Source organism: Ptychodera flava, chromosome 13, assembly GCF_041260155.1.
Source record: "Ptychodera flava strain L36383 chromosome 13, AS_Pfla_20210202, whole genome shotgun sequence".
NCBI lineage: Eukaryota > Metazoa > Hemichordata > Enteropneusta > Ptychoderidae > Ptychodera > Ptychodera flava.
In genome coordinates this window covers 31,190,237-31,411,874 of record NC_091940.1, presented here as the reverse complement: position 1 = coordinate 31,411,874, position 221,638 = coordinate 31,190,237, and the positions used below count along the sequence as shown (strand labels likewise).

The window sequence follows — 221,638 nt, the reverse complement described above, 5'->3', positions numbered from 1 at the left end:
TTATAAATGGCGAAAATGGATTTTCTGGAATAAGTGACCCATAAGTTGGCACATATGTAAAAATCAGCTTTGGTGGACATACCCCTTAAGTGTGTCACTGTCAAAGAACATATTACCTTAGTAAGATTTCCTGTTGAAGTTCTTTTGGTACTAAATTATTACATGATTTAAAACTCTATTGCCTTTTTGTGATCAAAGGGATACTTGGAAAGCTGTACAAGTTAGTGAATATCAGACACTAGGCCCAATTATAAAAGATGACAATTTAAGTTTTCATGCACATCTGCATGTAGTCACAGATTGTGCACTGCAAATGAATTGTTTTTTCGTCCAACTTCAGATATAGAAATACTACCGGTAATAAATGCACACAGAAAAATTTGGAAGTAATTTGTAAATGCAGAGAGATCTATATCAAACAGAACGGGTTAACTCTGAAATTTAGCAAAATAGCAGCTTCAAGAGAATGTCTTCACACTGAAGACCAAATCACTAATTGTAATTGAAAAATTACTCTATATTCTGAAGTCAGCATGACTTTGGAATGATTTTTCGAAGCCTTTTAACATCATCGGTGGGCAGGTATTTTCAATCTTTGAAACGATACATGCATAAAGCTGACAATACAAGTCTCACAGGATATGAATAGGACAGAATATTGTACCATAGGAAATCAAATTAGTATTGCATAGGACTAGATGTGTCTTACAGGCACAGTATTATTACCTCTTGTAGACTAAAAAGGAGAGAACAATTCATATAGGACTATAAGAATCCTATCAAGTACTGAAAAACTCTTCTGGCTTGGGACAAGTGTATCTAGAATTCTAATATAGTAATTTTTTATAGAAAACGCAGCTTACATTCTCTACCTGGATATGATTCCATTACAATACAACTGTGTGCATATAAGACGCAGACGAGTGTACACTTAGACAGATTATGTAAATATTCTTGTTTCACTTTTCTCCCTTCCAAGGATTTCAGACTCAGAAACACCACGTTAATTTGCTACTAGGGGCTGAACAAATCTAGAGGTCAAAGGTCAGGGATCACCGAGTCTGTCTGGATCAATGAACATGCCATTCTGATGGTTTAGTAGACTTGTAAATTCACAACCATATGATGGACAATAAAACGTACTACACTGGAAGACAATCAAATACATTACACCTTAAAGGCCAGGGACTTGATCACCGGGATCAAGTTTCTGTTAGTCTATAAGAGGATTATGGAGTGTCATAGCCCATTGTTTTCCATTGAAATTGTAATCTAAAAAGGAGATTTCCCTGCGAGATAATCTGATGCCAGCACAGGCCTTTTAATGGATTTACTCAACCCAGATCATCAATGTCTATATTCACATGCCTAACTTAACCTTTTCACCACGATGATTTGACCCAAAGCCATAATTTTCTATGTCATAGTTGGACCTCTATACAAGGAAAAGGGGGTGAGAGGGTCTAGACTGAAAAACTTTGTAGCTTTACAAAAAGATAAAAGTGACGGATCTGGGCCAAAATCATTGTTTCAGGAGGATAAGAATCCTATCAAGTACTAAAAAACTCTTCTGGCCTGGGACAAGTGTATCTAGAATTCTAATATAATAATTTTTTATAGAAAACGCAGCTTACATTCTCTACCTGGATATGATTCCACGTAGCTTTACAAAAAGATAAAAGTGACGGATCCATGTATCTGGGTCAAAAACTTTGTAGCTTTACAAAAAGATAAAAGTGACGGATCTGGGCCAAAATCATTGTTTCAGGAGGACAGTGAACCTTAACTAGTTTATAAGTGACAAAGGCAAGGCAAATATGAGGAAATGCTTCCAGTGTTCACGAACAATGTTCCGCTAGTGAGGCCAGGTGCACTTATGTGGCTTGGACGGTGGTACCTTCAGACATCTACCAAGCTTCTCACAACCAACAGGGGCCCAGTTCTGGAATGATATCCATAAGTAATCACCTGACAACATGATTTAAATTCTAATAATTGAGAGACAACATATCATTCTAATGATAGAACTTGTCAAGGTATAGTTCACAGTAGAACTGTTGCTGGATATATTCTGATGGACAATGAGTAAACCTACACGGAAACATTTGGTTCTTGGTTTACAACGCAAGCTTAAATACACTTCAACCATGTATTTATATACAAACTATAACCACTCTGGTGAAAACAAGTGGTTAAATGGCCAATAGATGTTCTAAGATTCTTGGATGATTCAATAAAACTGAATAAATGCCTGGTACTCTTGTGATGAATCAAAGTCTGAAGGACAATAACTACTGTCATGTGACTAGTAGACAAACCTCAATTGTGTCAAAACAACCTTTTAATTGTGTCCCACTATTTTAACTTACCTGAACTGCCCTATCACACATGTTCAGTTGGGGTTGACCTGGTACAAGGTTTTTCCTATGCTCAGCCACGGCGTCAAGTATAGGCTGTAAACCCTGCTTGTATTCACCACTGCTAGGACTAAGAAGAAGACAAATAACATTTGAACAAGAAGTCATTAAAAGTCCACAAATGGACAGCCATGCAGTTGAATTACACTTGTTGTTGTGGTTCTTTCAGATTGATTTACTGCCATTTTATGGTAATATTGTATTGAATCACAATTATAAAATTCACGACAAATTGGGGTGATCAAATCGACCTAGTAGTTGGTGGTTCAATGAGCAAGTATGAAGATGTATCTACTTGTCTTGCAACCTGATCTAGCAGTCACATCTTTCTCATCACACAGTTGCAGTAATATTTGTCTGATTGTTGGACTACCATAATTAGAAATCAACAGGCTTGAGCAAAACATTGGTGTTCCATTGCTTAGGACTGATTTGCACATCCTTGCAATACAATATACTCAGTGTAACCAACACACTGAACTTTCAGATCAAAACTCCAAGAAATATCTATCAGTGTCCTGAGATAGGCTACAAATAATGACTACAATTAAAAGGAACATAGAAAAGAACATAAAAAAAAACCAATGCAGTCAGTAAAATTAGCAACACTACTAACAGATATAAAAGGTTGGACCAGTTTGTTTGTTGTTGCTTCGTTTCAATTCTATTTGACCATTTACTGTACAGTACTGAAACTTAATGACTCACTGTATCTGGTATTTTTCGCCTGGATCTCTTCCAAGATGAAAGAGGATCGGCTGTGCTGTGTTGTTGGTTTGGTTGTGAGTTGTCACACCTTCTACTGCCTGTCCTGGACAAAAGTCCGTTCCCTGGTGGAATAATAGCAATCAAATAACCCACTGACCACATGTTGGTGAATGCCTATTCTGCGTGAACCCTGGGGCTGTATTTCTTAACAAAGATAAAATTCTGAACAGTTTTGGTAAACTCCGCAGCAATCAAAATAGTCATAAAAGTATTTGCTTTCCACAGACATTTCTTTGATAACGTCATGGTGTATTTTTTTTCTAACAATCTTGAATTTTCATTTCTGTAAAAACAAAAAACACTAGATAATGAACAATTTTTGGCCATTGGTGATGATCTATTGTAAGTTGATTTGTATGCTCAAACACTGTGCATAAATGAAGGCATTTATTTAGGAAATCTGACATAAATTGTGACAGGAAGTTATCCACATTTTTCCACAGTATGAATCTTTTAAATTACGGTTACAACTTCCAGGATTTCATATTTTTCTCATAGAGTTGTCCTAACAGACCTAAAGGTAGAATGTGCCTTTGGGACAGATATTTGAAATCTCAGATTTCTACAATTCTTTTCTGATCTACCACTTGTGGGGGCTCATTTTAAAGTTTTTGGAGAAAGAAAAACTTTCTCCGTCTTAGTTTTTCCAAAATCCAAAATTTAATTTTCACGCCACAGAGTTAAAACAGGGATGGCGGCCATTTTGAATTTCAAATAACTCAAAATGTTGGGGAATTTGTTTGGCTAGTTCCAAACTTTGCATGGTAACCCCGATTTTTATCGCTGATTTGGTAAGAGAATCGTTGAAAGTTTCATTTTAGAAAGTTTGAGCAAAAGTTTAATTTAAGTCTTCCAATTTTGAGGCGTATACTACCTTATGAAACTCTTCTTCTGAGTTAGTCCATGTCCACAAATGGGCTTTGTATATTCCGTGTCTCGCAGCCATCAGCTCATCTCCACGGTAAAAGAAGACTGTTTTATTGGGATTAGTTTTGCCGTCTAACAGAACAGGCAGCAGACTGGTACCATCAATAATTCTGTCCTTGGGTTCTGCTACGCCGGCTAGGTCTAAGGCTGTGCTGTACAGGTCCATTATTGTAGCAATCTGATGGCTTACCTACAAGATACAACAGACCACTCTGTCTTCTCATACGCAAAACGTTTTGAATCAATGTGGGAATTTCTCTAAATTTCTTTGCATCAGCTCAACACTATTAATAGTACAATTTTCTTTTATCAAAGAGAACTTACAGCATCAATGGTGGGTTCTTCAGCATAGAGGGCGTTCTGCGATGGACCATTTCTATTATTGATAACTAACGGTTGATAAAACTACCGGTCTTAAAACTTTAGATGATGGTGGTAACATTGATGTGAAGTGAAGAGACCTACGGTAATTTTTGAGTTGAACTGTTGGCAATATCAGAACTAGACATATACTGTTTAAGTTTAGGAGTTGCCAACACGGATGTAACTATCGTCTACTTGTAATATTAGATGATCAAAAAGAAATCGGCTCTGTGAAAGTTAAAACATTGTCTGGAAGAAGGCTAGCCCTAGTAAAAACAACATCACAAGATTCAAACAAGGGTTTGCAAATGATGCGTTGTAGAGAGATAAGGGGAATATAAACGGATGTGCGATGTTGTTTTGACTACATGCAACCTACTTCCAGGCAGAGTTTATTCTTTGTGATTGACTAATATTACAGCTGAACTATACTCTTAACATCTGATAGTGTTGGCTACTTCACAAAACACAAAAGTTGATGGCTGACAATCATTAATGTCAATGATCATCTTAACATCCATACAGATTGTGATAAATGATCGCATATCACCTGAGTGAGATAAGCCTGTGAAACGTCACACAGGCAACTCTACACAGGAATACATCTTCACAGAAAGTTTGCACCTATTCCGACAAGTACCGGTACAGTGTCTTACCTCTCCAGCTTTGATTTTACCCGGCCACCATGCAATGCCAGGTTCTCTCATTCCACCTTCAAAGGTAGTCTCTTTACCACACAGGAACGGACCATTGCTACCACCTTGACAGAAGAAAAGAGGCTGTCAGGCAACCAGTCCAAAGGTCATCAAATGTTCAAAAGTATATGGGTATTTAAAATTTATGTGTTTGAAATTGTCAGCTCTAAACATGGTTCACCTTTCAAATCTTTCATAAGCATACACAGTTAAGAGTCATATTAATCAGTGCTTCCTAAAATCCAACATGTCTCTGATTCTAGAAAGTTGACTGAGCTTAACAAAATATTACAGGGCATTGTATATACGTAGGTATACAGCCAACTCTCCGGCAAGAATTTCAAGAAATGTCACAATTGTTAATCGACTCGAAGAGTTCAGAGGTCTAGAAAAACAGAGGGTATATTCTATCTTTCCAAACTGAAACACAAGTAAATGAGATTACTTTACAAAGCTCCATACTAAAGCTGCGATAAGCCTTATACACAACAACATATCTCGCTCTTCAACGTAAATGTATATATATTCTGCCAGTTCCATGTAACTGGCAGCTCAACTTTGCATTCCCACAATTTTACCTTTAGTCTTTGCATAGGTCGCTGCACCATTGTCAGATGTGAAAAACACAAACGTGTTGTGTTCAATTTTCAATTCTTTGAGTTTGTTCAGTATCTGACCGACACCATAATCCAGTTCCCTGACAGCGTCACCATAGGTACCACGTACGCTGGTACCTAGAAACATCTTTGATGCATAGACTGGTCCATGGGTGGCATCAGGGGTCCAATAGAGAAAGAATGGCTCCTTAGCTTTGGCTTTAGATTCAATGAAACTGAGCCCCTCCTATGAAACAAGAAAAATACCTCAGAGCATTTTGCATGCGGCATACCTCAACAAAAAAGCAACATCAATACCAAAACTTGATAGAAAGTAGTGTACAATGTATATGTGTAAAGCAGTTTGCTCCTCAAAAACAAAGCCTTAGACTTTTGCTCAAACTTTCCTCAAACAAAATTTCAACCATTCTCCTTTAGCATAAAGAATAAAAGTTGGTGCCACCGAGCAAAATTTAGTACCAGAAAAACAAATTACCCAACATTTAGCGACATTTGAAATTCAAAATGGCCACCATCCCTGTGTTATCTCTATGGGGAAAAATAAAATTCCCAATTTTCTCAGAACTAAGCTGGTGAAAACTTATTTACTATATAAGCTTCAAAATGAGTCCCCACATATGGTAGGTCAAAATAATATTGATAAAGTTAGAATGTCTGAATATCTGTCCCTGAGGCACATCTACCTTAATTCTCCTTTTATCTTTCCTTGAAATAGAAGGAGCAAACAGTGTTGACTGACAGTGAAATTAGTTTTTTTTTTAGAACTGAATGAAAATTAACAGAGCAATAAAAACAATGCAGATTTTTGGTCTGTACAGGCACATGTTGATCCTCAATGCACAGATACATGTGTTGCCTCTGAAGCTGCACAGACAGCACTGGCAAAGCAATACATTGATATATTATTCCTTTACTTACAATTTACTGCTCTAAGAAATCCTAACCTAGTGAAACACAAACCGTTCACCATGTAACTTCTAGTCTACAAAAATTTACTGCCATACACACTACTTTCCTTGTGCTGAAACTATAATATCCTTCAAATAGTTTCTCATTTCCTAGCTTTATAAAGTATTAATATTCCTTTGCTCATAAATATCTTTCAGTAATTTTGATGCCTGATGAACTTGCTATACAGATTTACAAGTCCCTCAAAATATCAAATGCCTATACGTACTATCGTTCCACTTGCCAGTCAGAGGAGCTTATCTTTAGGTGAATGTCCAACATAGGCATGACAATGAAATTAAAATCATGTAATGATTTCTCTAGGATATTGGTGTTGCAAAATAATTTATATAAAATAATTTGAAAACCACTGCAAAATCATTGAACATGGTTTTGAATACCTGTATAAAATGTTGTGTCATGTTAGACTCGCCACTTTGATGATCGATGGGGAAATCTTCATAATATCTGCCTGCCATGGCGTTATTTTTGTACACCGGGATATTGGGTGTTTGTTTGTTGTCGTAGGGACCAAAGTGACAGTTTGGAGAGCTGAACACTTCATCAAATCCACGGTTGAAGGGAAGATGCTCTGGCTGCTGACCAAGATGCCTGGAGGAGGAAAAATGATATCACAAAAGTTACATAGAGTGAAGAGAAATTCAATATACGGAATTGTCATTCACATTCACACAGGCTTTGTGTATTTTACTATTGTTTATGTTATGCAAATATGGAAGGCCTGGGGTGAATGTGAGTGGACAATGCTACACCCGTCAGAAGATGGTCCCTGCCATACCATGTGATGAAAGGGTCAAGCTTAGAGCTTTCTTTCCATGATTCAAAAGACATTAAGTTGATGAAGCCCTAAATTGCAACTTCCACCACTATTTGTGTCTGTTTTAATGAAAAATCTCATGATTTACAAATGGTGAAAATCACTTGTCCAGAATAAGCAGCCCCAAAGCTAGCACATATGTAAACATCAGCCTTCGTGAACTTCCCCTTTATTTGACTTTCAAAAAACCCACAGGAACACTGTCATATCCCATCATCAGAGAGTGATATTGGCTTGGTCTGGTTTTCCTCAAAAACAATACATCATGTAGAAGAGTGGCCGATGGCATGGTAATTTTATTGGTAAATTGCTCTTAGAAAGCAATTCAGATGAGTTTAACCCTTTCACCGCTATGGTTTACCAAATCTTAATATTTTTTTGTTCCAAGGTTAGACCTCTGAAGAGGGAAATGGGGATGAAGATCTTTTGAAAATGATCAGATATATCAACGGTCGGATATTTATAATCAGGTGTAATATTTTTACTCTTTTTTAACTTTGAATGGTTAAGGAACTGCGACGAAAATTTTACTACTACCCTCTCTAATATAAAAAGTGTTGATGTAAAGGTATCAAGGGAGACCTAAAAGTCATGATAGCATTGTACTAGCTCGCTTGTTAACCAGAAAAAAACTACTGATGGTCGTTGAAATCTAAAAATATATGGCCTGATTTTCAGCATTCTTCTAGTACGCTGTGCAAAAGGTATCTTTACAGCACCCTAGGTATACATGTGACTTTATTTCTTGTTTGAGAATTAATGACCGTTTTTATGAAGCTAGAATTCTGTTGTGTTGAGTACAATTATAAACCATTTCTGTATATGTTTATTAACTCTGAAAGACATGTAGGGAAAGGGGAGTTGGCTTGAAGTCTACTTTCTGAACATCCAGAAACCAGTACATTGGGAATATTGCCAAAAATAAAAATACATTGTAATTTTGAGGGCAAACAACCACTGACCCTCGACAAAATGTTTTCTAAAGGGTCTGTGTGGCAACAGAATGTCTCTCATTTAATACGTACCATTTTCCTATAACTTTGCTTTTGTATCCCGCTGTTTTTAAAAGTTCCGGTAACAGTATCTCTGCAGATGATATTCCACCCACTATGTCCTGTGGTGTATATGCATTTCTAGCATGATCGTTGGTTGTGTAGAAACCATTCCTGATAGGCAGACGACCCGTCATCAACGCTGCCCTGGCTAAATTTAGAAATGATAGCCCATGTGATGTTAGGACAATGTAACCTGACAATATTGTACTCTGCATGCTACAAATTGATCAAATCAAAGTCACGCGCATAGATGTTTATATACTGTAAGCATGAAATTAAAAATGCTATCACAATGCTGATAAAAATACCGATATGGCTTTGGCTCAATACCACTTTTTACTGACTTGGCAGATGGGAAGTGATAGCTATGTCAGGATAAGGCTTAATAAACATGGTGCAACACTATACGCCCATCATTGATAACTATGATGTTAATACAGAATAATTATTGTCCTAAACTCAGGTACTATCTACACTAAACAGGCCTCCAAATCATGACCACACCATCATTGAAATTCAGATTCCATCTCACTAGTGTGTGTGTGTCTGAATAGATGTGTCACATTTGTCTCACATGTCTTTCCTGGGACACAATGTCTGAATAGAAGACAATGTGCACGCATGCGACCACGTGTTGATCATCAGGCTGAAGGAAGGACAGCTGAAACTCTCAGGGACCGTCTCGGATTGTCGCAGAAGTTCAAGAAACGAAATTTCTTTGTTTAGATCAAAACCCCCTCCCCCTCCCCCTAAACGAAACTTCAAAAGTGCGAAATGTTCATGTCTGCCTGAGACTACAATGTTGCATTTTGCTATAGCTACTAAAGACGTATGCCCCTTGCCACATTACAATTAAAGTAATTGATCAGATTTGAGTACTAACAGGGCATTTTACCGTATAAAAGTTTCATGTTATTTTATTTTCCCTTTTTGAATCTCTTGTGCTGTTCTTTGTCTTTGTGAACACGCAATTTGTACTTGGTAGGGGCGGTAAATAAGCGAGAAACTTTGACAAGGGAGCCCAGGCATGTTCAATCATATTAAAACGACTATGATCAGGTGCATAACAAGTGAGAATAAAGAAAGCTAGTGGTTAGAGCAGATGCTTATAAATGGCACATTTAAAAAAATGATACTTTTGTCTTTGTATAATTTGATGAATGAAAGGTTTAGGATACAATGTTACTATCGGTAAATTGTGTTTGGGGCACAAACGAGATGGAAACAGTTACAAAGTTGTTGGCACGAGTGTGCAGTTTTTCTTTAATTTAAAATAAACACACGAAAGCTTGTGATCACAAAACAAAAGTGCGAAAGTGAAGTTCACTAATTGAATGGAGGTCAAACCCCTCCCCCCCCCTAAACGAATGAATTTCGCTTTTTGAACTTCTGCGACAATCTGAGACATCCCTAAATTGGGTGGGACGATATTGCACAAAAGTAAACAGGAAAGAATATTCAAAACATGATATAGAAATTGAAAGGCTATAATATAACAGGAAGTCATATGATTATTCCATATCAAGGTAATGGTATACCTCTTGAAAACATCCTGTGAGCAATTCAATAGTTCCATCTTTGTTTACGTACAGTATACAAAGCCCTGCTATACACAGCAACCCCAGCTGCCACATTTTTCAAGACAATCTCTTCCATTTTTGATAGCTAAATACATGACCATGGTGATGCTGAAACTTTCAAAACTTTGTATATTCTAAATTTGCCAAAAGGATTATTGAAAATTTCAGGACAGACAGCTGTAGTATCTGGCTGTCACATTTTGATACTTGGATAAACATTTTCTTTATTTCAAAGTACATAAAGCAGGCACCATTACAGTAGAACCTGTTCATTAATAACCCATTCAATATTCTAAGTTAACTCTTTCCATGTATTATTTATTCAAAATGAAATGACTGATAAATCTAAAAAACAAAAATAATATATACAGCAAAACTTGTATTGAGCTTTTCATATATACAACCTGAAATATTTAAATGTGCTTTGCTATTTAGAGATGTGTAATATTTTAAGTTTACTTTGCTCTTTAGAGATGTGTCATTTTCATTTTGAGACCACATGTTACGGAAAAATATAGGTTTGGTCTGCAAAATAAACAGCAGTTGACAGATCGACCATTAAAATTGTAAATATGCAGGCACTTAGTTAATATGAAAACAAACAATGCCATATGGTAATATCCATTGCTGAAATTTCATAATATCCAAACCATCAACATTTTGATGGAGTTTTTATTTTCTCCCTTTTTTTCAAATTTTAATTTTGTTGAAGGGGACAGATACTGGAAATGTTCATACTTTAAATTCCTTTTTTATTTTAAGCAACAAGTAAATTTTCATTTGGCATTGCAAGCATCATGCACTGCGGAAAATATACAATGTTATCATTGACAAATGAATTCCAGTCCAAACTCAAAACTTCAGTTGTTGACAATACTATCAGAAATTTACACACGTACAGGCTGTACTAGACAAGTTGAACATTTGGTTTTTTGGCATGGAGTACCAGTAGAACAAGAGCTACAGTTTCACAAACATATAAAATGCTGAAAAATCAGTTACAACAAAAAGATTAGCTTGAATTACTACTTACATGGAGAACACAGTGGATTTGCTGTGTAAAATGATGGCATAAGCGTGCCCTCTGCAGCCATTTTGTCCAAATTTGGTGTTTCTTTTGCTGGCTCACCAAATACACCAAGATCTCCCCATCCCATCTGAAATCAGACATTGTCATCATGATAAAATTTAGTGTTCAAAGAGGATTATCACATAATAGGATTTTCCTTTTTAACAATTGTATATGATGACTGCTCATTGCTTTTCACACTTAAATAAATTTAGTAGCATTACGTGCAACATCTGGTTGCCCTTTCAATCATAGTATCCAAAATAGTAAATCGAGACACTTTCATCTCTTTGCAGAATGCATTGAGCAGAATAAATCATGCCCATACAAATAGTTTTTAACAACTGTGAAAGATTTGTTGCAATATAACTAAAACGATTAAATCTCACTTTTTTGTCACAGAGAAGCTTTTAGGTAACTGATATAAATATTGCTTTAAATGCCAGCACACTACTGACAATATGGATTTTATGTCAAACATAAGGCTCTGGTATCAACACAATCTGATTTTCTAAAGGAAATCAAGGGGATAAATTTCTTGATAGAGAGACAGTAGGAGTAGGGCAGCAGGAAGACAGATTTATTTTAGGGCATTTCAACCTTAACCTTCTATTCTGCTTAAAATTGGCTCGAAACATGAGAAAGACAGAAAACTATTCTTGCCTGTACGTTTGATGGAACCTATTACCAAAATTGTAAAACATGTCCTGCTCTTTACAAGTTTTTAAAAATGAAACTGAAATGGCAGTCAGACCATAAAATTACATTTTTGGCGTAATGGCTGATGAGTATTACAACTTAATCTAGCGACATATTTATATAACGATTGCAATTTCAAAGGTATTAAAACAAAAGACAAACACCTAATAATGTTTTAACCCCTAGTTAAATCCCGATCCCCGGTCTTTTTGAGCTGGGGTTAAGACTTAGATTTACATTCCGGGAAATGCCCCTGTCATACAGAGGCTGACAGGGAAGGCTGTTTTCATCACTTATTATGTTGTTTTCATGATTAGCTACTTTGTTGATTTCACTTTTGTCAAATATACGTGCTGATACTTCTGAAGCCCTGAAGATGTTAACCATGATATCAATTTTGTTCCTGTCATTTCGAGTACCATTCGATAAACAATACAAAAGATCGGCAGACCAATGTAACACGCAGTAAGGTAAAATGTCAGTTGTGATAAGATTTCAAAACTAGTACAAACTCACAGATTGGTCTTCGGAAGAAGGACTGTCAAGAAATTACATTTTAAAACAGTGCTCTATTATTTTCACTTGATTTGTCTCTCGTAATATACACAAGTTGACAAGATTATAACTTTCATTTTTTTCGCATAACAAAGTGGTAGGGCACATAATCCTAAGAGAACAGCACAATACGGTATCATAAAAAACATGGGTTTTATTAAATATTACATTTCAATGTATGCATGCAGTTTTCAAGATGAGCCAGAATTCGAATTCCCTCTAAATTACTGTTGGGAAAAAAACCTTAGCTAAGCACATCTTCACACTCATTAGTTTAGTAGTGAACGCGCCACGACCATCTTTCCGTACTGTGAAACCTTAAAATGCGCTGTATGCCTGCCTGGTCACGACCTGTAAGTCTCACGAGCAGATCATATGATGCGGTGTGTATAGAAGTGTGTACACAAACAAAGGAGCCGTGCAGCTGACCGACAGAGCGGAAGACGTGCCCGGATAAACATACACATGCTTTCATCTTAAAAAGGTTATGCTGTCAAGTTTTCAACTCAAAATTGTACACGACCATACTTACGTCATCCATGAGCATGATGATAACGTTGGGTTTCTCACCAGCTGCAAGAACGCAGCTGAATACAAGGTAAATTGTAGCAGCCGATACTTTCAGACACACCGCCATGTTTGTATCGAAGCAGTGTGTTGTGGGTAGTTGAAGCTTGAGCGCAAGATTTCTGAAGGCAGATGCACGGAGCTATTTATAGTCCATGGGTCAGCAAGATGCATTACGAGAGTAGGGGTGTGCAGCCTTCTCGCTCCTTACCTTTTTCGTCAAATACATTCTTGCAACCGAAGGCAGAGCTGCAGGGCGAACCGGATCCAACCCCACGTTTATACTTGCTTGACATGCGATATAAGCTTAAATATCTGCATTTATTTTATACTTCTGGTAAAATACAAGTAAACTCCATGCACCTATGGTCATCCATTCAATCATGCATTCACCTCATCCTCAGGCCGCGTTCACAAAAAGTGGTGGGGGGGGGAGGGGGGGGGAACTCGAAAATTCTCGGAGTAGTATAGTCGGGGGGGGGGGGGGGCTTGACTTGAAAGTTTTTCTCTGCCTATACGGAGACCTGAAAATATTTTGGCTCCCAACATTTTGATGTCGTCCAATGGTTCATTAAATGTTAGTAATAATTACACAAACCATTTTGTTGCAAATCTAAAAATGTGTGAATGCCAGTAAATCTTCGTAAAAACAACAAGTTAGCCTTGTAATGGGGTAGGAGCTGCAACTGTTGATGATTTTTTTTAACATTTCGTTGCAATGTATAAAATACAGTTTCTTGGTGTCTCTCTATAGCATGCTGAAAATTAAACACAATACTCAGTTTTTCAACAAAGCCTGTTTGTCTAAATATTGGTGATAATTGATTTAAGAGTTCAGACTGAAAGTTATTTGCCAATGATACAAATGCACTGCTAACGTTGGCTGTCTTGGCAAGCTGAATACTGGACGATTCAACATTCTCTAGGGAACAAGAACGTAGTTGTATAAACCATAGACCCTCGAGGGTCTATGTATAAACTGAACAGAAATATTGTAAAAATACAAAGTTAATACAGCTGCGACCCTGCTACTGCCTACGGGCAGTGTCACTGTCACTGCATGCCCGCAGTGACAACGATAGTTCTGATGTTTGATGTAGTTTCTATTTAACAAGAGTTTGGGTCAAAGAACTCTCAATTGACAGTGAAACATACATGTAACAAGATCAGGCCACCGAGCAACACATTACAAGGAGACTTAAAAATTACCATAGATTTTTTAATTCTGGCATATTTATTTATTTATTTATTTAGCCGTGTACACATATGTGACATTGGCATAAAATGAAATACAAAACAAAAAGAATTACATAATCGAAAATAATCAAATAATAGAGAAAAACGATGGGCTCACCATGCTTGATTTTGTACAAATCTATGATGAGAAGTCAGTTTTTCTCAAATCACTTAAAATCAATGTATAAAAACCATTCATTTCAAGTTCATGCAGTCTAGCTCCAGCGTCTATGATGCAGTGAATAAAATTTTCACATCTGATCGTACAATAATACAAAAGTACACCTTTGAACAGTAAAAGCTCTAATTTAAATGAAAAAATGTGTGACTAAATGGAATCGTTAATTTTTTTTTACCAATTTGCCATTATCACACCGAAAATTTCTGAGATTAAAGCATTTATTTGATAGAATATTTTAACCTTCCAGTATTGTCAATTTTTGAAAACATTTAAAGTACTATCTTACTTGTATATTTCTTGCACTTTTGAAAAGAGTATTTTTTTTGGTAGGTCACTGTGCTCAGTTTTTCACAATTTGGCAAAATGTAGCCAGGAATTCACAATTTGTACTCTCTCTCATGATTGTGGTTTTGTGTGCTTTTCAGCTCGCGCCATTGATCTGGCCAGAGTTGGATTAACCCAAGTTGGCTTGGACTGATAAATCCAAATAGTCCATGCATTTAAAAATGAATAAAATTAAGAACTTTCCCTATAGTTATATGGCTCTACAACCTGCTGATAAGAGGCCTGGGATAAGAGGTAGTGTCAAACATCTGCGTCAGAACTTACGCAATAATTTTAAGTGCATTCCTGATAAATATGTGGCTATATGATAATTGGAGGGGGGACTTGAAAATTGTTGATCAAATAGATGAGGGAGACTTGAAATTTTTTGAGGGTATTGAGGGGGAATCTAAAAAAAGATTTCAATCGCGATTCCTCCAGGCCCCCACCATTTTTATTGAATGCAGCCCTATAGCCACGACCGTCTTGCCGAGTGCAATGATACAAGTTGCAGAGAGATACTGGGTCACAAACCGTTAAATCTGGGCTGGATAATTGTTTACCACTAAAAGTAAGTAAATTATGGGTTAAGCAGCTCATAAAATTGTTGTCGAGTCCTGGAAAAGGTATTTTGAGCGAGACTGCATGCACTTGCCTAGCAATTAACTGATTTAAGGTTAAAAAAATACTACTGTACTGCTCAGATTAAAAAAAAATAGTCACATCCATTTCTGTCAGTCTCACTGTTGGAAAAGAAAAGGTTCTTCCCTGTAAAAATCGACATTTTCTCCTGTTATGAACTGTAGGCACTATATTTTTATGGGCTGGCAGTCTGCTCAAAGATTCCGTACTCTGCAGAAAAAGTATGAGCTCAATCGATTGAGCAGGCTACTTAATCCACGAACACCTGTGTTTGAACACATTTAAAATATCTATATTTGGTTGGACAGAATTGCTTGATGTTTTTCATTCTTCAATATACTGCCTTTCCCCTCATGCTTTAAGAACCATTAAACCATAACACTACAGTTTTTTTTAATTGTAAAAATTAATTCAAAGGACTGTGAACAGCTGCTAATGGTTCCATGTGGACACTGTAGATACCAAATGTCTATGTGATGCTGTATCACATATTCGTTAGCCAAAATCATAATAGTTTCCGAATCCATACAAATTTTCTTTTGAGAAAATGTGACACATTTGCAGCTTACAAAGGTCAACAAAAACATACTAAATGTTTTGGACAGTTTTTTATGGTTAATTTAAAGCAGGACACACTCCCAAAAAATAAAAATGTTAAATTTTCGGGGATATAAAGTACTGTCATGCAAATCAAGAGATACCTTATTCTCTTTTTTCAGACACTGGTGATCAGTGGTGATTTTGCAATAGATTTGCATGGAACTACTTACACGGTATACAGTATATCAGGAATGGTACTGTGTTGGATACTTTCATTTTGGAATAATCTGCAGAGTATACACTGACACAACATTGCATCTTCTGTAATCACCATAGCAACAACATGTAAAGAATGGCTGACAATCAAAGAACTTCTGAATGTGCAAAGAATTTAAATATGGACAGTTTGCAGACAAATTAGCAATATTGTCAATTGTGGAAATGCAAGCAAGGACACGCAATAGATCAGTACGAGGGTTTGTTTATTTCCCAACAAAACATTTATTGACAATCCATCAATACCATATCTTTACAGACTATATCTCTGACTCAATTCATACAGACTTCACTTCTTCCAACTCTGTTGGTAATATTTTAAAATGAAAATCAGTGCCCTGAGTAACATGATGACAAAGACACTATAGCTAGCGGCATAAAATTGTAAATTTACAAACGGTTCTTGCTCAAAGTTTCCTCCCAAAAGTCACACAATTATGGTGACACATGAGTATTGCGAAATAAATTACTGTTACTGTAATACCACAATCTTACATTTTCAAAATATATCCATCATGAGTTTTGATATGGCTAGTTTTCCACCTGCATTGTCAATTCTGTTGAATGTATTAAAATCAAATGCTTTGTCAAATAATCTTTCATGTATACAAAGAATAGACAGTAATCTGCTAAAATTGATGAGTTTTGTGAAAAGTGCTACAAATCTAGTGTAAATGTCCTATCTCCATCAAAATGATATTTATGTTTTGATGATGCATCCAAAAGGCAAGCGAAAAAAATATATTTTTCCTCCGTTTTTGATTTGGCCAGACAACGGAAAGAGCAAGATACAATAACAATAGTTTTGTTTTTTCATTGACAAACCTGATAATTTTGTGGCATTGAATGCCTGGATAGTGCAAGTACACTGGTTTATAGTGTGATGCAAACAAAGATAAAATGTTTACGACAAATGTACTCACTTTGTAATAACACTAGAAAGACAAGATTGCTGCTTAAACATGGCAAAAATTGCACCGTAAAAGTATCTGTAGCTGATATTAAAGGAAAAATAGATTCAGAATAAGCATTCCTATAATGACAGAAATTTCAAGGAAACTTTCCATTCTTCCTAGAATTATGTGATTTTTTATTCCATATTGGAGCCTCAACTCACAAGATGATAAGAAACTTAGTTTGCAACGAAAGGCACTCATATACTAGTATTCATTTGACACCGTAATTGCTCAAAAAATCTAAAACATTCTGTATTGGTGGCCATATAACATTATTTCCAGTATAATCCTGCCACAAATTTATTTATGAAAGCAAAGTACAAGAAGTTCAGACCAGCTGAAATGCTGTGAACATGAAGTACATGTTTGAGTTTGTTATTATTCTCATAACCATGGAAAAATGGGCTATTCATCTAGACAGGCCATGTACACTTGACAGGATTGGATGGCAATGCTTTCAAACACTTTCCAAGTTTTTCACATCCAGGAGGTGCCCAGTTCTGTGAAGAGAGAGAGAGAGAGAAAGAGAGATTCTTTGTGAATTCAAAATTCATTTCAATACAGTTTACCTGATCGATATATGAAAGTTTACGGGATACATCATAGGCAGATTACGACAAAGTGAGAGATATTAAATTTCTTTCGCAATTTGAATGAGCATTATCAGACAGCAGATTACTCAATACAAACACATTCAATAGACTTACTACATTTAATGCTAAGTGCCCGACGCACTGTAAATGGATGTCATTTATAACAATGTACCGGTAACTGCTTCAAAATTTATGTAACGCCTGGCAACAACTGAAACAAGCTTGCAGAAAGAATAATGCCACGTCTTTCCAATGTCGTATGGTCAGGTCTGTATTTTTAATACAGGAAAACTGGGGGCGAAAGCTTTGATAGATGAATATGAAAAACTGATATTGGTCAGGCTAACTACAAGTATGCCATATTATGGGATGAGAATCATTCTGTTGTCTTTGAGGGAAATTCTGACCTCTGTGGACCCGCATTTATTACCACTTTGGAACAATGATATATCGGATATACAGAAACTGCTTTAGTTGTGCCATAAATATCCAACCAAGTAAAACAATTCAAGCAAAAGACTCATAAATCAGATTTGATAGCATTTCTGACATGTTAGGATGAGATGTATTGTGTTATTTGAGATATTATCTCACCATCACACCCTGGTCACACATATTCAGCTGTGGCTGCCCTGGTACCATGGTTCTTTTGTGTTCACTGACAGCCTCCATAATAAATTTCAATCCATTTTTGTACTCTTCATCTTTTGGGCTGAAAAAAAGAGCATATAAATCAAACCTCCAGTCCAGTCCAGTCACACACGTTTCCTACATAAATTGTTTGGCTCACAGCATTAAAGTGGTGAATTTTCCTGACAACACTTAGGAACAAAGTAACGGTAAGTTTTTTAATCTTGCAAGATTTTTTGTGCCTTTTTTGTACCTGTAGACTTAAAGTATTGCCTCTGTGCATCAGTGTATAATTGTCCGCTAGTTAACAATGATTTTCTTATCATGGCTTTGTCTCCTTGTATGCTCTTAAAGATCTTGTTGTGTATGTTTTCTTTATTGACCTCTATGAAAAGAAGTTGTTACACCTAAAGAGATATGAAGTTTAGTTATTAAAGATTAATAGTATAACTTTAATAATTCCAGTATTGTGTGATTTTTCTCATTGTTGCAAACAATGAATGATCATTTATAGCCTCTACACAATGTTCACATTAAAATGATTTTTAGATCCCAAACTGTCATCACATGCACACTGTCTGTCATTCACTAGATCATAGACATGAACTTTTACCCAAACATTTGATCAAGTGGGGACTATGTCATCTACAATGACTTGTATTTTGTACAGTTGAGGAAAAGAATACACAAAATGTTGATGTGGTAAACACTGACCAATCAATCCAAATAACAGAAGTCATGGCATGAGCTGTTGATGATAAATACAAACTTTGTTTAATACTATTTCATGCTGGGTCTACACATTTTGTGGGTAAAACAAAACAGAGAAAGTGAAATAATCCCAGTTTTCATGGAGCACAAAGTGGGAGTAACAGTTACATCAGCTGACTTACTTTAACTTAAATTTTTCTCCAGGATCCCGTCCTAAGTGGAAAAGCAGAGGGCTGGCCGTGTGATTGGTCAAGTCTCGAGTTGTCACGTCTTTTACCTGTGAACCAGGGCAGTATTCCCTATGCTAACAAATAAAAACATGGAAAAAGTCATACATGGTATCTGACAAGTTGATGGCAATGATGTTATTGATGTGCAAGGTATTATAAAACCGTACCAAAACATAGTAATATGAAGTTCCAAGAGTTCAAGGAACATTTCCCAACTGACACAGAGACAAAAGTAAATAGGATTAGAAGTGGGCTATGGGTGAAAAATCCTAAAACTCAGTGATGATTCAGTTTAAAAACCACCCGAGGGTCAAAGGTCAAGAGAATCTTTAACAAAACCACCTCAGTATGAATTTAATAGACTCCTCACAGCTCCTCACTGGCTGCACACTCTACATATGGCTGGTGTAACCTGCCTCAGAGAGCTGGCGTGGCTTTGCTGGCCATGCCAGCTTGCAGACTATGCCAGCTTGCCGAGCCAGATTGGGCAGCTTGCCAGGCTGCATCACTATGCAGTGCGTCACCAACGAGGGACTGATAGAGAGTCAAAGTAAAATTACAAGGCAATCAAATCATTCCTACCAATGAACGAATACCTTCTGACCAAGTCCAAAAATGAGCTTTGTATATTCCACGTCTGACGGCCATTATTTCATTGCCACGATAATAGAAAATTGTTTTGTTCGGGTCAAGCTTATCGTTCACTAATGCCGGCAGTAAACTTGTGCCATCCAGAATTCTGTCTGATGGTGGAGGAATTCCTGCTATGTCCAGGGCAGTCGTGAAAAGGTCCATCAAAGACCCTAGCTGATGGCTAATCTATGATGGAAAGACAGTATATACTTTATTGTAGAGATACAGAACACAATTTTGTATGTATGCTATTGTTTTCTGACTAACTCACACAATACAAGAAGGTAAGAAGATGCAATATTGTCCTTAGATATCATTTCTATATCATCTTGTGTTCATGCCATTTCCCAATATTAAGGTACAACTTTGCCTGAAAAGGACCAAAAACGGACCAAAAGTTTGGTAAAAGGCTTAATCTCCTCATAGTGAAAGAGCTGTCACTTGAGGGCGCTCTTTACACTCCCCCTTGAGCGATGCATCTTTCAGTCTACTCATAGCTTACTATGTAAACTTTGTCAACATAAAATTGCTGCTTAAACTTCTTCATATGAAAGCAAAACTTCAAATTCAGCAGGTAACTGATAAGTACCAAGTAAAATTCAAAGAAGTACCGTAACATATAACCCACCCACCTTTCCTTGCTTGATTTTCCCTGGCCACCAGGCTATGGCTGGCTCTCTCATGCCACCTTCAAATGTTGTGTGCTTGCCACACAGAAATGGACCATTTGAACCAGCTGATGAAGATGAGACAAAATTTTGGTTTCTTAAAAAACTTACACAACTAATATTGAATATTGCCCAGTCATTTCAATGTGTGTAAAATATCTGTAGGCAATTTATGGGTTTTTTATTATAATTTATCATGTTGTATCATTATGAGATCAATTTTATGGCAATCTACTATGAAAAAATTCAGGAAATCTTCCCTGACAATCATACACTATTCTAAGGTTGGCGAACATGTGATTCTATGGTAGAAGACAGAATTTTTGTATATGTATTGTAACACTAACCTGTAGCACCCCCAGATAGAGCGGCACCATTGTCAGATGAGAAGAACACAAAAGTGTTGTTGTCTATGTTGAGACTTCTCAATTTATCAAGTATTTGTCCAACTCCAAAGTCAAGTTCCCTGACAGCATCTCCATAGAGTTCTCTCTGACTTGTTCCCAGGAATGTTTTAGATGCATAATGTGGACTGTGGGTTGAATCCGGGGCCCAGTACAGGAAGAAAGGAACTCCTGCATTGTTCTCCTTCTCAATGAATGAAATGGCCTCCTGTAGATAAACACTTATATGTAAATGTAAGTCAAAACGAAAGTAAACCTACAGCAGAGTTAAACTGTAGATTTAATCATAAATAGTAGTTAAGAGCTTTTTCTGCCATTACCTTCATTGATGAAAAAAAACAGACAGGAAAATTCAAGTCTTTTTATAGTCTTCACAATTCACAACATGTCCTTTATTCACATGAAGAGTCAAAATCAAAACCTGCATGTTCCCTTACAAACAGGTTTTCTGGGCTAGATGCAATTGTTACTTCAATACTGAGGCAAAGTTAAAATGTAGATTAGAGAAACTTTTCTCCTAATTCACACACAACAATGCAGGTTGGCCAGCACTGCTTTCGTGTCTTGAACATCTCAGAAGGCCCATGGAAGTAAAATAAATTACCTCCATATGGAAGGACCATATAAGTATGCAAATTTGATTTATAATTACATTAAGAGCTTACTGACAAGTTCCTACAAATTACGGTCCCTCTATCAGAGGGACTGTGTATGTACGTAGATAGAGGGACCGTGTACAAATAAAGCAAACCAGCAGATTTACTGTGGTCAGCCAATGGCAGTCACTATAATTGCCCCTTTCACGTCTGGTATGTTGTGACTTTTCCTTGTTGCTAGTTTCATTGTAAAATTGATTGGTTTTCAAGCATTGTTCCTTGTCATCCACAGAGTTACAGATTGTAGTCGTCTCATTTATTTTATTGTGTGGTTGCATCAGTGTCTGCCCTAAGCCAAGCTGTTCATTTACATACTCATTGCTGTATCACAGAGAACATTTGTGATCAGTAGTAATTTGCTTGAAGACTGTTAAGAGCTAACACGGGCGAGATTACCTCCTTAAAGGGACATTATTTGTATCTTTTGACTTATTTTTTCATTTTTTCGATGACTGAAATCCCTGGTCAAATAGTGAAACTAAGCAGGACATTTGCTTGTAAGTTTGATTTTAGTATCGATGACACGGACTGTGAAACAAATCAAACCATAGACGCAATTGGGTCAATGGTAAAACTAAAACGATGTCAGATTGCTGTGGTGATAGTGAAACAGGTACAGAGTAATGCATTTTCTGTGCATTTGATCGTTGGCAAATCTTCGTCAGCTTTCAAGATTTTTAGGGCATTTTCTTGCCATTACGTTGGTTCGTTTTACAAACATGACATGATCACTTGTTGAACTTGGAAACATCGCACTCGGACTGAACAGTGCACGGTGTAGCGTCGGTGACGTCGTGACACTGTGACGAGTGCTGTCATTGATGTACTGCTCGCGATTGGAGTCACCTCTCGACACACAAGATCTGTTTGAATGTTGTTATTCTCTGTGCATTGTGTAATTATTTGTATCAGTTGAATCGCATTTCGAACCAAAAGTGAGTACATCTCAATGATAGTTGCCGAGACCCTATACGTCGCTTGTGGCCTCCGTGTCTCTGACCCAATCCTAAAAGTGGGCTTTGCGTAAGTATTGAAGCGCAGCTGAGCACATCGTGTACCTAAGCCGTGCGTACAGGTCTGTGTGTTCCCGGCGTTATACAGCCTCCACGCCGTATAACGCCGGGAACACACAGACCTGTACGCAGGGCTAATCGTGTACCCAGCCGAGGTGGGTGTGCTCAAAAACGAAACTCAATGCAAGCTTGGGATTAAAAATGGGTTGTTTTTGGTGGAGAAACTGCACGCCGCAACCGAGGTGCTGCCAGCGATTTTGCACAGCCCTGCCACGCAGACGGTGACATGATGTACGTGTCAGTTGTCAAAGTACATTGCTTCAATTTCGCGATCACCTCGACAATAACACGACTGTCTACTGAAGTTTATCCCTTCATTTTACTCTGTTTTCACATTTCTATGCCCACAGGCTTTGGGCAAGTCTACATATGCATACGGAGGAACAAACGGGACGAAAAAAATCCGCCACTATAGGCCTTGTCATCGACTTCTTGCAGCTTGTAGGCATTTGAAATGCCCATTATAAAATGTGCTCTCTAGCAGCAAAGAATAGTGTATCTAAGAGCAGGATTGGCCGTCAAGATCTCCATGAAAAAGTGACCGTCAAAATGTAACTGAGCAAACGGCATCAGTAATAGGGAATCCCGAAACTGCAATACTGCGCTTTCGACTTTCACTTCGCGTGGTTTGTTTTTTTTACACGCGGATGCTTACAGCGGCCCAGATAGCAGGTAGCAGTGTGGTCTGATCGCAGGTACTAGGTCACCTTGCCAACTCTGAGGTTAAAAGTAGCCCACCATTAACCCCTGACCCAAGGTTTTTCTATACAGTGTACACAAACGGGATGGAAGTTGTCTACGGTCGACCGTTTTTTAAGACATCTTTCAGTAAGTCGAACAACATTATCAACTGCTCGTTTGCAACAATATAAGGTCAAAAGATACAAATAATGTCCTTTTAAGAAATCAGGGAGTTTTTTACTGCTAAAAGGTTCTATCACTTATTCCAATTTTATCGTTCTTACCTGTATGTACAGCTGAGTAAGATTGGACTCTCCTGTCTTTTTGTTGATGGGAAACTCTTCATAGTACCTCCCAATCATTTCAGAATCTCGGTACACTGGAATATTTGGTGCTTTCACATCATCTTCTGGACCAACGTGACAGTTAGGTGCACCCAAATATTCATCAAACCCATGCTTCAGTGGTAGATACTGTGGTCGATGTCCTAAATGCCTGTGAACATGATAAACTTAACTGCAGTTGCTTGAAATAACTTTCCTTAGCTTCAGCTGTCATTTTGAAATTTGCATATTTCAAAGGAAGCAGACGCTTTTCAGTAATCTCGCCATACAGTGCAGCTTTTGGTAAATGTCAGCATTTTCTGAACTTACTGACAAGGTATCAATTAAGTTGTGACAAATATTATTTTGGAGGCATTTGAACAACATGATTGAAAGATTCAGACTGGTGTTGGCACTCTACAATTAATGCACAATCTGGGACAGGCGAAAACCATTAGCATAAAATTTCAATACCGAAACAATGCTCATTAATATAATTTACATAAATTAATACTAATCTGCCCCATATCTTGCACTAATAGCAGCAATCTGGCACTCCATGACCCCCATTTGCATGAGGGTCAGAGGTTGTGGAGTGCTTGCACAGAGCTGAATCATTTAGTCTACTGAACAATCAACGAATACTTTTGTTATGGTTTGGTTTGGTTTCTGTTAAATTTGAAATAATAAACTGCTCCACTAATTGTTAAAGGCATCCTCACCAGTGTCAAATATTATATTAGCTCATCTTTGTGCGTAAGAATCATAGATACAGTTTCTAAAATTGGCAAACGTAGAGAGAATCTGTATACCATTTTCCAACAATTTTACTTCTGTAGCCAGCCTTGCTCAGCTCCTCAGGTATCAGTATTTCAGAATCTGGTATACCACCAACGATTTCCTGGGGTGTGTATGAACAACGTGCATGGTAATTGGTGGTGTAGAAACCATTGCGGATTGGCAGACGACCTGACAGCAATGCAGCTCTGGCTGTGCAAGATCAACAAAAATAAATAAATTTGCATTCTGCTATTGCTTTGAACAAAAGTCTCATCATGTGTTTGAGAATTTAAACACTGTGAAAAATGACCAATATACACCAATCATGATCAGTGTCAAAAGTCAAACAAACAATCACTAAGAGATGGGATACATGATACAAGACTCCAAGCCTAACTACCAGTGTGATGTCAGTTCTGTCAACTTAAGACAACCACCAAATATCAATCAGCTGTCAGTCAGAATTGGAAGTATCAATATTTTAAAGACATATTGAGTTTATCAAATATGATTTATCATTTGTCTATCAGATAATGTACAAATGATACTTCATTGAGTCTTTGAAACCTGCCTAAAAATAGTTTTCAAATGTAGTAACAGGCTGATCTTTAAATTTGGTTTACTATTTTGTAACAGAGATCTACAGTACAAGTATAGACATGAGTTCCCCTACCATATATGGTATAAAGAGTGTTAGTTGTCAGATATATACAGATTATGAAATGGTAACTTCATTGCATCATAACTGCAAAGCCTTCACAGAGTTAGATGGGCTAGATATTAATAAAATCACTTTTCTCCGTGAGTAAAGAAACTTTGATATAATGTATGTGTAGAATAAAAGAGGGTCAGTGATATGTGAACATCACACATGTTGGAACACACCATTATACGCAATTTGGTTGTGATACATGTTTTACCACAACTCCAGCAATGATGTTGTGACAAAGTACAGAGTGGCTTTCAACTGTATAGACCTTACTTACTTACTGTTGCATAAAACTTACACTTTAACAATAACTGAACCTGAAAACCACACAGAAAATTGTCCAAAGTCAGAAGAGTTTCTCTCAACTACAATGTTATAGTATGCTTCAACATTGCTTGGTACATTTAAAATGTCAAGCGCAGAAAATTAGAGTTCAGGAAAGAGAATCAATTTGGTTCTCCTCTGTCCTCCTGCGTATTTTAAATTCTTATGATTACTAATTCTCAAAGACTTATAAATTTTGATGTAACTATAACTCTCATTTTCAGTACAAAAAATATTGAAAGACTTACATGGTGAGCAAAGAGGATTTGGTGCATAAAAATCCATCATTTGTGCTCCTTCTCTTGCCATCCTATCAAGGTTTGGAGTTTCTTTGGCTGGATTGCCAAACACTCCTAAGTCACCCCATCCCATCTAAAACAAACATCCACAGGGAAAAGAAATGACTTAATAGCTGTAATACTGCTTTTTATATAAAAGTGGAATTAAAAACTGTAACATGTGAATTGTTGCTGTAACTATCTTTCCTCAGACAAAGGTTATTTATCTCTGGTCCTAATAAAAACAAACTTTATAATCGGAAAGTAAAAACGCCATTCGATTTTTTTCCCAAACGATTTGCACAGATGTGGTGTGACCTCTTGCTAACAATCCTTTCCTAGACCCTAAAAACGGAGGTCTATGTAACAACCAAGTATAAGGAATTTCTAAATCAGAAAGTTATGACCCTATGAACTTGGCTGATAATTGAACAAACCAAAAAGAACAAAATGGCGAGTAAAATTATATTTATAGACATGAATAAATCTACACAGGTTTTTCTAGTAGATATACGGAGTAACCAATGCAATATTCTCAGCCAGTATCGAAACACCGAGCGCCAGCGACACGCCCCTTCATGCACTTACAGTTACACTGTACTCGTTCACCGAACAGGAACCCGGAAGTACAGAGTTACTGATGCAAAATGTACCCTCAAAAGTTAGAAATACTGAGTACTTACATCATCCATAAGCATGATTATGATATTGGGCTTCCTTGCTGCATCGTTAAGGCCGTGGTGTGCGTGTAATAGCAAAACCACGACTAGTAATTTTCGCGCGGTAGTACTTGAACCACTGCTGGAGACCATTTTCTTGTTTTCCGCACAGACTGCTGGGTAACTTAGGCTCGATCGCTAACATGTAGCGCAGCACTCATTTTGTATGTTATTATACTATCTATTGTGTAATTTTATCATAGATTATGAGTAACATTTATGTTTTTGATATTTTCAATGTCTCTTTAATAAAAATATTGATGATTTAAAATACAATTTGTCATTTGCATTTACTGAGTATGTACTCGAGGATGGGAAATCCCTTCTCGATCGTCGGCAGACAGAGGCAAAGACAGCCTCTCAGGGCCAGGCGAGCTATTAAGAACGAAACATTTTCTGCATCGGTACATGCATGAATCCTTAAAAACATGGCCGTTTGTGTTGCAGTCATAGCGAAGGAGGTGAGTTTCCTAATACGATATAAAATTTCATAAACCGCCGGAGCCAGGGAAACAGCGAGCTTTATATAATAATTGCCATAGGACTCGGTCCCCGGCCGGGGTCCCCGGGCTCGGCCCACAACTTGCCTCGGCCTTTCCCCACCACACAAAATCGCAAGGGTTGGTTCACGGTTGTGGAGGGACCCTGGTTGGTTTTTGGCTACGGAACTGCAGCCAACTACAACGTAAGTGGGCGAAGGCCCTCTACCCCGAATATGTGTGCTACCTCCTTGTCTCGAGTGATAATCGGGGTCCTTCTCGGACAGTATACGAGGTCAATGCAGGCAAAATTAGCAAGTAGAACCATTTGTAACATAAAATGCACATAATTTATAAAGCATGGCATTAAAGAGGTGCATTCAGCTAGTAACATACCAATGTAAAGACCATTGTAACAGATACCAACATTACCTAGTAGGTTCTTAAGTAAGTTATAGTAGTCCTGATAGTGATATTGACACAGCACTCAAGTTACTGGTTCTTAGACCAATGCAGCAGGTTTTTTCAGTGCCTGCATAACTTTTTAAGATTTGAGTTGAAAGATGTACTAAGAATAACCAAGAAATAACTCCAGCATCAGAGAAATGATTAATAGGACTTGGATTTGTCTATGTCCCTGTTTGTCATATTTGCCATACAATGACACCGATTCCTTACTAGAAAATGTGATCACATTGGGGGAATGTTTACGTTGTAATTTTTGTCAGGGCAGCCCTAGAATAAACTGTTGATATTAACCTTTGTTTCTTGGCAGAATTATCCACTGTATATCAAGACTATACCGACAGAGAATGAACTCAAGTTTCACTACACAGTCCATACCTGCTTGGATGTAGTGGAGGAGAAAGTTTCTTCAGTCAGTAAGAGTGTCAACGACCTCAGAGAGTTGTATCTTGGACTGCTGTACCCAACAGAGGACTACAAAGTGTATCCTTGCAAGATGAACGGATTTCTACATTTTAAAAAGTCAGAAAACTTCGAATTTCATAAAAGCAGTGTGGCCCCTCTTCACAGCTTTATACCTAATTCTGTTAGTCATTGTCAATGGAAGCGAAGACACTGTGATAAATAATTTCCTTGGGTCACCCCTGTACCAACATGTAATATATGGAACTTTCATTGGTCTCGGAGATCTCAAGTCAGCATTGCAGAGCGTCAGATTTGTCCAGAAGGCAATTTGCTTGATAGAGTGACCAATGACCATTCACACAACATCCTTATCTACTTTTCAATATTACTTCAAACATTCCTTTATATGAAAATTATGTTTGCTGCTCTTCTTTATGTCCCCAGTAAGTTAGTCAATTGTTTACACAAGCCCTGCTTACAGGCATATCATATTATATAAATGATTGAAGATGTAACTTCTCATATTTACTGGAAACATCTTCAATTACCGGTAATAATGAAAGAAGCAGTCTGAATGCTGAGAATTCAACATTTATGTTCTATTTCTGAAGACTGGAACAGTTCAATAGTCACAATTCCATGTCATACACAGAGGAAAATTTCTGATTTTAGTAATCCGGTCAGCTCACTTATGTGGTCATGCAAAATAACAATCTCATTAACCCTTTAAGTGCTATAATTGTTCCCACCAAAATTTTAATGCAACATTTTTACCAATTCTTATGAATTTTTATGTAATTTTTTGATAATTTTGGACCAAATGGACATCACATTTCATTGGCTACAGTTTGTTATCAAAATTTTGACTAAAATCTGAAAATATTGACTGGAGTATATTTTCTAAAGGAGAAAAAAATTGACTTTTGCGCTCAAAGGGTTAAAATCAGATGGGTAGAGATATGCTTGATCTTTGTTTATATATTGCACGGCTTTCACTTTTGCCATCCCCTCCTTTCTACATCCTAACGCCATATATAATCCCATTTGAACAGTGTGATTGAGTAAACCAATTCAAAAGTTTCTTTCTCAGCATGACAGGATAGCGTACTAGCAACAACAATCCAGATGGCATCTGAAGGGTCCACTCTATTGAAAAGTGTGGCAATGAATAACTCCCTTTATGGATAGAATGAAAAGTGCAGTAATCGCACAATATAATCTGTGACTTCCACATTGCTGTCAAAATCATGAAAGGTAGCAATCCCTTAACTGATTTACCCTGACAGATATGGTTATGTCACAAACACCAGAGTCAAGTTTGTGATAGTTGTGGAAACATCAAACAATACACTTAGAGATAATGAAATCAGGAGTGTAAGTACATTTATTTTGTTATGATTCTAGTCAAATTGTGGGAAAAAAAGAAGCAGGGTGATGATAGCTGTTTAAAAATTTCACAAGATGCACTGTCTCTGGACTTGGAGATCTGTCGCTCAAATTGAGGGCTGTACCCTTCCCCTCTGAGCCCTCTGAGCGACAGGTCTTCCAATAGACACTGTCTCATGTTGTGGCTGTATTTTCTTTGTTGCTCTTGTATGACCACATGGCATCATTTTTTCAATTTGTTCATGTAAACAATGCATGGCTCTACACAGTAATAGGTAAGACAAGCATACATAATACCATCATTGGTAAATAAAAATGTCGGGAACAATTAATTCTTCAAATCTTAGTGTCATACACACGCCAGATCCAAGTCATTTTATTGCACTCAAGGGCATTGAGTATCCAATGCAAAACTGGACATGCATCACCAATTTTCCCTCAAGGCAGCTTTTCATTAAAATGTTAGAGTTATCAATGTTGTGCATGGTTGTCACCTCCTTTCATTACCCTAAGCTTTCTCTTTTCGCAGATGTTCCGTAAACTTCATAATGCTTACACAGACATGCTGTGCAATCCATTTTATACACCGGGGGAAACAGTGAAATCAAGGTAAACTGCTTATTGTGAACAAATATAAGGCATTTCTGAGCCATTAGCTGGTCACTGAAACATACAAGCTAGAACTTTTGTCTGTTGACAGTTGTTGACAGTACTTTTTCTCATTGGTTGGCTTCCACACTCCTGTCTAAAAAATGAGATCACGTGGACAACACTACCAGTGGTTGGTAAAGTGTTGTGTGCATTACAATCAGGATATTGTAACTGTATATCATCGAAAACAGACGAAGCGAGTGTTGGTAAATATTGATAGATGCCAACATTTTGAATTTCAACAGGTTTTCTTAGGTGCCTCTAGTGGTTTACTTTATTCCTATACTCAGCCCTACCCTCACAACGCCCTAGGATACATGGTTTTAGTCATGAATGAGTAGGCACTGTCTGTGTCAAACTATGTTCACTGTTGCCATAAAACATTTCTTTCATGTTTTGGAGCTCAATGCAATTCAAACTTCTGTATTTCTTGCAGGGCATTTGATAAAGTAGTGTCCAACATGATGGCATCTGAGGTCCAGCTTTGAAGCTCACCCCAAGGAACTCTGTGAAACCACCTCCAACTCCTATTACATCCTGAGAATTTGCAGACAATTAAACGATTCTAATGGGACACAGCAGGCAGTTGTCATTTCATCTGGAACAACTAACTCTCCACATCTTTTTGAACTGCATTGGTTCTGTATGAATACATGAGGAACAAGTTCATGCATTGCCATTGTTTTATCCTATGGATAGTTGTTGAGAGAGAGTTCATCTCAAAATGACATTATTTATTACTCAAGCAAGTGAAAATTGTGATGTCAGCATTTTATGTTGTAACACACCTCATCCGCAGTCTGTGTTCTAATTCGCCAATTGATAGTCACGTGGGATGCGTTCTTTTTGTGCTGATCCACGTAAACGACGTCATCAGGCATCATTTGTCGGAACTGTTGCCTGCCAGGCATCAGTTCCGAAAAATGATGCCCGCTGACGTCAAAAAACATTGGCGCATGCGCGAACTGGAATGTAAACAAAGATGTCGTCTGCGGCCGAGCGAAACGATAGTCGAGAAATTTCTCCGTTTATCCTACCTTCTGAAGAAGAACTGAATGCTCTGGTTTCAAACAAGGACTCTAAACGAACGAAGACGATAATCAAAGGTGCATTGAACGTTTTGCAGAAGTATTGCGACCCTGTCGGGAAAAACTTTTTCTTGCTGAACCACTCCAACATATTACATCATAAGCTTACATGCGACAACTTTTGTGTATGGTACGTTCTTATGTATGACTACGGATGAGGTGTGTTACAAAACACATATTGACTGGCCATTAGGGCAACAGCATACGTCTTTAACCCCTCGGGCCTGTGAGTCACCCCCAAAAACAGACTGTTTCCCGAGGCCGTAGGCCGAGGGAAACAGTCTGTTTTTGGGGGTGACTCACAGTCCCTCGGGGTACAGACGTATGCTGTTGCCCTCATGGCCAGTCAATATGTGTATACTGTTTTCCTCTTCCCCAAACCTTTCCTCTGTCAGTTGTTCATATTGAGGTTGTAAAGTATACTAGTCTCAATTGCACTGAACAAAAAAGCTTCTTTTTGGCGATATTGCCAATATATTGTGGTGATTGGCCACACAGCAGAGATTCTGATTGCAAAGATGCCAAACCAAAGGTCAGAATGTTATTTCAACGTACCCTTTCATGGAGGGCTTGTGATTTTAGAATTTTGATGACCTGACCAGTGTCATTGTGGTCATCCAAATAGTTGGCTGGCTATGCACTTTTTCTGATGTAACCTCATGGTCTATGTTGGTTTATGCTGAGCCAAGGCTATAGATAGTGCATAGCCAGTGAGGGGCTATGAGAGAGTCCACCAAATCAGTGTAGTAGATATATGACATTGCTAACCAACACAACTGGACTCATAGTCACCCAATCTGATTAAAATCAGATGCAGAGTGCGGCAACGTCTACTTACGCGTACTCTTGCGACAGCAAGAGAATACCGCGTACGCGCAAGTAGACGTCGCCGTACTCTACATCTGATTTTAATCAGATTGATAGTCACCATACATGCAAACAGAAATCCTGCACCATGAGAAACCACTAAATGCCCCACTTCTAATTATTATTGCAGTTCTGCCTTGTAAAAACTGTCAAATCTTTGTTTTACAATAAATATTGAAAAATAGGTACAAAGGGGTTCAATGTGCTCAGTTTTACAAAAGTATACATACGAGTGTTTGGGTGTGGCCGATCTCATTAAATCATGTGTACAGACGGCCACATTTCCTCCCTTACTTCTTAGCTGTTAATTACATAGCTGATAGTCCCCTCACTACATCTGAACAACTATCACAGAATATAGCGTTCAAATCCTCACACTTTGTAGGAGCCAATAGGGTTGTGTCTTTTAAATGCAATGCTGCAATCCTTGACAAGTGGTGGTAGTAAACCAATTTTGGATTGGTCAGCTGTTCTGGTAGATATGCAAGATTTGAACGTTATCTCCTGTGGTGGATGGAACATTGGCATCTCTGTTTATCTGACTTTAATAAGATTTGGGTGTGGCATGACATACAAATCTGCAAAAAAACATGTCCATCCTTGACCATGTAAGATTAGGGGGGGGGGGGGGCACCTTTAAGATGATGCTCACATATCACTGATATCCCACATCATGTATCACCACAAGCATTTTGTTTTGGGGAGAACTTGGTGTGTTAGGAGAAATGCCAAATCTTAATGTTCATGGTTACACACTGGGATCTTGGTGCTATACTTAGGAATCCAGGGAAACCAAACACTGACGTTATCACAGTCCTGCAGGTGTATGGGGATACAATGAGGTTACATGTCCTGTGGAATTGGTATCCCACACAATGTCATGCATTCAATGCATCAAGTAAAAAGAAATGTTTCTCACAACAGGCATACCTACACACAAGTACACAATGGACCGACCAAGAAATAACGTTTAAAGAACTTTAATTTCTAATAAAAAAAAAAAATACATAGGCACATTTTTTTTTAATCCCAACCCATTGTCCTCTTTTAATTTTTTTTAAATATTTTTTTTAAGTTTCGTTTTTTTTTTAATTTTATTATGCTTTCTTTTGGGCCTTCCCTTCCCATTTTTTTTAATTGGGCCAATTTTTTCTCTCTCTCACTTTTTTTAGAAGCTCCCCCCAACAAAAAAATTTTTGTTGAAATGTCCATGCATTTTTTTCTCTGATCTTCGGGATGGTTTTGCATCTTGAAGACAGTAGAAATGGTAGGGTCCATGCCGTGTCAGGGCCTGAAAGAGAGAAGAGAGACAAAAACCACAAAACCACCACAAAAAATAAAGAAAATGAAAAAAAATTAAAAAAACGAAGCCCCCACTTTGCCAAACAAAAAAGAAATTACGTGGTTACAGTGAACTCTTTTCACTGGATTATGTACGATCTGTATCTGAATGGTCAGTAAATATGATCGCCAAATGAACATAAAATCTAAGACACTTTTTCTGAATGTTAAGGGTATATTTTTAGTATTGCCAAACTGAAATGGTAAAAATTATGCCAAATACGTGGTGGGGAAAACTCTGACCCCCTATTGATTTGACTCAAAGTGAGTTGCAGGTGAGGATAACATTATCCTGACCTGTGAGGACACTAGAAGATATGCATTTTTTTATGACTTAGCCGAGGACTGTTCAAGCATTCGGCAAAATTACCTGCATATTTTATTTAAAAAAATGGCCAAGCTAGGCGTCCAAAACAAATACTTGGGATATGCCATTGCTAAACTGGAAAGGCCAGAAACAATATTTGGCATACTTGACAGGCCCACACGCACTGACTGCACAGCAGTTGTGTGTGGCTGGCCAGGAGAACTAGCCAATACAAGAGTTGAATGTTTGATGTCTATTTGAAAGGCAAACACATCATGTGAGTACTGCACAAAACAACATTACACTATTTCCTCTTCTTGGACAACTCAGAACATACATTTCACAGTCTGCCTTTTTTTCGTGTGTACTAGTGTTCTTTATCAAGTCTTTTTTTTCATGTTCTTTTTTTCCTCTTTTTTTTCCTATCCTCATCCCAAAAAGCTTTTTTAGGAATCCCTTTATCAAGCTTACTGGCATTTCTTTTAATATGGCGAGTAATATACAGCTCTACGGCTCCTGTGAATAAAGCAAACACACACGTTATTGCAGAGAGCTGGCTTCGGCAGCCAGATTCTAGCTATCGACATCATCAAATCAAGGCAATCAGGCGTATAAGAACTCTTCAGAATTTCTTTCACAAGTTAACTGTAAACTGTGGAACACAATTTAGCAACTCCTCAGGATGGACCAGCCTGATCGTCACTGACATCAGGTAACATCCTGTATCAGTTCTAAATGATGGCGACAATGTTCACTTCCAAGGGCAAGCTTTCACAGGCCCCCTGCTGTTACTACTTGGATTTTGTGAACAATATTGAACAATATGTATGACTTTGATGACCCTGCAGCTCCTATAAACCGTTTACATTATCACATACAATGCTGCAGATTGAACTAATATTGTCAAATTCCAATATTACATGACAGACAATATCATTGATAACATGGTGAACCAACAGAAGAGATCAAATTCCCACTTGAGGCGTTAACTGCAGCACTTCTCTTCAAGTTCAAGTCACTGTATGGTACAAGATTTTGCCATTGTCACACTAACTACAAAGAAGTTGCATTTGACCACAGTGGACACAGAGATGTGCAGAAGTTTGCTAAATAAGTTCCTAGCCCCTTAACTGGATATTTCACTGTACTCCAATACAGAGATTGTAACTTATTTGTCCCCAGGTGTCAACAATTACTACGATACTGGTCACGTACGTGTCACAGTCAAGCAGTGCATACCTGAATCTTGGCGTTCTCGGCCTTGGCACATAGCCACTGTAGTATTGCATATTGAATGGTGCTCTGTATCCACGCCTAAAGCTGCCTCCTCCGCCACCACGTTGTCCCCTCGGCGGTCTGTTTGTTGTACTGATACCAGGTCTATTCGTACGTTTCGGTAAACACTGAAAGAAGTGTGAGCTACAATTTAATTGTCATAAACAAGATAGAGCAAACTTTCCATTTTATACAAAGTCTCATGCATTCCAGAGTTTGAATCTGGATACATATATACTGGGGCCCATTTCCTACTCGCAGAGAACATAGCACTTCAATAGGTACGTCTCACTATGGAGGAATGTCTTCCACTGCCTGAAAATTTTGGAGCAGATACGTTCTGACCGAGGGGTGCTATAAAGGTATATCCAAATTTGCGTCATGCAAATAAAGTTTTTCAAAGTATTCTGGCAAATTATAGTTATACTGCGGATCAAATCAAATATTTCTCAAGTTTGTGGCTCTTTTCCATGTAGTAAATGTTTAATATATCAGAGGCTTACATAATTCATTCACTCAGGTCTTACAGCTTTGCAATCTGGAGGCAAATTCTAGTTGATTATCTTACAGCTTTGGCATATCTTTCTGTTGATTAAAAGCTAGTTTTCTCTTGGTAGATAATTCATTAAATAAGCAAAATGATGTTATTTCATAGCCAGTAATCTGTCACTATCAATCAATATACTCTGTGTATATCAATATGCCATTGTAGTGGGGGACACAGATGGCCCTTTCGAGGGATTTTGTTTAAAAAGAGGGGAATTGCACAATCATGCACTCTGTATAAAACACTGACATAGTATGATACAAGAGGGCACAAACCTTAATTTGTCTTCCTTTAAAAAGTGAGTCATCCAATGCCATTGCTGTCTGGACAGAATCTTTATCAGTAAACTCAATGTATGCAAACCTGTAAAAAGGTTATTTATACACACATAGAATGTTACACCAGTACCTAGCTATGCACTACTCTCAATAACCTGAACACTACAACTAAAAATATAGTTTCCTTGCTCTGGAATGTATCCTTTTTTTTCGTAATTCCTGTAACTTAGAGCGAATGCTTATGGTACAATATTTCGACTGAATCACTCTGCCTTTATCAACCGTTGTCATTGTGAATGCTACACAATACCGGTCTATGTCATCGTACCATTCACGATGACACAATAGCTGAGGAAGGCTGAGGGATTCAGTTGAAATATTCTACGTTAAGCATTACACTCCAAGTTACAGGAATTACGATAAAAAAGAACCTAAACTGTTTGTGGTACAAATGCAGATAGCTTTTTTTCCTTTTTAGTAAAATCTGCTTTTGATAGTTTTGAACGGGACACCAATGGGATCCTAAGAATACAATTACACTCATTTCCTTTACGTTGAATGGCTTGAACATTAATTTATTTTGGCTCACCTAAACCTTTTCAGGGCTACAGATACTTTGCTCACAATTCCTACTGTTTTCATTCTGATCGTTTGAAACACAGGAATGGGTGTGAAATTAAGATGCTTGACCGGACAAACAAAGCTTTGATGTTGTTGCAATGCTAGAACATGCAACGTGTTGACCGAGTTTAGTAAAATTTGTAAAACAACACAATACTTATCACGTTAGAGTTGAGAGATGTAAAGCGAAAATTTCAAAGCAAATATCATGATCTCAAGAGAATTTTACAGAGCTGTCGGCTGTCATGATGGCAGCTCTTCAACAGCTGAATTCACAACAAACCCTTTAGGATGTCCGGTAAATTTATCACAGAGAATGGTCACTCTGTTCACTGAACCGCAACCGTGAAAGTGAGCCTCTAGTTCCTCAGCAGTAGCAGTGTAATCAACCTGTAACATGAAAATACGGGCAATATGAATGAAAAATTCAATATGCTTCCAAACTAGTATGCTTGATAAAATAAGCTTAAGTATTGCTGACTATATTACAACACTGCACTGTGATGCCAAATTCTTCAAAACAGATACGGTGGGTTCACCATGCAGGTTCTCTTAACAACTGTTACTCAAAGTGCCACTTACGTTTCCGACATAAATAGACCGAGCATCTACTTCCACTTTGTCTTCTAGTGAGGTTGGCGATGTCAGCGCACCCGGCGGACTACTCATATTCATTTGCTTTTCAACTTCATTCTGCATTTCTTTCAGTTTTATTGCTTCCTCCTCCATCTCACGTACTCGAGCTTTGATTGCTTCCAATTCCTGTAGGTAGAAAAATCAACCATCAGCGTTGATCAAATAGCAACTTCCTCTTTTCCATTTTCAAATACGAGCGAGCTCTAGCCCTGTGTACACTACAATGGCATATTGATATACACAGAGTATATTGATTGATAGTGACAGATTACTGGCTATGAAATAACATCATTTTGTTATTTAATGAATTGTGGTGGAGGCCGTATAACGCCGGGAACACACAGACCTACAGTACGCAGGGCTAGAGCGAGCTCGAGAGGGCAACGATGACATGTTTATATGCGAATTGATCACTCAAACACACAATTATAAGAGATACATACTGGGTCTTCAACGCCATTATCTGTTCCGGCGGCACCTTCTTCTTGTGACATTTCATGTACCCCAAGATCAACACCTACGGAGTCATCAGTAACAGGATCTTGATCAGCTTGGTGCACCAAGTAGCTGTCTTCGCCATTGGCTGCCATCTTGTTTTTATGGGATATCCTTTTGCCAGCAGAGTCCTTCACCGCTAATAATACGAACTAAAATTCTTTCACACAAACTGTAGCGTCTATACAGTATCCTGCAGAGAACAAAAACGGGGCAAAATGCAAACAACTTCAGCAGATGGCAGTTGATTGCAGATTGGAGGTGTTGGTTCGAAAACCAGGGAGAATCAAGATGGCGTCTCACGCGGTGAGCCCTTCAGTAACAAGCCGTTGGGGGCGATGTAGATAACAACGCTTGTATGTAACGCAAAATGAATATTACATGTAGAGACGGACAAAAGTTTACTCGGACGGTAAATTTGCCGTGTTCTTTCATGTCTTCTTAGCGCTCGGTTTGAGTATCAATCTTTTGATGGAATTTTATAACGCTGGGTAAAACTTTATGAAACCTTATTAAAATATATGTTCCCTGTGGTTCCAATTTTCAAAACAAAATACAAGATACCACATGCAGAAGAACAAACGGAAAGACAGACAAGCGCCGCAAGAGTGGCAATAAAAATACAAGTATAAGCGCTTAAATTTGAGAAACATAAAATTACATATCTTTCAGAAATGGCCATTTTACGTTATATAAATTTCTATCTGGACACTTATCATACGCATGAGGTAGAAGACCATGTTGGATACAGCCAGACTCTTGTCCACCTTGATTTACCCGATGATAAGGTCACGGTACTAGGTCACGTTGCCACCATTTGTAAGTGTCCGAAGGTTAGCATAATTGAACTTAGTAGCCATTCTTTATCGTGAGAAATAAAAAACTACAATTTAAACGGAAAAATTATTAAACTTTTTCTTAGTGCAAAATGATCCTGTAGTTTTGTTAATGACGAAGAAAAAACGTTTGAAGTATACGAAACATGCATACAAAAGCTTTGGCAGACTTGCTTGTACATCAATATATGGATGGAACTATCACTGCCGAAGGACAGGAGCACAGAAATCACGATTTAACTCTGCAGATATTGTGTATGTTCTTCATAGTATTTCCAGAAAGATTTAAAGGCTAGAACCGACGTCACCCATTTTGTGTTCTGTCAGAACTTCCTTTGGAACAGTCTGGTTCATTATTTAATACCCTTTATTTTAATTTCTTTTCGTTTGTCTATTTTCTCTCTTGAGGTATGCCGTTTGTATCATTGTGTTGTACGATCAAGACCATTATAGATTCTGCATATATTTTTGAATAAAAAAATCACAATGGACACATCTAGCTTCTGCAAGCTTTAATACCGAAACGTTGTGAAGAGAAAATGAAGGTTTTCTTTGCATCATTTTGTGGGTGTTTGTTTGAATATCTTCGCGCAAACATTAATTGACACGAAAATATCTGTGTTTGAATCTCAACCGTTGATTGCCACTGAAGAACTGTCCGGCTGATTTCACTAAAAAGATGTCAAATTTCATTTTTGAAAATACGTAAATTTGCCATGCATTCCATTATCTGTGGGTAGATCCGTACCGGCAGTTAGTTATTTGAGTAATGAAATAGAAGTTCATCCTCGTTGAGTTTCGAAGCTCTACTTTGGCTATCTTTAATACACGCCTTGAGTCTCAACATCTGCACGCCCGAACACCAAAACACAAAGGTAAAAGACAATCTTTCTTTCGGGTCGTCTAAGTATATCGCGAGACGTTGATCTACTAAAATTTAATCCCTTGGTAAGTTAAACATGGTGGATCACTGGGCAGTGTTAATCGACTATGCCTAAATATGCAGTAATTTGTTTCAAATTCAACGGACCCGCAATTGCAAGTTTTGCTCTTTTTTCCTGGTGAACTAAAATAATGTCTAGCAGAGTGTGTGGTAAAGTGATCACAGGAAGAGGAGATACCGTGGACAGAAAATTCGTTAAAATTGAAAATATCACAAATGTCCTAAAAAGATATCTTAATGAGGTAATTTTCTCCTCTGGCATCAAATTTTGCACGGTGACCCTGATTTCGAAAGGGAATGCTTTAAAATTCCCTTCAGTTAAGTTTGAGCAAAGTTTAAGTCATCTTTCGATTTCGAGGTGCATACAACCTTAAATGAGGTATTAATCTATAAAGATTTATGGTGAAAAACAAGTCTCTGTCGGACAAAGCGATGCATTGGCAGAGTCAGGAGCAGTGCTCGCTCGCGCTTTCATAGAACAAAAGTCTAGCCAAAGATGAGTCAGTTTTCTGAGAAACAGAGGTCAGAGAGTATTGACCACAGCTGGGTTCATTTACTATCCGTGGTCTGCACAGTTGGAATAACAATTTTTAAAAAAAAAAATACAACTTATTTATATATACAGCCACGTTTTAAAGTCTTCGAGTATATACTGGTTTCTATACACCTGTAAGGAAGTTTGGATGCAATGTTTCAAGGCCGCCAAGGTCACCCAAGTACTAGTATTCATTGTAATGCCAATGAGCCATAATGCGGTCAGCATAAAAATTCACTGAAATTACGATTTGGACCACCGTGTCAAATAGCAGGTTCTCAGATCTTCTCATGGAACTGCATACACGCAACCGAACAGAAAGTTTTAAACGTTTGCTCAAACTTTCCTCTGGGAAGTTCAAACTATTTTCTGTCATCTTCACGAAAACGGGGGTCACCCAGCAAAGTTTCGGATTAGTGAAAACGAATTACTTAAAATTTACCGATATTTACCGTGTTGACTTTGTGAGGAATTCACAATTTTCGAATTTTTACAAATTTTTTACAGGTTTTAAAATGAGACCATATAAACAGCAAACTCAAGAAGCTTTACGAACATTGAGAATCCGAAAACTGCATGTCCCCATGTTCCACTATAGATTCTATAGTGACCGACGACTTGAAAAATATGTGCGTACGAGTGTCCTGATTAAAAATCACCATAAAGACCTCAAACTGTTTCATACGTCAGTACAGAGTATATTGCAAACGAATAAGAAGTACAAATGGCGTAAGATGAGAAGAACCCTGCACCCGTCAGCTTCCGACATTTCCAGTTTCTGTTGAAATACTAGAGAGACCTGTGATTTCAGTGGAGTCCGATCTTAAAGTTTGATTAAAAAGAGAATATAGGCCTAGGTCTACAGAATGCATCCTGGTGACAGAGTCATACGCCAAAACTCGCTTGATCTTGTAGTCTTTCTGAAAGTCACGATTGGCAGCCATGTGCTCGCCAGCAGGGAAGGCTAGTGTTTTTATTCCTTTTCGGTCCGCGTAAGTAGTTATCAGGTAAAAGACATGGGCTTTATTTCACTTTGTGAGCGGTTGTGTCACAAAATCAGGCCATACCTTTTACTTTGCGGTGCTTCACAGAGTTCAAAAGAGTATCTTGCTTTGCGAGCTGCTAAGAATGATGCGTTCCATTTCTCAGCAACAATATTTATTTTACCTTAAAGCGCCACTATCTGTATCTTTCTGCACTTTGTTAACCAAAATAATACCATCAAATCATAGGAAAGATGTTTTTGATTCCCGTTATTAAGCCGTGTTCTTTGAAAATTTCACCATTTCAAATCGTGGTGATTAGTTTAAGGTCTAAGTTGTACGTGCACTGCCTAAAAAGCTGTGGTCATATTCCATTTACAAATTTTTACACATAACAAGTTGCAGTTGATTTTAAACCATATTTATTGTGGGGGAGGGGGGGTGCCAAAAAACACAGCTAGTGGGGGCACTAATAAATGCCCATACTTCGGTAGACGTTTACACAGAACAAAATTAATCTATTGGTGATATTGTGGATTGCAATTTTCTTTGTAGATTCTTATGCATGGCAGTTTGAGACCACTTTAAATCATTTTGTTTCACTCAATCAAAACCTGGAACACACACAAGAAACAGAAAAGAACCGCCATTTCAGTAACCTGGCCAAAGTGGACTTTGTCAAAGATGGGTAGTTGTTGTACAGAGGTGACAAATTGCCATTTCTCTACAATTTCCCTCAGGACAATTCAGTAATTTCTTGACTGGACTCCAACTCAACCTATGCTATCTACTCCCTTAACAGCATCAGCAATCAATGTACAGTCTATTCCTTTCATGTACACCTATTCAACTTTGTGAGATGCCAAGTCTCCTAACCACACTATAGGTAGCAGAATGTAACCAATATCTGTTTATTTCTTATCACTCACTTGCTGAACACAGAGTCTGGTATGAAAAAAGGCACTCTTATAACATCAGTGTAGCAATGAAAGGAAGCTCTGGCTTTGATCGCTATAAGACCATCCTTGATGGATCACAAACAGTACAAACAATACTAAGAACTGGGTAAAAATGACACTTTATTCAAAAATAAAAACATGGCAGCCTAGTACCCCAAGTGGAAAGTACAAAAGTCAAGGATTCTCTTAGGAGCCTAATTGACTAACATCATGTGTATGAATTGTATACTTTTGTTCTTCAACTGGAATGGAAAACCACATGGCTGACAATCTTGTGCAGTACCTTTTATCCTGTCAGCTTTTGATAGCGTTGTCCATGATTTGATAAAGGGAACTTGGTGTGACGTGAACACTTATTAAAAGGTTACATTCCACTGTTTTGATGTAAAGAACGACACTGGGAACACACTGATGGGACAGATGTGTCAATTAATTCCCATATGTGAGTGAGTGTGAATGTCATATATGCATGAGGGAGGTTTTATTGACATACAAAAAATACAGGTTTTCCTGGCAGAGATGAAGGATGGCTTGAAATGTTGTGATGCATGTACTCACCATCCCTTACTGTATAGCTCCATACACATGTGTAGAAACCGATACACTCAAAAAAGTTTGACAAACAGCTGGAATGGAATACAGTCAGTGAACACGGGATTGTCCACGCTTCCAAAAGGAAGGAAACAGTCTCTAGTTACTTTGAAAACTGGTAAAAATAAGTAGGTGGCTAAATGTGATAAAGAAAGAAACAAAATGGAACAGAACTGAATGCCCTGATGAAAATGCTGTCCCATCATTCTCTCTGCCAGGAAAAGTGGGAAAGTGTTGATTTTGAAACTAAGAAGTATGTACACAAACACCTTGGCATGGTTTACGATCTGGGCCCGGGCGGTCTCATTCCAGGCGGTGGACCTAGAGAATAGAGAAAATGACATGTGAAAAACATTTCAATACAATCACATGATTAAGCAGCTATTTGCTCAAACTTGAAAACTGACTAAATACGAGAAAGTCTGGCCAGTAAGACACTTGACCCTTCAATTTGAAATATTACTTGTCATATGTGGATGTATTGCATGAAAAACAATTCATCTGATGTCGGATATTTTGGTTCCTATTGTCCCACTTTCTGTACTGTACATTTTTAGCAGTATATGTAATAAGGGATTATTTGCGGGGTAAATGTTCTTACGACAAGACTACGAAAAAGAATTACAGTGTATGTTACCTTCAGAAATATATTCTCAAGATTTCAAACGTTTCTTACCCCTCATCATCTGTGGTGGCATTCTGGCACCCATTGGCGGGCCTCTCATTGGTGGACCCATGCCAGGTCTCATACCGGGTGGTGGTCCCATCATCTGTGGCGGCATTCCCCTCCCCATCATTCCCATTGGCGCTGTGGGCAAAAAGTAGAGTGAAGTTAGATAGGAATATTTACACTCTCCTGCAGCAGTAACTGTTTAATAACAGTGCTTGTGAAGAGCTATTTCTTGTTCTTTGCAAAAAATCATGTCAAGTGACTTGTATTTAACTTAGCCATAGCCTGTGCATAATGTCTACATGTCATTGATCACAACTGAATTTTAATCCAGACTTGAATTCATTTCTGAGTAATAACATGGCATATTGTTTACCACGCATTGTGTTGGCACTGCTCATACTTTGTGTTTTCACATATTTTGGGGAGAAGGTGAAGAACAATATGTACTTGCATGACAGCACTAAGAGAATGAAAAACATTCATTGCTACGGTCTCCATAATTGATTCACACACATATAGCTTCTATGATCCTCTGCATAATGAACAGGAAGGATGAATGCCGTCTTTCTCCTTTACTAAGTCATGTGATAAAAAGTTCAAATTCATTGACGAACCTTGTCTAGGTGGCGGTCCTCCTGGCCTTGGTGGAGGGTACTGTTGTGGTGGTGCAGCTGTAAAAATAAAAACAATAATCAAATTTCACAGGATAAACTTTTCAATTTCAAACCCAAAAACTTTACCATTGACACTTTTGAGGTTAAAGTTTTTACCTAAGGTTAGGGAATATACTAGTAGTTTACAAGGCCTGGTTACTAAAAACACAGCTCTTAACCCTTTGAACCCGGCTCGGACATAAATGTCCGATGATATCATAGAGTACCTGGGGGTCAGGGTGCAAAGGGTTAATGTGACAGAGTTTGTATACTGTTAAAATGATACTCGGCTAATATGACAAGGAAACCAAAAGATTGCTTGGTACATGGTGCTCAACTGCTCATGAAAAAATTGAAGGTGTAGTGTGATTGATACATAGACAAAATTACTTGGGTTTGGGGGGTGACACTGCAGCTTCAAGAAACAAAGTGTTCAAGCAGTTCATGTTAGCATAGATAATGCTGAACTACAAACTGACTTGGCATGTGCATCAATCTGTACAAAACTGGTGTGCCTGAACAAGACAGTTTGAAAATCTTATCCCTCTATAAAGCCAGAATTTTTATCACATTTTTTGTGAACACCAACAGGACTGGAATGCAGGAGTGTCAAATGGCCTGAAGCGCAATGACTGCATTCAGTAGATTATGAATGAAGAAGAACAAGCACGTCATCATGAGCATAGATCATACACATTTCACACTTTTAAGAACTGTAGAAACAGTAGTATCTAAAGTAGTACATACAGACTGCAGCTCCTCTGCTCTGTGGTGTCATAACTTGCTGTGATGGACCACCTACTCCTCTGACAGGTCCTGTCAAACCTGCAGGAGCCTGTCCAGTCGGAGCTGAAGGCACTCCTCTGCCCGCTGCTCGTCCTATACCTGGCCCACCGGCTGCTCCTGGAATTGGTACTCTAGGTAAACCTTCCTGAAACCACAGATGAAGGAAATGTTTATCAATTAATTATAAAATTTTTATTATAATGATGGCAATACTAATTCTGCCCAAAATATGGATAATTTATACACAGCTACAATTTTTTTTATAGCTATCATGCAGAACATGCTTTCTTGCTGGAGTAAAAATTTTTAATGCAGAACAACGCAAAGATTGATGTAGTTATTTTCAGTACAGTTATGGTTCTACAGGTTTTGATATCTTCAAAGTGTTTTATACATTTCCCAGCTTCAATACAGTACTCAGAGTCCTGAAACAGCTTGAAAACACTGTATGTAGATTTGAGTACATCTAATATTATCTTAAAATCACCAATAACAAGTAGTCTGCAAGCAATGCACAAGTATGTTTGAGTAGCTGTATGATTTGTAATATTTCTGCGACTAATAATCTAACACTGTTTAGGTGAAATACTTGATTCAAAAGTGTAACCCTAGGGCACTTGCTAAGTTCATTTACTGGAGTAACACCGACAAATGACGAAGGTTTACAAACTACTTACACTTGCTGGAGGTGGTCCTTCAACTGTCATTGACACTAAATGTTCTCCCGGAGTAAAACAAGCCCAAGTACTCTCTTTTCCTCCCTTTCTGGCTGTCTGGCATTCTTGGGCCGTATCTTCCTGAACTCCTCGCAGTCCCCAAGTATGAGGTTCATGTGTTTGTCGAATGCTAAGAAAGTCCCTATGAAGACACGGCCATCTTGGATGGTTATCCGCATCCTATAGTTGATGTGTTGGAGCATCTTTGAGCTCTTTCCGACCGTCTGAAAAAAAGAGAAATGCCAACTGAGAAGACATCTCGTATTTCATTTGGAATACAATATAATTGATTTTATGTTGCTTCGGGTATTTGAATGAATCTTGATGCTGCTCTCAGTCTCTGGTTATGATATTGCAAACATTTCGAGCAACATTACCTTCATTTGGAGGACATGACCAGGATCTTGGGTTTACAAATATTATTTTACAAGAGTACCCACTTCTGTTTGCAACGCCGGTGACTGTAATTTAGTTAAGCTTGTATAAGTATTCCATGAATCGTATTGTTCCACAACATGCATCAGGAGTAACAAAGGCAATTTACAGTAAAATGCAAGTACAGTAAAATGTCGGACTATATATATTTTTGTAGTGATGCACACATGGGGACCATTTACGCCATAGAGAACAACAAAGCCTTAACATGCACGGAAATGCTCAACGGTTTGTTTATCGTGAAATCCTATGCCCAACAATGTTAGCTTCATGAATACACTAAGGTTCCACTGACAACTGCCTTCATGATTTACCCACATAGGTCTAGTTTTAATGCATTGGAGGGAAGCTGATCGATGTTTTGTGCGATATTCATTCGGCCAAAATTTGGTAGCTCCATTTTCATAGAGATCACTCGTAAGTTTGGGGCAATGGGTTGACTTAATGTATTATTATAACACAAAGACCATAAATAACATGTACCACGGGGGAAAACGTTCAAATGTCGTTCGAGAAACCATTGTACACGCCGAGTGAGTAAGATTGTTTTGACAAAGCACTCTGAAGTCACGATATCTTACGAATAAATATCCCCAACAGTTATAACGCCATGATATAAATCAGCGAGAAAACATAAAATAAAAGTATGTAAGATTACTTTGCTTCAGACTTACCATGATTGCAGCTTCGGTGACGGCGGATTACTTGGATAGAATTTATTTGGTTGCTGGCGGTTCGTAGCTGAGTCAGATGTTAGTCCAGACGCCAAGCGTACGTTTCACTACAAGCGCAACGCAAATTTCATCCAATCAGAATAGATGTTGTTAAACTGCATTTTCGGGGAGTTTTGTAAGCAAAGTTGTGATTGGTTAAGTGTAGCCCTCTAACCCGGAAGTGAAACTACATTCCAGTCATGAAGAAGTGGCGCTAGCTTTGTTTTGGCTGATGTTTTCTCCTTTTCACGACAAATTTGCAACAGTATGGACGACTACGACAATGAATTTGGGGGTTGGGATGATGAACTTTCGGTAAGTAGGTACTATACATTGAAAGGACAAGGTTTTGAACTTTAATGGGAAAAGGTATCGTTCCGAAAGACCAGTTTTGGGATTCAGTTTTGTTTACCGCAACTGCAGGAAGGATGGAGACACGTGAACTTGGCCAGGTTAACCTTTCGTATCGGACACCCTTGGCACTTTCACGTAAACCTGCACTCAGTCGATCGAAAGAACACCAGTGTATTGAAAGAGCACTGGTGATTCATTTAATGTTGAAATCTCTTGACACACGTGATTTAAACGTTTAATATTGAACACTGATGAATAGAGATGTATGAAAATGTCGTGCAGCAAGACGTTATCCTCGCCTGTTACCAGGCCTTGGCAACTATTTAGCCTTTAATGATTTACTTTTCATAATCTGTCAGTATCAGGGGAAATAGCAATAGTGACTTCTCTGCTTTATACATGATTTAGAGGGATTTGTCATTGTGAAATCGGAACAGTTAGAAGAATGTGGAGTTCTAATTTTCAGCAAGGCCATAGGGTCATAAGGCGCCATCAGTCATAGCAAGAGTGTAAAAAAAAATGAATGTATGATTACGAGTACTGTTGATAAAAATTATATATTTCTGTCATTATTGTGTACTTTCAAAAGTACCCTACTGCACTTGAATCCTGAATGACGGTTAGTTTCCATGCCAAATCCACGCAGTTGTAGTACTGACCCTGTAAATTATGATTACAAATATTCTTAATGAAATATTAATATTTCTGTCATTATTGTATAGTTACAAAAGTACCCTATTGCAGTCGAATCCTGAATGATGATCAGTATTTATGCCAAATTCATGCAGCACAGACTCTCATAAATATGGTCAATATAGTTGCAGCAGTAGCAGGGATTGCACAGCAGTACCTTGATGCATGCGGTGACTGTACTGCCTCAGCATACTCTCTGAACAGTAAATAATAGGAAAGGATGTGGCTCTGACGTCCAAGCAGTGCACAGGCCTTCAAATAACTCATGTTCTTCACTGCTGCTTCTTGATTTCCAAAATTTCTACCCTATTGGGACAGGTCGATAGGTCTGGCATCAAGCTGGCCTGGTTTTAGACCCTCAGTTGTGCATCATGTGAAGCCTTGGCCATCGAGAAATGATGTGTCATTGAGAATTCAGTGCATTCAGATCCTGAAGGCAATGCATCTGGTTTGCATAGATTCAAAACTAGTGTGTCACACTTGCATGACGTTGGTGATGGGTGGATTGACCATTAGCATTTAGGTATGCTGACATCATTGACAGAACGGCCAATAACTGCCAATTGGTGTAGCCTATTGACAACAATTGTCTTTTATGAAGAAATCTTATTCAGACTGAGAGACTTTGTCCTTCATATTCAAAAATGAAAGTGTTTGAATTCCTTGACATGAATTAACATAAAGAAATAAACAAAGAGATAATCCATTTCATGTGAACAATAAGTCACTGCATTTCTTAGCTAGTTCAAGATATCTCAATTATTGAATTAGTTTGGAAAATTCAAAGAAGGCAATGCTGAACTCTGGTAAACTTACCCTCTGATTTGTGGTTTGATAATCAACATGAGAGTGCATCTAGTGATGACAATGTTTGTATCAAGTCTACTGGAGATGTTGGAACGCTGTGCTCATGATGATTTCGATAACAAAGACTCATACCATAGACTGTTGAGAAAAATGTTTTTCTCCAGGTTTATGCTGATACCAAGTATTTGTTCAATTACAACAGCATACACCTTTCAAATCACCAAATTCTACATGTTATTGTGTGGACAGGAGAGAGACAGCTCTGGTCTGTGAACAGTGACAGTAGCCATTAGGAATATCTCATTCATATTCTAGCAATGGCGTGGGTTTGATATCCCTTTCAAAAGATCCTTGCTCAATCATGACAATGGGTTAAAAGTTTTTGCCACCCTTCTTCCAGTTTTATCTCATTTCATCCAAGTATGCTAGCACAAAACTATCACTGAAGTTCTTTTACATTTTTTCAATCACAGGACAAAAATTACAATGTGTGGTTTGCTCACAGATGAACAATACTTTCCTATGTAGCACAGTAGAATAAGCGAGGTTACCATAATACTGGTGATAAAGTTGTGAGACTTGTTTCTTTCAATTTATCTAAATGTACAGGGTTCAGGGCATTTCATGGAAGAGCAAGAACAGGATGATGCAGCAATTCAACAAGAATGTTTGGAGAATTTCTCCAGTAAAGACTACATCATGGAGCCAGGTGTCTTTAAAGATCTTCAAACGTATGTTACTACTCATCACCTCATCCAGTTTTCATACATACAATGATGTTGAAATGTTTTGAAACAGGAATCTCCATTTCTGAGTAGACTTTCAGGTAGAATGCACCTCCTGGACAGATGTTCAGACTCAGATTTTTATGATTCTTGTTTTGGTCTACCACTTGTTGGAGGCTTATTGTAAAGCTCTCAGAGCAAGAATGATTTTCACCATCTTGGTTTTGCAAAAATGGAAAATTTTATTTTTTCTCATAGAGTTATCACAGAGATGGCGGCCATTGTGAATTTCAATATCAGTAAATATTTCCAGTATTATTAGTATATGTTTATGTAGCTTTGAATCTGTATCAGTTGAGGTATATCTCTGATAAAACCCCTTGGCTGCCATGGTAGCTGGACTTGTTCAAAGCTGAAAGGTTGAAAGAAAGATGGGCTCTTTTGGTTGGTTTGTTGATCCTAGAGTTATGCCACTAGGTAGAAGTCACATGTGACTGGAATATTTTGTAAATGAATATATAAAATAAATAAAGGAGGGTAACATATGTAGCTGTGTGGGATGCCTACACATTTTGTACTCATTTCCATCTTTATTTCCTTTGGGTTACAAACACTACTTACAATCTCATGGTAAATTCAGCTGGGCATTTTCATCAGCAACTGACTAATTATATGTATATATTGGAAAAGAAACTCACACATAAAGTTCCAGTTGTTAAGAGGACAGAGTTTTATTGTCTCATCAGGTATTTCAGAGCAGGTGGCGCTCCAGAGCAGGTCGTTGAACTTCTCTCAGAAAACTACAGTGCTGTAGCGCAGACAGTTAATCTGTTTGCAGAGTGGCTTATATCAACAGGTAATTAGTTTAATTCTGAAATCCTGAAATTTTGCTTTCTCAGAAAATGATAAAAAAATCATGTGTAATTTGGTGATGTTAAATCAATGTACAGGCTTAGTGTGTGTTACAAGGTTATGAACTGCAAGAGTTAGTTAAATGGGCTTGAAAGTCTGAAACCAATTCTGATATCAAAATGTTGACTTGGACTGGTTATACTAAATCTCATTGCCTGAATACTTGGGTTTATGTGTCCGAGAGCAGGTGACAATTTGCCCGACGCCAGGAGGGCAACCCATATATTCAGGCAATAATATTTTTATTACATGCCTCTTCACACTTAATGCTATGTGACATTTAGTTACTGCAGGGCATTTTCAAACAATTTTACCATTATCGATAGGTATCAAACAGATTTTAACAAAAGTCAAAATAGCAGTGCACGTATGGATATTTTACATCTAGTGTTAAGCGTCTACTTTGACATCGAAAACATCGAAGGGCTTCACTGGAGCGGGTAACCATGGAAACCAGTCAGTATATCATTCACCAGCCCACTAACTTCCTGGCTGTTCCTATTCAAATCAATGCACTGATTTTCCCTCACATCGACAAGTAATAAATAATCATATGCTGTTGAGTTGGTTTCAAAACTGGTAGGGCCATCCCAAGGAGCGTATATGGATCAAAATAGTCAAAGGAAATTTCTATTTGATCAAAGACCTTGTGACTGGGTCTTTGTTATACGAAAAAATTCATCAAGAAACACAAAGAAACAAGAATAGGATTTGCTTTTTGGTTGCAAAGTGTAAACTTGTGTTTGAAATACTCCTTATGTATCACACTCAGGCGAAATGCTGTAAAATGCTATCTAACATGGCTTTCTTATTGTAACAAACAAATACAATAAAAACTCTGGCATGCCTTTTCTAACAAAGATTCAAATTGAATTGTCAGGATGTGGTATCAAATATAAGTAGAGTCTGTAAAGTTGCCAAAGTATCCTCTTACACGGTCATACCAATATGACATGCTCATTTAATCAGTGGAAAGCTGCTCTTCTGAAATTAGAAATAACCACGTATTGAAATTTTTTCCCTTGAAAATTAAAAGTTACGTAAAAGTGCATGATGCAATGTAATTACAGGTGTTAATGCAGCTGAAGTACAACAGATGGTGGAAAATCACATGAAAACATTGATCCTGAAACACTTTGACCCAAAGAAAGCTGATTCCATATTCAGTGATGAAGGAGAGGTATGGATGCAGTATTTATAGAAATCTTTACACTATGAAAAGGATTCATCAGATTACCTTTGTTTTTGATGGTGATAACTGATTTGGCTGATTGCCTCATGTTGCTTTAGTGTTCCAGCAACTGCTCAACATATTTTAGGGTGTACCAAGATAGTGTGGTCAACTAGTCAAATGTGTTTTGTGACTACATATCTAGTTGTAAACAAGAAATATATGATTGAACAGAATTAAAGTAATGTTTAGGGTAGAATGCGCTTCAGTGACAGCTATTCAAAACTCTTGAACTTTTACAATTCTTTTCTGATCGACCACTTTTGGGGCTCATTTAATTTTAAAAAAAAATTTCACCTGCTCAGTTTTTCGAAAATTGAAAATTTCGTTTTTCCCGTAGAGTTAACATAGAGGTTGCGGCCACTTTGAATTTCAAATATCAGTAAATGGAAAATGTTAATTTGTTTCTCTAGTACATGTACTTAACTTTGCACAGTGAGCCCTCATTTTTATTCTTGATTTGGTAAGAGAAAAGTTTAAAGTTTCACTGAGGAAAGTTTTGAGTCTCTCACTTTTGAGGCGCATCCTACCTTGAAGGAGATATTTAATTATTAAACTACTTGGTGAATACTGAAGAAATTGCTTTGGGTGTACTTGTGGCTGTGAAATCACAGTATACAAAGTTGAATTATTTTATTCACCTGATTAACTAATTTCACTCTCTAACATGTTGATATCACCTTTGAACAGACCCCGGCATGGCTAGAAAACATGATCCAACACTCAACATGGAGGGCGCTGTTCTATAAATTGGCTGAGGAGTACCCAGACTGTCTTATGTTGAATTTTACAATCAAGGTATGAGTGTGCTGATGCATTATTTTGTATGCAAATATGAAAAGTGAAGCAAACTTCTTCAAGACAACAGACTTTTGTGCAACAGTGACCCAGTTTGTCTCTTCGTGAACTTAATCTATCATATTTTTATCTTTCATTGTATAAAAGGATTATAAAATGCAGATATGAAAGCCACGAGTCACATACTAATGTAGCATTGATGTCTGACATAATCAGTGACAGAAAAATGATGTTTCTGTGCCGTAAACTGTGTTCAAGTTTAACCCTTTTCCTGCCAAGTCCAGTTTCACCATCAGGTCAAGATGGTTAAAATTAATGAAACACAACATATTCCATATGGTGTATTTTAACAAATAATGTACATTTGAAGGCTGTTGAAAACAAATACTGTAAACTTGATATTTTTGGAATAACAGACCAAACCAAGTGGGTGAAAATACGTCATGTTTTGGCTCAATACCGCTTTTTACTAACTTGGCTGATGGGGAAGTGATACTGTCTAGCAGGAAATGGTTAAGAAGGATATCGTCCGAACATAGTAACCACAGAAGCATGGATTACAATGTAATAATGTCTTCCTGTCTTCTTCAGCTAATATCTGATGCAGGTTTTCAAGGGGAAATCGCCAACATTTCCACGGCGTGTCACCAAGTTGAAATTTTCTCAAGGGTGCTGAGAACTTCAGTGTCCAAGCTGCTTGAGGGCAGTGAAGAATTTGAAAAACAACTTCCTGAATTTACAGTGAGTGGGATGCCTATGGCTTATAATGATTGGTGATCTTTACAAAAAATCAAACACTGTGTATACTATATTATGTCTTGTACCAGTTAAAACTGAAGGTACAGGTATCACTGTTGAGAGGCTTAGACACTTAAACGTTTACTCAAAACTTGTATAGTTATTCATGATTTAAATCTTAGATTAGACAAGCAGTCTGCCATAAAAGATTTAGATGTCAGGAAATTTACCATGCTTGTGTTATAATAGACTGAAAGATCCATCATTTTAGGGCACTCTCTCTGCTCCCCTCTGTAAAGAGGTGGCAGCATAGAGAGCGCCCTCAAGTGACGGCTCTTTCAGTATAGTGTTGTAGAGCATAAGGGGCGACGTCAAAAGATCGATGTTTGAAAAAAAACTTAATTGCTTAAGTTTGGGGTGGGGGGTTTTTTGGCCAAATTAATTTATGTGCAGTCAAAAACGATTTAACGTCTTTATGGCAAATTTTACGATTTCAAGGCTGATTTTTGTACGCTAAAACCGATCCAGTCACCTGTATTTTTGTTACTTTATAATGGTTTTCAATTTTATTTAATTCAATGGTACATTGGTATGTCGTTTGAAAGACTTAGTACAGGGTATGAGTCCGCAATGTTTTTCAATTTTAGGTCAGTTAAGTTAGAAGGGGGGGTGGGGGGGTCTGAGGCCAAACTTAAGCAATTAAGTTAGATTTATTATATTGAACTTTTGATGTTGTCCCTAAGATTGAGCACATTTTCAATGTGCACTGAGCTGAGGAAGATCGGATTCCATTATTTCAGTACACCAACAGCAAAACTGCATGTTTTCTCTGACAACATTGAGGCTATCTATATGAAAATGACCCATTATTATGTACATGGTTGAATGAAAGCCACTGTTGTTATCAGAAAGAAAATATGTGCAAATGAAACAGATGGGTGTCATTTTCTATACCTTAAATTATATGTAGTAAAGGATACTTTGCACAGATTACAGAAAAACTTTTCCTGCCAGGTCAGTTGAAACTGCATGGAATTAAGGGTATTCAGAGGCTTGCATTTATAGGACATTTTACTTCCAAGTCAGTGAAGTTCAATATTGTGTACAAATGACAGCCAACCAAGTCCAATGACACACGCCATGTTTCTGTGGGTTTTAGGGTGCACAAACTGCAAAGTTGAGTACAAGTATGTCACATTCTTCTATACAAGATATGTCAAGATTGTGAAAATAGGTTCTACTGACAGCTCCGTACCATTTGTTCTGACTGGACAGAATGGAGGATGAGGGGTCCAACAGAAAAAGAGTTAAATTGTGTCCTTCTAGAATGACACATTCATTTTGCAGATGTGTTTTATGAAATCACAGATGCAATCAGTAAATGTCACTGTCTATCTCTCTATAGAAAATGGTTTGTCATGGTGAACATACATACCTGTTCTGTCAAACATTGCTTCAAGTGTTGGGACTGGACCAACATGCTGGATCTGTCATCAGGAGGGTTACAGAAGAATTACAGAAATCAGCAATGGAGAGGTCTGTGAAAATCATTGCCATGTTCACATGTGATTTATCCCTGTTTATGACGCTCCTTGATTTTGTAGGTTTTCAAAAATTCAGAGCAAATTGATTTTATTTGAATATTCATCAGAAGTTAGTTAACTGGGTTCTATCAGTGTCTGTGAAAGAAGAGGGGGGCTTTTTATTACACCATAGGCTCTATGAATAAACTTTCAACTGTTGACAACACAGCCACTTCTACTTCCACAGACATTGTTAATGTCTTGTTAAATACTTAAGTGGCACCACAATCCAAAGTTTATATAATAGTCATGAATTGGACATTGAACGATGTTGTTCCTCTCTTCTGGAAATGTTACAGTGATCAAAATCTGTAGTATATCATGTTCATTTGGTAAGTTACTCCTTATCTGGTAATCAGGCTGAAACCCCGGTGTTGGATATAGAAGGCCCCCCAACTCATTGAAAATTCATAGTAACGCTTGAGTGACAGCTGGCAACAGTGAGGTCGACTGCTCCATGAAAATCAGCCTAAACAATTTTCAAAGAAAAATTATTGGCATACCATGAACATAGACTGTTTCATAAACACCTAGATCATACAGGTATCTGCAAAGTTTCACAAAGTATTTTGAATTATGATGATCCAGAGAAACAAGGGAAGGGCCTTGGGAAACTACGGTTCGTGACTCAAACACATTGTCAATTATTTAGCGATGCCCAGAGATGTAAACTTCTCAAAAATTTGCTGTGCAAACGAGAAAAATTAAGATTTCATCAAATTGTGTGTATGCTTAGAATTCTATTGGCATGCAAAGGGTGAAAACTTGAATTGTCATAGACTCTTTTTCTAGCTTCTATGGTGTAGTGACATCACAAAAATGAACCTTATTCGGAGATGAGTCAACAAGAAAGCTAGTGAATAGTAACGTATTCTTAAAAAAAGGTAGGTTCACTGTATTTCATAAAACTGTAGGCAGAGTCAATAGTTTGCATTGGCATTGAAAACAATTACCACATCAAAACATGGAGGTAGCTTCAATGATCTAAACAATCATAGTCAGTTGAAGAGAGTCACATATTTTTAAAATCCCCCGCCAAAGCTACAACCAAACTTTACAGTATGGTACATTTCCTTTGGATATGCTGGCCTAAAATTCCCTATGGTTTGTGTACGTGATTTTACACATGGAAATGACATGGTGGTAGAGTTTTGACATACTGGTAGTCCAATTCCAGTCACAGTAATAGTTGGACTTCTGGATTGACAACGAAAAGCTTGTAAGACATCTGAACAGTTGGAACATTGTATATGTCAGTTCAAGGTGGGTGGATACGTAGAGCATGAGCAAGTGCGCAAGTTAGCATCACCTGATCTTGTAGAGGCCCTCGATCTATGTGTGTCAGAGGACGTCTCATTGAGGCCCCGCTTCATCATAAGATTTTGACAAAGCATGGATTTTAATTCCTTCAATGATAAAGGTGAAGTTAGTTATTCTTTGATTCCAGTTGAACATTAACAAATTTTTGTGAGAAAAATTGCTCACAAAATAAAGTCATGATCAGTTTACGAGGTCACCTGACAACCAACCGAGTAGCTGACCAAGATCACTATTACAGATATCGTGATACACAAGATTCGTGGAGGAAGTATCGGCCACATGTGATGTGCTTTACTTCCTGTATTTTCTGACTTTGGTGATCATCACAATGTCAAGTTGTTCACTTACTTCCTACCACTTTACTAATCATGTTCCTCCATCCGTGTTCAGATGGATAGAGTTTAGTCAACTTTCATCAGTAGTTCATGATTTCACCACACAAAATTTCCAACATTCATGCTGTGTACATATGGCACCAGTGTAGCAGAATCATTCTGATAATGGTCGGTGACATGACCTCAGAACTTCGGTAAATCCACCCAGCAAGCTCCTGTTTGATGAATTTTATATTTCTTCTTTCTTTTCTGTTGAGTATTGCCTGAAACAGAATGGGATGTTAGGGCAAACAGATTACACAGATAATGCAAACGATTGCAACAGTTACCAACACACTCATTATGCGGAATCATGCCCAAAAACGCCCACCCAAACTTAGCACTAATTCTGATCCCAGGCCTTTTCGAGCCAGAGTTCGCCCTGTTATAATCATATAGAAAAGAGAAATGTGAACAGTTTGTTTACAGCCAAAATTCCCTACAAATTTAGCAGTTGTATTGACCACTTACAATTATTTTATATTTTATCGGTAGTTCAGATATACTGATAGTTTCTACTGGTGCATCTCACAAAACTTTAGAATTCTGTGATAGTAGAAGATTTCCATTCACGCAAGTGTTTCCTCTATGCCAATTTGACTGAAGGGGTGCTCCTTTACTCAAAAAAATTTGGTATCTTGCACACATTGGTGGAGAGCAGGCCCAAGGAAGTGTAAGGCGAAAAATTGACTCAAAAGTGTAGAAATCTGAAAAGTTGATGCTCTACTGCATCCATGACAACCAAAAGTTAGTTTGTACATTTTGAAATGATCTGAACTTCTAAAGCATAACCCACACAGTGATAGACTTTGTATATTTCCTGACACAACTGACAAGTTTTCTTGACATTCCAGGGGTTATGATGTCAGTGGCATTGGTCTGGCACTGACCACTGCAGCCCTCTATCCCAGGGCATGTCAAGCCATTGCAGCAATGTTGTCAAGGAATGCCCTTAACCCAGCTGATATCACAGTAGTAAGTATCTCTCTCTCAAGTCCTGTGAAATGTCTCTTTTCAAGAACATGATTTTAATCCCATGTGGATTAGGAATATGTAGCTTTCGCCATGTTAATATATCATCAGAAAGTATAAATCATGTCAAAGTATGTGAGGCCAGTATGTACATGTTCAATCCAACAGCTGAGCGCATTAACTGTGACTCACAGTTCTTTGACTCTGTCTCACTTTCAGTGCTAAACTATGGTATTGCCTCATTGTTTTCTATGATAAAGTTGACCTCTATGGGGATGAAAGGTTTAAAACTTCCAATGAAAAAAATGGAGGGGCATTTTACACTGCAAGGGTATTATGTGATATCAGTTTTTAACTCCAGACTTTCTTTCCTGACAAGGAAAACATCAGATGAGAAATTGGAGCAAAAGGTGTTCCAGCTCAAGGCTGTTAATACCAGTAAGAGTTGACATTGAATCAAAGATTTGTCCGCACTTCATAGAGATTTATTTCTGTTTGCTGCAGTTGTTTAAGATGTACAGTAGTCCAGACCCTCCCCCTGTGGAGCTGATCAGGATACCACAACTCTTGGAAATATTTATACACACTTTCTTCAAGCCTGGTGCAAAGATTCACCCAGAGCACAAACATAAATACATCTATGTCCTTGCGTATGCAGTGAGTGTGCATGAATCATGGCAGCAGGTAAGACGACAGTAGTTTATGTGTATCACAGGGAACTGGAGGAAGATAAGTAGTTGGTGCATATCACAGACAATTTTTTTCAATGTTTTATTCTACATATCATCCACAGTTTGTTGGTGTAATGCTCACAGTATGTGAAACTATCCAGTATTCAACTCTTTAAGCTTGGCTGATATTCAATATTTTGAATTTCAGTCTAGACTTGAATTCAGTTACTGTCAATAAAAATGCACCTTACATGTGTATATTCTCTATTTAGAAGCTTAGTACTGTTCATTTTAATCCTCTTTCTCCCAAGTTGTATTTATTTCTGTGGTTTGTCTATGGAGCCTGGTCAAAAAAGGATTAAAATGCTTCCAATAGGTCACCGTGCAAATGTAGTTGCTGCATGGAAAAAAGTACAGAAAATTGTCAAAAGTTACAGTAACTAGAGCTTTAAGGTAAAATGGACCTAGGGGACGGATATTCACACACCAGTGATCTCCCCAGGATTTTCTGATTGAGTGGCGGCTAATTTGCATAGCAATAAATGTAATTGTTATGGTAATGAGTTTCTATTGTTTACCAAAAATTATAGAGTGGCGGCCACCACTCTATAATAGCTCTGGGGAGAACACTGCACACTCAAATACTTATAATACTTCATTCATCTGCTGCTTATGGTGACTCAGTTTGAAGCTTGTGTAGTCAATAATATTATATGCCATCTTGCTTTGTGAAAATTTGATTGTATCATCATCATTTATTGTTACAACGCAGGAAAGCATAGAAATCAAACATCTCCATTTAGGTTGTATTCCTTTTTTCCATGGCAACAGGGTCGCAGGTTATCAATCAATAAAGACGAAGTGAAAGCAACGTCGCAGGCTCTGGAGAGAGCTCACAACATATGCTCCAATGAAAGGAAAGGAGCTACTGAGCTGACGGCTGAAATACAAGTACTTTATCAGTGCATTAGGTGGGTTGCATTGAAACTTTGAAATAGTGGTGTTCCACTGTAGATAACCAGATTACGAAGCAGAACATGCACATACAAATAGATTGTGTACATTTGGCCTTTATAGGAAAGAGAGAGAAAGAACAAAAACAGCTCAGATGATATCCATTGACACAGAAGTTATTGATTATTTACAGCAAGTTAGGGAGTCTGAAACAAAGGCTATTGTGTAGCTGATTGGCTATTTCAAAATGATTCAAGAAAGACAGAGTGATAATCAGTCAAGCAATAAGCTAAACAGAAACAGAGACAGAAAGACCAGTATGTATGGGCAGAAATTTTGAGTCATTTAATCCTGTCAAAAATTTTTGCCTTTAGCAGAATTGTCAATGTCACCTTGCTTCGCAGGTATCCTCTTGTCGCAGTTGGTGTTCTGTTTTGGGTTGAGGAGACTGTTGCAGACCCAAGTTACTTCCAGAGAATGACGGACCACACTCCGATACATCTAGCTCTGCTTGATGAGGTATGTCTTCCCAATCAGTTCACAATACTGCCAAAGAACCTACGATATACTCTTACCTGAGTTGCACAGTTTTACTGATCTCGTAAAGTTTATCTCATATTGTACTCTATTAGATTGCTTGTGTACACACAGGTTCCTGATGAGTTCATATGTAAAGGCAGAATGCACCTCAGGGACAGATATTCAGGCTTTCAAATTTTCCAAATTTTTATTGGTCTTCCGCTGAGGGGACTCATTTTAAAGCTCTTGGAGTAAAACAAACTATCACCATCATAGTTTTTTGAAAATCAAAAATTTTACTTACCCCTGAGTTAACACAGGGATGACAGCCATTTTGAATTTCAAATATCATTGAATGTTTAGTAATTTGTTTCTCTAGTTCCAAACTTTGTACAATGACGACTCCTTGTTTTTATTCTTGATTTGGTATGACAAAAACTTGGTAAGTTTCACTAATGAAAGTTTAGGCAAGAGTTTATGTCTTTCACTTTTAAGGTACATACTTCCTTAAGGAATACATCTGCTGCTACAGTATCTAACATTATTCATGTGCTAATACCAGTGTGCGAAATTAAGAGAAAATGGCTTCAGGTCATAAGGGCCTGCACCAAGCCAAAGCTTCAGGTCCTTACAGAAAACTGCCGGTCCTCAATAAATGCAGTTGTTAACGACCATTAAAGTCAACACTCTCTCCACCTAATACTATGCTTTTGAATGTTGTAATATTTAATTTTTCATGTCCTTTTATCAATAGAGTAAGTAAGTATTCACTCCAAAAGACTATTGTTCACGTAGATTGCAGAATAGTGTAAGTGAATGATCATGAATCATTCGTCTACATTATCTGGAATCTGAAAAAAGATCACAGCCCTCCTCTTCCTCACTGTAATGCGCACACATTTATCAATGTTTTCCACCATTTGGGGACTGTGAGACTAACAGGAGAATTTGACATTTTTTTCTAGCCATATCTAATCCCCCACTCCCGGACCATAAAATGATGTCAAACACCCAGGAGACCCGGAGAATACAGGCTCATGCACTGACTACATGTGGATGATGAAAGCGAGACAGTTTGTCTCTCATGACTTTCTACCGGGGATAATGTTATCTAAATTGCTGTGTACAATTGTACACTACACCAGGGCATGTGATATTGTGATTTGAAAATGGTTAGCGAGCTGAAAATCACTTCTGAAATTAGCCAACGAGAGTAGTAGAAGAGTTACCGTGAAAACAGTCATGAGTAAGGGGAGCGTATGGATAATTTTTTATGCAAACATTGATTACTGCCTCTTTTTATTGTAATGTAAAACAGAAGGGAGAAAATACTTGGCATGCATTTTGATATGACGTATGGATTACTTTAACAAAATAGATATGCTTAAAAGTGATTCTGTTGCATTCATGAAGAAACAGATGAAGTTATACTTTTAATTAAAAGGACAAGTATCGTAATTTTTTTCTCGATTATAGAAATTGCAGACAACACAAATGGCACACGTCGCCACTCGCAGAAATTAATGCATATTTTCTGATCGAAAAGTTTTGCCTGAGCCATTGCTGGGTCTCATCGCCCTTTTAAAGCTTAAAGTTATTAAAATGACTCTGAAAAGTTTGACAGACTCTCAATTCTGCTGAAAACGATCGCGACACGATTAGTTAATGATACCGTACAATCTTAAAAGACGTAATTTTTTGCGACATTTAGGCCTACAGCCCAGGATGACGGTGAGTTTTGCATGCCTGTCGTAAAACGGTATACATAGAAACAACATAGCCCTGCTCTCGGCCTCTGAGAGTATACGCGACGGATCTTGCAACTTGACAAAACTGTTACAAAACTGTTATGATAAGGCCGCTCTGTTTTATAAAATGCACACTTGTTATCACGTCGATATATCGTGGCAACAGTCGGCCTTGTGAACTTTGGTTGAAGACCAACGAGCAAGCAAGATGTTCTCGCGGTCCACAAACAAACACGGCGAAACGTGTAACATCGGGCGTAGTTCAAAACCATAGACGTAAAAAAATGACACAGATATGCTAACATTACCAGGGTTACACTCACTGGACGAGTATTATTATAATATTGTGTTGCATTGTTGCACCAAAATCAATCCATTCCGTTGCTAGAATCTGCATGCACGGACGTAATTCATACTGATCTGAATGTAATCAGCTGCACCGTGCTATGCGCGTCGATCGGAGGGATTAGACTCTTCGTAAATGTAAAACGTCGCAAAACAAAAAATTACTATGTTGCGACATTGTCACCCCCGCTGTCTGGCGTACCATAGATCGAATTCCTCACTACCAGGACACGAAGTGCGATCAATACCCCTGTTGCCCCCCACTCCCACGGTGGAAACATTGATAGGTGCATGACATTCAAGTCTGAATCACATGTCAGTCACCATCTGCTTCTGTTACAAGTCTTGACGGAGAAATTTTCATAATCAATATCAAATTCCAGTCGGTCATAAGGACCGACATGTTGCTAAAAACTTTCGGCCCGACGAGAAATCTGTCAGTCTCGGACCGTCGGACCGATGTTAATTTCGCACACTGGCTAATACGGTACCTAACAGTATTTTCCTATAACTGAAATCCAGATATTTCTTTTGATCAATAGATTTCATACTGCAATAACATCCTCAGAGAATTGTTTTACAAATTTTTATTGAATATTGTAGATAAAGAGCAGCTGTTTAACTGTTCAAAACAATTGTCTGCCAGACAGCTTGACCACAACAGTTGAGGATAACATTTTCCATATGCACATACAGACTTGGAGGACATACGGTTGAATTAACCCTATTGACGCCAGTTGGAAGTCAGTTTATGTAAAGAAAAAGTTGTCTTGCTGTTTCCCTTTCACAATTTTGAATGTGCAGTACAACATAATTGGTAATATGTGATTGCAAAACATAAGTAAATTGCCAGTTTTCAGATTTTGTCGGACATTAAAAAACTTTCCTATTACATGTATAGCCATCGGGTTCTGTTGATATAGCTCACCTGTGATCCAGTGATTCCAACAGCTGTTCACCTGTAGAAAATGCTTCTAAAAGTGGAAAAATTGTCATTGTCGTCTGTAGAGGGCAGTTCACTTCATAAGACATATAGATACATGTGAATATGAAAACAATATATGCTATGAGCAAATGAATCTTCCATCTCTCTATTTCTAGTAACACCACCAGAGCATGTAATCTAATTATGATACATGTCTAAAAATGGAATGTGACACTTTAATGATATTATTAAATGTTACATCACCGTAATGTTGGGATATAATACCTACTGTTAATTCACTATTATTGTTCTTAATCTGCATTGTAATAGGTATCAATACATTGCAATTTGCATTTTAAGATCTGGTTGACTATTGTTTTTGTTTTTGCTGTTCTATTGATGTTGTTCTGATATTTATTCCTTTATAGATCAGTAATTGTCATCCACTGTATCACGCCAGTGTTCTACAGTTACTCATAGGCCTCTTTGAGAAGGTCTATCCAGAATTAGATGTGTTGGTTCAAGTAAGTAAAACCTTCAAGTTCTCTAGGAAAAAAAAGGAAGGCTGAGGAGACATTTGACAGAAAGACAGACAGATTGGTGTACACAGACCAACAGATAGATTGGTGAACAGACTGCAAGAAGACACAGACAGACAGATAATGCTACAGACAGGCAAACAATTGTACAGACAGAATAGAAAGACAAAGAGAGAGAATTAGACAGGGTAGAATATCCAATAACAAGACGATAATTTGATAGACAAGCTGGTGGCAGACAGACAGAGACACAAATAATAGCATAGACAGACAGACATAGATAAGGAGATGAATGCCAGCAGATGGACAGATTACTGCTAACAGGTGGACAGAAGACAGGTAGAATTCTCATATAGGTAGATAATGGTAGAGATGGACAAGCCAGCAGACATACAGACAGAATATCATGAACAGACTGCCAAACCTAATTTTAGAGGATTTTCAAAAATGTTATACATCCATGTATAAGACCCCTCCCTAGTTTAGTTCAAAAAGCCAACAAATCACCACTCAAAAATTGACGATAGTATGACTTCAACTATCACAAATATGAAGTTGTTGCTGACTGGCCAACTAAAGATTTAGAAGAGCCTGAATGTGGACATTTCCAAACAACAGCTGATGTAGCTGACTGCCCATTGACACTTTGAAGGTCGTTTGGTCTTTGTTTGAGCCTATGAGGAGCTGTAATGGAGATATTGTTTGTTGGGCAGGGTGTGTAAGCATGAGCATAGTGTTGAAAATTATTTAGTGGTTAAAATTTCCTTTAAGACCTAGAAAAATCATTAAAGATGCTAAAATGATGTGACATTGACATTTATTTACTGGAACTGCAGGCAAAACCAAATTTTGTCTTTGTGCTTTTATTTCTGTAACATTCTGTTGTTAACCCTCTGTGGCCCCTGCTCCATATAATAGAATAGTCCACAACAACTGCAATATCAGCTTTGCTGCATGCTGCAAGCTGATCCGCGATCTGTGTGTTATCATTATTGTTTGTAGCTAACCGTTTTTCACCTTGGATCATGAATTCTTACCATTGACTACCATGAATTTCATTGCCATATCATTATTTTACTCAACCAGACCTTAGATTCAAAGAAAGGTTGGTTATTTTTATGTGCAGCAAATGCATGTATTGTATACGCCATGTTAACTGCATGATGCCAATGCGATGAATACATGATTGACTTTCGTTTTTGAATTTTCTCCGTCTTTCAAGAATTGTTTCAAAATTTTATTTCACCTCACCAGTCTTTGGATCAGACAGGGATTGTTTGAGCTGTTGAATTTTTAACAGTGATTAACATGTCAGTTGGGTTGAGAAGTCACTGTTATCTTTGAAGGAACTGTTGCCATTTACATGTATTTTCGAAATTTGTGAATTTGTGAGAATAATTAGTTAGATGTTTGCTCTTGTAAGTAAAGTTTTATATCAGTACATTCTGCCAAAAAATGTATGAAAGTCTAGAGTAATGCTGAATTGATGTGAATAAATTAGCATAAATTAGCAGTGTTTGGAAAACATTGGATGGCTCGATCATAAGACCCCCTGATAATTACAACCATTTCATGTTGCTGACTCCGGGTCTTATTATCAGAGGAATACTGTAATCTTTCTGTTTGGTACACAGTTGGAACTGAAGAAGACACTACTCGACAGAATGGTGCACTTGTTGAGTAGGAACTATGTCGTACCAATCATAACGTACATCAAGAAATGTATAGACCGACAAGACACTGACATATCACTTATAAGACACTTTGTTACAGAGGTAAGTCAGAAAATCTTCAGGCATCGACTTTGGTTAAATTCTCTAAGTTTATGAAAAAAGACACACAGAAGCATCAATATTGTGTGCAAAATTATTTTGATCTTGACATTGGAAGATGTGATACGAGTAGTTTATTTGATGTTCCAAATTTATCTGATGCCTGACACTCTTATCAGGCAGTGGATTTCCTTTTCATTTTAAGAGTGGGTTTTACATGTACTTGGAAAGATACCAAAATTTAGAGTTTGCCACAGATAAGTAAGACACGCAAATAATTAGTCCACACAGACACCGTCCGGGGGGACTTATAGGTTTGGTCATGTCCGCACCTGCGTGCGTGCGTCTGTCCGTCCGTTCACGCAGATATCTCAGAGATGCCTGGAGCGATTTCATTCAAACTTGATACAAGGATTACTTCATATGTCATACATATGCATGTTGATTTGTTTTCTGATACAATCCAATATGGCAGCCAGGCGGCCATTTTGTTACGATTTTTTCATGTACGGAGCCATAACTCAGGCACATCTCAACCAATTCTATTCAAAGTTGGTACAAGGACATTGACCTATATCATACATATGCTCTTCGATTTGTTTCACAATATAATCCAATATGGCCACATGGCGGCCCTTTTGTTACAATTTATTCATGTACGGAGCCATAACTCGGGCACGTCTCAACCGATTTTATTAAAAGTTTGCGCAAGGACATTGACCTATGTCATGCATATGCACATCAATTTGTTTCACGATATGATCCAATATGGCTGCATGGCGGCCATTTTGTTACAATTTTTTCATGTCCTTAGCCATAACTGACAGGCAGGTCTAAACAAATATCACTCAAAGTTGGTACAAGAACATTGACCTATATCATACAATTGCACGTCAATTTGTTTCATGATGTGATCAAATATGGCCACATGGCGGCGATTTTGTTACAATTTTTTCATGTCCTTAGCCATAACTCAGGCAGGTCTAAACAAATTGTACTGCATCAAACTTTACCGGTGATAATCTGTCAGTGTTAGGATAGGATGCAAAAATGTTTGGCAGCATCCTGTTTATTAAGTACTAATTGATTCATTTTAATGACTTTTTGTAATCAGTATGGCTGCTTACATTGATTTCATGTTTTCACCGCCATGGAACTCATTTTTGACCATTAAGCCCCATCTGTATCGCAGTATTTTTCATCACAGACCTAATTAATAAAGAGGACTTTTTCCTCTCAAAGGACTTGTAATTAAAGTACACGTGGGGACTGTGTCATTGTCAATGACTTGTTTTAGACAAGTTAAGCATCATCTTCTTTGTTGTGAAGGACTCGGTTACAAAGAACAGTGTGTATAGTAGGGACTATACAAGTGATCACCAAAGCGAGTGATCACTTTTTAATCTGGAATGCAGGGAAGAAATTCTCAACATTCAAGATGTTGAATGGTAACAAACTGCAGGAACTGCCACCATTAATATCTTTTCTCAGTGGCAGGTATGATGTCAACAGTTTATTGCGATTACAACTTGTTTATGTGAGAGGAATGGCCTAATAAGCAAAATACAGGTTCATTCTGTAAAACACAGGAGCCAAGATAGAAAAGTGTTGAGTTAAGGTAGTATGCACCCTGAAAGTGAAAAGCTTAAACTTTTGCTCAAATTTTCCAAAATGAAACTTTCAATCATTCTCTTACCAAATCAAAAATAAAAATCGGGGGTCACTGTGCAAAATTTGGAACTAGCAAAACAAATTACCTAACATTTCGCGATATTTTAAATTCAAAATGGCCGCCATTCCTGTGTTAACTCTATGGGAGAAAATTAAATTTGGGATTTGAAAAACTAAGACTATGAAAGTTTTTCTTTCCCCAAGAGCTTTAAAATGAACCCCCATAAGTGGTAGATCAGAAAGGAATTGTAGAAATTGTAGAGTATGACCATCTGTCCCTGAGGCATGTTCTACCTTAACATGACCTCTTTTATATATGCAAAAGTTTTATAAGTGGTGTGAGAACTTCTCTTATTTCAGCCATAACCCACTATTTCTAGGTTTTAGTTCAGCCCTTTTCAAGTTTGTGTCAGTGTTCTCAGGTGACGCTTACAATTTTTCTGGTTATACACACCCAGGTACTTGACATGATAGCGTCACCGTACACTTCAGAATTTGTACAGTTGTTCTTACCCATCATTGAAAATGAAGACATCACAGGTACACTGCGAAGTGAAGACGGAAAAGATCCAGTGTCAGACTTCATTGGTAAGTTCCATCGTAGTGATGAACAGTGTTCCTTCAAGATGACAATATTTCTGAATTTTATGAACAGTGTTCCTTCAAGCAGACAGTATTTCTGAACTTTTTTCGAGTCAATGTAGGAATATGTGAGTCAGCTGTATACCCATAAATGCACAAAGTCAATAGAATTACTCGAGTCAGAGATACATCAGACTTTGGGTTTGTTGCAATTTCAAGCAAACTTTCAGTAATTTAATTTTAAAACGTCCCATCCCTGTAAACAGCTACTTTCAAGTTTCAACCACTTGTTCAATGTTGATTCTCATTGAATTCTGATTTCAATCAATGTTTATGAAAAATTTCAGGTATATTGTTTCTCTCCTTTTTTCCCAACAGTGCATTGCAAGACCAATTTTATCATGATGAACTGAAGATGGAGAGTGCTGAACTTTTGAACGACAAAATCAGTCTGTTATTCAATAACAGAGCAAAGCCCATGTGCAATGGCATCATTGCAGCCAAAAGAAAGAGCAATATTATTTCCAACCCTTGAAATGTGTCGTATAAGATGAGTCTCCAGCTCTCTCTTTCCATTATAATTTCCCTTAAACTGAAGAGCCTTGATTCATCTCACAGAGTCCATAATAGCTTGTGTTGAAGTTTATCATCTTTTTGTCAAGCATTACATCGCTTTACGACTTTTATAAAACTCTTGAATTTCTGCCATCACATTATGAGATCGCTCAAAAATAAAAAGGGAAATTCCATCACAAAATTATGCTCCTGAAGTGTACTGGCTTATAATTTTCCAGTCACCCCTACTTTACTGTAAACAGTTCCACGATGACCATTGGCAGCTATGGGTTTGGGCCAAACCATCATGGTGCTAGGGTTAAATGATAAAAAAGTACTTAAGGGAAAGTTGAAAACATTGCTATGAACATTCACAAATAAAAACAACATATTACCACGATATTTGTTGAGGAGGTATTGTACCTACAATGTGTATGTAATTTGTAAAGATTAATTTGAGTTGAATTGCTTTGCCATTTTGTGTGGATCTTTTCTGAAAATTTCTTGTAATGCAAATTTGTCATTCCCAATTTCGCAATTTCTTACTTCATTGCTACAAACAAATAGATTATTTTGTGTTCTCGTGCACGGTCAATGGAAAATATTTGCATACTTAACAAAGTGAGTCATTCATGGTATGTTTTCCTAGAGTCACAGATATGTCAATATTGGCTTTGTGTTGAAGGGGATATTGTCTGTTCATTGGTGTGTGTTTCAAGAGGGTCATACAGCAAAGGTGAAACAGGGGACATTTAGAGAAGCAGATTGGTACAATCAATCAAACATGTCCAAGAGATCTGTTGATTCCTGTACAGGCGGAACTAAACAGGCCAGACTCAAGCACTTGATTTTCAACAGCACTCTGACTGTATATCTCAGAACTATAAAAATGATATGATGTTCCTGAGAATCAGTTATTATCTTGCTTGTTTTTCTGTTTTGTATTGAAGTCTTGAGTTGTCACACAACTCCTATAAAACCATGGATGTAATTGTAAGAATGCATGATTTATTTAAAGAAAACCTTATCGTGCGACATTATTTTAATGTAAGTTTTATGATTTGAACAATGCCATGGCTAAGGATTTGATCTATAACTTCTGTAATGTAAAAACATGCTAAGGTTATTTGCGGTTTCGAATCTTATCAAAGTACAGATGCTGTGAAGCTGAAGTATATCGCACTTCTTGCAGGTTTTGCATGTACTTTTATGGCAAGAATCATTGAAACGTGAATTTTATTTGTTTTCTTTCACAGTTCCTTCAGTCAGTGTTCTCACATAACCAACCATCCGTCACATGACACGTGAAAGCATAAATCAAAATAAAAGCAGATCCTGCTTTTGGGGAAGTTTATCGAGCTATCAAGTTATCATGAGTTGAATGTTTGACTTGTGATTGTTATGTTTGACTTACTTTCATTTTGTAGGCTGACACTGAGCAGTATGGAAGTGTACACGAGATATTTTCCAATTGCAACTTTGGTCAGTTTGAGTGGCTTCCATTGAACGACAGTGTACAGTGCACCGACCTACATGTTTGCACAATGAACCATACAGTTTTGAAAAGCTGCGTCTCAAAGTTAACGCTGAAGGCACAAAGCCAAGTGGACTGATAAACGTCTGACAAAACACATTTTGTGTCTGATCCTTAGATCTGATGAACGATACAGTCCATGAAAAAAATACTTGTTTTTCAGTCATTTTTAGAAGTCTCTCCCATCCAACTCTGTCTGGACCCAGGACACACGTTGTTAAGGTTTTGAAAGCCATGTATGACAATAACAAGATCTTGTTTACCATCAGAAAAAAATAAACGGTTGACATTGTTCTTCCCGCACTGGCGTAAATCAGTTTCGATCAAAACTGAAAAGAATAGTGCACTGCAGAGTCCGTATACTGAGGTTCTTTCATTGCCACTGGAGCATACCATTGCCGGTGGGGGTGTTTCCAGAAGTGTGATCGCAGGGACTTTGTTTGTTGTCATTGAACCAACAGGGTTTGACTGGCATTTGCGAACATACACACCTCGGTAAATATTTCTAGTTTCCGCTCATATGATCGCATTGTATGTGGTAATGTGGTTATTTAGACGGAATGATTCTATCAGCATTAATTAGTGAAACTGACAAATCTACATCGCTGAAAACTGCTGTGTAAAATTACAGTGCGTTTCAGCTAGGTACCGCAACTCAGCGTATGAGACGCACACATTTCACGTACAACACAAACGATAAGCTTGGGTATCACGACACATTTGAAAGTCATCGACTCATTGATCAATTATAGTAAACCAGCATGGGGCAGCCGCTCTGTATCTCGTGCCATATACCACCCCTCTGTATGTCAATCACTTACTAAACTCTGATAAAAAACCTGTTTTCACAAATATAGTAAAACCTGTTGCCCAGTAATCTTTGTCTTACTACACTCCGGCTCAGTAGCTTTTGCCTCACTACACTCCCCAGTGTCTTATCGTTCAATACCAGAGTATACAGTACCCTGATTGCTAACACACAGCGTCGCTGTGAAATTTTTGAGTGGTACGCATTAAAAGCCCATAAAGAGGCATAAGCTTAAAGGTAGTACACATCAAATGGTCAGGATGGTTTTAACTTATTAAGTTTGAAAAATCCGAGCCAATGGCTTGAAAATGTGACTAGAATTTCGTTGTGTGGGGAACTTTGTGTTAACTGAAACAAGAATGGTTACAGATTAACCATGGAGGTGTTAACCAAGCATAGCTGCAATATCGTAGCACCCGGGCTGGCCGCCCCCGGGAGGGGGGGGGCTTTTTCTGTCGTATTGCGGCTGTGTCGGCTACACAGCCAACACGACAGAAAAAGCCGCGCACGGCCCATGGGCGACAATTATTGCAGCTACATGTATTAAAACCAAACGACGATGCTGTGTAGAACAGTTCTGAGCATAATTTCCCTGGAGGGTAGGCCTACTCCTGACATGTGCCCATGGGGGGAGGGGTTGCCGCCCAAGTTGAAAGTATCAATCAATATATATTCCAAAAAATATGACCCATTTAGCTTAGCGATGCGTCGTGAAATTGATGCATCAGCCACAGTATAAAGATCAACTATCTCCCATCCCACAATGTAATGTGAACAGAAATACGCGTTTTAATTTTGTGTCAAAAAAGTGTAGATTGTAGGGTAGAGAAAGTGGAGATAGTAGACTAGATTCTGCACTTTCTCAGTATAATTAAATTTGTCCACAAATAACCTCACAAATATATACTGCCACAGGTGTTCAGACTCCAGTCAAGATGGACACGTACGTATACAGCCGTGAGACCGTCCTTCATGTATATGATGAATATGTAAACTTTCTTTATTATGCAATTAATGCAAATGAGGACGGTGAATGCAGTCTGGCCTGTTCCTCAAACCAGGCCCTGCAGTCCTATATTAGCCCGTTTGCTGTCGGTCTTCGCGCTACGTGAATAGTGGTGTGGCTGGCTCCCGGACTCGAATTAGTTAACCGGGGAGGCCGACTGCCCTGTGGCTCAGCTGCAGAGCTGGAGGTTGAAAGCGCAAGGTTTCTGATGAATGAAGGCTGTTGACAAGGTAAGAACAAGTAAACTTTCATACTCCGTGAGGCTTGCTCGCGCCATGTTTGTTCTCGGTGGTGAACATGCAAGCGCTCTTTGTTTTCAGCTATAGTAATAAATGCAAGCATAGGGGCAAATCCCTCACAGACTTGCATCTTAGTTCACTGGCACTTGGAGAGGTTCAACCAAAGGCGTGTTTTCGACGTTAGACCTACGAAGCTGTCATTCCCGACACGCGGAGTGTGTTCATAATGTTGTTTACGCCACCGTCCCTCCACGCTTTCCCCGGGCTTTCCCGTTCGCAACAAGTACATTGCGCGCGGTACATGTTTATTTATATCACCAAGTATTTTGTGCACAGAACATGGGAGAATGCCAGCCTCGCCACGCGTTTCAACTCTTTCAAATTTTATCGAGGGGGCTACTATCAGCAATTTGATATCAGCGGCATTGTCGTACATACACCGCGCCCACACCCAGCATGCAGAGCTCATCTCATAGCTCCGCCAATGCAAGCAAAGGGGCAAAGGGTGGGTGTGTCAACAGTAACAGACCATGCGACCACCACGATGTGGCCAGGGGCTTCAAATTCAATGTTTCCCATGCGCGGTCATTGCTCTCTTGACCTGAATACAATGGCTTCTCCTTCAACGTCGCCAGCATAGTGTCCATGTTAGTATTGCGGCCAACGCTGTGAGTTGACGGTAAGATACGTAAAATTTGATTTCAACGAAGGAAAGCAAGCTGGTTGTCATAAGCGTTTGTAACTTGTTTTCAATCGCACACCCTTATCCCTAGTCTGGCAGAGACCCTGTGATTCGCGTTCTCCCCTTGTTGGAACACGCGCGCCCTTCAGAGACGCGACGCGAATCCCAGGGTCTGGACGTTCTTGCAAGCGACCGGTCGGATTTCTGCCTGATCCGGGTACTTTATAGAACTCCACAAATCCGTTAATCAAACAAAAAATGACAAGTACCATAGCCAAATAAAATGAAAAATGAAAAATAAAAACATACCGTGTATATTGGTCTACCAGCTACTAGTATATATTCTCTCCGCCCAGTTAGATAGGTTTTTCTTTTGATTGCACTGCCTTATGAATATTCATATACTTGCAAGAACGGACAGTCGCTGTGTCTAGCAGCGCGTGCTCACAGCTGCACAGCGTAGCCTTCGAATGCAGGCCCAACTTTGGCGCGCACAAAACAAGGCACAGCGACTGTGGAGAGTCTACATTATCCCCAGAGCAGCGGTTGTCCAAGTTACGAGTAGAAGGCGTTCGCCAATCTCAAGGTCACCTGACTATCCAACGGAAATAGATACCGGTGAATGCCGTCCAGGGTGCTGTTGTCAGGGAATCCAACGCTAAATAATGAAACGGATCGTAAACTTGTCACATAGACCAACGAATTCAGGCTGTCCGCCATTTGCAGCCCATTCGAAACCTTGAAATTGTCTGAAGTTTGTAAATCATCGCGTGCTTTGCAGAAACAAGACCTTGTTTATCTTTGGGTCCGTAACTGTGGCGGTGGTTTTCTGACGGGTAATAATATGGTGGCGGTGTGAAAAGTCGAAATATAAATCAGTACATGAGAGACGCAAAATGCATCAGAAAACCATTGGCATATGTAAGCTTATGGACTCACAGCTAGATCCTTGAAAGTTCACAAAATAAAAATGTCTCTGAACTTGACTTTTCTAATACAAAGGCACATGGCACAGTCCCTGGAACGAAGAAACATTGCCACAACTTACACAGGTCTTCCCCGTTTGTCTAAACAACATGCGACTGTGGTATGGGCTAGAGGCATGGTCTGTAAGATCTTGACCCATTCTATGCTGCCCATACTCCTTTCCCAAGACCGCGAAAGCTGCAGGATTTTTTGTTGTGTCATGGAGGGTAGGACACAGACTACCTCCATACTTGTACCAAGGGTATTGTGAACAAAACACTAAAAAGAGGAAGTATAGCAAAGGAAGACTGGTTCTGATACTATTGTACACAAATAATTATCATAATAAAGTGAGCTTGTCGCTTTTCAAAGTTCTCCTTTCACGGGCCTGTTTTGAATTTCGTGGAAAGATTTTCTATAGACCCCCTACATGCCCTTTCAAAGATAGCACTACTCCAGCATTGCGAAAACTCGCCCGGGATTTGATGTTTCGTCCGAGGATATTCCCCAATTTAATTAATTTCAGGTACGAGAGGACCAAACAACCCATTAGCATAGCTGTTACACTGATTATTTTGTGAGATTATTTTATAAAGAGGCTTGCCTTGAACTAATCCCTCAATCAACTTGAAAATCTTATTCTCCCCAATTTCGGTAAAGAGGTCGTTGACGCCGTCGTCACAAAAGTCACTTTCAACTTCAAAGTCTTTAGAAGGTCTCGCTTCTATCTCTATGACTAGAGTAACTACCTGCAGTTTTCCTACTGGTAGAGAAAGGATAGTCCTCAACATCCATGCTAGAATAAACCGAAGCTTTCCTTGTTTTGTGTGGAGTTGACAACCGACCACTTCTAGCTTGTTCAAGCCCCGGAACACGCCCACCAGGTACAGCTTCGCAAAGGTGTTCGACTTGTACAAATTTACAGAAAGTCAAAATTAGAGTATCCTACCGCATTCAGTCATCGACATTCCGTGTCTATTTCGAGCATTAATGGACTGGTCAGTTTCTTCGGCCTGGGGGGGGGGGCCGGTGGATTATTTTTGCCGATGTCAAAAAGTGGCTGACCCCCCCTATGCCAAATTTTGAAAACAGGGTGACCCCCCCTATTCCAAATTTCGAAAACAAGGTGACCCCCCCCCCCGGCGCGCGACATAGGTAAAGCAAAAGGTGGACAAAAAATTATATATATATATATATATATATATATATATATATATATATAAATAAATAAATAAAACAGATTACTTCAAGTACAAAGTAATGAAATCTATTACTTAAGTTTCATGCATCTTGCAATCCATAACGCTCTGCTTTTTGCATTGAGCACTGTAATTTCCCTCGAGGACATCTGTATACTTCGATATATATATATATATATATATATATATATATATATATATATATTATATTATATTTTACATTTTACATTTTACATATATTTATATTTTAAATAGTCATTCTATGTTTTAATGAAATTGTTGACATGTCAGTTGTAAGATAGGAATTTCAAAGTGTCAATCTTAAGTTTGAATACAGTACATTTTGAATGAGCTTTATTTTGAATGAGCTTTGAATGTATTTCACACTTTCTATGCTTAACCAGATGTCCTGAACTGTTGTACAGAAATGGATGTCAATCATTAATATCAAAGAGGAAAAAGCTGTGAATCAAAAACTTGATGGGTGTAAAGACTTGCCAACCATCCAATTAAATCTCCTAAGGAGCCATAGAGAGCTTTTTTAGCCAAATCTGATGTGTACAGTGTCTGAGAGGACCTTTTCTTGTAACATTGAAACCATAAAAGCACAGCTAATAATGACAAAAACTGCCTTTTTAACTGTTATTTTGTTCATAAAAAAGCATCTTTCTACAGAAAACCTGTGACACAAAGGAAAATAATTGCATCAATGAGAAGGAAAGATATCTTGTCATTTTTCTATCTCTAAAATAAGTCACTGTATCAAATATATATTGTGAAATATTTGTGCATGTTGCTTTCTCATACTGAATTCTCATAGAGAGAACAGAAAAGTATCAGAAATTTGTCATCCTTTTCATATGAAATGCAGATTTCATAATGGTACACTTTCACTTAGCAAACATCAAGATATCTCTGATTTATTAAAGTGTGGCGCCCGAAGGGCGCGCCGAAAAATATGAAACATCCTGATATCTCTGATATATATGCCTTGCATATTAAAGTCATGCACCTGAACGGCATGCTGAAAAATGTCTGATATATATTAAAGTAATGAGCTTGAAGAGCACGCTGAAAAATATTGAACATACAGATATCTCTGATATATGTATGCTTGATATGTTAAAGTTGGGTGTGCTGAAAAATATGACTGATTATTAAAGTTACGCGCCCCAAGGGCGTGCCAAAAAATACAACTGAATGATGAAATTTGTGGCTGACACTACCATTTTAGGCAATGATGAGCCTGTGTCAAAATTCAAAAACACACTGACCCCCCCTATTGAGCATTTCAAAAACAAGGTGACCCCCCCCCCCCCATCACCAAAGTCAAAAACAGGGTGACCCCCCCCCCATGAATCCACCGGCCCCCCAGGCTGAAGAAACTGACCAGTCCCTAATGGCCCGTCATGCACTGTGACACATCTGATGTTTTTATGTGTATGTACATAGTGTATTGACATGAATGGCGCAAGTTCTGGAGAATTCACGTGGGTTAACCTATTTTTAAACCTTGGACGCTGCCATTCAAGTGGTGTACTCGATTTTACAAGTCATCCACGCATCACATATTATCAAAGCCCGCATGCTACAAGAAGACAAAAGGGTATTGTGGCATAGTTTTATGGCATACTGGTACTCGGAGATGAATGCCAGTCTTGCAGACAAGAATAGCAAGTTTTCTCTACGAAGCCGGTAAACAATATCACATTCCGACCGAAATTCATGAACTATTGTCAACCAGTTGCTATACAATTATACTGCACTAAAGGGAGAGTTTACGTCGACAAACATCAGCGATTCCTTCTATTTACCTCTAGGGATACAGATGATATATGGTTGCTTGTTTTCTGTCAGCCTGATTAGTGGTTTTAACAAAAACAGTTTGCGCATGTTGATTGTGATTTTCCCTTCTTCTTTAGAAGGCGGAAAGCGATTTCGCAGGATTCAAAACATTTGATATTCGAAGTCTACGACCTCAAGTTTGATATTATTGTGCCACCAAATGCGATTTTTAAAGTCAAACTTCGGGGATTTTGGTGACATCGTTGAATTTTCGAAATAATTGTTGAGGCCTTGCAACCACGGTCCCTTTGTGGAGGGACAGTGTTGAAACCATAGAAGGTAGAAACGGGTGTTGGAAACTCTCCAGTGTTCAAACGCAAACCAATTCGGGGGAAAAGATACATAATTTTGCACTACAGCAGTGAAATTGAGACAAATCGAAATGGCTCTTGGAGTGTAAACTGTACCAGTCGGAACTACGGCATGCCTTTACGTTTCAGAGTCGCGTTGAAAGTTTATTTTCATTCTGTTCATGAACAGTTCTTTGGCTGTCACAAACATTTCAACGAACGAATGGGTCTTTTTCTGTGAAAAACATAACTTTTTAGCAAAATCTGATAAACTGAAGACTAACTGCTAGATATGTATCATTGAAAGAATGTTGTGCTTTTTTGGATAAAGACGCCCCTATTTTAGGGTCATTTATTTATTTCAGTGTTAAACTTGTACTGTTCTTTGTTTTTCTAGTCTATACCATAGGCAGTAGAGAAACCTGTTTCTCTACTGTCTATGCCTATACCCGCTTTCGCCAAGCTAACGTCACCGCAAATTACATGTAAAAGATTTCCCACCGATTTCATCAAAAGATCGAGTCCCTCAACGCCTGTTCGAGGTCGTTCAGATTTTACGAGTTCGTTTCAAAGGACCCGAATAGTTTTCATGGCCCATCAATGTATCGTTGTCGTAAACGGATGACCTCTTTACGGCACCCACCAAAGACATGCTACCAAGACGTACTACACATCATCCTTGTCTATTATTTACTCAGAACAAAACAGCAATCAATTTATAGCCCCTTTAGTCTTCAAATTAGAACACGGCGTTGAGGTAACGTCCCGGGGTAACGTCATCTTCAGTTTACGCATGGGAACCCCACCCCACCAACAAGTGGTCGTTTTCCAGCAAACAAGAATGAAGACAAGGCCTTTTTCATTAGGTTTTGTTTTGCACAGAGGTTTACACTAAGCGAATCTCGGTCATAATAATGTATCGAAGGTAAAAAATTACTGTGTAATACTTTGATATATATCGGTTTGACATGATCTTATATATCGTATACTTGAGAGTATGACCTGAGGAACTTTGGTTTACGACATGAGTGTCACCTCATATGATCTTCATTTAAATTTATCAAGTCGTTCTGACAGTATATGACTGTGCAAATGTAACAATACCCTCACTTTCTTCACGTCTCAGTCGACTGCAGCCGACCGTGGGAAATCGGTGATGGACAACCCTTGCCGGATGAAATTGAAGCTCTTTCTTGCTATGGGATTTTATGAGCGAGTCAGGCCGGGTTCCAACGACCTGAAGTCATTTGAACGGGGATTCAAGAGAGCTACCAGGAAATTGAAAGCTCACAAACAGTTCATCTCTGGCATCCTATGCCGAAACATAGAAGATGATGGTGAGTTCTGCTACAACTTCTCCATTCTGCTTGACAAATTAATATTATTACATTTGTTGTTGTTGTTCTTTGTTGTTGTTGTTGTTATTTAGGATTCCATAATTCCAAACTGTAAATGTTGATTACCGTACTACGCTTTTTTATTTTGTGACGATATTATGTGGCCACAACAAACGCACAGACGTAAATTGGTTTCCATGATGTCGCTACACAAGGGCTCTCGTAAATCCAGATATTGCATTTCCCGGAACTAGTTGAGGGAGGGGGCTTTTCCACAGTTGGTTTAATGAGGACGATACGCATGTGTGTTATGACTAAATTATGTATCGGATAAAAGGTATGGGGAGTGATTTTTAAACAATATTCACCACCCTGCTTGCGGGAAGCAATCATTCACAGGGAGTGAAACAGATATGAACTGAAAATGCTCACGTGTTTCATTATATATTGCATTTATGTGCAAGTTTGAACCTTTGCTACATGCTTTGCTACATTTAAAGTGTTATGATCAACACAATGAATTTCACCACAGATCAATTCTAAAGGTCATTAAGTATTCAAATATGTAATTAGCTGAAATAAAAATAATTAATTTCTTTGAGTACTGTCATTGTATCACAATATAGCATGTGTAATTACCTTTGGTCAAGTCCTTCAAGCTCTATATGCCAAACCGTGAAAGCTTGTTAGCTATTTATGCAAATTATGAATTAGCTGACATGAAAATGCAAAATGACTTTCAATACTGTTATAACCTGGTATAATGATCAATGTACACAGCATGTTTCGCCAAATTTTATCAAGTAAATGCCAGTATATATCCCTAATTTGGAAGGTTCATTAAATATGCATATTGGGAATTGGCTGAAAAAAATGTCAAATGACTTTCAATAATCTTGTATCATAGTATCTTTAATGTACATAGCAAGTTTTGCCAACTTTGGTCAAGTCAAAACAGATAAATATCGCTAATAAATGCGGGATATCGGACCGCAGGCGGGCGAAGATTGCATTATAAGCGCGCCAACCCAACTCACTGCATGGACATCACATTTACGAAATCGAAGTCCAAAGTCAACTACGTCATTGTTAGAATAAGAGAGGTTTTCCATCACACGGGAGCATACCACCACAAATTTTGCACAGATGGCGTTGCACTGGCATTGAAAAAGGGTGCATAGGAGCATGGGAACGCGGGCAGTTTCCCTCGCTATGGGTAGGAAATGCATTGAGCAAGACACACTTCCGGGTTCGCAAAAAAACGAGGATCCCATTTACGGGGCGCTCAAATATAACTATTTGCTGTGATACATAGCAGAGGCGTATATGTTTGTGATGCTGAGAATAACATCAGTAAATAAATGACGGGTTTTAAAAGTTGACGTTTTTTGCGATGAAACAGACTTCTGAAGGTAGCTCGCTTGGGGAACATGTCATCCCGGCCGCTGTCCGCTTTGACCCCAGTAATTCACACTGGTTTTGGTCGGCCCCAGGTACCCAAGTCACTTCGACCCCGTCACACTTTTGCCTACATGTCCACGGAGACGATTCAACATGTTCCACAACAAAGCCAAGACAAAAATTGAAAATATCAATAAAATGGCTTCACAAAGGCTGAAATACACGATACTCGATGAAGTATGAAGTTTATGAAATGAAATCAAAATTGACAACACAAGTGTTTGTCTCGGGTAATACCACTTGAAGTTGAACTATTCTACAGACTGTTTTTCCATACAGTGCAGTATTTGTCAGTGACAAATTAATCTTTGCAATACATTTTTTGCGATGAGCTGGAAATTTGATTAATATCGAGTTAATGTACATAAATATTCCGTATTTACTGGGACACGTTTATTTTCTCGATCCGCTATCTGCGGACTACGTGCTGAAGTACATTGACTGTTCATGTCAACGATCGTTTCTCCCTCTGCAGAGTTTCTGTATCCCGTTCAACAACGCTGTACCTCGATCACACGATAGTGACGCTATGTAGCTGTGCAGTATTGAAACTTATCATAAAATGGCCACCTCGTCTAACAGTAACACGTATTGTCGGGATTATCGTACGGAAAAAAGACTGCAAAAGTAAGACTTATGAATCTTCATCAGAATTGAACACATCATGATTGTACACGAGTATCAACCGTGAATGCACGTTGAGCTCGGCAGTTACACAAGCATGGTACGCTACATGCATAGCCCTACGAGTATGGCGACAGTGTCCGAATTTGGCTACGCCGCCTACCGGAGGTGGGAGGCAGCGTAGCCAAAGCCGGACACTCTCGTCATACTCGTAGGGCTAGCTACATGCACTGCCGCGATGCCGATCGTATGCATTCCAAGGCCTATCCCGGAATTTGTTTCACAAACAACCTCAAAGGAGAGCAAACATACTTCTATGGACAATGACGAACACGTTTCTTGGCGAAGCAAAATCAAAACAGTGCAGAAGTACATGAAGTAGGTCATGGCCTTGGACTCTGTGCACGAACCTGATTGGACACTTCAATACCTTTGACCCAAAGTTATTATTCATCAGCACTTCCATGCCATGAGGCTAGGTAGAGAACGTATGTACTCATTTCTGGCGATCGAGCAGCGAGGGAAACAATCAATACCAAGGATAAAGCTAATTTGCTAAACGATATTTTATCTTGAATAGTGAGTTGAATGAGTAATAAAATATCATATTTTTAATGTTCAATACGAGGTTGAAACACGGAGGGACCGTGGTTGAAACCAGAGCTATCCAGCTGTAGCCAACCTGGACAAGCACATTTCACAGCGCCCTCAAACAGTCGATTGTTTTCACTTGTCATACGCGGCGTAACAGAAAAATTAAAACTTTCATAACTTCATTAATATCCAAGCCACGCCCACCAAAACCTTTTCAGTTCTAGCCATTTGAATTCTGAAGATGTCTACCAAATTTGACTGAAATACGTTCAGCCGTTTTGAGAAAAGGGACCAACAGACAGACAGACAGACAGACAGACAGACACACAGACAGACAGACAGACAGACATCGCTGCGACATATGCTCACGTGTTCACACGTGAGCAAAAAATGAGGAATAATGGAAAAACGTGCTTGGTTTATCGACTACCGTTTGAAAATGTGCCAAATGTTAGAAGATTGAAAGATGCACCTCCAATGCCGTCCCCCCACTCTCTAACCGCCTTCATGGCAATGTCCTAAAGTTTTGCAATAACATTTTTTGCTCACGTGTGAACACGTGAGCATATGTCGCAGCGATGTCTGTCTGTCTGTCTGTCTGTCTGTCTGTCTGTCTGTCTGTCTGTCTGTCTGTCTGTGGGTCCATTTTCTCAAAAACGGCTGAACGTATTTCAGTCAAATTTGGTAGACATCTTCAGAATTCAAATGGCTAGAACTGAAAAGGTTTTGGTGGGCGTGGCTTGGATATTAATGAAGTTATGAAAGTTTTAATTTTTCTGTTACGCCGCGTATGACAAGTGAAAACAACGCTGTGCATTCCCTGTGTGCGTTCCTAACACACAGCGTACACTGCGTACGTACGCAGGGCTAGCGAGAGAGTTGCCGACATCGACGGTTATTTACGAAAAAAGAATAAAAGACTGGCATTTTTGGAAGCGATCGAGTAGCTGAGGTAGGCAGGGATACGACTTGGGCCCAAGAACGCTGAATTTCGGCAGTAATTTGGCTTTTTACGTCAAGTCCAAAAATGGATTTGAAGTCACCAACTCTACGTACGGGTCTTTGCAGGGCTGTGGTGAGCGGGGCTATTAGCTGTAGCGGAACACACAGCATCGTACGCAGGGCTAATACGTTCTGTACCTAGCCTCATGGCATGGAAGTGCTGATGAATAATAACTTTGGGTCAAAGGTATTGAAGTGTCCAATCAGGTTCGTGCACAGAGTCCAAGGCCATGACCTACTTCATGTACTTCTGCACTGTTTTGATTTTGCTTCGCCAAGAAACGTATTCGTCATTGTCCATAGAAGTATGTTTGCTCTGCTTTGAGGTTGTTTGTGAAACAAATTCCGGGATAGGCCTTGGAATGCATACGATCGGCATCGCGGCAGTGCATGTAGCTAGCCCTACGAGTATGGCGAGAGTGTCCGGCTTTGGCTACGCCGCCTCCCACCTCCGGTAGGCGGCGTAGCCCCCGGCGTAGCCAAAGCCGGACACTGTCGCCATACTCGTAGGGCTATGCATGTAGCGTACCATGCTTGTGTAACTGCCGAGCTCAACGTGCATTCACGGTTGATACTCGTGTACAATCATGATGTGTTCAATTCTGATGAAGATTCATAAGTCTTACTTTTGCAGTCTTTTTTCCGTACGACAATACGTGTTACTGTTAGACGAGGTGGCCATTTTATGATAAGTTTCAATACTGCACAGCTACATAGCGTCACTATCGTGTGATCGAGGTACAGCGTTGTTGAACGGGATACAGAAACTCTGCAGAGGGAGAAACGATCGTTGACATGAACAGACAATGTACTTCAGCACGTAGTCCGCAGATAGCGGATCGAGAAAATAAACGTGTCCCAGTAAATAACGGAATATTTATGTACATTAACTCGATATTAATCAAATTTCCAGCTCATCGCAAAAAATGTATTGCAAAGATTAATTTGTCACTGACAAATACTGCACTGTATGGAAAAAACAGTCTGTAGACAAGTGGTATTACCCGAGACAAACACTTGTGTTGTCAATTTTGATTTCATTTCATAAACTTCATACTTCATCGAGTATCGTGTATTTCAGCCTTTGTGAAGCCATTTTATTGATATTTTCAATTTTTGTCTTGGCTTTGTTGTGGAACATGTTGAATCGTCTCCGTGGACATGTAGGCAAAAGTGTGACGGGGTCGAAGTGACTTGGGTACCTGGGGCCGACCAAAACTAGTGTGAATTACTGGGGTCAAAGCGGACAGCGGCCGGGATGACGTGTTCCCCAAGCGAGCTACCTTCAGAAGTCTGTTTCATCGCAAAAAACGTCAACTTTTAAAACCCGTCATTTATTTACTGATGTTATTCTCAGCATCACAAACATATACGCCTCTGCTATGTATCACAGCAAATAGTTATATTTGAGCGCCCCGTAAATGGGATCCTCGTTTTTTTGCGAACCCGGAAGTGTGTCTTGCTCAATGCATTTCCTACCCATAGCGAGGGAAACTGCCCGCGTTCCCATGCTCCCATGCACCCTTTCTCAATGCCAATGCAACGCCATCTGTGCAAAATTTGTGGTGGTATGCTCCCGTGTTATGGAAAACCTCTCTTATTCTAACAATGACGTAGTTGACTTTGGACTTCGATTTCGTAAATGTGATGTCCATGCAGTGAGTTTGGGTTGGCGCGCTTATAATGCAATCTTCGCCCGCCTGCGGTCCGATATCCCGCATTTATTAGCGATATTTATCTGTTTTGACTTGACCAAAGTTGGCAAAACTTGCTATGTACATTAAAGATACTATGATACAAGATTATTGAAAGTCATTTGACATTTTTTTCGGCCAATTCCCAATATGCATATTTAATGAACCTTCCAAATTAGGGATATATACTGGCATTTACTTGATAAAATTTGGCGAAACATGCTGTGTACATTGATCATTATACCAGGTTATAACAGTATTGAAAGTCATTTTGCATTTTCATGTCAGCTAATTCATAATTTGCATAAATAGCTAACAAGCTTTCACGGTTTGGCATATAGAGCTTGAAGGACTTGACCAAAGGTAATTACACATGCTATATTGTGATACAATGACAGTACTCAAAGAAATTAATTATTTTTATTTCAGCTAATTACATATTTGAATACTTAATGACCTTTAGAATTGATCTGTGGTGAAATTCATGTGTTGATCATAACACTTTAAATGTAGCAAAGCATGTAGCAAAGGTTCAAACTTGCACATAAATGCAATATATAATGAAACACGTGAGCATTTTCAGTTCATATCTGGTTTCGCTTAAAATTACAATAATATAGAATAACCGCAACAAGTCACAGTGTATCCCCAGTTTTAGAGTCTTTCGTAGATGCTTATCGACCTGGAAATGATCGTCTTGCTTTCACCCGTATCGTGAGATTTTCTTTAGAATATATGACGGACGTCACAAATTCAAAGTCAACAACGGCACTGTATCAAGTTTACAGAACCATAGCCGAGACCAGCAAGTCTGAAATGCACAGCAAAACCCAAATTGAAGATATTAACTTGTTAGAACAGTAATTTCTAATGTAGTGGATGGGGAGTTTCGAATATTCGTTGACTCCGATATGTGTTGTCGACTTACGTTTGCTAAATTCGTACGAAGATTGTATTGACTTTAAGTGTATAAAGAGCAAGCGTGATTTGAAAGTTTTTATGTTGTGGGTAAGACTTGCAGAATCAAATCACAAGCATCAACGTGATCTGCAAGCCACAATGCTACGATCACGTAACTTTTAATTAATGTACCGAAGTCCATTATGAGTTCGATTTAGAAAACCTCCAGAGTGTCAATCATTCCGCCTTTGTCTTGTATTAAGGTCAAGTCCAATGACTTTTTGTCCAACATGAAGTCCATTGTGAGTTCTACCGTTTAGAAAACCTATTGAGTGTCAACCATTCCGCCACATTCTTTTATTAAGGTCAGGTGCAAGGACGTTTGTCTAACTTGAACGAGATGCGCTTTTGTTGATCTTCATCCATTGTTTCTTCATGACACGAATGACACTTGACCAGAGTTTGCGCTGTATAGCATGTTTTATCAAGTTCTCGCTTTCCGGCGGTTGCCGAGCTAATGGCCGTATACAAAGATTGTCCGTAACTATTGACTATTTGAAAATTATTTGTCCAAACTTGTAATACCTAAGGGAAAGTGAGACAGGGGAGGTTGGCGCGACCCAGGTAAAGTTTTATGAAAATTCAAAGCTGTACACATCCAAACATCAGCTCCAAGTTAACATGTATGGCAAAAGGCGGCGGATGGCTTAAAATGTCACTCTAAGAGTGAAGCAGAATGAATGCTTGAAGATTATTAAAACATTTGTTAAAAGTTATAGCTACCGCTTCTCTGACGTGATGGCGGCAATTCCAGGCCCGTGTATAGCGCAAAAGTGGCGTAAACTTCGGATACAGATCGACTTGATCAGCATAGGAAAGACCACCAATCAAATCAAACATAATTTGCTCCCAAGTTCATCAAAAATTTAGAATTATTCGGACGAAATTATGTTCATCATTATGGTAAACGCTCGGTAGACCAGGAACCACAGGCCACAATTAAACGCTTTTAAATTATTCAGATCGTGTTAGTTATAATGTAGTTTTGTGACATTTTGTATCCAGGGAAATATGTATATTTCAACTACACGGTGTTTAACACATACGAACAGCAGGGACGATTCATGCACAACGACTCCTGGACCGATGTGGTACTGGCGAGTCAAGGTCAAGAGGTCATTAACCACCAAGGTGAGTTTGGAAGCTATCACAACAGACGAAGTCAAACGCTGTAGAAATTTTGTACGGGAGCGATTTCCGTACTACATCACTTGATTATGTTGCGACACCAGCTTTAGTTAGAAGTTTACAAGAAACGCAGAGCCAATACAGTGGTGACATATCGAAGCGGACTTGCCAAAAGTATGTAATAACATGCGTTACGTACATACGCGTAACGTAGTGTCGAAATCAAACTTATATTGCGAAAATTGGAAATCAAATTCACATTGACTGTGATTGTCAATTGACTTTTGACTTCGTTCGCTTGATATTCTAGCCACCTTTGGTCTTCTAAGAACGCTGATAATATCGATTGCCCTTTTTTATTCAGTGATCTTTTTTATAGCATTCCGTAGTATAGAAGAACAGTTAATAAAATTGCGACCAACTAACCCAAATTCGTCGAGACCATTTCAATTTTCTCACAAGATAGCACATTCGTCATCACTTGATTCAAATGTCACACTACATAAAGCAAATCCCTGGTTTGGGTATTCGGTTCAACCTGTGATAAACCCCAAATATGTACCAATCAATTGAACTAAGAAAATGTCTTTGTCATTTGTTAATTTCAGATCTTACGTTGGCGTTGCACTTGGCCAACACACTTTTCTTCAAATCAACATTTCTTATAAGAGGTGACATGAAAAGTTTTTTGAACTAGTGAAAACCGGAGAAAGAAAGCGAGAAAATTCCGTGATTTGCATAAATTTACACTTCTTTTCCGTCCAACTTGCGACTGCTTGTAATGCTAAAAAGTGAACCCTGCCAATGTTTTCAGCTTAGATTAACAAATTAATGAAAGTTTAATGAATCTTCGCAAAAGAAGTAATCTTTAGCAAAATACGCCGTGATATGTGTAACGCCAAAAGCCATTAAACAGGAATAAAAACGTTCCCAAAAATAACAAAATTTGTAAAATTTGTTCACCGTAAACTTTTTCATCTTGTTCAATTGTTTGGCCTTTATAATGACCTTATCGAATTCAATCATATCCATGACAACGCGAAATGCATAAACTATTTCTTGATCTGCATTTTCACTATAGCTGGTTATGTAGAAAGACGCGTGATTGCGAACACTCTCATTAAACCACTGCCGAAGACCCCATTAACAGAAACCACAGTCTACCTCATCGTATGGTCACAAGTTGAAGACGGACTGGAAGACAAAATCGATGTGGAGAACAGCTGGAGGATATGGTCGGGAATGGAGTGTGTCCGACGACAGAAGGTGGGTCAACTTTTAACCCATTCAACACTATGGTTTGGTCCAAACCCATTGTTATCAATAGTGATTGTGGACCTGTTTACAAGGAATTAGGGATGAACAGGTTAAATGGGGCCGACACATGGCTTGTGGACGTCTTTGTCAGAGTCATTTGAGAACTAAAAAAAGATGGCTAAATTATGATTCCAACTTGACGTCCATTAACCTTACACAAACCATTTAAACTCAAAAAGAGCATTCAATATTCAAAATTTCTTTTAGTGATGTGACGATGCACTTGGCGTGTTAAAGTCGTTAAAGCGATTTGAACATTCAAGTTGAAGATAAGGGGAGGGTTTTTTTTTTGAGGGGGGAGGGGTCGGAGAAATGGGTTCAGTGCCAAGGACGTCTAGAGTCGAGCTGATGAAAATGTTCTTCAAAAGCTTGGTAGATTCTATGCCATTTGTTCACAAGATTTATGTATATGAGATGTAAAAATCCTCAGATTGATCCAAAAAGTCTGTAAACTTTACTAACCATGAACAACTTTGCTACACCGCTATACAATCCGAAGCTGGTGTGAATAAATAGTTCACCCTCAACAAAACGATCCTATCTCAATCTTTTTTTTTTCACAGGTGTGTCAAGAATGTGGACTTCGTGCCGTTACTCTTCATAAACGAACCACAACCAACGGTAAATACAATTACGTCTCTCGGTTTGAATTTACCAAACTCGGAGGAAGGACAAAACTAGGATTGGAAGTTCTTCAAAAACTGCGAGAATCTGCGCCTACGCGGGGCATCAAGTCTCGAGCGGCTTTGTTTAGGCCCATTTACGTGTACACTTAGAACGCCTGATTCGAGGAAAACCCTGACACGCGGGTTTGAAAGTTGATAAAAAGTGAATCCCCGCCGTCCAAGACCCTGGGTGCTTTTTGTGTGACCGAGAAGCGTGGCCAGTTGTTATGAAAGCCAGCCTTGACTGAGCGATCGTCGACATTGTTTGCTTGCTGTCTTTCACGGGTAAATTGAATGAGGAAGGGGCAGACAAGTGTTTTGAGAAGAAGAAATGCTCTTTGCTGCAGAGACCATGGTTGAATATGGACGCAATCATGTAACAGCAATACTAAATCATGGAGTCTAGGAACCAAAGATGCGTCTTCAAGTAAATGTAACTCATTGCTTGCTGGTGACAGCTTTACAAGATGGCTTTGGATTTGTAATGAACGTAATGAACATTGAGATGAAATATCCCAGGGCGTGTTTGATTATTGTTGGAGCTCGCCATTGCCGCATTCTTTTGCTAATCTTGATTGGATAATACTATGGAGAAGATTTTTTTACACTGGTGAATAGAGTATTCAGAATGGGATAAATATGAAACGGACAGAAATGTTCCAATCAATTGAGACATGCTTGCGAGACTGCTGCAATTCAGCCGCATACTCTTGCCATACAGTTAATATTGAGGCCTAGCTACGTTCAAATGAGGAATATGGAATTTTTCAACAAGCAATCAGCTACAAGTCTTACCACTTGGTCAAACCACTTGGGTGACAGTGCTCTTCGACGCCAATAATGTTGTATTTTGTTGTTGTGTTTTTGTTCTTTGTAGTTTTGAGAGAGAGAGAGAGAGAGAGAGAGAGAGAGAGAGAGAGAGAGAGAGAGAGAGGGAGGGGGGGGATCGGTGCTTTATCATCGGAAAGGGTATATCTATATCATTCCGAGACACCATAGGTGGATTCTCAGAGCATCCAATGCAAACAACATAACTGGTTTTATTGTTTATGATAGCATCTGCTACGCTGTTATCGTATGAATTTGAAGCAGTGGGCATGTAGTGAACTCTGAAATATACAAGTCAAATGAATAAAAGCTTGCAAAGGACAGGCGCCATTTCTGCTTTAAAAAGACAATTTTATGATCTTATCCCACACTTGCCTACGCAGAACAGCCTTGAAACTCGAGAAAAAGTATCACCAATTGGAATGTAAATAATATGTACAAACTTTGGTGCGCCATTTTATGGATGAATGACGTCATCGTCTAGAGACTAGTGATGTGCGTTGGACAGTGGTCCAACAATTGCAAAGACGTTCAAAGTTTATCTGTTTATTTCTTACATTACGTTAAAAGCCTCGGACTTCTTCACTCAAGTGAGTTGTCCTAGATACAGATAAATTAATCACCGCTCTTCATTAAATAAAATTCTCTTACCATAAATTGTGCTAAGGAGGTCAAACTGCACAATGATGAAATTGATATGGAAATAACGGGCGACGCACTGACCATTAATGTTTATTTGTGGGCAAGGGCGAGAGGAAAGCTAAAAATTAATGGGCGAGGCTTGTCGAGCCCCGGAATTTTGTGTTTTCCTCTCGCCCGCGCCCATAAATAAACGTTAATGGTCAGCGAAGGATCTGTTATTTCCATTATATTATCAACGAATCCCCCAAAACCGTCAAAATTTACGAAAATTCCCTTGCAAACGACAACGGGGCCCCACAACTTGTGAGTAGTGAGCGCGCGTTGCAAAAATTTTGCAAATCCGGATATTTTTTGGAAAAAAGTGTCTAAACTTGGCCCACAATTGCTCCATTTTATTTTGTGATTGATTATGATCTTTGTGCAAATCACAAATTTTCGTTTTTGCTGTAAAGTTGCTGTGTTTACGATATTATTCATATTCACGGGCATATAAACAGACCATTACTGTGTATTTGTGGGCAGTCACGTGGTTCAGCTCGACCAATTAAAATGCGATGGACAGAATATGGTAATATAATTGTCGGTGAAATATCGACTCCTCACCACAGCAAGTTTCCGAAGTGATCTGATAAATATTGTAACGCAAATGCAATCATTCTCATGGCAAAAAGTTCTGTTTCTTTATGAAACTAGAAAACTCCTGTATCTTTTCATCTGTTCAGGCATTTCTAGCATTAAATTCCTGTCTAACGCAAAACTTTACTTTGACTTCTGTAGTCTTATGCGGTTTACATGTAGAAACCTGCCATGTTAAAAACAGATTAAGCTCCTGAGGATTTTGAGTCAAGGCGGCAAAATCGTATTTAAAGTACCGAGAAATTTACGCAATTAAACAGTGTTAAACGTACACAATATAAATGCGTGTACACTTACTCTTTTGACGTCAATGCTTGAGACACCGTCACGGTCCGGGACCTTTAAAAGTTAGTCTGAGGCGAATCTACCTTAAGGAGATAATATAGCTTATTTTGGTACTTTCCTGCAGCTATAAAAGTGCTTTCTCAAAGCCAATCATGAACTGCAATAACGTTGACGGTGAATGGCCATACGTGTTAGATACGAAGTTTTGGGCATGTGCAGTGGCTCTGGGAGGCAACAAGCTTGTCGTTAGATTGTAATTATTCACAGCAAGTTAAGGAGTCTGAAACTAAAGGCTGATGTACAGCTGGTTGGCTGTTTTGAAGTGATTAATGTCAATGATATTCAGTCAGCAAATAATCTACAGGCTTCCGAGACGCTGCACACTGTGCAATATAGTGATTAGACGCAGTTATTATCTCACGGAGGTAAATTTCCGGTATAAAGACTTGAAAATGTCATAACATACTTTCTCTTGTTTTTCTTTTATTATATTTTATATGCTTTGTCGATCGTTTTTTGAACATGTTTCGATTTTCTACCTAACATCTCTCTCCAAATACGGTGGCACGAATTGTCAGAAATTATTTCTAAAGACAGCGATATTATCTCTTTAAAAACTCCAACTGCGTTAAATGCATTTTTTTCAGGTAATTTTGTTCTATTTGTAAGGTAACTCTTACTTGCGATGCTCCCAAAATCGTGTTTGGTATTCAACTTGAAATCACAGGGACTGGGGTCTATGAGATATCGCTACATTTCACTCTGGAGTGGAATTTATTTTTCATCAATCAACTTTGCGTACAGCACACGATGCGATGTGATCACTATCGTATTTCAACTCGCCGCGCCAGGGACAACGAGAAGAATTCTCCGGTCGTTTTCCAGAACAAAAAAAAATCATGGAAATTTTTTCAAAAGTCACGTCGGGCCTTTAATAGAACATATACTTGAAAATACGCAAGGTTCATGCCTTTTATTCTTGCATCGGGGATTTACGACCGTTACTCTGATTTGTCGGAAAACAATTAGAGTTTTTCTCTGCTCTTTCGTCGGTGTGTTAGGGTTGAGTAATTATATCTCTCTCGTCGATCCCGAAAAATAGCCTTCCTTTCTTTGAATAACTGCTTGCCTTTTCATGAAAATCAAACTTGATTTGTAAATAAACTGTAATATATGGCAATAAATGATTATGATGATGATCATATGACAAAGACGTCAACGGTGTGTGATGAGTCTGATGATTATGATTATGATTATTATTAGTACTAGTTATAATATTATCATCATTATTGTCGTTTGTTTCGTTGTTGTTACTAGTGCGACTATTATGGTGATAATGATATTTATTTATACATTAGTGTACACAACGGTAAACTGGTGATATTTCAACAATGTACTACCCAAATTTTACAGTAATCTATGTCAAAGCTCATTGATTTGAGAGCGCAGATGAGAAGTTGAAGACTCCACGACGCTCTACTGAACATTCGATCCCATGCATTTGTCCGGTCAGAGGTCAGGAAAGATTACAGCTGTCAAATAATTAGTTTTATTCACCTAATGACGCAGAAAAATAGGAAACTTTTACTCCTGTGTCAAGTAAGAGAACAGCGAGTCTTGACAGGTCCCTAATGAATTGGAAGAACAGAAAAAATAACCTTCATGAGAAACGTTTAGTATCCCACGAATGACAAAGACACCAGGAGCTTGTAACGACAAGTCTAGATGGGTATAAATCACGCTATTGTCATTGATTTGAATCTGTAATCGTGTCCCGATGTTACTGAATGAGAATTACTCGGGATTAAACGACTGTCAACTGAACATCTACTTTAAATCTAGGCTTCCACTCCACTGAAATCAGCTTTAATTCAAATAATAGTGATGTCAATGAAGACTGTCCGTCCCTCTCACTTCTGCTGTCTTTGTGACATGACAGGTGTTTGTCTCAATACGAAGTCTGCAAATACATCTAGCTCCATTAATAGGCCGGCAAGGTTATCTAATATGTAGATAGCAAGGTTCAGCTTTGATGGTGGGAAAATGGACAGGGGATGTCATGCGATGAAGTCATTCTTTTCTAAATCCGAACAATGTTTGCAAGCTAGAGCGGACAACCAAAAGCTTGTGATCACACTTTAAAGCAATTTTGCTACTAGAAAAGGCTGCGAAGGCTTTGGTCCCCTCATTTACTCACAATTTGAAAGGGGTCACGCCATTGAGTTCCAGTGTATCTGTTTAAGATAGAATATGCTATTAAAGGGACAGATATTCGGACCCTCAAACATTTACAACTTTTTTCTGGTCTGTTGCTCGTTGGGGCCCATTTTAAGCTCATGGAGCTATGAAGTTCTCACTTACTCAGTTTCGTGAAAATAAGTTATTTTCCCTGTCAATTAATACAGGGTGGCGACTACTAGTATCTTGAATTTCAAATATCGGTAAATATTTAGGTATCTTGTTCTTAGCAGGAAAGTTTGCTCGGTGACCTCTGATTTTTATTCTTGATTTGGTAAGAGTGTGGTCAAAAGCTTCGAAATACTAGAAACAGTTTACTGGTCTCAGTTCGAGGTTCCCCGTATGAGCCTCGAAAAAGACAAAGACGGAAACTTTTGCTCAAACTTTCTTTTAGGAATCTTTCAACCATTCTCTTTCTGACTTTCAAAATCGAGAATAAAAATCAGGCCTCATCGTGCTTTTTAGTACTAGAGAAAGACGTTACCCAATTACCGATATTTAAAGTGGCCGCCACCCGTGTGTTAACTCTATGGAGAAAAAAAATAGAATTTTCGATTTTCGAAAAACTAAACTGGTGAAAGTTTTTCTTTCTCCAAGGGCTTAAAGGTATACAGTCACCTGCTATCTAAATATGCCCATATATGGTCAAAGGGGCGTTCCTTGGTATTCAAAATGCCCATGAGAGGGCGCTGTTTTTAAAAAGTGGCCACCCTTTTAAAATCTGTGATTGGTTAGATTTTCTCTTTCCATGGTAACTGTGGCAACATTGGAACAGGTGACAGTATACCTTTAAGCTTCAAAATGATCCTCCACAAGTGGTAGTTAAAAAAAGAACTGTAAAAGTTGAGAGTCCGAATATGTGTCCCCGAGGCGCGATCTACAAACCAACACAACTTTTGAATCGTTTCGACTTCATCTTTGAACACAACGGGATGTCACATGTATGTGTGCGTGTTAACAACAACGACATCTAGATACATGAAAATCAAGAAAATCGTACATATATTAATCAGTCGTCTCGAAAGCGTTCTCTCTCTCTCTCTCTCTCTCTCTCTCTCTCTCTCTCTCTCTCTCTCTCTCTCTCTCTCTCTCTCTCTCTCTCTCTCTCTCTCTCTCTCTCTCCGACTTTGCATTTGCTACGTTACTCATTGAACAATTGTCGCTGGAGGGAAACAATGGCTCCAGTTGAACAACGAATTTGCTATCGGGAATCTTCCAGGACGGAGGAAAACAACAGTCTATGTGTACGATTAATCTTTGTTGGTACACTCATGGTGATGGGGAGACCGGGCGCGTGGTACACTGAATTAAATCAATGTAATATTTGGCATTGCATCTATATATTTATATCATGTCATATTGCGTCGGAAAAGGTGACAGCAAGCGCACCGGCGCGGTGTTTTATTTGCTGCAACTTTACTATACTAGTAGGCCTACCCTGCATTTAAGGTAAAATGCGCCTCGGGGACAGATACCAGGACTCTCAAATTCCTACAATACTTTTCTGATCTACCACTTCTGGGAAAGCTCTTGGAGAATGAAAAACTTTCAACGTCTTAGTTTTTTTTCGAAAATTCAAAATTTAATTTTCCCCCATATAGAGTTTACACAAGCCTTTCATTTTTGAGGCGCATACTACCTTAATACCTTGCATGGCATTGTTATACTAAGGGAATGTGAATGTGGCTTTGTAAAACAGCGTATACTATGGCATTCGAAGTACAAGTGCAGACCGTCGACAACCGCCTTTCAGGTAAAACCGGTCGCCTTCGGCCCTCTAGTGCCAATACCTGGTCGTGGGTGCCCTATAGCTCCGTTAAGTTTATTGCCAAGATGGGCCATGCGTTACCAGAAACACATCACTATTCAGGCTATTCCCTGTGGCCGTAGGTTGAGGGATATGGCGATGAATTCCTGATAACGCAAGGCCACAAGGGGTAATAAACAGGCGTTACATACCACGAATTCTATAATTTTGCTTTGAATGTGTTCAGATATATAGGCACTAAAATAACATATTTTGAGAACCCTGTTTCAGAAGCTTTGTACTGGGCGAATCTCAATGGGGGTAACAGTAGGCTAGTGCCAAATTCTTAACAAAAAGTAGCAAAAACTGTCCTTTATAGCATACCGTATAACGTTCTTCGTTGCACTTGAACATTTGTTATCAATGAACTCTTCAAGTTCCTACGCTGTCGGAGCGGAGAGGTTCGTCGTTTATCCCCATTCTAATCACCAGGTATTGTTACAAAGTTGCAGACGACATTGCGTCTGGTCATGTGACCGAGCACTTGTTCAAAGAATATTTCTGGCATTGCAATTCGCCAGAACACGTCACGTGACAATAAAATAGATACGACCTGGTCCTAATGATTGAAAGAAGTGACGTCGGACAGTATTTTTCCGATGACCATTTCGCTAGGGAAATAGCTTTTGAAAAAAGTGACCGATCAGGTGACTATACGCTTAGTGTCGTCTGCAGATTTGAAACAATTGCGGGTGATTATAGAAATAACGGACGACGCGCTGACCATTAACGTTCAAGGGCGAGAGGAAAGCCAAAAATTAACGGGCGAGGCTTGCCGAGCCCGTTAATTTAACTTTCCTCTCGCCCGTGCCCATAAATAAACGTTAATGGTCAGCGCGGAGTCTGTTAGTTCAATTATATTATCAACGAACCCCGAAAAACCGTCAAAATTTACGAAAATTTCCCGTGCGAACGACAACGGGGCCCCAGAACTTGTCAGTGAGTAGTGCGCGCTGCAAAAAAATTCAAAATCCGGAGATTTTTTTGAAAAAAGGCGTCTAAACTTGGCCCACAAATGCTCCATTTTATTTTGTGGTTGATTATGATCTTTGTACAAATCACATTTTTCGTTTTAGCCGTAAAGTTACTATGTTTACGATATTATTCAAATTCACGGGCATGAAAACTAACCATCATTGTGTAGTTGTGGGCAGTCACGTGGTTCAGCTCGACCAATTAAAACGCAATGGACAGGGCATAGTAATTTAATGAGCGCCCCTGGGATGAGTGCCCGGGATGAACAACGAGTCTCTAAGTAAAACAGGAAGATGTTCTATTTCTACAGCCTAGGAACTTGAAAAGCTCATTGACAACTTAACAAAGAGTGAAAACAAATACGGGTATGGCGATGTATTTCTGGGAAAGTTCCGCATCATAAAGCATGAACGCTCCTTGACATCAGATGTTATGCAAATGATTGAAACGAAAGCAACAACAAATCAGTGTCTTTCAAATTAAATTTACTAACAAACAGCGATGTAAACAAGAACAAGAACCCCGTAATGGAACAATATCGTCAAGGTACCCACCCATGCGAAGATTATGCTTGCGTGTAGGCCTAAATCTCATCTGTAATGATGTTTGTGTGCATGTAGCTTCCCCGCAACCCCAACGATATTGAAATACTGAACAAACAAACAAACAAACAAAAACAAGTAAGATTTGGTATCTTTTAACAACAACAGCAACGCGTTAGAAGACGTATCTTGGTTCCCCGAGCATGGCCAGGTGTTATCGTTGCTAGGATGGAGGATGACTCCGAAGCCCGACTCGCCTACGCTTGACCTGCCGCATGGACATCCGACGTTACATACCAACTTCACCACGGTCTGCGTTGTATGTATCACGGGTGCCAGAGGAGTTACTGAACCAAAGATCACGTCGTTTTCTTTTTCTTTCATGACAACTGAGGCTTCTAGCGCTGTATCTCCAACATATAGGACATATGGGAGACCATAATTTCCATGTGCAGTATTTGAACGTACGGTTCGTGACGAACAGTACTACTATGTTGATCACGTGCACATAGCAGAAAAGTTCATTAAAGAAACTTTTCAAATAGAAATTACAATCGTTGGTGAAATCGAAAACAATATAACTTCAAAACAGGTGTGTACATCGATGCATTACCCTTCCTTGCCTTCCTAACAAGATAAATATGTCGTAAAAATGAACGAGCTGTTTGGTTTTCAAGTACTGTAAATACCAGAATCACCTCTCAGTTTTCACAGCTCTATTCCGTGGCCTTATTGCCACACAACCGAGGCAGTTATGGTGATTACATTTCATTTTGCAATGCCCTCCAAAACCTTTGTTTCAACTTTTATTAGCAGGAACACAGTCAAGGGATATTGTAAAACCAAATCATAAGCTCAACTACCACATTCCTACACCTGTTCCTCACAGTTACTCGACAAGAAATCGTAATCGTGTAGTGTTTCCATGTCGGACACGACGTAAAGAAGTCAGTCCCGTTGTTTATAGTTTTAACTTGTTGACAAAAGTGTAAAGTCTCACTGTCTAATTTATTGTTTTGTACAGTATGTAAGTTAGTCTGGTGTTTTTCTAGAGTGTATTGTTGACGTATAAATATGTAACGGATTGAACATTATTTTGGGTTTTTTTCTTACAACGCTGTGGACAGCAATGTAAATTTTTCGTACAAGTTTTTTTTTTCTTAAAGTCTTGTATATAAACGTAATTTGACCTTTTGGTCACAATGTTTTTTTGCAATAAACCTTTATTATTATTATATAGGTATTATTAAGGCAGAGCTCGCCCCTTTTAGGTTGCGTTGTTTCGGCTTCTGGGATTGCACATATTACACATTTCGAACTATGGCGAACTAACTCTTGTAAAAATTTGTTCGACTGAAATTGTACATAGAGGAAGCAGCTTTCGATTTTTTATGCCAAATTTTTACACACTTTGCCTTATACACTTTCTGGATTTTTTTGTGCTCATTTCAGGAGACAATTAAAGTTTTGTTGTGAAAGGAGTGAGGGTGAACTTCTGTAAAAACGTGGTTTACTTTCGCTGACACTTGAATTGAAGAGCTATTACAAATGTAATACTGTAAACTTTAAAGGCACATGAGCTAAAACTTTTGGCATAATTTTCATGATTTTATATTTCGATTAAATTTAGTTCATAGAAATGTTCTTACTCAGAGATGTTTACTCAAGGATAATTATCAACTGAGTGAGACTACATGGGGAGGTTTCTGTAAGACAAAATAATAAACAGGTGCCGCACCCAAATATGGCCGCCGATCCATATAAATACATGATAAAGAACGTAAATGGTGCACATACACATTTGAATCTTTACAACTACAACATGGTGCAACCCACTGAACAGTGCGGACGCAGATACCCGAGACGCGCAAAATCGATTTTCCTTCGTGGGTGGTATGGAACGCGAAAATTTCAAAAAAAAATCGCTAAATCTAGCGTTACACATTGCAAAGAAATTTCACCTATAGTTCATCGAGAATTCAACTTATGTTACTTATAACTAGGCGAATCGATAGATGGATAGTTAAATTTACCAAATCGTGCATTATTTAGTGTTTTATTAGTTTATATTGCAGAAAAATCGCGAAGTCAAAATGTTGTCTCGTGCGTTTTGACAGAAAATACAACTCATTTACTCCTGAATTTTCAGGTCATGCTCATTACAAGATTCTTCTCCAAGTTTGATTTTGTCACTGTCCTTTACACAGACATCAAACTGAAACGCTGTGCCCTCAGTTTTGGCGATAAGACCGTGAGACGGAAATGTTAACTTAAAATAGCACTGGCGGGTACAGGTAGTCCTTGCAAATCCCTAAAAAAACAGCTAAAGCGCATGCGTGAAGGTTGCCCTCTAGCGACGATACTCATTGTAGCGTTTCTCAAAGAATCTCATCCTGAACTTTTGCGCTGGAGAAAGTATCTCCCCTATACAAGTGCAGAAAATTAAGCATAAAAAATGAGGCGATTCACTGAAGCCTTGTATCTCTGAAGTGGTCAATATAAATTTATTATAAAAAAAACATAAATGAACTATTACTGATTGTCACTGATTTTTCTGAAATGCACACTCGCAGTGCATATTGAGCCAGAAGGGGAAAAAATTACAAGAATCACAGCTTCAAGGCTATACCTGAGTTCAGTTATTTTAACAATTATTGTTCTAAAAGTACAGGTTTAATTAATGATGAGGTTATGCGATTTACCTAACTAAAATACGTATTTTTTATAAATCTTTTACAATTTGATGCAATAAGTATCTTATTACAATACAAGAACATATAAACTTTATTTTAACTCAATAGCCATTTTACTCAATAGCCATGATAGGTATACGCCTCTTTTCCCAGGGGTCGAGCACAAGGAAAACTTATACACAGAAGACAAGTACAGGATAACAACAACATTACAACACAGACAGGTTCGTGTAAAAGTGTCGAAAAAGCTTTGTCGATAAAATTTGTAACAAGCCTGCTTAAAAACTCTAACACTTGTACAACTTCTTATTGCTGAAGGCAAATTGTTGTAGGTAATTACTCGAAAAGACTGCTTAAATAATTCGGTTCTAGCAAATGGAACTTGTTACAGATCTTAAATATCTTTATGGATCTCTGTACTTTGTTATCATATCCCGGATGTATGGAGGAGACTGGCCACAACATACCCTTGTAAACAGACACTACTAGGTTGTACTTATAGCGATGGGATAGCAGATACCATTATAGAAGTGTAAACATTTCAATGGATGAGGTACCAATGTCACAATTCAAAATCAGTCGCATTGCCCGCTTTAAAAGACAGTTCAAGTGATCCATATCCTTTTTGACTACAACAATCCCAAACACCAAGACCATAATCAAAATATGGTAAAATAAAACTGTTATAAAACTGACGCCTTGCTGAAACTTGTAAAAATGTTTAAATTCTGGCAAGAAGATACAGATTACTCTTTATTTTTTCACAATACTATCAACATGTAATGTTTATGATAAATGACTTTGAATCTTCTACTGCACCAAGCAGCTTTTCGCTTTCTACATTTCAATATCATTGTCACCATCTAATGATGGAACTTTGAGTTCATTTTCAATCAGAATTCATAAAATTGCAGCAAATTCAGATTGTAAAAATGATTAATGTCTTTAATGGCAATAAATCATTGTTGTAATGACATGTCAAAAAGAAATTTAAATGTTTCAGTCTTGTCATGCATCACGCTCACTGGCCGTCAGTTCATGTAGTGTTGATCTGAAAGAATAAGTTCACACCACTTATTAATATACATGCATATTAAAAACCAGCAAATTTATCATTTATTATACATATGTTTTAAGACTATTTGTCAATGATTATTCATCAAGTCCTCAGTCAATTGTTAGGACACTTTAGTGCGTGAATTTTATAAAGAATAACACTCTTTGAAAATTATCTCTTCAATGGATATATATGCATGATATATTAACAGATATCAGTAGCAGATATTGTTAATATATAAAACAAACGATTTTTCTCAATCTCAAAACATCCTTCCATATCAGCTGTTCTGTGGAATCGTCCGACTTAATGTCAGCATGCTCTCATTTGTTTCTGATAGGATTTCATCTCACAAACTTAATGCACATCTGAACTCCCAACAGACTCCCTATACTTGATATGAACTTCAGCCTACTTAGTATACAGCAACGCCCTCTAGACTATCATTTTCTCTAATGTGTACAGGTGAGGCTAAAGTGAATAGTCACTGCTATGGCTAAAGACGCGGGTCATAGGAAGGGGACTTTGTTTTTTTCATGTTACTACGTCACATTGTAGACACTCAGAGAAAAATCAAGAGAAGAATCGGAAATCGTACCCAAAAATGCAAGAAGATCGTTATTGACGATAGACTATAACAGGTATGGATTCAGAGACGTATTGGAAGCCATCGACGCTGGCTTATTAAGTAAACTATAGCTTTTTGTCAGGAAAATCCGTCGGCTGTACGTGCGTATAGCGGCTATTCCGTTTCCCGACTTCCTATATTTCTAATGCATACCAAAGCGGCCAACGCCGTATATCGAACCGCAAGTGACTGTGGCTCGAGGATAACTTGCATTAGACTACAGGGTATTGTTTTAGAAATATCGCGACGGTTATAACTATTCTGCATGATAATACACTAAGTAAGCGACAGAAGATTGTCAACTTAATGCTTCCCTAACAAATAACTGGATTAAACGACCGTGATACTAAATGAGAATATTGTGAACGAAGTTGTTATCAACGATATCGCCTGGAAAGTTAATGTACTTCCGGTTTTCAGGTGTCTGCATTTCAAACGCTATCGTACTGTCAAATTACCTCCTCCAGAAGCGATATTCACAAAATCTATTCCTATACATAAACTGTTACGGAAATTACTAAAATTGTTCAAGATAAGGCCGTGAGACGAAAATGTTAACATCAGAAAGCAGGACATAATATAGACAACTTTCTCCTAACGATGCAATCCACTATCGTCAGCAATGTCAATTTTCTTTGGGCATATTTACATTATTTAGAGGAGGATTACTGCATGAACGGTCAATTTTGATCGGAGACCATTATTCTTGAAATAAGATTACGTAAAACATTCGATCTCAAACTTACTGGGCGAAATTAAACGAAAATTTGGAGAGCTCCACCTACCTGAACCGTCGCCCAGTCAGTCTGATGTTGCTCTGAAGCGCACGCCAGGACCCCTTGGCAACGATGGAATTTGGCATAAGCATGCTTAGCAACAACGGAAAAATCGCATATCTGCGTCCGCACTGAAAAGATTGGAAAGAGTTTCACTCCACTTTGACAAAGACATGGCAAGATTTTGAAAATGGCGGGAAATTTAAAATGAACAAAAATCGTTTCAATTTCTTGCCTATTCTGCCATAAGCAAACGTTGTTGAGGCAAAGTTAAACACTATATCGTTCAATTTGCAGATTGCAATGAATATCTGAGGAAATTGGAAGTATCTTTAGGTTATACAAATTTTGCAAAGTTGCAGCTCATTGGCCTTCAGAAAGCAAATTGAAGCCAGTCTGATATAAACGCGTAACCATTTCTGTTTGTATTACCTGCAAGCTGACAGGATGTTACTGTCACTTCCTTCTTGCATAGTCATTAGGGATAAACCATTAAATCTGGGGAGGAGCTGTAGTACAACGTGCAATCTTTTTTTTTTGGCATTCCAAAAGTTTGCAGATCATGCATATTTCTCTGATTGGCACAGCATGGTTACTCCATTTTGCCTGGGATTTTCTAGTGATTTGTTGATGTAAAAAGCAGCATAGCTGCCATTTATTTTTTGAGAATTTTGCTCTGCATATTTTTTCCCATTCACGACCACCCTCCCAAGATGTAATGGTAAACCTCTCGTTTCAGAACAAATATATTCTCTACCACTTAAACTCTTTGTTCCTCAGCAACTCAATTTCCTGACTCTAAAATTTCTATCATATCACTCTCTTAACACTTTCACCTCTCAATACATCAAATTCATTCAGATTCATTCAACATAGCTTTCTTTCTTTGAATCACGCCTTATCTATTGCCACATCCACATTGACAAACCTAATTCTCTTGAAAGGCACACTGATAACTTTGTGCTTCCACACAAAAGTCTTTGCTTTCACAGGAAATCGTAGTTGCACACACAAATTCCTTGTATTATGGGTTTGTGTGTGTGCATTTCTCTTTTGGCAAACACTGTTTCTCTACATCCTCTATTTGTTCGCAAACTCCATATAGATTTATCCAAGAGCAATGGTTTTGAGTCCCAAACTGCATGGTTTTTATTTGAAAATGAGAATGACATTCTTGGCTATGTGGAGATATTTCCAATATGTGACAATCACAATATTTCAGTTCCAACTCTTCTGTCATATTACTGTCAAAGTGGCAGATGGACGGGCAAAGGTCATCTAGGGGTGCCACATCCAGCAGAACATAAACAGTATCAAGGTCTAACCTATGAACAATGGCAGAGGCTGGATAAGTAGAAGTCACCTGAGGGCGCTTTTTTCTCAGACACCCCAATACAGCTTCATTGCCTGCCACCAAATACCTGAAACAGAAACCCTTGGATGAGTTTGGTTCCCTCAGGGCACTATACTGAAAAACAAGTCATTGACAATGACATAGTCCCCACTTGCAATAGGAGTATTAGTCTTGATGGGGCAGGGAAATGTGGTCATTAAAGCCCCAATAGCTGCGAATGTGTAATAAACCGATCTCAAAATATCCTGAGTTTTCCAAGAGTTTTCTTTGAATAAGACCTATTAAACACTGAAAAGGTGTATAACACTGTCATAAGTGTCGAAAGTGGCATGTAAATTCAAACGTTTTACCATCGTTTTAGATTTCCCGCAACTTTCAAAAACCAATCATGTGCAGAGAAAATAAAGATTACGACAACATACTGTCGGCCATCGTGTGGGTGCATTCAAGTAAATGGCATCATGCTTGTTTTTTGGATGATTACAACGTGTATGTGCACGAAATACTGCATTTTTGTACTTTTCTATGGGGTGCCATTTTACGAGTGCGGCACCCGTTTATTATTTAACTTGTTAAAATATGTAGTCGTGGTCCAAATCAGGCAGCAGTGATATACATGTCCTTCAGTCAGCACATTTACATGAACCAACGTTGGTTTGAAAATAAAATCATGAAAAAATTTAATGTAATTTGCAGCTATTGGGGCTTTAAGAAGTATCACTGGAGTGTATATGTTGAGATCTATGGGCACATAGGTCCATGTCATTGTTCCCAATTTGAAACACGTGAGGCATGTCTAAGTTATGGTTCTAAATCGGGAATAAAGATCAGACCTCTAGCTGAATTGGCCAGCCAAGAAATACATATGCGCATAATAAATGAGGTACAAGATGTGACATCTTAAGGTCTAACATCCTATCAAAATTGAAGGGTATAGAACTTGTGGTTACTGAGTTATGCATATATATGTATAATCAAGGTCAAAGGTCATCGAGGTCACATGACATTTTGGAAAAAAAAAATTGTATTGCTAATTAATCCCTATATGCCAAAAATCAGACCTGTAGCTCTATTCGCTTGCCCAGATTTAGATATGTGCATAATTAATGAGGTAAAGCATGTGTTGTCATAAGGTCTCCCATCCTACTAAATACAAAGGACATAGCACTCGTGGTTACTTATTTATTGACATAAACGTATATTTTAGGTAAAAGGTCATCGAGGTCACATGACATTTTGTCAAAAAATTTCTATCCTATAGTTATCCCTACATACCAAAAATCAGACATCCACCTCTATTGGCTTGCTCAGAATTAGATATGCACATAATTAATGAGGCACAGTATGTGGCGTCATAGGGTCTCCCATCATACCAAATATGAAGGGTGTAGCACTTGTGGTTACTGAATTATGGACAAATATGTATATTTGAGGTCAAAGCCCATTGAGGTCACGTGACATTTTGTCAAAAAAATTGTATTGCTAAGTTATCCCTATATACCAAAAATCAGACCTCTAGCTCTATTGGCTCGCTCAAAATTAGATATGTGCATAATTAATGAGGTACAATATGTGGCGTCATAAGGTGTCTCATCATACCATATATGAAGGGTGTAGCACTTGTGGTTACTGAATTATAGACAAATATGTATATTTGAGGTTAAAGGTCACCGAGGCCACATGACATTTTGTCAAAATGTCTGAGATATCTGCGAGAACGGATGGACTCACGGATGGACGAACGGACGGACATGACCCAATCTATAAGCCCCCTGGACTTCATCCGTGGGGACTAAAAACTGTCACTGCATCCTTTTTGCAATATGAATACGATGAGAAACTAAATTTTTATTTTTCTTGGCCTTATACATGGGAGTCTATGGAGAACTGACTTATACATGGGAGTCTATGGAGAACTGCCTTATACATGGAAGTCTATGGAGAACTGCCTTATACATGGGAGTCTATAGAGGTGTAAACTAAAAAGTCCTCTAACACGGCCAAATTTGATCACATTGTGAAACAAATTGACGTGCATCTGTATGAGATAGGGTACTATCCTTGTGCAAAGTTTGAAAGAAATTGACCAGGGCATGTCTGAGATATCTGCGTGAATGGATGGACGGACGGACGGACGGACGGACATGACCCAATCTATAAGTCCCCCCGGACGAACTAAAAACACCACCATCATGGCATAAATTTTGAGGACAAGTTTATTGCTTGATCAAGACCAAACAAAATACAAAAGAACAGTGCAACAATACACACCGAAAGATTATACTGATTATGTAAATTTGTGACTTTTTCTGTCAGTCTTAAAAATCATCCAATAAACATCCAATTGATGAATAATATTTCACATGAAAAATACACAAAGTAATTAAACTAATACACAAATTCGGATTTCAGAGGTAAAAATCAACATCTACAGTGATAAAAGTATTAAAATTCATCATATCATACAGGGTAGTAAATTTTTACAAATTTTAAAAATGTACAACATTAGGTTTAAAATGGATGGAAACAAAAGTCGTAATGGTGATATGGTTTGGGATGTTGGTAAAAAATTTTATGTACAGGTTGAGAGTTTGCAAGGTTTTGCCATAAGTGTGGTTTTTGTAGGGGGGAATTGAACTAAAACTTATGGCAGAAGGCACACACACCATGCTAAAGTTTGGATTCAACTCGTACAGTGGTTCTGCATTACGCTGCGGCGCTTCAACTCCGATGTAACGGTCGTAATCATGCGCACTTCCCGATGCAACGTGAAGGGAAAGTAAAAACAATGGGGATGTCAGGAAGATGAAGAAGATTTTTTCCATGCATTTGATGGGATATGGCAGCCAATGGAAAATATCAGTAGAGTTAAAAACGGTACACCAGCGGGGATTAGCATTACACTGAACACAGCAAACTCTTAAATGGACGGCAGCATGGAGGGGAGGGAGCATTATAAGAGGGAGGGTGGGGTAACATTACAGTCCTGGTTTATCAATGATAGAAGCTGGAAAGGCAACACAAATGTAAAATCATGCATTTTTGACAAAAATTACAAAGCATGTACACTCCATGCATTACAAAACACTGAATCAAGCTCATGCATAATGCCAAATGAAGTCACAAGCAAATTACGACCAAACCCAAGTCTCATAAATAATTGTCGATCATCCTATATATCTGGTGCCAAACACAGAGGTCAGAGGTCACTGAAGTAAAACAACGCACACAAATAGGAAAAGCAAATGGGTTTGATAGTAATATGCCTATAACATGACACCTTGCGCTAGAAAATCAGCTTGCTGCACAAAATTCTTGCTTAAAACATCTTTGAGTGTTTAAAATATTATGTTATAACTTCAACTGCATGTATAAGTTATGTTCAATGGAATGTATGGACGGCAGAAAGACCATTATGATAATAGTCAGGAACTGGTCTAGGGAGGATGGATCTATTAGTGTTACAAAGCAGACGTTGTGTTATTAGGGTGACGAGTTATAATGATGCATTTTCTATGGGGTGATGCCTTTGAGATAGAAAGTCCATGCAACGTTGCTTGCACCACCAGCAGACCGCGCACATGTTACCACCAGCTTGCCCATCTTAGGAGCTTTAGAACCGTCCGAGTTGCCTTCAAACCCTACTATGATATTGTGCGTCTTCTTCCCGCGTATGTTTTCGCCGGGCTTGCATGTGAACGCCGGGTTGTCCACTTGGAAGGTGAACTGGGTGGTGTGCGAGAAGACATTTCTGAAGGGCACCGAGGTGGACGACCCTGCCTTGATGGTGTAAGGTCCCTGTGGTTTAGGAGCTATGCACGTGCCAAACAGTGGTACGATGTAGTCGCGCCTGGCCCGGAGCTGACAGTCAGGTTGGCCCGAGTTTCACCGAGTTTGGATGGCTCGAATGTCACGTCCACGTTGAATTCTGTTCCACCACTGGATGCTGGTACAACTGGTACAGTCTTGTCGCAGTGAAATTCACTGCTGTCGACCTATACATGCACACAGAAAAGAAAAATAAAGAAATTAAAATCGTGAATCTAACTGGTTGTTGCAAAATATTGGGCACAACAGGGTAAAAAGAATTTTAATTTCTCAATTTTATTGACATCTGTTCCAAAACTTGGAACACTTTACACTGTAAAAGTCGCACTGAACATCAACTGCGAGGGCATCAGTATAATTACTAGGTAAAAATTACTGTACCTTGCAGCTGTATTCCGTCTTGATTTTAGCAAAGTTGAGCAGCTTGGCACTCAACGTCTGAGTGGCACCAAGCGTACAGCGGAAGTACACGGCTTTCTCCGGACCTGCTGGAGTTGCCGTCAAGGTCAGGTCGTACTGGTACAGGCCAAGTTCATTGCTGGTCAGCTGCAGCTTGGCGGTGGTGACAGCCGTCTTCAGCGGTAAGAACTCAAAATTCAAGAAACCCTGAAAAGTGATGAATGAAACATTACTGAGTAGTAATCACAAATGAGATGTCAACTTTGCAAGTATCATAAGCTTGTAATGAAGACAATTCAAGGAAGACCCAAGCTTTATTTCATTAATAATACAGTGGCATGCTTTTCATTTCGTGTTGCTGGGAGCTACCCTATTAGTTTATATATTATAGTGATTGATAACCCCAAAAGACAGGGAGCTACCCTATTCATTTGTATCTTATAGCAATTGATACGCCTAACAGACATGAAATACCATATTTATTTGTAATACCACGTTAGTGCCTTATTCACTGAGTAACCACAGACTTGCGTGTTGTTGTGTTTCTTTTTATATTTCAATATGGCAAAAATGTGTGTAAATATCACATGTAACTTTCATAAACAAATATACTATTAGTTGTACTAATATTGGAAGTGTGCACGGTTTTCAATGAACTCTGTAAAATAATGGCTAGAGAGTATAGCATCAGTTCAAAAAAGTTTTATATGCTATGGCAAAATCAAACCCAAGAAATAAAGTTTAAAGGGATACAGTCGTCGAAACTGCGCTCAAAGGGCGTATGGGACCCATACGACCAATGTGAACACTGTATCCAAGGTACGATGGTGATTGATGAAAGTTAAAACATGTCTGCCATAATCTACATCGTATAATTTAAATGTTGCAGCTGTGATGATGAGGTGTATCAAGATATTGTGCACAAAATACATTGTTTGTATTAAAATAAGAATCTTGCACAGGCGCAATTCCGATTATTGTTTCCCTTTAACAAGGCATGCATGGCAATTTACATGATGCTAACCTCAGATTGGGCAGGTACCACAAACTGTCCTGGCAACATGACCTCAGCCACTGGACAGCTAGTCTGGAAGGTGACCTGGTAAGGCAGGGGGTTCTCCACTGACAGGCTGTAAGAGGTGCTCAGCCGTACTGGCGTCACCATCTCAATGGAGCCTATCACGCCTGGCGGTGTGGCTTTGAAAGTGATGAAATAGAACTGGAACTCCTCCGTGTCCTTGTTGATGAATGTCACCTAGAAGTTGATAATAATCATGGTCATTTTCACAATCTCAGTGTGCAGACCAAGAGTATGTATTAGAGTCAAAGGTAGGAGCCACAGCACATGTCAGGTGTCTGCTAGATCACTGCAATCAAATTCCTGTGTCTGAATTTATTGTCATTATCATACAGTAACTACATGTAGATTTGAATACACTGATGCCCATTTTTCCTTTTCGAAAGAGATTTTTCTGTTTTTTACCTTGGCAGAATAGGTTCCCTCTTTGTGAGCATGGAAGTGGAGTTTGTAATCCCTCTTAGCCATTCCAGGCACATCAATGTAATCCAGGCCTTTCATTGTAGTGGCTGGGTCTAATTTGTCTGGTTTGATGAACTCCACTTCAACTCGGAATCTCTGGGGCTTCCTCAGCCAGTTGGAGACTGACATCAGCTCTGTGTACTGGGTCTTGCATGGCACTTCACGGGTGATACTGCCGGCAGCCTTTGGGGCCTCTGCTACGCCGGTCAGGTTGTACAGCAGACCAGAGCCATCAGGCAGGGCAAAGAAAATTGTTCCCTGTAATTAAAATATAGTGTTCCATCAAGAATGCTGCCCTCTAAAAAGGTTAACCCTTTCAGTGCTGAAATCTTTCTCAACAAAATTTTAGCGCAACATTTTACCAATTTTTATGAATCTTTCTGCAAGATAATTTTGGGCCAAAAAGACATCACATATCATCCCTACAGTTCTTCATCAAAATTTTGGCAAAAATCCGAAAAAATTGACTGGATTATATTTTTTAAAAGCGACAAAATCGACTCTGGCGCTCAATTGGTTACTCACTATAGGTTTACAAATGACCATAATCAGATTTGCAATGACTTTGATGTTTACGTTTGCCTGTGATGTTTACAATTGACTCTATGGTTTACAATTTACTGAGCATCCCAATCTTCTTCCAAGTGCCCTACAGTAAAATTGTTAGGATAACATTGCATCACATATTGGTTAACCGAAACATTCTATATGAGACAGCACATCTGCTTCTGTATTCAGAGGCACACTACAAAATGGAAACAAGATTCTCTTCTGACAGTATGAGGGATGTATCAGAATATTGAGAAATACCATGACCTTCGAGTCAAAAGTTTCTGTGGAGTATTGTGAGCATTGTCGGTGGCATACCGTGTGTTTCTTTCCTTCCTTTGACATCATCAGTGGTCTGTAGGTAATCTCATAGCCTTTGCTCTGCTGTGGCTCTATGGTGATGGCATCGGGGCCGGTCCAGTACTCCCCATCGATCACCGGTCTCAGGTTCCACTGTTGGTTTGTACGATTGACCACGGTCAAGCTCTTGGTGTCTTTCATCCTGACGTGGGCGTTGAAGTGTAACACTTCCTTCTGCAGCTGACATGCTACACACATCCCGGTCAACACCAGCTTCAACGGCTTGCTGCCCTCTATTGCACAGCGCAGGTTCTGCAGAAATGAGACGATCATTATTTTTCAGATGTTTCAATACCTTCAACACAACCATCTGTTGAATCCCTCTAACCCCTGAACAGTCATGGACTGATGAAATTTATTTTCAGGTCAATGTGTGCAGTTATTCATTATTGCTGCATCGTATCATGACTTCTTGTGAATTTGAAGAGAATGGTTTGTTTACTACTGGGTGCATGCATTGCAAATAAGGAACCAGTATACACTAACAATGCTTACAACTTTACAAACTGAAAACTGGTAAAAATTCATGAAAGCCAGAATCAATTTAGAACACACAACAACCAAATACAGAATTTAAAAGGTAGATATGTCGAGTCTTCCATGTGCTGTCCAGGTTTATATTTTTGTTACTTCAACTTTGAATTTTTTTTCTCGCCTGCAGTTCTGTGATTGGCAAATATCTCCAAAGCAAGGTCACAGAATCATTTTCATCCCTGAAACAGGAACCAAGTACTCCCCGGCAGGCCATACCTGGTACATGCCACTGAAAATCACACACAACTTACATCATATCTGATGTCTTGACTGATCTCCGTCGGATGGAAGGCAACCTCAAATGAGACTGTCATTCCGGCCGAGATGTAACCTTTGGTTGGTGAGATGGAAAAGTCAGGACCAAACTTCTCTGCATTCCATTTGAAACTGGAACAAGATGATAAATGGTACCAGATATGTTATCATTGTTAAAATGAAAAGACATGGCAAGGCTCTCATTGTTGGACTCTAATGTATATTTTCCTATAGTTATGAGAGTTTTTCCTTTTCACTTCGGACTGCCTAACATGTGAACTTGCACTGGTAGAAGTATGGGCACTTTACATGCAAACGTTCACCTATTCCATTACAGTACAAAAGCATGCTTTTCAATCAGATTTTCAGTCAAAAAATATTTTTGCAACAAATTTTTGAACTCCATATTACATAATTTAACTGAAAAAATATTCACTTCAAATACCAGTCTTTGGAGGCGAAGACTACCATTTTTGCAAAACTGTACTGTAGAGCACATGATCATACATTGATTAATCTGATCAATGTTTAGTTACATGAAGAATACTCACCCTGCACCAATATCACCAGTGTTGTGCATCAAGAGACGTCTGGTGCTGGCACTCTTCAGTACCACTGCACCGAATGGAATAGAATCCTGGTCCAGGTTGATCTCTATTCCCTGACAAGACCCAGTCACAACAAACACTGGCTGTGAAAGCCCTTCACACTCCAAGATCACCTGTAATCCAAGGAAACATATATCATGAGTAACAGATAAGTCACTCTTTGAATATTCTTGCCTGTATTTGCAAAAGAAAGTCTAGCCCTTCTTACCAAGACAGGTTGGAACACAATCAACAAAATACATAACAGATGTAGCATTCTTACTGAATTTTTTCCCTCCTGTTTATAACAGCAGGTTTTGGACAAACCTTTTGAAATGATCTTTTTATTTCTGAGTGAATTACTTATCTAACCCTTTAACCACAATGGTTTGACCCAAATGGGAATGGTGGACCTGTTCACAGGGAACTGGGGGTGAGCAGGCTAAACTCTGCAAAATATCTCTTCAGCTGAACAGTTTTCCTTGAAATATGATTCACTTCTCAAAATTTCTTGTACATCCATAACGATTTTGTAAATGCATTTCAATACGCCCAAGCACACTCTCACTCTACTCTGCTAACAAACAACAGTAAGGTTGGATTTGAAATCATGACATAAATATCCAAATTTTTGTTTCCGTCTCAAACTAACTTACCTCCTCTGTGAATTTTGGTATGCGGCATTTTGGACTGAACATAATCTCCAGATTGTGTGTACCACCTCTCGGTTTGAGAGTGATGTTGTTGGTGTTGGAAAGCGTCAGCACACTGGGTAGCTGCTGTAACTCCTGACTGGACGGGGTGATCACGATGTTAAACGTTATCGGGCAGGGACTGTTGTTGATCAGCGGCACCACCCGCTTGGTGGTCTGACCAACGCGCATTGCACCAAAGTTGACAGTCCTGTCCCTCGGGTTTGCTACTTCCACTCTCATGTCGGTGCCTTCGCCGACGATCTCCACGTGAGTCTTGGAGAGTCCGTTGATCTCAAAGGTGAGGGTTTCGTGGTACTTCTTGGAATCGCGTGGGAAGAAGGTGATAGGGATGTCTGCACTCTTGCCAGCTTCTAAAACTGTTGCCTCAAAGTGGATTTCTAGATGGGATGTGCTCACATAGTTACAGTCCAAACTACATAAGATCAAGAAAACAAAAGAAATGTTAAAACCTGTAACTTTTAATCTTGTCATTATATGTAATGCCTCCTATCCAATCATGCACCTCAATGATAGCACTCTTTTGATTTACAGTTCAAAGGGCATTACAGACAAAATTGCATTTGTCTTTGGTATCTGTTATGAGACAATAACAAATATACACGTTTATCATTTAACCCTTTTACTGCCATGGTTTGGTCCAAACCCATTGTTATCAATAGTAACTTTCTACCTGTTTATAGGGAATTGGGATTGAACAGGTTAAAGACTGAATCCAAAAGTCAGCAAAGAATTCATGTGAGCATAAAGAAGCATGAAATCAATTAAGTTCATTGGATGTCCAGTCCAAAGAACAAAAGGATACATTTGTTCAGCAAAATTAAAGACTGGCTGAATGTTATTTTACTGCAGCAAACACCCAGGGAGGTAGCCAGTGGTTTGCTGGCTAGACTCAATGTTGAGAGACCAAAGTGTAACATACCTTATCTCCTTGGAATCTCTGTTGGTCACTTTGAGAACTGTGGAGCGGACAGGCATGCCGGCACGGTGGATGAAACAAGGACCAAAGTCGTGTTTGGTGAAGGAGAAATGGACACCGGGGGCCACACCGTTGCCAACCACACTGATGTTGTATGTTGGTCCATTGGTTATCTGGGGGAAAAATGACACAAAACCATATGTAAGACCAATGTACTTTTTCAACTTTGGGCTTAAGCGTGGCTTGTTTTTGGTCAACCAGATTGTAATATTTATCAAGCAATGGTAATTCATGTACCATCACTTAAGGACAAAGTAAACATTGCACACTGACCAATCATAGACAGTATTTGACTTTACCAGGTGCACACTGACCAATCATAGACAGTATTTGACTTTACCAGGTGCACACTGACCAATCATAGACAGTATTTGACTTTATCAGGTGGTGCTACTATTTCAACAAACACCTTAACATCTTACTGGACAGAAACAGTGGTTATACTGGGAGTCAAACCTGAGCCAACAGCGTCACAGCACAGTAAACAGAGACAAGACAGGTCCAGCTAGGAAGGACTACAAAGATTACGACAAAGAGCTTCGCTGGTATGAACCCCCTTCCATAACCGGAGTATGGTATAATCTTATCACCTTCAATAGAGTAGGTGAACTTATGTACACAGAAATTGAGTGAAAGGGGTTGCACACAGGTTTGGAGAGTGTGAAAACAGACATGCTAGCATACCTTCAGAGTAAGTTCACATCCTCTGAGAGTGGTTTTACCAGGAGGTCTAAAGGTGAGCGTACATCTCTTTCTGTCATTGAATGGGACACCTCCACATTCCGGTGTGATGTTCACCATTCTTTCTCTTCTACCAGATCTTTCATTCACACACCACTCGTAGTCAAAATTGAATTTACCAGAGTTGACTATCCACAGCTGGCGTGATGACTTCTCATTCATTTCAACCTGAGGCAAAGAAGAAAATCACACAACAAATGAATTTTGTAAGATTGCTAGAGACCTCCATCACTGAATTTATCTACATAGAACCATGCATAAAACTATTTTAATTTTTGAAAAAATTAGCCTTCAATTAAACTTGTGAAAACACTAAAATTTCCTCTCAAAATTACAATTTACTGTTTGTCTGGTGAAATGAACTGTTAAGGCAATTGCTCTGTGCAAAGAATGACCACTCTGCCTGATATCTAAGGTACATACACTGCACAGTTTGGGCAGCTTATGGAAAATCTACAACTGGCCAGCATAAACTCAGAAAAACAAATTCATATCAGTGGTAAGTAATACACAAACTAGATTTGTACCAGACAAAAAACCTGAAAATCAAACACCATTGACTACCACAAGACTTACCTCTCCAAAGTTGATCTCATTCAAGCCTTTCGATGTCAACTCTACTTTCCTGCCAGTTGAATCTTCACATAACAGTGTGGCATTCATGCTATAGCCCTCGGCTTTGACATTGACATGGATTGGCAGGGTCTTCTTCTGGACGTTGATCTGCAGGTTAAAGTTCACCTCTTTCTCTTCACTGGGTGAAAAGTACACGTCAACAGGTATTCTGCAGAGACAGAAGGCACACATATGTTGTAAATATTCTGAAGCAAAAATTACTATTTTTCACTCAGTCAAGGGGATTGCAGTGATTTCTGTACCTGTATGCACCTGTCCTAAACTCTTCACAATGATGAATTTGTTAATTGTAAGTTTAAAGGTATTCGGTCACCTGTTTTTAATAGCCAATCACAGATTTTACGCGGGTGGCCGCTTTTTAAAAAGGGCGCCCCCACACGACCAGCCATGGCATACTTAGCAGCGTCGTCTGCATGTCCTTTGACGTATCAAATATGGAGGACCGACAGCTACAGGTGTTACGGGGTAGTACGCTAAGCCCTGCCCCTTTACCATATATGGAATATGCAAATTTACGGTGACCATGTACCTTTAAATGCCTTATGGCATTTTCAGATAGCTCTTTCATGAAGCATTGAATGATATACAAATGATAAAATTTCACTCTTGCCAACATTTTTCTGTCACCCTGTTGCTGCCAAGTTCATCTGCCACTATCAGATTGAATTAGTTAAAACCATAACATAAGTTAGTTAAAATCATAACACATCCTACATAGCTTGTTTTAACAGACTTAACCATGAAAATCTCTCCACACATATGTAAGCACAATTTTTTTATGATTTGTCCTTGATACATTGTGATTTTTACTGAAGTGAACAGACAGCAATAATGTACATTACAGCAGTCAGTGCTACAGTGATCTTTGACGGATCTTGGTTTTTAACACAGATTATGAATGACTTCACACAAAACAAGAAAAACTTTACCTTGAATTTGGAGGGATGACTCCCCTGAGTGGTGTCACATCCAGATGTGCTGCAAACGCCTCCGAGTGACAGGAGGACTCCAAGACTTCAAACTCAAATGGAATGGACTCATTGTTGATGAGATTGACTACCTCCCTGGCTGTGTGGCCTGCCAAATCAAAACATGACAGTTAGACAATGGTTAAAGCTTGACAGAGTTGCACACTGGACCACTGACGTATGAGAAGGAGTTACTTCAGACAAATGAACTGTGTGGCTGACAAACTCTTTGTGTCTGTCTATCTAATCCAGGAATTTCTGGAAACACTTTTGTGTCAGCCCTGAGTAAGCTATATCAGTAATATTGAATTTAGCAAAATTTTCTGGCATTAGAGAAAACTTCCTTGAATCAGTGGACCAGGTGTGGCTATAGCTTAGAGGGCGCACTGCTTCTGACACAGCACACTCCTGTATTCACCAGTCCTTGAACCCTTTCGCCATCATAATTTTGGTTCAACCCTACAGTATGAAATACCAAACTGACCTCAACATAAAGAAAATGGGGATGTACAGGTTCAGCTAAAAGGGTTGGAAAGTCTCCCATGTCTTCTGTATACTCACCGAGAAGGAGGGATTTGTAATTGACGTGGGATCTGTCTGTGGAAATGGCAGGTTCTCTGGTGTTTCCGACAAGCAGGAAGGGTACAGAGATATTCTGTTCCGGAATGATAAACCTCCAGAAAGATTCCACGATGCCAAGTTCATTTGGAACAAAATCAAAGCCCACCTAGTAAACAACAAAAAAGAACAGAAGTTTTAGAATATTAATATGGGAATGGTTTTGTGTGGTCACTGAAATAGGAGAACTGTATTGCTGGAGTTTGCCAATGGCATATTTCACCTGGTTGTAAACTAACTGCTACAATTTCTCAAAATGGCTTGAATTCCTAGTAGTATATGGTCACAGGGATCAGAAAATGCAGACAGACTATAAAACTTTCCCATAGAATACAAAAAAGAATGAACTGGCAATAATATTATTCAAATTAATCAAACTGCTGTCAGAACAAGGCTTGCATATCCTCCTAAGCCAACAACTTTGAAATTATTTGGAAACAAACGAACACTATATGTGACTTGTAGATTTAGCAGAATATATATTGAAAGTAGCAATTTACCAGATTCTTCTTGCCAGCTGACACATGCCCTCTTTGGGCCAGGCAGTTGAATACTCTTGGTTTCTTGGCATCTTCCTCATCTTCACAGGCCCAGATGAATGAGTAGTCAGACTGGGTTGGATTCAGGATGAAGAATTGCCTGTAGAAACGGTAACAGAGATCTCAAGTGTCAATTGATGATGTATACATATAGTACATGCTATAACTCCTTTTTACTACAAAACCATAGTAAACCCCCAATTGTTATTGAAAGATTGATGGAACATGAGCAGAAGAAAATAGGGGTTACTGTGTTAAACAGTATGATACTGAATCACACACAGTCCAATTGAAGTGTATATCACTCGGATCAAATATATACCCAAATCTAGCTCTCTAGGTGTAAAGGCATGTAGAAAATGTCATACAAGTACATAATTGTTTGAAAGAAAATAAGTAAATGTTGGATGTTCATCAAGTAATAATCAGAGGTACATTGCCTCCATCATATTATCTACATAAATTTCAATGATATTATCTGGATATCAAAAAGCAGTGCTGGATCAAAAAGCTTTTCGGTGAAACGTTAAATTTTTTATTCAAAAAACTTTCCTGTGAGATTATCATTTGTAAAATTTTTACCTGGAATTTCTAACACGCACACCTACAGAACTGAACTCTATCACCCTGGTATTGGGGTCAAGAGTTGAACCAGGTGGTGCTCCTTTTGGACCTCTGAGTTCTGGATTGCGCCTGGCGCCAGTGATGTAATCAGAGTCTTCCAACTCAAAGTGGCAATATGGCATCAAACTGCGGCCACGGACCAAGACAGTAGGTCCTTGTTTGCCTTCCTCCAAGTTAGATATTCTGAAATAGTTGAAGGAAAATTTAAGCACACTGATAAAATCCAGCATCTAAAATGCAGACGAATTGATAAATTGCCTTCTGTGGGAAGTCAGAAAATAAACTACCCTTCAAAGTTCTTCATGATCAATTTACAAGGAAAGAATAGAACCCTCCAGTACTTCTTATATAACCATCAAAATAAAACAAGGTTGGCTGTAAATTTTACCAGCAATCAATATTATTATTACACATATAATTTGTAAAACTAGGATAGTATATTAGAAATGTTTAAATTAGTCTGCTATAAGTTGCCCTGTTCTTGGACTGACTTCCCACTCATATACCATGAATACTTAATTTGAATGTTGGTTGAAATGGACAGTGTGATACAACTGAATGCAAAAGTAAAGTTTAGAAAAAACAGTTGCAACAGATAAGGAATCCCAACATGGTTCCGTCACCAGGTGAATAATAGACATTTACTGGACTGGAAATGTTTGCAAGGAAATGTGTCACTGTAATGGTTTGATAAAAATTAACATGATTATAAGGGAAATGTAAAGTAGATATTTTGGCAATCCATACCTGCAGATCAGCCTGCCTTCACACTCACTGACGTCCAATGGTGAAAATTTGACAGTGAAGTTCTGTTTTTTGCCGACACCAACGGTGCCCACATCAGGCTCAATGCTGAAGGGCACAACGTCAGGCACCTCTGAGATAACGCTGACACTGCGTGGACTGGTCAGTCGCAAGTTGTCTTCATCGGCAAAACTGACAGATTTCCTGCTGTCCTCCAGGATCACCTGCCAGTTGTAATCTAGCTGGACAGTGCCTTTGTTTGTCAGCTGGAACCTGAATGTCAAGAGAGGTTAAAGGTCAGATTTTTGTCCCCCACTTTACTCAATGTCATTATGGAGTCACCGTTTCTGAAAATCCACAGTTTCATTAGCTGCTTGTCTGCAACTGTCTAACACTTGAAGCATGACATCGTAGAACTCATTTTTGCAAAATGTACAAATAAATATTGTTAACCTTTGTAAATGTGATGATAATGACTCATTATCAAGATTGCTCATTCACTGCTTTGTATATCATATATCTGTAACCTAGTATGTAATCTATGCCAAGCATTGATACAGAAAAACATAACCCACAGAGAATATTCAGGACAAATTGTTTCTAGTGGTATCAAACATTAAAAGATTTGTATTTGGAAAACAGACATAGCAGCAATACTTACTGATAGACTCTGGTTTGGAACATGAGTGTGTCCTTGAAATGGACGGTATCTGTCTTGCACTTGTACTTGGAGAAATCAGCATTAGCACTGACGATGAGTTCAATTTCTCGGCTAGAGTCCTCAATGGCAGTAAACACTGGCTCTGGTTCGGTCTCTACCACCTTCTTCTTGGCTGGTCTGGGAGTCTGTACAGGCTCTGCAGCTCTGCGTCTCATCTCCTCTTCAAGACGTTCCCGCTCTCTCTCCCTCTCTTTCTCCTTCTCCAGCTCTGCCTGCTTCTTATGCTCTCCCTTCCTGCTGGTTTCTTTCTCTTCTCTCTTGACGTCCATGTTGGACTTTGGTCTCGGGCCACCTTCAGCCGAAGTCAGAGGTCTGGGCGGCTGTATGGGTACGTCTATCCACTTGACCACTCTCATACGGTCATCCCAGTCAGAAACCTTAGGAAAACAACAGAAAATATTATGTAATTCCAATCATATTGTCATATCAAATGTTTTTTGTCATGATTTCCTGAAACTTTTACAACATTAATCTGATTTGCTACCGTATGGTATGTACAAATCTTCTTTGCTATCATACATACACCCAAACAACTTATATGTGGTACAATAATAGGTTGTACTTTTACATTTAAATCCATGAGGACAAAGCAAAATCAATGCCATCAGCAGACTGTTAAGATAACAGCCCATATGACAATAAATTACAATAGCTGGAAGTGAATTTGGTAGGAAGTTTGACATACTGCTTAGCAATACTATGGTGAGCATACTTTCTTTTTCTCAGAATCTATATTTGCCACATTTTAACACTATAAACACCAATTACCTGGCTTGAAGGCAGATCAAATGTAATCTTTGTAACTTTGCAATCAATCTTGGATTCCTCTAGCGCCTTCGGTTCGTCAGTTTTGAAAGTAATGGTCATGTCCTTGGAAGTGTTTGGATGGAGATGTCCAACGGCCGGAGAGAACTTCAGTTCGGTGTGTTCGGGCCACTGGAAGCGGATGATGTCATCCTTGCTGTGATTGGTCATGGTGAAGGACAGAGTACGAGGCTCTCCGATATGACAGTCGCCAAAGTTGATCAAGTTGGAGGGAGCGGCTACAGGGAACAAGTAACCACACAAAAATACTGTATAACCATTCATTCATTCACTGTTTAAGTTCTACCTTTGTCGATGGAGCAAATTTGCAAATGAATCTCACGTATGATTTTCACTTGCCAAGATACATGGTTTGATTTTGATCAAAAATTCTACAAAGCAAAACAATACTGTAAGGATGCTATACTTTAAGTATCAAAAAATGTTTGTTGGTATTGCCTTGGTATACACTTTTAGCTGGTTGATGTACCAGAATGGTATAATATCTAGACTCACTTGTTTTTGATAACTATGATGAGTATTTTTTAATCATTAGTTGATGTTGAAAACCCTTGCAATCTCCCAATCTACACTGCATTTTGTAACTAAATCAAAAGAACACACAAAATACTACAAAAGAAAACACATCAAAAGTTCTGAATGAACGCCTGATTGAATGGTAAAACATTGGCAGATGAACAACTTCATTGAAAGCTTGATGTACAACAACTTCAATGAAACTTGTTGTACAACAACTTCAATGAAACTTGTTGTGCAACAACTTCAATGATCACAAGATATAGTCTCAGGAACAATAACACAGTGACTTTGTGCTCAACTAAGCACTCTTGTTTGAAAAACCTTTCCAGGAATCATTGACTAACTTACCACTGACATCCTCTTGGTCCAACAGGGTCTCAACGTTGTTGTTCTCTTTCATGTAATCATGGATGTTATCCAGCGTGATGTCATCCTGGTAGCCCTCTCCCACTAACTGGATCAAGGAATCTTCGTACTGGTTGTCGTGCACGTGTATCCGGATGGTGCCCTGGCTGCGGATGGGCCCGGTGGCCTTGAAAATCACATTGAAGTGTGCCTCGCTGCCGACATCCACAATCAGGGAAGCTGTGTGGGGCTTCTTCAGAGCAGTGCTTTCCTCTGTAAAATTGAAACAGACAGCATCAGAGTTATGTGTATCTTGCTCTGATCTTACATGCATTGTCTTCTTCAACAATAAATTCATGAAGATAGTATAATTGGTAAATTTGAACACTGAAGTGATACGGCTACTGAGTTGAAGGATATACTCTATTGTACTCACCATCTAAACTTGCGAGGGAAGACTCTGATACTACTGGATAGATGAGTTTGGTGTCTTCTTCATTATTCAATGTAAAGGCGCCATCAGGACTCTCCAAATCGATATCAACCTGAGATGATAGAGAAACACATGAGATATAGCATACATATACAGAGACATAGCATACATATACAGATTCAGATAACTTTACTATCTCCTATAGAGAAATTTTGATGTAGTTCTTAACAACAGACACCCAGGCAGATGTGGTTATACTTCTGTAATGGCTTGTTAAATAGGACTGTCTTATGCTCCCTCGTTCCCCCCTGCTCTTGAAAACACTTTTTGCAAATAATTGCAACATACGTACATGAATGTATGACAGCATCAACTTTTCATCGATGTACGATGACAAACTTTTTGTATCCATTTATCTATGTATCCATTATCTACAAGTACCCGCTGCAAATTCCACATATGGACTGTGGTTGGACTGACCCCCTTGACATTCACCACTATAAACTTTTTGGTCATGACACATTCTTATATCTCTGGATTGCTACCACCGTTGGCTCAGAAAATCCAGTGAAAGTGTGTGATACATTCTGATTAATACTAAAATGGGTGAGTGGGGTTGGGGGGTAGGAGGGCATTGGCAATCAAAAAAGCATTGTCAACTGTTAGCGAGAATATACACTTCTCAGGACATCACAAAACTGCTGTAAAACCAAGGGAAATTGCACAATGTACTGATTTAAATAACATACCTTGCTTGGTAAGGTTCCCTCGTTCCGTAGACACAGAGGCAGGCTCTGGACACGGTCGACAAGTATTCTCTGGAAGAGCATGATTGGGTTGCCCTTTTTGTTACGGATGGACGGCTTCATGATGGATATCCTGGGTAGATTACCTTCACCCTGAACTTCAAATGCTAGATTGCGTTGCTTGGCCAGTGCTCCGGTCAGACCATCAATGGCAGCCTCAAAGTAGGCTGTGTACGTCTGCAAACACAGCAGAGAAGGATGGATTAATTTATCGATCCGATCAAAATAATCGTTAACGCCATAATATGCCTATCAGTCTTTCAGCATTGATTTCAGAACATAGCCATTTGCTGCCAATACCTCACTGACATTTCCTTAACTGTCTCCTGATATGAATGCATCGATTTACACATACTGGGGAGGACCATCTTTGTTCAACTGGTAAATCCTAGAAACACTTACAGCCCTAAATGGAAACAGTGATTAATGTACTCAACAACCTTGATTTTTGAAATTTATTTTAGGCAGGCGTCATTGCTTGTTACTTTATAATCACATACAAGTATGCTATTGCAACAGTGATTTTTCACCGATAGAAAAGTATTGCTATCCCATCTTAAGTCGGACTTACTATGATCACCTATCCTACAGCAATTTCCTTTATCAACAAAAATGTCTTGAGAAAACTGGCAGACAATGATGCTGTGCGGCAGTTGACCATAAAATTTAGATCCAGAATTTAACATGATGACTTTTACTTAACGGGTCAAAATTTCAGATATGATCAACTAAGTAAGAGAGTTAGTTGACACTGACCTGCATTGATGGTGGCGTGAATTTGACAGTCACGTAGGTGTGGCTGTGGGCTTGGATGGATGCACGGTTTGGCTCCAACTCAAAGATGTCTTGAAGCTTGGCTGATGGCTTGGATGACACTGGTTTGCAGGAAAACACCACATCACAGGGAACCTTTAAATGTAAAAAGAACACAGGGAATTATGCAGAACGTTTAAGCTAAAAAGACATGGTTTCCATACGGCAAATGAGTATTCTGAAGTACTTGGTAAAACAAGAGAACTCAAAACATGCCATTTGTGCCTGTGAGGGCCTCCTCAATGGACAGTTTACCAGATACTGATCCAATCTGTATTTAGTGGGTGTTACATAGATATGTAATTTTTTGGATAGTGTGTCATAAAGCAAACATTCTTCATCAAATTCTTGAGAGTGATAGTTGTCAAAATAAATTGTTTTTAAATGCAGTAGGTCAAGTTCCACATATGATAACCTCTACGGTAGGTTAAAACCTGCTTTTCCACATTTTTGATATATTGAATTTGAAATCTTTACTTTACATAATCATACATAGTGCGAAAATAATTGTTTTTCACTGAAGTGTAATTATATCTCACCTTGTTGCTATTGACAATCTTGAACCTGGCTTTGGCTTTCCTTCCAACTATGACATTGCCAAAGACAAACTTGTTCTCGTCCTCGCCGTAGACACCACCACTGTCGAGCTCAAGGGTGTGGTTGTTGAGGAACACACTCAGATTCTTGCAGATGCGGTGCTCCTCAAAGATCGATCCGATGTCATTGATGTCTATGCCGGGTACGCATGCCTCGGCGATGAGTTTGTACGGAATGCCCTGTGGATGGTCTGTTGGATCCCGGTCAGTAATATCAATACAAACATCCTGTGGGATAACAAAGACAACATCTGGTTCAGATACTGAAATTATGTGATTTCAAAGGAGGCAGGGTGTTCAATAATTTTACAAAAAGGAAGATAGGTGGACATTGAAAGGGGCCGTCACAGCAGACGCATCCCCTTGTACAGATGAGAATTTTTAAAAGGAAAACAGCCAGCCAAAATTAGTGAATGGTCAATTTGGCACTTGTCCAGGTAGAATTGAACACTGTTCAGAGTATATGTCCCTCGGTGTTGTAGAAAACTGTGACAGAGTCCTCTGTTGGAAAGGTTGAACTGTTTGGAGACAAAGACCACACAAAATTGGGAAACGTACCAACTGATATTCACTTTCATGTTTTCTTACATGCATTGATTCAGTGGAATAATTTGGCTGGGGAATTGTATATATTAATCATTCCTACCGAAAATTTATCTTTACTATTCAGTTATAGAATTCACATGATGACAAACACGCCATCAGATTTTAACGCTGAAGTGCAGTCGCGTATCACCGGCCTCTCCACAGACTGGAGTTTGATTTCAGTCTGCGAGGGCGCTATATCTGAGGATGATCCAGTTTTCAAACAAAATGCAGTAAATCTCAACCTGTGACAACTGTTCTGAAGGCACGGACTCACCTCTTCTGATTTGCCGACTGCTTCCGGTGCACAGTCCACCTGGACCTGCTGCTGGGCTCCGGGCATGACAAGCCCAAAGGCAGGATACACAGTGAATGGACCTAGCTGAAGACGCGTCTGGTTACCGCCGCCCATCTCTTGCCTGCAGGAGTGAAACACACGAGCAAAAACATAGTGTTTTTAACAAAGAGAAATCATGCAAATTTTGAATCTGATTGAGCAAAGTACTCGATGTCACATCGTGCAGTGTTGAACAGCACTCAACACATATCAAACACTTACGGTTAGTGTGAGAAAACTTTCCCATATCAAAATAGATAGAGAGTCCCAACGACAGGAGAGAGAAATAGAGAGTTTAGTACCAGCAGTTGTCGAAATAAAGAGAGAGAGAGAGTGAGAGAAGTAAAACCTTGAGGCTGAAATTCTGAGAAAAGACAAGTGCGTTATTGTTATGCACCACAGAGTCACCGAAAATATCCTTGACTTTAATAAGAAAAAGTGAAAAATTAGAGACGAGGGCAATTAGAGACTGAATTGACACTGCAAATCAACTTTCATTTGTTGTGAAGTCATCTTTACCTTTGTAACCTTGGAATGGGGAAATTACAATGATCAGGGTAGTATAACCAGCAGGAGTTGTCAAAGGGAAAAATTACATTTAGAAAAAAAATTGATTATTACGATGATAAAGGTAGTTCAAGGCCACCTTAGAGGAGCTTCATTAGCTGTGAATTTTGATTGATTTTCCATTACTTCTGTTCCATTTGTGAGTGGTTTCTTGATCGACTCCCCAAAAAAAATAATGTCCGAAAGCTCGAACATGTAAGTTTGGTTTGTCAACAAAGTGTTTATAACATCAAACGTTATTGCTCACGGCTGAATTTTAGTCCAGACTATCGTGTATTCATTGATAATGACACAGCGTATTGCACCCAATGCATTGCATTAAGAAGGCTAATATTGGGTATTTCAATGTACTTTAGGGAGTAAAACAAAGAACATATGCTTGTTTTCCGGAACAAAAGTAATAAAAATTCAATCAAAACTTACAGCTCATGTCCCTTAAAATGGATATTAAGTTTAAATGCAAATTTACGATGTCCATCTTTAACCGCTTAGACCATTACATGATTGTTACACAAACAGATGAGAGTTTAACATTCATATCTGTTATGCACCTTCCATAGCATATGTTGTCATTAAACTCACAAATGAAGATTTTTTTAGTTTTCTATTTGCGAATCTTACAGAACGGCAATACAGAGATAAGCAATGTTAAATTACGCATGGTATTACTTGATGTTGTGAACTTGAATTTGCAGTCATGCTAAACGTGCAAGTCAAAATGATCTCACTCGCTGTCAAGTCATACATCATTTCAAAGTACAGAACAGAACAAAAGAAGAAACAGAGAGAGATTACCGAAGAATTTTTCAAAACTTTCAAAGAGTGATTACTTTTACGAAAATCATAATGCTTGAATTGAAACCATTTCCATCCTGATCTCTGTAACTTAACATTTGATGTTTCAAATTTTCATGCACGACTTTAGGGATCTATTTATCACATACACGCCACACCTTTTCTGTGAGAGTCTGTTCTTTTAGAGTAATTACATACACATCGCAGAAATTGGCTGCGAGAGAAGAGGATAGTGGCATGCAACTTGCTATCATGCACTAAAATTCAGTGGTGTTGTTACAAAATGAGGGTGAAAACACAATGCTTTGGGTTATCAGTGATTAAACCTCAGTCCCATCACAAAGAGACTTCTACAGGGAAATTTGCACTTCCTGCTATGGAATAAAACAAGGTGAAATGATTTATTTTACTCAGATTGAAAATGTCACGGAACTGTATAGCTTCAGTGTACCAAATCAATCATGGAAACACAGCCAACACTGAGCAAAAATGACATTGTATTGAGTTTTTTGAAATGTTCAACATTTTTGTTGGTGATATTTACTCTAGCTATCGTTTTTCATCAAACGAACAAACTTGTCCAAAAGACTGTCTTTTTTTTCGCCCTAGACTGAGAAAAGGAATTCCTTTGTCAGGAATTTCTGCGTAGAACACATCTGATACTGTCTGCTTATTTGACCATTGACCTCTACCAAGACCAGCAAATGACATGAAATTCTACCCAAAAACTATCACAGAACCTGTGGTGTCTTTCATGCAGTGATTACACTTTTAAGTTTCTAACATCTCACCACCCTAACAAAACTCTTTTTTCCTCTTTTGCATAAAGGATGCTACACATTAACATGCAATATGTTTTACGGATAGATCTGCAGACACTTTTAGATATTGACAGTGACATAATGATATTTTATTGAATAAAAAAATACGCTGCAAGTAAAAATGTAATGGGCACATTAGATGATATTTGTATGCATGAAAAATGAAATATACAGGCTTTGATACAAGATGACAATGCTTTACACATCGCTGGCAGCATTGGAATGTATTAAAGGTTACAGATTGGAGATGTTGAACAGGTTTGTGATGGAGACTAGGGATGGTTGTGTGTTCCTACCTTATGGACTCGGCTCTCTTAGGTTTGGCGATGGAGCGTCCAGAACTGGACCCATCTCGTGATCGGGTTCGCTTACCGGGCATTTGCCTGGAACAATACACAGGTGGAAAAAGACAAACGTATATCCATCACTGCAAGCGGCATGCATGATTGACAGGTGGTTGCCATTGGGAGGGATGAATGGAGGTGGGGGTGGGTGCAAGGGGCTGTGTCATGATGACATGAAAATGACTTGAAATACATTGGCATTATTTAGTCTACAGGTTTTTGATATGGTTTTGACTCTGGCTGTGAAGTCCAGGAGCTATACTACTGTACATAATATAAGACCTGCAACAGAAGACATGTTATGTATTTATGGTAACTGTGCATTAGCAATTAATGTACAACCAATGTACATGTGTTAATAGGTGAAGAGTTTATACAGTACAATTGATGTACAGGAACTCAAAATAAACCAAAACATTGACGCTGTGAAATTACTTTACGCAGCTACAGTGTTAGACAGTGTAAAGTGTCAGTATTAACATTGTGCTGGTTATGTTAATAACAGCCCTACAAATGTACAGTGTACATATATTAGAGTACGTGTCACAAATGTTAGTTGATTTTAGTAGCCATAGTATTAAACATGGCTATTGGCTGCCAGTGCAACATATACACATAGAGATACATATATTTCTCACATGCTACTATACCTCAAATTAGGCACTTGCAGAGAAGCTCTAGTGGAAGCCTTGGAACCCCTATAAAGCATTGCGTAGTAAAGCATGCCAAACCAACAAGCAAGCAATAACCAGGGTTAATAATGCATACTCAACAACATTGCATGCAAGTCAACAAAAAGCTAGCTTTTAAAATGCTATTAGTAGTAGCAGTACCGCTAATTCTGTAAAATTACTTTACCCAAGCAGACGACAAGCTTAACAGTTTGTAGATTACAACGAACAAGAGTTAAATATTATGCACTATCGGTAACAGAAATATTCTCTGTATGAATGAGCAGCCACTGTGACTTTGCAAAATGTGCCGATGTACCAAGTAATCTAAATATTGTACTGTCTATTACTTCTATTTTTCTACTTATTCATGTAGTTTTATATACAGCTATTTTTTGTAATTTGAAGAATGTTTTTTTCTCAGCACATGGAAATAAAATATGACAATACCGGTCACGAGTTTGCTGTGGGACGTGACTGTATAATGTTGTGCTTTTTTCAACATTGCTGGATAAATAAATAATTGTTGTACTATTGCATTTCATTGGTGAGGAGTCTACACTTTGACGTTGAGATTTTCATACTTCTTGTGCAGTTATGATCTCAAACTCTTCACGGAAAATATACTTTTGTTAAAGTTGTTTACAAGCTGACAAAGTTGAGTACAAGTTGACCAATGTTGTGCCTACAGCGTGTTGCAGTGAAATTTTAATAATGAAGCACAGCATTTGCATACATTTTCTGCAGTGTGAATTACTTCACTTCAGGCTCATTTGCAATCCGCAAAACCTTTGGGTGATGTGGTGAACTGTTTTGAGCACAAAACACTCCACATTCATGGAAAATATCACAGGAGGCAGAGTGCAAATCAAACTACACAGTACGAAATCTTCCTATTTAAACAAAAAGTAACTTCTCAATATGTCACAAAACATTGTCTGTCTCTATGCCATCTCAAACACAATGCTTTTTATGAGCAACTTTTTTTGCAAATATCCATCAATATCATCTGCCACCTAAGATTTAACTTCTTTACAACTATCAAAGAGTGGTGTACCACAGATCATTATTCAGCCTAAATTCTCTTCTGTGTTGTTAAATGTCCTTTGGTCATCAGAAAAGTACAATACTGAACTATGCAACTTGAAGTTACAGCAGAGATTGCAAAAGTGGCCAAAGTTGCAAGACTTAAAAATATGTCAAGTACTTATTTGTGTTATCAGACTTTCACAAAATTTTAATATTGAAATTTTCTGATAAGTCTGTTGAACAGTTTGGGAAAACTGAATGGATTGTTCAGGTCAGAAAATTTACTTTATGATTCAAAAGGTAGACAGCAAAATTTCTTCAATTTACTTATTGAGATTGTACAGTGCATGGTACACCACTTTTTACAAATGTATACGGCAAGGGTGAAACAGGAGGGAAGAGAATACTCACGCTCTGCCCCTCTGAGGCTGTGCCTGTATAGGGATGTCCTTGATCATCTTTGTGATGGAATACTTGAAGTCAAACTCTCCTTTGTTCTCGATGATAAAATTCCTGGATTTGCGTTGGTTGAGGAACATGGAGCCAAAGTTGATGTCGCTGATCGGCGAGATGGCGTACTTACTGAAGACGGAGCGTACACTCAGCTTGACCGGGATACTGGCGATGGTCTCACCGCCGTCAGCTATGTTGGGTTCAATGACCTTGCAAAGGGAAAAGGACGATGTGGTAAATATCGTGATACTCACCAGAAATTACAGGAAATATCACTCTTTGACATTATGTTCAGAAGAGGTGTCGATTGTGTCCAGCAAAGTGGATTCTCATACAGAATTCCATGTCACTTCTGGGCTAAAATCCTTCTATTGCCACATATGGCTGTGTTATGCTGAGTCTAGCGACAACAAAAGCTGGACAAACCAGCAGGCATCACTTTATTGACAGTGTGGGGTTGATTTTCTTACCTGACATTTGAGAACTGGCTGATCTTTGATGGTGACCTCTTCACGGGATCTGAAGATGACCTGTACCTGGGTTGGCCTGTCGCTATTGATCAGTGTACCTTTCTGTGGTATCACTGAAAACAATGACGACACATCCTTCAAGAAATCACTCTGCTCAAACTGGAAACTGTATCGTAAAGAGAAAGAGAGTCGGATCAGTCATTACAGATACACAGTTCCAGCATCTTCTCTGGAATGAACAGAGAAGTCATATCAATGAACATTACGTGTTATATCTTTGCAGTGTATTCAGTGTTGTAACATTCATAGCATGTCTGAATAGAATGTAACGTTTCTTTCTCATAATAACTGATGCTATAATATTAATTGCCATTCTTGTAATAAGAAGTGTAAATTACCATATCTTCAAAAATTGAGATGAATATTTACTTCAGAGTCACTTGATGATGATATCTTTCTGATTGCAAGTAGATAATATTGAGCAAGGAGCTTGCAATTTTTCAATATTTCAGCTTTATTCTATTTTGTTTTTGGCAATAGAGTTTTAGTAGTCTAAATATGGTGACAATGGATGGAAAAAGACACTGGAATATGATGTGATGCCGTCTCACCTATATTGGATTTCATATTTGCCTTTGTTCTTGAGTGAGCAGGTTTGCTTGGTTTCGTCCATGACGCGGATGACGCCAAAGTCCAGGCCTCCGTCTGCCCCCTTGGGGAAGCTCATGTCCAAGGCCACATCATAGGCTTCAGCTTGTACCAGGATGTTCTCGGTTTGTAGAAGACCAATAATGTTGTCTACATCGGACACCTGTACACAATGATGGACAACAGTGCAGTACCTCAGTCACTGTCTTTTTATTCAATTGTTCAAAAAATGTGATGGTTTGTGTGGTGCATTAGTTTAGGCCATGAAGAGTCACCATTGATCAATTTTGCATACCCAAATAGTGCTCATTAATATAATTTGCATAAATGAATACATTTATGGGAACAAATTCAGCGTATTGATGTTCACTGAGGTTTAAACTTACATGTAGTGAAACGCAATGTTATGACTGCATGCAAGCGTTACTGCTTCCTTAATATATGATACACTGTTTATAACAATCAGCGTTCCAACGCTGCATAACAATCACATTGACCACAGCCATTCAAAATGATAATGGAATGTAATAATACTAGCCCTTAGCATACCATACTACTATATTATTACCCCTGTGAAGTGCAACACAATGTAATTTACCTCAAGTCTTATTGTCTTCCTGAGGTTGATAGCTTTCATGGCTCTGAAGTGAGCACTGAGGGCGTACTCTGACTTGGGTTCGATGACTCCTTGTTCATGCGGCATGGAGAAGTCATCTCCCAGGTTTTCTAATCCGTTGATCTTCCAGGCAACAGGCAGCAATGTGCTGTTCCGAAGGTACACTGTCTTTGTATCTTTCCTGTAAAAAGCATGCATGCATTAGAAAGTCATAACAGGCACTGGCTAACGTTAACTTTGGAGATTTACAAGAGAGCTTGCAGGCATGATGAACATTCACAGAACCTTTTCATACCTCCAAATATCCATAACACTTCTCCTATACAAAAATCCAGCCTCACCATAAAAAAATAGCCCTTCCAAAAATATAATAGGCCGCTGAAATGGGTTGTTGGAAGTCTAACCTGCTCACAGATTTTTCAACAAATATTTTCACAACAAATTCTGATTGGTGATTGAGTGTGATTCATACATACAGTTTCTATTGCATCACAGTGGCATATGGTCGGTAAGAAGCTTTTGCATGATGAAAATGTATTACCTGAAAAACACCTCTCCCTTACATGCAATTGGTAAAATGTCATTTTTATGCTTTACTGATCCACAGCCCCTAATGATACATTCATAACAGACAATATATACATACATACATCCAAGGTAGCTCAAAGATGCCTGATCAAAAGAAAATCCCACAAAGTGACCATCCAAATTGCACAGCATGGTTGCAGACTCACCTGTGCAGAAGAACTTTCTCAAAGTGTATTTGTTTCTTGTCTAGTTCAAGTTCAGGTCTGACTCCATAGCAGGACACTTTGAAGAGGATAGGCTCTGGGTTTTCTCTGATGCAGCACACGATACAATCTTCAAAGAAGCCCTTGTTCTTAGGGTATGCCCATATAGTTAACTCCTGCAGGGTAAGGAAAGTGAATGCAACTAATGTGGTGAAATTCCTTATTGAAGAAACTTGCTGAGATCAAAACCATCCTTCAAACCAAATTTAATGGGAATCCTATAGGATTACCAGGAGACTGAAAAACTTCCTTAAGGATTGTATTGGAATTTCTACATGACAATAGTCTTAAAATGTATATTACTGCTAAAATCCTATGGTGTTATCATGGAACTAAAACCTTCCAATAACATTGCACTACGGTTTCTATAGGACAACAAACACTTATTGGGTTCCTTCAGGACTTCGCCCTATAGGGTTCCTATAGGATATTTTTGTAAAGGCAGAGATTGTACACTGTGTAATTTTTTAAAAATTTAAGTTCAGTTTGATATGTAATAACATGACAGGAATAGATATGTCAATGCTTACTTTTAAAACTTTATTAAATTTTAAAGTATTGAGACAAACCTGTGATTCTCCTGGTTTGAGCATCATGGTAGGTGGATCTAACAACCAAGTCTCTGCCTGGCTGTCACTCTGGAAGCAGAAACTGATGTCTGCGTCCAACGGAGAAGTGTTCAATATCATCATCTTCTCCAGGTTTTCAGGATATTTGCCTTCCTTGTACCTGTCCCTGGACTTGCCAGCCAGCAACGGTCCAAACTCAAGCGTCTCATTGTTCAGGATGTACTTCTTGTGGACTATTTCATCGATCTTTTTACTCTTCTTGCGATGGGGGAACACAATTCTGTCATGGAACAAAAGGATAATTGGCAGATTAATCATAATTAATTTCAGTAATTACCCATTGAAAATCAATGCAAATTATCAAGTTCTGACTGGCTGTGATTAACCCTTTGAGCAACAAAGTCAATTTATGTCGCCTTTACAAAATATACCCCAGTCAATTTTTTCAGATTTTTGCCAAAATTTTCATAAAAAACAGTAGCTAATGAAATGTGATGTCCATTTCGTTCAAAATTATCAAAAATGTTACAGGAAAATTCATAAAAATGTTGCACTAAAATTTTGGTGGGAAAAATTACAGCTCTCAAAGGGTTAAATTACATATCTTGCCAGATACAACATGCACAAGGTGCTCTGGTTTTTGAACATAATCATCATATGTATCGGGCCAACATTCTCCTATATTCTATGTGGATTTTGAACCTTGAAACTCTGAGGAAAATAAATATTACGACTTGACACCGCTTACCTTGGTTCTCTGCTGATATTTGGGAAGGAACATATGCCACGGCAGTACAGCTGATAGCGTCTGCGAGTTCCCACAATTTCAAAATTCAGAGTCTGGTCGAACTGTCCGAGCTCTTCAGACTGGAAGCGGATACGCAGGACCACTTCCCCATTGGAAGGTACAACCCATCGGAATATGGACAATCTGTGAATGTGAACAATCAGTACAAAAGTTAAAAATCATTTTCAAATTGATAACATCAAGTACATCTTTCATCTTCCATTTGTCATCATTGTTTCTGAGAATTTACTGGAGGTTCTGAGAAGTTAAAAGAGGCACGTTTTTTTTTCAATTTATTTCATTGGATGTGGTATATGTTTCCATTGAGAAACATTTTAATCTTTTCAAAAAACCTTGCTAAAATGGAAAAAATGCAATTACATGTAGCTCAGTCCTGTTTGTAAATGAGTTAGAACAGTTGCACCAAGTACGGTATAATAATTTCACTAATTCTGGCAGATAAGCTAAGCAAATAGCTAAATATGCATGGCAAATGGAAGCTAACAACAGACTGCAAGTGTATTCTTTCATATGAAATGTAATTTTCATGAGAATTACTTTTCAGGACATATACTTTTTGATAATAAAATAATGTGATGATTTGTTTTTATTTAAAATGGACTTACTTTGGATTTTTGGGTTCCTGTAGGGCAGCAGTATCTCCAGTTGTACTACTCTGTCCATCTGCATCTGACATTGGCGTTGTTGTACCTGGTGGTGGTGAGGTCACTGTCAGGGAACCCTTGCGGGCCCTAGACTTACCAGCAGACTTGCGTCTTCCACTCTGACTCTCGGCTCCTGACCTACTGCCTTTGTCTTTACCTTTGCCCTTACCAGTAGGCGTTGGGTGGTCCTCCTGTAAAATGTAAATGGGTGCAAAAAGTATCAATGTACAACTCTGGGGTTAACTTGGTCACCCTATTCCCACAGTGAAGGCGAAATATCATGGTAAAAAATACAGGGTTTGTTTTCATGCTTATCTACTTTGCCAGGAATCAAAGTTGCACCTTCAACTTTGGGAGCAAATTGGTTGTAAATAAATGATATTGCTGTTCAATGACACCAAGGGTATCTTATACTGAAATTGAGTATGTAATCATATCAACAAATGAGAAAACACTGAATTTTACCACTACATATTATGCAAACCTTGTGAACACATGGTTGCATAATTCATAGCTGCTATACAACGTATGCTTGAATTTCAGGCGACACTTCTGAATAAGCTAACAGTAACAACAGCCTCTTTTCATCTATATGTTGTCTTAATGCAATATGACTTCAACAAAATATCTCAAACGAGAAAATCAGGACATGTTACAAAACAACTGTGTTAATGTATTCATTCTCTATTTAAAATGCTGGCTACACACCTTCTCCCTGCCCTTGTCAGGGGTCGCAGACTCAGCTTCCACCTCAGGCTCTTTGGGTTTCTCCTCCTGGCCGATATTTCTAAAAGGACCAGAAAAACGTCAAAATGATTCAAGTCCAGTTTGTACTAATCAAGAAACAGATTGGGAATGAAGTTTTTTTGAACTTGTCAAATCCAACAGTAGACTTTCACATTCAGAGGAATCAAATATAAATACATTGACAACAAAGTAAGATTCTGACTTCACTGACATAACATGTGTATATCTGTATTTCTCTGTTTCGATTCTTTTAAACTGTTAACCATGATATTTAGGTAGTAAAATTATGTCAAGTTTTATTTCTACATATACCAAGATATCTACTTACGGATCATCCGGTGAGGATGCCACAAAGACATAGTGAGCGGCCACTTCCCCACCAGGAGGGGGTTTACGCTTTACAGGGTAGGGAACCACTGAGAAGTTTGCTGGTGGGGGTATTGGCGGACCACTGGGACCTAGACCTAATCCATCAAGGACCTGTGAAAAAAGAATGACCAATAAATTAATTCATTTGATCATCACGACCTAATACTTAAAGGGATAAATAAACAGTTATGAGAGGTAAACATAAATATTTATCTTTTCTCTCATTCTGTTTGGATTATGTTTGAGTTTCATTTGTCTACCAATTTTGTAACAAATGTGTTGAAAATGTTTTTCGTTGTGATTATGACATTTACATATTGGTATAATTCATATATGGCGGCTGCTTATCAAATGTATGCATGCAACACTGCATATCTGTCCATGTTATCTGAAATACTCAAGTCTGTAGAGGGCTTTCATGCATACACAAACTAGTAGTTTTGTAAACACTGTTACAACAAGAAATACACTTACGTCTACTGAAGAAGGCAATTTGCCAGTGTCTAATATCTTCTGTCCCATTTGAGGATCCAACTCGCTAGCATCCATCATTATGTGTGGCACTCCAATCTCACTCTTGACTTCTTCGTCTTTCTTCTCTTCTCCATCAACAGCATCTTGACCCTCTGTGCCATCGCCTTGGCCATCAGCTGCAGCCGCCGCTGCTGCCTGCAATGACAAATTGTTGTATAGAGGGGTTGAAAGGTCACTGATTTCTTACACAGCATTAAATGTTTGAAAGGTGCATTTCGTCACTTCCAATGAAGTTGCATTATGGGTAATAAAAGTATACAGTACTGGTGCAGCACGTCATGTTGCTAACCAAAATTCAGTGATGGCATTTTGTCATGTGTAATATCACGCTTCTATTCAAAGGTGTATGTTGGATGTATAAACTTTAAGTTGACCTAGCAATTGATAATGATCTTAGTATTCAGAAATGAACACCATCTGTTGCAGTAAGTTGTAACATACGAGACCAAATCACATAGCTCAATTCAAAATGTGCCCTGTCAATTTCAATAATTCATTAAGAATGAGCATTTTGTCATTATTTTAATACAGATACATCAGTCCAGTACACTGGAGAAGAATATTTTGTAATTTTGTCAAGTTGTGAGTAAGGCAAAATTGTCTACCACATATACTCATTCAGATTTCACAATAAGAGCAGCACTCTAATGGTACTTAAAAGTTGCATTTTAAAAAATGTAATATTTGCCCAATTTATTCATGACATAGATATCACATTCCTATTCCTACCTTCTCTTTCTCTGCCTTTTCCTTCTCAGCTTTCTCCCTTTCAATTCGCTCTCTTTCAAGTCTCTCTCTTTCCTTCTCCTTGTCACGGCCCTTCAGTTTCTTTCCCGATGGTGGATGTACTGGAATCTGCTGCTCATCTACGTCTGATGCGTCGGCAGCCGGGTCTGGTACCACCACGCCCTGCGTCCTGTCCCATCGGTTCAGCAGTTTCTCGATGTCCTTCTGGCAATGTTCGAATGCGCGGAATCTGTTGTTCATGATGAGCTCGGCTTCCTTGGTTGGGTCCTTATCATCTCCCTCGGCTACAGTTTCCTTGGACGCGACCTCCGTTGAAATGGGACGACCCTTTTCCTCTTTCTTGCCACCTTTGCGTTTCCTACAAGATGAAGAAGAAGAGAGGCATAAGGAAAAAACACAAAATATACCGACTAATTCGCAACTTCTTGTAATCAATGCTACACAGGTATATCAGTATTTGAACAAACATTGTGTTTATTCTCGGTCTTGTGTTCCTTTCCAGAAAAGACTAGTTTTCAATAGAAAGCAACCGGTAACACGAAATAGTCTTTCATTTCTCTATAAGATAAAGAGTTGCAGATGTCAGAATCAAACTCTTCCAACTGCCTATGATCTTTATTTGACGTAAAGTATAGATTACTGTTAATGACAATCTTACAGTGCTTAGATAACTATCGCAACTTGTTATCTGTAGTTTTAGATAATATATCTATATATCTAATTTTATATTATATCACTATAGGATATTGACTTGTTAAAAGTGAAAGTTCAGCTTGAAGTATATACTATAAAATATGGTGATTCAGAAATGTGTGTTATTTGTGCTAGCAATAAAGAAATCAAGGAAAGGTGTTACTAAGACGACAACATTCAAACAGTTAAACTTCAAATCGATGGGTTTCTTACCAGATTTGCTTTATTGCCAATAGTGACAAAACGCTAATCTTTCCCGGACTACGGCATGTGAACGAATATGATACATGTACAGTTTAACACCGGGTAAGTATTGTTAGTGTGTTTTGCAGTGAACACAAACCAAAAAAAATATTGAACATAAGAGAGGAGCTACATAGATATGAAACAATGGGGAAAAAAATACATGTGGGTGTTCTGGTATGTGATGGAGTGATAGTGTGAGGGTTGGTTGTTGTGCTGTGTTGTGCTGTGCTGTGCTGTGCTGGGTTACTTTTGCACCAATAGGCACTATCTGGCAAGAACACTGCATAGCACTGATAGAATTATTGTTGAAATTTTACAAGGATGATTTGAGAGATACATGTCCAATGACTTACAATTTCCATCGTGTTTATTGAAGATCAGAGTGATTGAATGCATTTACGATTTTCATTTTATGATGCTAAGGAGGTGCTAGTTACGCTAGCTCACAGAAATACCGTAGACACATATTATGGAGTCAGATACAAACACAATGATTTTGCTTCAAACTTATCATTTTACTAGCCAGACTTTATTGCAGACACAAAGCTACATGCAATGTACATGTGAATATTTCTGAACTGAAGTAGGAATGTTGATTTCAAAAAAAAATTCTCAACTTAGGCCAGAGAGAACCCTGTTTATTGTGTCATTGAACTTGACAGTTCAGTAAATTCTTGATCAGATTTTCTTCTATCAGGATTTTTTGAAGTAGATGTTAAACATTCAGTTGCCTCTTGTTTTGAAGAGACTACAAATGTTCATTGTTTTGTTGCATTATCTTATTACCTACATGACTGTGTATAAATTATGTTCCAGTGTGTTCTGATAGAGTCCATAGGTGGGAGTGGTACTTTAATGTTTCAAAACAAACGAGTAAACAAATAAACACAAACACTTCATAACTTACTTTCAAAAACAGGTCTCCAAAGATGCTTAGTATTGTTAGTCTTTTTAATGAACAAAAAACAATTCCGCAAAAAGAGGAATAGAGGAGGCAGGCTGCAAAGAATAAATCATTGATCAAGCTAATTTTGTATGTATGTATGTGTACACCTTGTACCCCTGTATGTCTATGACACTGATGGTTTGTCTCACTTACTTCCCACTCTCGTCTATCAACACCTCACTGCCGGCAGTGCCATGAGATTCCGGTCTATCCGTGAGTTGGGATGGAGCAGCTTTCAGACCGTGGTCGGAAGTCTCCCTGTCTTTATCCTTGTCTTTCTCTTTGTCTTTGTCTTTGTGTTTGTCCGTCTGTTTGACGGTCTCCTTGCTTCCGGCAGCGCCACCTACTTTGGTGTCTTGGCTTTTCTTGCCGGGGGGACCACCCTTTCCGTCTTTGCCTTCCTTCTCCTTGTCCTTGCCTTTGTGACCCTTCTTATGCTTCAACCTGTAATGATGATCAGAGTATATTTGCAATTCATGTAGGTACCGGTATGTGCGATAGACAACATTTATAACAGATGTTATTTTTCCATTCTTTGTGCATAGTGATGAAAGTACGCTATGCAGTATACAATAAAAGACAACCAACGGAATACAACTAAGTTGCCACATCAGTGCAAGGTTATATAACTAACATTTATGTTTAAATCACTTTTCTTTGAACAAATTTTAAATCTTTCGATGACTAACATTGACTATTTACAGGTGTACTGTTTCATACTACGACTGCTTCTTTTACACGATTGACGTTTTCAGGCATGCTTGAAAAATAGAGAAATTTGCAGATAAGATTTTGCTACACCAATACAGCATATTTTGGTGAATATTTCTGTGGACCAAGTAGAGTGAATGAACCAAATTGGATTTTCCGAGAGGGTCCTAACCCTATTGCTTACTAAGACCTAACCCTTATCTTAACGACACCTGATAACTACTTCCAACTGGAACCACAAGTTACAACTTGCCTAACTTTGAAATTGTTTCTAGAAGCCAGGGCTACTTTTTTCACTTAAAATTTATGAAAAACCATGGATGACACTATGATGAAATGATGATGATAATGATAAAAAATTTATAAACACTTGGTAAACATTGAAATAAGGCAAGAGTTTTCGCTTTTAATTAGCACAAACATCTTACTTTTCTTCTTCAAGTTTTCTTTCTTCTTCAAGCTGTTTCAATTCCTTCTCCTTGCGTTCTCTTTCAAGTCTCTCCTCCATTTCCCTGTTGGGGCAGAATGACCGAGAAAAGTGTTCAACAACCTCCGCAACAACAAAATCAGCCGACACACACCTTATGGATGAAAGAAAAGCTGACAAAACAACAAGTACCCGAGTACAAAGATAGAACGGTCAAGTGGTGAAGATCAGCGATACACGGAATATGATAATGGACACGAAATATCCACCGTATGTATTTCTGAGCCCTGATTTTCACCTCTTTAGTCTTTCCTTCTTGGCTTTCAATCTTTTCATATCAACTTCAGCTTTCTGTTCCTCACTGAGTCCGTCATACTCATCCTCACTCATCTCTTCAAGTGCTTGTTTCTCTTCCTCTTCCTTCATCTTTTCTTGACGTTCTGCAAAAAAAAAGGGTTGTCGTCAAACAACAGACAAATTTGAGACATCACTGAATACACCGCGTGTCGATGCCTGCTATCTTGTAAATATCCAAGTTTCACACATATGTATTTCATTTATGTTCAAATGACCATAGCTTGAAGATGACAATAAAGTGCAGGGTCAACACAGTACCTCAATTTCATCATTGTTATGCATTACTTCATTCCTCATTACTGGATTATACACTACACGAAAGTACACATCATGTTTGTCGTTGAGGGCGCCATCACTGCTTGACAGAGCTTAAACAAGCTTAGATTTTATAGCAGACATTGGCAAAATGTGTGAACCATAACTGTCTATACTTCATATTCTTTTGTGTGACAAATTACAACACAGGCCATAAAGTGCAGTATAAAACTATAAATACCTTTCTCTTCATGAGCTCGTTTCTCTCTAGCTTGAAGCACTGACTGTTCCAACTTCATTGTTATGAAGTAGATATATTTTCTATTGTTGAACGCTTTGAGAAGGGCATTCGCAGACGCAGACAGGGAAGGACTGAACAACGTCTCCATGCCATCAAAGACAACTCCGCGATGGCAATCATTTAACTGAAATGTAGATGCATGCACGAAGAAGGTGATTTTCACCACCTGTCTTGGACTCCATCCAAAACAAAAAGGTTTATACACACCATACATGGGCTCAATGAACTTACAGATACATATTACTACTACACTTGAATCACACATACTCTTTACTGTTTTCTGTTTAAATTCAACAGAAAAAACAAATATTTGACCAAGTATTTTCTTTATATCATAATGCAAATACGTTCACCACTTTTATTTCTTTCCTTTAAGCAATTATTTGTTTGTTAATCTCATTTTCAGTAACACGCTCTTTCAGTGAAGACAGCCAAAACTGTTGCAAGAGGCAGCTCAACAACAGATTAATTATTACTCTTGTGATGATTTCCAAAAATTCTCAAAGTAGCCTGGGGATAATTAAAACCTATTTTGATGGAGGGACACCAGCTCTTTTTAATGATCCATGGCTTGCTATCATGATTTTAGCCATGGTTCTCCACAGACAAATTCAAACTGTTGAAAAAGGTTGACTCCTTGTCAAACTCTAGACACACAGTTTATTGCCACAATCCAGTGAGTAGACGTCTTAAATGTGGTTGGTATAGAGCTGACGTTACCTGCAATCTTTCGGCCAATATTTCAACAAGAAGTTCCTCAGGCAATATACAGCTCATGAGGCCCTCTTCACCAGCTACACTTGCGCTCACACTGAGTCTCCGAGAAATTGGCGCAGCTGGGGGAGGGCTTCCGCTGAGCTGTGTGGTATTGTCTGTGTCTGCTTTCTTGTCCTTTTTGTCCTTCTTGTCGGGCTTGCCGCCGCCGGCGCCGTCATCGTCGGCTCCTGCCTTACTACCAATGGTACTGTGTGCGGGCTTGTGGCCTGAAATAGTGCTGGTTTTGCGGTTGCTGATCACGGAGTGAGCGCCTGAGTGTCCGCCCACCCCAGCACTTATAGAGCCTGATGCAAGAGGGTGCGGGGAAAGGGAAAAAAAACAAACGGGTGCATAGAAGGCTAAATCAGAGATATGGAAGGGTGAAGCGCAAGCAGCAGGTTAATAGATGCCAGGTCATGACTCAGCAATTCTACGACGGCATACAGTAAACTCAGGTAAAATGAGCACCAGAAGCAACATTTAGATGGCGCTTTACACCAAAGGATGCTTTTTCATGCAACAGGAAGTTATTTTAGCCGGACTGACAGCCAGGAATATAAGCAAGCCATTTTTTAAAATATTTTTTCTATGAAGATTTAGCAACCCCTGCTGCTTGGTAAAAAAAAGAAAGACTTTGTGGGTTAATACTTGTAATGTTAGTGATAATTTAGACAGCTTGTAAAAGTCCTAAGTGATGACCGTACATCCATTGTTTAGTACAAACAAAGACACAGCACAGCATATCACGCAAACAAGCTACTCTCATGTTAATACCATATTTGGCAAAAAAGCAAAGATACCAACACACTCCCTAAGTTACCCTTGTTCTACCCAGTAATGTTATTACGCCAGTCTGTTTAGTTTTTATTTACTTTTTTTTTATATAAGTCGGCGAATTTCAGCAGCTTTTGGTGAATTTTTCTATATTTTTTCTTTCTGTAGGTCTGTACGTGTTTTTTTTGTTCTCTTTTGAATGGTTGCTGCCTCACGTCACTGTGCAGCCCCATTGGCATTCTACCCCTTTGAGACTCCGCACAGTGGAATGGAAATGAGACTGAGCTGAGGGTTCTGTGAAATCAGCATCCATTCTCTGTGTGGTAGCGATGTGTCATCATGGACAGTATGTGGAGGTGTACAGGCAGAATATGACATGACAACGGAGCAAGCAGGAATGCACAGGAGGTCACGGCATACGACCGACAGACGGGAAGACGACCCGGATGGGAAAGAGGATGTTCTCATTGTACATCAACCGCCATGCTGAGAACTGAGAACAATGTGTATATAGCCACCTTGCAAGCGTGATTTTGAATGTCTGGACACAGCTTGACGGGGTTCTTCGTGGAAAGAGACGACTTCAAGACACACAACACATGTAAATTGAGACATTGAACGTTAATTTTCAAAACTTTACAAGACACCAAATGTAAGAGAGATGGCAGGCAATAGATAACAGATGAATGAAAAATTTGCTGGAGTTGTAGTGGAACACGAAGAGACACAACTTGATGAGTTCATGTCTATGATGACAAGAAAGAAATTACAGAGATAAAGTCGTAGCAAGGTAGTGTCTTATTTTGTCAGTTGAGTTTGTAATGACCTATTGAAATCAATGATGTTGATGTATACTTCTGCATGAATTTGCGTTGAACTGGTCAAATTTTTGTCAGTTGAAGTTCATAATGTCATATTGAAATCAATGATGTACATTTCTCTATGAATTTGCATTGAAATGGTTAAATACCAGAGTCTTTCTATTTAAACCTCTTATACACTAAACTAAACCCTCTCTATCTCTTTTCCATGCAAGGTGCTTCTAAGTGGCCTCATCTCATTCACAAGGGTACATATAATTTACCTTTCTTGAGATGTACAAACTTTCAATATAATTTCCCTTGTCAGAGATAAAAAAATGACAAAATGTTGAAACCTGATGATTCTCAATCTCAAACCAACATACAGTTATATGCGACCTGCCTGTCAACTCGTTTTTATGTTATTAATACAACCAGTGCAGCACTACAAGAAATCCTCATTGTCCGTAAACAATGGAGATTGTCTCATCAAGTTCACGACATAAACAACGCTGAATAAAACACACCAGTGGTAAGTTTTGCCAGCAGGCTTACCTGATCCGCCTCCTTGTGCAGCGTGGGCTGTGACAGCCTCCACACTGAGGCCACCAGCGGCTGCTTTGGCTTCGGCATCGCTACCTTCGCCTTCTTTGAGAAGCTGGGCCTTGGCCGCCTGGGAACACATCTCTCTGGCACGCAGGCCTGCCGGTGATGCGCCGTTTGAAATGGCTTCTAGAACCACACCATCCATTGTTAATAAGGCTGCCTCATAGTACTTGGCCAGGGCAACGGCAGTTGTGGTTTTCCCTGTGAACAGAGAACAGATTTGTTTGAATTTCTGCTGGCACACCTTGAGAACACTGGGACCAATCTCCTTCAAGAAAACAATTGGCTTCTCTTAAAGGGCCCTTCCATAGCTTTGTGAATAAGAGGACTCCATAGTATTATGTTGATTTGTGGCATTGTTCAGTTTGGGCCAAGAGTTCTTCAGTCTTGGCATTCTGCTTGTCCTGCAAGGGGTGAACAGTAGCATACTGCAGGCAAACTTGAATTAATAACTACATTAGTTGAAGGCCTCTTGCACCTATAGAAATTTTAGAAAAGTCAACACCAAAAAGAATTGAGCCCTACAACAACAAAGCAGTAACAGCTCAGTACTCTCGATACTGTTTTCCTTGTACACCAACCTCAGGGCTTGAAATTAACTTTTTTCCCTGGTAGTCCACTTGGGCTACCATTTTCTGAAGTTGGTAGCCCAGTGACAATGGCTGGTAGCCCATGCATATTTTAGTCCAGGGATATCTTTTTTCGTTAACCAGACAAGAAAAAGCTATTTTTCAACCAATAAAGTGAATTTTCTAGTTTATTTGATGTGAATATTGCACACCTTTAATACCCAAGGAAACAGGTATAATGGACGATAGTGATACTCAAAAGTTTGGTGACCTATTGACAACCGGTTTCACTGTCAGAGTTGTATGCTAATTTTGATAGTGATAGACTGGACATGGCATTCCAAGTACAGACGGAATTTCAGGTCCCAGGCTTTGGTAGTTCGTGTTGGCCACCATTTCATAGATTTTGGTAGCCCCAGAGAAAAGTTGGTAGTCTGTGGACACGGGACTACTGCTAATTTCAAGCGCTGAATCTTTGCAAGCACAACATACTGACTACAATGACACTACAGATTTTCTCTCTTTTGTTGTCAATCTTAGTGAACTACTTTGAAGACGGAAGAGACAGAGACTTACCAGAGAGGGGGGCGCCATGCACTACGATGGCTACGCCGCGTCTATTGCGAGCGGCTTTCCCCTCTGGTGACAGGTCGATACCAAGATGACGTGCAATGGCAGCAGACACCGGTGTGATTTCCAGCTCACCAACCCCGATACTGCTGGCACTGTCTTTCTTGTCTGAAAACAATAAAAAAAATAGAGCATGAAAAATTTAATCTGCTCACCACAATGGCTTGGCCCTAACAACATGTCAACAATGATGAATGAAGGCCTATTTACTAGGAAATGAGGTTGAACAGGTTAATTTTTACAGTAGGTGTTTGTAACTATTAAATATTGTATGTACCATTCTGTACAAACTGCAGGAAAAAAACGTTAAGGCAGACGTGACCACTCTATTCATTTAATATATGTCATCTACTCAGACTGTGTTCAGAATGTGCAGTGTACACCACACTAGACTTTTCAGAGAATTTGGTTTATGGTGACGACAGGTATTTTGAAGATTAACATGGGGTTACTCAACATACTGTGAACAAATCAGTGTTCTTGTCAGATTGTTCAGAAAGCAGTTTCCATATCCGTACAGCTGTTAGACAGATCACTGTGCATAAACTTGATGAATTGTCATGGACATAACCAATCTAGCCTCATAAACCGTACATTTCATTGACTATAACCCCTGTATTAACTGAAAATGAGACATCCCTGAAATGAGACAACTTGAAAATTCTGCTCATCTGCACTTACCTTGTCCTTCTTCATCCTCTTCTTTGCCTTCTGCCTTGTCAATTTCATCAGCCTCGCCTTCCTTGGGCGTCTTCTCCATTGGCTTGTCGACTACTGACTTTTCAACTCTGTCGCTCTTTCTGTCTTTCTCACTCTCATGGGTGCTGCTGGGAGGACGGGACGGCCCTGTGGTCACAATGGTGGCAGCGCCTTGCTCATCGGACGATGGCTGCCCGTTCTCTGCTCCCTCTTCACCAACTATTTGATAGGTGAGGCAAAAGGCACATTTAAAATCGACAAATGTAATTTTACTTCCAAATTCACTGAGTTAGTAGAATATTGAAAACCTGAACATATCCCTGGTACTGTTGTCTATGGTAATATAACTGGTTTATCGTTGGGAACAAAAAAGGACAAGTTGTTGGAACTGTGATCCTACTGAAATTTGAATGCTTCCAATGATATGAAAATGTACCTAATTTTGAACATACATCTCTGTTTTCACATTGTACTGTAACTTATAAGACAGAGAAAATACAATGTTTACAACAAATGAAATTGTTCTGCCAGTTTCCACATAATATGAAAGTCTATGACTGTCACTGTAGCACCCATTATTGGTGAATATAAAAGTACACTAGTGTATTACAAATACACATCTCTGAAATGAGGGACTAGCATGAGAAAACCTCTTATAGTTCAGGAAAATGATGGGTATGGAAAAATAGCTCATCACCTCTTTTCTATGTAACTGTGCAATGAAGTTTTCAACTGGGAAAAACAACTGTTTAAATTTTTCCCTGGCTGAGCCATGAGTGAGTGAGTAAAACTTTTTTGCAACATTTTGCACAAATGAATTTTTTCAAATCTGCTGTCTAAGTATGTTGGATAACAGTAGATACCTTCAGCAGCTTGTTGTGCTGCCAAGGCAGCTGCCTGAGCCTCAGCCTTGATGCGTTCCTCCTCCTCTTGCTTCTTCTGCTGTTCAGCGTAGTACTCTGTCAACTCATGGGGCAACTTCTCAGCCGGTGGCCGTGGGGGCAACAGAATTGTGTTGTTTTCATCATAACCCTTCATCATACGCAAAATCTATGGAAGGAACAATCATATGACCATCAAAATGTTTGTCATCTGAAAGTTTACCCTCAGACTGCACATGTTACACTATTTACAATTATCCTTTGTTTCCATGGAAGTCATGATATATTTCGTATATGATATGCAAATTTGGGGAACTATATTCATTAAATATGCAAATGAGTAGACTATGCATAATACATATGCAAATTTCACATCATGAAATTTAGGTAATATAATTTTAATAAAACGTTCAACAGCCAATAATCTCAACCATGGAATTCTAAACACGAGACGGCATTACTTTACATCAGGCTCACCTTTTCTTCCTCAAGATATTGTTTGTCGTATTCCAGGGAATAGAACTCGACCGGATACTCAGAGGGATTCTTAACAATTACTTCCACCTCGTCTCCTTGGCTGTGAGGTAGTATGGGACCAAACTCCACCAGTGATGAAGAGAAATCCAGCGTGGGTTCCAAGCCTTGGCCATTGACCATCAACAGAATTCTCTGGCTGCTCTGTGCCAGCCTGATGGCAATTCTGTCAGCATAGATTTTCTGAAATTGCGAAAATATTTGAGAGACAGCTCAGATTTTATTGCTCAGGAAGGTGATTTCATGGGTAGCAGACATTGACAGTAACCAATTGGATGACGAATTGTCATGTGGAGATTTTCTATACACAGGAAAATCGGACAGAAGACATTACTGCAGTTTATTTTGGGTTACACTGTCGTGTTAGGGAAAGGCACTGCATATCAAAAAATCACGAACTCATTCTTCAACAAATGGCAAAGAAGAATAGACAAGATGACAGACTTTCAGTGAGATCAAGACAGTGAGCATACGACCAACACAGCATGAGACTGAGACCAAGAGAGAGAAAAACGGACCGTGACACAAGATGATACATAAGATTTGCAGAAGTTCAGAAAAGGAAATGATCAATATGGACACCTGAGAAAAAACAGAACATTGCATGAATTTCAATGATTGCCAATGGGGCAGATTTTCTGAAAGAATCAGCATGTATCTGGTGTGAACTTGACTTTCAATATGTTCAGACTAACCTCTTCAGTTGGCATGAACTTGACCTGGACGTTGATCCTCTGTCCTGGCAGCAGCATACCAGTTGGCGGCATCATTTCAAAGTTACGTGACCTTGGTTTGTCTGGTTTCATCTTGCGCCTCAAGTGCATTGGTACGTGTTTGTCCTTCTACAGAAAGCAGAGAAAAAGAAGCTGTTGGTTTTCTGTATAAAATTGTTCAGAATTTGAGATTTGCAAGGCATGCATTGGAGATTGAGAAGGTATACACACATCAGATAGGGGGTTAACATGAAGTGGTGATCTGAACCACCTCTCTGATGTGATGGGTTCTCTACCTCTTACAGACATTCAGCAAAGTTGAGAATATCGCGCAGAAATTTTTGCCTATGTTCTGGAATGTTACCAAAGTAATTATAGTCAAATGTCAAAGTTGTTGTACCAGTCCGTCTTTCTTTTTGGATGTTTGTAACCCTCAGGGTATTTTTTGTTTGGGGTTTTTTTGGTTTTTTTACAGTAAGCTTGTTAGTTATATGGTAAATGAAGCTGTTTTTGTCAACAGCAGTGAGTTCACTGCATGACAAGTATTTTGCCAAATGTACTTCTCAATTTTAAAAAGAGACTTAAAAACATCCCTACATTTGCAAAGCTGTTGACACTTGACAAACAATCACTCCGGCTAGAAAAGCTGCCAGTATGCTACGTGAAATCACGGCTCTGCTGGTACTGTGTCAATGGTACTGAATCAGTATGAGTGAATCTTTCATGTGTGGATGAATGTGCCTGTGTGTGTTAGGTGTGTTACAGGGATATGAAAGATGGCTGGAACTATGTCACATCAATGTCAAGTGTACATGTACGTGTTCATGGTAGGATAAACAGGCAATGGGTTTGTTAACATGGCCACAACCATCAATATGATGCATACATTTTTAACAGGTGTTACACCAACTATGAAACTAGTAAAAGGATCACAAATACTAGTCCCTTGTTTATGAAATATTCTCATTAGTTTCTTTAGTGAATTATTATCACTAAACTTAGAATATTAGTTCTTTCTTGTTAAGGTAGAATGCGCCTCAGACACAGATATTTGAACTCTCAAATTTTTAAACCTGTTTTCTGATCTTCCACTTGCAAGGGCTCATTTTCAAGCTCTTGGAGTAAGAAAAATTTCCACCAAAATTTCATATTTTCAAATAGAGTTAACACAGAGATGGCAGCTATCTTGAATTTCAAATATCAGTAAATGATAAATAATATGTTTCTTTAGAACCAAAATTTGCACAGTGACCCGCAAATTTTTATTTTTATTTTGAAAGAAAATGGTTGAAACTTTCATTGAGGAAGGTTTGTGCAAAAGTTTAAGTCTTTCACTTTCGAGGTGCATACTACCTTAATCATGCATATTACCATGGGAATGTTGTCTTTACGTTAAAAAAATGACGACATGAATCTACTTATAATAACACTCCGATATTGACTCAGAGAAAGTAATGGAACATGATGCACATGCAAGAATTATGAGGAAAGACTCTTTCATTCCTATTTTCACAATAACAAAACACGTCAGCAGTGACAAGTGCCTGTAGTATTCCGTTACTGAGAAAGAGGCATGAAACAATGGGAAAAATTTCAAGAAAAATTACACTCTAAGTATAATTAATAATTATTAATAATGATAATGATTTATAATTAAAGAATGGCTAAAGGAGAGAGTATACTGAGGAGAGTATACCTCTTTTTGAAATACATGCAAAAATATAAAAATTTTAATTACATCTTTTTGTACCTTCTTGGAGGCTGCCTCTGCCTTTTAAGTTAGCATTAGAAAAAAGTTTTACGATTAAACACACACAATATGTATTTAAATGATGACACACAACATAAATGGTTGAACACTTGGTGTGACTGTGAATGTGGTAATGAAGTTTGTGCCATTGGCAAATACAATAAGGACAATGTAGGTATGTTTCATGGGTGTCAAAGTATAAAAATGTAGTATGATGGAAGAAGGTATGACATAATTATTGTGTCAGCATTAAAGAAAAGTATTGCTTGATACCAAAAGATGTCAAAAAAAATCATCTGTACATTTTGTATAACCATGTGGTAAGTGGGAGTGTGCGTATCAGGTTCATTGGCCTATCTCAGAACAGAATGACTGGACGTACACGATAACATTCAAATACTGTGGCAAACATTTTCAGTATTAGATGTATCCACGATAACATTTGTACATTTTACATCATAAACAAAACATGAAGTAAGATACACTTGTAGGTATGCTGTACAACAAGTTTGCTTGGAAGTCTATTGCTGGGAACTGAGAATCGACTTCTTGAAATCAGCTGTATGAAAGTTTGACGAATACTGAAAAAGAGTAAAGCTATCATTGAACATTGGCAACACTAAACATCAACATTTGAACAAGCATGAACTCTGACATACAGCAGAACAAATACACTGGAAAGATCATACATTTAGTGTCATTGAAATTCCATGATGTTTCACTGCAACAGCCGGCACACATGTATTTCCATCTTACCTTCTTCTTCTCCTTCTCCGTGGGCAGCGATGACCACTCACATCTGACCTGTTTGTGGTTGTGCAGCTGTACAGTGATGACCCTGCACTGACCGCACTGAACTTGTCCAAAGTCGAGGGAATCGGTGGAGATCTCCATGTCTGGCATTGTCACGTTGGCTCGGAGTCTCAAGTGAACACATGGTCCATTGATAATCTATGCAATGGCAAAAGCATGATGTTTACAATTTTTATAGACAATTATCTTATAATTTACGTAGGTGAGTAATACTATACCAAACTCTACCGGTAAGTACTGTAAAATGTTGAATAATGCTGCATCAACAGTTTTTTCTGAGGCTATAGCAACAGCAATAGAGTCTATGCTTTGCTGAGAACATCAATGGCAAAGAACAACAAAATGTATTGGGTATTCCAATTCTCCTCAGAAAGGAATATACTGGCTCCCATAAAAGAGCATAACAAATTTAATACCTTTTCAGTATTTGTATTGACCATAATCTGCTATTTTTAACTTATACTACAAGTACCTCGAAATCAATATAAAACAACCGGAAGCCTGCTAACAAAATAACACATTAAAGTTTGCTGACAATTAATTTTGTACAACAGAACTGAGTTTTAGCCTCGACAGAAATTTCTTAAATACTTATTCAGAGACAGAATTCATGTACTTACATTCACAGGTACCAGAGTTTCAATGTCTCCAAGGTTGAGATTTGCTCCGCGTGGATCAAAGCTGACCACAAAGTCCACTGTCTCATGGTCTGGGAATCCGGGTAGGTTCTTCACACGATCCAGCTCCACATTGAAGCCGGTCCCCATCAAGCTGTGGCGATCCACGGAGAAGGAAACTGGGAAGTAGCCTGTGTTGATGGCACGGACTATGTGTGTACGCACTGTCCCCAGGACCACATAGCCAAAGTCAAGGCTATAGTCTGGCAGGTGAGCTCTGAAAGCAATCATATGCCAGGTAAAAATTAGAGGACAATGAAAATTGAGCATGACTTGAAAATTTGAAGTCTGATGAAACACATTGACACAGTAGCTGCCTAAATGTTCATTGAGGGAGCAAGTATTGAAGTACCAGTCATCTTATGTTAAGACTGTGACCCATGAAGTTGAGCTGCTCCAATACTGTCATACAATGCTGTATGCAGCCATCTTGACCACACTTTGGTCTGTACACGCCCATGATTTATTTCATATACATCCATGTCCTAGTTTGGTAGAACATACATTGTCAGCATGTGTTGCTTTCATTTCTAGAAAAGACCTCCCTGCTTTGGTAATCAACTTGAACCTGACCTACATGTTCTCTTGTACGACTTCCCTGCTTTGGCAATCAATTTGAACTTGAACTATATGTTCTACTGTACCATGTAGTGTGCAATTGCTACTGTCTCTTGATTTCTTCATAATTAATGTAACTATTTCCACAAAGTTTATGAACTTTTGGAATATACAATATTTTCATTAACGTATGCATGAATGTATTTCTTGTTTCGCATTCAAAGCAAAGATTTATGATGAAGGATAATGGTAAAGTTATTTCAGGAAAAAAAGTTTGATATACAGAGACACCAATACAAACATGTACTCACTTTGGTTTCTTGGCTTTTCTTGCTTTGGATGTCTGTCCTGTGTGTCCGGTAAATGTACGCGGTGTTTGTTCACTCTGTTCATTGAGTGCTGCGGCTGCTATGGAGTCAGCTCGGCTCATTATCAACTCATGCTGGTACTCGGTCGCAAACTCCTTCACGATGACACGCTCCACTTCCATTTGCAGTTCCAACTCCGATGGAAATTCATTCTAATATGTAGGTGGAAAATAAAAGAAAGACTGACGGTTATTGCAGTGCTTGGAATATACCATTTTGGATGACCCAATATACTGTGTACTAGCCTGCTCACACAGGTAGTACTAGCACCATGATTATATTACGAGTCTAAGGTTCTATCTAATATACAATTAGATTCCCTTTTTATTTACACCAGTACTACTAATAAATGTATTTATAATAGTAACTGTACATCCAGTTCCTTACACATTGTAACGGCATTGTAACTTATGGATATCAAATGCCAAGAACTTATTTTCATCAACATTTTCCCATACATATTACATGTAATATTAAATATACAGAGTTTTTGACATGTCAGTACTAAAACTGAGACATCAAAAATAGTATAATCTTGCTTATCTGTTATAATTTTTGTTTTTATATAAAACATTTTAAAATATTTTTGACCAGCACCACTAATTCTTTTTATCTAAGGATACCCATATAATAGTTTTTACAGTAAGATCCAAGGATTCAGACTATAAGTTAATCAGGAAATCTTCTCCGAAAAGTTTCTGTGAGCTGATTTCTTAGTGGAAGGGATTTTAGTAGAGGAAAGAATGAAGTTTGAATCCTTGAAACTAAAAAAACCTTCAGACCCTCTTTGTCTGTTTAAAATATTCACCCTTTCAAAGAGTACATCCCAGTAAAACCATGGTATCTTGCCTGGACGATTCACTTTTAATCAAAACATCATTATTTATATTACAGGAAATGAATGGACAAGTTAATTTTTTTATAATATACATTGTATCAGGAGACACATTATGAGCTACACCACAGTGTGTTTGGACAATGCTGACAAGGGTAATAAGATAAATAAGTCAAAAAGGAAAGTCGCAATTTCTGACGTTGTTTGGTTATTTGGCTGATTCATGATAGAGGTCATCTATGTTGTGCTGTAAACCTTAGCATGGTAAACTTGACATTGGTCAATGGAACTGCAGTCCAAGTGGTCTGAAAACTAAATGCACAGTACAAAGCTCAGAGTCTATATGACTCTTTTGTTTTGAATTCACAAAAAGTCATACCAGAGCAACAAATTTATGGTAGCAGAGCAGTATTTATGGTGATCACAGCGTAAAATTTATGGTTGTCAAAGCACTGACTCATGGTTATTTGACAGATTTCCTGTGTGCAATTATGGTGTAGACAATGGTTTTCTGAGGTTACTTCAAGGGAATTCAGTCACAAATATCTACAGAAGCCAATCGCTGATTTTCACTTGCCTGACCATGCAAAGACAAGAGCGCGACCACCACTACTGAGCAGACACTGCTCCTATACCAAACATAGGTGTATGCCAAATTTGCAGTGACCAAGTATGATGATATTATTGCAGTACAGTATGGATGCAAACATGACTATTGGACACAACTGACTGTTCTGTCGGCCTCAAAACATGGGTATTCTATGACTTGCATACTAGGCTGAACTTCAACATAAACATAAACATCTGCATCATTATCAAATGACCTGTTCAAGTAATTTGATAGGATCTGTAAGACAACCACACAAATCTGACGGTGATAAAATTACTCTTTGAGCTACAAGCCACAAAAAATTTCCTGTGTTGACACGACATGATCACTGTATACTTCAGTATGAATGTCAGGGTACTTGTTGATGTGCAGTGGTACCGAAAAGGTAAATTTGAAATTACTTCATATGATCCCTACACACATACAGACACCTTGTTGATGGAAGTGGCACCCCTTAAAAAAGACACAGAACTCAACATACTGAATTTGGCACGACAACAATATATCAATGACATCTCTATCATAAAACAGGAATAACCAAACAGAGCCCAGAGATTGCATTTCCGTCTTTGAAGACAATATTGATGACACAGCTTAAAAATACACGTATGATAGAGCTTACAGGATAAGTGAGCAAGAGTTTTACAGGAGAGACAGGCACTGCATGCAGCTGTTAGCATAACTCACCTTCATGAATGGAAACTGAACATTTTTTTTGCAATACCAAACAAAAAGTAAGGAGGGAAAAAAGAAGAGTGAAATTTTCATGCATTGCGAAGAGAAGTAGAGTATAGGAGCATGCAGTCAAAATACGAAAAAAGTTGCAATGTTACAGAAGTGGTAAAGTACATGTATGATATGCACATAAGCTGGTGACAAGCTCTGGAGTCATTGCTTGCGTTTGTAGCCTATAAATGAACATTTTCTGATTTGCTGTTGTGATAAGTAAACATGTTTATCTTAGCCTGGGCCTAGGTATAAATGTCTTTGCATACATCAACAGCATATTACTGCAATTGTATATTACACTTCTGAGTCTAGGACAGATATTTAATTTCTGAATGCTAATCTTGAAGCTGACAAAAAAATGAATATTGGTATTGACTACAAAAAGGAGGCACATTATGAGTTGGGGAATTGAACAAAAAATGTATCATTTCCCTGTAAAATGTACATTTTCATATCAGACTCTTTCAAACTGCTTTGGTCATTCTGGCTACATTATTTTGTAGATTTATCATTTGCATTTCTGCATTAAAATATGTAAACAATTGTACACCCTAAGTATTTGTTCATTACTGAGTTAAAAACTGACCAAAAAATGCACATTATCACAGGCAAAACAGGAAGCACATTTATCATGCTGGTTGGTCAATGAAACTGCACATCTTTTACTGCAAAGTGCACATTTTCATGTTTTTTATTTCCCAAAAAAAACAAGTTTGTCAGAAGTTGTCTACTAACCTGTACGGAAGCGATAGACTTGACATCCTCACCAGTTTCTTTCGGATGAGGTGAGCCGATAGCACTTACTGGTCTGTCCTCCTTCTCTGGTTTCTTGGTGTCTTTGCCGAGCACCTCCTTGGCCTCTTTCATCAGGGATGCATAGCGTCCCTCCTCATCGGAAAACCTTGGTAGGTCCAAGGACACTCTCGGGAACACTCCTTCCCCACGTATGTTGATGACGTCTGGTTCAAAGTGGGCCACTTGGATCTGTCAAAAAAAATATTGTGAAAATATTTAAGTACACGTGAAACACATAACTTTCAGATTCAAAACCTTGGAAAATAAATAACAGGAATACAACTTGTTAAAAATCATTCTTGACAGTCATTGTAGTTCATATAAGTCTAATTCTTAACAAGGCAAACATTATCAGTTTTGAGGTCTTTCTTGAAAAGGACATTTTGAGACAATATGATGAAATGACAGCAAATCGTTTGTTCATGTTACACAGCTACACTTACCTCAAAACTCTTGTGAAATTTCTCAGGGACACCAGGCAGGAATTTGATGAGGAGTTTCTGTTCGCTGAGTGCTTCAATGTGACCGCTGTGCGGTATCATGACTGGCATACCAGGTACAGGTTTGTCCTGTGTTGAAGGATCCATGTTCAGGGCTACAAAGTCAAAGCCCACTTTGCCAGTGTTCTGCAGTACAACTGTGGCCTCTGCAACCTGGTCATACATCTGCACGGAAGAGAAAAAGTATCAGGCCCGCTCACTTTTAGAAAATATCCAAACATATGCAAAAAATGCTACTCCATAAGTTTTTATTCACAAAATTTGTAGCTCATGGCGTATATTGGGCCTAAAAAAATCACATTTTTCTTTCATCTAATGATTCATTTCCAGCTCATGAAATGAACAAAACATTATTACAGATTCATGAAGTGATCATAAAATATAAGAAATAATCTCAAAGCATTTCATAATTTCACAGGATTTCCAAAGTCACAGAAAACAGTCTCATTAATATAGGAATACAGAAGCAGAATGGTGTTTATTACAATCACTACGTCTTTCCCTCTACAGATATTTGATGTCATAAGCTGAAACATATTGGATACAGATAACTTACCCTTCTACCATAGTCAATATCCTTGTTATCAAAGTCATACTGTACAAGGGAAGCCTCTCCCTTGAGATCCAGTTCATATCTGGGTCCACCGACTACGTCACAAATGGCCTTGGCTTCACTTCCAATGTCAGCATGGCCATAGAACGTGAAAGTGATGCGTTCAGTTTCTCCTGGCATCAGCATGCCGTACAGAGGCAGGATATCAAATACCTAGGAACAGAAAACATCATAATTTATTACTATTTGGCTCTTGGTTAAGCTTTCTTCATCAGCCCATTGGAACAACTCAGAATATTTGAAAGATTTTGCATTCTCCGTCACTGTAACTGAGTATATCGTATTACTCTCAAGTTGAGTTTAAGCAAATATACTGAGCTGAGACAGCGGAAACAGATGAAACAATATCTTCACATGGTGAGGATGAACCACGTATGAGTGTTTGAAAATAAATTCACATTCCATTTGAACTCTGCAACATTGAGTGTGTAAGAAATATTGAGGGTTGTATCAGCTTCTGTGTTGCTGTCCAGTGCAGCCATATCATAAACGGACTTCAGTATATCCATGGTGTTTTCAATTGAGTTCAAACACCATGTTTATACAAATGCAAGTAAAAGGGTTAGCTATAACCGACTTATCACAACCATGTGCCCACACTTGGCGCAAACTTTTCCTAGAATACAACAGGATTGTACCACCAAAATTTGGTGATCATACGGTTGAAAATATATGAAGATTACGGTAGAAGTGACTGACCTCTTCAATGCCACACGTGGTTGGCTCTGTAATACTATGCAACCACGGCAACTTGGATTTGCCAGGACCATCACCGGCGCCAGTGAATGATGCCGATGAACTTGGAGGGCGAACTGCCTCCTCTATGGTAACTACTGGTGTGCTACGGCCTTTCTCTCTCTCAGACTCATCCTACAAAAATGAAAAGAAACCATGAACAGTTGTTATCTCTGAAATCCACAACTGGAAAATAAAATGCTAGTAAAAAACACTGGCAATGCATCTTCAATACAGGACCATCGATGCATATCATTTACATATCATTATTTGGATGATATAAAGGACAAACCTTTTCTTCTTCCTCTGCTTCATCTTTCGTTTCATCTTGTTTCTCTTCGTGATCTGCTGCCTGGTCATCTTTAATTTCTTCTACCTCAATAAGCAGCTCCTTATCTTTCTCTTCTTCCATCTCCTGTGTAGAAACAATATAAATGGAATTATTCATCAGAATTTTTTCCCAGCAATCTTATCTTGGTTTGGTTCCTGGTTTAATGTAAGTCACAGTGGTTTTCAGAGAGTATGTTCATGTCTGCCTTGGTATACAACACATCTACTGTAAGAATACATTTTGTACATCACGGATAAAAGTTGTTTATTTTTTCCTCTCTCTGTCAATGTATTTAATCCAACCACATGAAATATACTAGAAGTACACAAGTTGACATCATGATACACTTGTTCAATAAACATTGCTAAATGTTGTGGGAAAAAAATTGGCTTTTCTTCAAGATGGATGGTAAAATAAGCAGCTTAACTCAGGTAAACTATGAGTACCGTGAGGCCGCACCTCTAATTGAAGCCGCACCCTGACTTTGAAACATTGTCTTGGCTCATTGTTTGCCCATTTTGGGTTTTTGAATTGTACCATAATAGAAGCCGCACCCCTTCTCTGAGCCCATCATGAAACAATGCATGCTGAATTCACACCAGCTGGCTTGAGTCGCGTCATTGACTTGTGCTAATGATTGACAGGTGTCTTTCTTACAGAAAAAATACCCAATAAAAAGTTCCTTTTTAACACTACTACCATTGTGCATTTTGTCATTGATAGTAACAAAAGTACAAACAATGTCCCATGTTCGGCACGTTTGTGTGATGTTTGAACACGGCCGAAGTTTTGTCAGTGTGGTAACACCGCCATAGTCAATTACCTGAATGCAACAATTTTGAAGCAACGGTGTTTGTGTACAAGTAAAATAGTTGAGAGATTGAGATAGCATGTCTCAAATACGTAGTTTTCATTCAATACCCACGTACCCTTACCGATGCCTGACTACAACACACCACCTGCATCATATTGACATAATGAACTGCCTATACTGTACTGTGGCTGCTGAATGACCATGGTGGGTGCATATAAGCTTGTACAGGTTCCGTTTTTGATCATGAGAAAATAAAATTTGACCACAAAACAGTTCACAAAACATGCCAGTAAAGTTACCAAAGGTCATTCACTTGCCTTTATTACACTATCCGAGTATGAGCCACCGGTTCGGCAACACAAGACAGCTGTAAATCAAGGGGACCCATCTGCCATGGACGCTTAATTTATGCTAATTTTATGCACGATTTTTTTTCAACACCATTTGATCTTCTATCGCTTTCAAAATCGACTTACACGTCCAAAGAAATTGATTGTACAATCTCTGAATACAGAAGTGACATTTTTGTGAAATTTCAGCGTCCAAAAACCCCTAAACTTGAAGCAAAGACATCATGCATGCGCTGCAGTGCTGGTCACATGGCCGACCTTAGTGAGACTATTCTATTTAGGGGACGGGGGTCAGCAATGTCAGCGAATCAAGAAAGTACTGAGAAAAGGTGTCATTTCCTTACGATGCTGTCAAGGGCAGGGAAAGACACTTATTTTTTTATCCACTTGCCCTTCGGGCAAGTAGGGGGTTCAGTCACTTGCCCGAATTGGAAAACCACTTGCCCAGTATAATTTATGTGTTTGAAAAAAGCTAAAACATTGGTTTTTTATTTCACTCACTTTATTTTGAAAATTATGTTATCATGAGAAAATGTCAGACATTCTCATAGGGTTCTCTTCACACTTCTAAGCGTGCTGGATGGCTCATTTATATTCCATTAATTACTAAAGCCCCATTACCTGTATCTTTTAGCATTCTTTATGTGATTTTACTTCTGAACTAAAACAAGTTTTTTGGAATTTGCTCTTTCAGGGGTTGGAATACAAGTATTGTTAACTGCCCAGTGAGACTGCATGTGCAATTTTGAACAAGAAAAATAATAAATATGTGCCCAAATGTAAAATGGCACCCCATGCAAATATAGCAAAACCAGTGTACACCGTGCATATATGCATTTGAATATTCACGGAAACAACAGAGTAGTCCAATGTAATGCATAGTGTTGAATGTTTTCAACTGGGACATGCTTTGTTTTCTTTTTAGTATGGTGGGAAATCATAATAACGGTTAAAATGTAAATTTACTTGTCCAATTTTTCACTAAAGAATGTTTTGTAAAGCAGTAAAAGACTATAAGCTTATCCTGTAAATGGGTAGAATTTAAAGAAAACCAGAGAAAATAGGAAGCCTTTTTAGGTCAACAAATTTCAAGATTTACAGCTAGTGGGGCTTTCATATTCATAGAAAAAATTCTAACAGTTCATATGTTTGTATGTTTACTTTCTTGGGGCTTAATGTACGAATAATAACAGCCATTTCAATTGTACCTTCAAGGTCTTTTTGCTTTTAAAAGTTTTAACTTATCTATACAGAAAGAAAAAATCTGTAGCTGTAAAGGAATGTTTTGAAGCTTCTGAAAAATAATGTACTTCTTTGTCATGTTTTTACTGCGCTTATATCATACACCAGCCCTATAAAGTTTGAATTGCCATTGCACTATACCAGTATCCTATGTTTTTCTAATAACCTAGGTGGTCTTATTATTGCTCATGCGCAGACTAAATAGAATTAAAATCAACAACCTAAGGCGTCGGTGTTTTTCAATGTGTGTAAAAGCTGAATTTCTCGATGTCAAACTCGCTCCAATTGCTTCTTGACAGTCATTTTAGAATGGGAAAATTCACAAACAGAGAGGTTGGTCGCCACGGACAAGTAACTTTTGGCTTATTGACCTGAAAATTAAGTCAGTGTTTGTTGAAAATTCAAAGACTTGACCCGTTGACACCAAATATTGCTCATGACTTCATTGCATGCGGTCTTGCCACTCACTGTCCCTCAACAAGTTAACATTGAAGAGTACGTTTTAGTAAAAGTCCAATTTTATGTGGTGATTTTTAACCACTGGACTTTATTTTTACATTATTATAAAAGTTCATACAAAGCACAAAAACCGCTGTGTGTTTCTTTTTTTACTGTATCGACATATTGTGAGACACTGTAACTTCACAGTCAATGCAATGAACTTTGGTGAACGTACGTTCCACCAGCTGAACAGCTTTTTCATATGCAAAATCAGCGTACGGTAATTTACGGGTACCGGTGTATTGTTTGAACTGGATTTTATTGACAGCGATTATTATATATATGATTCTTTTCGTCAACTCTTCATGCAATTTTATGAAAAATCTTATGGAAATGTTCACAATGACATAATATGATTATTTTTGTTGTTTAAGTCCGTGTTCCCTCACCAGAAAATCGCTCTCGTGAATTAGATTTCTAGGTAATTATTTTTTTCACTTGTCCCGTCGGGCAAGTGGCATCGGAGGTTCACTTGCCCGAACGCGACTTTCACTTGCCCCGGGCAATCGGACAACCCTTAGTGTCTTTCCCTGAAGGGAACTCCAGTTTCCCATTGTTTTAACATCTTTTAATAGTTTCCTTATTATCTAAAAGGAATTTTACCAAGTTTAACGACCAAATACACTACGTTTCTCTTTTGGAGTTACACTAGGGTAGGGGCTTTTTATGCGGGTAATTTATTCACGCAAAATTCACTGGTACTAATTTGCATAACAATAGCGATTGCCCCTGCAATGCTTGGTGAGCATTGAGAAAAATATCGAAACACAGGAAATGTACGTAATTGAAGCCGCACCATGACTTCAGTGCGTGGTCCCAGGGGTCCCTCAAAAATGTTTCTAATACAAGCCGCGGCTTCAATTGGGAATTTTACGGTATTGACTTTTAACCAATGTGGTGGTTTTCCCAGCAACAGGATATAACTTGTGAGATATCAAAATAACAATCATTACCTTTGTTTCTTCTCCTAATCCTTCATCTTCTTCCTTCTCTTTTTCCATCTCTTCCTCTTCGTCTCTCTCACTACCCTCAACAATCTCAACTTTGGCTTCCGGAATCCCTTCCTCGAATTCCTCCTCCACCAGGGGCTCTGCCTCCATCCTCGGATAGATGGTGATCGGAGTCTCTGGCTCAAGGAAGGACCACTGGTACTTGACCGGCATGGGACTGTCGTTTGCAATGTTCACGTAGCGGGTCACCTCAGTGTCGTTCAAAATGCAGCCAAAGTCAACGGTCATTCTCTCAAAGGTCAAATTTGGGAAGAACACTTCTCCAATCAAGTTCACATAATCCTGAAAGCAACGATGATATAAAGATGATATGTGTGTAGATACACACGCACAGGGCTCACAGTTGATGGAGATTAAAGTCAGAATAACATAGCCAATAATACATCAATGATGACAGAAAAGGTCTGAATATGGTTATATCATAATAATGCAATGGAGATTAAAAATTTTCTGAGCCAAAATTGATAAAGTTTTCACCATCGAAAAGTTTTGCGTTATGCATGCATTTGGGACAGTTCATTCCTGTAAAAGGTCCCTGGAACAATTCTTGTTGTTTTTCTTCAATTTGGATATTTGGAATTACATGGTTCTACATATAACTTTAAAACAAATCTTAAAATGATTTTCTTGACAACCAGAGCTGAAGTCAACCAAACGAAGCATAATTTGATTGGGCAGTATCTCACATACAGCTTACACTTACAATATGTGGGTGTTCCTGGTAAGACACGGTAATCAGCTGGTCAGCAGTCCTGGTGTAGTTGTCCTCCTGGTAGTCAGGGTCAAATACAACTCTTATTTGCATGAACTGGTCAACTTCCATGTTAATTTCCTATAATCACAAAAAGGGAAAGCAAAGTTTGGTAAGCACCCTGAAGAATTTTTTATGTCACAATCTTTTCAATGTAGATTTTGCCCACATTTCCAATATTGGTGACTGTACATCTTGACGAAATATAAGTCAATATAAACTATAGCAACACAATTAGAGTTCTTGGACTGGCTGTAACTTTTTGCTACAAAATTCTTGCCCAGTCCTGTGGTGTCTGTGTCAACATTGAACTTTGAAATCAAAAAAGAGATAACCAACTTACCATCTCTGAGACTTCTTGACCGTCATCTAGGATCATTTGGAATGGTTGTTCCAGTGACAATGTTGTGTTCAAGGGCAAGGATGATACATTGTGTACTTCAAACTCTCCATACTGCTTTTCCAAAATGTCATCAGGGCCCTGTAATGAACAGAACAGCAATAGAATGTGAGTAAAGGCATTTTCTGAGCATCTATGTAAAAACACTTACCCATAAACAACTCTCATTTTGATCTATCAGATAATAAAAATAGTCAAAAAGAAAGAAATCTAATTTCTGATGATGTATTCCTAAACGGCCAGTAGCTGTAACTTTTAATGATTTTTCCATTATTTATTTTGTTGTTAATGTCAAGTACACTTTCTTGTTCCACTCCCCAAAGCATGTTGATATACACAGTATTCAGCTTGTCAACTCAGTCTCTGGACATGTAAACTGAGTTGTTATTGTTGACAAGTGAATTCTGGTCCAGACCAGAATTCAAAGTAAGCATAACAGTGAATTCTACCTATATAGATGTTACGTTTGGAAGCTATTTGCAGTTATTTTAACATGCTCTGGCAAGCAGGACAAGAATTTGAAATTGACATGCAAAACAAATACAGTGAAAGAAATCTCCAAAAGTTACAGCTACTGTCTCTTTAACTGGAAGAAATTCACTTTGGTACATCATTACCTTTTCTACTCTGAATGCAATCTGTTTTGTGGAGAATTCCATGAGTGGACTGATGAACTCCACACTGATGTCTGTTTTCATGATCTTTTCTTTGCCACTGGCTCTGCCGATGATTGCGTGACAGATCAGCTTTTCCTTCACAACCTTTGGACTGCAATGAAAAAGGAACAGATTGGTATGGTAAATCACGGATCAACAAAAAACAAACACAGACATTCAAAAATTATAAATATTATTTTAAAAAATACAACATGGGGATTGTGGCCCTGTCGCTGTGTCTCCATAGTCTGTACTTCTATCTAGTTAGTATCCCATTTTGTAATTTGATTAAGGGAAACTATCAGAGAAGAGTATATATTGTGAATAAGAATGAATTATGCTTTATGAAGGCTATTATGCAATATGTACATATCATCAGAGCCACATATGTCACAAATTTGACAAGCACATTGGATTGGAAGTGAAACAAGTCTTGATGAAGGGATGAAATAAAAACATCACAACTTACAAATCTGAACTTCCTTCAAGTAGGACATCAATACTTTGGCCAGGCTCCAGTTCAAACCGTGATGGTGTCAAGGTGAACACAGGTCTCGGTGGTGGGGGTGGCCTGGGCATACGCTGTTTGACAAAATTGAAAAACAACAAAAGGAGAAGTTAGAAAACAAGGAAAGGTTTTGATAATTGTCATTTATCATTGTACTCTGTACAGTATATGTACCGATGTGTGACTGGTAGGGTAAGATTTCAGAAATCACCACACCACAAACATCTTCACATGAAATTCTGCAAAATGTAATTTCATAATTTTCATTGGGCTGAACTATATAGTGAAAGCACTATCATACAATGTACATGCATTTTGAAAACATAACATAAATGTCAAGTTTTTTCCATTTTCAACACTTTTACTGGCGTCCAAAACTATTAAATGTATGCAGTCTTTGTATGATATACATGTACACACATGTTGTTAGAGTTAAATGTACAGGTAAAATCTATAGAGAAGAAAGCGATGATCAACATAATTTTAGTTGTTTGTCTTTTGGCAACAATGTTCACTCAGACTCAAGTCTGCAGTTCTCTCGAGAAGAAATTAAAAACTGACCTGATATTTCACATCTTTTGGATTTATCTCTGGAAGTTTTCTATTCTTCATCGGAAGAAATCCCTCAGTGCTCCAGAACATCTGCTGATGACGTCGACCTCTATTCGTCAACTTGAAGATACGCGTACAAGGGTTGTTACTGCAAGGGAAAGAGAAACGACATAGGGTACGCAGGGTTAAAATGGGGATGCAGAAAAATTGTGATGGGAAGAGCGGCTTACATCAAGGCTTTTGTTTGAAAGCGCAGGCAGTTTACAGCAAATCCTTGAATTATTTGTTTTGGCTACAAGGTGGATGGAAGAAAAACTCACCTGAAGTGAGGTCCTAAGTCGACAGCAGGTGTAAGTGGAGGATCTGACACAATTGTCGTACCGTGGCCATAAGCTGACACCGCTATGGTGCGGACTTGACTGTTGACAAAACTTACTGCAAGTTTGTCTTGAAATCTGCAAACAGACGTACAAATAATGTTAAATGGTTAATTCTCTTACACTTAATCAAAATACTGCAAGGCTTTGTACTATCAGACAACATAAAGGCATGCCGTTGGATGAACTTTAACCTTTCAATCAGTATGGTTTTGTCCAAACCCATCGTTATCAAAGGAGAGATTAGAGAAGAGGTGAGAAGAAGTGAGAAGATGCTGACCTTATGCAGTCATCAAGGTTACATGTGACTGTGAGCTCAATGGTTTCTTCAGGAGGTATGACACCTTCTTCTGGTTCAACTTTCCAAACAGAGTTGGGTCGTACCTGTAGATGATTACACATGTGAGTTGCACATACTGCTATATTTTTCAATTCAACTTAATTTACATTGTGCAATGTATGTGGAATCACATCATGACATTACCATACATTTTGTAGATCTGAATTTGCCAAGTCCTTGCAGCTGAACTGATGTAGATCATTGAAAACTAAGTTTGAAACATTATCTGATTCAGATGAAAGTACACACTTTGAGAAAAGCAGTACAGTAAAACCTGTACTTATGAATACCTCTCTAATCAGGACACCTCTTTATTAAGGACAGATTTATCCAACCAAAAGTTACACTTTGAATAGAATTTCACCTGTCTATTAAGGACACCTCTATATATAGGACACTTTTTCATTCCTGAAGGTGTCCTTAATAGACAGGTTTCACTGTATTTGGCAATAAAGTCGATAATATTTTATATTACAGGAGAAATCATTCTAAAACACCTGTCAAAATAGTCATTATTGAGTAAGATCAGCCCCAATCCAAACTTAGGAATATGACATTCAATTACACTCACCATGTGACACGTGAAAGGCGCTGGGATGAGCGACTCATTCGACAGCAACACAGTGCGATAGGTGTCTGTCAACACAGGGGTCTGTCCATAGTCAACCTCAGTGGGACTCACATGCACCACTGGGCCTTCTCCAATACATGACAGATGGACTTGCTGTTAGAGACAAAAGTACATAGTTGGGTTACATGGATACATTTCACCGGGCACTGTTCTGTTGCACAGAGAACAAGACTGACATACCGTAGGTGCTGACAAAAGGCTTGATGTAATCAGAAGAAATTTCTGCCATAACGTTGTATCATGGTTTCTGCAATACTCAAACACATATGATTACATTAAGCAGCATAGACAGGGATGTACTTACCATTGGTGGTTCAACACTTCCAAAGATGCTGAAGTAAGACTGGATGTCAAGCTCTTCCAGAGACTGCGGCGTGATGACCAGCGGTACCTCCACTACGTTGTGCGCTTGGATGATACCACTGGGTTGTGGACTGCTGTACAGGATTGGCGTGAGTTCGTCCACATCCTGCGGCAGCAGATCATACTTGGCTGGGAGGTCCGAATCATTAAACAGCTGTACGTTCTGTTCATAGGGATGGTTCAAGAAACACCTCTTGTAGTCCAGTATGGGTGTAACGATGGCAATGGCAGGCACCACACACCTGTAAAAATATACAATTGATAAATACATAATTTTAGCTTCTTTACATGGAATACCAGAGTGCACATGCTCTGTGTTGGGAATGTTGTAATTTGTGACTTTCTTTCGGATCTAGACAAATGACTGTTGCCCAATAATTTCAACGCCAGTAGGGGCTAGGGGGTTTTGATAATCAATACTGGCACACTGACAGAGTACAACAGTTGACAATGGTTACAGTAGCTGTCTGCAATATTAAGCCTTTCACCACCTTGGTTTTGCCTGAACTCATTGTTAATAATGGTGATTGTTGACCTGAGTACAGGGTATTGGGGTTAACAGATTAAAGGCATGAACTGTGAAAGAGTCACTGGTAAGTGGTGTTCTTGAACCTGAAAAAGCAGACAGCAATAGACACATCCAGACACAAAGGCTCAGACGATGTCAAAAGAAAGCCATTGTCTTATTATGGTCCGGATGAGTTGACGTCTTTTCAAATGTACTCAGGTGAAACAGGTCAGAACAGTTGAAATAACAACTCACTTGGCTGAGATCGGAAGGGACAGTATCTCTTCTCCAACTCCTTCAATATCCACCACAAGAGACATGTCATATTTCCTGATGGTGTTGGAAATCAGCTCAACCTGCACAAGTGAAATGGTACAGAGAATGAATGCATGAGTATTCAAGGCTATCATCTCCTTTATGACTCCAAAGAGTCTGGTGAGATCAATGCGTGTTTGGTTGTCTTCCTGTATCAAATTGGTTGCACGGATGAGTGTTGAGTTATTTTCTGTTGATTTATTCATGCAGTGTCACAAAAACAAAGAATAAATCGAGAAGATTGCTGGCTTTTTATGCTTTTTCTCCCCAGATATTTATCAGAACTGAATGCGAGAAATATCATTGAGATATTATTATTTTGTTGTAATTTTAGGCTTGTGCCTTACTTGGATAATTTGTTTTCAGAGAATAAGAAAACAACACCTAAAAAAGATGTGAAGCCCTGAAGTTTTGCAAAAAACACAGCGTGATACCTTACTCTGTAAAAATATAAGTGCTTCACAGTAAACAATGAATTCTATTGAACATTACAGACAAATGTGCCTACAACAGACTGTATGGTACAAACAAATATGAAATCATTAACCAGAAATATTTATTGTATGACAATTGGTGCAACATTACCCATTAAATGCATGTGGGCCAATGGGGACTATCGTTATGTTCTGATTTATATTGAACATACACTTAGTAAATCCTACCTTGATTTCTTTCTCACTCTGAGGATCAATGGTGCCCGTACTGGGGATGATTTTGAACTCCATGGCATTGGGACTGGGTATTTTGTTCAGTGTGTCATCCACTGCCGCATCTATAACCTCTCCTGTGCCGTCACCGGGCACACGCAGGTGAAAGGTCATTGGTACCAGTGACGTATTGACCAGAGTGGCGCTCTGTGTGCTTTTGAATCCTGAGAGGAATGTATGTGAAATAATTAGAACTGGGAGTACCGGTACTACTATTTTTTGTGGCCAAATATTGCAGTATATGAAAAGGCTGGCTTTTACGAACATTCTGCAGGATACCCTCAAAATTATACCTAACTATGTTTACACACAACAACACAAGAAAGAAAGCTTCATCATATTTTGATCTTGATTAATGTCTGTTTTACACACCTCCCTTCCAGATAAATGAAGCGTATGAATATGTTTTCCATGTCTGGTATAAAACTTTAGAGGAAATATTGACAAGGTTGTGATAGCCTGGAAGAGAAATGTACTAGTATCACCAAAGCTACTAAGTCATATGAGGTTACCACAATTCACTGCTTTGCAACTTACCATATGACACAGAGCCAAACTTCAATTTTGGAACATCAAAGTGGAAAGTAGGCCCAATAACACAGCCTCTGAAGTTGAGTTTCAGTTTGTCAGGGGAGCCATCCACATTGAAGTAGAAGTCCTCGTTGAAGTCACCAAGGATGGGTGAACAGAAGGTGATCTGGATGGCTTGATGACCACCGGGTAATACAATGCCTTCACTAGGATTGAATGTAAATTTGGGACCAAATGTTGAGTTGGACGGAATCAGGTTGTACAGAGCATCAATGTCACCTTTGTTGGCCAATACAACCTGTCATTGAAAAGAATATGTGAAGCATTCATAAAAAAAGTTTCCATCTATCTCTCCTTGTTTCTCTTCTTTTTCAAGGCTTTCTTCAATACTTTCAGTTGAGAGTGGAGACTGTTTTTACATAAGTTATCAGGATTCAAGTGGTTCAGCCACAAAAGACTGTGGCTCAACAAAGACAGTCACTTTGGCACATGTGAACAATACTGGGCCACATCCTTCTCAAGGTAGAAATCAGTGCTTGCCTGAGGGGGCTTTTAATGATGAATATATACAAGTACCCCCCAAGACAATGTCAAATTGTACCTTCAGTATTGTCTCCCCTTTAACAAATCCTTTTAGTTGGTGGCATTGATAGCATCCACAAATTGTTAGCTGTGTGCAAATTCTGATGCGTTTAAAAAAATATTTATGTCTTACTTCCTGTATATATACATGTACCTACCTCATATGTGTGTACTGATCCAACGAAAATATTTCCTAGGTCAAGGTCATCAAAGGAGAACTGAACAGTTGGGCCAATGCCATTGCTGTAAATGCGCAGGGGCAGCCGAGACTCTCTGCCGGTGATGTCGCAGTACGCCGTACATTGGTATGGCCTGGCTTCTTGCGGTTTGTAGACTATGTTGATTTCAGCTGAGGTGTTGGGCCAGATGTCGCCTTCCACTGGTTCAATTGTAAATACGTCATCGGAAAATAGCATATGGTCACTTTCTACCAGCTGTGAAGTGATAAAAAAATTATGATTGTCAAAAGTTGATGTTGTCAATAATGTCAACAATAATAATTTGTTGGGTTGGGTTTTTTTATTACAACCGATCTGCAATTTCTCAATGTTGTTTGAATGATCAACTTAAATTGTCCTCTGTAGTTGATTTTATAAAGTGACTCAAAATTAATCTAAAGAATGGTAAAACTTGTTCATTACTAACGATTTTGGTAATGAACAACTTTTACCATGCTTTTGAGCTAGGGTCATTTTACCAAATCCATCACCACATGCTTCAAGTCAGGTATTACTTCTTGTGGCTTTTGTCTAAAGTTGACTGACCAATACTTCAAAATCATTTGCCCCCTGGTGTGTATCTGGCATACAGGGGACAATGGACACTGAATTTTGGTCGCTATGTTTATATTTGATGATCAGTTCTACTATAGTATCAACACTGACTTACCCTCCTCCTGTTTTTGAAGGTTCTTGTCAGCAAAGACATTTTATCCCGGAGTGTCGGGTCTGTGATGCATTCCTCTAGAAACCTGTCTCTTTCCATTTCTTCTTCGGAAGTAAGATCGTGACAGAATCTGTTTTGGAACAAAAAACAGAATTTTATCATCAAGACGTCATAATGGGGAAACTGATGACAATTCATGATATGTACATCTTGAGACATTTAAAATTGTCTGTACATTTCTATTAAAGGAAGATAAATTTGTCATGGGATAATTATCTTTTAAAACAAATAGGGTAGATAAAACATCCTTGGTAGTTATACCTCTGTTTTTGTTGGTCTTCTTCCTCTTGTGTGGCGAATGGTTTCCACTGGTAGTGAACTATAACATCACTCCTGTTTGCAATGGTCACAGTTCTTTGGTTAGCCATTGAGATGTAGGTGTTCTCTATGCGCAGCGTGTTTTTGATCCAGTCTGACGTTGGCATCAACAGCGCCCCCGTATAAACTCACAAATATGTCTTCACCTGGGGGAAAGATGAGAGGAGTGATTACTTTATATTTAGGTAAAGCTTCAAAGAATTTTCCCATCGTATACATGTTGCAACTCTGTTTTTGTGTTTCATTTATTTTTTTCATTGACAGGGGAGACAAAATAACAGTAGTCCACAATAGGTTTTAGTAATTGTACATGCAAGTTAACGTGGCCAGGCTCAACTAGCTCACAGCTGTTTTCCTAATTCAATATTGTCACTGTACTCTGTGGCATATGATTTGTATTATGTTACTTTACATTTTAAAATATGACAATAAAATGATGAATGATGATGATTATGATCTCTTAAAATCATTTGTCCTCTCCTTTTCCAGCACAAGTACTCTGTCCAATTCACCAACATTCAGTGCTATTGATTACTGTACCATTTACTAAACAAGACATTTAAACTCTGTCTTAAATTGAAATGTCTATAAAACTTGTGTCGGGCCATCATCACGACACGTAACATTATTGTAACACAAGTAACCCAAACGTAAACTGATGGGACACACTGAACTCACCAGAATCATAATGAATGACCAGTTCTCCGGCGTGGTCTCCCACTTTCATTGGTTGAAATGTGACCTCCACCTGCATACTGTCATTGATGGCCAGAATACCATTCTCTGGACTGACTGTGTATGATCTGCAAGTTAAATTGTGTCATAGGTCACAGGTCAAACACAGTACAGTACACTATTGAAAACTGCATTTCAAATCACATTTATCAAGATTACTATTTCAATGATAGGACTCACTGAGTTATTAACGTGTCTTACTTGTAATAGCTTTAATATTGATGAAATCAGCCACGTCATCTTATTTGGTGGATGACATTTGGACCTGGGAACAAGTTTTTCATCATGCATGGCTAGATAAACCCTTACATCAACAACACACTTAAACTATACACTCTTCAGTTACTACAAAAGCAATGGCTTTGGAATACAAGACAACACATTTGTTAAATCAATTTTGGAAAATTATCAATTTTAAGCAGCTGTGGTAGACAACTTTCTTGACAGGCTATAGAGTTGAATTTGATGTCAGCGACTGTACAATGGAGTGGTCTTCCTCTCCACTGTCTATGACTTGACCTTGTAGCACTAATTTCACTCTGTATTATTTTATTCCTTGTTATTGAAAATGATATCATCATATCTAACGTCGGTTGTGTAAGGGTTTATTGTATTTTTACAAGTAGGGAGCACCAGAATCTACTTCAAACATAGCCAGTATTATTTTTATTAAAATGAAAAAGGGACACTTTTACGATCACTTACTTGTCTGCACTGAGGCCAAATCTAGCTTCTTTGTTGCCAATGTTTCTAACTAGCAGAGTTTTGCTGGATGCATATTTGACTGGGCAGACACCAAAATTGACTTCATCTGGGAAGTCCAACATTGCACGGGCACCAATGCACTTGACAGGAATGATAAACTTCTCCCTCTCCGTCATACATATCAATTCATGTGTGTAATCCTGCAGTGACAGAATAAATCATGATGAGTTACAGAAGAAGACTAACATTTACAAGACTGTCAAATAACTGTATATCATGTGTTTCACACATGTATGTAAAATGAAAAAAAGAAGCCACTTGCATATGTCATTTTATGTCGAAAGATTTGTGGACCATTCAGTGTGTACAGGTACGCAAATAGATCAAAGAAACAAAGTGAATTAAACTATTTGGTATGATTATGAATGACACAAAAATAAAATCATGGCAGGTATTTATAAGCCTTTAAGAGTATGATATAACAGGCTTACCTTCTTCTCTTCAGGAGTAAATTGCAGTTTGAAGACAGAGGCACACCCTGGGGCAACCTTGTGCCCAACATTGGGAGGACTGATAATTTGGAAGTATGGAGAATCTGTCTGATAGACTTTAACAAGTCTGGGAACCTATGAGAGATATACAATCACAGTATGTATTAGGGAAGACATAAAACATTTACCGGTAGGTGGAAAGAAATAAAAAAATACAAAGTTTACTGAGTTCAGGTAAATTTTTTCTTTTCTTTTCAAAAACAGAAATATTAACCGGTTCACTGACTCCAGGCTTTCAGAAATGACTGACAGCAAAAGAGAAGATACTTACCTTGTCATTGTTCCTGAGTATAAGTGGTACTTCATACATTTCACAAGGTTCATATTGTTGAAATGTTATATCCGAAGGAAACGGTTGAAACATAGGCTCATCGACATCAACTTGAGTGAACTGATGAGGAACAAGGTGAGAAATGTAAGCGATAAAGTGTTGTAAACAACATGGAAGAATCAATCTACAGGCAATACTGCCACGTTCTACTAGATTAATCTATCAGCAATTTGTACATTAGTCAAAAGCTCAGATTCAACTGAAAACAAAACACATCATTACCTAATGCCAACTCTTTCCTTTAAATAAAAACATCTTTCAAAAATAACAATATACTGATAATCTTATGGTTAATTTTTCAAAATCCTTCCTTGACTCATGGTTACTCTTTGGGGTAGAGTAACCGTGCTTGACTTGCACCCTTATGATTCAGTTATCATTGCTGTAACTGATTCAAAAGCAATTATGTTGGGGTACACAGCTAGTGGGCTGATGGGGAACGGCAACAAATTATGCGGAAATTACCTTCTGATGAGTGGTTTCACCCATGTCAAGCAATTCAATTATCATCGGAAGTCTCATTTCATGTGTGTTGGATAGCTTCTCATCCGTCGTCTGGGCCATTTCTTTCATGAATAATGTTGGTGAGAACTGAAACAAGAATATTTAGAAATAATTAGCATAAGTAGACTGACATAATTTGCTCAGTCCACTTTGTATAAATTTATTGGAATCTGGAAGAGAGAATTATGGGGTTCACATCTAGGCCCAGGGCCGGCCAGAACTAATCCGGCAGAATGTGAGAAGATAAGCTAATCTTTTGTCCGCGTTCACATTACGTTCAACGCTGTCCTAGCCTAGATCATTTGGTAGCGTCTAGCCGACCGTTGACCTTATACAGGTCAAAATACATTCATCAGATACATTCCAGTTCCTACATAGAAAATCATGTCATCCAAAATCAACCTTCAAGGGCCTAATCAAAGGCGAAACATTAAGGTACATGAGGACATGTAACAATGAAGAAGACTTCAACAACAAAGTCAAAACATTTAATGAAAAGCTATTACTGCGAGAATATCCACAACAAGAAATATCAAACATCAATGCGGAAACAAATTACGCTACACGAAGAACACATTTAAATCACAAACAAACGCACAACAACAACACAAATAAATTGATATTTGCTACCAAATATAGTCCACACATCAAAACAAAAGACATCAAACAGCACTCCTGAAGAACTGGGAAGAAAAAGACCAAACACTAAATAATTTATTCACGATGAAACCGATCATCCCTTACAAAAGAAATCCAAAATTGGCGGCACACTCATAAATGCACAAGTACACAATCTTAGAGAACGACCGAACACAATGAAACACAACAAACTGACCCAAACATAAGTATTCTAGCCTCCTTGCTAGACGAACAAACACTGACAATAATTAAGGAAACCGCTGCGAATATCCCTATATCACAAATTAATTAGCAACAGTATTGCTAGTGCACCAGATCATCTTGCAGTTTGTTTATCGAAAACACTGCGGGGTGCGTATGCGGTGTCCCCTAGACAAAACACTATTGCAGAAGCCGTTCATATAGCGTGAACGATGGTACATTAAAGGATTAACTTTTACAAGTAAAGTTACATTGCTTTTGCCAGTTTTTGTTGAATTGCTGAGGTAAATTCCATTGCCTAGGGAACATGTTGAAGCAACCAAATTCGACAGACTTTCCCTGAAGAAAAAGTGCAGGAGAGAAACGATAGGTACTGTCATGACTTTGACTTCGTTTCGTTGTACAGGCGCAGGCGTTGTCATCATAAATGCCGTCATTACCACTGTCTCACAAAAACTGTAATTTGCGTCCGGCATTGAGGTGAAATCCGTATTTTTAACTTTTATTTTCATAAAGTGATCAGTTTACGTCGAGGTTTACAATGTGCGTAGTTTTCTATATGATGTACAACATGAACCTTTTCACGTTTAACACGCATCGAGCGATATGTCATCTTACCTCAAGCATGTACTTCGACAATTTTCCATCAAACGGACGGCTTCCTTGAGTGAAATTCAAAGTCTCTAAATTTATAATCTCGTTTCGAAGAAACCGATTTGCCGACCGACCGCTTTAAAGTAGATGCGTATTCTTAGAGTGACAGTGAGAATAGACAGTTGTGTAAGTAACCCGTATTTTATCGGCCGTGCACCGATGTAGTTTCTAAAAAGTTCTACTAGTCTTGTAAAACTTCCAGGCTTCGAGGTTCTGTTATCCGACATGTCGTAGCGAAATTCTGTGAGAACTACAAGTAATACAGACAAAAGTTTGGGTTTCTGACGGTTCCATGTATGAGCTGATTATCAAGTTGAAATTATTGTGTGGATAGTCGTTGCTGCTGGTCCGCGGCGTGGCGGGAATTTGTCACGTACAAACATTCTTCAACTGTCAGCCATATAAACCTCTCCAGTTTTTATCGACGGCTTTCGTGGTTTCGAAGAAGACCTTTTTTTCTCGGATATATTTCTGACAACCTCGGCTTAGAGGCAAAGTCGATGTCGTCTCGTAGTACACCCTGTGCGAGTCTCGGCCTTGACATGACACAAGCAGACATACGTCACTGTTCAGTCACATTTATTTGGATGCGTCATACGGATAATATCATTATTCAGGGGGGGGTATCGGACTAAAGTGGGCACATAGTAGAGTTTTCTCAAGAAATATAAAACGGAAAAGGACAGTCATATCATAAATTTCAAATAATGCTGAAATGCCATAGTTTTTAATCGTTAATCGATGGCAAAGTTCGTATTTTGACCTCAACGTATCCAATCGAGAAAGTAAACTTGGCATGACTCAAAGTTTGAAAATGTGTTGTCTTGTCTCCCGCGGCCTGGCATGGCCCGGAGGCACTGACGTTTCGTACTTCGAATTCTGAGAGCTATCAAATCGTCACGATCAGCGGACACGAAATTACTATTTTCAAATTGTCATCACTGAAAAAATACAGAGAAATGAGAAAACACGGTGAGAAAAAAGGCATTTCATCGATGCTGTTGATAACCTTCCTTTCGCTTCTGATCTACCCAGTGCAAAACTGGTACCTTTTCAAACCACTCATGACTCAGAACCCAACTCATTCCAACTGGCCCGATACAACCGCCCGAATTCAATTTGTTGGGAAGGCAACGATAGCTTTTCCTGCAAACGTAGACAGACCTGCAGTGTGCACTGAAAGGAATAGTTGGCGACATCTTTTCGAAACTCTGAAATATAGCTAAAGAAGGAGCCATATCTCAGTCAGTACGGCCAAACCTTAGCGTTCACACCGACTATAGGGACAGAGCATTTTCAAACGAAACGGAAATGTCAAGGAAAGGCGATGACTTATTTTCTAAAATTGAAGAAAATGCTTAAATTTGGCTGTGTTAGTCAATCAAGCGAAATATTTTTGTTCCAATAAAATCAGTCTCGATTCTACCCTCTACTAGACTAAATCGACAACGGAGGGTGCATAGGTACGCGGTAGAACGTGTAAATCTCAAACAACGGGCGAATTGGTTTCGGGCGAGTTGATTCTTGGCTGTTCAAGTTGGAGAAAGTGCGAGTTAATTGTCATTCGTACAAAACGGTCAAGAAACTTCAGGAAAATAGGAAATCAATGACATTTACCGCAGACGTGGTGATACACATACATGTAGGCAAAAGCAATTTAACTTCATAGAAAGTCAATGCTTTACTTCAGTAATTTATCGGTCATGCAAAATGAACGGCCTCTACTTTATGAGACACCCAACGGTGTTTTGATAAATAGACTGAAAGATGATCTGCCAAACTTCATGCATATAGCGATAGTGCTGCCAGCTAATCTCTTTGCGATGTAGGTATATTCCCAGCGGTTTCCCTAAGTATATTGGGGCTTGGGTGTACCAACAATTATCGCGAACCACGAACCACGAACAGTGAAACATAAATCTAAGGAGAGCAATCTCCAAAGAAAAGCGACTGAGGAAGAAACCACACACTGGTTTCGAAACGTAGCGTCAAAGGCCGGGGTCAAAGAATCACCCTGTCATTCGACAGCCAGATTACGGCTACGTCTCGCCATGGCTTATATCTACACCAATAGCCAAACACACAAAATCAAACACAAACACAGAGAACGAAAAAATAGTGTAGGCGATGTGTGCAGCCGCTTTCCCTTTATTACAAGCGCTGTGAGATGATATTGTAGGCGATTCAATCCCTTGACGTGCCGTCCATCAGATTTTTCACCATATCTTCGTTCCAAATGCCTAAAAGACACTTGATTTCTTCCGTAGCCCAGTTGACTCCTCGACTCGCCATGTCTAAAATGATACTGAATCGTCGAATAGGTCAAAGACTACACTGCATGTCAACTACAGAGGGCGTCAACTGGGACCTGAGTCGGACAAAACGCGTTCACATACGCTGTTTACTGCTCGGCCAGAGACCTGGGTCGGCCACAAACCACCCCTCTCGACTAGGACAGAAATTGTCCGGACAGTGGCCGGCCAGAACCGTTCACACCTGTTTTTTTGGTCGGCCACGAACCTGGCTAGGACAAGGGCCTAGTCTTTTTTGGCTAATGTGAACGGCCCTTATAACATGGGGATTTTTTTACGATAATCTGTATGTTATTAGGAGTAAGCCATGATATAGTTATGTGAAATTTGAACATGACAATTCAGTTCTGGCAATTTTTCATTTAATATGAAAAAAAAGAAAACATATATATATATATATATATATATATATATATATATATATATATATAATATATATATATATATAATATAATATATATATATATATATATATATATATATATACAGGGTTCGAAATACCCGGTATATAATATATATATATATATATATATATATATATATATAATATATATATATATATATATATATAATATGTATATACAGGGTTCGAAATACCCGGTGGTCATGCGTCAAAAGACCACCAATTATCTCATTTGGACCACCAGATTCTATTTTGGGTGGTCAATCTTGACCACCAAGTTTTTGGAGGTCACAATAGTGCACTGCAGAGCTGTAAATCTTACATGCCTCTCACAGTTTATTGCTAGGAGTATCCAGAAACAATATATTGTCCCCAGAGATAGATATTTTAGCAGTTTAAGTAGTACCTCAGTGTTTCATCTAGGATGCGCGATTGCGCGATTCCCCTCTTTCGTGTGCTGCGCGCCGTACGTAGAAGGGGCGACCCATCGCGCACTGCACTGAGCTGGCTGGAATGGCATATCAAATATCATGGGTGTCACACTTCGATACTTTTGACCCATTATCAGCACCTGTTAATACTTTGGCAACAGGCATTGTATAGTGTAGCAAGAACATTTACATGAAAGGAACTAATTTTAGTTCGATTTTGATACTTTTTGTACTTTCGGTATACTGATTTTGCATATGAAAGCCTGTCAGCCCATGGAGAGTTACGTTGACAAAGTTCATTGCCCTTGTCTCATTACCTCAGTACGATCGAGAACAGGAGACAAACTGTTGTGCATAGTATGAATGTCTGTAACACTATGAAAATAATTCTGGTAGCAAAAATTGACTCGGAAATTGGACTTTACTGTTACAGAAACGTTTTCAGTTCAGTGAATGGCATAGGCACTGTGACGGGATTGCATGCAATGAGAGTCACAAGCAAGCTGTAGTGTCAATTAAGGGGGCCGTTTTTTGAATTCAGTGAAAATACATTCACTTACTTTTCGGGCAAATAACCCTAAAGTTAACTGTTGGTGACAACAAACCTTTCTGTTTGTTATTTTCGTACTTTAAAATGACTGACAAAAAGCAATTGGAGCGAATCTGACATCGAGAAACTCCACATTCAGAACACGGCAGACAGAGACCTCCTAAGTTGTTCGTTTTAACTCTACTGAGTCTGCGCACAAGACTACAAGACCAGCTAGGTCACTAGAAAATACAGCTAACTGGTTTGTATAGGGCAATCTTGATCCAAACTCTACGGTGGTTAGGGATGATATAAGCACAGTAAAAACGTGACAAACAAATATATGTTATTTTTTCAGAAGATAGGAAAACATTCCTTTATAACTACTAAAGATTTTTTCTTGCTTTGTGTAAGTGCACACAGTTCATAATCATTTAAAAATGAAAAAATCCCTTGAAGGTTCATGTACAGTGGAAATGGCCAGCTGCTAACAAACATATGTACAGAATATTGTAGCATACAAATTACGCTACAATTTTTTCCAGGAATATTAATGCTTATTAATATTAATGAGCCAACCGCCACTCTTCTAAGCTCTACATACATTCACAACAGAGATACTCAAATTTGTTGACTTTTGAAAATATCTTATATAGGATGGTTTTTGCAGCCAGCATCTTGGATTGTGTAAGCAAGTGATTTATGGCTTGTAGTATGGGCATCACAAGTGACATCATTGCAACATTAAAACTTACCTGTAAAGCCGTGATTATATGTTTTAGTTAAATCCCCCAAAAAATTTTAAAATCCCCCTCAAAAATTCCTGCAGAGGGGGACCAGTCCCCCCCTGGTGTAGCATCCTAGATGAAACACTGGTACATGTCTTGTCTGTTCAATCACAGTCCCTCCATTGTGGTTCAATGTCAGTCCTTCAACCCCACTCCACTACTCAACTGAGTGTTCCTTTGGATAGACAATGTCTCTCTTTGTTTTACTGTTTACTGCTATGATTATTGTGATAAAGTCTGCAAACGTTGAATAACATCTCCTAGCAAATTTCGTCTAGTCATTTAAGTGACACAGATCAATGTACAAAACTCTTACAAAACTTCATAATAATCCAAAAAAATGCAATAATTGTCATGTTATCAGCAGTAATTGTCATTCTTTATTACACAGTAATTCTGTCAAAACTTAAAATCTGTAACTCAAGTCCTTTGCATATAACCAGTCAGTCAGTCACTCATGCAGCAGTCAAGTTGATCTGTAAATGACTGAAAATTTTCCAGTGGATTTACTGGGCATCCAACATACATACCTAACATGTGTAGCAGCATGGTGAAATGGTTTCAAAACAGCATGTACACCCCACTATTCAACCCCATGGACCCCAACCTCCACAAGATTTACTCTCTGATATGATCAATTTTTTTGACCACCAAATTTTGCAATTGACCACCAAAATTTGAATCTGGTGGTCAAACTTGACCACCAAACAAAAAAATAAATTTCGAACCCTGATATATATATATATATATATATATATATATATATATATATATATATATATATATATATATATATAAATATGTATAGGATAAAGCCCGAGTATGAGGGTTTTATCCGACTTAAAAACTATCGCCCCTAACTGATATATTTTCGTTTTCAATGTGTTTACGTCAACCGTCCCCTTTGTCAATGTAACATGTTTAGGATATGAATTAAACTTTTATTTGTGAAATAGCCTTCCAATGTAATGGAACATCCTATAAATGCCCTAGGGCACATTATATAAATGCCCTAGGGCACAGCAGATTTTGTGTTGCAGCTGGTTTCCGCTGTATTACCAAATTTGAATATTAAAACGTACCAGATGTCTACAGAATATGACATGTTCACTTTTGATTGGACAGTACTTTACTACGGCGCTGTCATTCGTTTCTGGAATTTGGTGACCAGGGCTTTACGTGTAAATAAAACACCCTGAATTGAGCACTCTGATTGGTCAATCAACAGTGGATAGTTTTTAAATATATATATATATATAATATATATATTTTTTTTTTTTTTTTTTTTTTTTTTTTTTTTTTTTTTTTTTTTTTTTTTTTTTTTCATATTAACTGAAAAATTGCCAGATATATATCTTTCACTTGTCCATACAAGTTACACAGAATCACATTTTATATCTTGGTATAGAGCACCATGAAATTGAAAATGTCTGGTGGAAGCACAAATTGAGATATTGCAAGTTGCAGTGTAATAGGACCTTGGTCCTGGTTAGCCATTTAGTCTGATTAACAAGAAAGACACTCACCTTGATTTTGGGTGGTACCCTTTCTCTGATCAGTTTAGGGTTCTTCGGTGCAGAGATTTTGCTCGCATAGGCAGGTGTGTCTCCACAGTCTGTTGACCGCTTCACACTTTTCTTTTCAAATCCAGTAGGCATTTTTCCAATTTTTTTTTCCTGCTAACTAGGTGTAAATGTACTTGAGGTATGTCACCTACACAAATGTTAACAGAAAGAACAACAGCACAGAATATGGAGTCAGTTTAATCTCTTTGACAGACACCTCCCATAAGAACAGAATAAAAACTTCCATGTTGTTTGAAAACAAAATATTCTTTACCTTAAACCTCACAAACTCTCCCTTAGAAACTTTTAAACCATTTAACATGGAGCACAACTTCATTTTAACTTTTAAGAAAAATAAAATTCTCCTAGCTGACTGGAAAATCATTCTGTACCAAACTCTCCTCACTGCAAATGCCATATGTATCTTCTGAAAACTAATCTGTTACTCACTCACACAAAATTCTATATGTGATAAGAGGCATGCAGGAACTATTTTTCACCGTTTTCCGAATGATGATACATACAGCCATCATCATCACAGAAAACAATTACATGAAAGCACAAATGAAAATACAATCAAAATACACATGAAAAGTATCATAAAAACAGTAAAAAACTGCCTGTAGCTGATGCATGTATCTTCTTTAATAACTTAAATGAGATTTAGTTCACTCCTGCTAGAGACCAGTGCCTATGTTTCTATAAAGAAATGTTAGTTCTCTATCAAATTAAATGCCTATCAACCACTAACATAAAGAACTTAATGTCCTCATAAATTGCTGTCAACCGTCACTGTCAATATCTTGTGTGTTTGGCCAAGGTGCGTGGTTTCCATTTGATAATTACAAATTTTGAAATAGGTTTGATCATGGAGGTAAAAAAATATCAAACTCAATTCTTATGTAACACAGCAAAGCGTTAAAAGGTAAACAAATAAAAATCACATTCTTCCGTACGACATGTTTGAGTCTACTGCAGTACAACAATATTTTTAGAACTGACTGCAAAGGTAGACGAACTGATCTAGTATTCACAAAGAAGTCCATGAGAATACTCAAATCCGAAATTTAGTGTTGCTGCAGCCATGTAGGTTACTCAATTCCGCGACTAAGCTTGTGAAACCAAGGATGCACGTAATTGTGATATATAACTTTTTAGCAACATAGTCATTAAGCGAAAATGGAGGTTCTGTAAGTTTCTTTGTAATGTTAGTAGTAAAGGAGTTGGACGCTAGAACTTTGATGTTAATAGCCGTGCGTACGATGCCGTGTGTTCCCGACGTCTCAGGGCCTTGCACCACACGGGAGGCCGTATTATTATAACGCCGGAGAACACATTTACACACAGCACTGTATGCAGGGCTACAATTTTACAAGCTAGCCTTAACTACAAGTGCCTTTACTTTATCAATAAAAAGTGTGATTAAAATTCAACAAAACTCTTTACTTTTATGGAATTCCTTATGTATAACATATACAGATAGCTGTTACTTGAATTTGAATCCAGTACTGTTTAATTTTGATCCATGCAAAAATAGTACGCTTTGTAACCACCAACATTACATGTCAACATAATTTTTTTCGAACCCATTTCTGTGGATCTAAGTTGATAACCTCGTGGATCCAACCAAAGTATAGATTGAAATGCTATGAATGGCGGTTGGTTCGAAAAGAATATTGTGTAAAAATAGACAATCACGATCACCTAGCGACCGTGTTCTTGCAGTAGAACGAACGTCACTTTACGCATAATGGGTGTCTGCAAAGAAATACGTCTCTTTGCAATCAGCAGAGCGTGCATTTGGAAACCATTCTTACCTCTCGCATCAAAATCTTCGCAGTGTGTCCTGCTGTTTTGGCAAAAATAACCGAATTACCACATTTCGAATTCAGCCGAGCAGCACGTCGCCATCTTGTTTTTGAAAATAGAGCTTCGATGTTGTCATGGAGTCTACGATGAGGCTGAGCTGTTCCACTATATAAAAGGGCTTTTCATTGGATATAATGAGATATCATGTTTAATTACCAATATTTCAGCCAATCAGAATAGTCGTTACAGCGTGTGGATAAAGCGTCATGGCCGAACATTTCCGATTGGTGCCGAAATTCCACATTAATCTTTCACTCCAAACACTGGCGGCGCTCTAACCATCGTAAATACAGAAGTGGTGGACGTTGAACTGCCACTATCTGGACACAGGTAAATTCACACTAAAAGCATGCAGACATACAGCACAGAAAGCAGTGGTGTAGACTAAAAATTAAGAAACTTGAATAAAATGAGAGACTGCGATATGGACAGCTCCGGTTTACACAAAACTTTCTTTAATCACTTGAATAACATCAATGCTGGAAAGAACAGAATCTAAAAAAGTTGTGTTGGACCTGGACAAATCTGCCAATAACATAATGACAAATCATAGACTACTTACGAACAAACTGCTTAATTTATCATAGCATAGTTCACCAACACCTTCGTATCATTAAACGTTCTGATAACGGTACTCCAATTTTATTTAGTTATGTTTGTTTGTTTTGTTTTTTTTCATGAACAACTGGTTTATCATCTATGCCTTTTAATTTCATTGTCTAATTTGTCAGTGTGTTATGTAATTTGTTGCTTTTATTGTTTTAGTGAGTCCATGTTTTAAAGGGGTCGCGATGAATAAATAAATGAATAAACAAAAATGAAAACTAGTGAGCTATATTTTTCTGTCTCTCGCAAAAAATACGTACATGGCAGGAAACTTAAAACGACGTAAGATTCTATGTAACGAGTTTTTCTAGGTTTTATCAGCCGTGAAAATAAAGGAGTGATATCCTCTATTTCGGTTCTTCCTTCTTAGGACGAAGGGGGAGAATTCGTTGCTAGATGGGACCGTTGCAGTCTGCCAGTCAACAATGCGACTTGCAGGGGTTAATAAATGCAAAAAGGAGGCTTAAATCTAAAAGTCACCTTCATGAAATATCCAACACTCACTCGACGCAGCACGTCACAAACTTCGCACCACTGATAAGCGTTTAAAAAGGCACTATAACGTCCGACGAGAAATCCAATCCCAATGTGAAGTTCGCCAAGTTTTACGAATTATGCGATATGAAGTCACTCTCTGAGCTGTACTCTGAAGATTGCAAGATGATTGCCCCTGGTACGGAGAGCACGATTGGTCGCAAAGGTAAGAAAACACATATTGATCGTTGCACAGTCGTGTGGAATGGGATAAAGCATGGAGGTAGTCTTCTACTGACATGGTAGTGCTAGAAGTGTTTCCCGCTCTTCTTGACGCCAATTGCCTCTCAGTCTGTCCTTGAACAATGCCATAAACCTTTGTTCGTTGCCCACACCTTGATTACTCTATACATACCCACGCCATACCTATACAGTATGTTTTCTGATGTGTCACGCCCAATTTATTTTCTCCAGTGTTGAGCTTGTCTGACTAAGAGTGAATAGGAGTGTTTTGCAATTTTGGAGCAGTGGAATGCTTCCAGCAAAAGCTTTTTATGATCTAAATTTAAAAATAAACCATACTTTTGTTTAAGTATTTAAATTTCAATATTTACAATTCTAGACACTAATTTTTAATGGTAAAACATCTTTGTATACTGACCACGGCGTATGTCAGTCTTGACGATTTTCTAGTTTATACATGAATAAGAAAGCAAGATTGATTTTTATTCATTCATTTCGTCATCAGCAGATCATCTCCCGCTCAAGCTAGAATTACGTCACAAAGTAATACACGACGGTCCCCAACATTTCATAATTTCCACTCAGCCTTATGGTCAGAAATCTCCATTACCTGTCTCACATTGATACCCAGTGAAACCCTCGGGGCATACGCAGTAATCGAAAAAGACGCCTTCTATACAGGTGCCACCGTTGAAGCATTCATCATCATTGCTGCACTCGGGAATTTCTGTGAATTAAGAGGTTGAGGTATGGTATATACAAATATATATATATATATATATATATATATATATATATATATATATATATATATATATATAAATATATACATATATATATATATATATATATATATATATATATATATATATATATATATATATATATATATATATGATAAAATAAAATAAGATGTTGTCAAGTTTGAGATAAGAGAAACAAACTGTCTGACATGTGTTGGTTTTCTTTAAATTAAAAATGACCACGTACACTACCCTGTGTTAACTTTAGAGGTAAAATTAACTGTTTGATTTTTACAAAGATGTAAGGAGAAAACTTCATTTACTCCACTCCTTCACTGTTTGCCCACACAAGTACTAGTAGCAGACCAAAAGAAATTAAGCCATTTAAAGAAAATTATTTGTTTGTCGTCCTTTGATTTTCGATAAACCTTGCACCCAGCCAGGGGAAAAAACAAACACAGACAATTAACACATGTATTAACATAAGCTCAATTGGATTCCTTTAGAAAAAAAATATTTTTATTTGTATAAGTGTTAACATTGTGTTTATTTTTTTAATTTTCCCTGAAAACCTACCAGCACACGGCCGGCAAACAAAAAGTGTTATCTAAAGCGCCTTATGATAATTTGAATGTTCCCTAGCCGTTTTCTATCTTAAATCTTTGCTATTTGAAAACAATATCTCATGAGCGACACTTTGTGTATTTCATTGTTTATGTTTTCTCACTTATCTGTTCAACACATGACATAACAGAACAACATTTTCTTTAAAAGAGTTTTTGTGCCCTTCGAAGTCCAACAACTAAATCAGCAATCCCTCAGATTAAACATGTCTGAAACTGCACAGATTTGTAAAACTTTTCGTGAAAAGGGTGTTTGTATGGCGGGAAACGGGCGGGAAAAGAAATTAATTCTCTTTTTAAAATCGAAACTTGGCTTTGAAAATGGATCAGTGGAATCCATGGTACTTTGCGGCCAGTCCATTTTCTAAATTAGGATTCAATCAGAAAATGAAATGAAGGGTAATTATCAAATTTCAAATATTTTAGGCGAGTAGATGAAGCGCATTTGGCCTTTTTCCAAATATATTAGATTTTGCCTCAAGTTAAATGGTGAGAGATAGGTAACTTTCAAAAAGTCTTTTGCCAAATCACATTTCAGTTTATCGATGTCCATATGGCCAAATGCCATGTTGAAAAGCAAACTGCAAATTAATCCGCTGCACTTTGCGGCCAGTCGATATTCCAATATATTCATTGAAATGGAAAATAGACATTAGGCTAAAATATATTCTTAAACGTGTTTTCATGTTGATGAAGCGGTTTTTAGTTCTTTTCGAAGTGAACAGTTTTTCAACGCCCGTGAAATTATGAGAAATTGGTAAAAACCCTTGTGCGGATGGTACTTTGCGGCATCTGCCATTTACCGATTTCCTATTTTCGTGTGGCGATACACTTCTGGATTACTGGTCATGGGCATTTAAAAATCTAGGCATTATTTTAATGACTTAGTTTCTCACACACAAATATTTTGAATGTTATAGTTTGCCTTTGTCAGATGGCCAAAGAAGTTCGCACTTGCAAAAAAAAATAATCAAAGACTACTTTAATTCTAGGCGATAAATTGATACAGAATCCACGAACAAGTATTTCGTATCAGTAACTTTCGAAACCTCGACTTTTATAACCTTGATTTCCTAGTGAGGTTATGTGTATCGACCTCTATGAAAAGAGGTTTATTGTAAAAAACCTATGGCGTTATCGAGAGTAATAAATAAATAATAATAAAAATATCATCATCATCATCATCATCATCATCATCATCATCATAAGGTCAACCCCGCCGTGGCGGGTTGACCTTTTCATGACACGCATAGACGCAGCAGACCGAGCCACAGACAGCTGCTTTTCCAGTGATGAACCTTAAAAGAACCTTCCATTCTAAGTGCTTTGCTCTCATTACAATTTTCAACACTTCAAAAAATCTAGAAGTGGAACTTACAAAACAGTGCATTTAGTGCCACCATTATGGACAACTGTGCTTTGTCTATACTGTGGCAGGTATGACGTCTTCAGTTTGTGGCGATACCACGTCTTGATTACTGCTCATACTTTGGAACCATGTCATTATTTTGATGACGTAGGGAACATTCATTTTTTACGGGGGAGGGGTCGGTGGAACTTAAGTTACAAATAAAATGTAAAAAGCGACCCCCTCCAAATTAAACTTCTAAAATTTGACCCTACCCCCTAATTCATCGATTGGAAAATGTAAACCCCACAATTTTCATCTTGATTTTGATTGCCCTTTGCAAGTAAAATTGTGACACTTCATAAGTGTTTGCAAGAGGGAGAGCGGTCATCCCCAATTTTAATGCGCGAAAACAGTGACCCTCCCCTTGCGTGTCACGTATAGTATCAATAATATCTTAATTGACATATAATTCCTCAAACATTTATAAAAGCACAGAGTTAGCTAGTTTTGTATATGAAAACATTATTCACAGTTTCCTCATAGCCTATATATTTTATAGTGAATTAACGTCTCGATGAAATTCCAAAATCATATTTCTGGCACACACATGCAGTTGTAACCAACCTAGTCTAATCATTTACATAATATCAATTATCAAGTGTTTACAAATACACAGATACAGCTAGCTTTATATTTGAAAACAAAATGCTCATATTTCCCTCATGGACTACAATTTATAATGAATCAACATTTCAGTGAAATTCCACAAATCAATTTTTTTTGTACAAATATGCATTCAAAGCTTATTCTGTCTTCAATTGCATTTTATTACTATCAAACAAGTTACTCTAATGAAACTAAAAAAATGTGTGCAATACGTTAAAAGTAAAGCTGTTTTTCTCATTTTGTAATCTACGCCCAACTTTATACTTTGAGACAAAAAATAGGAGCATCTACACGGTCCCAATCTTATGTTAAATTAGTCACTGGCACATTATTGTCCTCTGAACCGGTGAATGATAGTTGACAGAAAAGAGACTGGCTTACTATCCATCAATCAAAGTGACTCATCAGAACCGAGTATTACGAACCTGAGATGCAGTTTATCTCTGTGAACCTTACAGTAAGTCAAAGTGACTCGTAAGAATAACTGATTAACAAGCACTTGTTTCATTAGTGTTTCTATTTATATTTGTTAATCCTGGTTGTTTTAATGTATGTAATTCCAAAGTCCAAAAAATGTTTGCAAACACTTCATATAACACCATATTTTCATAAATTTGAGCTATTCTCCCATTATTCATCTGTTATAAAAGTTTTATCGTGAACATGGCAGATACATTTCTCTTGGTCAAATTTTATTTTTTGAACAAAAGTGCTCTTTTCTGCTTGTTATTACCAGTTCAGACAGAATAAAGTCAGGTAAGTCTTCTGTTTCACATTCTTTTTGGTAAATTCTATTGTTTTTGCCCTCACTCCAAACAGACCTTCGTAAATTTGACAGCCCTCTAAATCACTGATTGTAAAATTTGACCCCTACAAACGATTTTGTAAAAGTCAACCCCCGGATTCCTAACGACCCTCCTCCCCGTTAAAAAGAATGATCCCTTCGTTTCTCACACACAACAAATAGGTTGAATTACGGTTTGACTTTGCCAAATGGCCAGAAGGAATGAAACCCATCCTGCGGGTATAAACTACTGTATAGACTTGGTGATGTCTTATTGTCAACGATGACTATTTTTTAATAGATTCATACATCGGTAAGCCGTTACTCAGTTATGTCATTGGATGACATTTTCTGAAAAAGGCAAAAATATGTGGCTTCCTGTGCTAATGAAATTGCGTCTTCTGCAGCTGTTGAAGAATTATTTGATTGGATGAAGGCTAAGGGAATTGCTAACCTTGACGTGAAGACTGAAGAGTTTGTGGTGAATGGAGAGTATGCATACAAAGTCGCCGAATTTCAAACAGCTCAAAGAAGATGGCACTTGTATTGGTACTGGAAAATATCTGACCGTCTTAAAGAAGTCGACGGCCTATACTATTATCATGCTAACGCCTTCAATTCCAATAACAAAGAGTATTCTGCTAAGATGAATGTAGAAATTCTGATCCTGCAACTTGACTCTTACTTAACCGTAGTCAATGCAAAATTTAATCGAGGTACTGTTGATGTTCTGTATTATTATCCAGTATTATTAGATATAAGAAAGTACTAAATTTACTTGATGTAGGTATCTTGTTTGTCCTTAAGTTTTCTTTCACGCCTACCTAAACTCTTGCTACGACCACAGGCAGTAGTCGCGGGACTGAATGTGCTACGTCCAGTTTCTGTACTTGCACAAGTTTTATGCTTTTGAGAGAGCGCGTTGTGACATTTGTTTACTGTAACATTTAATAAAAAATTAATTTTCAAGATCTTGGTACTTTGACAAATCCCCATAATTCTAGGGAGTCCAGCTGCTCCACAAGGCTTGGAGACCCTTTAATAAAAGCAACTGGTTTTCGTAATGAATATTGAGTATACCACAATACCAGTTATACATTCTCCGACTGTATCAAAGTCAGTGTAGTCCTAGATGTACAGTCCCTTGATCTGTATATTGAAAACTTTGGTACATTTGTATTCATACAGATGAAACAATATCGTCTCTGGTCAACGCATGCGTCATTTTAGAACCCGTACGTTGTGGCTTTTTTGCCGGGGGTTACTAGACTTGGTTCAAGTCGGTGAATTAAAAAAAATAAAATCATTTATAATAGTTTCTCTTGTGTCTCTCCTATTTCGTACAAACCTATCCGGAATTTGGCAGCTCACGCCAGGTTTTCCCAGCTATTGAATGCGTCGAGTTTGAGTCTGCGCAGTAGTGAGTTAGTTTCTGTGATTCCGGGTGAAACTCCGCTGCATAGCGTTCACTCCACTCATCGCGTTCACCCTACTCATCGCGTCCACTCACGCGCGCGTTTCACATGAAAGCAGAATACAAATCATTGCGTTCACTCCACTCAAACATTCACAAATCACAGACTTGAACCAAGTCTAGGGGTTACGTACTCATCAGTACAGCTATACCCTTGACACCCCTGTTTGCATTGTCCAAAAATGCAATCATCATGCAGGCAGCGATAAAAGACAATAGCTCTTACATCAATAGTGCCAAACCAGCATTGTTAGGAATAAAAAAGAAGAAAAAAGGAAAAACGACAAGAACGAAAACCGCGTCGCCGCATCACGTTTGGTGAATGTCAAGGACCAGACTTTGTCTTTTGGGACCTTGTTAGTTGCGACCGTTACGGTCTGCCAGTCAACAGCAAGAATAACAGAGGTAAATGCATGCAATAAGGACGTTTGATGTATAAGGTTATTTATATCCGACACTCACTCAAGGCAGCACGTCACAAACTCCGCACAACAGATAAAGCACCATGTCCGACGAGAAATCCATTCCCAGTGTGAAGTTCGCCAAGTTTTACGAATCAAGCGATATGAAGTCACTGTCTGAGCTGTACACTGAAGATTGCAAGATGATGGCCCCTGGTATGGAGAGCACGATTGGTCGCAAAGGTAAGAACATATATTGATTGTTACACAGTCGTGTGTAATGGGCTTAAGCAACATGGAGGTAAAATCTTCTATCTATATGATACTTTAACACACCTTTTTTATGAGTGTAAACAAGTCAACCTTGGCAATGCTTTGTGTACTTGGCGGCTGGCGAGTTGGTTTTATTACTTTCTTTCAACAGCCCACCCCATTGTCGTGGCACAGGATTGTTAGGCATGCATTGTGTTAGTCAAAATATATTTGAGTGGGGATGCGCCTCGGGACTCTCAAAACAATACTGTTTTGGTCTACCACTTTGTGGGGACTCATTTTGAAGCTCATGGAGTGAGTCATTTTTTTATCGGATTGTGTTTGTGAAAATCGAATATTTTCCTCCAAAAAAGTTAACACACGGATGGTGGCCATTTCGAATTTCAAATTTCGGTATTAAAATAGTGATTATTTGGTAATTTGCTTCTCTAGTACCAAATTTTACACAGTCACCTCTGAGTTGTTATGTTTTCGGAGGGGAGTGGTTTAAAGTTCTCCATGGGAAGTTTGAGCAAAACATATAAGACTTTCAATTGCGAAGGCGTACTACCTCAGGCCAAATATCATAATTATGGAGTATGGAATTAATATTGTTATTAAAATCAGTTTTACTATTCATCAGGACTGAGTTTCCTTTCCGCTAAACATGACCTAGAAAAATCACTGAATAGGTACGGGTTACATGCCAGTCCCTGGCGTGTCAAGTATTGTGCCTGCGTTTACAAAAGAGAAGGTGGCCAATGCCAAACGCAAGTCCCCTCTCCGTGTCTTAAACATAACCTAATTTACTCCTATGATAAAGGTCGCTGTATCTCCTCCGTTGGACAGATGATCGAAAACATGGCTATCTACCTCGTTAGGCCCGTTTTGAATCACGGTGTTGTGTTTCACTAATTTTCTTTCGAAAAGTAATGTGAAGTCTCAAAATTTATTTTCTCGCGCGCAGTTGTTCAGTAAACAACATCGGGGACATCAATGACGGTTCTAGGTTATCGTCTGTTGTTTGGCCCATTCATGTAAGTTGATTTAAGGGAGCCTTCAGTAATCACAGAGGGGGTGGGCAGGGGTAATATGAGAACTTAGAGTTTTCGATTTCATCCAAAATGTTGACTATACATGGTTGTCTATGAGGAAACTATGAATATTTTTTCAAATACAAAACTAGGAAATTCTGTGTAATTATGTATGCTTGATTAGGGTAGTTACAAGTGGATGTGTGTAAGAAATTGGATTTTGGAATTTGACCGAAATGTTGATTCACTATACATGGCAGTCTATGAGGAAACTATGATTAATTTTTTTCCAATACAAATTTAGGTAAATCTGTGTAGTTATGTACTCTTGATTATTGATACTAATGTACTTGATTAGACAAGGGTGGTTACAAATGTGTGTGCAAGAAATTTGATTTTGAAATTTCACCGAAATGTTGATTCACTATACGTGGTAGTCCATGAGAGTACTATTGACATTTTTCCAAAGTAAAACATAAGACTAACAATATCTGTGCATTTATAGACATTTGATAATTGACATACACTTTGCCACCTGTCCCATATGTTTTTGTCTCTTGTCTTTCATCAGTTTTAACTATTCAAGTGTTTAATGTACGATACCACTACATCTTTTCTGCATGAGAAGCTTGTCGATAATGTGTATGTATTTTATTTAATAGAATCAATGTATTTCCTATTCAGGAAATATAACATGGACTGTCAAAGGTTTGGCCGTAAAATCATCTTCTGTTAAAAGTGACCCTCCCTAAGGTAGGCTAACAAAAAGCGACCCTCCCCCTTGGACAGTTTTCTAAAAAGTGACCCCCCATTCCCCCGGCCCACCCTCTAATTACTGAAGGCTCCCTATTGGCGCGGTTGACCAATGAGCATGTTCTGATCAACAAAAATATGACCCCCGACAGGTGGGGGGGGGAAGAGTTCCATTACTTGCCAATATGTATACGTACCGCCCAATGGGTTGGGTATTTTAGTAGCTGTGGAAACGCAGGTGTCTGTGGCGGGGTCGGCTGCATCTATACGGCGCCGCTCTCGGACAGGTCTTTGTAAGTCTTGTTTGCTGTATACTTTTTTGTCTTTGTCTGTGTCTTTGATTTTTTAAAACGTTTGATTGTATATTTTGTTTTTATATGTCTTTTGTTCACTAGTTATTTCGATGTTGACTTTTTGATGACCCGCATAGACGCCGCCAACCCAGCCACAGACAGCTGCTTTTCCACTGCTAGTATTTCAGCAACTTGGTCTAAAATGGGGGTATTAATTCCACTGTAAACCAGGGTCTAAAATGAGAGCCAATCGTAAATCACAAGAACGAATTTCAATCGTCCCGTCTCGCATATGACCAGACATCATTGATGAACGCGTGAATATACAAAACACCGACCTTTAATCAGGAAAAATGAAAATTATTTTCCCTAATGAACCGTTCATTCTCAGTGCTTTGCTCTCATTACAATTTTGAACATTTCAAAAAATCCAGAAGTGGAACTCACAATACATTGCATTTACTGCCTCCATTATGGACTACAGTGCTTTGTCTATACTCCCGGTCTATACTATGGCAGGTATGACATCTTCAGTTTGTGGCGATACCACTTATGGATTACTGCTCATAGGGTACTTGAAACCTAGTCATTATTTTAATGACTTAGGGAGCACTCGTTTTTTACGGGGAGGGGGGTCGATTGAACTTAAAGTTACAAATAACATGTAAAAAGCGACCCCTCCAAATTAAATTTCTAAAATCTGACCCCCTTTATTCATCAATTGTAGAATGTGAACCCACCCCCCCCCCCGCAATTTTCATCTGATCTGATTGATTTACCCTTTGAACGCAAAGGCCCTCGGGTGAAAAATAGTGACACTTCAAAAGTGTTTGCAACAAAATGAGTGACCATCCCCAATTTTCATGCGCAAGAAAACAGTGACCCTCCCCTTGCGTGTCACAGATCGTATCAATAACATCTTAATTGACATATAATTCCTCGTTTGACCTTTGAACTTCCATAGAATACTTTTAACCTTTACAAATAATCACTTGAGTGAAATTCCAAGATCATATTTGTTGTTCACACCTGCTTTTTCAAGCACCCAATTCTATCACCGACATTTATATCAATTGTCAAACATTTATAAAAGCACAGATTTAGCTAGTTTTGTGTTGATAAAAAAAATATTCACAGTTTCCTCATAGCCTATAATTTATAGTGAATCAACATTTCGATGAAAATCCAAAATCGAATTTCTTGCACACACATGCACTTGTAACCACCCTAGTCTAATCAAGTACATGAATATCAATTATCAAGTGTTTATAAATACACAGATTTAGCTAGCTTTATATTGGAAAAAATTATTCATAATTTCCTCATAGACTACAATTTATAATGAATCAACATTTCAGTGAAATTTCAAAAGTCAAAATTCTTGTACACATATCCATTCAAAGCTCATTCTGTCTTCATTTGCATTTTTATTACTATCAAACAAGTTACTCTGAAGAAAATTAAAAAATGTGTGCAGTATATTGTTTCAAAATAAAGCCTTTTTTTTACATTTTGTAATCTATCCCCCAACTTTATACTTTGATACAAAACATAGGAGCATCTACATGGTCGCAATCTTATGTTATACACAGTCACTGGCACACCATTGTCCTCTTACTGGTGAATGATAGTTGACAGAAAACAGACTGACTTACTATTCATTAATCAAAGTAACTCATCAGAACCGAGTAGTAAGAAACTGAGATGCAGTTTACCTCTGTGAACCTTACAGTAAGTCAAAGTGACTCGTAAGAATAACTGATTAACAAGCACTTGTTTCATTAGTGTTTCTATCTATATTTGTTAATCCTGGTTGTTTTAATGTATGTAATTACAAAGTCCAAAAATGTTTGCAAACACTTCATATAACACCACATTTTCATAAATTTGAGCTATTTTTCCCACTATTCAAATTGTGATAAATGTTCTATCGTGAACATGCATGATACATTTCTCATGGTCAACTTGAACATTTTATTATTTTGAACAAAAGTGCTCTTTTCTGCTTTTTATTACTTGTTCAGACAGAATAAAGCCATGTACGTATTCTGCTTCATATACTTTTTGGTAAATTCTGTTGTTTCTTTGCCATAACTAAATAAATACCTTCGTAAAATTTGACAACCCTTAAATCATTGATTGTAAAATTTGACCCCCCCCCAAAAAAAAACGGTTTTGTAAAAGTCAACCCCCCTGATTTCCCCAACCCTTCCCCGTAAAAAAGGAATGCTCCCTTCGTTTCTCACTCAACAAATATGTCGAATTATGGTTGAACTTTGTCAGATGGCCAGAAGCAATGAAACCCATACCTGCAGGTATAAACTATAGATTTGGCGATGTCTTATTGTTAAATATGAGTATTATTTAATAGATTCATACATCGTTAAGCCATTACTCAGTATTGTCATCGGACGACATTTTCTGAAAAAGGCAAAAATGTGTGGCTTCCTGTGCTAATGAAATTTCTTTCTTTTGCAGCTGTTGAAGAATTGTTTGCTGGGATGAAGACCAATGGAATTGCTAAACTTGACGTGAAGACTGAAGAGTTTGTGGTGAATGGAGAGTATGCATACGAAGTCGCCAATTTCAAACAGCTCAAGGAAGATGGCACTTGTATTGGTACTGGAAAATATCTGACCGTCTTAAAGAAAGTCGACGGCCTATACTACTATCATGCTGACATCTTCAATCTTAATTAGAAAGAGTCTTCTACTTAGATGAATGTAGAAATTCTGATCCTGCAAATCGGCTCTTACTTAACCGTAGTCAATGGAAAATTTAATCAAGATACTGTAGATGTTCTGTATTATTGTCCAGTATTATTTGATGTAACAAAATATCTAAATTTACTTGATGTTGGTATCTTAATATCCACTGGGGCACAAGTTTGTCCCTAAGAGTTTTCTTTCACGCCTATCTAAACCCTTGCTATGACCACAGGCAGTAATCGTGGGGCTGACTATGCTACGTCGAGTTTCTGTGCTTGCACAAGTTTTATGGTTTTAACATCGTATCTAAGAAATCACTTTATGACGTTTGTTTACTGTAACATTCAATAAAAAGTGTAATTTTCAGGACCTTTGTTGTTTTAATTTCACAGAAGAAATGTAATCGACTATAGTGCTGGAAGTGTTTCCGCTCTTCTTGACTCTAGTCGTCTCTCAGTGTATCCCTGAACAATGCCATAAACCTTTGTTAGTTAGCCACACCTTGATCACTCCATAAATATCCAGGCCATACCTATACAGTATATTTCTGATGTGCCACGCCCAATTTGTTTTTTCCAGTTGAGCGTCTCTAACTAAGAGTGAATACGAGTGTTTTGCAATACCAGTATTTGACTTAGATAGTAATTTCAACCACCACTGTATGCATCTGATATATCTGAAAATAAAATACAATTCTACTGAATTCTCAAGCATAGCATCTGTGTCTGATACAGAGTCTCACAAGAACGTTATTGAAAAGGCAAAATTGAATTCAGATTAAAATGTTGAGTTTAAAATTGAATTGAGAAAAGTAAAATATAAAGAAAATGATATCAGATTGATGAAATGATACAAGTATTGTAATGTATTGAACACAAAGAAAAATGGAACTATAACTGTAGACATTTTCATTATTTGTTGTTTTTGCGAACACGTGATGTATCCTTCTTCTACTTCAAATATGCAGATATTGAAAGTGTTGGCATTTTACAAAGCAACACATTTCGTACACTATGAAATATAGTTGTTGGCAAATGAAATTCTGCCGGCAATGACATCGGACATACCAGCGGTGTCGAAATGGTGTACACTGGGTCCACTCTGAACAGGTTTACAAATCAACATGATCTCACAAGGGCCTATGTTTACAAATTATGGACAAGACGCCTAGCGAAACCTGATTGCTCTCGTTTGGAAGATTACGCCCAGCGTTGTTCAAGAGTACCCTGCATGATTTTTTTCAATGAGAATAAGACAAGAACAATAACAATAAGAACAAGAACTATATAATGAAAGTCCACGAAAGTTACAGCTTATAGTATGGTAAACATAAAAAGGATTCGAGTACACGTGCATTAACAGACAGAGAAGCAGAAAGCGTTCAGTAAAAATGATATCAGTCCAATGACAAGTCGGTGAATGTTTCAGAGGTGATTCCAGGAACAAGAATATTCTAAAACCAGGATTAGGGATGGACCATTATATCCTGGATGAGATTGTCAAAAGTTTAAAACATACGCACCCTGCGGAGCAAAACGTTATAAAAATTGCTCTTATAACCGTTTGGTAAACAAAATATTCACATGAATGTCAATCAAAATATTCAGGAAACTCGAAACAAGTTTATAACGCGAAAAAAATTGCGTGTCGGCACCCTAATCCATTTCCCAAGAGCTACTAGTCCATCTCGAAACCTGCACCTATTTGTATAGAAACTAGGCTATCAAATTAGGTCCAGTGACCAAGGGTAACAAAATAATAGTAAAACGCCTCGAGCACAACTTGTGGATATGTGCTATATAAGAACACATTATACTTTTTCTAAGAGGAAGAAAGTTGAGCCGGACGACGAAGTGCCGGCACAGAACTGGGTCGCCAAAGATTGTATACATGACTCAACAGGACGAACCGGAGGAGAAAGACGGCACCTGGGCGAATGATTACAGTTAGGATAGAGTCAACACTTTAGAACACTGGGCAAAACTGAATAATCTTACAAATCACCATTATTATAAGGAGTCTTGTTGCTCCATAAAGCTAGTAGGGAGACCCCTTAAGAAAACCATTGCTGGGTGGATGTCGAGTACAAATCAACACCAGTGATACATTCCCCAATTGTACCAAAGTCAGTTCAGTCCGGTATACAGTCCCGTGATCTGTATTTACAATATTTTTGAAAACTTTGGTACATTTGTATTCATACAGATAAAATTCATTGCATAGATCATTTTAGGTATTATACACAAAACTGCTTAAACGCGTGAGTCTATAGAACTTACAAGTCTCTTGAATTTATCAAAGTTCGGCTCAGTAAAACCCTCCTGTGGCAGATATTCAATTGTTAAATCGGCCCGGTGTACAATGGACAGATTAATAGAAAATGGTATTCATCTTCAACATTGCGTAAATTGCATAAAGTACAGAATCTATGTCTAGGATCGATACCATAATGTCGCCCTTCCTCTATTGCAAGAGGAAGTGACGAACATCGGAAGCGAGCAAAAACTTGAATATATTTGTAGTTACAATTAAGCGATACATATTTTTCAGGTATTATTAAACTCTTAAAAGTTACATAGGTACGCGCAGTTTTGGCTTATTCATAGCATGGACCAACTAATCTTGTTTGCAGAGATCTGTGACTCTTGTGGTAAAGGAAGGAAAAAACATTTGCTACTTGCCGACTTCTGTGGGGGAGTAAAGTGACGATGAGAATCCCCCGGGGTTGGTTCGAGTTAAACTGACGTCGAAACAGAAGCGAGTGATTCGGTTCAATGTAAAAACCAAGGTTGGTTTATTACAATTCGAATCCACAACAATAACTAGTAACACCAGAGTAGCAAGGCTTGTCCAGCCATGCTATGAAGCATCAGCAAGAGCTCTCTCTGAACACATGCTAAACTAGAAGCGTGGCAAGTTCCTATCCTACCTCGTGACGTCGACCATGAACGCTGGAGAAAACATCAGGAAAAGTAGCAAAGTAATTTGAGCGGGAAACATACCAAAGTCTGATTGGATAAACTAAACGTCTATGATTGGCTGAGAGTTTCTATATCAGGATCTGTAATGAATAAATTTTGAATTACGTTCTACACTTCTCCAAAACTTCCTGGGCGACCCAAGCGTAGCAAAATCCGTAAGAAAATAAAATGTTTTTGATGGATGTTGCCCAAGTGCGTCGTCCCATGTTGTCTAAATTACATAACATATTGTAGGCTTGTCGTGGTAATCTATCAGGAGGCATTTCTAATAATTTGAGCCAGTAACTGATGCACCTACGCATTAGTAGAAACAAACAATGGTGGTCGGCCACATTCTCCAACTACTGCTTCATTTGCAACACGACATGATACAGTGAGCAATCTCCTATATCATTTTCTTTGAATTTTCTCGATTGTGTCGTAGTATTGAAAGCCCCAAATTTCTGAACCGTAAATTAAAATTTGCAAAATCATTTAATCAAAAACCTTAAAGTGTGTTTTAGTGTAAAGTTATTAATTTTCTTGCTGGCACATGATAATAGATTCATAGCTTTACTGGCTTGCACAGCTAACGTAGCTACAGCTTTAGACAAGATGTTTCTACAGGACAGTAACAATCCTAAATATTTATAATATGACACAACTTCAATTACGGTATCACCGAAGAACCATTTTCACGACTTGTCTGTCGGCCACCCTTGCGAAAGATAACAATCTTTGTCTTCTCTAAATTTACTTCCATTCTCCATTTATCACAAAAATCCTTGTGAATATTAATGAGAAATTATAAAGGATGTTTATGTAGGTATGCATGTACTTTGAAATTAGCGGAGTGTCCATGCACAAGTGTTTTGAGGATCAAATGAACCATAAACTTTGTCCAAATGCCATTTTTATCCCCCGGTTAAATACAAGCGTATTGATTCTCTTTTTAAAAATCATGTCAAATTTTCTTTTGATTAGCCTCCGCGGATGCGGTATCCTGTGCATTACCACTCAACTGCGACTGTGACAAAAATGGCGCTACGAAATACCATCAGAATTATAGATTTATAGAAATATGACAGTGCTGTATAAATGGAGAGACAATATGATACCCAGTCTCTCACTCTCAGCCTCAGTCACTCATTCTCAGCCTCTCACTCTCAACTTCATTCATTCACTCTCAGCTAATATCACTGGTTTTCTCATTGAGCGATACTGTGATGTAGCAGCGGCTGGCTCGTGAGGCCTGGCTATGGTTCCGTATTCAATGAACAAATTCAGTTCTATATTTTCACTCGTCGGTTGACGCGGCGCATTCTTATTCTTATTCTTGATTGAATCACGACAAAACTATAGATCGCTCTGCATGTTTCTACTCGCTAATATTTACTTTGGTGTCGGGATCGAAAAGTACTTACAAATGCACAATTTGGAAATTGCTGAATTACTGTATCAAAGCATATAGCTGTCGGGAGCCGGTGATTAAAAACCCAAAAATATCAAACAACATGATAACAAACAACAAAAAACACACAAATTACTGTACTTCAACATTCTTCTCAAAGCCCCTTCTCTTTATACCGCGTGACCAAATACATGTTGAATTGAATGAATGAGCATTCAGAAATCACCCTGTAAATTGATTACAAAAATTCGTGTTATAGATTGAAGCATGAGCAAGGGATGTATAGCCAAAGTAATAACTGTACCGCAATATATGAGTATTGCAGGAAGGATCAAACTATGATCAAACAACCTCTCCACTATGCATTGGTTGTAATCTGTGTGGACTAATCAACATCGTAGAGAAGACAAAAGTGAGCGGACGTTACAATCAGTGGATCATTGTATGCATTTACTTTTATATTCATTGATGAAGATTAACCAATTTCGTCGCAAAATCGGAAAAAAAATTTGCGTAAGAGTCAGCTTTGAAAGTGACAATGAAAATATTGTGTAGAGAATACAGAATTTATAGGTATTGCTAACTAATTTTAAGCGACTTTATTAATTTATAAGATCTACGTTAAGCATTGGGGTATAATGTTGGAGATCAGACGTAGTTATCTTATAACAGTGTACCATCAATAACATCACTTGACAAAGTATCAGGTTTACTGGTGGTGTTAAAATAATCGAAATTCGAAACGTTTATCCACTACTGACACATTTAGTAACGGCATAAGTATTTTATCTATCGGGGAGCAATTATAGAACTTCCTGGGATCTTAACATTACCTAACAAGAGAGATCATCAACCTTAGACAAATTTTAAGATTTTTATGGTGCATTGAAACACTTCATTTGAGTTGAGTATGTTGAGTATATATTGAGTATATTTAACATTTAGACATTTTTGGTAATTGTGTTACTTTTAGACACAATTTACTTCAGCTATTGGCTGATATATACACGGTGTAATCTTTTTTTACTTGTGTTTTTCTTATGTTAGATTATATTTTGTTTTCATTGTCCATTTTTGTCGTGTTAGATTTTCTTGTTTTTCTTCGTCATTTTTATCTTTTCTCTTTCCTTTATGAAATGAACCTGTAATTGGGGCAACCTGTTGGTTCATAAATAAATAAATAAATAAATAAATAAATAAATAAACCTTGAAATACAGAAATATATCCTTCGAGATCAGTGTATCACTAACCATATAACCATATAAGCCAGCCTATGGAACTACCGCATTTTCAAACTAATTGGAGCCAGTTATTGAGTCTATGACTGAAGATATGCAAGCACAGACTTAATGCACGTTGCTCAAATTAAGTCTTTCGATGCACCATAACATGGCCAAAACGTCCAAAATTGGTACCAGAAGTGAAAGTGTGAGGTTACCTGTAATTGAATGCCCCAAAGTGAAGATATCTCCGTAATCTCGACTAAATGAAACAGGACCAACTCTAAAAAGAGTGATAATGTGCCCCGAAAGCTATTATTAATCAAGCCTCTCCGTCTGTTGCGACGTCAGAGAAACAAATCAACCGTTTAAGGGTTTTTTGCCATAAAATTTAGAAAATTTCACATCGGTTGTTTGTCTTAGCTCAAATGAAGTGTTTCAATGCACCATAACATGGCCAAAACATCCAACATTGGTACCAGAAGTGAAAGTTTGAGGTAACCTGTAATGCTTAATCTTGATTTAACGAGCGAGAATTTTCTAGAATACGTAGCTTTAGGATTTCCGAATTCGCCAATGGCGCAAACACGGAAATCAATAATCACTTCCTCTCCTGGGGTACCTCTTTGAAAATAACATGAATTACAGAAGTTAACAGAAATTTCGACTGAAATTGCTATTTCTAAATGTCATACTTGTTATTACGTTATTCATAGTTATTTCGATACCATGTGTTTGATTTATCATTCCTCGCAATTTAAACTGTTTCATTCTTTTGATTATGTCCCAACCAGCCACTTTTGTTGGGAAATTTCTGACAAGTTAAATCGTGTTCAGAATTCATCTATAGTGCTTCAAGAGAAACTCATACATTTTTGCAAAGTTTATTGTGTTTAATGGCATTATAATTTACAATTGCACAACGAGATAATTCACCAACATATCAACAAATCATATTTAAAATGGAAAATTTAACAAAAGAGGTGGTGCGGTTTTTACGATTAACAATTATGAATGCAAGTATTGATATATTAATATCCCATAAAAACGTTTATTGACATCATTCATTTCAGGAGAAAGTATTGTTGACTTGACCAGTTTTGCACTCTTTATACAAATATTCTTCAGCTGAAAAAATAATCAATGGTTAATTTCAGTAATTGTTTGGATACAGAAGAATGTAGAGCCGCTCACATGTAAGTTTCGTCGCTGCTTTGTGATGATTAAAGGAAAAGTAATTTTTATATATCGCCACGCACATCGGCTGCTACCTTCCAAGCCGATTTTATTGAAACAAGGTTTCTCCTATTTTATATAAAAGAGGCATCTGTTTTATTGTGTTGTGTACGGCAAGGAAACATGTTTTGGCGACAATAAGAGCTAAAATGTGCATTCTCCTTGTCTCTGTGCTAAAGGGTGATGAAACAGGTAATGAAACAGGGTTGGACCAAAAAAAAATTAAATCGAATAATTGATGGTTTAAGAATAACTATCATGCAAAGGATGACAAGTTTACATAATCTCAATGCTTAATACAAAGACAAGCCTTCTTTTAGCAGTCTGTATTTTTTTACGGTATAACTTGTGCAGTCCGACACAGCCTGCATTTCACTGAGCAGGGACAAAAATCTTTCAGCTATCCAAAATGGGTGTAAGGGATCGTTCGGTTATTTTGGCCGGGGGGTTAGCCTGCAAAATACAAAATACTGGGGGGTGGGGGGGGGTGGTCATCTGAAATTGGGAAACTGCAAGGAGGTTGGGGTCAAGCGTTTTTCAAACAGCACTGTTGGGGGGTCACTTGATTCAAAAAACGCGCGCCCATCCTGTTAAAAAATGTGATTGCAGTGCACAAACTATTCCGAAAAATGGTGGCGGTTCTCCGTGTGTCGTTCATGCTCTGATGTCAGTCCACAACGGACGAAACACAAGTTGCATGTGTTTTCTGTCCTATTAACTTCTTGTCTCGCTAAGTCCTTACAGGCTTTTGACAATATTTGTCTTAGGTTTTTGTAGACAAATGTTGCACATTTCTTTTACACACAGAACAAAGCTAATGAATTATCAAAAATTCCTCTATCGATGGCTCGGGGTGATCAGTTTTTTGACGGAGAAACACGTAGAATTTGCCGTCCCATCATCGGCTACGATAATTGAACGCCCTCAAATAAAGATATCTCCGTAATCTCGACTAAATGAAACAGGACCAACTTTAAAAAAGAGTGATAATGTGCCCTGAAAGCTATTATTAATCAAGCATCTCCGTCTGTTGCGACGTCAGAGAAACAAATCAACCGTTTATGGGTTTTTTGTGCCATAAAATTTAGAAAATTTCACATCGGTTCTTTGTCAGCTTACGTCAAGCTCCGACAAGTCTTGACAATTTTTTATTTCGTAGATGATGGAATTACACCATAATTATCTAGTTTGGGTATTTTTTTCAAACTGAATTCTGGATGTAAATATTTTGGATAATGACTGCCACCTTTGTGGGGCTACGGAAAATTATCCTGCCGCCTCTATAAATGTAGACGAAAGTTTTGGATTTGCACCAATCTCTGGTGACAGATTTCTGATACCAGTATACCCATTCGAAGCAATGCGGTTCTACACGGTGTTTGTGGCGTTGGCGTGTCTTGCTGCTCTCACTGTAGAGGCCAAGCCGGCAAAGGATGAGAAGAGTGGCGAGAAACAGGTAATACACGTATATGCATCACCATAACTCTGCGATTATTGAACGCTGATTTCCACTCACGAGACTTTGCAGCTAAAATAACGAACAAAGGGAATACATCAGGAAAATATAAAGTGTTTGGTAACGACTTTCTGTATCAAGCCTAATCCACAAAACGACAAAATCAAAAGATATATTTTTAGAATCTTAGGTCTGTTAAAAATGAAGTGGCGATGCCTTTTTATTTCATTCTTTGAGCCCACAAGACTCTCCTACTGACACGAAAACAACAACGTTATTACACGCAGTTCTGACACACGGCAAATAACTTCACTCTTAATTCGAAATTATGTAATTAAAATTTTCCGCTGTGCGCAGACTCTGCAGAGCACAATTTTTTTTTCATAAATCGGCGATCGTAATAAAGCTTCGGGAGAAACAAGCCTGTATGTTTCCGGAATTTACCATGTTGCATTTTAGTTAATGACTTATTGGTTGATTTCAATGCGTGAAACACTGCTTCTACCGTAGGCAAATTTTATGAACTTCGAGACATGCTTTCCTTTAATGACTGAACATGCAAATCAGGACGCATCGACGTCTATCTGTGCTCAAACTCGTTAATCTAACATGAGAAAAGAACAGGTGGGAGTTTGACAGCCAACTATAATGTACAACATCTTATGGACCTAACAATTAATGATTTTATCTACTGTTGATTGACCAATCAGAGTGCTCAATTCAGGGTGTTTTATCTACTCGTAAAGCTTTGGTCACCAAATTCCAGAAACGAATGACAGCGCCGTAGTAAAGTACTGTCCAATCAAAAGTGAACATGTCATATTCTGTAGACATCTGGTACGTTTTAATGTTGAAATTTGGTAACACAGCTGAAACCAGCTGCAACACAAAATCTGCTGTGGTACAAACATAAACTATTGTAACACACCTCATCCGCAGTCTGTGTTCTAATTCGCCAATTGACAGTCACGTGGGATGCGTTATTTTTGTGCTGATCCACGTAAACGACGTCATCAGGCATCATTTGTCGGAACTGTTGCCTGCCAGGCATCAGTTCCGAAAAATGATGCCCGCTGACGTCAAAAAAACATTGGCGCATGCGCGAACTGGAATGTAAACAAAGATGCCGTCTGCGGACAAGCGAAACGATAGTCGAGAAATTTCTCGGTTTATCCTACTTTCTGAAGAAGAACTGAATGCTCTGGTTTCAAACAAGGACTCGAAACGAACGAAGACGATAATCAAAGGTGCATTGAACGTTTTGCAGAAGTATTGCGACCCTGTCGGCAAAAACTTTTTCTTGCTGAACCACTCCAACATATTACATCATGCGACAACTTTTGTGTATGGTACGTGCTTATGTATGACTACGGATGAGGTGTGTTACAAAATACATATTGACTGGCCATGAGGGCAACAGCATACGTCTGTACCCCGAGGGACTGTGAGTCACCCCCCAAAACAGATTGTTTGGCCTCGGGAAACAATCTGTTTTGGGGGGTGACTCACAGTCCCTCGGGGTACAGACGTATGCTGTTGCCCTCATGGCCAGTCAATATGTGTATAATGTGCCCTAGGGCATTTATAGGATGTTCCATTACATTGGAAGGCTATTTCACAAATAAAAGTTTTAGTTCATATCCTAAACATGTTACATTGACAAAGGGGACGGTTGACGTAAACACATTGAAAACGAAAATATATCAGTTTGGGGCGATAGTTTTTAAGTCGGATAAAACCCTCGTAACTCGGGCTCTTTTGGTATATAAAGTCCAACCCTACGATAAAATACGATATATACCAGAAGAGCCCTCGTACTCGGGCTTTATCCTATACATATTTCTCTGTAGGGAAAGCGTTTTGCAATTCCCTACAAGCTCACAAAGCCTGAGCAGAAGAAGCAATTCGAATGGACGACCGAAGGTTATGACGGGTACTCTCAGGGGGCGACCGGAAACTATGACCAGACGACCGGAAATTATGACAAGCCCAAACAGGGGACGACCGAAAATTATGACAAGCGCAATCAGCGCACGACCGAAAATTATGACCAGAAGACCGAAAATTATAACCAGTACAATCAGCGGACGACCGAAAATTATGACCAGACGACCGGAAATTATGACAAGGCCAATCAGCGGACGACCGAAAATTATGACAAGCGCAATCAGCGGACGACCGAAAATTATGACCAGATGACCGAAAATTATAACCAGTACAATCAGCGGACGACCGAAAATTATGACAAGCGCAATCAGCGCACGACCGAAAATTATGACCAGACGCCCGAAAATTATAACCAGTACTATCAGCGGACGACCGAAAATTATGACCAGACGACCGGAAATTATGACAAGGCCAATCAGCGGACGACCGAAAATTATGACAAGCGCAATCCGCGCACGACCGAAAATTATGACCAGAAGACCGAAAATTATGACCAGTACAATCAGCGGACGACCGAAAATTATGACCAGAAGACCGAAAATTATGACCAGTACAATCAGCGGACGACCGAAAATTATGACAAGCGCAATCAGCGGACGACCGAAAATTATGACCAGACGCCCGAAAATTATAACCAGTACTATCAGCGGACGACCGAAAATTATGACCACACGACCGGAAATTATGACAAGGCCAATCAGCGGACGACCGAAAATTATGACAAGCGCAATCAGCGCACGACCGAAATTATGACCAGAAGACCGACAATTATGACCAGTACAATCAGCGGACGACCGAAAATTATGACCATAAGACCGAAAATTATGACCAGTACAATCAGCGGACGACCGAAAATTATGACAAGCGCAATCAGCGGACAACCGAAAATTATGACCAGACGCCAGAAAATTATGACCAGTACAATCAGCGGACGACCGAAAATTATGACCAGATGACCGGAAATTATGACAACCCAATCAGCGGACGACCGAAAATTATGACAAGCGCAATCAGCGCACGACCGAAAATTATGACCAGACGCTCGAAAATTATTACCAGTACAATCAGCGGACGACCGAAAATTATGAGCAGACGACCGGAAATTATGACAAGGCCAATCAGCGGACGACCGAAAATTATGACAAGCGCAATCAGCGCCGGACGACCGAAAATTATGACCAGACGCCCGAAAATTATAACCAGTACAATCAGCGGACGACCGAAAATTATGACCAGACGACCGGAAATTATGACAAGCCCAATCAGCGGACGACCGAAAATTATGACAAGCGCAATCAGCGGACGACCGAAAATTATGACCAGATGACCGAAAATTATGACCAGTACAATCAGCGGACGACCGAAAATTATGACAAGCGCAATCAGCGCACGACCGAAAATTATGACCAGACGCTCGAAAATTATTACCAGTACAATCAGCGGACGACCGAAAATTATGAGCAGACGACCGGAAATTATGACAAGGCCAATCAGCGGACGACCGAAAATTATGACAAGCGCAATCAGCGGACGACCGAAAATTATGACCAGATGACCGAAAATTATGACCAGTACAATCAGCGGACGACCGGAAATTATGACAAGCCCAAACAGGGGACGACCGAAAATTATGACCAGTACACTCAGTGGGCTACTGAAGGTTATAACCCGGACGATCCCCACAACTACCTCGGGGATGACATCATATCTAGAATAATTATTGACCTTGAAGCTCAACTTGGAACTCAACGTAAGTAAACTGAGATGTTACTTTGATGTCGTCGGGTCAAAATGGCATCAGAATACTGCATGTAGTGGTCCCTCGGATACCAACAGCATCTAATAAGCGTACATTTGTCAATCAAATGCTCAATCGTATCGCGTCTCAGATATGCAGCGTATTTCCTTGAGAATATGCAGTGAACGCTCGATATTGCAACCAGGGTTGTTTTAACGTTTAAATATGGTACTTGAGTGCATGTATTTCAAAATATAACAAATCTGAGAGGTAAATAATGACTGTTAGTCTCTGCTTTCCTGCAACATGATGGAAAAAAGTCCCCACCTCCCAGCAAAAACCCCCTCTTTGCCCTCTTTCGACTAATAAGCCCGCTTACTGTTATCACTTTGCCTCACGCCTTTCCCTCCACAATAGGCTAACTTCGAAAACAACCGAATTATGCTTACAGCAGTTCCTCCTATAGTAATACATAGGAAAAATCCCCACCCGGCTACAACTTTTTGCACGAACGTGGCTTGTTGGCTGTCTCTGTATGATATATTTTCCGAGGGTGAAATCACTGTTGCATATACCTGACAATCGAATGTTGCATTGCTCTAACGATAACCTCATTTGTCTTTTCGCAAGTTTGCATGAACTTCACGTCTGATTTTCCGTTGGGTTACCAGTGTGGAGACTTCTGCATGTCGGCCGAATGGATCTGCGATTCAGTGTATGACTGTTCATACTATTTCAACGATGAATCTGAGGCGGCCTGTCAAGCCAGGCGGGATATCGAATCAATATTCGAAAGTGAGTATTCTCGATTTAGATGCTCCTTATTCTGTCATACTCTAGAGGTTGTATTGGTCAACGGGCGAATGAGCAACTCACTTTCTCTCTTTGAATATATATTTTTCGTCACTTCATGCCACTCAAGAAACCAGTTATAAGATAATGAACAGCGTACTGGTGTTACACTAAACTATTACAAGTTCATTCAGGGACGTCGCTAATCAATTTGTAATGAATGCAGTTTCTTACTTTCTTGTGGGTATTACTGATTCCGTTTACTTCACTTTCGCTGCGCATTTTGGATTTGCTTTGCAATTCGATCACACATTTTTGTCCCCGTTTGAAAACTATGGAAATCAAACTACACTGTAGACGTGCAATCCATGCTGGCACCCAGGAACAACTAAAACAGTGAAACCGCACAAGTGTTTCGTAATCCACCTTTCCAATTGATCCCACTCGAAAGTGAAGAGGATAAGACGTAAATTTCACTAACACGAAAATCTCATTTTTTTTCTAGTTTGTGAGGCGATTAACGAAGACTGTTACGGTGAGTAGAAAACGTTTTCGCTGACGATACAGCTTTTGAGTTTTCCATAGGCTTGATATCTTTACAATGAACTTATGAGGGTTGTGCGAACCCTGTTGCTATGGTAAGGATTACCCTCCATACCAATAGTAGGATAATTTCCCTGCTCTTTCCATATTTCCACTGACTTATAGTTTGAAAGAAGGAAGGGATGCCTATTCTTGGTCCCAAAAGCATTCAACATCGTGCCGAGGATAAGCACAGGCGACCAAATAAGTATTACTGAGTTTTTCACACTGTTTTCTCTATCATTTTCTCTTCTTTCTTCATGCTCTGAATGATCGGAGTAAATAAAATAAATGGTTTATATAACCTAACCTAGTTATTTATTTTACACTCCATTACAAGGACGTATATCTCTCATACACACATGCTGTAATTAATTAGTCAACACAACTAATTATGCTAATCCATGGACTTATCAGAGGTTGGTCAACATCGGAAAGATAGTGATGTTAATGAAAAAGGAGAAGGTATGAAGATCTTGGGAAAAATGTCCCGAGGACGTCCGTAAACCAAGTGGACGCTTTTATATTCATGATATGCGCAAACAAACACTGCTCATTATTCAAAAATAAACGGGAAGTTAGATCGAAAGGAACGCTGGAAACGCGCATGCTTTTCGTTGCCAAGCGCCAAATTCTAACATAACTAATCAGACATGGTCCTGCTCCATGTAACAAATGCCACCCAGAAAGTATCAACCGACCAAGCAGAAAAAGATCGCCGGAGTGGCCGTTTCATGAGTTTTTCAACAAAATTATATAGGTGTATGTTTCACGTCGTCGTTTTCTGGGAGTGTATATACCAAGTATAATTTACAAACCGCGTCGTGATTCAAGGCACAATGGTGACACATCAGCAGGAGCACACACTGGAGAATTTTGGCCAGCACTGTGAATTTTTTAAACCAGTCACCTTCATTTCTCTGCACTCGCTACTAACTCCATGTCTACCGGTAACATATCGTTATTTTCTGTCTCAAAGTACGTACCAGCAACAGGCCTTTGACGTAAAAGTCGGTTTACACTGATCTCGCTACAAAGTAGAGGGGGTTCAAGGACGATTGAAAAAAATGTTGCACCCTTTGTGTTTATCATTAAAGGCAAATATGGAATCAGATATCAGGAACGAAAGTTATCATCGGGGAATGTACCACTCACTTAAGCAGATTGTCACTCTGTCAATCTATCGGTAACAATGACCCTTTGACAATATTCAACCATCAAAATTCACACAGATATCGCCTCTGGCATTCGCGATGGCATGTTTGGCCCGTGCGCGCGAGTCAAAACACAACACGGGCAAAGTACAGCATTGTAGCAATCAATCATTTACTCTAAATATTTGATTATGATCTACGTTTATTTTGATGGGGGAAATGTGTTCAAACGTTGTGTGGAGAATGTGCGAAAATTTGTTTGTGGATCTTTTCCTCTGTTTATTTGGTCTCAGCATCATCTGAAATAGGGGAATAATCGTTTCTGTTTTGCGATGCGGCTACCTTTGACACAACACTTCGGTAGATAGAAAAATGTGCGAGAGTTTTGTCAACTTTGTCGTACCCTTAATTCTCGATAAATTTCACACGAAAGAAGAGGAATGCTTTCAGTTTGGGCTTGTTCTGGTGGCCATGGTTACTTACGAAAGGATAGAATATGTATGGCAGCCGATGACTTTTGCAAGAAAGTAAAAAGGGTGTTTTGTTCAGGTAGTATGCGCCTCGAAGGTGAAAGAATTAAACGTTTGCGCAGATTTTCTTCGATGAAAGTTGCAATCATCCTCTTAGCAAATCAAGAGTAAAAACCAGAGGTAAACGTGCAAAATTTGATACAAGAGGAACAAATTACGTAGTATTTACCGACACTTGACATTCAAAATGGTCCCCTTCCCTGTGTTAAATCTATATGGGGAAAATGACAGTTTCAAGGTCAAAATATCTGTACCAGAAGCAAGTTCTACTTATTACAGAGTCTAACAACTTTGCAATGTCAAGTACTATAGCTTAGGCAATCCTTACTTCTAGCATAGCAACTGCTTACTTTGGTCCCTTTTTTGGCGATCAGGCGAAATCTAATAAAACTCTGCGGTTTTACAATTGTGCAGAATAATACACTTTTCAAAGCTATGTGAATTCAAAGTCGTAGAACCAAACCCGGTGTGTGTGCTGTGCATTTATAAAGTTATATGCATTGATTTGCACACATTTTAGGGTACAACATGAGCCGATCTCTCAACAAGAAGGAGGAGGAGATGAGCAAGTCGTCGATGAAGGAGAACGGTAAGCTGCGCCCCTACGATGACGTGCACTCCAGAATTGATCAGCAGGCCAAGAGAGCCAATAAGAGGGATCTGACTGGAATTTTGTTCAAGATGAAGGAGAATCTACCGAAAGAGCGCCACTACATGAAGACTCCAAAGCAATCTGAAAAGATGCGAGAGATGAAGCGTAAGAAGAGGAGCGCCGACAACGGCAAGAAGTAGATGCGGCAAAGACCATTGGTGACGCCAATTGATGTCGTCGATTCCGATTAAAAACAAACGATTCGTTTATGCATGTTGATTATTCTACATTTGATAAGAACAAAAATCGACTTCAGCCTGGCAAGTAGGTAAATCTTCGAATTAGAAAAACAAAACGTGTATGTGAGCAAACAGAACAAGATTCAGAAATTAAGTCGTCTTCAGTTATTTAATTGAACTCTTCGCAACTTTCTTTCTTCATGCATGTTAATAAACTGTTCGTCAAATGCAAACAAAAGTCGCACGACGTGTGTATGATTTGATCCACTAATACATCACATGTTTTCCCCGAATTACACTTTCATAGTCAATCCATAATTGTATGTGTGTCAGCCTGATGCATTATCGGGTAATTAAGCCATTGTCTTTCCACTTTTTACGTCAATCTCCCGTTTGTTTATTTCATACTATCACATTTGCTTCGCCTGCCCTGGTTTGATGTACACATGTATATGTTTAACTGCCTCCTTGTCCCTCTCAGTCCCTCCCTCCCTCTCTCCCTCCTCCTCCCTCCCTCTCTGTCAATCTCTCTCTCTCTCTCTCTCTCTCTCTCTCTCTCTCTCTCTCTCTCTCTCTCTCTCTCTCTCTCTCTCTCTCTCTCTCCCCCCTTTCCTTCATTGCTTTCGCAGAACATGTCACAGTTTGTTACTTATGTTAATTAGCTATAGAGGGAAACATGTTTTAGACACACTAAAAAGTCAAATAACGGCATCACAATTTGTTGGTGACAAACAGTATAAAGACCGCGTACACTGATCATCTGGGATCTTCAGAACAAGCATGGTGTGTCGACTTTATCAACTTCACTGGCCAAGGGTCTTTCCTCAAGGTCACACACGCCCTCGCCAGGAACAATGCCGACCTAACCAGGCGAGCGGACTAGACGACGCAAATTTTTGTATGGCCAATTATGTCAAACTGTCACACACTTCGTCGCACTACTTTGAGGTGTAAATTACATTTCGAGGAAAACATTCCGCCATGCTGCCTTCCCCTCCCCCTGGCGACGTTTTCGGAATTAACAGAATGCATCATGGAACTTTACAAGTTCAAGTGTTTGTTACTACCCACCATCACAAACACAGACCAAATTGGATACAAAAGAGACACTTACACGAATGAAATGTTCGGTTAATAGAAGATGCCATAGACTCTTCACTAAAACAAACAAACAAACAAACAAACAAACAAACAAACAAACAAACAAACAAACAAAAGGGAGGGCGATCGTGTTTTTAGGCTTTTGCCATGCCGTTGACGCAAGAACACTTGTCAACTTTGCAGGTTTATTGCCCTTGCGATATTTGGTTTTGGAAACTTTTTCACCCAGTGGATGAGGACGACGATATACAATGAATGTAGTAGTGGGGATGGTTAACAATGGAAGGTTTTTTGCTCATTTCTTGTGGTTGGGAGAATGTCAGGCAGGGATGCTCTATGTCAGCAGAAGTTGTTGCAGAAGTGCCACTTGAGGTCATATGAAACAATAATGATATTGGGTTTATGGCGAAAAACGGTAAATATTAGAAAGTGCCTCGGGGATAGATATTCTGAATCTCAACTTTTTTTGTAATTCTACCACTTTTAGGGGTTTACTTTAGAGCTCTTTGAATAGTTTGTCAAAAATTGAAAATTTTATTTTGCCCAATGGAGTTAACCCATGGATGGCAGCCATTTTGAATTTCAAATATCGGTAAATGTCAGGTTATTTGTTTCTCTAGTACAAAGCTTTGCACAGTGACCCCTGATTTATATTATAGATTTGGTAAGAGTATAATTGAAAGTTTCATCGTGGAAAGTTTGAGCAAAGTTTAAGTTTACTTTCGAGGCGCGTACTACCATGAGATCACGCAGGTGGCTATATTTATAATTTACATATGAAGTCCCTCTGAGTACTTAATCTGCTGATCAATATGGAAAGTTCTCGTGAATTATATTAAACAGAGAGACAACCGTACGATAATAAGGCACCTGAACAAAAGAAACTGTCCTAATACCGTGGCCAACGAAGCTGATGTAAGCGTGCCACTAGTTTAACCCTCTGTATGGATGGAAGAGACGGTATTTGACAGTCTTGACAAAGGATAATTCTTTCAATGAGTCTCGCCATGTCAAAAATCTGGCGTCTATGATTATAGGTGTTCAGCGTAGCATCGGTGGAATGAGCTCTCGTCCAATCGGAATGGCGCATGGTAGCATAACATAATATAATATTGGGTTTAAACAGCCTGTTTTACTTTTTCCCATTTTGTTATGGAAAGAAAATTCAGTTAATTTGGATTTCAGTCAACAAATTTAAAGTGGAAAAGGTGGTTTACAGATGTTCGATGATGGATCAAATGTTAAGGCCTTGATATGGGATGACAGCGGAGAGGAAACGCTGATGGCTGTCATTGTTTATTATTAGGAGATATTTTGATGAGACAAAACATATGTCGTCATATGTCACAATCAAGAAATTCTATGATAGTAATCAAATCGATAAATCTGGACCAGATTTAAACGATGGTGTGCTGAATAACTTGTGGAAAGTCGTTCTGAAAAAAAACCCATGGTGTTGATTTGACTAGGTGCCAAGACAGGAGAGCAAATAATTTGGAGAAATATTATAATAAATTGACAGTTAATCGTTTGCATTGTAATTCACTGAATATGGCTGGAAGCTGGTTTTGTTTGTGTCAGATTTGTTCATAAACAGTTATTTCATTCTGCAGCAGTATCTTTTGAATAAATAACAGAAAAAGTGCATCGTAATCAATACTTAACTCATTAGAAAGCTATTCCATATCAATGGCATGAGATCTCTCAGAAATGATTTAATACAAACATACAAAATTGAGTACAAAACATACACAACTCAACTGACTTCTCTAGTTACCAAAATACAAATAGGTGAAAAAAGTGCAAAATTAATTTTGACCTTGTGCAAATCAGATTGGTGCTGCTAGAAATTCTTTTGGCGAATTGTTATATTTTTGCGTTACAACAGCAAATTCTCATAGACTAATACGTTCGGCTGTCGCTCGACGCAACAGGACGTCGTTCTCACGGAAGTTCAGTTCAGTGAACGAGACGTCCAGCCGGAGAGTTCCACAGGAAACCACATGTTAACTCAGCAGCAGGAGCACCCTACCGAAGTAGAAAGCTATGTACAAATATAGTAAAGCACAGCAACCATAAAAGTAACAACAGTTGACTGTAGACAACAGGACCAGGGTTAATCAAGCGAGCCCCAGACCAGCTGTACAGTCGCTAGTCGGTTTTATACCCCTAGGTAGGTCAGGTGACAAATACCGACCAACCCATAGAATTCTCTTGACAACTTCCACCGTTGAGGGCTCCAGCACAGATGATTGCCCAAATACAACAGGATTCCTTTGAAGGTACCGTTCTCAATCAAACGCTCTATCAGTGGGTGAGCGAAGTTCTTGTTAACGTCAACACTTTGTCAATCTTTCGTTCTCCAATGAAATTTTAGTCGACGGAATAATTAAATGTCCTGTTTGATAAATCTTACAATACAGTGGCGCTTATATACCATTAGGGTATAAAAGTTATGGACTCTGATCCCCTAAAAAGTGCGTCAAATTATGAAAAATAAACTACCTATCCCATAGTCATCAGAATACAACCTCCCGTTCGAGCCCGGAGTCAGAATCGATGTAAAAGTGATGAATGATGAAAAATAAAGTTTCTGAGAGTCTTCAGAATACTCTTTACTCTCAGTCTACAGGTGAGGATGTTTAAATTTTTAACTATTTGACAAAATGTAGCCAGAAATTCATAAATTGAATAATTCTCCCATGATCGTTGTTTGTGGTGTACTGTAGCCGAAATCATTGACCCGGCGGGATTAGGATTAACTCAAGTCGGTTTAGGCGGATAAACAGATCGAAAAAAAACTCTAAACGTGTTTACAATGATCAAGAGATGAGAGCTCAATTGAAAAAAATGTGAAATTTAACAGGGGATTTACGGTTCTACAAACGGCAGAGAACATCTTTAAAACACTAGAGAACGCTATACACGCGTTGTCAAAATGTAGCGTCGAACATCTGTACGTAGAACTGCTCATGACCTTTTTATTTTTCTGGGCGATCATCCCTAACGTTTGGTCATAATGATTGAGACACAAACAAGATATTAGAAGAGTTTATGCAAAGTAACACATATAATTCAATGTTTAAGGTTCAAGGACAAGTATCGGATCCCTTCCAAACAATTCATTCTCTGAATAAAATCTGAGCTCACCTGCAAAACTGTCGTCGCGTTACAGAAAACGATCTATAGGTTGAAAAAATTGCACGCCCAGTTTGCACGATTGATACAGCAGCCCACAGTCCCTCTAGCAGCCATTGACCGCGCAAATTTCAGCTACAAACACAGCAACGTTTGTGTAGGGAAGAAAAACTGGATTTGGGGGAGGTTATTCAACTTCACTGTCGTGTTATCCTCGTGTAAACAAATATTAGAAAATGCAAATCAGAGCATTTTCCAATATAGAGGCTTTTAGACAATAGATTTTACCAGGGTTACGTGTTCGGATGGTCGCAGACAATTTATAGTTTGGAAGGTCCCCCATACTGGCCCTGGAACCTGAATCATTAAATTGTACATTTCCAACAGTCTTGTTTAGGACTAGACTTGGTTCAAGTCGGTGAATTTTAAAAAAATAAAATCATTTATAATAGTTTCTCTTGTGTCTCTCCTATTTCGTACAAACCTATCCAGAATTTGGCAGCTCACGCCAGGTTTTCCCAGCGATTGAATGCGTCATGTTTGAGTCTGCGCAGTAGTGAGTTAGTTTCTGCCGGATTTTCGAGTGAAACTCCGCTGTATAGCGTTCACTCCACTCATCGCGTTCACCCTACTCATCGCGTCCACTCAAGCGCGCGTTTCACATGAAAGCAAAATACAAATCATTGCGTTCACTCCACTCAAACATTCACAATCACAGACTTGAACCAAGTCTAGTTTAGGACTTGATCATCGTGACTTTACGTTCATGTAACAATGTTATCATTCACCCAAAACAACTATGGGTACATTCTTACAATGGAACCTTCGGAAATTTGATGGAGCTAAACCGTGTTTGAAAGTCACAAAGTTCTGTCAAAAAATAGTATTTCATTTGGAGAAGGCGTTTTTCATTTCACTGCACTGCGTAAATTCATGTGTACTACAATTAAGAAGGAAATAATGCCGGTAACTATAAAATCGATTTTTTTTCAAATATCGTCTGCTATAATTTGAATCAAAAACAGAATACGGGAAATTTTTATTGGCAGTTGTTATTTTACGATACGTTGCAAATATGCCGATTAAGTTTCTGTAAAAGAGATTGATTTGAACCGTGTCATTTCAGCTTTGGTTGCTCCACATGTCTGCCTTTTCTCGTAAGGTTATTTTTTCAACCTCAGATTTGCAGTAATTATACAATATTTCTGAAGAATACATACACAATGTTACACTCAGACTTCACACTCTTATCAATATAGAATGGGCCTTGAGACAGATGTTCGGATTCTCAAATTTCTTCGAATCTTTCGGATTCTACTGCGCTTGCGTGGCCTCGTTTTGAAGCCAGTGGCGTACCAGTAAAACGTTACTTTATTTTGTAAACTTTTACAGTTTATAGTACTTGTGGCGGAGAAAACGTTCACAAATAATTCTTACGTGTGTCAATCTCATCAAAATATAGTGAAAATAAATTTGGAATTATTTCAAGTTAACAGATCCCGAACAAAACTACCGCAGAACGAGCAATCAGGGATCTGTTTAAAGAGTCTTCGGTCAATTGTCAGCGAGTAGCATTTATATACATTGTCTACAGAGGCAATCACATGTTGAATACATGTAATGTGTTGTCTAGTTACTGTTGTTTATATTCGCGTGCAACGTCTGAGAAAAGACCTCGAGGATGGATGATATTTGCAAGGACTGTAAACCTAAAAGCATTAATACTGTAAATACGATTTTTACTGACTTGACCAGCGAAAACACATCTCTATCATGGCGAGTGGCTGAAAACAGCGTACTGCAGGCACAAGTCATAGCGAACTATGAATCCTAATACATAATGTCACCCTTATCAAATCAGCGGATCTTGAAAAATCGGAAAATCTTGACTATACAAGTTTTTATTATGCCACAACAGAGGGATGTACCATTATCCAGCATAGGATATCTATTCCCTTATCAAACTGAACTGAACTGAACTGAACTGACAAATCGTTGTAAACCCCGGATAGGGGAGGAAGCATATGTTAGGAGCACCGCATATAGAATGAGAGAGAGTGGCTGATTGGTTAACGGGCAGAAAGTGATGTACGGAGAGGGGAAAACAAAAGGGACAAATTTATGCGACGTTAAGGGCTCTAAAAGTGACACATAAGAGGCATGGGATTACATTAATTTTGATTTATATGCATTTATATGATACTTTATTAGGGAAAGTCAACAGAAAAACATGATAGAGATAGAACATGTTGTCTTCCTTCAACACATTTTTATGAACATTCTTTCAAACAAATGATGCATGGCTCGATTCTTGCGTTTGACTTGCTTCAAAAGTTAAATAGCTAATTCTGCATTCATTGCTGTAACAGTAGCTTTAGGCACTTCGGACTGATCTCGAAAGGTGCAGCATGTAGGAAATGTTGACTTATTTTCGACACCTTGTAATACAACTAATCTTTTTGATGCGAGATGATGCTTTTCCACATTTCTATTCTTTAACTCGGACCTGGTGACTTTGAAGTTGACAAGTTGATTATCGGAAACTTTATTACGGTAATATTAATTTCCTAATAAAACCTAACCCTAGCCAGGTTTATAACATAGCAATCACTGATAGAAATAATTCTAAGCATTGGTTAAGGAACCATAATAGTCAAGAAAATGCGAAAGAGATCACAATAAGGGGATCTAAACAAGTTATTCGGCATGCTGGGAATCCACCACCATCAACCATTCCCCTACTTTCTTGCACCTTTGCTTCTTATTTTTAAGTATCCGTGGATGATATGAGCAGCAACTTTGCTAAAATATTCCATCTGTTGACGGGTCGTACCAACCGCTATATCAAAACTCTGAAAATCAAAGGATTATATAAACACAGTTAGAAAAGTGTCTCTTCAAAGTCTAAACGTAAACTCGGCGCCAAGGGGGGATATTTTGCGTACATCTTAATTGTGAAAAACTAACGCCCCCATCTGAGAACTGTTACAGACTAAATTTTCTTTGGCTTATTGATATTGTTTTTGTATTTCGGAATCTGTACAAAGATCAGTGAACGAGACGGCTGAACTTTCCAAGTCTGTGTAAGGGTTAATGATCATTACGAATTTTCCTTCATCTTGGTTAAAACTCCGTTGTCAGGGACATTCAATGTATTTGCGTCATTGATACCTAAGTATCAAGGATACAGGTAGAAATCTGTACTAGTGATATCTATTGTCAAGGCAGTAGAGTGAATTCGTATCATCAATACCAGACAGGACCCTGGGACGATTACATAAGGGAAATGTTGTATAACGATGATATCACTTATGCAGATTATGTAAAATTTTATATGATCGATGCCCAATCAGAGAAAGTTTAGTAACGTATTTCTTGAAGGGAAGAATATTTTAATTATTTGAACCAATCAAGAAATACTAGTCGATTAGCGATTGGAGGCTTAACTAATTTAATATAATTAGGATGCCACAATTTCTTTTTAAAAAAAGGGATAATCACCCACTATGGTCAGTAGGAGATAGCTGGGCATCCGATGTTTAAACTTGACACTTCAGTAATAAACCACCATCATTGATACCCAACAACTCTGTGAGTCTCTACTCTGTCAAAGATCTCGAAGTACCTCTCAGCAGTGAGTACACTCCCCAGACCGGCGAGTTACGACTATAACAGAACAATTGTTGTTCGTATCTAATGTACATCAAAATATTCTAACTTCTGGTTGAAGTTGATGTCGATGCTCTTTGCAAGTGTGAAACGATATGTATTTTGAGGGAGTTACTGCTCGAAATTTTGCCCTATCACTTCATCTGTTGTTGGCTTTCATGAACAGTCCAATAGGCACAAAAATTATGCGTATCCCGAGAACGCATCCTTAATTTTTTCACGGCAGATTAGCTTCTGATGTCGGCACGTTTTCCATGATTGTCTTATTTCATTGCATGAAACTATCCTCAATAACAGTTGTTAACGTACAATTACAAACTGTAACAATTTCAATTTTGGTCACGGTAAAGTTAAAAAATCACACTCAATGAACTTGGAAAATCAATTTATTTGTGGATCAAACAGTGACATAGAGTGGCTTTCTGAGAAGTAAAAATGCTGCCAGGAAATCCTTTCTATGATCCAAATTGTAAAAACAACACATGTTCCTTTGTTGAAGTACTTAAATTTCATTATTCATCAGCAGAGACATAAAATTTCCAATGGTAAAAAATGTTACTAGTATTTACTTACCACGACATATGCAAGTTTTGTCGATTTTCCACTTTATACTTGAAAAAAAATGCAAGATTGATTTTTGTCATGAGCTGATCATCTCCCGCTCAAGCTAGAACTTCGTCACAAACACGACACTCACCAACTTTTCATAATTTCCACTAAGCAATATGTTCAGAAATAGGTCATTACCTCTCTCGCATTGATATCCAGTGTAACCCTCGGGGCATGCGCAGTAGTAATCGCCAAAGTAGCCTGCAACACAGGTGCCACCGTTGAAGCATTCATCACCATTGTTGCACTCGGGAAATTCTGAAAGTCAAGAGGTTAAGGCGTGCTGAATCAAGAGGTTTAGGCATATATATATATATATATATATATATATATATATATATATATATATATATATATATATAAAGGGGTCGTAAAGTTTGAGATGAAAGAATCAAATTATCTGACACATGTGTTTTTCTTTAAATTCAAAATGACCACACTACCCTGTGTTAACTCTAGAGGTTAAATTAAATTAATTTGATTTTCACAGACATGAGAGGGAGAAAGCTTCATTTATTCCACGGCTTCAAAATGTGAGGCAGCTGACCAAAAGAAATTATGAAGATTTGAATGTTGCCTAGCCGTCTTCTATCTTAAATCTTGCTATTTGAAAACAAGTACTAGTTCATGAAGGACAATTTTAGTCCAGTCAATCTACGAGATTTTGGCACCTAACCCACCACAAATTGCAACAGAATTTTTTTCTTCAGAATGCATTTTAGAGAGGTACCCAGAACAACATATTAAAAGTTTACTCGAATCCACCTTGGGGAAATATGTCTAATTTGCATAAATCAAATATGGCTGCAAACCATCCAACAAAATAACATAATTGGCCAAATATCACATATTAACAAGCTATTTCAGTGATTTCAAAGTCTGACACTAACTATTTGGATGAGGGAATCATTTTTGAGGTATACTGTTTCATATAGGCACTTCTTTAATTTGCATAATTCCAATATGGCGGCCAACATTCCTACAAAAGATATTTTCGGTCATATACCACGTATTAAACAAGCTATTTCAGTGATTTTAAATTAAGAAGTATATTTCTTAGGCACGGACAAACGATTTTCGAGATGCAAAGATTTGCAAAGGTAATTTTTTAATTTGCATAAATCCAATATGGTGGCCAATATACCTACAAAAGACATTTTCTGTCATATACCACGTATTAACCCTTTGGGCGCCAACGATTATTTTTGTCAACTTTATAAAAAGTACCTGAGTCAATTTTTCTGCTTTTTGCCAAAATTTTGATAAAAAATGTAGCTGATGAAAATGTTATCCATTTGGTCAAAAATTATGAAAAAAAACGTATAGAAAAGTTCACAGAAATTGGTAAAATATTGCATTAAAATTTTGGTGTAAAAATTACAGCAGTCAAAGGGTTAAACAAGCCATTTCTGTGATTTCAAAATTAAACGTTTATTTATTTGGCATAGACAAACAATTTTCGAGATGCAATGCATAGGTACTTCGTTAATTTGCATAAATCCAATAGGATTGCCAACATACCTACAAAAGAAATTTTCTGTCATATACAACGTATTAGCCCTTTGGGCACCAAAGCCACAATTTTGATAAAAAACTTTAGCTGCTGAAAATGATATCTATTTGGTCCAAAATTATGAAAAAATGCAGAAAAGTTCACAGAAATTGGTAAAATAATGCATCAAAATTTTGGTATAAAAATTACAGCAGTCAAAAGGTTAAACAAGCTATTTCTGTGATTTCAAAGTTAAAAGTATATTTCTTCGGCATGGACAAATGATTTTTGAGGTGCAATGATTTGCGTTGGTGCGGCACTTTGTTAATTTGCATTATCCAAAGGGCGGCCAATATACCTACAAAAGCCACTTTCTGTCATATATCATGTATTGAACATTATAGTTCACCCATTTTGAAGTTTAAATATATTTCTTGAGCATGAAGAAACACCTTTTGCGGTTCAATGTTTTTAAAAGACACTTTTATAATTTTCAGAATTTAAATATGGCTGGTAAAGTTTTCAGCAATAGGAATATCAAGAATACACTGATAAGACGGCGCTGCAACCAACGCAGCGTATATTGGTCAAGATGATTTTTTGCAAATATTCGTCCAATTTTGATTAATTTGTTGACCCAAGATTAAAAATTGGTTAGGTTCACCTTTTAGCTTGGCAAGCAGTCGTAAGCTGCACGATAAAGAAGGGTTAATGTATGCAAATGTATGCAAATCATCAAATTTCCTGCTTCCCTTTTATTCCAATTTCAAGATTTCCAGAGAATATAACTCTAGTCTGGCTGGGTCAAATTTTCTGAAATTTCACATTATGTTTTTAAAATGCTATATGACAAAACAACTATTTCGTTTTGCAATAAAATTCTTACATTTTGAATTAGAGGCATTTTAATTTTGCTTATCATAATTTTAAGCACTTTTTTGAATGTCAGTCTTTCAGCCCATGCCATTTTAGAATGACGATATTCTCTAGTTTCAATAAAATATTACATTTCAAAAAATAGATTCTATGATTATGGGTTTCCTTGTCATCTTAGATAAGAAATATTTCTTTGAAAAAAAACTATTGGCAACGTGCAGCTCCACCTTAAGTCCTAGAACATTTATTTTTAAAATTGTAGAAAATGTGCTATAAATTAACTTACAATAACAATCCATTTACGAATAAAAGTTTATTTTAATAGGTGTGAGTGATACCTGAATTCGTTAAAATGCTCCATAAATATATTATACTTTGAAAAAAATGTTAAAGCAAATTTGGTAGACTTACATATATGACTTCCGAACGGATTAAAATACGTATATGTTGATGTGCGTTTACTATTGAGATGTAAGAAAGTCATGCAATTTTAATTATTTTGTGATTTTTCTAAATATGACAACCGGTAATGATTGATAGTCATCTAATAATGTCTTTCTGAATATAACATTTGATTCATCTGTGTACGGCATTTTTTGTAATTTTTATAGGTGTTTTATACTCTACAGTGTTAAAACATGTAATCTTTAATGTTTACTGTTTTAAAAAAGTCGTGTACAAAATCTTTAGTTTATAATTTAGACTGAACCCCGTCTTTATGGACGAGTGCATCTTTGGTACATCACTCTAGATGATAGGCAAGAAGTCATCACATATAACAGCAAAAATACAATAAACACAACAAAGAATAACAACGCAGAAAAAAAATAATGTGACCAAAAATAACACATGCCACAATACAGACAAATTAAACTTAGCGCTGATGCAAACAATGTCAGACTCTTAAAAACTTGATCAACACACAAACTCACAAAAATTGAAAATTGCATGCTTAGCAAAGGCTTAAAATTAATTCAAACAACTCATCAGCCCAACAGAATCCAACTGTTACACGATACAAACATGTACATCTGGAAAAATGACACTTGGAAAAATGACTCAAGATGTACTTGTTTGTATTGTGTAATAGTTGGATTCTGTGTTTGGATTAATTGTAAGCCTTTGCTAAAGCATGCAGTTTTCAGATTTTTTTGAGTTTGTGTGTCCATAAAGTTTTTATGAATCTGACATTGTTTGCAATAGTGCTAAGTTTCAATTTGTGTGTATTATGGCATTTTTTATTTTGGTCATATCATTTTTTCTGTTTTTTAGCTTTGTTGTGTTCATTGTATTTTTGCTTTTATGTTTGATGACTTCTTGCTTATCATTTAGGGGATCAGATAAAGATGCACCCATCCATTAGAAGGTGGGTCAGTCTAAATTAAAAACTAAAGATTTTGAACACGTCTTTCTTTAACAGTAAACATTACAGATTACATGTTTTGACACTACTGTGTTAAACACCCATACAAATTACGAAAATGCCGTACACAGAATCCAATGTTAATTCAGAAAGAGAATATATTATTCAGAGACTAACAATAACCAAAGTCGTCATATATAGAAAAATAAAAAAATTAAAAATGGATGTCCAAGGACTTAACAGTTTCTTCATGATAGTTTCCTAGTGCTAAAAACTATACCAAAATTAAGCCATGGGCATTAACATGGCAGCCATATTTAATTCATGCAAATTAAGGGCCTTTGTAAGATTGCACCACTAAAAGTGTTTCTTCATACCCAGAAAAATATCAACTTTGAAATCACTAACAGAGCTTGTTTAATGCGAGGTATGACCGATAATGTCCTTTGTTGGAATGTTGGCCACCATATTGGATCTATGCAAATTGTAAAATTAGCTATGCAAATCAATGCATATCCGAAAACGTCCATGCCTTAGAAATATACTTTTAAATTTAAAATCACTGAAAAAGCTTGTTTAATACGTGGCATATTACTGAAAATGTCTTTTGTAGGAATGTTGGCCGCCACATTGGAATTATGCAAATTAATGAAATCCCTAAATGAAACAGTATACCCCAAAAATGATTACCTGGGCCAAATAACTAGTGTCAGACTTTGAAATCACTGAAATAGCTTGTTTAACATGTGATATATGGCCAATTACGATATTTTGTCGGATGGTTTGCCGCCATATTTGATTTATGTAAATTAGTCATATTTCCCCAGGGTGGATTCGAGTAAACTTGAAATATGTTGTTCTGGGTACCTCTCTGAAATGCATTCTGAAAAAAAAATTCTGTTGCAATTTGTGGTGAGTCTAACCCTATTTTGACGGGACTATTTGTGCATTCCGTTGTTTACGTTTTGTAGCTTATCTATTCAACACATGACATAAAAGAACTACATTTTCTTTAAAAGAGTTTTTGTGCTCTTCGAAGTACAAAAACTCTCACAATTATACATTAAATAAATGATCCAACCTTTAAATTAAATTTGTCTTAAACTGCACAAAATTGTAAAACTGTTCGTGAAAAAGGTGTTCGTAGTGATTTCATTTGGGCAGAAAACGGGCGGGAAAGATATAATTCTTTTTCTTAAAGTGCGACGTGGAAAAGGGGCCAGTTGGCTGGCAATATAATTCAGTTTCCTTCCAGGGGCCGATGCGGTTGGCAAGACCATATGGCAAACTGGAAATGTGATGTGTTTTCACTTGGGAGCCGTGAAGCGGAGGGGGTTTCCGGACCGGTGCGGAGTGAGGGAAAGCAATGTGGTAAAGAGAAAATCAGCCAGTCCGCTGTACCTGATTTACAAACTAATCACACTTACTTATTTCGCATTGATATCCCGTGTACTCAGGTGGGCATACGCACCGATAGCCCCAGGGTTTCAATATGCACGAACCGCCGTTGTAACACTCGTCACCACTGCTGCAATTGGGAAATCCTATGCAAAGGAGAGGTAAACGACAGCTAAAGAAGGCTTATGGTATCACCATTCCTTTCACGACAAGACCTCTGAGGGATCACTTCATACATCAAGACCTCGTCAAATCTCAATTTCCATGTGTTACAGTGAACTCAATAATTTGTCATGTTTAACATCGTAGCGTTGCTCGAACGCATTGCCGAATTGTGGCTGGGGTGAAATATTATATACCCTTGTGCAATATGACATCAAAAGTGAATTCTAAAATAACATTAAAAATAATTGCAGTTTTGCAATTTCGTTTTGCTGTCATATTACAAAAAGGAATATAATTTTCATCCCTGCACAATTCGGCAATGCAGTCGAGGAACGCATCTTAAGTTCTGGCTGATGGTGACCCTTCAGAAGAAAACACAGAGGCAACTCTTTGACGGTGGTGGCGGTGTTATGGGTACAAGTATGTTTATGAACATGCCTAGTCCTAGGCATTGAGACTTTCCTCTTTAACACACTGACTACACTGAAAAACGCAACACTGTTTAAGGACTATTTGTCGCAACATAGAGTCAATCCTTTTAGAAAATATGCCAACGTCACGTGCAAACTGCATGGAAATACTTAGGATTTACTCACTGGTCTCACAGTACCTCCCCGTGTACTCGTCGGGACACAGACACCACAAATTACCCTGACTGTCTGTGTCGTAGCTTCCGCCGTTCAAGCATTGAGTCGCATTGTTTCGTTCGGCAACTCGCTTAAATGTACAAAGAAAGAAGTGGTGTATAGATTTGGTATAAAAAGCATTTCTCTAATCTACATTTATGGGGAATTTCTTCACATTGACATTTCGGTCCATAAAGTATGGTAGGAAGAGTAGATGTTAGGTGGTACCTTAACATTTGTCTTCTATGACAATGCTACTCGACTCTGTATCTATGACAATGCTACTCGACTCTGTATAATAATTCCAGACCACAAATGTTTGTCCCTCAACCGACATTATGAAAATTGCCTGCCTGGCATTAGGGGAAAAACGCATTATTTTTGTACCTGACTGGTACGAGAAACTAATATTTGTTTTCGTACTGACCTTTATTATACAGAAATCTTCGAACAATGTTTAACTGAATTCTAGCCCAGTCTTGCACAGTTGAAAGAAATTTCCATTAACAAAATTCCATGAGAACCCAGTGATATTAATATGAAGATGCAATCAGACATGCCGAAAAGTACGTATATTGCTATGCAAAAACCCTCACACTTTACCTGTTTATTGTCCAGATGCCGATTCTTTGAAGGCAGTGCCTCTACAGCAAGTACAGCAAGGCAGGCCAATGCCACAAGCACCGTGTAGAAACGCATTGCTTCGATAGGTCGAGTGTGTACAGGTTTCAGAATAGTATCAGCGCAGAGTGTTGGAAAATTTGCGAATTTCGTCTGCTTTTATACCTTTGGCACTAACCCTCTGGCCTGACAAAAGCAGGGGGTCATTATCCAAAATATTTACACCTAGAGAATTATTTGCACGAAAATCAAAGGTCTTTATTTACAGTTTTACCATTTATGCATTGATCATCGCAACTGTGCACGTTTAAACGCGATAGAAACCTCTAACAGCCAGTAAG

At 38.3% G+C, this 221,638-nt stretch overlaps 12 protein-coding genes across 13 annotated transcripts in view; 6 read left to right on the top strand and 6 right to left on the bottom strand.

Annotated features, from left to right (window-relative positions):
- LOC139148158 (N-acetylgalactosamine-6-sulfatase-like) overlaps positions 1 to 13,229 on the bottom strand; it is a 14,789-nt gene extending 1,560 nt beyond the window's left edge. Inside the window, exons 1-10 of the mRNA XM_070719467.1 lie at positions 13,064 to 13,229; positions 11,242 to 11,365; positions 8,599 to 8,776; positions 7,137 to 7,347; positions 5,749 to 6,013; positions 5,132 to 5,235; positions 4,060 to 4,302; positions 3,126 to 3,247; positions 2,370 to 2,487; positions 1 to 1,942 (exon numbers count right to left, since the gene is read on the bottom strand). The exon at positions 1 to 1,942 is cut by the window's left edge and continues 1,560 nt beyond it. Coding sequence (XP_070575568.1) covers positions 1,856 to 1,942; positions 2,370 to 2,487; positions 3,126 to 3,247; positions 4,060 to 4,302; positions 5,132 to 5,235; positions 5,749 to 6,013; positions 7,137 to 7,347; positions 8,599 to 8,776; positions 11,242 to 11,365; positions 13,064 to 13,168 — 1,557 coding nt within the window. The 5' untranslated portion in view covers positions 13,169 to 13,229 and the 3' untranslated portion in view covers positions 1 to 1,855. The remainder of the gene's footprint in view (positions 1,943 to 2,369; positions 2,488 to 3,125; positions 3,248 to 4,059; positions 4,303 to 5,131; positions 5,236 to 5,748; positions 6,014 to 7,136; positions 7,348 to 8,598; positions 8,777 to 11,241; positions 11,366 to 13,063) is intronic.
- Positions 13,230 to 16,486: 3,257 nt separating this feature from the next.
- LOC139148156 (N-acetylgalactosamine-6-sulfatase-like) lies at positions 16,487 to 26,792 on the bottom strand. The gene is made up of 10 exons (XM_070719466.1): positions 26,630 to 26,792; positions 25,917 to 26,040; positions 24,668 to 24,845; positions 23,817 to 24,027; positions 21,066 to 21,330; positions 20,683 to 20,786; positions 20,000 to 20,236; positions 19,370 to 19,491; positions 18,441 to 18,558; positions 16,487 to 17,753 (listed from the first exon to the last, which is right to left on the bottom strand). Exons 1-10 carry the CDS (start codon positions 26,756 to 26,758, stop codon positions 17,667 to 17,669), a joined length of 1,575 nt encoding a protein of 524 aa, XP_070575567.1. The 5' UTR covers positions 26,759 to 26,792; the 3' UTR covers positions 16,487 to 17,666.
- A 193-nt stretch (positions 26,793 to 26,985) lies between these two features.
- LOC139148155 (trafficking protein particle complex subunit 2-like protein) lies at positions 26,986 to 30,720 on the top strand. Its single transcript, XM_070719465.1, has 5 exons — positions 26,986 to 27,126; positions 27,920 to 28,092; positions 29,301 to 29,388; positions 29,930 to 30,009; positions 30,488 to 30,720. The coding sequence occupies exons 1-5, from the start codon at positions 27,094 to 27,096 to the stop codon at positions 30,537 to 30,539; spliced, it is 426 nt and encodes a 141-aa protein (XP_070575566.1). The 5' UTR covers positions 26,986 to 27,093; the 3' UTR covers positions 30,540 to 30,720.
- A 2,250-nt stretch (positions 30,721 to 32,970) lies between these two features.
- Positions 32,971 to 37,834, bottom strand: LOC139148154 (polyadenylate-binding protein 2-B-like). 2 transcript variants are annotated; one of them, XM_070719464.1, is made up of 7 exons: positions 37,455 to 37,834; positions 36,958 to 37,137; positions 36,659 to 36,765; positions 35,752 to 35,839; positions 34,894 to 35,057; positions 34,126 to 34,170; positions 32,971 to 33,297 (listed from the first exon to the last, which is right to left on the bottom strand). In XM_070719464.1, exons 1-6 carry the CDS (start codon positions 37,599 to 37,601, stop codon positions 34,137 to 34,139), a joined length of 720 nt encoding a protein of 239 aa, XP_070575565.1. In that variant the 5' UTR covers positions 37,602 to 37,834; the 3' UTR covers positions 32,971 to 33,297; positions 34,126 to 34,136. The 2 variants fall into 2 exon arrangements, with proteins under 2 accessions (XP_070575565.1, XP_070575564.1); XM_070719463.1 differs by having other exon boundaries at positions 32,971 to 34,170.
- A 4,031-nt stretch (positions 37,835 to 41,865) lies between these two features.
- LOC139148153 (small nuclear ribonucleoprotein-associated protein B'-like) lies at positions 41,866 to 46,433 on the bottom strand. Its single transcript, XM_070719462.1, is given in 7 exon segments — positions 41,866 to 42,674; positions 43,030 to 43,161; positions 43,641 to 43,697; positions 44,427 to 44,610; positions 45,143 to 45,192; positions 45,195 to 45,405; positions 46,291 to 46,433. Coding segments are annotated over 7 exon segments (678 nt in total). The 5' UTR covers positions 46,294 to 46,433; the 3' UTR covers positions 41,866 to 42,633.
- Positions 46,434 to 46,486: 53 nt separating this feature from the next.
- LOC139148152 (negative elongation factor D-like) lies at positions 46,487 to 68,471 on the top strand. Its single transcript, XM_070719461.1, has 15 exons — positions 46,487 to 46,644; positions 48,793 to 48,914; positions 49,655 to 49,764; positions 50,891 to 51,000; positions 51,742 to 51,849; positions 52,441 to 52,590; positions 53,993 to 54,123; positions 56,719 to 56,839; positions 57,341 to 57,520; positions 58,339 to 58,478; positions 58,866 to 58,980; positions 62,427 to 62,522; positions 64,172 to 64,312; positions 66,439 to 66,568; positions 66,941 to 68,471. Exons 1-15 carry the CDS (start codon positions 46,597 to 46,599, stop codon positions 66,973 to 66,975), a joined length of 1,737 nt encoding a protein of 578 aa, XP_070575562.1. The 5' UTR covers positions 46,487 to 46,596; the 3' UTR covers positions 66,976 to 68,471.
- Positions 68,472 to 70,477: 2,006 nt separating this feature from the next.
- LOC139148151 (uncharacterized) lies at positions 70,478 to 90,078 on the top strand. The gene is made up of 5 exons (XM_070719460.1): positions 70,478 to 70,695; positions 76,813 to 77,023; positions 84,364 to 84,489; positions 85,568 to 85,752; positions 86,367 to 90,078. The coding sequence occupies exons 1-5, from the start codon at positions 70,678 to 70,680 to the stop codon at positions 86,577 to 86,579; spliced, it is 753 nt and encodes a 250-aa protein (XP_070575561.1). The 5' UTR covers positions 70,478 to 70,677; the 3' UTR covers positions 86,580 to 90,078.
- A 13,049-nt stretch (positions 90,079 to 103,127) lies between these two features.
- LOC139148149 (hydrocephalus-inducing protein homolog) lies at positions 103,128 to 178,049 on the bottom strand. Its single transcript, XM_070719459.1, is given in 84 exon segments — positions 103,128 to 104,777; positions 104,780 to 104,924; positions 105,139 to 105,363; positions 106,181 to 106,411; positions 106,640 to 106,954; positions 107,564 to 107,857; positions 108,391 to 108,526; positions 108,946 to 109,115; positions 109,638 to 110,109; positions 110,617 to 110,786; positions 111,358 to 111,582; positions 111,991 to 112,198; positions 112,980 to 113,127; positions 113,580 to 113,745; positions 114,137 to 114,275; positions 114,758 to 114,982; positions 115,547 to 115,816; positions 116,205 to 116,641; positions 117,033 to 117,307; positions 117,957 to 118,226; positions 118,390 to 118,498; positions 119,136 to 119,369; positions 119,949 to 120,101; positions 120,545 to 120,829; positions 121,464 to 121,605; positions 124,003 to 124,089; positions 124,701 to 124,748; positions 126,162 to 126,412; positions 126,674 to 126,839; positions 127,285 to 127,484; positions 127,920 to 128,118; positions 128,672 to 128,844; positions 129,298 to 129,577; positions 130,046 to 130,228; positions 130,711 to 130,940; positions 131,458 to 131,536; positions 131,825 to 131,976; positions 132,340 to 132,534; positions 133,129 to 133,504; positions 135,185 to 135,475; positions 136,171 to 136,254; positions 136,468 to 136,609; positions 137,023 to 137,206; positions 137,803 to 138,143; positions 139,968 to 140,219; positions 141,164 to 141,325; positions 141,899 to 142,135; positions 142,780 to 142,966; positions 143,275 to 143,514; positions 144,027 to 144,173; positions 145,795 to 145,815; positions 146,551 to 146,745; positions 147,228 to 147,501; positions 148,154 to 148,362; positions 150,343 to 150,357; positions 151,120 to 151,368; positions 151,623 to 151,844; positions 152,236 to 152,445; positions 152,992 to 153,162; positions 153,320 to 153,442; positions 157,219 to 157,557; positions 157,979 to 158,107; positions 158,370 to 158,507; positions 159,044 to 159,194; positions 159,552 to 159,664; positions 160,152 to 160,290; positions 160,463 to 160,597; positions 160,800 to 160,903; positions 161,431 to 161,583; positions 161,795 to 162,095; positions 162,617 to 162,717; positions 163,339 to 163,547; positions 163,921 to 164,212; positions 164,655 to 164,930; positions 165,385 to 165,511; positions 165,703 to 165,845; positions 165,847 to 165,905; positions 166,438 to 166,562; positions 167,200 to 167,399; positions 167,691 to 167,825; positions 168,022 to 168,141; positions 168,547 to 168,672; positions 176,069 to 176,255; positions 177,925 to 178,049. Coding segments are annotated over 83 exon segments (16,101 nt in total). The 5' UTR covers positions 176,201 to 176,255; positions 177,925 to 178,049; the 3' UTR covers positions 103,128 to 104,442.
- Positions 178,050 to 185,376: 7,327 nt separating this feature from the next.
- LOC139148148 (uncharacterized) lies at positions 185,377 to 191,084 on the top strand. Its single transcript, XM_070719458.1, has 2 exons — positions 185,377 to 185,584; positions 190,152 to 191,084. The coding sequence occupies exons 1-2, from the start codon at positions 185,446 to 185,448 to the stop codon at positions 190,370 to 190,372; spliced, it is 360 nt and encodes a 119-aa protein (XP_070575559.1). The 5' UTR covers positions 185,377 to 185,445; the 3' UTR covers positions 190,373 to 191,084.
- Positions 191,085 to 198,569: 7,485 nt separating this feature from the next.
- On the top strand, positions 198,570 to 201,568 carry LOC139148564 (probable serine/threonine-protein kinase clkA). Its single transcript, XM_070720051.1, has 2 exons — positions 198,570 to 198,665; positions 200,516 to 201,568. Exons 1-2 carry the CDS (start codon positions 198,570 to 198,572, stop codon positions 201,566 to 201,568), a joined length of 1,149 nt encoding a protein of 382 aa, XP_070576152.1.
- Positions 201,569 to 202,067: 499 nt separating this feature from the next.
- LOC139148162 (uncharacterized) lies at positions 202,068 to 206,411 on the top strand. Its single transcript, XM_070719473.1, has 4 exons — positions 202,068 to 202,362; positions 202,981 to 203,145; positions 203,648 to 203,677; positions 205,929 to 206,411. The coding sequence occupies exons 1-4, from the start codon at positions 202,164 to 202,166 to the stop codon at positions 206,198 to 206,200; spliced, it is 666 nt and encodes a 221-aa protein (XP_070575574.1). The 5' UTR covers positions 202,068 to 202,163; the 3' UTR covers positions 206,201 to 206,411.
- Positions 206,412 to 212,653: 6,242 nt separating this feature from the next.
- On the bottom strand, positions 212,654 to 221,424 carry LOC139148753 (delta-like protein A). The gene is made up of 5 exons (XM_070720213.1): positions 221,280 to 221,424; positions 220,647 to 220,767; positions 219,915 to 220,031; positions 214,895 to 215,014; positions 212,654 to 213,330 (listed from the first exon to the last, which is right to left on the bottom strand). Exons 1-5 carry the CDS (start codon positions 221,373 to 221,375, stop codon positions 213,323 to 213,325), a joined length of 462 nt encoding a protein of 153 aa, XP_070576314.1. The 5' UTR covers positions 221,376 to 221,424; the 3' UTR covers positions 212,654 to 213,322.
- Between the last annotated feature and the right edge of the window lie 214 nt (positions 221,425 to 221,638).

Bases quoted from the DNA above. Each gene is read 5' to 3' on its own strand.
- LOC139148154 (XM_070719463.1), bottom strand. From the start codon at position 37,601: ATGGCAGCCAATGGCGAAGACAGCTACTTGGTGCACCAAGCTGATCAA. The intron at 35,840-36,658 runs GTTTGTTGTGAA...ACCTTTTTACAG, and splicing joins TTTACCGGACATCCTAAAGG to GTTTGCATACATTGAGTTTA. The intron at 35,058-35,751 runs GTTTGTGCCCTC...CACTTCTTTCAG, and splicing joins TTAAAGGAAGACAAATTAAG to TGTTTACCGAAACGTACGAA.
- LOC139148564 (XM_070720051.1), top strand. From the start codon at position 198,570: ATGCGGTTCTACACGGTGTTTGTGGCGTTGGCGTGTCTTGCTGCTCTC. The intron at 198,666-200,515 runs GTAATACACGTA...ATTTCTCTGTAG, and splicing joins AGAAGAGTGGCGAGAAACAG to GGAAAGCGTTTTGCAATTCC.
- LOC139148155 (XM_070719465.1), top strand. From the start codon at position 27,094: ATGGCCGTTTGTGTTGCAGTCATAGCGAAGGAG. The intron at 27,127-27,919 runs GTGAGTTTCCTA...GTTTCTTGGCAG, and splicing joins TTGCAGTCATAGCGAAGGAG to AATTATCCACTGTATATCAA. The intron at 29,389-29,929 runs GTAAGTACATTT...CTCTTTTCGCAG, and splicing joins GAGATAATGAAATCAGGAGT to ATGTTCCGTAAACTTCATAA.
- LOC139148753 (XM_070720213.1), bottom strand. From the start codon at position 221,375: ATGCGTTTCTACACGGTGCTTGTGGCATTGGCCTGCCTTGCTGTACTT. The intron at 220,768-221,279 runs GTAAAGTGTGAG...TGTACATTTAAG, and splicing joins GGCATCTGGACAATAAACAG to CGAGTTGCCGAACGAAACAA. The intron at 220,032-220,646 runs GTGAGTAAATCC...TCCTTTGCATAG, and splicing joins GGGGAGGTACTGTGAGACCA to GATTTCCCAATTGCAGCAGT.
- LOC139148148 (XM_070719458.1), top strand. From the start codon at position 185,446: ATGTCCGACGAGAAATCCATTCCCAGTGTGAAGTTCGCCAAGTTTTAC. The intron at 185,585-190,151 runs GTAAGAACATAT...TTTCTTTTGCAG, and splicing joins GAGCACGATTGGTCGCAAAG to CTGTTGAAGAATTGTTTGCT.
- LOC139148152 (XM_070719461.1), top strand. From the start codon at position 46,597: ATGGACGACTACGACAATGAATTTGGGGGTTGGGATGATGAACTTTCG. The intron at 49,765-50,890 runs GTAATTAGTTTA...ATGTAATTACAG, and splicing joins AGAGTGGCTTATATCAACAG to GTGTTAATGCAGCTGAAGTA. The intron at 56,840-57,340 runs GTAAGTATCTCT...TGTTTGCTGCAG, and splicing joins ACCCAGCTGATATCACAGTA to TTGTTTAAGATGTACAGTAG.
- LOC139148156 (XM_070719466.1), bottom strand. From the start codon at position 26,758: ATGGTCTCCAGCAGTGGTTCAAGTACTACCGCGCGAAAATTACTAGTC. The intron at 24,846-25,916 runs GTAAGTCTTTCA...GATCTTGCACAG, and splicing joins AAATCCTCTTTGCTCACCAT to CCAGAGCTGCATTGCTGTCA. The intron at 21,331-23,816 runs GTAAGAACGATA...GTTTATCTACAG, and splicing joins TTACTCAGCTGTACATACAG to GAGGCCATTTCATTCATTGA.
- LOC139148151 (XM_070719460.1), top strand. The intron at 77,024-84,363 runs GTGAGTTCTGCT...TTTTGTATCCAG, and splicing joins CCGAAACATAGAAGATGATG to GGAAATATGTATATTTCAAC. The intron at 85,753-86,366 runs GTGGGTCAACTT...TTTTTTTCACAG, and splicing joins AGTGTGTCCGACGACAGAAG to GTGTGTCAAGAATGTGGACT.
- LOC139148162 (XM_070719473.1), top strand. From the start codon at position 202,164: ATGACCGAAAATTATGACCAGTACAATCAGCGGACGACCGGAAATTAT. The intron at 203,146-203,647 runs GTGAGTATTCTC...TTTTTTTTCTAG, and splicing joins TATCGAATCAATATTCGAAA to TTTGTGAGGCGATTAACGAA. The intron at 203,678-205,928 runs GTGAGTAGAAAA...CACACATTTTAG, and splicing joins GATTAACGAAGACTGTTACG to GGTACAACATGAGCCGATCT.